Below are 288,358 nucleotides of genomic sequence, written 5' to 3'. Positions count from 1 at the left end.
ATTTTCCTCCACCGACAACAGATTCCTCTTCATGTCTCTCACATCATATTTTTCACTGTACAATACATACAGTTTCAAAGCACCTTTGCAGAAAATCATGCCTTAATGTCTTAAAGCCCCCAGTGAGCAAGCCAAAGGTGAATGTGGCAAGGAAAAAACCTCCATAAAATGATGAGGTAATGGAGGAAGAAAAAACCTTGAGGAACCAGACTTAACTGGGGAGCCCATCCTAATCTGGTTGTTATAATAGATTTATAGAAGAGCTGCAGTGAGCTCTAGATTTTAGTGTGCCTTTGATGTACCATCTAGAGTATATACTTTGTCATCACCATTTCCTCTTTTCTTGTACCTGCTCCCTTGTTTGTTAGCCTCGAATTAAATACCATACAATGACATACATAAGACCAGTGTTGGGTAAGTTATTCAAAAAAGTAATCCACTAACCCACAAAGTACTAATTACTTCTCTTAAATTACTTTCCAAAACACTTTTCACAGAAAAGTATTTGTACTCATTAATTGTGCAGGAAAAAAGGTCTTTTTTTCTTCTTCTTCTTCTTCTTCTTCTTCTTCTTCTTCTTCTTTTTTTTTTTTTTACATATGCTTAACATTGAGCCACATGTAACTGTTAATTGGTTCCATGGTCTGCAAGAGACCTACTTTTATAGTAACAGTAGTTATTTTAGTTCATTCAATGACTGTTGTACAATAATCACAAACACACACATCGACAGACACTATTGGGAAAGTAAAAAGAAAAACTGAAAATGTACTTTGAGAAATAGCTTGCAGATGAAACTCTTTCTGCAAACTGAGAAAGTAAATCAAGGACAGCTAAACAGCAGGAAACCGTCTAGCCTACAAAGACCTCAAAGCATCTGCAAGGATGTGGGTGAAATGGACTGGTTTGACAAACGGCAAAAAATGAGTTCTGTGAAGTCCATCAATGCAGTATACATATTTTATACACAAACTCAGATATATATGTGCATACAGTCCATGTATGCATATATACAGTATGTATATACAGTATACACATACATACACACACATATGGGGGTTTAAAAGTCTGAGTCCACTTGGGATACTTGTATTTTGCATTTTGTCTAATTTAATATAGTGTTTTTTCCATTACATATTGTTTAATTAAAAAAATAAAATAAAATAAAATAAAATAAGCATTTCAAAATGTATTAGTATGTTCCTCATACATTTGAGCCATTTAAGCTAGCTTGGACTCCACAAATTTGTGCAAAACTTGATGATCCTTGTTATCCCAACATGATTTGAAAATGTTCCAGAGAGCATCAGTTTAATGGAAGCAAGGAAATCTGACAATTTGTACAAAGAATTAGACATGTCACAAATTAGCTTATTTTATTTAATATTAGTAACCTAGAAATCAAGCAGAATCGTAACATTTCTTTAAATTTTATGTCATAACATTTGTTTTAAATTTCAAAAATCCAAAATTTTGTTTATTTCTAATTTTACATGAGTTTCTGATTAGTTTTCAATGTGGACTCACAATTTTTGAACCCCTCTGTATATCCTGCTCATCTGGGCAATTGAAAAATACCAACTGGAAAAATTATCAATATTTTCTTCCCAAACCACACAGCATTTGAGGAACAGTGATCTAAGTGCCCTCAGTAAAACCTGTAACATGTGAATCTCAATCAACCAAATAACAGCAAAGAGAAGGATAGTGAACTAGAAAGGGTTGAGATTCAAAAGATATAGATTGGATGAAAAACTGGATGGAGGAAAGTGAGGAGGAGGACAGAAAACAAGAAATTGTAAAATATTTAAAAGATCTTGTTATTTCTGTCCCTTCTACCTCATGCAGCTTAACTCTGACTTTATTGATGGCCTTCAACCAGCGCAGGCGAGATGGAGAGAAAGGAGGTGGGCCAACATCACAGAAACTGAATGAGAAAAGACAAAGTAATAACATAAGACAAAATCATCTAATGGAACTCAGTGGACAATTGTACGTTTTAAAGATCCAATAAAATGGCTTGACGAGCGCAATGTTCTGTACCGTGTTGAATATTTTCTATTGATTTTCTAATGACTAATAACCTTTTGTTTATGTTTAAGTCATGAGCCATGATTTGCTGCTTTCTACTGCTAAACTGAGGTAATAGAGTAAGACGACGTTCTCATTCTAGAGATAATTTTACAGTACAAAAATGTTGATACATCCATAAGTTTGAGTAATACATTTTTTGGTCTGTTTTCTCCAAAGAGAAAGAAAATTAAATGTATACTGTAAATTTAATGTGTATGTCTGCTAAAAGTTCACAATTTTGTCAACTTTTAAGTGTACACTAGCATATGGCCTCAAAGCTAACAAACATGAGCTAAAAGCAACAAAACACCAATTTCATGGGGTCTTTAAAGTAGATCAGAAAAAACTTTAAAACATGATTCCGTTAAAGTTAAACAATGTTTAGTCATTTTTATTCATATAGCGCTATTCAGAACACACATCGTTTCAAAACAGTTTTACAGAAAATCATGCTCTAACAGAAAATTAAGCTGTAATGTCTGTAATATCTTGAAGTCCTCATTGTGTGGTTTAATTGAATAACGTGACAGTAGATAATGCTTTAATAAATTATTTGTCTATAGGGCCCTAGTGAGCAAGCCAAAGGTGACTGTGACAAGGAACACAAAACTCCATAAGATGTTAGTTAATGGAGAAAAATAACCTTGGGAGAAACCAGGCTCACTGGGGGAGCCAGTCCCCTCTGGCTATGTTAAAGTATACTATTGCAGTACAGTCAGAATCCAGGTCAAATTATAATTTTTCAGTGTTATTATTTCACATGTATTAATATAATGGTTAATTTTCAAGATAATTAAATAATTTTCTCTGGGTAATTAAATAATTTTATCTTCCCAATTAAAATAAATCTCTCTCTATACTTATCAATCGATTCATTTACCATTTCTCTATCAAATCTATTCAGGGTGCAACACCTACCTGTGCTGCCTCTCTGGCTTTCTCCCTTGATTAGCAGGAGGCTTGCGCACACTCTGCTCTTTTACTTCTTTCTCCACACTTGCTTGTATCTCGCTCTCCCCTTTTTCTTTGTCATCTGAGGCTGGAAGGTGTTGAGTGACAGAAGAAGGCCTGATCTGAGTATCTGAATAGCTTCGTTCTCCTTGTTCAGAGCTGAACTGGGAACTGGCTTGGCTAAGGTTACCAAAAGACCCAAAACAAGAACTGTCCACTGAGCTGAAAGAGAACACGATAGGTGTTACAGAAAAAAAAAAAACACAATCTAGTAGAGAGTGATTGCTCAGTGTGGGGCAGAGAGTCTCAACAAAGGGTTTCAAGGGTTTTCATACTAACATCTCCTTTTGTGTTTCACAAAAGATATAAAGTTTTACAGGTATAGATTAACATGAGGGCTAGTGAATGATGACAGACTTAACATTTTTGGGTGAACTATCCCTTTATTTTAAGAGCAAACAATGGTCTTGTAATGAATTTAACAAGAATTTGAAAATTATTCAATTTATGCATGTCTTGATAGACTATTAGAAACCAAAAAGGAAAATGACTAATAATGAGTATACACAAAGCAAATTAATCTACATACTGGGAAGATGGAGGGGAATGTTCACATAAAAGCATAATAAATGGCCTCAGGACAGTCATTTATTATGATCTTACTAGCCTTTTGTCAAACGTTTGCTGTAGAGGGCTTTCTGGTGGTTTTCCTGCACTGGAATCTGTACCAGAAGGGACCTTGTTGTAGTCTATGGGAATTCGAGATTTGTTCAAATTTTCAACTTCCAGGCAGGAAGCAACTTGTTTAAGCACTGTTGGACTGTCTGGACTAGTGTCAAAGCTTGGCTGCTTATGTGAAGAGATGTCACTTGGACCTTCTGTATCACTAGGATCTGCACTCCCAGTAACCTCCGACTCAAGTGACAATTTATCATCCTCTGGTTCCTTATTTTCTTCAGTCTTTAACTCTGTGTGTTTGTCTTGGGTAGCAGGAGGGGTCTGAGGGGTTGAACTTTGCCATGGGAAGCCTATTTTCCTTCCAAATATGGATGGGGAAGACATGGATTCTTCCTTTGCATTAGCAGACTTCTCTTCATGAAAGAGCCCTGCAGAGACACCTTTGAAACCAGAAAGCAGACCACCACTCTCTGGCTGATGCTGTGAAGGGTTGGGGCTGGCTGAAGGGGCAGGCATGGAGGAACCAAACAATGAGCTAAAAGGTTTGGCTGTCTCTGCTGCACCAGACATCAAACCACCAAAAGAGGATGTTGACAAACCAGCAAACATTCCTTTAGCAGGTGGTGAAGTTGGTTGTTTGTCTGCTGGTATTTTGGGTGTTGATGGTGGGGTTTCAGTGTCTCCTGGAGGTACCATTGAGGTGACACCTTCACCTGACTTAGAATTCTCTGTAGTTTGAGATGCATCTGCAAATTCTTGGGTGTCATCTTTTTTTTCATGTAGAGAGTGTACATCTTGCTTGTCAACAACCAACTCTGAATCAACTTGTTTCAATTCTTCTTTAGTTACTGTTTCAGTAAAACATTCTTGTGTCTCAGATTCAATGGCTGCAATTGAATTATAAACAGTGAGGCTCATAAAATCTTTAGAGTCTTTTGCTTCATCAGGGATTTTAGTTTCAGATTTTACAGTCTCTGGCGGCTTGGTTTCATCTGGTTTTGCTTCTGTGCCCTTAAACAATCCAAACAAATCACCTGTCAGGGAATCTGTTGGCAGGCTGGTTGGCAGATTAAAAAATGAGCCTTTTTGCTGTTGTGATTGTGCTGCAGGAGGGGTAGGTGATGATTTAAAGAAAGATGTCTGTGGCACTGAGAAAAAACTTGAAGTTGCTGGCTTGCTGTGAACACTTGGCCCAGAAAACATTGACATAAAGCCAGAAAAGCCACTTGGCTCTGGGGATCTTTGAGAGTCAGCCATTCTTGGTCTTGGTTGATTAGAAATTCCAGGTCTAGGACCTCTCATTACAAGTCTTGGTTCAGACATACCTGGTGTGGGTTGACTAAAAGGTCCTGCCATACTTTGTCTTGGCTGACCTGGAATAGACAATATTCCTAGCTGAGGTCCAATAATGTCTTGGTTGAGCTGTGGCTGCTGCTGAACATGAGATATAGTCAGTGGATCCAAGGATGGTTGTGTGAGTACCACACTTGTTTTTTCACTTTCTCCTGACTTTGTGATTTCACCTGGCTTCTCTTCCAGTATCCGATCTGTTTGTTGGCTATCAGAAATGTTATTTAAGGTAGTGTTAATTTCAAATTCAATAGCAAATTTGTCTGAGGTTTGCATGTCATCACCTTTCCCTGATTCCTCACTTTGCAGAGTTTTCTCATTTTCTGTGGGTTTCTCAAAATACAAAGGTCTGTTTGTTTCTTGAGATTTTTCCAGTTCCATAGATTCTTCTGATTCCATTGTTTTTTCCAACTCCACTGGTTTGTCAGCTACTAAAAACATTTCAGTTTCTTGTGATTCTGATGATTTCTCAAATTCTATAGTTTTCTCAGTTTCTAATGACACCTCTGACTGTTTCTCAGGCCCAGCAGGCTCTGAAACACTCTCATGCTCCGATACATTTTCAAGAACACATTGACTAAAATTTAGGACACATTGAATAAAATTTAGATCTGTTTTCTCATTTATGTTTTGTTCTTCAACTATTTTGTCAGCTGCAGAAGTTTGCTCATTTTTAGGTTGTTGCTCTATCAGAGGTTCAACCTCTTCACCCTCACTTATTGGTGTCATAATTGACTTTGTATCTTCAGATATGGCTATATCAGTTTTTTCAGTCTTCATTGTAACATCAAGAGATTCTTCTTTGTTTTCACCACAGGGATTCTGATCTATTTCCACAGGAGGTACAAAAGTGTTCTTTATAGGAAGCTCTTTTTTATCTATAGTTGTTGTATTTTCACCTGTAACTGCATCAGCTGTTGGTGTGGGAGTTAACTGACTTGTGAGAGGATTCACCTTAATAGTGGATACATCTACAGATTTTGGATCATCAGATTTCTTATCATCCATGAAAGAAAGGAGGCTGTATCCATTTGATTTTGTTTTATCCGATTCAGAATCTCCCCCAAGTGAGAAAACAGAGGGAACTTTAAAGAGACTGTCTGACTCTACACCTCTACTTGAACTTGGCCCACTAAATCTGGCAAACATTCCTTTTCCTGTTGTTTCCTTATTGGTGGATTCTGCTGGAGCAGCATTGGTTGGAGTTTGAGATTGAGAACTGCCTCCACCAAACATGGAAAACAAACCAGGCCTGTTATTTTCTTTGGCAACAGAACCAGGCATAATACCTCCAAGAATTGAGGATCCAGATCCAGGTGTCCATACAGCAGCTCTGTCTGTGGGTGCTGTCTGCTGAGAAGACCCACCAAAAACAGAAAATAGTCCTTTACCCAGTGGTTCTTTGGAAGGGTGCCCTCTGGGAGTTGGACCCCTGAGTCTGAGTCCTGAAGTAGCTTTTGGAACAGGCCCTGGTGGGCATCTCTGGCCAGCAGTTTGAGCAGCTCTAGGTTCATGGCTTGGTGGCCCTCTTGGTCCTGAAGCCACCCTTGAAACATGCATGTGTGGTCCTCTTGGTCCTACAGATATCTCTTTTGGGCCAGACGTGTGTGGACCTTCATGGTCAGGTGGTGGTTGAGCAACAGATCCACTAAATATAGAAAATATGCCCTTTCCAGGTGGCTCTTTGGAGGCAGATGTTGCAGGAGCCGCTTGAGGAGCAGCACTTCCAAACATTGAGAATAATCCTGTGCCTGGCACTTCTATAGAGGATGAGGACCCAGGGAGTATCCTTCCTAGTATGGATGTTCCACCCTGAGGCTGAGAGAGACCTGAAGATGAAGTGCTAAAAAGTGAGAATATATCTTTGCCAGATTGCTCTACAGTTGCTGTGTCTATTGAAGTGGAAGTAGTAAAAGGTTCAGAGCTGGTGGTGGGTATTGCCTCTTTATGTGATGTTGCAAGCTCTGCACTCTTCAATTTCACTTCCTTTGTACTTGATTCAAATGTTGATATGGAGTTTCTTGGAGATTTTTCTGTTCCAGAGGGTACTGGCTCAGAAGTGGTACTGCTGTCCGTCAGTATGGCAGACATTGTTGGAGATGTTGCTTCATGATCTTTTAATTTATCTTCAGCCTTTGTTGATTCAGAATTTTTGCCATCTTCTATTTTAGTTAGAGACTCTTGTCTAGAAACACTGGATGCTTGGGTACTCTCCTTTAATTCTTCAGCAGGCTGTGTTATTTTGGAAGGGCTGGCCTCAGGGGGGAGACTTTGATCACTTACTTGTGCCACAGGAGGAACAGTATTATGACAATGAGAACTGAAATCATCTTGTTCAGCAGTGCTTGGTATGAATGGTGCTGAAGATAAATCAGAATTGGGGGGTAAACCCTCAATAGAGTCCTCAGGTTTTATCTCGAAAACCTCAGTTAGAGTACTGCTGTCCGTCAGTATGGCAGTAATTGTTGCAGATGGTGCTTCATGATCTTTTAAGTTATCTTCAGCCTTTGTTGATTCAGAATTTTTGCCATCTTCTATTTTAGTTAGAGACTCTTGTCTAGAAACACTGGACGCTTGGGCACTCTCCTTGAATTCTTCAGCAGGTTGTGTTATTTTGGAAGGGCTGGCCTCAGGGGGGAGACTTTGATCACTTACTTGTGCCACAGGAGAAACAGTATTATGACATTGAGAACTGAAATCATTTTGTTCAGCAGTGCTTGGTATGAATGGTGCTGAACATAAATCATAATTGGGGGGTAAACCCTCAATAGAGTCCTCAGGTTTTATCTCAAAAACCTCAGTTAGAGTACTGCTGTCCATCAGTATGGCAGACATTGTTGGAGATGTTGCTTCGTGATCTTTTAATTTGTCTTCAGCCTTTATTGATTCAGAATTTTTGCCATCTTCTATTTTAGTTAGAGGCTCTTGTCTAGAAACACTGGATGCTTGGGCACTATCCTTGAATTCTTCAGCAGGTTGTGTTATTTTGGAAGGGCTGGCCTCAGGGGGGAGACTTTGATCACTTACTTGTGCCACAGGAGAAAAAGTATTATGACATTGAGAACTGAAATCATCTTGTTCAGCAGTGCTTGGTATGAATGGTGTTGAAGATAAATCAGAATTGGGGGGTAAACCCTCAATAGAGTCCTTAGGTTTTATCTCGAAAACCTCAGTTAGAGCCTTTGAGGATGCCAAAGCATTAGAAAAACCTATATTGATGCACTGACTGTCAGTTTCTTGAGATGCCACATCTGAGAAAGGCTTTTCATTTTCCTCTGTAACAAAATGGCAAAAGTTAATTTTTTGAGTAACTTCAGTGCTTTTCACTTGGGTTCTCTCAGTGGAAGATAAAGAAGAATAATCTTTCTCTGTAGTACCAGGTTCATCTGTCATTTCTTCTTCACTAGGATAGTTTTCCTCAGGACTGCTAGCTACTGAAATAATTATATGAGGGATAAGCATCTCTTTTGGGCCGAAATCTGAAATGCCCAATGATCGTCTCTCTAACTCAGTGGGTGAAACTGGAGTAAAAGATGGTTTCTCTTCATCAGATATAATCTCAAACAAAACAGGATCAACAATCAATTCCTGCTGTGGAGTAATATCAAATTCATCACTGTTGTCCTTTACAGTATCTGGTTTCAAAGCAGATTGAGGCATTGCTGCTGTTTGAAGTACTGAGGTCTGTGAGGGGGTTTGAGTTAACATATGTTGGGTGTCTGGTTTACCAGCTGTGGCTGAAAAACCTTGATCTGATATTTCTTTCGTTGGAGATGTTTCATCTAGTTGACCTGAATTACTCTGGTTGCCAGATATAACTAATGATAGCATCTCTTTCAATTGTGTTTGAAGTCTTATGGGGGTATTTGTAGTTCTATTTGCAGAGGTACCAGGGCTTGTGGCATCCGGGAATGACATATCACCTGTGACTGAGACCTCAGCTAAGGGTATGCTTCCAGAAGTGTTTTCTTGAAGAGCTGATGTTCTATTATGTTGCACTAGTAAACTTCTTTCAACATTGATAGTTGTTGGTTCAGGGGCAGAACACTGTGTTTGCATTGTTAAAGAATGGTGAGTGGAAAAAAACTCAGCCACTGGAACTGGTGAAAATTCAAGTTTAGCAGGTGGGCATAACACAGAATATACTGGACTTGGAAGAGGCTCTATAGGTGGATAAACCAAGGAAGGTGGTGCAGTATTTGCTGACACAGTAGTTTGTATGGTTCTACTGAACACTGACACCAAGCTCTTGACAGATGTTTCTGCTGTTGTTGTCACTGCCTGGTTTGGAGATGTGCTCAATTCATCGTTAGATCTAATACACTGATGAAGTGATGGTTTGATATTTGGCCCACTTCTTTGTGAGACATTAGCTGTGGTTGACTGTGGGTGGCTTGCTCCATCAAAAATCGATATTAATCCTATGACAGACTTTTGTGTGGTTGAGCAGGAATCTGGGGTTTGACCAGGAGATAGCTGACAATCATCAACAATACTTGTTTTACTTTGTGTTTCGACAGGTGGACTTGTTGAAAGTGGTCTTGCATTAGACATTTGAACTTGAGTGTTCATAGCACTTGTGGGTACAACCACTACTGATTCTGGAATAACACCAGAGTTCACTGGTAATTTTGCAGTAGTAGTACGCACAAAGTTAGATGTCAGACCTTGGTCAGATATGAAGATTACATCTTGAATTGATACAACTGGGGCAATTGCCTTAACTGAACTCTGAACAAGAGTTTTTTCTAAAACTTGTGGCTTTCCATCGAGAGTAGTTGTCCCACTATAAGTGATGCACTCTTCTCCAAAGCTTACCATTGTTGATTGCTTGACAGGACCTTTTGGTCTTGAGGCTGTATTTGGTCTGTTAGGTTTATCTATTTGAATGTGTTGACTCCATGCATTCTCAGTCAATCTTGAGGGAACTGACTGGTGTCTTATCCTCTTTGCATTGATAATGGACCCTTGAGATGGCTGCTGATTAGCTGAATCCTCTGAGCAATATTTAAAAGGCATAGATTTTGGGTGCGTGTCACTCAACGTCACCACTATAGATTCATTGCTAGTTTGTTCAGAGAGATTAGAACCATCTGCAACCACACTTGTGCTTTTTTGAAGTGGATGCTCCTTATTCAGCAGATGTGTGGTGACTGGTTTAGCAGATTCTCTTTGTGCTTCCATTTGTTGTACAGAAGGTTTGCAGATATGCATACCCTGCAAATCAGTTCCATTCAAAAGACTGTCCAAAGGTACTGGCATATTTGAAGCCACCATAGATGATCTATTGAGGTGATCTGTCATTTGAGTAGGCACACTGGACTGAATAAATGGGTGTGATGTTTGAGATTTAGCTAAATTCGTAGATTTGGTAGCAAACAAGTACTGATTTCCTGGCAGTTGGGGAGAAGGTTGCACATTTGTTGGGGTGTAACTCTGAACAGAATATAAGGATGGTTTACATTTTGATGTGTTCTGAGAAGATAGGCTGGTAATAATTGGAGATGAAAGATCTTTGGCCTCATCATCACTAGTGTTTCGACTTACATCAACCATTATGTCAACTGTCAAATCAACAACCCCAACACAAGATTTCTTAAATGTGGTACTATCACTTTTTGGAACTCTGCACCCAACTCTTGATATCTCCTCTTTGTTTGTAGTGAAATCCACAGGACGTCCTTTCTGCAGAAGATAGGAGTAGTTGTGTTTTGTAGATGAAGCAATGACAGAGAAGTCCATTGGTTTGCTAGAGGGGTGGGATTCTGCATTTTGTACCCTTGAGATTGAGAGGACTCCATTTTTGTGATAGGTAGAGATCTGCTGACACAACAAAGGTTCTGTAGAATGACGTCCTTGCAATAATTGCATTTGGTATGGTTTTCCTTGTTGCTCTTGAAAGGATTGAGAGTGTAACTGTTTTTGAGGGATCTGCTTAAAAGTTGACATGGATTCAACTATTAATGGCATTCCTATAGAGTATTTTCTTAAACTTTTGCTGATGGCTGCTTTATCTTTTACAAGAGGCATAGCTACACTTGAATGCATTTCTCCTGATGATCTCTCAGAAATCTTGGAAGCTGATCGGACTACAGACAAGTCAATAGTGGCTTTAATTGAGTTAGCTGGTGCCGAAGGTGCTTTTGTTGTTTGAGTTATGGTTGATTGAAAAGATGAAGATGTCATAGATGACATTTCGACCAAAGGTAATCTGCTTTGCCCTCGAACTTGTTTTGGTAGCAAAGGGGGCTCTAAAATTAAAGATACACCAGCTAAGCCTTTAAAAACCTCAACATCAGTGGTTGGTCTAGTCTGCACAAGTGACAGCACACCAGCGTTAATCATAGCCTCTACAGGAATCCCTGAAATCTCTGAAGGCTTTGACAATGGTTTTGGTGACATGTCAACTATGTCTATAATTGTATTAGCTGGTGCTGTGGAAACTTTGCAGAGCAGTCCTGACAGAGATGTTGGCTGTGTCATTTGTAATGTATCAGCTTTGTTTTGAAAGGAACTATATATAGCAGAGACGCTTCTGACTTTAAGGGCTTGCTGGACTGAAGCATTATTCTCCTCATAAAGCACTCCCTTATCTGAATTTTCAAGTACCCGTGCTGAAGATGTGGACTCTGATATAGGGTTTTCCTGTGAATTAGAGGTTGTTACAATTAAAGGCAATCCAACAGTTGCTGCAGTGGCATTTACAGGAGTTCGTGTTTTTCTTTTCACCAGTGGCATTGCTTCTGTGACAGAGAATTCTTGCCTTTCTACTTGGAATTTTTCAACTGGATTTGGAGACATATCCACAATTGTCTTAATTGCATTGGCTGGAGCTGAGGCAGTTTGCCTACATAGCGATGTCTGTACTGGAAGGCTTGTAGTCCTGCAAATTGTTGTTTGCCTACTTAAGACTGGACTTATCTGAGATGTTTGTATATCCATACTTTGTTGTAAAGAATCACATGATTCATAACACTTAAGAGGTTTCCATTGTTGTGTTGGAGTCTCCACAATTAAAGATACACCAACAAACTTTTCATTGCCATCTGAGATTGATGATGATCTTCTTCTCACAAGTGGTAGTGCTTCCTTTTGAATGGCCTCAATTACTACAGCAGAACCAATAGTTGATTTGGCAGACATATTCAATGTAGCTTTAACTGTATTTGCTGGAGCTGTTTGATGACAATTAGAGGGTTGCATGGAAAAACTTATAGTTCTGTTGTGAAGTGGAATTTTGGTGTGTAAAACAGGGCTCCCTTGGAAAAGTTCTCTATCTGAACTTTGTCGTATGGAGTCACTAGATAAAAGCTGTGGTAATGAATGACACCTTTGAGAGAGAAGATTTATCTCAGGTGCTGATGACTCGACAAGCAAAGGCAAACCAACACAATCTTCATTAACATCTGTGACTGAGGTTCGTCTGCTTCTTACAAGGGGTACTGCTTCAGTTGCTGAGGCTTCAGTCATTGTTTTCTCCATAAGCTTAGTGACTATCTTTGAAGTCATGTCCAGTGTTGCTTTGACTGATTTAGCTGGAGCAGTGCTCTCATTATATGAATGCCAAGTCATTTGACTCTTTCTCATTGAATCACTAGAGAGTGAAGTCTGCCTTGTTAGGCCAATTTGTTTATTTTGAGTACGCATCTGTAATGTTGGGCTTAACATAGGTGATTTCTTTATTTCAGGACTTGAATGAGATATGCAAGTTGTTGTTTCTGTCCTATCCACACATTCGTGTCGGACTAGACTCTCTTGGATACTTTTGGCACTTAGCATACTTTTTAATAGCCCAGCCTCTGGTCCTTCAGGTTGGGCAGGCTTTGGGCCTGACTTCAAAACTGCTTTTGAGGACAAGTTGGGGGATGTATTCCATGGCACTCTGACAGAGCTTACTTTTGTGCTGTTTTCCTGGGACATCTGAACTGAGGCTTGTCTAGCAAGTTGGGGTTGCTTTCTGGGTGATATGGTTGCTTCATTGCCACAAGTATCCCTTCGTCTCAGTATTCCACTATCTACAGTATAGTATTGTGGTCTGCTTCTAGGGGAGGCTGTGGCAGATTCAGTTTCTAGAGGTACATCAGAAATTGTCATGGAGAGATTTCTGACTTCTAGAGCTGGAAATGTCACATTGATCTCTCTCACCTCCTCATCTAACTCAACACTCAGATCAACAGCTGTTGTTACACTCATGTCCTTATTCTGCTGCTTTACTTTTTTCAGTTTTGTTTTGGTAAAGTCGATGACATCCTCAAAAAGTTCAGCATGTCTATCTAATGGAGTTTTCTTATCATTAACTTTGTCCTTCTTGCTAAATGTTCCAGAGAAATCCATAGGTTTACTACAAAAAAGAGGGTCTACTGCCAGTTGAGGCTTGTTCAAAAGTATGTTCTGTGGTGGTGGCAATGATCGTCTTTCATTTGACATAACTGTGTGAGGTTTTGGCTCCGTGGGAACAACTGCAGTCTTAGTATCTCCAAAATGAATGGTTTCCTCAGATGAAGGAGACTGTGCTGACTGTGATGGCTGTCTAGCCAGCTTCTGTATCTGAGATGCAGCAGATGGCTTCAAAGCATTACCAATACTTGTTGTGCTCTGTGAGCTCGAATCTGAGGTTGGTAAAGTAGGTAATACTCTGCTTGTGATGGTTGCACTGGGCTGTGCAACCATTTCCTGCCTCACCAAACTCGCTGTTGTTACAGGGAGTGTCCTAGTTAATACAGGAGGTGTTCCATTGGCTTTCAGTGGATCAAGAAGTTGTCTAGAAGTGACCTGAGGTTGTGGTGTAATTTTAGATCCTGCTGATAATGTGCCATTAGCTGTTTGTGGAGCAGTATATTTATTTGTATCCATTAATTGTGTCTTTCCAACTAAGTTTCCAATGGTTGAATAAACAGGGCTGATTGTTTGTTTACTTTGACATTTTATTTGGTCAACAAGCTTTTCATCTACATGCCCAGTCCTGATTTCAGGAACTGAAAATTGTATAGTTGACGGATGCTGTCTATAGGTCACTGATGAAGTAAAAGCAACTGTAGAAGAGGACCATGGTGCAGATACTTCTGGAAAAAGATCATTAATGCCCTGATTTCTCCAGTATGGACCTCCATGACAGGGATTTTTTGCTTTCCATGAGAGATCATCTGCTTCAAGTTGCTCCTCTGGAGAAATTATATTCGGTTCTTGTGAACCCATTTTTACTTTTTTGAGTTTGTACACGCTAAAGTCAACAGGTTGCTCTATCTGTGCAATTATGGACTCCTGAAACATTTGAGAGAACTGCTCAAGATTCATGTTCATAATCTTATCGCCTTTCTGAAGAGCTGAAGACAGATCAACAGGAGCATTAAGGAGATGTGAGTCACCCTGGTTTTTCCCTGGTGCCCAAAGTGCTTCATCTTCATTGAACAAAGGTATTTTAAAACCACAAAGTGTCACCTTTGGTTTGTCTTTTCTTCGCAGAATACTTGAGATATTTTCAGTGATTTGTTCTAAAACACGACTCTCCTCCTGGGTTGCACATGCATAAAGGTGCTTCCCAGCCCTGTCAGTCAAAATAGAGTATATGTATTCTTCATCCATGTAAACATAATAACCACAATCTCCCACCTCAGCCGGCCACCACATACCTTGCTCCAACAAAGAAAGCCACTGCTGGTACCACTCAGAATCTTCAAAAAAAATTTCATCCTCTATATCTTCACTTGTGGCTACAATGCTACTGAGGTCGACTGCACCTGAAGTCAAATCCAATGGTCCCTTTTTGGCAGTGAGCTGTTTGAAGATGGAGTTAAATTTCAAATCAAACTTTGGCGTTTGGTTCATTTTTGAGTCATTCTTCCAGCTGATGCTACAGTCTGACAATGACTGGCAATGTTTTACTTTTTCTGGTATTTCAGCTGAGAGGTTTATAGCAGTGGCTTTCTCAATCCACGCCGTTTTGCTTTGTTTACCCATATCATCTAGATTGTCACAGCTACTCCATGGTTTCCTATTTGTGTTACTCATGTCAAACACAAAAATATCCTCTCCATTTGCAAGTGGAAGAGCACTTTGAAATTGCAAATTGACAACATCCTGCCAAGGATGTAAGGGTATATGGAACTCACTAGGATCCATATTTTTGAAGTTCCACCATCCAGGTGTCTCTACAACTGGTTCAGAGTTTGACGGTATGACCCCTTGACTTGCAGCATAACAGTCTTGAACTTGTGTTGCCAGGCTCTCCAATAATGCATAATCATTCAGTTGCTGCCAGAGAAGAGCTTCTATGAGACACTGATGCTCATACAACTCTGGGGGTATCACGCCATGCTCAGCAAAGGTATACAAAAGATCCTGGTAGCCATATTCGTTAGCTGTACCATATAAAAGTCTATGGACCTCCTCCATGTACTGCTGTGTTGACCTTACTGCAGGATGCAGGTTTGCTGGTTGATGAGAAGCATCACTTATAGATCTGCTTAACTCTGAATACACTGTGCTGCTAGTAACAGAGGTAGTTGCCTCATATTTAATCTGCTTAGGCATTAGTCGATCAAGGAAGCCCTTCTCTGGGTCCTTACTTTTTGCTGGAGAGCCATTTTCATTGCCCCCTGATTTAAAAATCCCAGAAAGCACACTTGTCCCACTATTAGGACTACCCTTTGATTCATCCATGGTTTGAGGGGATTGAGGTTTAGATAAAGTATCTTCCTCTGAGACCATATGAAACAATCCAGACAAGAAACCCTTTTGTGCTGAAACCTGATCTTTTTCAGCAGCTCCATCCTGAGAGGACTGAAGATCAACTGGTTTGGCCCTCTGAATCGGTGGGCAACCTTGACTGGGCTTAATACCAGGACATTCATGTTGTTGCTGTTTTGGCCTCTGCCCAGTAGAGGCTTCATTTGTTGGTATTGGTTCATCAGCTGGTGTAGTAAGTTTACTCAAAAATCCAGATAGGATTCCAGTAGAATCGTTTTGCTGATTATTTGCACTTTGTGCAGACCTATTGGCTGGCGTATTGCTTGACTGAGTCTGTTTCAGCTGAGATTCATCAGAGGTAGCCATTTTGAAAATGCTAGAAAATATACCACCTGACTGAATTTGCTGTTGTGGACTTTGTTGACTTACTTGCTGCTGGCCTCCAGAGGTAGAATGCGGTTGCTGTGCTGCAGCAGGTGATTTTGAAGTTGCAGTCTCTGAACCCATCTTCAGAAGACCAGAAAGAATTCCACCTGATTGGCTTGGAGGAGGTGGCTGCTGAGTAGAAGTTTGTTTCTGCCCTGATGCATTTGGCCTACTTGCTTGTTGACTATGTTGACCTCCATGGACAGACTTTGCTGACTGAGCTGGAGTGTCTACTGAAGCCAGCTTGTTGAAAAGGCCTGAAAGCAGACCTCCTTGTGGTGGCGCAGAGGTTGATGGAGTATGAGAGGGAATCTGACTCTGTTGTTGTAAAGGCTGTCTGTTCCCCTGCTGCTGCTGACTGGGTCGGGATCCAGGAAGCCTTTGTTGTGATTGTGTTGGTGGCTGGTTGGTTGAAAAATGTCCAGACAACAACTCACCCTGTTGGTTAGAAGATTGTTGGGGGGCACTTTCATTTGGACCAGACCTACTGGTTTGCTGTGTGGTTTGAATAGGTGATTGGGGTTGTGCAGCTGCATTGTTTGTAATCTTACTAAGCAATCCAGAGAGCATTCCACTTGGTCCACTTGGAGGTACTTGCTGAAGTGGAACTTGATTTAGCCGCTGTAGGTTTTGTCTGTTGCCTTGCTGTGCATTAGATTGAGCAGAACAAGTCTCCTGCTGTGGATGATTTGGGGGAGCTGGTTCTCTGAAATTATTTGCATCTAAAGTACCCATGCCAAACAGACCAGAGAGGAAGCCACCTTGCTGAGATAGTGGTGTTTGCTGGGAGGGTTTAGGACCCTGCTTTGGTGTCTGGCTACTAGTTCCAGGATGTGGTAGTTGTGGAGCACTTTCAGGGGCTGTTAACTTGTTCAAAAATCCTGACAACATTCCACTTGCTGTAGCAGGTGGTGCTTGAGGCTGTGCATTTAGCAAGCTGGATTGTTGTTCATTAGGCTGACTGCCAGAACCATTTGGCTGTTGTGAACCTACAAGAGCATTCTCTGTTAGTTTTAAAAGTCCCCCAAAAAGTCCTCCTGTTTGACTTGGAGGTGGTTCAACTTGCTGTGGCTGAGATTGTGGTTGACATTTTCGGTCTGATTTTTGTTGATTTGGTTGTTGTCTACAGTTCAGTTTTGATGTTTGCAGCTCCTCAGTTGCTAGAACATTTTCAGGAGCTGCTAATTTCAGAAGTCCAGATAAGAAGCCACCTGACTGAGGCAGAGGTGAAGTTCTTTGAGATGGTTCAGGTGATGTATCCTGTGACATTACTTGCTTTGTGTCTGCTTGATTTTCATGACCTGCTGTTGACTGGGCAGAAGAGGTTTGGGGACTTGCAAAGGTCTCATTGGCCAACTTGAATAAACCAGATAAAATTCCAAGCTGGGGAGGAGAAGCAGTCTGCTGTGGTTGGTTGTGGCTCTGAGCAGTTGCTGGTGATTCTTGATTGGACTTCACTTCATAAGAAGACTGAATTTGCTGTTGTGGACTTTGTTGACTTACTTGCTGCTGGCCTCCAGAGGTAGAATGTGGTTGCTGTGCTGCAGCAGGTGATTTTGAAGTTGCAGTCTCTGTACCCATCTTCAGAAGACCAGAAAGAATTCCACCTGATTGGCTTGGAGGAGGTGGCTGCTGAGTAGAAGTTTGTTTCTGCCCTGATGCATTTGGCCTACTTGCTTGTTGACTATGTTGACCTTCAGGGACAGACTTTGCTGACTGAGCTGGAGTGTCTACTGAAGCCAGCTTGTTGAAAAGGCCTGAAAGCAGACCTCCTTGTGGTGGCGCAGAGGTTGATGGAGGATGGACTTCATGAGAAGCAGGTTGCTGTTGTGGACCTGCTGGTTGGCTGCTTGTGGTTAAGTTTTCAGTGGCAGCCATTTTAAAAATTCCAGACAACAGTCCTCCTGACTGAGAGGATGCTGCCCCTGGTTGAGGCTGGTTCAGGTTTTGTGAGCCAGTAACAGTGGATAGCAACCCTGATAGTAATCCACCCTGTTGAGGCTGACTAGAACTTGCTTGGGGTTGGCTGCCAACAGATAAAAGTCCAGAGAGCAAGCCCTTTGACTGGGGTTGAGACTGTGTATCACTTTGAGACTTTGGCTGCATCTGAGTCTGTGGATGGCAATAGTCCTCTGGCTTGGTTTTTGTTCCATCTTGAAGTGACTTTTTTTGAGTTGTAACTTCCAGTTGCTTCTCACCTTGGTCTGCATCCTGTGTATCTATTTTAATCTCACTTTGATTTTCATTAGTAGACAGGCACTCATAAAATTTAGCTGAAGCATATTTTTGTGCAACTATATCTCCAGAAGTTTTTTCTATGCTTTCAAGTTTTTTAGGGGCAACAACAACAGTGGGAATATTTTGTGTGGTTGCTCTTGGCTTTGATGAGGCTTGTATTACAGTCTGTGCTTTGGGTGGTTCAGATGGACTTGCTTTAAACAGATTGGAGAACCATCCAGTATCTGAATTTCCTTTGGGCACACTTTCAAGCTGCACAGCATGACTGGACAGTGGTGATTTAGCATCAGTTTGGGGTGTGCCAGGTTTATGAGCATTATGATCTTCACCTGTTGCCAGTTTTAGAAACCCAGAGAGTATACCACCTTCTTGTTTAGGCACCTGAGCATTGGTAGGAGCATCTGAGGAAAAGAAAGGGAGCTTTAATTTATTGCCAAATGCATCTGATACATCCTCTGCTTTTGGACCCTCAGCTGGCTTGAAAATAGAAAACATTGAGGGGGCAGAAGAATTCTCAGCTGGTTTATCATCAGGTGGGTTGGTTGATATCAGTGAGTTAAATGACTTTTTAAAGGGGCTGAAGAATCCAGTGTCTTCAGTTGGTGCTTGACTGACAGGTTCTGCTTCAGTTTTACAATCTCCTTGATTAGAAGAAGCCCCTTTTGGCATAGCATCAGGTAACTCACCAGATAATTCTGTTTCAGGTAAGAGCTCTACTAACCCAGTCCCTGATCCCCCACATGAGGACTGATGCTCAGGTTGTGAGCCCATGCCCTCTATAGACAAACTCTTGGATTTATCCATTGATCCATCAATACCTTGTTCCAAAGCATTTCCGTCCTTTACCTCAGCTGGTTTAGCTTCTGTTTTCTTTTCTTCACTTCCTCCTCCTGTTTTGGGGACAGATTTTTGCATAGATTCATATTTGCTGATTTCTTCCTCTCTTCCAGCCAGATACTCTGATACAGAGTCAACTAGGTTCTGAAGTTCATCCATAGTATCATGATACTCATTACTTGGTTTCTCCAGTGGTAAGAACATTTCTTCTGTGCCCTGTGTGCATTCATCACTCTGTTGTACATAATACCCTTGTGACCATTCATCATAAGAGGTAATATATCTGCCATTATTGTAATAACTATCATTTTCATATTGTGCATCCTCTTCTACAAATGCCATATCATCTAGTTCCTCTTCAGACATGAGAGAGAACTGCATTTCATCTGAACCTGCAGACCCATATTCACTTCTTGCTCTCATCCTAGCTTCCTCCTCCTCACAATAAGTTGTATAGTTCTCAAGGGTGTCTTCAAATGAATTTTTGGCCCACATCCTGGTTTTGTACAACAGCCCCTCTGTATATGATTCCTGACCTGCCCTTTGCTTGCAAAGTTGCCTAATTGAAGGGATGATGGAAATCTCAGGAGGGGAAATTTCATCCTCAAAGTTTCTAGCTTCTTTATAGACTAGACAGACCTCACTGCCACCCATGTCTGCTATCCCGATGAGATTTCCTGATGCATCAAACTCCTCAGCCTTAGGGGACATTGCATCACACTCTACTGTCTGGTAGAACTGACTGCCTTTGGAGTCACCCGGGCTGCTCGCAATTCTATAAATTTCACTCTTGGTGGCATCATCATCCCAAGTTTTCTGCGCTGGTTCAAGGTAATCATCATCCAGTATGTTGTCATTTATTTTGTATTTGGTTTCCCATTCTTCAACTCCCATGCCTGAATCTACTGGAATTATTCCAACACCATCGCTACCATTTGAAAATCTTGTATTCGTAAAGTGAAAATGGATGGGGGAAATGAACAAAGGAGAAAAGAACAAATAATTTGAAATGAAAATAAATTAATGGATAAACAAGAAAAATCAAATAACAAATTGTAAATGTATGAACCTTGTACAGTAACATCTGAAATAATGCAGAAATGTTTTGAAGCTACATTGAATTCTGGGTAGTGTGCATATTTAAAATATAAAAAAAAGATGTAAGCAAAATAAGGTTTGAATATACCTCTGTTCTCTTCCTTCTCTATAATCCAAGTCATAGCTCTGGATAGAGTCTGTCCTAGAGTCTTTTGACAATGCCTGATGCTGTAATTGTTGGCCAATGGGATACTGATGGAGTGAGGAATTGGGTTGGGCTGTTGTGTGGTATCGTGGAGGCCTGCTGTTTGTCTCACTGCGGTAATCACTGTCCCTGTCATCGACAGCACTGTCATGGTCATCAAAAGCTACAGCAAAAAGAAATAGAGAGGAGAGTTAAGTGTTGTCAATTACAGGTGTGTGGATAGAGGGGATAGTCCTCCCTTAAAACTTTGCTCTGAACACTCAAACATATGATGAATGGATGAAATGAAAGCAGAGACTCCACTGTACAAAGTGCAACATGGTAGTAGGCATGAAAGAATTTGTTCTAAAACCTATTGAGCTGCTTCCAGAGTAGCACTTTAAAGGGGTCATGTCATGAGGAATCAAATTTTCCTTGATATTTTAACATATAAGAGGTCTTTCTACTATAAAAACATACTGTAAATTTCAGAACTCAAAACTTAATCCACAATGCAATAAAAGCATTTACTGAAATCAAGCTGCAAAAACGCCTTGTTCTCTACTTCTGTGACTACCCAACGTCACTAGGGTAGTCACGGAATTAATTAATTAATGACCACCTCTACAGCTCAAAAACACACTTTTACATCAATGCACCCTTGGCTCCGCCCACTGGTGCTTCAGTTTTTAAACTGAGAGAGAAGGACAAACAAGGCATTCTGTGGCCTAGTTATTCCTGAACATCAAAGAGGACCCATCTGCACTATTTTGGATTATTTTTCTATATATTCATGCTCTAGACAGACATCTTTGACCACATGATACATATCTTGGGCCACTTTAAAAAGACGCAGTGTCAAGTTACATATCTGAAGAGGAGATGCCATTATCTTTCGTTCAGCTGCTCTGCCTTGTTTTGAGCACAAATACACCATGGACATGTTCTTTTGCCCATCTGCGCTATTTTTAATTGTTGGTGTGTGAAAAAATGCACTAGATGGATATCTTTGACCGTTTTCAAATCAAATCAAATCACTTTATTGTCACTCAACCATATACACAAGTGCAACAGTGGGTGAAAGTTTTGGGTGCAGTTCCGAGCAACATAGCAGTCATGACAGTGATGAGACATAAATTTACACAACACAATTTACAAAACTAATATACACATATTACTAAACACAATATACAAATAATAATATACAACGTACAGTATACAGTATACGATACATACAATATGGAATACACAGTATACAATAAAAATAGTACATACAAAATATACAGTAGGTTGTATTGTGCTGTATTGACATTCAGGCTGTCGGTTGATAGTCAGTTGCCAGTGTGTTGTTAAGAGAGAATATAATTTATGACAGTCCAGTGTGAGATAATAAGATTAATAAAGTGCAGTGCTGATGTATATTGATCGTGAGAGATCAAGAGTTCAAAAGTCTGATTGCTTGGGGAAGAAGCTGTGCGGGTCCTGATGCTGCGATACCGCCTGCCTGATGGTAGCAGCGAGAGCAGCCCATGGCTCAGGTGGCTGGAGTCTCTGATGATTCTCCGAGCTTTTTTCACACACCGCCTGGTATATATGTCCTGGAGGGAGGGACGCTCACCTCCGATGATGTGTCTGCCCGTTCGCACTGCCCTTTGCAGGGCTTTGCGGTTGAGGGCAATGCTGTTGCCGTACCAGGCAGTGATGCAGCCAGTCAGGATGCTCTCTACAGTGCTGGTATAGAACCATGTGAGGATGTGGTGGTTCATTCCAAACTTCCTCAGCCGTCTCAGGAAGAAGAGGCACTGGTTAGCCTTCTTCACAACGGCCTCAGTGTGGACGGACCATGTGAGTTCCTCAGTGATGTGGACACCGAGGAACTTGAAGCTGCTGACTCTCTCCACCGGTGCTCCATTAATGGTGATGGGGCTATGTTCTTTGTCTTTTCTCCTGAAGTCCACCATAAGCTCCTTGGTCTTACTGACATTGAGGGAGAGGTTGTGCTCCTGACACCAGCATGTCAGAGTGTGCACCTCCTCTCTGTAGTCTGTTTCATCATTGTCAGCGATCAGACCTACCACCGTCGTATCATCAGCAAAATTAATGATGGCATTGGAGCAGTGTGTTGCCACACAGTCATGTGTGTACAGGGAATACAGGAGTGGGCTGAGAACACAGCCCTGCGGGGCTCCAGTGTTGAGGGTCAGTGATGAGGAGATGTTGCTGCCCATTCTAACCACCTGGCGTCTGCTTGACAGGAAGTCCAGGATCCAGCTGCACAGTGAGCTGTTTAAGCCCAGAGCCCTGAGTTTCTCATCAAGCTTGGAGGGCACTATGGTGTTAAATGCTGACTGTAGTCTACAAACAGCATTCTCACATATGTGTTCCTTTTTTCCAGGTGGGAGAGAGCAGTGTGTAGTGTAGATGCAATGGCATCATCAGTGGAGCGGTTGTTGCGGTATGCAAACTGCAGTGAGTCCAGTGAGGAAGGCAGCACAGAGCAGATGTAATCTCTGATTAGTCTCTCAAAGCATTTGCTGATGATGGGGGTAAGAGCAACAGGATGCCAGTCATTTAAGCAAGTGATTTTGGATTGCTTTGGTACAGGCACAATGGTGGACGTTTTAAAGCGTGTGGGGACCACAGACAAGGAGAGGGAAAGGTTGAAAATGTCCGTAAAAACACCAGCCAGTTGGTTCGCGCATGCTCTGATAACGCGGCCTGGAATTCCATCTGGACCCGCGGCTTTACGGATATTCACCCGTCGGAAGGATAGGGTTACATCCGCTACAGAGACGGAGAGTGAACTAACCTCTGTAGCTTCGGCTGCAAGAGCTCTCTCTGTGAGGGCGATGTTATTTCCCTTGAAACAAGCATAAAAATATTAAGCTCATCCGGGAGAGAGGTAGCGGTGTTCACGGCAGAGTTTTTATTCCCTTTGAAGTCCATGATGATATTAATTCCCTGCAACATGCTTCTAGAGTCGGTGGTGTTGAACTGTCCTTCAGTCTTAACCCTGTACTGGCGTTTGGCTGCTCTGATAGTTTTGCGGAGGGCATAACTGGCTCGTTTAAGCTCCTCCGCATTCCCGGAATTAAAAGCGGAGGTCTGCGCATTAAGTGCTGCACGAACATTGCTATTAATCTATGGTTTATGGTTTGGGTAGATCTGTATTGTTTTGGTCAGTACAACATCCTCTATGCACTTCCCGATGAAACACATTACGCTATCAGCGTATACCTCGATGTCGTCATCAGAGGCGGACCATTTTGATATGTTTCTGGCAATGTGATGCTGTATGTGTGTGTCTAGTTCACATCGTGCTTTGGACTATGTGTGTGCGTCATGTGGATGTGTTTTCATCGTATTTCAGCATGGATTGTTTTTTTTGTTTTTTTGGCTCATATCAGCATGGATTGCTTGTGAACCAGTCATAATATGATTCAAGCTTTGCAAAGCAACTATTATTGAAGGATGGGGCAGTTAAAAACACTAATGGACCAGATGCAAAACAGAAAGTACACCATTTAATTCATGAATATTTCAAATGTCATGAATGTTTAAAAGTTTATGTTGCTGAGTGTTAACTGTTGTGCTTGAGATTAACAGTTTAAAGTATTCAGATGCAATGTGTTGGATGTGCGTTATGTGTAAACCCTGAAATGTAGTTAATTATAATATTGTGGTGTTGTTCATTCTCTTCCAATTGAGTTTCAAATATGGCTGATTTCAGGGGGCTGCACGATGTTAACCAATCATAAAAGTGGACATTTATTTTGAAGTTTTAAGGAGGTGCTTAGACCAAAACCAAGTGTTTCAGTCAGAGGGCCAGAGACAGGGTGGAAAATGATCATATATTACTAAATTATGACAAAGAAAACCTTAATAACATTGTCAGTGGACCTCAGGGAAAATAATAAAACTATGTAAAAAAAAGAGCATTTAATGAACCTTTTAAGACATCATAGGCTGCTCCAAAAGGTAGGTGATCTTTATTACACCGTGTCCAAACCAGATGTGACACAGCACCGCTGCATGCAATAAAAATGTATCTTTTCCATGTTAAATAGAATTTTTGTCCTTACCAGCCGCGATAGTGATACACGACGAGTGACAGGACATTCTATTTTTGGATTGATTTTTATTTCTGCGAAGTCGCGTCAGTCAGCCCAGTCAACAAATGGGTCTAAAATCCTTCTTATAACAGTGTATTAAAGCCGGCATCTCACTAGCCCATTCAGAACAACTTGATTTTGTCCAAGAGTGTCAAAAACCTACCGAATGTTGTGCTCGAGTTCTCGCTCTCTTTAGTCAGAGATCAGTCACACACACAACAATTCAGAATGGTGGAGACATACTGGCTGGCTCCCTCTGACTTTATTTCCGCTTCCCTGTCATGTGGAGAATGGCGAAATAGCAACAGGAGTACCACGTGTTCATAAACAATGGTAACAGACTGAATTAGGATGTGATTCGTAAAGTAACTTTGCCCTGTGTATGTGAGTGACTGTGTATTTATTACCTTAGAGGTTTCTGTAGAAAGCGTCCATATGTCCATATGCATATTCAGTGAGAAAATGAGTTATGCTCGATAAACAAACTGTTCCATCTGACTGTTCTGATTTTATTGTCATTTTTCATCATTTTAGTGTACGAATAATGTGGTGTTGCGTCACATCTAGTGTGGACAGAGATTGCTTGTTGCTGGAATCTTATTGCATCGTGTCTGGTTAGGACAAGGTGTTATGTTGCCTTGAAAAATATCTTGTTTTGGCCAAATTCTAAGGTCGTATGTATCCTTCCCTGGGTAGGTGATCCAAGATTGCACCATGATGAGCTTGATGGAAAAATAAATCCAATATGGCGGACAAAGCAAGATAATTTTTTATTATAAATATACTTATAATCCATTCAATACTGTAAAAGTATTGATAAAATTCTGTTTAATATGATAGAAAACGTTTTAGAAAATGTTTGGAACAGACCTGAAATGTCAAGCAGCGACAGCAGTGTCCTGCAGTGTGACATGCTACACTTCACCTCAAACTATTAAATTATTTTTTCAAATTCTTCTATTATTATTATTATTATACATTAAGTTTTTATGACTCCGTATTAATTGAGAGATTACATGGAATATTTCAACGTTTAAATATTCTTTTTCTCACACCACAGGAGCAGATACGTGAACTGCAAAAAAGGTAATTTTTGTGAAAGAAAGAAAGAAAGGAGAAAGAAAGAAGGACATACAGACATACAGAGAGATAGATGTAGTGAAATTGAAGTGAAATGATGATGAGTGATGGACATGAAGTACATACTCTGCTGATCACTCCATCCAAAGTATGTCCAATTGCCTAGTGATGTGGAAAAAGTTGCAAATTTGAAAATGCTAAATGAGAGCATTGCCAACTACACAACCCCCAGGTATCTACTTTCCTAATCATTTCATATCATAAAACAGACATTCTTCTGGTCTTCTTAGAAAATACTATTAAGAAATTGTGTCAATTAGCCTACTCAAGGACATCCTGATTGCTTAAATAACAGGAAAACTTGACAAAAAATAAATACAACAAGCGTAATGCAACATGAAGTCTGGACGACAGAGAGCTAAATGCATTAGAACAGCTATAAATTACTGCCATCTACTGGCTTGAACAGGACATTTAAAAATACATAATTTTCCAATGTAAAAGCTCAAATAAAAACACTTACAGCATTGGGAGGGCACTGAGGGAAGTTGTCTTCTCTGTGCTTCATCTTGCAGTGAATACTATTGAGATGAACAGGACATTTACATGAAAAGTAGGCTAAAAGGTCACGATGACTCACAACAGGAAGTACTCCCTGTCCTACCGCTTTTATTCCTGTGCATATTTATAAAAAGGTGCATCCCTCACATTAGACATATAGGCCTACTTGTAAAGATTTTACATTGACTAAAAATGCAATTAAGCATAGCAGCTAGGAATCATTTATAACTAAATGCAACTTTAGAGTTCTTGAACAGGGGTTCTCCCTGTAGAGACATTTCTGGTCTGACTTGTTATAAAACTCAGTAGTCTATATATGAGTGGTTCTCAATTGGTGGGTCGCAAGTCAAAAATAGGTCACAGGTCTGTCCTGATAGTTTTACAGACAGCAGGGGAAAAAATGCTAAATGCAAACAATAAAATGCAACTAACCATACGTGCCAGCAAAATAAAAAGCCTTACCAACTTTTAAAAGGGAAGAGACATGGGTCCCATTTCTTTCATTGTTGACATCCAATGCCAAATAAACTCTGCAGTACTTTGGCACATATTCATCTTTTATTTGGTAAAAGCTAGACAAATTAGACAGATGCCACCATGAACTGTGTGTGACATGGTTGTGTGAGATGCCCTCATCCTCGAAAACCATGAACAAAACAACATAAGGTAAGAGAGAGAAAAAAACCCTCGAAACAGAATACATTAAATACACGTTCACTTGCAACAAGGATAAACATGGTTTGTGCCAACCGCATTGTGTTGTGTGCGTTGAATTACTGGCTGTTGAGTGCATGAAAGCATTAAAATCAAAACATTAAATGATAAAAGACAAGTCTGTTGAGTACTGCATTAATAAATTAATATAATATATGAATACATTTCAATGTTTAATTTTAAGGACGCTTTTGTTTACTTTTGCAAGATTACAATTTTGGTATCATGTTGGGTTGACATTTACAACAACTTTTCAATGTAAATTCTAGGCCCTGAAGTAAAACCAGTTGAGAACCACGTCTATCTAGGCCCCTGCAGTAACTCTGTAGACACAGCAGGTGACAGTAGAAGATAAAAACATGAGCATGATTCATTTCACTTAAATGCAGAAATCCTTTTTGTTTTAGCAATGCAATATTGATGAGAACAAAATACCGTGTATGAAATTCCATGTATAAACATGTCTGAATAATGATTAGGTTAATTTCATTTTTTTTTTTTTTCAGCAAATGGCACAAAGTAAATCAAGAACATTGCATATTACAACAAAATCATGTAGGTTTGGGCAAGTTAGATCATCTCAAATATATAACTAATCATGGTCACAGTAAGGAATGCATCAATATTGCTTAAAGAACAGAAAATGAAATAAATAATCATCCACATGTCTCTTGCCTTGTCCCATCAAAGTAGTTTCTTCTTACCCTTACATGTTCACATACGTATCTCTACACCAACTAAACATGCACGAACAAACAAAAATGAGGTACAGTCTGTACCTCATCATGCATTCTCATAGAATTGATGCGCTCCAGCTTTTCAGTCCAGTACTGGGCCTCGTCATCAGGGATATCTGCACAAGCAACAAAACATGTAGAAATTAATGAAAAAGGAAGTCACAGGTAAAGTATATTCCCATAAAACTCTTTCACTGTTTCCACTGTTCCACTACATCTCTCGCACCTCCCTTCCAGTTTCTCTGTCCTACCACACACACACAGCACTCTCAAATTCTGTATTCACAGTGTTTACTATGGCATGAGACACCGACGTCAGTGCAAGAACATCACAAATAGATCAGCGCCCTTCTACTCCTCTCCATTTTTCTCTAATGCTCTGTCTACAGTATGTCTCCCCATTACCCTATCTTTACTATCTTTCTATAGCATGCTTTCTTATATACGGCAATCAAAAGAACTGCTTAGAATCGGTTCTGAGAAAAGGTCTAACACCATTTGTTTACAGATGCCACTTGGTTTCATATTTTAGAATACAATGAGAATATAAGTGTGGCTTTTAAGGGTCCCAATACTTTTTGGGGCCACTATATACTGCGTGCACACACGGCAGTCAGAAAATGTGCTTAGGATGGATACAATGCTTTCAAAATTATGGAAATGGAAGTCATAAGAACAAGAATACCAAAAGGAAGCTCAAAGCGTGTGTCCAGCAGCACTTGGTGAGGAGTGGGGTTTTTAGTACCATATATCTCATCTTCCTTCATCAGAACCTCAGAATCCAGTGAGGTCCATTCTCCAGGCCCCTCCTAACGAGAGAGAGAGAGAGAGAGAGAGAGAGAGAGACAGACAGACAGACCAGCACTATAAAAGTCATGCCAAGCAAAGCATTGTTAATACTGACTCTGAGATACAGTGTGAGTGCAATACAGATAGAAAGAGAGAGAGAGAGAGAGAGAGAGAGAGAGAGAGAGAGAGAGAAAGAGAAAGTGAAAGAGAGACCAGCACTATATAAGTCATGCCAAGCAAAGCATATTTAATACTGACACTGAGATACAGTGTGAGTGCAATACAGAGAGAGAGAGAGAGAGAGAGAGAGAGAGAGATTTTGTTCATAATGTCCTGTAAAAAGTTTATTTTATTTTAGATTGTGTATCTTGTTATTATTTTTATTTTATTTATTACTTGACACCTTATTTTAATTCTATTTTTATTGTTATTTGTTACTGTTATATTATTATTCTTTTTTTCTTGTCATTCTATTTTTTGTGTGTGTATTCATTTTTTGGCAATATTTTATGTAAACAGAACCATGCCATTAAAGTACTTTAAATTGAAATTGAGAGAGAGAGAAAGAGAGAGGCAGTCAAGGTATTACAGCAAATAAATCATAAATGGTTAATGGCTGAAAGGGTGTGTTTGAAAATATGTCAGAAACCATCTACTTTCGCCAGTGGCAAACTTAACTCTGTGTATGTCAGGGTTCCTCAAAAGGCAATCTGGGGGCCACATCCGGTCCGCTAGAGACAAATGTACGGCCCACGCTAAAGGCCTGCTCACACCAAATCTGTGACGATTTTGCGAGACAAACTTCTATAAAAGGTCTACACACACACACACACACCCTGCATCCGAATATCCATACTTCCCTACTATATAGTATGCCAAAATCAGTATAGCAGTGGAGTAGTATGTCCGAATAAATAGTATTCATAAGACAGTAAGCGAGAAATGCCCGGATGACCTACTACTTCTGGCGGGAATCTGAAGTGTGGTTCGGTTGAACACTTTCTTATCCCACGATGCATTGGGAGCTGAGGAGACGTCACGTTCAAAGGCTGGATTTAAAACAAATGGTGGAGAACCGCGGGGCGGAAGGCTATTTTCAACAGTAAGTGCTGTATATACAAAGAACATTGCTCATTGTGCTTAAATGGTGCTTGTTTAACCGAACTTGAGTGGATTATTTTCACTGTTGTTGTCTCATCATATATTCTGGTCACGGGACCATGCGTACGTTCCCGGATGTTTGCATGTCCGAATTCTATTCATACTACCTCTTGCATACCTAAAGAGCATTCTGTTTTACCAGCCGAGAAGTGCGTTTCTCATCAAATACAGTACATACTGTGACAGTACGCAGACGCAGTGACACAGTGCGTAAAAAATACATCTGAAAAACAATTTAACCCCTGTACAGTAGGCAGCGCTGTTGCTGTTCTATAAACATTTATACCAGTCTCCTGCCCTGCCCAGCTGTCAATGCTAGAGATTAATATACTGAATGCTGTTAAAGCATTTCTACACCTAATTTGGCATAACTATTTCATTTAATTCTTTCCATGGTGTTGATGCATTCTGAGTAGTATATACATAATCTGTGTTTTTATGCGAGTGAGATAAGTAAAGAGTGCTGTTGCATAAATATACATCCTATTTATATTTGCACATTTTGCTACGAGTATATTACAAACGGACTCCCGAAGCCAACTACTCTTTTTATAATGTCTGGATTAATGCCTGGATAATATAACACAAGGTACTGAGATACAAATACATGTGGAATAGTGCACATTAAGAATAGCATAGTATAGAAAAAAATATGATGCATAGCCTAATATTAAAAATAATTTATAAGAAAACATTGGCTCAAGGTCTTTTCTTTATTGAAATTATTGCAATACTTTGTTATATTATCCTTTAAGAACAATAACAATATTAATGCTAATAGGTCTTATAATTGAATTTGCAATTAGGGAAAGTGCAGGAAGTAGGTAACGTCTGGAGATGAGCAGGACCAGTTGACTTGCATGTAGGACATGGAGATCCAGATTTTTCATTAAAGTTTTTTTGTTTTGTTTTTTGTTTCAGCAGACAAAGTTGTGTAGTTTTGTGTATCTGTATACAAACAAAATGTTCATAATTGTTTGAATAAATAAAACAGGCTACTAATACTGAGAAAAATAACAAAAAAAAAACAAACAAAAAAATCTGAATATTTATGCATGACTCTTTTAATAATAAAAACAACAATATTACTATGAATAATAATAATAATACTAATAATAGCAGTAGCACCAAAAAGTTGTCATTACATCGACGGCCATGGCCCTTGACTTTGTTTTGTTGACAGAATGCTTATGCTTAAATGTTTGAAATCAGTTTTGTAGACAAAAATATAATTGTGCCACCATATTAATTTATTTCATTATAAAACTAAAATTTTATTTAAAAAAAAAATGTTTCTGAAATTGATGACTTGGACCAAATAATAAAGAAAAGCAGCCAATAAGTGCCCAACATAGATGGGAACGCCTTCAATGCTATTTAAAAGTATCCCAGGGTGATACCTCAAGAAGTTGGTTGAGAAAATGTCAAGAGTACATGTCTGCAAATTATAGGCAAAGGGTGACTACTTTGAAGATGCTAAAATATAACACAGTTTTGATTTATTTTGGATTTTGTTTAGTCACAATATAATTCCCATAGTTCCATTTATGTTATTCCATAGTTTTGATGACTTTACTATTATTCTAAAATGTGAACAAAAATTATAATAAAGAATGAGTAAGCGTTTCAAAACTTTTGACCGGTAGTGTATGTTCATTTGCAATGCAATTTATGAATTTATGAGAGCCACCCTAACTAATTCAACTTGATTTTTAGTCTATGCGATTCTTTGCCTGTTTGATTCACCAGGCATGATTGCTTAGAAAAGTATAGTAATAGCACAGCACCCATCAACAAAACACATGATTTGAGGTATCCCTAGTACAAATCGTCGGGGATAAGTTAAGTGCCAAAGTTAAATAATTAGGGTTATGGGTTTTGAAAAACTACTAATTATATTTGATGTACCCCCTAAAACCTGTGTGACTCTCTGCTTAAACAGACTGTTAATAATACACTAATTTATGTCTTTGACTGGTACCCTGGGGTTATTCCAAAACTGTCCAGAACATTCCCCACACACCCCAGCTCTGGGTATGACTCAGATGGTCTTGACGACATGTGTGAGACAGGGTGGGAGTAGCGCTTTCATGCCTCACCAGAACAACAGCTGAGTTCTCTGCATTCTGATGGCTGATGGTGTCCCCTTACCTCATCTGACTGGTGGATGGTGTTAAGTGGGATCCATGCAGTTCCTATCAAGGTGTCCCAGATGAGTCCTTTATTCCACACCTCCACAACCAGACCCAGGTCCAGACGATTAATCTCACTTAGACCACAGACACAAACACACACATAAATACACAAGTAAAAACAGTTAGAACATCAACAAATATGGACAAATGCACAAATACAGATCTTACATGCATGTCTAAACTATGAACTGATTCTTCTACCTCAAAGCAGGCAAACTGTAGTTTTATTGCCTAGGCCTGTCATTAAAGGAACAGTTCACCCTAAAATGAAGATTCTCATGATTTACTTACCTTTAAGCCATCCCAGATATGTATGACTTTCCTTCTTCAGCAGAACCGAAGTGCCATCAGGCAGCTGGGTATCTGACGGTCCAAAAGGCATATTTAGGCAGCATAAAAGTAATCCACATGACTCCAGTCAATCAATTAATGTCTAATGACTGCAGTCGAAACAATTTGATAATTATAATGATTTAAAGTTTTTAACTTTAAATCATTGCTTCCGGCCAGTGCTGGATTGATGTTTGAAATGACCAAACTCTCACGTAACGTTGGTTCCTCTGTTGTCTACAAAGCACGCACTTCCGACTTCTCGCATGAACACACCATTGCGCTCAAGTCACGCGACAGCAACGTGATGTCGACTGCTGGCAGGAAGTGATTTTTTAAAGTTAAAGTTTTAATTATCATTTTATTTTTTACACAAACCTATCGATTTGCTTTTGAAGACATTAATTGATCGACAGGAGTCATGTGAATTACTTTTATGTTGCCTAAATATGCCTTTGGACCATCAAACAGCCAGTAGCCTGATGACACCTGTTTACTTGCATTGTATGGACAAACAGAGCTGAAATGTGCATATAAAAATCTTCACTTCGGTTCTGCTGAAAAAGGAAAGTCTTACACATCTGGGATGGCTTAAAAGTAAATAAATCATGAGGATTTTAATTTTTGGGCGAACTAACCCTTTAAAATGACATTTTTTGCATCATTCTTAAAATAGTCAGACAGCTCTTTTCCTAACATAATAATAATCAGAAAGATTTTTGTTGCCAAGCATGCTCTCACTCACAAGGAATTTGTTCTCAGTGACAGTGAGACACAGAATAATAACATAAAATAAAGTATATGATACGCATTAAGACAAAATAAAAAATTATAGACAATAAGACATAGGACAGAATAACATATTTACACATATGGGAATATGGGAATGTAATAGGGAAAAGAGATAAGGGTATGCATAGGTATGAACTGAATTGACAGCACACAGATTAAATTGCACAGTGAAGATACTGCTAAGTGCTCTGTAGTGCCGGCCAGAGGGCATTAGTTCAAAGAGTTTGTGGCCTGGTTGTACAGGGTTAACAGTGATATTTCTTGCCCATTTCCTCACTCTGGAGGAGTACAGGTCTTAGAGGCTGGGCAGGGAAGCACCACTAATCCACTTTAAAGTCCGGACTGTCCTTTGTAGTGTTCTTATGTCCGATTTGGCAGTCGAACCAAACTAGACAGTTATCAGAGTGCACAGGACAGACTCAATGATGATGACTAAGTAGAACTGTATCAGCAACTCCTGTGGCATGTTGAGCTTCTTCAGCTGACAAAGGAAGTACAACCTCTGCTGGGCCTTTTTCAAAATGGAGCCTACAGTATGTGGGTCTGCCACTACAGGTCCTAGGAAATGCCCAGGGACTTGAGTGACTCAGCTGCCACAGTTCTAAATGATGAGGCGGGATGCTGGGAGGGTTCCTCCTGAAGTCCATCTGAAGTACCATTTCTACTGTTTTGAGTGTGTTCAGCTCCAGTTTGTTTTGACTGCAACAGACAGCCAGCTGTTCAACCTCAGCATCTTAAAAGAGGCTAATGACAATAGTGTTGTCTGCAAATGTAATAACTGTAAAGCCTACAAAATTCATCACCTACTGTGGTCTAGTTTACCATACAAACACTTAACATATTTTCTCCCACATCTCTCTTCGAGTGCAAGACACTTCAACAGTGCCAAAATTTACTTTCTGCCTTACTTACCAATGGTGGAGGAATTGAAGAAAATGTGCTGTTCATAAATATTTTGTACCAGCCATGAGACTGTAATTTGCATTGTTAATACATTCTTTATTCCATATAGCAATATAATTATCTAGGAAACCAGGTAAATTACATTCAAATTGTTGAATTGCCTTTGCTGGTAAATGTACCAAATCTGCTATTCACACATGCAACGTCTCTCTGTCTTTTTTCTGTTTTGCTACCATTCACACATCAGCACCAAAATACCATAAAACTCTGAGATGTTGTTAGTTATTTTATCAGCCACCAAACTTCTTCATCCCCTTGGATGAAGAGAAGCCCTTTAAGGCTGAATTACAAGACACAACTTCTAAAATCTCAACAGAATCTAAAAATACACTTATCGACTATGTTAAAGGCTTCAAAAAAAACTGTGCATCACACACCAAACAAAAGAGGATCACTCTGGCTGTCAAGTCGATCTGATCACAAACTCATGCAGAAACACAACACCCCTGTTTCTTTTCTAGGCAGAAAGCTATCAATGTAACCATTACATTCATCTTTATATAGCAAAAGTTTCCTTATGCAAAGTGTCTTAGGGGCTGTTCACACAGGATGCATTCTCTAGTTCAAAAAACAGTGAAATGCAGTTCAGCATAATGGAATAGAACACAGATGTCTTAAGTCACACTTTTAAAAGCTTAAATTTTTTTACTTGACACAGTGTTTATAACATGCAGAAGTCAAGTCATTTTTATTTGAACAGTGCTTTTCCCAACATGGCGAGAAATGCTGAAAAGCAGCAAAATCACAATGGTCAAAGACTAGCGCATGTTTACATAAAAAAATAAAAATAATTTGCAAACAGTGCAAATGGACGCAAGAATGTGTCCTGTGTAAATTGTCCCTAATAGAGACAGGGCCAATTAGAGAATTGGACTATAACCCTCGAGCAAGCCATTTTGCACTTATGGCACAATGATGGTAGTAAATTTTGGCCAAGATATTCAACCAACCGCAGCCAACGAGTAAATGGCACCAACAACTTGACTATTATCATGATGGATCATGACTTGGTTACCTTCCCAAGGCTTGGCAGTAGATTATTTTAATCATTAATAAAATGTGCTCAACAATGTAAAACTCAAATCAAATGTTTGAAAAAAGCAGTCCCATTTAATCTCAAATTCTTCATATAATCATGTAGTTATTTTAAAGCTGGCATAATTTTTCACCTCCGTTAAGTCCATCATTATCTACACAATAATTCCTTTGACCAGCTGTTGGATATCTTAATCTCTGCATTACATAATTACATTGATTCAAGCAGTCCAGGATTTATCCTGACAGTGATGCAAGCACATTTCATTTGCATGACATGTTTGTTTCTGTTGTGTTTGACAACTGTACGAGTTTGTCCATTGAAAACATTCAATATGCTGTCTTTTGAGCTGAACACACATCACTAGAATAAATACTTTTTTTGTGCACATGCCACTTCACAAGAAGCTTCTAAATTCCCAAAACACATTAGTTAATAAAAAAATCAGTGAAAATCTAAGAAACATACTAACATTTCAGCTGTGATCTCCAGATAATAGCTGGCACACCAAAGCCTCTGTTTTGGGCACATAAGCCTCTTTAGAGGGGGCAGATTGTAGCCCTGTCTGCTGAATTATCACAGTATACACTAGTGGTCGACTGATATGGGTTTTTTAATGGCCGATGCCCAGAGAGCAGGGTGGTCGATAGGCCGATACAATGCTGATATATCACTATATTAAATATAGTAAATAACATAAACATAAAATTGCTAAAAAAAAAAAAAAAATAATAAACCCTTATTTAGCACTATATTTACTCAATATAACACAAAACTAAAAAACAACATTGTATTTTAAATGGTAGATAGCAGTTTAGTCATCAAATTTTTGCAATTTATTTGCACAAGAAATTGTTAATATATTAGGAAGAAGGAAATAACAGTACACACAGTAGTCCAGCAACCATGGATGGCATGTCCACCTTAGCAATCGCATTTTCTCAAAAAATACAGAATCAAACCAACTGTACATACAGTGCATAGTGAATAAGACATTTACTTATAGCACACGTGAAGCGCTTTTACCTTGGGCTGCATCCGAAAACATAGGCAGCTGACTTACTACCTTGCTGACTAATCAGTTAATGGCTTAACTGCCATCTGTTTTGAATGAATGGAACTCTTAAGGAAACTGGTCTCCAAACAGTTTGAGAAGAAACTTATTTTCATCCTTCCTCCGTATACAGCAATTCCTGGTTTCAGACGCAGCCTTGAAGTTGCACTCACGCGCTCGTGCAGATCCAGCAATCTCCTGACAGTTTAAACGCCGTGGATCACTTGCTTGGACTGTTGTCATGATTTGTGAATCAGAGGAACTTTTGATCCTGATACTGAAGTTTTTGATTCTGGCTGATGGAGCTAAGATATTAGATGAGCGCTCGACGGGAAGAAAACGCTGGTTTCGTGAGGTTCGTGAATGACATCTGTTTTAACGTGATATCTGCATATTTGCAAACAGTATATAATAGAAGTTTTATTGATATTTACCCTTTATCATTAGAAACGTTACAGGGAACTATTGATAAGAGATTTTTGATAAGGGATTGTTTAAATGACAAGTGTTGCACACCGGTCTATTATTGTAGTAACACGATGGCACGTAACAACAAAACGAACCGTGACTAGTTGTTTACATGTCTCAATCGCTTCACATGCAAGCAGATGATTTTCGGCGCCCTCAAGAAAAAAAAAAAAAAAACGTCCAAACGGGAAAATGTATCGGTTGATGCCGATAATTTAAAAAGTCAGAATATCGGCCGATTTATCAGCCTCTGTGATATATCGGTCGACCACTAGTATCCACCATTATAACATCTGGACCAACAACACTGCAAAATAAGTATGTTATTTTGTTTTTTCTATGATTTGTTGAACTACTATGTCTCAGGACTACACCTACAACTGCTCTCTACAACCAAAACAGGACTGACACCTTTATAAAAAAAAATAAAAAAAATGTATGCAGTAATACACATCTGACCTCTGAATGTTTACCCAAACAAAATGTCACCAAATCAGCATTTTAAAAACATTTCCATAGAAATTAATATACTTTTTATTATTAAAGAAACAGCAGCAGGCAACTTAAGTTCTGGACACTATCATTACTGCAGAACAAGTGCTATAATCTTTCCAGCACTTTCAAGCATTAACATATCTGCTGATTTATTTACAGTATGAAAGCCTAGAATGTTATAAAATGCTGTTAAAGACCCTGTGAAATCAAAATGTATGTTTTGCCACTTTTAGTCCATTTTTATTAGCTTTGAGGTCATCTACATATATGATAATGTACTTCTAAACGTTAACATAATTCATTTTCAGAAGATATAAGCATTTACAATTTGCAGTCCCTCTCTTCCAGCTAAAAAAAACTCAGGAACACCCATTACATCACACAGAGGTTCAGAAACCTTGTCCAATCAAATGCTTTCAACAAATTAAAATGCACCCACCCCCTTCAACTGTTCAGCGCCTGGCTGTGTTCTAACTGTTGCTGATCATGCCTTCGCAGGGCACAAAAGGGAGCACAATCAATGCTGTAGGGTCGTTCCAAACAGAATTTCCAATAAGAATCTCCTAAAAAGTGAGTTCTGGCTGACCCTTATCACCTTTCAGCCATCTGATGCTCTCACAGTGGAGGTTATTGTCTTCGAAGGGAATAGGGTATAGGGATGATCATTTCTGAATGGGACGCGCCAACACGGGAGCTGACGCAAGAAAAGTTGCTGGAGTTTATATATATTTTTTGTGCAGCCGAAGGGATGTACAGCACCAGTAAATGTTCTTTATCTTCATGTTTAGTGTATTGTGATTCAAAACATGGATATATTATAGTTTGTCATGTCCCGCCCCAATTCCTGTTTCGAGTAGGAAATAAATCAAAACACCAAATCGAACCGTGCTCAAAGCACTTCACGGGGAATTTAAGCTGAAGTAAAAAACATGTATCTTAAAATAAACACTGTATAGGCAAACTTGTTTGACTACGCATTAGGGATGTACCCAAAGCCTTATTTGGAATGGCATGAATAATGACTTCAAAACGAATAATGGATTAATTCGAAGAATCTAAAAAAAAATATTCATTTGAATGATTATCCAAGCAGCACAAGTATAAAGCGACATTTTAAATAAACATATCCAAAATTACAACGAATTTATGAATCTATGCAGCCAATATTTCTAAAGTGTAAACATTTATGAATGAAAATGCACACATTGTGATTTCAAATCGGATGGACGCGGTCTTGACTCCGTTTGCGCTCTCTGTTAATTGTGCGCATTTGGAGCTTGTCAAGTGTAAAATTTATTTATTTATTTTTTCTCCCCTTTTCTCCCCAATTTGGAATGCTCAATTCCCAATGTGCTCTAGGTCCTCGTGGTGGCACAGTGACTCGCCTCAATCCGGGTGGTGGAGGACGAATCTCAGTTGCCTCCGTGTCTGAGACCGTCAATCTGCGCATCTTATCACGCAGCTTGTTGAGCGCGTTACCGTGGAGACATAACGCGTATGGAGGCTTCATGGAATTCTCCACGGCATCCACGCACAATTCACCACGCGCACCATCGAGAGCGAGAACCACACATTATAGCGACCATGAGGAGGTTACCCCATGTGGCCCTCCCTAGCAACTGGGACAATTTGTTTGCTTAGGAGGCCTGGCTGGAGTCACTCAGCACGCCCTGGATTCGAACTTGCGACTCCAGGGGTGGTAGTCAGCATCTTTACTCACTGAGCTACCCAGGCCCCCTGTCAAGTGTAATATTAACTAAGATACGACATCATATACACTTTCCACTTCTTGAAATGTCTATGTTAATGTATCACACGATTCACACGTGATTCCCATGTATTCATTTATAGCCTAAATCTGAGTGTGATGTTAAATTCCTGACCTGAAGTGATTTAACGTCGGAGCCCGTCTAACCATCTCTTAAAGTTGACCACATTTATATTCACATCAGTGATTAAGGAAATTATCTGGTTAAGACTTTATTCCGAAAAAAAGTAAAAATGCTCCATGAAGGTTTAAATGCTGTATAGAGTTCATCTATTAGGAATATTCCTCCTTATGAAAAATGAAGAAACTGAAACATGCTTTTTCTTCTTCTTCTTCTTCTTCTTTAAACTGTGCTAAATGTGAGAATGTTAGGTGTTCTTGAAATGGAAAGGTGCTATATAAATGCAACATTATTATTATTATTATTATTATTATTATTATTATTTAATTAAATAATGGTGTCCTATCGTAAAAATCCCTGACAGACTTATGGGACTTTCACCTGTTTGTAGGCTATATTGATTTTATTTTCATTTCTTTTTATGTTTGAATTTGTATATGTCATTCACTGCAAAATATGTGCTTGACATTTCACATTTTGCTTAACACCTCCTACCTCCAGAATAATGTTGTTATACATGCACAGACAAACGAAAATTCTGTTTCGTGCAGATATTAATATCAGAAATACCAGGAGAAACCACAGTTAACAACATATTCCACAGTTAATGTAGCCTAAAAATTCAGCTTCATCTGGTAAATATAAATAAATAATAAGATATATTTTAAAATAATAATTGGGCTATTGGGCCAATAATATTATTATTATTATTATTATTATTATTATTATTATTATTATCCATCCATATGCTATAGCTGCTAGTCCTATGCAAGGTCGCAGGTAGTGCTGGAGCCTATCCCAGCTGTCTCGGGCTGAAGGCAGGGAAACACCTTAGACAGGTGGACAGTCCATCACAGGGCATTATTATTATTATTATTATTATTATTATTATTATCATACAGTTATTATTATTATTAGGCTATTATTATGAAAAAGCATAAACAAGGCATATACATATTTATTCATAGAAACTATAAATGGAAGAGTAACATTTTAAAACTAATTTAGTTTTGACGCACTTCTGGTTTAAGCCCCACCCACACCCGTTCTATCCGAATACAGATACAGATAATTTTGTCATATGAACAGATACAGATACAAATACAGATAATGGCTTCGCTGCACACCCCCTACTATGCCTTTGTCTGTCTGTGTGTGTGTGTGTGTGTGTGTGTGTGTGTGTGTGTTTGTGTGTGTGTGTGTGTGAGAGAGACGGCTTTGGGCGGTTTACGTGGACTTTTTTTTAGGTTACAAACTGGTAATTACAAGGGTATTATGCTATAAATTTAGTTTATGAGGACATTTCTAGTGTCCCTATAATTCAAATCACTTAAAAAAAAAAAAACATACTAAACCATGTTTTATTGAAAATGTAAAAATGCAGAAAGTTTTTTGTGAGGGTTAGGTTTAGGGGTAGGGTTAGGGGATAGAATCTATAGTTCATACAGTATAAAAATCATTACGTCTATGGAGAGTCCTCATAATGATAGCTGCACCAACATGTGTGTGTGTGTGTGTGTGTGTGTGTGGTTTTTAACCTGCTGATCATAGTGAGTCCTAGTGAGCAGCAGGACAATAATCCAGGAACAGAGGATCTCCCTTTACACACACACACACAAAATTAAGCCACTGGCCTAGAATTCCTGACACACTATCTCTATAACTGCACTGTGCCTTTTCAAACAAGGAAATGGTTTTGATAAAAGCATAAATATATGTTGATTTCAGCTAGTGGTCAACACATTTGGGCTTTTCAAAAGGCTGCTGCAGAGTCAAAATCAAATTTACCATAAATTGTTACCAAAAATTAAATAATAATTAATACCAAAACCATAAATTACAAACCATACAACTACATAGTTCATAGTGACCATGGCTGTCAAGCTTCAAAAAGGAAACAACACCAAAAAAGCATCATAAAAGTAGTCTAGACTTGTGCACTCTATTTCATGTCTTGTAAACCCACAGCACAGGTTTGTGTGAGGAACAGACCAAAAAGTTATTATTCAGTGAAAATGTTCACTACATCAATGCTTGTGTCTTGCCTGTGTTCATGTTCAGAATTTCAAAACCAGTATTTTTTTTTTTTCCCTTTGCCATCAATTTTTTTTAAATCTGAACATGGGCTAGATGCAAGCTTCAGTGGAATTTAAGATTATCAGTGAATAATTATGTAATTTCAGTCTGTTCCTTACACAAAGCTATCATATAGCCTCTAAAGACTTGGAATATAGTCAAATAGACTTCTATAACGGTGTTCTAATGGTGTTTTTGTTGTTGTTTTTGGAACTTGACAGATGTCACTATGAACTCTTGTTGTATAGCAAGAGCTGTGTAAAGATTCATCAAAAATGTCCACTTTTGTGTTCAATTAAAAAAAATAACTGCATACAGGTTTGTAACAAGATGAGGGTCATCCCCAACCCAATTCTACAGGTGGTAAGTAGAGAGCATGAATGTAACCAAATACACTCAGAGTAGAACAACCGCAAAATGCTTTAATCCAACATCAGTCCTTGAGTTTTGTGTAAGTGAATGTTTTTGTGTGTAGTCCCAGTCCTGCTCTCTCTCTCTCTCTCTCTAGTAATTACTTTAACTGTGGCTGATTCTCAGAATGTTTTCTTAGGAATTGTTCTATCTAGAACAATCTGAAAATTGGGGACAATTTCTGGGACACACAAAACCTCCTGAGAGGCCATCAAACACCTATTTAACATTTGTCATTTCGACACAAGAGGGTCAAAGGTAAGAGAAATTGAAGTGTGGTAATTTAAAGCAGGACAAAAAAAGCAATCTCAACAGACATGATGGCTGTATGAAGAAATACTGAAAAAGTCAACAAAAGTACGTGATAACTATTATATCTTTAAAAGACAATTCTTTCACCCCAAATACATTTATTTCTATTTTCTTCCAAGGATAAAACCAAATATTAAAAATTGGGGGGACAAGTGTAAAAGTTTAAGAATCGATCTTTGAAAAAACAATATTGATTGACCACTATTCTGAATATTGGGTGGCGCGACCCCCTCAGTGTCTATGGTGTTTACAGCCCTGATTGTTATATAAAATAAAATATTAAAACAGAGATGATCAGACCTAGAATGTTTTCTTTTACACGGAACACTTCTGCATATCCAGTTTAAGGTGCTCATAAACATCATCTTTCATTTTCCACAGGAAAGTAGTTTTGAGTGTTTTTAAAGTCCTTCAGTGAATCAGGCCCTTACATTAGTCAAAAAATTTAGTACTGTGGAACAGACATGCACAAGAACATGGAAACATAAAAAACCCGCTATACTCACAACATGAAGTCTTGTTCCCAGCAGGGATGGTCTCCCCGTACCGTGATGGTGGTGCTCTTAACATTCTGGACCTTCAGCGTAACGTACACGTTAAACTTGTCTGCAAAAGAAAAATAACATCAGACACTGATCCTTTCCAAAATATACACTCACTTATCACTTTATAAGGTACACCTGGACACCTACTTATTCATGCAATTATCTAATCAGCCAATCGTGTGGCAGCAGTGCAATGCATAAAATCAAGCAAGTACAGGTCAGGAGCTTCAGTTAATGTGTAATAAAGTGGGCAGTGAGTGCACATTGCATGAAGTGCACACACTGATCTGAATTTAAATTAACGGAATACAGCCTTAGAAAAGGAAACCATTTATGTTATTATTATTATTATTTTTATTATTATTATTATTATTAATTAAAGGAAGTAATGTGACGTAATCTGACATCCATTGTTGTGGAAAATTGAGATGTGACATCTTCCTCCATCTGTGTGTGTATGTGTGTGTGTGTGTGGGGGGGCAGGTTTAAGTGGTTTATGAGGACTTTTTTTAGGTTACAAACTGGTAATTACAAGGGTATTATGCTATAAATGTGGTTTATGAGGACATTTCTAGTGTCACCATAATTTAAATCACTTAAAAAAAACATACTAAACTATGTTTTATTGAAAATGTAAAAATGCAGAAAGTTTTTTGTGAGGGTTAGGTTTAGGGGTAGGGTTAGGGGATAGAATCTATAGTTCATACAGTATAAAAATCATTATGTCTATGGAAAGTCCTCATAATGATAGCTGCACCATGTGTGTGTGTGTGTGTGTGTGTGTGTGTGTTACATATTCATGGCTTTATGTAAATGCAATAGTTATTATGTGCAGAGACAAAGACAGGCTGTCAGAGGTCAAAACAAGCAGGCATAATTAAACCTAGATATAAAGTGCCACGAGAGCACTTAGAGAGACATGGGTACCAAGGATATGAAGATAAATGCAAGTGTTTCTCTATCTCTCCATTCCAAGTTATAAAAAACAACTCTATGTATAATCTCATTCCTTAAAGGTGCACAGTCATTTTTCCCTCATTAAAAAAGTTTAACTCCTAAAGACATGAATCGTAATTTTGCAATATATGTAGGAAATCATGAGCACTCACATTAAAATGAAGACTCCAGTCATATCAGTAACCTTATAAAAGCTGTTTTATTCTACATGGAGAGGGTCCACACATGGGGGCTGCCATGTTAGAATCACATGACCAGCCAAATACTACTCGCTTAATCTCAGTAACCATCCTGTTATTTGATAATTTCACTCATTGATTAAAGTAATCATGGCTGACTGTGAATACTAAATTTCCACAACGACATCTGAAACTGAAAACTATTGATTTTGAATGATGCTGTATCCAAGCCACTATGTGTCAGTGTAAGTTCAAGATGACACAAAGACAAAAGATACTGAGTGCACCTTTAAAGTTCTGAGAGTATTGAATTCGTGTGAAATTTAACAGGATATTAAAATGCAGTCTGATTTGGTTCATATAGACTTCTAAATTGCATATCTAAATGGTTTCCCATCAATTGCAATCAAAAACAGAATTTCCATTCATCTTTTGAAATAAAACAGTTTGATGTATGTACTATGTGAAAATATTGCAACTTTCATATCTCAAAACTCACTACCCAGTTCACAAAGACTATTTATTTAAAAAATAATAATAATTTGGAAATCATCAAGCACATTAACATATGACCACTCACATTTACACATCAACATCACCTCTTCTGTGTTCAGCAACTTGGCCCACCCAAACATTAAGTATTGTAAGTATGAAGTAGGGTAGAGAATAGATAATATTATATCTAAAACCAAAAGAAAATACTATTATACCATGTAGTATATACTAGGGCTGTCAAATTAAAATTCGAATTTTGAATATTCGTCGAATTTAAAAAAAAAATGCACATTCGAATGCTAAAACTGTGTATTCAAACTCTGGATTTGTGCCAAGCACTGACGATGACTTCAGATCGATCGCATTCTTGCGCTAAAAAAGGCTAGACACAGTGCAACAAATACAGTCTCAATATGCTTTTAAAGTTATTTTTAATTACACAGCATCTAAAAAGAGTGCTCCTGCACGAGACGCTGAATAAACAAAAACAAAGGGTAACAAAGGTGTTCCTCTTGCGTGCGTTTACATACAAAAACAAATGGATGGTTGCAAAAGCGTTCGGTGTGAACAGCCCCTTACAGTAGGTTGAGGTCTTTGGCTGTTGTGTCTTGCTCTCTTATAAGTGTTTCTCAGATTAAGCAATGAGTTGTTTAAATAATTTGTCAGGAAAGATGTTCAACTTGGAAATGTGTGTCTCAAGATCCTTGAGTTCAGTTCCAGTCTGTTGTGTTTTGTCAGTTTGAACAGCCCCTGGCCTGGGCTCATGGTCTGAGCCGCTTCACCACCGAGTTGAGCCGAATACCACTGCTATCTGTGAATATTGCTACACTACATACACTGTAATGAATAATAAACAATGTGGCATTTCGCTGTTATTATGAAGCTTGAGCCGGGGGTAGTATATACTATGGCATCAGTAAGTGTAACACCATGTGTACTGTCTATTGAAGCGTTTTCCCCCCTCATTTTTCTTTTGACTTAACATTTGAAAATATGGATAATTTATTTATTTATTTTATGCACATTAGTTGAAAATGAAATGCAATTTTTTTAACAGCCAGGAATGTTATTTGCAGTAATATAATGGTGCTGTATGGTTTATGAATTTAATGCGCCCTCTTGTGGACTAAGGAAACAACACCAATTAAAAAAAAAAACAGCTGACTTTAAAATTCGAACTTAGTTTCTCTGCCCAGTTGACAGCCCTAGTATATACCTAATGATAAGAATGAAATGTGGGGGAGGTCTACCAAACGTTGTGCCCTTCCTGGCTATTTGTAGCACCTGCCACTCTGCATATCAATCTAAAAGCTTTAGGAAAAAGCTAATTAAGTTTATTTTTAACAGGGTCTTTGCAGGCTTTGCAAAGTAGCTGTTACTGAAGGAAGGGGCAAGAGCACAACCGTAACCCTGTAAGTAAGTGTTGTTAATCATGTCATTTCACAAGCAAAGAGGTTAGCCAATCATAACAGAGGTCCTTAACATGGAGGTCTTAAAGGAGCAATATGTAACATTGACATGAAGCGTTTAAAACGGGTACTGCAGTCCAAATTCAAAATATTGGAGAGAGTTGTCTCCCCCGTCCCCTCCTCCCCAGACTCAAAGCTCACGCAGGTTGCCAGGTTGAGGACACGCAACAGGAATGAGCAAACTGTCAATGGCAAGCGACGAGCCTTACACTGTAAGTTGATCAGCTAATGTATATGTTTGCAATGTTTTTATAGTTTGCAAATTAGAAACCAGCTCATGTGGATTTTTTATGACTCTGTCAATGTTAGCTAGATGTATTGCTGGCTTCCATGGCTGCTGTGTTTGCCTGCTAACTTGTTTCAAATCTGGCAACCCGGGGTGTCGAAATACTACTGAGAAATGGGCAGTGGGCGGGATCACACAGGCCAAAACACAAACAGAAATTCCAGCCCAGAACAAAGTAGAATATACTGGCTGTAGCATTGTTTTCAAAGAAGCCAGTATTTCAACTTAGCATGTTACCTAAATCTCTGATAACATATTATGATAATTTTATGCTTTAGAACAGTAAATATATTACATATTGCACCTTTAAAAGTGTAGAAGTAAAACAGCCTGTTTACTTCTAAGGAGGGTGGTGCAAAAGGGTTGAAAATGGTCACGACAAACAAATTATTCAGTGCAAGAAACCTTGATTAATATTATAAGTGGTATGGGGGGGGGAAATAGACTAATAGAAAAAGTTAAACAAAGTAGAAAACATGGCAATTGGCCACATAAGTAGCAGCTTAACATGTACTTGTCTATTAAGAATCACCAGGCTGCAAACATTATTTTTCAAACTTTCCTTCTTGTCCTCTTATGCACTATATTGCCAAAAGCATTCGCTCATCTGCCTTTAGACGCATATGAACTTAAGTGACATCCCATTCTTAATCCATAGGGTTTAATATGACGTCGGCCCACCCTTTGCAGCTATAACAGCTTCAACTCTTCTGGGAAGGCTTTCCACAAGGTTTAGGAGTGTGTTTATGGGAATTTTTGACCATTCTTCCAGAAGCGCATTTGTGAGGTCAGACACTGATGTTGGACGAGAAGGCCTGGCTCGCAGTCTTCGCTCTAATTCATCCCAAAGGTGCTCTATCGGGTTGAGGTCAGGACTCTGTGCAGGCCAGTCAAGTTCTTCCACACTAAACTCGCTCATCCATGTCTTTATGGACCTTGCTTTGTGCACTGGTGCGCAGTCATGTTGGAACAGGAAGGGGCCATCCTCAAACTGTTCCCACAAAGTTGGGAGCATAGAATTGTCCAAAATCTCTTGGTATGCTGAAGCATTCAGAGTTTCTTTCACTGGAACTAAGGGGCCAAGCCCAGCTCCTGAAAAACAACCCCACCCCATAATCCCCCCTCCACCAAGCTTCACAGTTGGCACAATGCAGTCAGACAAGTACCGTTCTCCTGGCAACCGCCAAACCCAGACTCATCCATCAGATTGCCAGATGGAGAAGCGTGATACGTCACTCCAGAGAACGTGTCTCCACTGCTCTAGAGTCCAGTGGCGGCGTGCTTTACACCACTGCATCCGATGCTTTGCATTGCACTTGGTGATGTATGGCTTGGATGCAGCTGCTCGGCCATGGAAACCCATTCCATGAAGCTCTCTACACACTGTTCTTGAGCTAATCTGAAGGCCACATGAACTTTGGAGGTCTGTAACGATTGACTCTGCAGAAAGTTGGCGACCTCTGCGGACTATGCGCCTCAGCATCCGCTGATCCTGCTCTGTCATTTTACGTGGACTACCACTTCGTGGCTGAGTTGCTGTCATTCCCAATCACTTCCACTTTGTTATAATACCACTGACAGTTGACTGTGGAATATTTAGTAGCGAGGAAATTTCACGACTGGACTTGTTGCACAGGTGGCATCCTATCACAGTACCATGCTGGAATTCACTGAGCTCCTGAGAGCGGCCCATTCTTTCACAAATGTTTGTAGAAGCAGTCTGCATGCATAGGTGCTTCATTTTATACACCTGTGGCCATGGAAGTGATTAGAACACCTGAATTCAATTATTTGGATGGGTGAGCGAATACTTTTGGCAATATAGTGTATGTTGTTCATATATAATACTGGAATTTATAATTCTGTAATGTCTTTCCTATACAATGATCCTAAACCTGAAGACTTTATGTCATCATAATATGAAAGCATTCACATTTATCATGAAGCTAATCCTGCAAACATCTGCATCTGCCAACAACTTCTTACATCTTTGAACTTATCAGTATATCAGTATATCAGTACAAATTTGCACCACCCATCTGAAACTCACTATTTTGAGATCTGGTTTAAGACAGAGTAAAAGTAAAAAGTGGTAAATCACTTCTTTATATTGACCCAGGACTCTGTGTCCTGATTAATATAGTTTTACGAAGACCTCAAAGCAGATTACCAAACTAATACAGTTATAGGGGTGATTTTTAAAAGAAATGGGAAAAATAAGCAGAGAATGAGTGAGAGGAGTGGATGAGAGAGAGAAAAAGTGCAGAAAAAAGCATTGTCAAATTGGATAAAAAGGGATTATTTAAAATATTATTAATTTCAGATAAAGATACAATTATTTTCAAAAAGTATTACTTATTTCAAGATATTGTTATTTCCATAAAGCAATGTGTCCATGACATCACCCTTGTGATTGCTCTAAATTTAGCACATAAACAATAGCATGGGTTGAACTTTTCATCTGGGGAAATTAAGCAGCAGTAGATTGCTCAATGGCATTTGTGTGTACAGTGGCATTTTTCATCCAATCAAGATGTTTGGCCTGAGAAGACCTCATAGAAATGAAGTCCATATTTTGTACAGTCTTATATGGAGGACATTCTTAAAACCACTCAAAGAAAATGTTGAACATAAGAAGTGTTTCCAGACATGCACCTCGTTGACGGTTTCCTGTCTTTTTTCCACTTAATTTCTTGTATTTTAACAGCCTGGTCTTGGGTCTAATGAATCTTATAGAGGGTCCCAAAGAAAATGTTGTGTTCTTCACTGAAGAGGATGGCTCAATCTTTCCATTTAAGATTATCTGGCAAGGCTAACAAATAGTACAGTCAAGACCTTACCTCTTTAATTTTCTTCCTGCACTAAACCTACATTTTTAGTTCCACCTGTCCTCTACCTTTCACTTTCCCAGGTCCAATTTACATCAACCATCAGTCTGGAGAAATGCATGGTGAAAGAGAGGGCAAGCACAGAGAACAGAGTGCCCACAGAAAAGAAAAATCACAAATTAGATATCTTTCATGTGACCCTGTTGACATGCAATTAAGAAAACAGTTTATTCCAGGGTTTTTGAAAAAAGTGACGTTCTGAAACGTCATGTAAACATGAAAAATGTTTTCCTACCGCCACTGTAGTTTAACAAATCTTGGTTCCCTGTCTGTCACTCACTCAACGTTGTGTCGATGTAGTGACACTAGGGGTTCGATCTTGAGAGCCCCAATCACCTTTGCTTAAAATAGAAAAGGTCAATGAAAATTGGCGAGTGGAATTTGCATGCCACTCTCCGCCCCAGACATACAGGTATAAAAGGATATGGCGTGCATCACTCATTCAGATTTTTTCTTCGGAGTCGAATGCTTGCGTGTTCGTCCTCTCACCCTTTGCTACGCTGCTGGATTCTTACAGCGCATATCAGCGGTCACCCTCACACAGTTGAGTGCTGTGTTTCCCCTGGGCGCTTCGACAGCCTGAGTCTGCAGGTGCTAAAAGAGTATATTAGAAAGAGTATATTTCCCTTCTAAAAGAGCTTGCGAAAACGCTTGCCGCCTTTTTAAAGATGTCCTTCTGCGTTTGCACTACTGGATGTGGCCGTTATCTCTCCCTTCCGGATACCCATGAAATCTGCCTTGAGTGTCTGTGGCACCAGCACGCCGAGGTGGCTTTCATGGAAGGGTTATGTTCTCATTGCGAGAACATGCCCATGAGAAAGTTGCGGTCATGGCTCACTTCCTTCTTCATGAAGCAAGGAGCCACTGCAGCTGCTCCCCAACCCAGTCCGTCCTGGGCTGACGCTCAGCCGGCCAGGTCGGCAAACACCGCGTGCGATCTGGATGTGGACATGGGAGCGTTTCTGCCAGATCAGCCCCTATCCGGACGAGCTGTCGAGCGATGCAGGTGGTCTGCCTCAGGGCAGGTTTAATGTGTTGTTCGTGGCTTGCGACGAGGATGAGCTTTCGGTTGCGGCATCGGAGGGTGGGCTTCTGCTATCGGAAGCGGACGAATCTTCTGAGCTCCCGCCCACGGGTGGTAGAGCACAGGATGAGGCAGACGCTGAGATGGCGGAAGTGGAACCCGCCACCCTGCCCTGAGCGTTCGCGGCTGGATGATTGGTTTCTGGGCTCGGAGCGCGACTCACGTCTGCACCCCGCCCCGGTGCCTTTCTTCCCGGAAGTGCACGAGGAGCTAATGAAGTCGTGGAAGGCACCTTTTACTGCCCGTACATGCTTCATGGGCTCGTCCACTCTGACTACCCTCGACGGTGGAGCGGCTAAGGGATATAACGAGCTTCCCCAGGTAGAGCGCACCGTAGCGGTGCATTTATGCCCACAGGGCGCAGCCACCTGGCGTGACCGACCAAGGCTCCCTTCCAAGGCCTGTAAGTTCTCTTCCTCTTTAATGACGAAGGCTTACAAGGCCGCGGGTCAGGCCGCTTCCACCCTGCACGCCATGGCCATCCTGCAGGTTCACCAGGCCAAGGCGCTAAAAGACCTGCACGACGGTAGGACCAACCCAGGGCTGATGCAGGAACTGCGCACTGCGACCTACCTCGCCTTACGTGCGACGAAGGTCACGGCGCGCGCCCTGGGGTGGACGATGTCCACGCTTGTGGTCCAAGAGCGGCACCTGTGACCCAATCTTGCGGAGATGCGTGATGCAGAGAAAGTCCGCTTTCTTGATGCGCCCATCTCCCAAGGGGGGCTTTTTGGTGACACCGTAGAGGATTTTGCACATCAGTTCTCGACGGTGAGAAAGCAGACTGAGGCAATTAAACACATCCTGCCGTGGCGCGACCTGGCCGCCTTCAGGCCACCGAAGTCCCACACCCCGTCTGCTTCTCGCCAGAGCCGTTCCCCTGCAGTGCTGGCCCCGGCTCCTGAACCATCGGAGCCCGCACGCCGGCCTCAGAGAAAAAGATCCTCCCGCGGGAAGTCGGCTCCACCTGCCCATCAGCCAGCCCCCAAGAACCCCAGACGGGCTTCGAGGCGGTCCTGACATGGCCCGCCCAGGGATGAGGTGACCGCTCCTGACCGGTCTGGCCCGGGACATCTCTCCAGCCCCACCATCGCCCCTGGGCCAGCGTGTGGCGAGTATGACATCGCCGAGTGCCCTCTGGGTCTGCGCACCCACATGGTCAATAAAAGAGCAGTTTCCTCATTCCCTGGGCCAGCGCACTCGCAACGGCCAGGCGCTGGAAGTATTTCCGGTCAATCAGGCGAACGTGAGTACTTCTTGTTCCCTCGTTCTCCATCGAGAGACAGCTGGCGAACAGGTAAGTGTGCTGGTCTCTGGGGCTGCTCGCCCGCCCCAGTCACCAGCCACCGTTGTGGGCTTGCAGAGCAGCACGTCCCCCCTGGGCTGTCTTCCAGGTGGGGCGCCTGCTCTGCCTTGCCGCGAAACACCCTGCCCGGGCACGGTAAGTCCACGGCGGAAGTCCACGGTCCTTTGGGCGGAAGTTGCCACCCTTCTGGCGAAGTCCCCGTAGCCGAGTTGCGCAAGGGCTTATACAGCCCTTAATCACACGAGGAGGCACGGTGGGGTGGCGAGGTCGAGCAGGATGAATTTGAAGTGGACCTCATGCCGGCACGTCCCGCAAGCCCCTCAATCTCCATATACTGCATCAATGCTGATACAGTATGTGCGTGACGAGCTTCGGCCTTCTGCAGGAGCACACGACCTCATCACGTTCGGTGGTTCTGACGCTGGGGATGATGTTATGTCTCTCACTGCATCTGGCGAGTGTTCAATGGAGGACGTTGCCGCTCCTTCCCCCAGCGAGGGAGAGTGCATGCACCACTGACAAGGAGATGCTTCGCATCCTTTCAAGAGCGGTCGAAGAGCTCGGTCTCGAGTGGTCCCTCCAGAGGAACAAGAAAAATATCATCTTGTTGAATGGTTCTTGCAGTCCGGAAACCGTCAAGCAACCACGTTCCACAGATCTGCCCTGTTCTTCCCAGAAGTTCATAATGAACTGACAAAATCCTGGTGCACGCCCTATTCAGCTCGCTCGCACAGCTATTCCACTCTTCTCACTAAAGTGGACCATGGGGAAGACAAAGGTTATGCCCAAATACCCCCTGTGGAAGAGGCGGTAGTGGCACATCTCTGCCTGGCGAGTAGCAGGGCGTGGAAATCATGCCCCGTTCATCCTTCCAAGCCGTGTCTACTGACGTCTGCACTGGCTGGAAAAGCATATTCAGCGACGGGTCAAGCTGGAACAGCACTCCACATGATGGTGGTGCTCCAAGTTTTCCAATCTAAGCTCCTCAAGCAAACGGACGAGCAAGGCTATGATCCAGTGATGTTCAAAGAGCTCCGCACTGCTATAGACTTAGCGCTGCGAGCCACGAAAGTTACTGCACAGGCCATTGGTAAGTCAATGAGCAACCTGGTGGTTTTGGATCGTCACATCTGGCTGACCCTCAAGGAAATATCTGACATAGAAAAAGACGCTCCATTTTAATGCTCCGGTGTCTCCAGCCAGCCTTTTCGGTGGCTCTGTGGATAGATTTGCTGAGCGCTACATCAAGACTCAGCAACACTCACAGGTTATGAGACATTTTATGCCAAAACAAAACAGTACATCACAACTGGTTCACTCTCGCTCTGTCTCGGGCCAGCGCCCGGCTAAAAACCCCACACCTGCTGCCTCCTGTAAAGCCATGCAAGCCTTGGCCTAAACGAAGGCAGCCGCCTCAGTGCAAACCCCGCACCGAGGGGAAAACACCCCCGCACAGCAAAAGTGCTCCTGACAGGCACAGACCTAGGAAGCGGAATGCAGAGCTCCGTTCCCGAAGAAGGCTCGATTGGAGACACACAATGCTGTTCCCCTCTTCCCCACTTCTGTTTGGCGAGAAAGGAATATAGTTGTTCAAAATGTTGTTCAATATATTTTTTCTGTCTCACATTTAATAACATGCAATAAAGAATGCAAAAAAACAAACAAAAAAGAGTACAGCGCTAGTTGCACATGCACGAGACACTCACACTTTTCCAATAATGAGCTTTCCCACTTCAAAGCCAACACATTATGCACAACCGCTTCCCAATGGTGAGCAGCGCATTATATCATTCAATGAAAAGACCAAATTGCCCTCTGTCCCGTTACGTGGATGCGTGGTGAGCCCTTACGGGCATTTCCGACTGGGTGCTAAAAATCATCGAACATGGTTATATAATCTAATTTGCACGTCGGCCGCCCTGTTTCAATGGTCTTCTGTCTTCCATGATTCCGTCCGAAGATGTGCCGGTGTTACAAGCCGAAATACACAATCTTCTCGCATAGGACGGGATTGAGGTTGTTTCAGATGAATTAATAAGCCTGCTGTCCCACTGTGTGAATGCGTGGCAAGCCCTCATGGGCATGTCAGTCTGGGCCTTTCAAACGATAGAGCAGTCATTCGATTCAGTTTGTACGCCGGCCACCTCGCTTCACCAGCGCTTTGCAATCTGTGGTCCAACCACAGGATGTGCCGATGTTGCGTGCAGATTCACAGTCTCCTTGCAAAAAACGCGATAGAGACTGCCCCAGACTGCGACACACACAGCGAGATTTACAGCCGTTATTTCCTCATTCTGGAGAAGGATGGTGGGCTTCAGCCTATTCTCGATCTGAGACACTTGAATCACGCGTCCTCAGGACTGGTTTGCGTCAATAGATCTGAAGGATGCGTACTGCATGTACCAATTGCACCGTGCTACAGGCGGCTTTTTAGATTTGCGGTGACTCGCCACTGTCTGGCTGCTCTAGCACTATGGACAGCGCCAGCTTTCTACCAAAAGGGTGTTATGCAGAGTCAAATTTTCAGAAGGAAAGTGCTGACCACAGATGCATCCAACACAGGTTGGGGCACGGTGTGTGATGGACGCCTGACTTTCAACACCTGGACAGGTGCGAAACAGGTGTGGCTAACTCCTAGAGCTACTATCTGTCTTTCTAGCATTGAGAGCATTTCATTCCGACATCGTGAATCACCACATTCTGATTCGTTCAGACAACACAACAGTAGTGGCATATATAAGTTGCCAGGACGCGCTGGCCCACGTATAGCCGGCGAAACACAAGTATGCATTTCCCCCCAGTGTGCCTCCTTCATTCTGTCATCAGCTAAGTCCGAGTGGACATGAAAACAGTTCTGTTAACTGCGCCGAAATGGCCCAATCAGTCCTGTTTTCTGGAGATGGTAGAAATACTGGACGGGCCTCCATGGGAAATACCACTGAGAAGAGACCTTCCCTCTCAAACACAAGGCATGATTTGGCATCCCCAGCCATAGCTGTGAAGCTTACACGTGTGGTCTTTGAACGGAGCACAGCGGACGAGCCAGAATTGGCTCAGTTGGTTATGAACTCCATTTTACAGGCTAAAGCACCGTCCACGAGACACCTTTACGCACTGAAATGGAATGTTTTCACTAACTGGTGCTTTTCACACAGCAAAGACACTGTGAACTGCCCCATACCTGAAATTCTTACATTTCTTTAAAAGCGATTGGACGCAGGGCTCACTCCGTCAATGCTCAAAGTTTATGTGGTGACTATACAGGTATCTGTGTATCACGCACCTGAAGCAGGCACCTCTACAGGCAAACATGATTTAATCATAAAATTCCTTAAGGGGAAGGGGCAGCAAAATCCCCCTCAACCAGTTACATTCTCGACTTGGGACCTAACTTTGGTCCTAAAAGTGCTCGAGGGGCCTCCCTTCGAGCCTCTGGACTATGCTGAATTGTGTGTGCTTTCTCTTAAGACCGCATCACCTTCAAGCCTTTTTCCCCTCCTTTATTTAATTCAGATGAGGAACAGTTCTTGCATTTGTTATGCCCTAAACACATAAGTTGAGCGCACCCGCCAATTCAGTCTGTCTGACCAGCTCTTTGTGTGCTATGGAGGATGCACGAAAGGAATGTCCATCTCCAAGCAAAGACTTTCTCACTGGATCATTGATGTGATCGCCCTGGCTTATGAGTCGCAGGGTGCAAATTGACCAATTGGTGTTAAAGTACACTCAACTAGAGGCATGGCCTCTTCATGGGCATGGACGAACGGTGTGTCCTTACAAGACATATGTTTTGCAGCAGGATGGTCTTCTCAAAACACATTCGCAAAGGTTTTACAACCTAGACGTAATGTCTCTCTCATCGCAAGTCCTCTCTGTCTAGAGTGCTTTTTATTTCATTGGCCAAACATACATTTATGCCCCTCTTTTCAAGTATGGGCTCCCTGTCATTTTACACAACCGCCAGCATTCTGGCCATTGTATCTCCCAAAGTCACAAGCACTTTCATTATAAATAAAACCTCCTTCCCGACTGTGTTCATGAAGGGGTTAATTCATACTATATGACCATAGTTCATATATATATTCTGAGTGTTTCCCTCCTGGCTCACCATGAGGGTCATTCACTTGCGGCATCCTCATGTCGGTCGCTGTCTCGTGGGACTGTGACGTCATGTTTTCTCTGGGAAGGTTATGTCGTGTAGTGCGGTGTGATGGGAAACTGTTTCACATATGCATCAGCATGACTCAATGTCAAGTGTACTGAATCGTAAGGGAACGTCTCGGCCTCGGTTCCCTGAGATGAAGGGAACGAGACATTGCATAAGCTGGCCGCACTATAGACTCAGGGTTATTTGAGGTGCGAGCAATGCGCTCTGTGTCCCTCAGTCAGAAAATTCTGAGGAATGGTGTTTGTGCGCCCGCTTTTATACCAGACAGCTTCGCGCCTAAAAGGGCTGGGCTTAAACACCATAGCCGATCCTGCCGTTATTGTAGAAAGGTTTTAACTAGGTCGTGTAGAAGGACACTCCCATGTGCGTCAGCATGATGAAATGTCTCATTCCCTCCACCTCAGGGAACCAAGGTTAAATATGTAACCGAGACGGTCTCCTGCTTCTCAGATGTTTCTCCTGAGAAAAAGACCCTTGTAATCTCACAAATCTCCTCTTTCAGATTTAGGTCAGATCTCAACAATGTCTCAAACTGTGCTCAGATTTGCCAGGATACCAAAGACCATAATCAAAAGTTATTATGAACTAAAACAAAAAGTTCTTCCAAGACCAAATTATCTGTATTGGGCTAATCACAATCAATTTTATTGCTCTAAAATCTTACTGTATGCTAACAAGTTTTTCTTTTGTGTCCATTTTTATTTATTCTGAGGCATTTTAGGACAAACATCTGAGACAAACTTGACCACAACTGTGAACTCCAAGGGCGATTTATACTTCGAACCTATGCCATAGGCTACATGTAGCTATGCCGTTGCCTGACGTGCACCTCTTCAAAATGTAATAATGCGTTACATCGACGCAGACAACAACAGTTGGAATTGGTCCATTTTGTAACCAGAGACCGCCCCTCAGGATGACAAAAAAAATCTGAGATAGCTTTATTATGTTTATTTTAAGAGCTTCGCATCATATCACATTTTATTTTGACTCAGGAGAATCATTTAATCGGGAACATCTGCTGTTTTTATATTCTGTGAAGCGAAGACACATCTGTTTACAGAATTTTTTTTACAGATCTTTTTTCTCTGGGCCTCTACTCAATACATACAGTATATAAGGTATGTGAGTGACACATTATTTGTTGTATTCTACTCAAGAACTTTACGATCTGTACAATGTTTTGACTGTATGTTTGACAGTATGGTGTACAGTAAATAATCATATTTCATTTGTTATGAAAATGGAACACTTCTAAATTGTCAGCACAACAATTTATTATTATATTATTATTATTGAATTATATTGCTTTTGTCTATTTATGAAATGTATAATTATATTAGAAATGAAGGCATTTCCTGTCAAAACACTAGCATTTTAGCTGCGGACTCTCAGAATGACACAGACATACCAACGTAGAACTATAAATGCAAACAAGAGGAGTATAAGTAGTAAAAACTAGAGGTTAACCGATAGAGCAGGGTGGCCAATAGCAAACAATTGAATATAATATTAAATTACATATACATAAATTGGCAAAAAAATGTATTAACTTTTATTTAGCATTATAATTACTCAACATTTCTTTGTAAAAATAAAAATAGGATTTTACGTGTTTTAGATGGCAGTTTCTCTGATATGCAGGACTATTTTTGTGACAAAAGGAAACTGTGATTGGTCATTTACATGTCTCAGACAGCTCCTTCATGTGCAAGCAGGTGATTCTCTGCAACGTTGCAGCTTAAACTAATCGGCCAACAGGAAAAAAAATTGGCGAAAGCCAATAATTTAAAAATACCAAATATCGGTATTTTTCATTCAATATATTAATTTTTCAAGTAATGAATTTCCACATGTCCAACTTGAAATTAAATACGAATTGTTAATGTGATTTAGTGGCCTCACCGATATATCGGTTGACCACTAGTATAAACCAGCCTTAAATCTCCTGAGCTCTGAAACAGCAACCTCCGAACTAAACAAATTTCGCTAAGTGTGTATGTATACATAGTACTAATGTGATCTCTGAGGGTCAAGTGTCATGTGTTTCATCCATATATTCTTTTACTGTAGGTCAGAATCAGACAAATTTTCTAAAGATGTAATGCCAGTTTACTGAGAATTCCTTCAATCTCTCACTGTCTGTCTCTCTGCAGCCAGGCTGTAGGACCCTCTGTGTAATCTCTGTCCCTATGGATTTAACCTTATCCCGATGCCTGCAGAGAGGAACACAGCTTCAGCAGTCTGCTCTTGATATGACCATCGTAATGAAGAGCAGAATTGGGGCTGAATGAGAGAGAGAGATGGAAGAAGATAGAACAAGTCAGTGAAGGGCAATTGATTCTTTCTAAAAGCTGGCCTGGTTCATTGTGTGTGAGTTTGTGTATGAATGTGCGTCTGTCATTGTTAAAGGGTTAGACCTGAAGGAGGGATTCAGCTGAAGTGGAAGAGCAAATATAACACTATAAAAACCTCTATCTTCTCTTAACAATATATCTCTGACCCTGACCCTGAAGCTAAGATCCTGTAAATCAAAAGTTAACAGGTACAACATGTTTTAGAATCAAGAGTGGTGTAGCAAATAGGCTAACTATTCTAAAAATAGAACTATTGTGGGTTTGTTGAAGTACCAGAAAAAGCCATGTGTAATGACATGGTTTGTAATGATCTGCCATGTCCACTGATTATTCCTTCTTTGTCCCCAATATAATGCCCCTATATAATCTATTTATTCATATACCCATCCCAGCCGAAAAGACCTGCAGGTCACCAGTATATGTTGTGATCTGGATGCTGGTACTTGTTTAGAATCAGTTCCATTTAAAAAAAAAAAATAATGGTACCATTTGATTTATAACAATTTTTGTGAAATAAAAAAACTTCATTCGGAGCAGTTACTGAATGAATCTTACTGGCACGCAAGTAATGAATTTCCACATGTCCAACTAGAAATTAAATACGAATTGTTAATGTAGGCTAAATAGTTCTCCCAAATTTTCTCACCCTCATACCATCGAAGATGTGATTTCTTCTGCTGAACACAAATTAAGATTTTTATAAGAATATTTCAGCTCTGTAAGTCCTCACAATAAAAGAGAAAGGGTACCAAAAACATTTAAGCTCTAAAAAGCGCATAAATGCAGCATAAAAATAATTCATACAACTCCAGTGGTTAAATCTATATCTTCAGAAGCAATATGATATGTGTAGGTGAGAAACATATTTTATGCTGCCTATATGTGCTTTAGGACCTTCAAAGTTTTGGTACCTATTCACTTGCATTGTATGGACCAACAGAGCTGAGAAATTCTTTTAAAAATCTTCATTTGTGTTAAGCAGAAGAAAGAAAGTCATACACATATAGGATGGCATAAGGGTGAGTAAATGAATTTTCATTTCTGGAGGAACTATTCTTTAAAGGCTTGAGAGACTTCAATCAGGCAGTGAAGTTACTGACTGGTTGTTCATATGTGTAGTGGACGACACATGAATTTTGTTGTAATCAACTGGAATTTTATAAAAGAATAAATGAATGAATTAAAATTATTACATTGTTGTTTGTTCATAATTTTTATTTATATATAGTTAGGATCAATTATTGGATTATAATTATGCCTCTAAAAAGACCAGGGTAAAGTATGAACATTGTACAAGCAAGGAACAAGATGATGGGTTAAAAGCCTTTGGTCAACGACAGTTGTTAGGAAACAAATCTGAGCACAACAAACAAGCTTAATCTCGTTCCTTTCCGTTTTGTAGACCTAACATATAATCGTAAAACATATCTGATCATCAAGATGGCGCCGCGGATGGTTGCCTTGGTGTGTAGCTCTTCAGTTCTTTTGTTGTTTTTGTTTGTTTGTCCTGTGTGTAGTAATATTTTTCCAGTCTGTTTTACCAGGGACGAACTGCTGAACATTCGGAAGCATATACCAGACAACCTTTTCCTGGTTTTTGAATATTCTGATGTTTTGCTGGACATTTTAGTCAGAGGCGCAGCTGTGTTGTTTAAACGTGCTATGAGATGCAGGCGAAGGAGACAAACAGGCGCACTGGTCAGGCTCCGTCGGCGCGGATTTCGAACAGTGCTGCCGAGCATTCATCTAGCGAATCTCCACTCTCTTCCTAACAAAATGGACGAACTACATCTCCTCACCCATACAAACAAGGACTTTTCAAACTCTGCTGCCTTGTGCTTCACAGAAACCTGACTGAGTGAAACCATTCCGGACAGCGCGTTACATATGCAGGGCTTTCAGCTGTTCAGAGTGGATCGCATCGCGGAGTTAACAGGGAAAACGAGAGACGGTGGAACATGCTTTTACATCAATGAAAGTTGGTGTACAGATGTAACAACGTTAAAGAGGATGTGGTGTCCTAATTTGGAAGCACTCTTTATTAACTGTAAGCCATTCTACTCGCCGCGGGAGTTTTCCTCGTTTATTCTGGTGAGTGTGTATATCACGCCAAACGCGTGTGTGAACACAGCGCTGCAACAGCTGACTGATCAAATCACAGACACAGAACAACAATACCCGGACTCAGTTATTATTATTCTTGGGGATTTTAACAAAGTAAATCTCACACGTGAACTGCCCAAATACAAACAGCACATTACATGCCCCACCAGAGATTGTTACACAACAATAAAGGATGCATATCGCTCTGTCCCTAGAGCAGCTTTGGGACTCTCTGATCACTGTCTGGTTCATCTTCTTCCAACCTAGAGGCAGAAATTAAAATCAACCAAGCCAGTAGTAAGGACTGTAAAGCGATGGACCAATGAAGCAGAGCGGGAACTACAAGCCTGCTTTGATTGCATGGATTGGAGTGTTTTTGAGGCTACAGCCACAGACCTGGACGAGCTCACAGATACTGTTACATCATATATCAGTTTCTGTGAGGATATGTGCATTCCTACTAGGACTTATTTAACATACAACAACGACAAATCGTGGTTTACAGCAGAGCTCAGGCAGCTTCGTCAGGCCAAAGAGGATGCTTACAGGGGTGGGTATAAAGTCTTGTACAATCAGGCCAGGAACACACTGAACAAGGAAATCAGAGTGGTTAAAGAAGATACTCTGAGAAGCTGAAAAACAAGTTTTCAGCTAACGACCCTAAATCAGTGTGGAGTGGCATGAAACAACTCACAAATTACAGGACTCCTACCCCCAACGCTGTGGTGGACCAACAACTGGCTGACAACCTGAATGTGTTCTACTGCAGATTTGAAAGGCCCAATCTCACACCCCACACCCACTCTGACCTGCAACCCCTCTCCTCCCCCTTCCTGCTACTCAAACTGCACTTAAGATCTGTGAAGATGATGTGAGCCGGGACTTTCGGAAACAAAAGACGAGGAAAGCTTCAGGCCCAGATGGCGTCTCACCAGCATGTCTTCGATCCTGTGCTAACCAGCTGGCCCCCATCTTCACACAGATCTTCAATAGATCACTGGAGCAGTGTGAAGTCCCATGCTGCTTCAAATGCTCAATCATTATTCCTGTCCCAAAGAAACCAAAAATCACAGGACTTAATGACTACAGACCTGTCGCCCTGACGTCTGTGGTCATGAAATCATTTGAGAGACTGGTGTTGGCCCACCTGAAGAACATCACTGGACCCTTTCTAGATCCCTTTCAATTTGCTTATCGAGCAAACAGGTCTGTGGATGACGCAGTCAACATGGGATTGCATCATATCCTGCAACATCTGGACAGACCAGGGACATATGCAAGGATCCTTTTTGTGGACTTCAGTTTGGCTTTCAACACCATCATCCCAGCTATACTCCAGAATAAATTACACCAACTCTCTGTTCCCACGTCTATCTGTCAGTGGATTACCAGCTTTCTGATGGACAGGCAGCAGCTTGTGAGACAGGGGAAACTCATTTCCACCACCTGTACAATCGGCACTGGTGCCCCCCAGGGATGTGTGCTCTCTCCACTACTCTTCTCCCTCTACACCAATGACTGCATCGCCAAGGACCCCTCTGTCAAGCTCCTGAAGTTTGCAGACGACACCACTGTCATCAGCCTCATCCGAGATGACGATGAGTCTGCATACAGAAGGGAGGATGAACAGCTGGCTGTCTGGTGCAGTCAAAACAACCTTGAGCTAAACACGCTCAAAACAGTGGAGATGATTGTGGACTTTAGGAGGAACACCCCAACACTGACCCCCTCACCATTCTAAATAGCACTGTGGCAGCAGTGGAGTCATTCAGGTTCCTGGGCACTACCATCTCACAGGACCTGAAGTGGGAGACACACATTGACTCCATTGTGAAAAAGGCCCAGCAGAAGTTGAGGAACAGTTCTACAGTTCTACTCAGCGGTCACTGAGTCTGTCCTCTGCACTTCAATAACTGTCTGGTTTGGTTCAGCTACGAAATCAGACATCAGAAGACTACAAAGGACAATTCAGACTGCTGAGAGTATTATTGGTTGCCCCCTGCCGCCCCTTCAAAAACTATACACTTCCAGAGGAAGTAGGCTGGAAAAATCACTCTGGACCCCACTCACCCTGACCATTACCTTTTGAACTGTTGCCTTCTGGCCGACGCTTCAGAGCTCTGAGCACCAGAACAGTCAGGCACAGGAACAGTTTTTTCCCTCAGGCTATCCATCTCATGAACAGTTAAATTGCCCCATTGAGCAATAACTATGTGCAATGCACAGTTTAGTCTTTTTTATATTTATCCAACATATCCAACCTCTTCTGCCATTTCATTCCTCTGGAAAAAAAAAAAAAAAAAAAACATTTGCACTGTACATAACAGATTTGTATTTTGCACTGTACATAACAGATAACAGATTTGTATTAGATTTGCACTACGTATGTGTATGTATGTATGTGTGTCTGTGTGTGTATTTTTTTATTATCTATGTCTTGCTGCTGTTTTTGTATTGTTTTTGTATTGTTGTACACTGGAAGCTCCTGTCACCAAGACAAATTCCTTGTATGTGTAAGCATACTTGGCAATAAAGCTCATTCTGATTCTGATTCTAAATCACTGAGCACATGTTTGAATTAGAATAAGGAGTCAGCTTTGAAAGAAAATATAGAAATGAGGTGTGATTTTTGTGATAAATGGTCTAGGCCTAGGGTGAAGCAGGGAATTATCAAATATTAATATAATTCTGAAGTCATCTCCCAGACCTCTAATTACTGATATAGAAGTCTAACTCTATTGCTTCCTCCCTCTCTCTCTGCAACACCAATAATGGCCATTATACACCTCTATGACTACAAAAGAAATTGTCTACACTTAACTTGGTCAATAAACCCTTTCAAATTTTCACTTGTCTCTACTTCAGTGCTTCCTTAATCTGCTCTCTAACTCTCTCTGTCTGTTCTGTCTGTCTGTTTCTCGCTGTCCCAGAGTGCAAGGGGGCTCCAAGGGATGCCCAACCTGATGAATATTTAATTTTCGATGACTTATGAAAATAAATAAGTAATATTCGCACACGCCTGGGTTTGATCAGCTGACATTTAAGCACTGTTTGGAGTAACAATGTCACATGATGGGGGGGACACTTAAGAACGAGCTATAAAAATAGCCCATATTAGTGATGGGAAAATGCAAACATGCTACTGAGCAGCACCAGTTAAACTTATCTATCTTTTGCTTCTCTTTCAACAGTATAACAGTTTTTGACATTTCATACAGTATATGTATTATACTCCATCCAAAACTATTTCATACAACATTTTTCTAACTTTACTTCCTTTATACATATCTATATTTTCATCAACTACCATTACCAATGTTAATTTCCATTGGTGTAAAAAAAAAAATCAAATATTATTTGACCTAAAAGCATGTTTAGATCCTAAGTTTACATCCGGAATGCAGCATACCCCCCACCCCCTAATCTTCTACGGTAAAAAGAATTTAGACACCCTGCTTCACAGGTCTCAATAATAGGCTTACAAATTTGATGCAATTAGGCATCTCCAGCTGTAAAAGTAAAGTGAGTAATTTCTCCGCTTGGACTCACTAAGCTGAAAAGGTTTTTTTCTGTTATTAGCAATAGATCAGATTTCTATGGGACTCTTGTCACACACAGACAGAGCTTTGTTCATTTGGGAATCAGACAGAGACTGATGTTCAGCTGCTAGGTGTCTCCCTCTTTCTCTCCCTCATTGACTTTACTCTCATTTATGGAATAGTCACTCTACATGAGGTCAATCAAGAGATCATGAATTATGCAATTATGAGGTGCATCATCAGGTAATTAAAACACACAATGCTCAATATAAATAAATAAAAAAAGGATGGATGGAAGCAGAAATTCATTCTGTGGGTGGCAGAGGGAGACTAAAGCTCAAAGTGTGTCCCAAACGGGGTCCTGGGTAGCTCATCGAGTATTGGCATTGACTACCACCCCTGACATTGAGATGAGTTCGAATCCAGGGTGTGCTGAGTGACTCCAGCCAGGTCTCTTAAGCAACCAAATTAGCCCGGCTGCTAGGGAGGGTAGAGTCACATGGGGTAACCTCCTCGTGGTCGTGATTAATGGTTCTCGCTCTCAGTGGGGTGCGTGGTAAGTTGTGCATGGGCCGCGGAGAATAGCCTGAGCCTCTACATGTTGGGAGTCTCCACGGTGTCATGCACAGCAAGCCATGTGATAAGATGCACAGATTGACGGTCTCAGAAGTGGAGGCAACTGAGACCACTCAGATTGAGGTGAGTAACCATGCCACCATGAGGACCTAGTAAGCAGTGGGAATTGGGCATGCCAAATTGGAAAAAACAAAAAAAAAACAAAGTGTGTCCCAAACGACACACTATACACTATGCACTTATAAAATATACAATGGACTCAGGCATGTAGTGTATGAATTTTCCAAGTGTAGTTTCATCCAAAATGGAACACTTAAAGTTTTTTTACTACACGGAAGCATTCACCGTTTAACAGCTGACGGAAGTGATGTTTCAAATGCACGTGATGTGTTACCACTAGCTTTAGCGCGTTAGCCAACCTCAGTTCAACACTTGTATCTTAAACAATGTATATATTCACACAGCTTGGGGTGATGGTAAAGCATTCAACTCACATTTTTAAGGTGTTGTATCCACTGAAGTTTCGCCAGCTGCTACATTCTTCATTACTTACAACTGTTTTGTCAGACCAGCAGCGCAGCCAGGTAACTCCGCCCCTTCCGCTATGTACGTGCATGAAGTGTCCAACATTCCACATTGTTTTGACGGATGAAAAAGTGCATCATCCGGGTACTTAAAGTACACTTCTTTTAGCTGCATTTTCAGTGTAAACGTACTACTCGCACTACTTACACTACAAAATGGTGTAGAATAGTGCAGAATTGTGCGGTTTGGGATGCACCTTAAGACCCAGACACACTTAATAAGAAAGGGAGTCAGACATCACAGAACCCTGCTCAGTAACTGCTAATCCTACACAAATTGATTATATACATATGACATAAATACACTACCGGTCAAAAGTTTTGAAACACTTGACTGAAATGTTTCTCATGATCTTAAAAATATTTTGATCTGAAGGTGTATGCTTAAATGTTTGAAATTAGTTTTGTAGACAAAAATATAATTGTGCCACCATGTTCATTTATTTCATTATAAAACAAAAATTTAATAAAAAATAAAAAAATAAAAAACAAAACAGTTTTTGAAATTGATGACTTGGACCAAATAATAAAGAAAAGCAGCCAATAAGTGCCCAACATAGATGGGAACTCCTTCAATACTGTTTAAAAAGCATCCCAGGGTGATACCTCAAGAAGTTGGTTGAGAAAATGTCAAGAGTACATTTCTGTAAAATCTAGGCAAAGGATGACTACTTTGAAGATGCTAAAATATAACACAGTTTTGGATTTTGTTTAGTCACAACATAATTCCCACAGTTCCATTTATGTTATTCCATAGTTTTGATGACTTTACTATTATTCCAAAATGTGAAAAAAAAAAAAAAAATGTAATAAAGAATGTGTGTTTCAAAACATTTGACCAGTAGTGTATATTAATGTGTAGATACAGTTTGAGTTATGTAGTACATAGTTGGGTCACACTCCTCAATCCATTCTAATGACCAGTAATGGATTACATGCAAGTAGTTGCAATCAGCTTCAGTTACATTTAAAAAATACTCAGATTACAGTTACTTTTCAATGGATTACATGATAATATATTAATCAGACAAAGGCACTAAATTGTTCATAATTTATTGTTTCCTATAATTCTTATTCTTTTTAAATATTTTAAATTTTTCATTCTAAATAAGCCTAGAGTTCATATACAGTATGTTCAGTAAATCTTCAAGTATTTTTGAATGTGTGGACAGAATTGCACAGACTGATACTAGCCAGAAGCCATAATTACACTGAAGATGGAGCTGTAATGCACACATAAATGCTGAAATGATTGCAGTGGTGTGGTTAAATCAGTTTTATTTGCTTATGTACTCGGCTTCAAAAATGTACACAAATTCGCTTTCACTTTAGGGACAACTTTTTTGGGATGTTGATATACATGTAATTATTTTGATTAATCTTGCTAGATAAAATATACCACTGTGATATTATAAGTTAGTATGATATTACAATTGACGATACTCCAACTTCACGTCAAATGCGCGAGTGAACTATAATCTATTTCCTTACATACTGACCCTTACTTTAACCATAACATCTGGCTAATGGTGGTCAATATTAGTTCTTATCATTGTATTAATGCAGTGTACTGTATAGATTTTTTACTTTCAGTATAACTCATTTATATTAATAAAAATCGCGTCTCGTTTCGGAAAGATTTGTTTTCAGCTCTGACGAACTGAAGAGAGAGAGTGCTTTTGATGGAGGAAAACTTATGAAGTGAACTTTTTACTCTCCCTTTTTTCCCTTTTATTGGCAGAAAAGCAAAAAGTGTCAGTTAACAATAAAACAATCCTTTGACACAATAAATAATGATTAAATTATTATTGTATCACTGTTATTGAATCACTACTGTTATTTAATATTGTGGTGTGATATTACAGTTTATACGAATAAAACGTAATAAACAATCCTCAACAATTTTTTTTTCTTTTTTTTTTCAGAAGAATATGGCCCTTTGTGCATGCTCTGACTAGGGGGAAAATTATAATAATTTACAAAAAAAAATCAGTACTGTTTAGAGCTTTGTAGTGTTCTCTGTGATGTTTTGTTGCCCTGTGGAGGGCACTAAACCTAAGGTGAGCAATGGACTGTCTCCACAACTTCATCTTCTGGTGTTTGTTTGTGCTATCCTTAACATGAATCGCTTGTGTTGTTGTATTCCTTACTTTTAAATCACCGTACAATTGTTTGATGTAAATCGTTTGCACAGGGAAGCCTCACACAACGGAAAGCAATGTTTGGCCAATCTGCAAGCTTTATATTGTATATATTTAAACTTTCTGCAGCTCAATACTGAGATCATTTTATATATTTGCTAAATAATATCACATTTGTTGTGATCAATCATTTTATTTTAGAAAGAAGAGTAGCTTGCTGTAACTCTCTTGAAACTTTCGCTCATTATCACCCTCAGATTTGACCAAAAATACGTAGGCTATGTGCCGTGCATAGAGTGCATTATATTAGAACTTGGGCTTGCCATTTTGTGTGAAATATGCGTAACACAACTGTGACTGATCCGTGTGCATGTTGTTTAAGGCTGATATTTATTTTGGAATGTCTGGAATCTCTATGCATTCATTTGTTCAATTTAGTTTTATATTTTTATACATCAATGTTGTCTTCAATGGCACTCTAAAATGCTTATTCTATTCCTAAGGTTCGGCCATTCAAAATTACTTGCATGTATGTGTGTGTCTCTCTCTTGGGTAAAAAGTGTAACGGGTGTTAGTGTGGAGTGAAAATTCCCTGATGGTCTAATGCTTGCCTGCTGGTTAATCAGTAAACCAGTTCACTGTCTCTCCAGTCCACACCAACTAGGCCACAGCATGAGTCTGATTCATGCAGCTCGTTTAAGCACCAAACAATCATCTGAACGATAATTTGTCTAAAAGATGTGTTATTTTTGTCTCTTTCAGACTACAGTAATTGTAGTGCCAAAACACACACTGTTTCATGCATGACACAAACAGTTCATTACCTGGAGGTCCTTGTAGCTTGGCTTTTTTCACTGAAAAAGAAAGAAAGAGGAAAAAAAAACAGTAAGTATTAACAACAGAAAAGTGAGATTTGTGCAGTTGTGCAATAAACTGTATGCTTGAAAAAGAAAAAAAAAATAAATACAGAAAAAAAGAAATGAAATGGAATAACAGAGGATTAACCACATATGTCCAGGATAAGTTCAAACATAGGACAGGCTCCAATCCCAATCTCTTTCAATCATGCTTTATGCTAGTCTACACTCGCACATCTTAAAACTGAATTGTGTAATTTCTGCACCACTAGCATCACTAAATAGAATTTGCAAAAATGATCATGGTTTTAAAACGGATTCCAGAAAACTCCCCCTTCTTCTATTGGATAAACAGAGAGAAAGTCCCACTCCAAATTTGCACCATTGGTCGGGCCAACGCTGCTTTGTCAGGCTGGACAGGCCGCTCAAACAAACAAACAAACCAGCTTTACACTTTAAAGTGAAATCATCCAACAAAAGACTTGCTTATAGTTGACTGAATTTGATTGAATTTTAAGTTTACATCTAAAAATTACATCAGCTTGAAAGAACACCTAAACTTCAGTTACAATAACAAACGTTTCTGGCCAGGGGAGGAGACTAGACAAAGTGGACTAAGTACAGATCTGGAATAAATAAGATGTCCAGCAAGATTTTAATATATTCTCTAGGTCAGACCAGAAGAACAGAGGCTGAAGAGAGTTTACCACTGGCATGCATGAATGCGATGCGCTCGCATACACACACTAACACACACGGCACCAGATGGCTAGAGGATTACACTAAGGCTGCCTCACCCCCAACCCCAGCAACAGTCTATACACATCCCTCTAACTCATCACTTTCTCCTACTGAGTGTGCGTTTCCTCTATAAATGTGGAGAACAAATAGGGATGCACAGATCCGAGACCTGGATCGGTATAGGCTCCGATACTGGCATTTTAACTGGATCGGGTATCGCTCCAACAAGCCCCATCCAAATCCGATACTGTGTGTTAATCATGGTCGTTACAATCAAGCTCCAAAAATGGTATATAAAAAAACATAAATGCACCAAAGTCATTTATATGACTCATTTTATTTAAAATCTCTTGAAAACATATGATAGCTTTGTGAATCTCAAAAGGCTGTGTTTCATAAATAAATATATAGTCTGCATGCACAGCGCGCTTCAGTAAATGAGTGGTGCTCTGTGTCTCACACACACAGAACACACGGGGCTGATGACGCATTACTGTTTTCAGCTCTCAGAGCGGCTCGCGATATGTGAGTGCTCCAAACAAACTATATCTCAAATGTACAGTAGATGGTTAATAATTGAGATCGGAACTGGAGGAGAAATTCGAAGAATGTTCCTAAGTGCACTTCTTGAAAAATTCTTAAGTTTTCAAATATTTTCTTAAGATCATCTTAATTTTTTTCTTTACATTTACATTTATGCATTTGGCAGCAACTTACTTTCAGAGCGCATACAAGGTATACATTTTGTCAGTTTGTGTGTTTCCTAGGAAACAAACCCATAATCTTGGCATTGCTAGCGCCATGCTCTACCAGTTGAGTTATTCTTAAGAATAAAATGACAGGCTTTAAAAATTGTCTGATTATACTATATACTATATTATACTACTGCTCATGAGGTTGCCTTGTCTAATACAACAAATTCAAAATTTCAACACTGGTAAATCTTAACGATAAATGTATCTATTGACCTTTTTTTAAAGTAGCAAGCACCTCGCAATCATCTTTTTTGTGTGTGTGTAAAGTGTGTGAGATGTGTTAGTTAAATAATATTAACTGGCATAGTTTTATGCACTAAAGCAAAATGGACAGTCTCAGCTTTATTATGTTTCTATAGACTCAAAAGAATACAGAGAGAGAGAGAGAGCACTATTCAGCGCATCCATTTGAATTGACTAGCATGATTGGTCACTACATTAAGAAGCTTAAAAAAAAACAATAATTGTTTGAATTTTGTGTTAACATTTACATGGTTTGAAAGCTGAAAATAAAAATGACATAAAACACAAAATGTTTTTGGTCTAAAAACACATTTCTACAAAAACAGCCCATTGTGAATTCTGACTCAACATGAAACAACAGTAAATTCATTAAACACCGTACCTTTTGGGATTTAGGACAACTGTGAGGTTATCCTAACTTTAAGATGTTATTGTACAATTGTTAAGAACAATCTTAAGTTTTTTCAGGAATACAAAATATTTTTGTTTTCTTAAGTTAGAAATTAAGAAAACGGTAATCAAGAAGAAATTTCTTCTTAAAGGTACACTCAGTAATTTTTCCCTCATTAAAAAAGTTTAACTCAGACTTTTTTGCAATATATGCAGAAAATCATGACCACTCACATTAAAATGAACACTCCAGTCATATCAGTAACCTTATAAAAGCTGTTTTATTCTACATGGAGAGGGTCCGCACATGGGGGCTGCCATGTTAGAATCACATGACCAGCTGAATACTACTCGCTTAATCTCAGTAACTGCCCTGTTATTTGATAATTTCACTCATTGATTAAAGTAATCATGGCTGACTGTGAATACTAAATTTCTTCAATGGCACCTGAAACTGAAAACTATTGATTTTAAATGATGCTGCATCCAAGCCGCTGGGTGTCAGTGTAAGTCCAAGATGACACAAAGACAAAAGTTACCGAGTGCACCTTTAAGAACCTTTCATGAATCCAGCCCCAGGATTGTTTTGTCAATATAAAAGCCCCAGAGACTTAAAGTTAAGACATTACCATTGTATAATACAATTCTAATATTTATTTTTATAATTATTACGTTGTTGTTATTATTCATAACAATAACAACAATATGAATTATTATTATTATTTATATTAAATTGCAAATATATTTAAGTTGACTGGGTTCCAAAAAAATAACTGTGATTGTAAAGTGGACTGATATCCTATTACAACTAAAGTGAAAAAACAAAAAATAAAAAAAAAAAAACAAAATAGGTCTGATCCACTTAAGTCCTGATTAGGGCCGGGCGATTGGATGATGTAATCGAATATCGACGATATCTTACAAAGATCTCGATACCGATTGTGCACAGATGATGATCAACAATATCGGGAAATGGCAAAACCATGGATCTGGGAAGTTGCCAAATATATTAAACAGTGGCCAGGGTGTGAAACTAGCACCCGACACCCACCAAATGCAACGACGTTGAATCCAGTTTGCAAGCTCCTCGTCCAAATGTATTTCATGAGCCGGTAATTTTGCTCATCTATCCGCAAGAGGAAGGCAACCTGCAAGACGTCTCAGAGTGACACATGACAAGAAATGCTTTTAGTCACAAAGACATTTGCTTGAAGAAACACACTTTATTATATTTTTAAGAACAGACAAAAGAAAAGCAGTCAATGCTCGTGTCTGATTCACTGTTTGTTCAGAGGCGTGCAGCGCGTCTCGCGGAACAAGCGCATGTAAAGAGTTTTCACTCTATTTTTCTCTGTTTCATTCGTCTGAAAACTGTTTGCAAGAATAATGTCTGTGAGAATGATGAAAATTATCTCTGATCATCTCGGGAGGTGCTGTGAGTTTAGTTCACTTTATTTCTATGCGGTTAGCATGCATTGTGAACGCAACTCTGCAGGTTCAGTAATATATATCTTTGTATTAAAGAAATAAAAAGACAAAAGTGATTAAATCATAAAGTAATGCAACACACGTTCACCTTGAACCTAAAATTGAGTTCTTTTCTTTTCTTTAGGCAGCATTAACTGTATTACCAAAATGCAATACAAACACAAATTTGGAACTTATTAGGTTTATTTATTTTGATATTTATTGTCTTTACATTTATAATTGTTTTTAGTTCTTAATCTGTAGGCTATTAGTAATTTTCCATCTGTTGTGTTGATGGATGCTTGCGTGATGGCAAACAGACCTGTTGGAGACAGTAAATGTTTGGATTTAAGAAGTGGTTAAATAAGATTTTTTGATCACTTAATTATTTTATTGCTTTTTTCGTTTAATGTAAAGTGCAATTTTTTTTGGGGGGGGGGGGTTTCCCCTTTTTCTCCCAATTTGGAATGCCCAATTCCCAATACGCTCTAAGTCCTAAGTCCTAAGTCTAAGTCTTAGGTCGCATAGTGATTCGCTTCAGTCCGGGTGACGAATCCCAGTTGCCTCTGCATCCGAGACAGTCAACCCGCGCATCTTATCACGTGGCTTGTTGAGCGCGTTGCCACGGAGACATAGCGCGTGTGGAGGCTTCACGCCATTCACCGCGGCAACCACGCTCAATTCACCACGCGCCCCACCGAGAACAAACCACATTATAGCGACCACGAGGAGGTTACCCCATGTGACTCTACCCTCCCTAGCAACCGGGCCAATTTGGTTGCTTAGGAGACCTGGCTGGAGAAATGTCTTTTGTTTGTTTTTCGTGTTTCAATAAATTAATTTAATTTTTAAAGCAAAATCAATAAAGCAAAAAAATTCACCAACCCTCGGCAGGGGGGTTGACGATGTAATCGGATATCGCAATATTTAAGGTAATTATCGCAAAATTTTTTTACACATCTCCAGCCCTAGTCCTGATACAAAAAAAATTTAATTATATATATATATATATATATATATATATATATATATATATATATATATATATATATAAAGAGAACATGCTTTTTTTCTACTATAGACTTTCGCTGGAATAACTGTTAATTTTGCTGCTGCATTATCCAGTAGACTATTTAAAAATAAAGTTTTTCTTAAAAGGCTACGCATTTTTTATGTAATCGTTTTTTGTTTTCTCTATTTTAAAATGAAATGATGTGTGTAGTTAGAGGTTTGTGTTTCTATCCATGTAAAATAGTACCCCTGATCAGTTCCACACAGTAAGATATAGATATTCTATAAACTGATTAAGAAAAAAACAACACTGGTATTGGATCGGTATCAATGCATCCCTAAGAACAAACTTACAAACATTTAAACTGGGTTCTCAACAATCAACTGCATCACACACACAGCAAATCAAATCTGCTAATGCATTACCTTGCATTTATACAGCTCTTTGCATATTGTTAACCTTTCCTCATACCTCATGCCTTTCTAAAAACAATTTACTGTAAAACATGGCCTGAAACAGAACTCTGGAAGAAAAAGCACAATATAATGATCCCCGGTTACATTCATGATGAGAGCAAATTATATTTATTTTGCAGTGTTATCCCAGAATATCTCTTTATTCATTGAGATGTCAGTCACTTTTGATTTTCCTCTCTCATGACTGCTGACAGCATGACAGATCTTAGTGACACAAAAGACCTCACAGAACTGCAATTTACTGTAGCCCAAACTGAAAAACAAATGTAGCTTATTTATACAGAGAGGAGACTCTCATATACACAGTCAAATGCATACATCAACCACAGACTTTCTGTCAGAAATCCTGTTTATATCAAATTTCAGTACCACTAAAGACACAAAATGGAACTGCAAAAAATACTACTGTTTCCAAACAGGTTTCCAAAACACTCCCCTACATCAGATTCTTTTGTACTGTTTACAGAGCCTAGTACTTTCTCAGGGACAAGTGTTATTTGTCAGGACACTCACATAGTTATATTCGACTGGTTGTTTGGACATCTTTTGTGTGATATTTAAAATTACACTTTAAAATTGCTATTTCAGCCATTTCATTAACTTCACCCAGACTTCAGTCATGCTAAATTAGTACGCCGCCCTCACCCCTTTAATCACATGCCCTCTGTGTAAAACCCCGCCCTCAAGAGATGCTCAGCAAATCCAATGTCAGCAAAACTGAACCTGCAAAATGACTGACAGGCAGCAAGTGTATCAGGTTGGCAGTTTTCTACTTGGCAGAAAAAAAGCGGTATGCTATCTTTGCAAACAAAAATAATTGCACTTAAATGGGCGGTCACACTAGGCTTTGAGCTTACACATTTTTTCCCGCGGGACAGCTTCTGGTGTAAGTAAATAATGAATCGCAAATAACAAATATTAAGTGTTCAAATATATTATCTACTCACTTTCCTGCAACAATAAATCTCACAACTTTAAAATATGTAACATTTGAATTGAGCCAAGAGGTTAGCGTGTGATGTTTCGGTCTCCTATTGGCCGTGCTTCCTCCTGTCATACGAATTCACGGTTCAGAGTTCACCAAGCTTGAACTTTGGTTCAGCATTGTACGACTTTTTTTGCATGAGCCTACGTTTCTGCTCTGCTGCATTTGGATGCATTTGAATGAGAATGAATGGAGCGTGAAGTGTGTGACCGCCTTAAGTCACAGAAGTTAGGCATATTCAAACTCATTTAATTATTTAAAACTTGATTGATTGTACATGGCCTTTCCAGTCAACCTAGGTGCAAATATTAAAGGATGTATAATTTTTTGCCACAGATTTTTTTGTAGGGCAAAAAAAAAAAAAAACACCCACCATCCTATAGATGAAATACAGAAATAATGAGGGTATGAAGGTAAAATAGTGCCTAAATGATTTGCATGTGCAGAGTAAGATTTGTAAAAGCATAAATGAATTTACAAGCATGATAGAAAAATTTTATTGCACAGAGTAAGATTTGTGAAAGCTTAAATCAAATTGCAAGTGTAAAAATAAATTGCATGTTCACAGAACGTTTTGTAAAGGTGTAAATAAAGTTGCTAGCATAAGAAAAATATTAGCAATACTTTAATGCTCTGCATAAGTGTAATTCATGTATTGTGAGTCTGTAATTTCACATTAACACAAAGTAAATTTGTGTTTTCTTCTGACTTTTTTTTTTTCGCGCTTACACTTTTGGCACTAATGGTTAAAAACATTGCAAATCTGCAATCAGTGATATGACACCCTTTCTTTGCTTGCATATACAGCCAAAACGGATTGACCACATAGAATCAGTCTCTATGTGTAAAATAAACCACTGCAAACATGTAAATTACTTTCCAAAAATAATCCGATATACACTGTTCCATCTTCCCTTTGTTGCGCTCAGTGGCACCTGCAGCTATACGGCCGTACGCACTGTGTGTACCTTGAGAGCTCCGACTGACCTGAAGAAATTTTCTCTTGAGAATATTTCAGCAAAAATGACGTGTCCCGTACTGATGTTGTTTGTTTAAACGAACCAGCGATGCCCGATTTGCGAATGAATCATTCTTTTGAGTCTGTTCTTTTCAGTGAATTGGCTAAACAGGCTTGCAAAATGGTCTGAATCTATTCGTGATTCATCCATTTAGTTCATTCAGACTGCTCTCTAATGGAATAATTTGGAGCAGTTTCTCACTCATTAAAATAGTATCATGATATTTAAGGACAGAGAACAAACAGCGCTGGATAAAGTTAATATATACCTACAATCAACTGAAACAAAAGACTGCCTTTTTGAGAGGTAACTTCGAGAAACTTCAGCTAGTTCAGTGTCATGTGAATAAGGGGCTGTTCAAGCCAAATGTGTTAGTCCGCTCATGCTTTTTCAGTCATTTATCATATAAACATTCATAGATGTATGTCTTGACAAATGTGTCACTTTTCACTGTGTTTTCAGCATCTCTCACAGAAGCGCAGCATTTTTAGATGCCATGTTAAAAAGTAAAAAAGAACTTCAAATGTACACATTTCGAGACACCTGTGTTCTGCTCTCTTCGTTGTGGTGTCTTGCTTTTTTGTGCGAGAACGCGTTTGTTGTGAACGGTTACTGGAAGAAATGCTTTAGCCCAGTAGTTCCCAACACTGCACATTTTGTATATCTCCCTTTTCTGACACACCCAATTCAGGTCTTGGAGTCTCCACTAATCAGCTGATGAATTGAATCAGGTGTGTTTGATAAGGGAGATATCCAAAATGTGGGTTGAGAACCACTGCTAGCAAATAGTTACATGAATTATACACATACTCGAGGAAAAAAAATGCTTCTCTTAAAGTCATTAGAACTGAATGTTTTGGTGTTTTTGCAAAAAAAAAAAAAAAATAATAATAATAATAATTTTGGTATGCCTCCGGACCCCCCAGATATAAGTGTACATTAGTCCGATTTCTTTGCGTATCCTCCGATGAAATCCTGAAGGCACCCATGGTTGCACTCACACTTGTCACGAATTTCTCACTGATAAGTTTTGCAAGCATAAGGGGGAAGGCGGTCTACCTGCTTCTAGTAACCAATCAAATGAGGTTTTCGTTGACCAGTTTACTCTGACCTGATTGGTTTAATAACGTGACAGACCGCTTGTTTTTCATATGGCTCAGCGTCGTTCCTCTGGGTATCTCTTCTCTCTTAAAAATTAAACTGAAATATTAATACATGTTCTTTTATTGTGTGTGTTAAGTTGAGCTGACACCATTTATTGATATAAATCTCAATCTGGTATTCAAATGTTTCTTCTTGTTGCTGTTAATTTTTTTAATTATATTTTAATTACTTTCAAATATCATTGGCAAATGGGTGAATGGATGGATGGAACTTGCTGGTATCATTGAACTCATTCTAAAAAACATAATTATACAAGTAAACTATATCTATCTGTTCAGAGTTTTGTTTTACATGGCTTAATTTGTTTTCTAGCATGAGTTCTGTGACCAAAATGCCTTGCCAATGATAATAAATAGTAAATATAATTAAATTGTGTATGTATTAATATTTTTGTTTAATATTTAATATTTTACACATACAGACATTCTACACGGTCAGTTCGTTTTGCTGTTCATGACACCCTTTGCTTGCATATCGCTGATTGCAGGTTTGCAATGTTTTTAACCATGTTTAGGCGCAAAAAGTGCTAAAAGTGTAAGCCAAAAAAGGAAGTCTGAAGAATACACACCAAATTTACTTTGTGTTAGTATGAAATTACAGATTCACAACACATAAATTACAATTATGCAAAGCATTAAAGTATTGCTAATATTTGTTTCTTACACTTGCAACTTGATTTACACCTTTGCCAAACGTTCTGTACACATGCAATTTATTTTTACGCTTGCAATTTGATTTAGCCTACTTCACAAATCTTACTCTGTGCATGCACATTTTTCGATCACACTTGTAACTTCATTTACGCTTTTACAAATCTTACTCTGCGCATGAAAATCATGTAGGCACTATTTTACCTTCATATGATGGGAAATGCGTGTTTTGTGAAAGCGTGGGACGAGACAGGTGATCACTGTATCTGCGGAGTCACGGTAACATCGCAGCGCATCTGTGCGCCGGGAAACCACGTTAGCGCATTCAGAGAGAGGATGAGTCGCTTCAAATCCACCATAACACACACACTCGCCGTTTTGAGTCCATGTAACACTTTCATACAACGAAACGTACCTATTCACTTGATATTTAAATATGACTTAAATTATATCCAGTTACTGTTACCTGTTGCTTTCACCGGTTTCAGGTGTATTAAGTTTAGGACTTTTGCAAAAATAGAAACATTTATATAGACCTACCAAAAGACGGTGAAATGTGATCAAGGAAAAATTATATTAAAATATAGAGGTCCCAAATACTTACCTCGCACGCATAGAAGCGACATTTCTCAGATTTAAATCCAACAAAACAAACAGTTCGTTTGTTTGACTCCTGTGGCATTAGCCACTTTAATTCCTCCCTTTTATGAATGCTATGTGAAGTTGCTAAGAGTAAACGTAGTTGTTTAAATTCATTATGAAGGTAAGGGTGATGGACCGCTTGTGTTTGCAATGCGCCTGGAGAGCTATTCAGTGTCCCCATTGTGTAGGTGACATGAGCAGGAACCAATCATCTTCGCAAAACTGTTAATGTGGGCGGGTCTCAAAGGCGATGTATCCAATGACGTTTTGGTCCAGCACAGGTGAGCAAAGCCCTCTTTAAACCGCATATTTTACAATATCTGTAATATTATAATCTTATAAAACTAACAGTGCTCCATGGGTTTTAACATTGAACTTCAGGTTTTGAATGTAATTACATTTAATTAATTGATCTTATAAAATCTGAAATTTACTCTACAGCTTCTTAAAAAAAAAAAAAAAAAAAATCCCAAAGACAACAAAAGCATGACGTAATGTTTCATTTTTAATTATTTAAAACAAGCTTCTTTGGTAAAACAATGTGATACAGCCTGTTGGACTCCACAGACTTGATTTATATTTGTTACCCCTATAGTACAATTGCGCCATCTAACGGACAGTATGCTGCTTTATACGGTCTAAATTATTTTACATTTGACTTTTATTCCAAAGTGCCTTTATATAGAATCATGACCCAGAACTCTCCGGTAGATCCAGTGGTGACTGAAGAGTCTCTAAATTTAGTTATTGTCTAATGGTGGTACAAACTTCTGTACCTTTTGCGTTTAAATTGGAAATGACAATGTGTCAAAATATAGGCAATATGATTAAAAAAAAATAACACGCCTAATTTGAATGGTGCCTTATTTCATTTTAGCTCTGTAAGTAAATGTTTATGTTCTCTTTATCGTTTAAGGTAAATATAACTTTGTTCAAATAATTGTACACTTTGTTAAACAAAATAATTTACCAATGTATGTGTTGTGCTTTATTTTTTTTATCGAAATATTATTAGTGCATTTACACAAAACCTATTTCAGTCCTTTCCTTCTCTATGTCGTTCCCCTCCAAAGAGGAGTAAATGGGACAAATAGCACGTGTACTTGGGCGTGGCTTGATAAGACGTTGCCCGCTACAGAACCAATGAGAGCACTATTATGCAAATATTTTCAAATATAATATAGATACAGAACTTCCATTGGTTCGTGGATGAGAAAGCGACCAATCGCTTAAATTACAGCCCTTCAGCTGTTCGAAAGTCCCTCCCCCTAGTTATTTTTTTTTTTTTTTTTTTTTTTTAGCAAATCCCGGAAGTATTGTTTTAAAGCGACAGGATAATTTTATGGGCGAGGGGTTTGGACAGACAACCAAGCAGAAAATAGAAAAAGGCTCGTTGGCAGAGGTGGCTATAGGACGTGGAAGGGAAAGAAAGACCATCAAAATAGCTTTGTCGGCATTTGGAAAGCAGAATCTCACATATAGCAATTGATATCCTCATCGGCCAAATATATGTTCGTTACATAGTGGGATTTCTACGCAGATAGTTTGTCGTCGATTAGTCAGAAGATACGGAGATTCTGCCCGCTGTCTAAAATAAGATTAAACTCTTTCTCCAGATAGGATGGCAATGTTAGTTTGTTGACTGCTACAGTGCTTGTCATTGCCGTCGTTCATATCTTTGCTGCTGTGGGTGAGTAACGACTCTAATTCTCTTTGTGCTGCCATCCTTCTTTAGATCCCTCTCATATATATGGGATCAGATATAATCATGATAGGATTTCTTCATATTAAAGTTACAGGGTACTGTATGCTGTCACACTGATCAATCATGACTATACCTTAAACTGTTTTTATTTAAATCTATGCTTAAATTATTACATGATTCATCAGTCTGGTATAATGATTCACTGTGCTATTTTCTCCCATTGTACTTAACGTTCTCACGTGTGTTTAATAATGGCATTTTAATCACAGCGTTATGAGTCTGCACACACAATGCATACAGAAGCTGCTGTATGTTCATGCGCAGGGGGGCGTTTCTGCTTTGTCTGATTCATGCTATTTCGTCCACTGAAGGCAACTTTCGTAAGTGCACACGCATTCCTATCTCAGTCTCTGTCCCTTCCCTTCCCCTCCCTCTCTTTCTTTTGAACCTTTTGTTACATTTTGATTTAGTAGATTCTATGCACTTAAAGTGAGAATGATTGTATTTCTGTAATGCAATACCCCTACCACCCCTAGCCAAGGGCCCATGTGAATCCAGCCTGGCTTTATATTTTATAGGGCTGTCTGTATGCTTTTCATGATAGACTACAATTCGTGTACCCCCTGAATGCCTAATTATACATGGATATTATCAATAATACCCATATTTTTATGCAAGATTCACCATCAGAGTTTGGGGAGTGGGTGGGTGTGTACACAGGTTGCAGAATATGTAAGAGGCATCCATCCTGCTCATTACCAATGCCAGACAGTAAGTCAAGGGAAAGGCACAATGGAGAGCTGCAAAGCAAATTCCATTGTTACCAGAAAAATGAACCGAGGATCAACATAGACCCTGAAGAATATGCTGTTTTCCTGTAATAGGCACAAACGTCCCTAAAAAAGCTGCAGATAGAACCTGCCCTTAACAGCTGGCCAGAAGTCCTTTGGTCTGAATTTTAAAACACTTAGATCTGTTCCTTAATATCCTTGCTGTTTGACCTCTTTCAGTGTGGCCATCAACAGAAGCATGCATGTATTACATTATTGGGTTAGAAGATAAAATGCATGGGAGGAATGGCTGCTGCAAATCAGAGAATAAGCATGTCAGGCTGATGTAGGAAGCAAATGTGTGTTGAAGATGGTTATTCAGTGTGAGGTGGCTTATCATTAAGGCCTGAAGTGACTATTTTTGCAATTGATACCTGTAAACGTTGAGTGAGGGGTTTCAATTGAACATCTCCCCTAAACACAATGTACTCTTTTACTGTCCTGATGAGATCTTGATGAGAATGAGAATGGTGCTAGTCCATTGCCATTGTTCTCTTGACATATATCCTTACCTGTTGCTCTGATTCTGTGTTTTTTAAAGACTAGTTCTGTTGTTGGGTTTGGGCTTTGCGAATTAAGTTGATTGACCCTTGTTCCTGTTTGGGGTATTCTGAAGATAATTTGTAGTATGTGCTAAAGCAAGAATCTCTACAGTTACTGTTGCTCATACTTGGGGTTAGGTTTTTTTTTTTTCAAAATCCCTAAGTATTAAACTCTGGCACAAAACTTCATGAATGACAAAACCGGCAAGGAAATACTATAGAAAAATACTACAGACTTAGCCACATCTAGGATGTGTGTGACACTACAAGTCCCACAGTGCATTGCGTAACTGTCGCTTGCGTGGGATGTCACATGAATGTTCAGTGTTGCGTCAGAGGTGAATTAGTTAAACTGAGCGGGAACTTCAATGCCTTCCTTTAGTGACTACAGAGAGTTGTCTGTGAGAATTTACAATCACCATTGGGGAGAGGCTGATGGCGTCGTCGTCAGCGGGAAGTAGAAAGGGAAAGGCGGGAGGCACAACTGCTCCGGGAATGGAACAAGGAGGCATGAATGGGGGGATAGCGAGGGATGTATGGGGGTATGAAGTGAAGCAGAAAATGGTGGATCTTATAAGGAAATTTGGAAAGAGGTAAGAAGTAAACGAGGGGAAAAAGGAAGGATAGAAGTGGTTCAGAAGAACCAGATGAACAGAGTGAGAAAAATATTAAATGCATCATAAGGTTTGGTGATCAATTTGGGGTAAGTAAAATTAATCCATTAAAATTGACAAAGATGATAGATAAATCTATTGGAAATATAGATTTTGCAAAAGTACTATCTGATGGAAATTTGTTAGTGGGATGTAACAAAGAACAGGCAAATAAAGCTCTTAAACTTAAGGAAATCGCTGAAATTAAAGTGGTTAGTACAAACAAAGTAGGAGAAAAAGGTAGAAACGGGACAAAGGTGTAATATCTGGGGTACCATTTAACATAGACATTGATGAAATTAAAATTAACTTAAAGGGAGGAATAATATTGAATGCGCAAAGAATGAAATCAAACGTGGAAGGAAATAGGAGAGAAACTGAAACCGTAATGATAGAACTTCAATGGAAAGAAATACCAAAAAAGTGATGTTAGGGTTGATGTGTTATACTGTGAGAGAATATACACCAGGGCCAATGAGGTGTATCATGAATATGGTAAATGTGGGGAGGGAGTGCAACCAAATGTTGTTACTGTGGAGAGGCCCACAGTGCTGCATATAGAGGATATGAAGTAGTGAAATGGGAAATAGAGATACAGAAAAGGAGAGTAGAGAAGAAAATGACATGCTGAGGCTGCAAAACAGATTAGAGGACAAGAGATAGGTCATAATGTACAAACATGGGAACAGATGGGAGGAAACAATGAAGTAACAAGGGAAAGTATAAGAACTGAAAAGAGAAATTGGTAAAAAAAAAGAGTTATATACAGTACAGCTGGGATTGAGTCTAAAACGCAAAAAAATACAATTGATAGTCATAGCAGCAATATATCACCTAGGAATGGAAGGGTTAACATGGGAAGAAGTAAGAGACGAACTCCAGATAAAATCCAGTCAAGAATCATGTGGATAATAATTAGTTAATGGTAGTAATACTTCAATGGAATGCAAGATCTCTAATGGCAAATGGTCAAGAGTTTAAGCATTTTATTGAAGGATTACTAATAAAGCCAGATGTAATTTGTGTTCAAGAGACATGGTTGAAACATTATATGAATTTTGTTTTACAAGGGTATATAGTAATAAGAAGTGATAAGGAAGAAGGGAATGGTGGGGGATGTGCAACATTTATTAAACAAGAAACACCATATAGATTACTGGGAAAAGTAAAAGGTCAAGAATATGTTGTGGTGGAAATGTGGTGCAGGGAACAGGAGATGGTGATTATAAATTATTATAATCCGTGTAAAAGATTAGAGTTAGACAGATTGTTGGAAGTACAGGGACAAGAAAGACAAAGAGTAATATGGTGTGGGGACTTAAATGCGCATAATACACTTTGGGGTGGTAGGAACATAGATGCAAATGGAAAGGTAGTAGAACATTTAATAGAGAAAAAGGAACTGGTATGTCTGAACGATGGGAGGGGGACTTGGTTAGATGTTTATACCGGATTGGAATCAGTGCTGGATTTAACATTAGTGTCTAATAATTTGGCTAGAAAATGTAATTGCAATTTTCTTCCCATACCTCCCATAGGGAGTGATCATAATCCAATAGTCACAACAATGGATATTGACAAAAGATAGCAACACAAGGAGGGGGAAGGTGGATTTATGAAAAAGCAGATTGGATTGAATTTGAGAGAATATGTGAGGAAAGAGCGACAGTAATTGATGAAAAGCAAGATATTGAGAAATTAAATGAGAAACTTTGTAAAAGAATCCTAGAGGCAGCATCAGTAACGATACCAAAATGTAAAGGGAAAATGGAAAGCTGTTCCATGGTTGACTGACAAATGTGGCAAGGTGAAAAGAGACAGAAATAGAGCTTTTAGAAATCTTAAGAGAACACAATTATACACAATTAATTGAACACCAGAGAGCCCAAGCGGTAGTGAGGAAAACAATAAGACAAGCTAAGAGGAAGCTGGCAAAGTTTTTGCAATGAGATAGGAAGATCAATTCCAGTAGGAGAAGTGTGGAATATGATCAAGAGAATGGGGGGTAATAGAAAAGAAATGGGAGTATCCAGTATTAGAAGTAGAAGGTGAAGTAGCAGTTACAGACAGAGATAAAGTAGAAATGTTGGTAAAAGCATTGGTCCAGATACATGGGTCAGGGAACTTAAATGAGGAAGGAAGAAGCAGGAGAGAAATAACAAACAGTAAATACTGGAAAGGAGTGGGGAAATGGAAGATCAGCCAATCAATTTTCCATTTACTCTAGAAGAAAAGAGCTTTAAGTAAATCAGCCAATACTCGTACATCACCAGGGAAGGATCAAATAGGGTATTAATGCTGAGACATCTTAAGGATGGGGCAATGAGGAAACTGCTGACGCTATATAAGAGTATGGGAGGAAGGTAGGCTTCAAAAAGCATGGAAATAAGCTTTAATAATTCCTATTAGGAAGCCTGGGAAGGATCCATCTAAGCCCACTAATTATAGGCTGATAGCCCTTACATGGAATATATGTAAAATTATGGAAAGGATGGTCACAGAAAGGTTAACATATTCTTTAGAAAAGAGCGGACTAATAACAAAATACCAGAGTGGATTTAGAAAAGGAAGAGGAACAATGGATCTTATTGTGTGTCTGGAAAATTAAATTGGAAAAGAACAGATAAATAAAGAATCAGTTATAGCGGTATTTTTTTTGATGTTGAAAAAGCATATGACATGATGTGGAAAAAGGGTCTTCTGATAAAACTAAATATTATGAATATAGGAGGAATTTTCAAGTGGATAAAGGATTTTATGGGAAATAGGAATATTCAGGTAAGGGTAGGAAATTAAATATCAAATAGACATGAAATAAAAAATGGGACTCCACAAGGCAGTGTAATAAGTCCGTTAATGTTTTCTATAATGATTAATGATGTTTTTTCCCCAAGTTCAACCAGATATAGGAAGATCTCTTTTTGCAGATGATGGGGCAATTTGGAAAAGGTGAAGGAACATTCTGCATATAAATAGAAAGATACAAGAAGCAATAATAAAGGTAGAAAAATGAGCATATGAATGGGGATTTAAATTCTCAGTAGAAAAGACAAATACAGTAGTTTTCACAAGGAAAATAATTCTCCCAGAAATGAACCTGAAAATGAATGAAAGAACATTGGGTGAAAGTTTTTAGATTCTTAGGAATCTTATTTGACACAAAATTAACATGGGCAGATCATATAAATACACTGCTCAAAAAAATTATGGGAACACTTAAATCACACACTGGATCTCGATGAACAAAATGTATTGAAGATCAAAATCTTTACTGTACATTGTGTAATTCGTTGAGAACAAAATGATGTAACAATGGTCAATGGAAACCAAAATCACCAACTGACTGAGGACTGGATTCAAACTCACACCAAAAATCAAAGTAAACCATTGAAATCACAGGCTGTTCCAACTTGCGTGAATTTCATCAGGGCAACTCATAATGTGACTCAGTAGTGTGTATGGCCCCCACGTGCCTGTATGCACTCCCGACAACATCTGGGCATGCTCCTAATGAGACGGCGGATGGTGTCCTAAGGGATCTCCTCCCAGACCTGGATCAGGGCATCAGTGAGTTCCTGGACAGTCTATGGCGCTACTTGGCAGCGTCGGATGCACCGATATAAAATGTCCCAAAGGTTCTCAATTGGATTCAGGTCTGGGGAACGTGAGGGCCAGTCAGTGGCATCAATGCCTTCGTCATCCAGGCACTGCCTATACACTCTGGCCACAGGAGGCTGGGCATTGTCCTGCACCAGGAGGAACCCAGGGCCCACTGCACCAGCATAAGGTCTGACGATGGGTCTGAGGATTTCATCCCGGTACCTAACATCTCTCCAAGGATATGCCTCCCCAGACTATCACTGACCCACTGCCAAACCGGTCATGCTGGTTGATGTTGCAGGCAGCATAACGTTCACCACGGCGTGTCCAGACTCTTTCACGTCTGTCACGTGCTCAGTGTGAACCTGCTCTCATGTGTGAAGAGAACGGGGTGCCAATGGCGGACCTTCCAATTCTGGTTCTCTGGCGAATGCCAATCGAGCTGCATGGTGCTGGGCTGTGAGCACAGGTCCCACTAGAGGATGTCGGGCCCTCATGGAGTCTGTTTCTGACAGTTTGGTCAGAAACATGCACACCAGTAGCCCGCTGGAGGTCATTTTGTAGGGCTCTGGTAGTGCTCCTCCTGTTCCTCCTCGCACAAAGGAGCAGATACCGGTCCTGCTGCTGGGTTGATGCCCTTCTACAGCCCTGTCCAGCACTCCTCGTGTAAATGGCCCGTCTCTTGGTATCTCCTCCATGCTCTTAAGACTGTACTGGGAGACACAGCAAACCTTCTTGCGACGGCACGTATGGATTTGCCATCCTGGACTACCTGTGCAACCTGAATGGGCTGCAGGTACCGCCTCATGCTACCAGTAGTGACAAGGACACTAGCAAAATGCAAAACTAGAGAACAATCAGTCAGGAAAGATAAGGAGAGAGCAATTGTCTTTGGCCACCACCTGCAAAACCATTCCCTTTTTGGGGGTTGTCTTGCTTTTGCCTCTCCAGTGCACCTGTTGTCACTTTCATTTGCACCGAAACAGGTAACGTTGATTCACAATCCCTTAGGCTTCCTAACTGGACAGATTGATATCCCTAAAGTTTAATTGACTAGGTGTTATACTGTGATTACGTGTTACCTCAATTTTTTTGAGCAGTGTAAAATTGTTGGAAAAATGTCAAAGCAATAAACATCATGAGGAGTTTAAGTGGAGTGGAATGGGGGGCAAACTTCTCATTAAAAACTATGTGACAATGATTAGGTCTGTGATTGATTATGGAAATATAGTATATGGGTCAGCGTCAAAACTTTATTGGAAAAAATAAATAAGATACAAGCTCAAGCTCTGAGGCAGTGCAGTGGAGCCGTAAAAACAACATCCATATCAGCTCTGCAAGTTCTGACAGGAGAAATGCCACTAGAAATAAGGAGGAAACAGCTAATGATAAATTACTGGGTCAGTCTTAAAGGGCATAAAGAGGAACATCCTACAAAAAGGGTGATACAAGAAAGCTGGGAACAAGATAAAAGAAATAGATTTGGATGGGCTAGTAAAATATATGCAAAAGAAATGGGGATTAAGAGTCAAGATGAGCCCAACAGTTGTAATCCCAAAAACAGAACCATGGGTACATAAGACACCACAAATAGACATGCATATGTTGGAAATAAAGAAAGCAGGAAGAGGGGAAATAGATTTATCAGCTGACATGGATTGAAAATTCTGTGTTAATTACCCCCAATATATACAAATATTTACAGATGGGTCAAAAGATCCAGAGCATCAGACAACTGGAGCAGCATTTATAGTACCAAAATGGAAAGAAATTGGAATAAAACGATGTTCAAATTATTTGGGAGTATATACAGTGGAAATGCTGGCGATATTCATGGCTTTACAGTGGGTAGAAGAACACAAACCAGGATACATTTTAATATGTTCTGACTCTGTTTCAGTCCTTAAGATCTTTCAAATCCAGCCGACAAGATATTCTGTTTAGAATTTTACAAGTACATACAAGAATAATTCGAGAGGGTACAGTAATTAGGTTTATGTGGGTTCCGGCACATGTAGGTATAAAGGGAAATGAGGAGGTGGATAAATTAGCAAAACAAGCATTACAAAGAGAAACGATAGAATTACAAGTTGCATTAAGTAAGTCAGAAGTTAAAGCAGTAATATGGGGTAAAGCAATAGAAGAATGGCAAGGAAAGTGGAACAATGAAACAAAGGGTAGATTTCTTTACAGCATAACCAATAAAGTTAATCAGAAAATAGCAAATATAGGTAAGTCAAGGAAAGAGGAAGTTTTTTACAACAGAATAAGGTTAGGACATTCAAATTTAAATAGTGCACTAAAAATAATAGGAAAACATCCAGATGGGTTGTGTGAATACTGTCAGGTTGAGGAGAATATATCACATGTAATTACTGAATGCACTAAATATGATGGAGTTGATGAAGAATGGAATTAAGGAGTGCAGTATTAAGGAATTAACAAATAATTCCAATCAAGTTGGAAAAACAGTAGAACTTTCTTTTAATTCATAAGAAAAACAGGATTGATAGGTAGAATTTAAGCTCTGTTCCACACTCCGGAGCAGAATGGACTTTGGATGCCACCCGCTGTTAAAAACCAACAAGAAGCCACATCTAAGGACTAAAATAGCATAGAGATTTTAGCGAGGGCTCTTAACTTGGGCTAGTAAGCAGCCACCTTGCAATTCCCTAGTAACCACCCAGAACTGGTGGCAGCGAGTTTTGCATGGACAATCACCACTCACATTTTCTTCTGGGAAAGTAAAAATCCAATTGTGAACTATCCTCAGTTTTCCTGACAAACCACTGGATGCACCCTGATGATTCTAATTGTCGCTAATCTGTTTTCTAGTACCAGTCTCCATAAGAAACTACCAATACTTGCATTCCAGACAGAGAACAACAACCATTTTAAGTGTTAAGGCCTTTGCACACCAGAGGTGACGCAATAATGCGAAACAAATCACTTATGAATGGCGCTTTCACGTTAAAAGCAATGCGAATGATCGCTGTTAGCACATTCACACCTTTACAATAGGTGGCACTAATTGACAAGCAATTTTACCCTGGTACAGTAGGTGGTGCAAAGCACCTCTCAGCTGGTCTGCCCTTCACCCATCACGGATGAGAAGAACTACTTGACAAGTTCAATAGTATAAAATGGTGGAATCACAACACGAAAGACAAACAAGCGAGTTCTCTTGTGAGCCAATGGAAAAAATAAGACGTATCTCTCTACAAGCTTCAGCAGCGATTTAGAGTGTATTGTTGATTTGCTCAATGAGGAAGAAAACATTCGAGACACTTTCACAAATTATTGGAATTCACCTGCTGGACAAATTGACTGAAAGCACCCACTCCTTAAACAAAAGATGCTCATTGTGACTCACTAAATTTCAACACTATGGAGCCATATTTTATTTGTATTTATAATAATATATATATATATATATATTATTATTATTATTATTATTATTTTTTTTTTTTACAAATTTAATACACCTAAACAGCACATCATCCACAAGAACAAACGCCAATGCGAGTGAAAACACTGGAGACCGGAAAACAAAAACAGACGTGATCAGGAAAAATGTGGATAGCTCTTTTGATGGGGTATAATTCCAATAACCTGGGACAATATTTTGATTCTGATGCATTTTTGTTCATGTTTCTGTGTATGCAAAATGTTTTAGAGGAGCAGCATGGACCTTGGCTACTTTAAACAGCCATAGATCCAAAACCAAATGGGGAGCAGACAGCTCAACTCTCATTAACTTGTACAGAACCGTGGTATGCTCAAAGCTGGACTATGGAAGTATCATTTATGGATCAGCTAGGAAGTCATATATACGACTTTTGGACACTGTACACCACCAAGGTGTACGACTAGCTTTGGGAGCCTACAGAACATCACCAATCCAAAGTCTCTATGTGGAAGCCAATGAACCTTCCTTGGAAATCAGATGCCTAAAGTTGGCCTTATAATATGCAACCAAACTTAAAACAAATAAAGAAAACCCAGCCTATTCAGCAGTTTTCCCACTTCAGTATTCAACAATATAAAAAAACAAAAACAAGTTTCATTTGTCCATTTGGCCTACGTATAAAAACCCATCTGGAGAATCTGAAAGTGAATCTAAACAGTGTGGAACAGACACATTTCTGCAAAATTCCTCCATGGGATCTCAAAAAGCCTAAAATCCATCCGGATTTAACAAGGAACCAAAAATCCAAAATGCATCCGAATGATTTCCATCAACAATTTCTGGACATAAGAGCAGTATATCCACAACATATCCCAATATACACAGATGGATCTAAATCTGGAAATAAAGTGGCAGCAGCTTTTGCAACAAACCAACAGTGTCAGGGTATCCACATCCCTGACCAAGTTCAGCCTTCACTACAGAGGCAAACGCTCTGCTACTGGCACTGAATTTGATTGAGACTGCTCCACAAAAAACTTTTTTAATAATAACTGACTCAAAATCATGTCTTGAAGCATTGGAAGCTACTAAAACTGGTCACCCAACAATCGTGAAGAGTTTAATCAAACTGTCATCTCTTGAAGCAAAGAGTTTTAATATTATGTTCTGCTGGGTACCTGGATACTCAGGAATCTCCGGTCATGAACAAGCAGACAGAGCTGCCAGAGAAGCACTATCTACCGAACCAGTAAAATGCCCTATACCTTCCACAGATCTGAAACCAACTCTGAATGTATATATCAAAAACAAATGGCAGTCGGAGTGGGATCAGTGTTTAAACAACAAATTACGTGAAATAAATCTTGTTGTTGGCACAAGATATGTGTTCCCTTTTAATAATCGCTGGGATCAAGTAATTTACAATGATGCCGGATAGGACATACAAGACTCACACACCAATTTTTACTATCAGGAGAAAATTCCCAAAGTGCTCATCTTGTCAGAACCCACTATCCATTAAACATTTTACTGGACTGTCATACTTATACACATCTGAGGAACTTGTATTATTCAGTTGATACTTTTGAAAAGGTTTTTAACCAAGTGAATCCACATTTAGTTAAGGTTTTTAGGAAAAATTAATCTTAAACACCTTATTTAACTATTTTAAATAACTAAACCTGGTTTCCCGCCATGAATACAGCCACAGAAGCTGGCATGGCGTAAAAATAAATAAATGAAAAAGTAAAAAGTTAAACGGCCATAGAGCTACCATGGTTGGTTAACTGTAATAGCCAAACCCACACTACCAGTCACTGGAGCTGTTTATCTAAAACCTGCCTTACATTTTAACCCTCCCCTGATCTGTGATCAGCTTTGAGCTTTCTCTGTGAGGGGCTTAGATAAGGATTTCGACAACAGAGGCTCGTCCCAGATCAGTATCACAGCTTTAAGTTTGTGGGTGTGCATTTGTGTATTTGTGCGAGCGTGTGCACACGTGTGATATCAACAATGCCAGTGTGAGAACAAGGTCCTAACCTGCTAAGCTGTTTATCATTTATTTAAACAAGACTAGCCTCTCAAACAAACTGAATTAGAAGTGGTTCAATAGTAACAATACTAAAATAAATCTAATGTATACTAACCCCAAACAAAATGTCATTTAAAGTACATATAAAGTTAGCTCTTGGTCTTGTTATTCTAGAATTTTTTTTTGAAGTCCTGCTGTATTGTCTCGCAGACTACAGGCTAAATATAGCAATGCTTAAGATGTATGCTCTATTTTCTTTATGGCACTGTAGCCTACTTTGCTTTTGTTGGGCTAATTGTAGGTTAGCTTGAGTTTGTGTGGATTGTGTGTGTGCCCTTGTACTAGATTAACAAACTATTTATTTTTCTGCCTAAACAACTTCTTGAAACTCCATATTTCTCACTTGCTATCTTTCATCTTACCCTTGCCCTCAAATCCACCTTGTTTTTCTCATCTATTCCTGTTCTCTCTAAGTCCTTACACTGTTACAGTGAAGCAAATTTGTCACCAAGCACCCCCACATTGAAGCGTATGTTACCAAGGACATGTTAGTTGCTGTCCTTATTCATTAGTGACAGGTGATAATCTCTACAGAGGGGCTAACTTTAATATCTAGCTAGCCTAACCTATGCATTCTTTGTGACAATGTTGATCAGACTTTAACAGATTTTCCACAATTGTTCATAAAGAGTCTCATTGTGTTTCATTGCCGTTTATTTAAAAAAAAATTTTTTTTATCATATATATATATATATAAACGTACATACTTTGGCATATGGGTTGTTTTAAAGATGCATATCAGCCTGACACACATGCATCATAAATATACATTCAGAGGTAAAGATTGCTGTACCATTGCTCTAAATAGCTTTGCTTTCTGTGAATAGGGCATAGTTTCTTCTGGAACATTCTTTTCTTTAGAGCAGATTAATTTGCTTACTCTAGCCTGTTTTCTCTTTTTACACACTCTCTTTGCATGAGAGATGACATCAAAAGAGAGAATAATGAAGTGAGAAAGTATAAAGTGTCAAATGTTTGACCAGCAGAAATCACATCCTCTGTATTTACATCAGTGTAGCCCAGCAGTACAGAGAGCACAGGATTGTGCATTTTGTGTGTTTTCACTTGGCTCATGGAAGTGGAAAACAGGAAGTTGAGCAGCTGACTGTAACAGCGTCAGTCTGGTGGGATTTAGAATCTGCTTTAAATGGCTTTAAATAGCATCACACTTGAAGCTGGCAAGAATATACATTGACAACCACTATATATGTTAATGAAATGCATACTTGACATACTGTTGACAAGTTGCTATCATCAAGGATGTAGCAGGAAGAAATTAAAATAATTAGTCGTGCTTGGATAGACAAACATCACAATTACCATTGCTCATTCTTAGGTTAAGGGATCTAAATATCGAGAGTTTTGGCAGACTTGCAGCAAAATCGATATTTATTATTTTCACATGCAAATGAGCTTTGCGGCAAACTCTTCAATGTCGCTAAAGGTTTGCTGCAGGTTCATGATTACCGGTGAAGGGCTGCAAACTTCTGGCAAATATTTGCGCTGAATCACAAGCTCATTTGCATGTGAAAATAATGAGTGGGAAATTTGCGGCAAGTTTGTCAGAACTATATATTTTTTGTAAAGGATACCTCTAACCTTGAGTATTAAACATTGGCATGTAACTCATATCTTACTATTTTGTGCTATGAAAGGCTAATTTACACTTACTGGGTGACCAGACTTCAATTAGTTAAAAATAATGACGAAATGTGCTGACGTTTTTGTTCTGCGAAAGTGTTCGTTTGGTGATATTTCTCCTGCTATTGTGCACATCTATGAACTTCTTGATTTAGGAGCCCTTACAAAAAATCGAAACTTGCAGCAAATTTTCTGCTTGTTATTTTCACGTGCAAATGAGTTTTGATTCACCACAAATGTTTGCCAGAAGTTTGCAGCTCTTCGCCAGAAGTGGTGAACATTTGGCAACAATGGAGAGTTTGTCGCAAGTTTGCCGCAAAGCTCATTTGCATGTGAAAATTATCAGTGGCGAATTTGCTGCAAATTTGCCATGAACTAGCCAAAGAGTGTTGATTACTGGTTAACTGCATGGTGTGTGTGGTTTGAACGAGACATTCTTTTAGATACTTTCCTCATCAAACGAATTTAAAAATGATGCAGCGCATAGTATTCACGCTGGCCTCATTCACCTAGGGTGCTTTAGTTCGTTCAGGAGAAAAAGTTGGGATTCTTAGTGTATAAATTAGGCTTAAAGAAATATTCCAGGTTCAAGAGAAGTTAAGCTCAATCAACACCATTTGTGGCATAATGTTGATTAACACAAAAAATTAATTGCTTTCTTTTAATAAAAAAATACATATTTTTGGAGGGTTTAAAGGCAGAAATCTGAAGCTTATAATTTAATAAAAGCATTTACATTGATTCTTGTCTCACATATTACTTGAGCTGTAAAGTTGTTTAAATCATAATTTTTACAGTTTAAGATTTTTGAGTTTGTACATCATCATGGCTTTAAACAGAATGGTTTTAATGTGATAAAACCACTTAATAACTTGTTAATGCACATATTGTTTATGTACTGTGGCTATAATTTTGAAATAGTGAGTATTTTAATGTTTACGGATTGGCTTTATAGAATTTTTATACATTTTTATAGATTTGTTTATAGAAAAGGAGTGGCAAGTCAAAATTAAGTTTTGGGGTACTCGGTATTATGACACTAATGCTGTTGATTGAGCTTAACTTGTCTTGAACCTGGAATATTCCTTTATCGCAAATTGTGCAACATGTTGAGGAGGGGTGTGCTATGACTTTTCTAAGCTATTTTTGACTATGACTTTTGCCTGGTTGACGATAAAACGGGCAAAAAAAATAAAATAATCTGACTTCCTTTGAAGGAAGGACCTGTGCCATATCTAGGAAGTAGGGTAGGCTTTTTCAGCTTGATAGTAAGTAACCACCTAGCAACCACCCAAAACACAACAACAGCATAGCGACTCAGTAACTACCACTTAGAACATCTTAGCAACCACATTGCTACACCCAGGCAACCACCCTTAATATCCTAGCATCATGGCAATGAGTTATACAGAGGGCCATCACTGCTACCGTTTTCTTCAGAAACATGTAAAAATCTAATTTTCTTCAGAAAAGTGTGGTTCTCTGTGTCAAATTCAATGTAGAAATCATTTAATGGGACAGTTTGTGTTTTACTTAAAAGGGACAGGGACCCCATAAAAAGAAGGAAGGTTATATCTCCTCTTAAGTGTAAGAAATATGATGTAGTGTTTCTTCAAGAAACGCATCTTTCCCCGCAGGAAGCTGAAAAAATTGGGAAGATATGGGGTGGACATGTTTTCTTTAGTGCTGGCTCAAGTAAATGCAGGGGAGTCATTACACTAAGCATCTACAATTCAAATGTCTCAAATAGATTAAAGATAAATTAGGAAGAGTCATTATTGTTTTAGGAGAAATTCAGGGGTAAAGGTTGAATTTGGCTAATATTTACGCACCTAACTTTGATGATCAGGGCTTTTTTATAGGTCTTGTAGGGATGTTGCAAGCCGCTGGTTCCCGCATGATATAATATTGGGAGGAGACTTTAATCTTTTGAAGGACTCGGTCCTTGATCATAGTGAAGCAAAAGTGTGCAAGCCCCCTAGAGCAACATTGACGCTTCACAAGATGTGTAAATATCTTGGTCTTATGGATATTTGGAGACTTTTGAACCCATCTGGTAGGGACTTTACATTTTTTTTTTTTTGCATCAGTCCATAAGATCTATTCTACAATAGATTTAATTTCCTCTCTTGTGGATTGCTCAATTGGAAACATTTCAGTCTCCGATCATGCCCTGGTGAATTTAGAGGTGTTGCCACATATGGAGAAAAATAAATCATATAGTTGGCACTTTAATATATCCCTTTTGCAAAATCTTGAAATCCAACAAATGTTAAAGGCTGAAATCAATGTGTATATGGAGACCAACTGGTCCTCAGTATCCTCTGTGGGCATAGATTGGGAGGCACTTAAGGCGGTTCTTAGAGGTCAGATCATACAGTATGCCTCATTCATCAAAAAGTCCAAAGCACGAGAACTCGTGGAGTTGGAAGGGAATATTAAAAGTGCCGAGGCAGAGCTGAAGTGCCGAATGTCGTCTGATGGCCTTAGAGAACTGACCCGATTGAAATACAGATATAATACTATTTTGTCACGAAAGGTGGAGTTTTGGCTATTCAGGTTAAGACAGTCATACTTTGAGTTGGGGGACAAAGCAGGGAAGCTTTTGGCTTAGGGCTGGGACGATTCATTGATGTAATCGATGACGTCGATTACAGAAATACGTCGATTTGCATAACATGAGTCGGCACGTCGCAATGGAGTAATTAAAATGGCAGCGACCGGTTTGAGTATGGATTCCCCCGTAGAGCAAGCTGCAGCTAAAAAAAAACCTCTCCTACGGTCATCTAAAGCATGGGAGTATTTTAGCCAGAGACCCAACAATGTGGTACTGTGTAAGCTATGCAAATTGGAAATGGCTTATCACAGCAGTACAACCGCCATGAACGAATATTTGAAGCGAAAGCATCCCAGAGCGCATTGTCAAGACGACAGCAAGGCAGCACCGTAAGTCCTGTTTACTTTTTGTCCCCATCCAAGCATGACATATTTGTATTACAACATGTGTTTCTGTTAGTAGTAGTCACTTTAAATTGATTTTCTAAATGTTTCCTCATCGCCCCTATGTTAAAAGTAATTTCTGCACTGCTGCTAACGTAGGGTGACCATACGTCCTCTTTTTCCCCGACATGTCCTCTTTTGCGGACCTTAAAAAAAGCATCCGGCCGGGATTTAAAATTTGCAAAAATGTCTGGGATTCGGCTTTAATTGCATTATGATGTGCATCTGGTCTAATACTTCATTGTGTGTGCACGCATATTTGCATTGCTTTAACCCCTCTTTGTAAGTCCCGCCTTTTTGCACATCAGTTGGTCAATTATAAGACGCTTGCAGCAACTATTGGCCAAATTCCTGCCTGTCAATCTCTCTGCGAACGCGTGAAGTGCTGTTGTGTTTGGCATCAAACAGTTGCTTGACAGCAGCAGCAAATGACAGCTGAGTGGAAACAATGCCCAAACGAAAGTGCAAAATTACAGAAGATTTGCAAAAAAATTCCCATGCTTTCATTCAGGTCGAGATCCATGGGAAGCAGAATGTATGACATGTAAAGTTGGCACTTATGTGTCAGTTGCTAATAAAGGTGCAAGTGATTTAGAAGCACACATTAGCTCTGCAAAGCATAAAGGGTCAGCAAAAGGTGAAAGTTCATCAGGGTAAATTAACGGACTACTTTTTGCGACCAGGTAAAATTGTTATCACGTTGCTTCATTTTCCATGGCCATTCAAAATAATACTAATAGTTAATGAAGGTACACTCATGGCATCAAATATTTTATTTTAGTACATTTTAGTACATTTGTATATATTATGTATGTATGTGTAATATATATATATATATATATATATATATATATATATATATATATATATATATATATATATATATATTATGCTAATAGTGTCTTTTTCACTGTATTAAAGTTTGCATTCATAGTAACACTGTTTTTTGTCGCAGAATAATGCCCTGCAGTGCACACTTTGTTTCTTGTACATTTGTTTGTGTTTAAGAGAAGATGATTTTATAAAATATTGAAATATTAATGAGACAAGTTTTGTATATTCATTTTGGGTTAATTAATTGTTATATTAATCAAGTAATAATTATAAAAAATCTTTAGAATAATCGGCAAATTAGTCATTAAATTAATCGACTAATCAGAAAAAGAATCGTTAGATTAATCGATAAAAAAAGAATCGTTAGGTGCAGCCCTATTTTGGCTAGATATGTAAAGCAGAGAGTGTCTTTTTCTACCATTCCCTTAGTGAAATCTGCTGTTGGTGAAATTTTTACCTCGGCCATTGATATTAATAATGCTTTTAAAGAATTCTATCTTGATCTTTATAGTTCCACATCTTCGTCTACTGATGAAGATATTGGAAACTTTGTGCAACCATTAGAACTCCCTAAACTGACGACTGAGTAAACAAATTCTCTTGATTCTGAGATAAACTTGGCGAGGTAATTAAGGCCTTGCCTACAGGCAAGGCTCCGGGGCCAGATGGCTATATCTTATGCTACAGAATTGGCTCCACTTTTGCTAGAAGTTTATACGGAATCATTATATGGAATCAAGAATGGAAAGCTTCAGGGCCTGGTTAGTTTAGCGAGTACTGACGCTGACTACCACCCCTGGAGTCGCGAGTTCGAATCCAGGGCATGATGAGTGACTCCAGCCAGGTCTCCTAAGCAACCAAATTGTCCCGGTTGCTAAGGAGGGTAGAGTCACATGGGGTAACCTCCTCGTGGTCGCTATAATGTGGTTAGCTCTCGGGGGGCGCGTGGTAAAGTTATGACATCTCTTATACATATAGATCAGGTGGGGTTTATTTAGGGCCACAGCTCTTCTGATAACATTAGGCGTTTCATCAATATCATGTGGTCAGTGGCGAATGATCGGACTCCGGTCACTGCCATCTCAGTTAACTCCGAAAAGGCGTTTGTTATGGTAGAATGGGATTATTTTAAGATTTTGGAAATGTACGGGTTCGGGAATACTTTTATTGGATGGATTAAGTTACTTTATAGACACCTGGTAGCAGCGGTACAAACAAATGGATTAATTTCAGATTATTTTAATCTGGATAGGGGCACCTGGCAGGGTTGCCCTCGTTCCCCATTCTTGTTCTGTCTTGCCGTGGCGGGAGGCGTGGCGCACAAGCTTTTGCTTTATGCTAATGATATTTTATTTTTCTTCTCCGACCCCACTAGATCAATGCCTTGCCTCCACAGAATTATTAATTCCTTTTCTAATTTCTCAGGATACGGAGTCAATTGGTGTATATCCGAAGCTCTGGCTCTGACAGCGTACTGCCCAGTAACGGCTTTTCAGCCGGGCGCCTTTCAGTGGCCCAAATAGGGCATTAAGTATTTGGGCATTTTATTCCCAGCAAATTTGTCTGATTTAGTTAGTTAATTTTGACCCCTTAATAAAAAGGTTTTCGAGCGATGTAGGCAGGTGGGCTTCATTATGGGAAGCCTATGATTTATCTATAATTGGGAAGGTTAATGTTATTAAAATGAATTGTATTCCAAAATTTAACTACCTGTTACAATCTCTCCCTGTAGATGTCCCCCTCTCTTATTTCAAGCAATTTGATAGCATAGCGAAGTCCTTCATTTGGAATGGTAAGTGTCCCAGATTACATTTCATTAAATTACATAGGCCGATTGACAAAGGTGGGCTAGGCCTACCCAAGATTTTGTTTTTATTATTTTGCATTCGGTCCCAGACATTTGGCTCATTGGTTGCTTCCACCTGAGAGAGCTCCTCCCCTGGTTTTGTATTGAACAGGAAGTTCTGGCCCCTATTTTGCCATGGCAAAACCTTTCTATCAAACTAACCGGAGAAGTTAAGTTACACCTCGTTGTCTCGCATTTGCACTCAGTGTGGACAGAAGTGTCCAGAGTGTTTAATTCGGACATTTATTTAAATGTTGCCTCGAGCATATGGCTGAACCTCAAATTATGTATTAATAAGTCCCCTTTCTGCTGGTCAGATTGGATTGTGGGGGGGAGGGTTACTACACTCGGTGACCTATATGAGAGTGGAGTGTTGATCCTTTCATTTGGTTCAACATTTTGGGATTCACAGATCGCAGTTCTGTAAGTATTTACAGCTGCGCCACCTGCTCTGTACTGTTTTTGGGAGTTTTTCACCACCCTAAAGCGGCAGATACTCTGGGAGTGGTGATTTACTGGTTTTGGAAAAGGTCATGATGCATCAGTGTATTATTCCCTGCTAATTCAGAGTCTGGGGGACAGAACTTCAACTTCTTTTAAGAGATTATGGGAGAAAGATCTAAACTTGGTATTGGAGGAGGGAGTGTGGGCTAGGCAATTGTGAGGGTTAAATATTGATTTTGTTTATGTTTTGCTTTTCATTGTTTAATAGATGTATCAATAAAAAATGTTAATCACAAAAAGTCTCTCATAGAACAGTTGATCCAATCCAGCTACAGCCTAGAATATCTGCCGGGGAAGTGTTCAAAGGAGATTAAAACTTGTTTTTCAGTTGCAGCAGAGAGCAGTGTAACTATCTACTTCAGTGTTTTGCCAGCAGCTTTGACAAAATCTATGAATGACTTTCACTAACTCTCTGTTTGTGTCTTTTGTGCACTTTTGTATTTGTGTATTGCTTTGCTTCACTCACCAGCTGAGGACTGGCTCACATCTCAAGCCACGCCCCAAGCACTTCTTATATAGGCACAGAGCTCTTAAAGGAGAAGTAGCTGAATGTCTCTGAAAGGAATGTTTTCATTTTAAGCCAGTCTAAACACCACAACCAGTGAAATACATCAGAACTTTACCCTGTGCCAGGCTTAGCACCTCAGAACATTTAATGTGATTAACCCTTCACCTTGAAGCAACCGAAAATTTGTGTTTATTATAACCACAGTCTATCCTTTTACACCCACATAAGGAAACCCTCATACATTCTCAACATAAGCCCTCCGCACACTCCTCTCCTCCCCCTCTACCTCGTTCACTGTGTCTAAAGAGATGAAATTAATCTGTGCGTGCATGTGTGCCTGTACATGTGCAAATGCTTTCATTTAAGTGCATGTGGATTTACTGCTGCTTATTTGGAAGATGCTGCATGCAATTGAGAGAGCTTGTGCCACATTGCTGCCTGTCTGCAAACACTTACTTTACAAAAATACCCAACAGAAGTCTCTGTTTCTGTAGTGCTTACTGATAACACGCTTTCAAGTGGTGACTTATCCGCTCAGCTGTGCACTTCCTTTATGCTTTTTTTTTTTTTTTTGGTCTTTTCCTTATTTTTCTTAAATGTCTTTAAGTAAAGGATATGATTGTGCACAAGTATGAACACACACAGAACTGTGTGTGTGTGTGTGCGTGTGCGCATGTGTGTGCGTGTTCAGTTTTGGGTGGTTTACGAAGACATTTCTTTTGGTTACAAATTGGTAATTACAAGGGTATTATGCTATAAATGTGGTTTATGGCACATTTCTAGTGTCCTCATAATTCAAATCGCTTAAACACTAAACAATGTTTTTTTGAAAATGTAAAAATGCAGAACGTTTTTTGTGAGGATTAGGTTTAGGGGTAGGGTTAGGAGATAGAATCTATAGTTCGTACAGGATAAAAATCATTATGTCCATGGAGAGTCCTCATAAGGATAGCCGCACCTGTGTGTGTGTGTGTGTGTGTTTGTGTGTGTGTGTTTGTGTGTGTGTGATTGCGATTGCGTGCGTGCGTGCGTGCGTTTCTAAATGGGTTAGGACTCCAGTGGCCCCAAAAATGTATTTGGAACATTAAACAATGCTTAAAATGTACGAATGGCATTGCATTAGATAACGCAATGGCAAAAAAAAAAAAAAAAACCTAGTGGCATTTTTAAATTAAAGATGGCACAAGCACACTAAGCAAATAAATTCACAATAAAATGTTTGTAGGTTTTAAATGATAAAACAATAGATAATTATTATTATTATTATTATTATTATTTTTATTTTTTTATTATTATTATATATTTTTTTTTAAATGACCTTTGATACAATTTGCCGTTTAATTGCAAAAATGGCTTGGAAAAGTGAGGTTAGTTCCAAGAAAGTTTAGCATTATTTGTTTGCAGATGGCACTTGGTTTTTTGTTATCTAATGAAAAGACATTCATGCCTTTTTAAGTGTGGCTTAAGAGTCCAGATGCTTTTTGGTGCCACTGCATTTCACAAAAGTAAGTGTTCTCTGGCATATTTGCCTCAAGTCTGCTTGCACTGGAATGCCTCTATTAGACAGACAAGTACACATGCAAACAAGCTTTCATTGGCACCAACACACACAATAACTCACTAAAGCTCTATGAGAGAATACACTGCCTCTGCAAAACAAGCAGAACAGGTGGGCAGGACTTTTTATATTTCTCTTTACCATTACACCTATCAGGACAGCCTCTGTGGCATCTGATCCCCCTCCGACTGGCCAATCAGAGGCATACTCAACCACCCCCCCCCCCCACACACACACACACACACACACACACACACTTACATGAGCTGTGTGCTGACTGAGCAAGTGAGCACGCCTTCTCTAACCAGCTGAGAGGAAGTAGGCTGAATAGGCAAAGCAGAGGAGAGAGAGCGAGAGAGAGTGCAAGTGGTGAGAAATTTAGCAAGAAAGAAGGGAGGGGGACTAAAGACGGTATACCAAAGCTGCTTTCATTGTGTTGAAGTTATTTGAGGGGAAAAGAGATGAGTGTGAGATTGTGGGGTGAGCTTGAAGCAAAGAGAAGGGGGGTTACAGAGTTTATATGAATGTGCCAAAGGGAGCCTGAGAGAGAGAGGTTTTCTGTGAGTTATTGAGGGGGGGGGGGTTGTGGAGAGAGAGAGAGAGAGAGAGATTCACAGTAGGGCATATCAGAATAGCAGGGGGAGAGAAAGCACAGACAGAAAGATTTGCCTTTTTAGAGTGCTTGAGCAAGAAACCTAGATTAAACTTAAGCCTTGTGTATCTCTCTCTTGCTCTCAGGGGAGGAACAGAAAGAAAAGGCCTGTGCTCCCTCATTCCATGCAAGTAACCTTTCAACTCCTCGCTGTCTCAAAACAACAACAAAAACCAGGACTGGAGAGCACCGACAGAGAGGACGGACAGAGAAACAGGCGAGGAGGAAAGAGCAAGAGTTCTTAGAAAGGTAAGTCAAGAGGTTAATGAAGTTTGTAGTGTGTGTTTATGGTCAGTGACAGTAGCGTCCTACAGTGTGACATGCTGTGCTTCATCTAAAATTACTTTAAGCAACATTTGTCTCATTCTTGTGTAACTATTCACCTATACATTCAGTTGTATGATTTCATAATTATTGAGAAACTACACTGAATATTTGTACTTTTAAATTCTTGAATGAATATGTCTAGGACTATTTAAAAGTGTGGATTTTTTTTATGTTACTTTACTTTCTCCTGTCTCAGCTTAATATGCAGAGACAAATATAAGCAAGCCTTTCTTAGGTTTATTCCCCCAAAAAGTATAAGCATTGTGACTCTGTGGCACTTTTTATCATTGCTCTGTTTGAGCATCCCTACCAGCATGACACTGCAGCATTGGCTCAACCAATGGCGTCTTTCATATTTGTTTGACCAATGGAAGACAAGAGAAATGTTTGGGGAAACCTGTTTGAATAGACATTATTTTTGCGATTCCATCTGGTGATGCTTATGGAACAGAAAATTTGCCTTATACACTCACTGAGCACTTACTGTATTAGGAACACCTGTACACCACCTTATTAAAGCGATTATCTAATCAGCCAATCATGTGGCAGCAGTGCAATGCATAATATCATGCAGATATGGGTAAGGAGCTTCACTTAATATTCGCATCAACCATCAGAATGGGGGAAAAATGTGATCTCCGTGATTACGACCATGGCATGATTGTTGGTATCAGACGGGCTGGTTTGAGTATTTCTGTAACTGCTGATCTCCTGGGATTTTCACACACAACAGTCTCTAGAGTTTACTCAGAATGGTGCCAAAAACAAAAAACATCCAGTGAGCAGCAGTTCTGCGAATGGAAACGTCTTGTTGATGAGAGGTCAACAGAGAATGGCCAGACTGGTTTGAGCTGACAGAAAGGCTTCGGTAACTCTGATAACTACTCTGTACAATTGTAGTGAGCAGAATAGCATCTCAGAATGCACAACACATCGAACCTTGAGGTGGATGAGCTACAACAGGTGAAGACCACGTCAGGCACTTTACATAGGACAATAGTGTTCCTAATAATGTGCTCCGTGGGTATACAGTTGAAGTCAGAAGTTTACATACACTTAGGTTGAAGTCATTAAAACTAATTTTTTAACCACACCACAGATTTAATATTAGCAAACTATAGTTTTGGCAAGTCTTTTAGGACATCTACTTTGTGCATGACACATGTAATTTTTTCAAAAAAATTTTTACAGACAGATTTTTTCACTTTAAATTGACTATCACAATTCCAGTGGGTCAGAAGTTTACATACACTAAGTTAACTGTGCCTTTAAGCAGCTTGGAAAATTCCAGAAAATGATGTCAAGCCTTTAGACAATTAGTCAATTAGCTTCTGATAGGAGGTGAACTGAATTTGAGGCGTCCCTGTGGATGTATTTTAAGGACTACCTTCAAACTCCGTGCCTCTCTGCTTGACATCATGGGAAAATCAAAAGAAATCAGCCAAGACCTCAGAAAAAAATTATGGACCTCCACAAGTCTGGTTCATCCTTTGGAGCAATTTTTAAATGCCTGAAGGTACCACGTTCATCTGTACAATAGTACGCAAGTATAAACACCATGGGACCATGCAGCCTTCATACGGCTCAGGAAGAAGATGCATTCTGTCTCCTAGAGATGAATGTAGTTTGGTGCGAAAATTGCAGCTCAATCCCAGAGCAACAGCAAAGGACCTTGTGAAGATGCTGGAGGAACCAGGTAGACAAGTATCTATATCCACAGTAAAATGTGTCCTATATCGCCGAGTCCCTTCTTCCTTGCTCAGCCACTGCTCCAAAACTGCCATAAAAAAGCCAGACTACAGTTTGCAAGTGCACATGGGGACAAAGATATTACTTTTTGGAGAAATGTCCTCTGGTCTAATGAAACAAAAACTGAATTGTTTGGCCATAACGGCCATCGTTATGTTTGGAGGAAAAAGGGTGAGTCTTGCAAGCTGAAGAACACCATCCCAACTGTGAAGCATGGGGGTGGAAACATTATGTTGTGGTGGTGCTTTGCTGCAGGAGGGACTGGTGCACTTCACAAAATAGATTGCATCATGAGGAAGGAGAATTATGTGGATATATTGAAGCAACATATTAAGACATCAACCAGGAAGTTAAAGCTTGGTCACAAATGGGTCTTCCAAATGGACAATGACCCCAAGCATACCTCCAAAGTTGTGGCAAAATGGCTTAAGGACAACAAAGTCAAGGTATTGGAGTGGCCATCACAAAGTCCTGACCTCAATCCGATAGCAAATTTGTGGGCAGAACTGAAAAAGTATGTGCGAGCAAGGAGGCCCACAAATCTGACTCTGAGTTACACAAGTTCTGACTGGAGGAATGGGCCAAAATTCCAGCAAATTATTGTGGAAGCTTGTGGAAGGCTACCCAAAAAGTTTGACCCAAGTTAAACAATTTAAAGGCAATGATACCAAATACCAACAAAGTGTATGTAAACTTCTGACCCACTGGGAATTTGATGAAAGAAATAAAAGCTGAAATAAATCATTCTATCTACTATTATTCTGATATTTCACATTCTTAAAATAAAGTAGTGATCCTAACTGACCTAAGACAGGGAATGTTTTCTACGATTAAATGTCTGGAATTGTGAAAAACTGAGTTTAAATGTATTTGGCTAAGGTGTGTGTAAATTTCTGACTTGAACTGTATATTCATATAGATCTTAACCTTTAAATCTTTATTTTGAAAAGTGTATGTGTTATTTGTCAACTACCCCATATGTGTGTCAGCCAAAAACAAAGTAGTTGCACAGAAAACATTTTTGTAAAGAACTGCTGTCTCAAGCATTCTCTCTTTCTCCAGCTTGTGTCATAGCTGTCATGGCAGGAATGAATCAATGACATGATCCTTGCCATGTTTAGAGATAATATTTCAACCCTTGGTTTTGTAAACTGACAGGCTTTTAGCTTAGATAAGCTTAGTCAAAGTTGTGCTCATGAGTGTTAGGGTGTGTTTGGTGTTTGTTCATGCAGTAGTTTGTAATGACATTGTAACTTCCTTTGTTGTAAAAGCCAGCTATTTTTGCAAAACCCTCAAGGGATGTACACATAACTAGTGTACAGTAGTTTGTCTATACTGACACCCATGAGATGTTCTTTCTCAATGGCTCGCTCTCTCTCACACACACTTATAATCAGTTCATTGTCCTTAGTGTTTTTGTAACTACACCTACCTGTTGAATTACATGTACCATGTGGGCATGCTTTATGATGTCACATGGATCAAGTGTTAGAGAAACTTTTAGCTGTATCTATTCCTCCTTAAAGCCGAAGTGTGTGTGCTTTTTGCACCACTACGTAATTGCATCTATAATGGTATTATATTAATGCAGGTTTCCTGAACAGTCCTCCCAGTCTGCCATTGGCCAATTTAACAGATAGTCCCACCCCAAAGTCATGCCATTGGTTGAGCCAATGCATATTAAGCTGGTATGGGAGAAGGTATTTTAACATTGGAAAAAGTTATACACCTTTAAACTTGTGGTAAAATGCAAGATTAGTGGCCTGTTGCACTTCTTTCCTGGTAAACGTTACTAATTGAGGTCAGTTTTTAGTATCCTAATGTTTAAAAGTTTTTAAATAAAAAAACAGATTATTTATAACAGCTTTTTGTAGCACCTCAGGAAATCAATGGGCATACTATCCATATGCTGTTTTTTTTTATCTACTGGATTTGTATTGCTTACTGTGGATGTTCTTGTGTTTGAGCTTTCTTTCTTGAAAACAGTCTTAAAGGAAAAATGTCTGCACCATTTGCATTAAAAACAGAAAAATCCCAAACAGAAACTTTAATCATATTTTTGTCATTTAATGTATCACTGAAATATAGCAGAGGTCAGATTCTCTTTCAGTGGACTGTGTTGTGATGATGTAATCATAATATGACATTCCCTAAGACAAAAACAATTAATAAATGATCCAGCACAGTGTCATGCAAATATTCTGTCTTTCTGACTTGGTCTAACATTCAAGATGTGGATGTAGATATTTACTTAATGAATCATAAGATAGCATTGTTAACTTGATCAAAAAGATTTATTTACATTTATGTGTTGTATTTCAACTGCAACACATTGAATGATAAATTACACCAGCTTGGCTTGCATTAAATACACATTACTACGCATTATACTGTAAAACATCAGCGGATCTCCACACGATAAACCCGTGACAGATTTTCAATGACACATTGCTGCTTCTCTCCAATAGGAATAATGAATGAATGATAGTAAAAATGAAATGAGGAACATGTCATGATAACTCTAACAGGATGATTGATAGGTCAATGTACGGTGACGGAATGCACAATGCGACCAAGGGGTCTGTGGTTTCAAGATGTGAAAATACACTCACTGTACACTTTATTAGGAACACTATGGTCCTAATAAAGTGACCAATGTGGTCTTCTATTATAGCCCATCCACCTCAAGGTTCGATGTGTTGTGCATTCTGAGATGCTATTCTGCTCACTACAATTGTACAGAGTGGTTATCGGAGTTACCGTAGCCTTTCTCTCAGCTCGAACCAGTCTGGCCATTCTCCGTTGACCTCTCTTAAACGAGGCATTTCCATCTGCAGAACTGTTGCTCACTGGATGTGTTTTTTTTTTTCTTTCTTTTTTTTTTTTTTTTTGGACACCATTCTGAGTAAACTCTAGAGACTGTGTGTGAAAATCCCAGGCAATCAACAGTTACAGAAATACTCAAACCAGCCCGTCTGGCACCAACAATCATGCCACGGTCGAAATCACTGATATTTTTTTCCCATTCTTTGGTTGGTTAGAGAGACTCAAGATGGCGCCGAGTATGGCTGCTGCGTTGCGAGCTCCGACACAACATAGTAATGTTTTGTTTGTTTTGTTCACAATTCTTATGTTTTTTGTATTGGATGTTGTCTGCCTTATTGTCTACGACAGACAAACACTTTTGGACATTGGTTCAGCAATTTCACACCGTAAACCGGACTTCAAATTCCTCAATGCCGACCCCCTGTTTACAAACATGCAAGCGGAGCCCTTTGTCTGGGCAGCACAGCCGCGGAAACGCAGGAGGAAAAGGGGAAACAGAGCCGGCGTTCTCATCAGAGTAAGACCCCCGCTACCCACTATTCTACTGGCAAATGTTCAGTCTCTGGATAACAAGCTCTGCGAGCTGAAAGCGCGGATCTCTTTCCAACGAGAGACGAGGGACTGCTGCATTATCTGCCTTACGGAAACTTGGAGGTCTGCGGAGATTCCAGACTCAGCCATTGAACCCGCGGGGTTCTCTGTGCACCGAGCGGACAGAGCGAAAGACCTCTCAGGTAAAAGTAGAGGTGGTGGAGTATGTTTTATGATCAACAAATCCTGGTGTGATCAGAGGAACGTACATTCTATCAAGTCTTTCTGCTCTCCTGATCTGGAATTTCTCATGCTTCTGTGTCGACTATTCTGGCTACCGAGGGAATTCACAGCGGTCATTATCACTGCTGTGTACATCCCGCCACAAGCTGACACAGACCGGGCACTCAAGCAACTGTATGGGAGAATAAGTGAGCAGGAAACCGCGCACCCTGAGGCCGCGTTCATTGTGACCGGGGACTTTAATAAAGCCAGTTTAAAATCAGTCGCACCAAAATACCACCAGCACATTAGTTTCAACACACGAGGAGACCGGGTTTTGGACCATTGCTACTCTCCCTTCCGGGATGGCTACAAATCCCTCCCCCGCCCACCATTTGGCAAATCGGACCACTCCTCCATTCTGCTTCTGCCCGCTTACAGGCAGAAACTGAAACAGGAAGCACCCACCCTCAGAACGATCCAGTGCTGGTTGGACCAATCAGACTCTGTGCTACAAGACTGTTTTGATCACACGGACTGAGAGATGTTCCGGTCCGCCTCTGATGACGACATCAAGCTTTACGCTGATAGCGTAATGTGTTTCATCAAAAAGTGCGTAGAGGACGTGGTTCCGACCAGAACAATACGGATCTATCCGAATCGGAAACCATGGATAAATAGCGACGTTCGTGCGGCACTTAATGTGTGGACCTCTGCTTTTAATTCCGGGAATGCGGAGGAGCATAAACAAGCCAGTTATGCCCTCCGAAAAACCGCATCAGAACCGCAGAACATCAGTACAGGAGCAAGATTGAAGGACAGTTTAACACCACCAACTCTAGAAGCATGTGGCAGGGAATTAACATCATCACGGACTTTAAAGGGAATAAAAACTCTGCCATGAACACTGCTGCCTCTCTCCCGGATGAGCTAAATAATTTTTATGCTCGTTTTGAGGAAAAATAACACTGCCCTCGCTGAGAGAGCTCTCGTGGCCGAAGCTACAGAGGTTAGTTCACTCTCCGTCTCTATAGCGGATGTAACCCGATCCTTCCGACGGGTGAATATCCGCAAAGCTGCGGGCCCAGATGGCATTCCGGGCTGCGTCATCAGAGCGTGCGCAAACCAGCTGGCTGGTGTTTTTACGGACATTTTCAACCTTTCCCTCTCTTTGTCTGTAGTCCCCACATGCTTTAAAACATCCACCATCGTGCCTGTTCCAAAACAATCAAAAATAACTTGCTTAAATGACTGGCATCCTGTTGCTCTGACCCCCATCATCAGCAAATGCTTTGAGAGACTAATCAGAGATTACATCTGCTCTGTGCTGCCTCTCTCTCTTGACCCATTGCAGTTTTCTTACCGCAACAACCGCTCCACTGATGATGCCATTGCATCTACGATACACACTGCTCTCTCCCACCTGGAAAAAAGAACACTTATGTGAGAATGCTGTTTGTAGACTACAGCTCAGCATTCAACACCATAGTGCCCTCCAAGCTAGATGAGAAACTCCGGGCTCTGGGCTTAAACAGCTCGCTGTGCAGCTGGATCCTGGACTTCCTGTCAAGCAGATGCCAGGTGGTTAGAATAGGCAGCAACATCTCCTCATCACTGACCCTCAACACTGGAGCCACACAGGGCTGTGTTCTCAGCCCACTACTTTATTCCTTGTACACACATGACTGTGTGGCAACACACAGCTCCAATGCCATCATTAAGTTTGCTGATGACACGACGGTGGTAGGCCTGATCACTGACAATGATGAAACAGCCTACAGAGAGGAGGTGCACACTCTGACACACTGGTGTCAGGAGCACAACCTCTCCCTCAACATCTGTAAGACAAAGCAGCTTGTGGTGGACTTCAGAAGAAAAGACAGAGAACACAGTCCCATCACCATCAATGGAGCACCAGTGGAGAGAGTCAGCAGCTTCAAGTTCCTGGGTGTCCACATCACTGAGGAACTCACATGGTCCATCCACACTGAAGTCGTTGTGAAGAAGGCTCATCAGCGCCTCTTCTTCCTGAGACGGCTGAGGAAGTTTGGAATGAACCGCCACATCCTCGCACGGTTCTACACCTGCACTGTAGAGAGCATCCTGACTGGCTGCATCTCCGCCTGGTACGGCAATAGCACCGCCCACAACCGCAAAGCACTGCAAAGGGTGGTGCGAACTGCCAGACACATCATCGGAGGTGAGCTTCCCTCCCTCCAGGAAATATATACAAGGCGGTGTGTGAAAAAAGCTCGGAGGATCATCAGAGACTCCAGCCACCCGAGCCATGGGCTGTTCTCACTGCTACCATCAGGCAGGCGGTATCGCAGCATCAGGACCCGCACCAGCCGACTCCATGACAGCTTCTTCCCCCAAGCAATCAGACTTCTGAACTCTTGATCTCCCACAATCAAAATACATCAGCACTGCACTTTATTACCCTTACTTTATTACCCTTACTCTTATATCTCACACCGGACTGTCATAAATTATATTATTATTATATTATATTCTCTCTTAACAACTGACTATCAACCGACAGCCTGAATGTCAATACTGTACAATACTGTACATTCTATATTTACTACTATATATACTTTTTTATATATTTTTATTTTTTATTTTTATTGAATAATGTGTATCTGTATAGTGTGCATTGTATAATGTACAGTGTATGTTATTATTTGTATATTGTTGAGTGTAATTATGTGTATATCAGATGTTTAAATTGTGCTGTGTTAATTTGATGTTATTGTAAATTGGTATATGTCTCATCACTGTCACGACTGCTATGTTGATCGGAACTGCACCCAAGAATTTCACACACCATTGCACTTGTGTATGTGGCTGTGTGACAATAAAGTGATTTGATTTGATTTGATGTGAACATTAACTGAAGCTCCTGACCCATATCTGCATGATTTTATGCATTGCACTGCTGCCGCATGATTGGCTGATTAGATAATTGCATGAAGATGTAGGTGTACAGGTTCCTAATAAAGTGCTCAGTGAGTGTATGTCTTAATACTTTCACACTACTTTGCTACACACTCAAAAGTGTATACTTTTCCATAACAAAAAAAGTAGATACTTTAACGGTGTAGTATAAGTAGGCAAATCGAGAAATAGCATCAAAGTTTCACAGCTCTGGTCAATATGTGACTCTGTAGGAAGAATGACTTATTAATAAAGTGGGTTTAGTTGGTATTCCAGAACATTGTTTGTGCTCTTGGATCAATCATGGAAACAGTGCTTAGCTATAGCCCAGAGGTACTGTATTTCTTTGATTGTTTAGCTCTTGATTAACCCTTGAATGTCAGAGTTTTTAATAATTTATCTATGCTTTTGTCTTGTGCTTGTAACTTTCATCTGAGAATTTAGAATGTTTAAAAGGGGAAAAAATATTTTTGGTTCCTTCAGTAACCATCAGCTACCACTTCATATAAGACTTAAGTTTGATGAACTATCAATAACAAATGTGCAACTATGCATTCAAATATTCCAGTTGCTAATAGGGACTTTACAGCACATATTTTTTGTGTTGCAGAGTGATTAAGTTGTAAAAAATAATAAGCTCCCATATACAGTGCACCATATACAGTGCACTTAACCCTTCATTTTTTTTCCACATTTTATGTTGCAACCTTATGCTAAAATTCTATAAATTATATATTTTTTTCCACATCAATCGCATACCCCTTTAAAAAGAAAAATCTGAAATATCACATTAACATAAGTATTCAGACCCTTTGCTATGACATTTTAAATTTAGCTCAGGTGCATCATATTTTTCTAGATCATCTCTGAGATGTTTCTACACTTTGATTGGAGTCCACCTTTGGCAAATTCAATTGATTGGACATGATTTGGAAAGGCACACACCTGTCTCTATAAGGTTTCACAGCTGAAAATGCATATCAGACCAAAAACCAAGTGTAAGGGGGTTTAGTGGAAAGGAGGAGGCGAGAACCGGCTTGACAACTTAAATAACAATTTATTAACCAAAAAACACAACCAAAACGCACAACTGAAAACACACAGTACAGCTGCCTGCAATTCTCTCTCTCTCGAACTGTTGCTCCCGGCCGCCTTTATCCCTCGCGTGCCCCATCAGGCTGATTGGGGACCGGGTGTGTCTCATTCCAGCCCGGCCCCGCCCTCCTCGGCTCTACACTCCTCCTGGCGTTGCCTCAGGCCGGGGAGCCCCCGGCATGACGTACATCCCCCCCACCCTTCCTCTCCGGGGGCGGGGGGCGTGCCTTATGCCCCAACTGCCGGCGGGTCCTCCCCGCCTTCCTCGACCTGGGAGGAGACAGGAGGGGAAAAAACAACAACACAAAATGGTGAGGGAAAGGCCAACACGGAGCGACAGAGAGAGAGAGAGGAGAGAGAGAAAAAGAAACTGACCGGTTCTCTGATGCGCCGTCGCGTGGTCCTCGATCACTACTCCACCCTCTCAGGCGGACTGCAGCCGCTCCTCCCCGGGCGGACCGGAGTCAGACCTCCAACCCCCAGCGGACAGAACGCCCCTCCGCGTTCCCGGCGTCCCGTGGGGACTCTCCTCCCTCACTTCCCTCCTCCCCCCGCGGACAACGGTCTTCTCTTGACCCCTCCGCATTCCTGGGGGACGGCAGGGCACTCCTCCGCCCCCGGCAGCGGCTCCCTCGCTCCAGGCGGTCGGGGAGTCCCGTCCCCACTCGCCTCGCGGACGGCGGCCGTTCCCCGCGTCCGGGTGATCGGGCTACTCCGTCCCCCGTCGGACGGCAGCAGCGCTCCCCTGGGTGGATGGCAGTGTCGAGGATCCTGCGACGGGAATCCCTCCTCCTTCCCGGGTTTCGGCACCAGTGTAAGGGGGTTTAGTGGAAAGGAGGAGGCGAGAACCGGCTTGACAACTTAAATAACAATTTATTAACCAAAAAACACAACCAAAACACACAACTGAAAACACACAGTACAGCTGCCTGCAATTCTCTCTCTCTCGAACTGTTGCTCCCGGCCACCTTTATCCCTCGCGCGCCCCATTAAGCTGATTGGGGACCGGGTGTGTCTCATTCCAGCCCGGCCCCACCCTCCTCGGCTCTACACCAAGCCATGAGGTCAAAGGAAGTAACTGCAGAGCTCAGAGACAGGATTGTATGGAGGCACAGATCTGGGAAAGGCTACAGAATTTTTTTGGCTGCATTGAAGGTTCACAAGAGCACAGTGACCTCCATAATTTTTAAAAGGAAGAAGTTTGGAACAACCAGGACTCTTCCTAGAGCTGGCCGTCTGGCCAAACTGAGCAATCGGGGGAGAAGGGCCTTGGTAAGAGAGGTGACCAAGAACCCAATGGTCACTCTGGTTGAGCTCCAGAGATCATGTGTGGAGATGGGAGAAACTTGCAGAAAGATGGAAGCCTCTCCTCAGTGCAAGACACACAAAAAACATCTATAGGTCTTTTAGACTGTGAGAAACAAGATTCTCTAGTCTGATGAACGAAGATTGAACTGTTTGGCCTCAATTTCAAGCATCAAATCTGGAGGAACCCAGGCACAGCTCATCACCTGTGCAACACCATCCCAACGGTGAAGCATGGTGGTGATAGCATCATGCTGTGGGGGTGTTTTTCAGTGGCAGGGACTGGGGGACTGCTCTGGGTTGAGCCCGGACTTGAACCCAATCAGACATCTCTGGAGAGACCTGAAAATAGCTGTCCATCGATGGTCCCCATACAACCTGACAGAGCTTGAGAGGATCTGAAGGGAAGAATGGCAGAAAACCCCCAAATACAGGTATGCAATGCTTGTCACATCACACCCAAAAAGATTTGAGGCTGTAATCGTTGCCAAAGGTGCTTCAACTACAGTTGAAGTCAGAAGTTTACATACACTTAGGTTGAAGTCATAAAATAATTTTTTTTTTTTCTCCCAATTTGGAATGCCCAATTCCCAATGTGCTTTAAGTCCTCGTGGTCGCGTAGTGATTCGCTTCAGTCCGGGTGGCGTTGGACGAATCCCAGGTGTCTCCGCATCTGAGACCGTCAACCCGCGCATCTTATCACGTGGCTTGTTGAGCGCGTTGCCACGGAGACATAGCGCGTGTGGCGGCTTCACGCCATCCACCGCGGCAACCAAGCTCAACTCGCCACGCGCCCCACCGAGAACGAACCACATTATAGCGACCACAAGGAGGTTACCCCATGTGATTCTACCCTCCCTAGCAACCGGACCAATTTGGTTGCTTAGGAGACCTGGCTGGAGTCACTCAGCACACCCTGGGATTCAAACTAGCGAACTAGTGAACTCCAGGGGTGGTAGCCAGCATATTTTACCACTGAGCTACCCAGGCCCCCCAAAACTCATTTTTATAATCACTCCATAGATTTAAAATGAGCAAACTATAGTTTTGGCAAGTTGTTTAGGATGTCTACTTTGTGCATGACACAAGTAATTTTCCAAAAATTGTTTACAGACAGATTATTTCACTTTTAATTGACTATCACAATTCCAGTGGGTCAGAAGTCTACATGTACTAAGTTAACAGTGCCTTTAAGCAGCTTGGAAAATTCCAGAAAATTATGTCAAGCCTTTAGACAATTAGCCAATTAGCTTCTGATAGGAGGTGTACTGAATTGGAGGTGTACCTGTGGACATGGTTGGGAGGGTTATTTTTGAAACGTATTTCACTACAGATTACAGAATGCATGCTGTAAATTGTAATTTGTAACATTCCGTTAGTTTACTCAAGGTCAGTAACGTATTGTAAATACTTTGGATTACTTCTTCAGCACTGGTAGATTTTTTTTTTTCCACTTGTTTTGACTATAAAAACTCTGCCAGTACAGTAAGACAAAATACACTTGTTAAAAATACATTCTCTAAAAAACCTAAATATCTTATGCAGCAAATAAACAGAGTCCAAAGGCTCAAAGGGGAGCCTTGCAAGAGCTTTTAGGACTAAAGTTAATACCCAAGTCAGGACTGTAGCTGGGCGAGGTGAGTTTAATCATCTTGCTCCTTTATGGAACTTTATGATTAAATCATGCTCGCTCTTGAAGAAATATGAGAATTTCATGTATGGGGAAGTTTACTGGGTCTTTGCCATGTGAGAGACACCAATCAGTGAACACCATCCATTTTAGCACGTAGAGGCGTCTCGTGGATGGCGCTTTGGCCTGTAAAATGGTGTTCATGACTGAATGTGTCAGTTCTGGTGCATTCAGGGGCCACACATGCAGGTTCCACAGCTGGGGCTGGGGATGCCAGATTGTGCCTTGCGCCTGAGAGAAGAGATCCCTACTCAGTGGTATTTCCCATAGCGAGCTGTACAGCATCTCTGTCATTTCCAGAAAACATGGCTGGTTGGGCCATTTTGGCGCAACCATTAGAATCGTTTCCTTGTCCTCTCGGACTTTGCAAATGACAGAGTGAATCAGACATACCAGGGGAAATGTACATTTGTGTTTCGCCGGCCATTTGTGGGCCATTGCATCCGCTCACAATGGGGCTTGTGATTTTGAGTACCAGTGGGGACAGTGGGTATTCCCCACTGAGGCAAATAGATCAATTTCTGCTTTGCCGAATATTTCCCAAATCCTCAATACAGTTTGAAGATGAAGTCTCCGTTCGCCCGGTATCACAGTAGGTATGCGCTGTAATTCAGGCAGCCTGGGACATATGTTGCTCTCAGGGAGTTGAGATGATGCTCACTCCATAGGAGGCGGCGACGCGTCAGTCTCAACAGTGGCGGTGAATGAATTCTGCCTTGGCGTTTTATATATGCCACAACTGTCATGTTGTCTGAGCGAACCAGGACGTGACAGTTCACTATTTCTGACTGAAAAGCCTTTAAGGCTAGAAACACAGCTGACAGCTCTAGGCGGTTGATGTGCCACACTTTCTTCGCCCACCGCCCCCCAACCTGTGTTGGAAGCATCCGTAGTCACTGCTTTCCACCTGACAACTTGACCCAGTGAGACACCTCACTGCAATTTGGTTTGTTTACCATATGATATAATGTGTCACTCACCATAGGGAAGCAGTTGCACGAAATGTGTGTGCTTTGAAGAGGAAAAACGCTCTTTATTGAGAATGTGTGAGCATCTCGTGCATTTGCAACGAATGCTGAATTCTTTTTTGCATTTATTGCATTTTTTTATTGCATTTATTGAGTGCAAGACACAGGAACAACATTTCGATCAATATTGTGAACAACAATATTCCTTTCCTTACAAACAGTAGTGGGTAGATGGGGAACAGTGTATTGTGTCTCCAATTGAGCCTTTTTTGGAGCAGACCCGGAGGGAATCGTGGGCTCTGCTTTCCGCTTAAAAGGGTTGTGCCCGTCATGAGCACTTTTGCTGCACATACTGATATGCAGGTGCCGGTAAGGCAGCAGGTATGGGGCTTTTAGTTGGGCACTGGCTCGAAACAGAGCGAGGGCGAACCGGCTGTGATGTACTCTATTTGGGAATCTAGTCTGTGACTGCTGCTGAATCGCGATGTAACGCTCAGCAGACTTATTCACAGAGCCGCCAAATAGGCCGGCTGGAGACACTGGAGCATCCAACAGAGTAGCTTTTTCCTTATCACTCATTTCTGTGAGGGTCAGCCATATGTCGATCCAGAACTGCCAGGTTGCCCATGGACTTGCCGATGGCCTGCGCAGTGACTTTCATGGCATGCAGCACTAAGTCTGTAGTGGTGCGGAGCTCTTTGAATGTCTCTGGATCGAAGATGTGCTCATCCATTTGCTTAAAGAGCTTGGCGTGAAATACCTGGAGCACCGCCATTTGCGTGGAGTGCTGATCCAGCTTGTCCTGCCGCTTAGTAAGCTTTTCCCACCAGTGCGGATGTTTTTTGACATGGTTTGGAAGGATGAATGGGGCGTGTTTTTTTGCGCTGAGAAGGGCACGCCAGGATTTAGACAGTTCGTTATGAATTTCGGGGAAGAATGGGGCAGATTTATGGGAAGCTGCCATTTGATGCTGTCCAGACTGCAGGAACCATTCATCAAGGCGAGACTGTTCAGGTACCTCTGGGGGAGACCACTCAAGGTGAAGCTCTTCGACCGCCCTTGTAAGGACGAGGAGCATCTCCCTGTCAGTGGCGTATGCACGTCCCTCACCCTCGCTAGGGGGAGGGGCGGAAGCATCATCCACTGACCACTCGCCTGATGATGCAGCGAGAGACATAACATCATCATTATTATCCCCAATGTCAGAACCGCTGAACGAGATGAGGCCACCCGTTCTTCCAGAAGGCCAGAGCTCGTCTCGCACATAGCATATCTGAAAACATGCGCTTCGTAGAGATTGAGGGGCTCGCGTGGCGTATGCTGCCATGAGGACCACCTCAAAGTCATCCTGCTCGACCTCGCGGTCCAACTGTGCCACCTCGTGTGAATCCTCGGGTATCACAGAAGAGGTGGGTGGAAGGGTTGTGTGAGGCTGAATCGTCCCTCAGAACAAGGGTGATTTGTGAGTGAAGCATCTTGAGACTCATGCCCTCACAGTGAGGACAGTCTGTCTCCATGAGAGCTGTCTCTGCGTGGGTGCAGCCCAGACAGTAAACGCAGCTCTCATGCTGATCTGATGGCAGGATCTGTCTCTCGCACAAGGAACACTTACAGAAAGATGCGAACACGTAAGTGACTGTTTTAGATATATAAATAGATATATACAATACACAATTGCTTTAAGGATACACAAACCCTGCCGAAGCACTGCGGGTAATCAGGATGCTGAGGCCCGTTCACCAGCGAAGCGTCAAGTGGCGAGGTGATGTGATGTTTACCAAAGCACTGCAGGGGAGCGGAAAGTCTTTCCGCGAAGATTCCGCCCGCTGACTCGTGTATATCGACGGTGAAGGTAGAGGGCCTCTAGACAAGAGATGATCGCTGTATTGAAGGAAGAAATTCTGAGGAAATGGTGTTTGTCCCCGTTATTTCGCATGTACGCTCGGTATGGACAAAAGTGTCCAGAATGTTTAAATCGGACATTTATTTAAATGTTGCCTCGAGCATATGGCAGAACCCGATCGGTGTATCGGTAAGTCCCCTTTCTGCTGGTTGGAGTGGATTGGGAGGGGGGTTACTACACTCGGTGATCTATGTGAGAGTGGAGTGTTGAGATCGTTTGAAAATCTGGTTCAACATTTTGGGATCCACAGATCTCAGTTTTATAGGTATTTACAACTGTGCCACCTTCTTTGTACTGTCTTTGGGAGTAGCACACACCACCCTAAAGCAGCAGATACTCTAGGAGAGGTGATTACTGCTTGAGGCATCAGTTTATTAGTCCCTGTTAATTCAGAGTTTAGGGGACAGAGATTTAACCTCTTAAGAGAGTATGGGAGAAAGACTTCAACTTGGTATTTGAGGAGGGAGAGTGGGCTAGGATTCTTAAAAACGTTAAGTCTGCATCTAGAGATGCAAGGGTGCGTCTTATGCAATTCAAAATTTTGCATAGATTCTATTGGACCCCCTCTAGATTGTATAGGCTTGGTCTTAAAGACACACCCACCTGCTGGTGATGCCAATTGGAGGATGGAGACATTGCCCATGTTTTTTGGTGGTGTGTAAAGATTCAAGATTTTTGGTTGAAGGTTCAGAATTTAATTTGTGAGGTGTTGGCTGCTCAGGTTTCATTTTGCCCCAGGCTCTGTGTTCTAGGCGATGGGATGGTCATTGATGTGGGAGATGGATTCATGAAGAGTTGGGTCCTGGCTGGTGTCATGATCGGAAGGCAAGTCATCCTTAGGGGATGGAAATCAGCTGGAGCGCCCTCGTTTTTGGAGTGGTGCGCGGAGTTGGGCAGGGTGGCGGCTTTTGAGGGGATGGTTTGTAGAAGGCTGGGCAACATGGGATTATTTAATATAAAATGGGGTAGGTATTTGGATTTTGTGGAGGGCTCTCGGGGTGCAGATGGTGGAGGGAGATGGGCAGTATTGAATGTATGTGTACATTCTTATTTTTATTTATTTTTTCTTATTTCTTTTATTTTTTTCTGAATACTGTCTATTGATTTATTGTTTATTTTATGTGTCATTATTGGTTTGATGTCAGCCCACTGGGGTGTGTGTGTTTGTGGGGGGTGGGAATGATCGGTCGGAAGGGTTTAGGTTTATGAAATGTGATTCCGTGTTTCCTGTTATGTTTATTGGATTTGTCATTGGAATCAATAAAAATTGTTAATTGCAAAAAAAAAAAAAAAAAAAAAAAAATGGTGTATGTCCACCAGTTTTTATAGCGGACAGTTTTCACAGGCGGGGCTCAAACACCATAGCCAATATTAGAACATTGGCGTTACTGTAGAGAGGTTTCTACTAGATTGTGTAAGAAGGCACTCCCCATATGCGTTAATAAACGCAATGTCAAGTGTACTGAGTCGTAAGGGAACTAATTCCCTCTGTCACACCGTGTCCTAACCAGATGCGATGCAATGCTGTGACCCTTCTCATAATAAAGCCGGGGTGACAATAACCGGTTCAGAACAACTTTATTTTCACTGAAGATGTTACGGACCTACGGAATGTTGGTTTGGGGTCTTGTTCTTTTCAATCGGAGCTCTGTAGACACACACAGAGACACAGACTCACACGCGCACACACACACACACACACACACACACACACACACACACACACACACACACACACACACACGCACACAAACTCACACACCGGCGGTTCATTTTGACATTCTCTCTGCTTTCCTGTTACATGGAGATCGACGAAATAACAACAGAGTACTGTGTGAGTGCGTGAACATGAAAACTGGAAATAGACTGAATTTTGATGCGATTCATAAAGTAACTTGTAAAGCGCTGTGTATGTGTGTAATCGTGTACTTATCCACAGTGGCGGTTCTGGCTTACTTGGTGCCCTAGGTGAGACTGTTGATTATGGTTATCTTATATTTGTTCAGAATATAAGAATGCATTATGAACATCTATAATCCTAACCATTTAGAGCCTTTTAGGCTGAGTAGCCTTTCAGGAACAACTCGGGGCACCTTTCCCCCATCGTGATCTTGCGAGCTCTGTGCGGGGTGGCATGATTTGGGGCACCTCTCTCCCACTGCAAGCTCAGGGCTGGGGCAGGGTGGCACAATTTGGGGCACCTTTCACCCATCGCAAGCCAGGGGCAGGGTGGCACAATTCGGGGCTCCTATCTCCCATCGTGATTTTGCGAACTCTCTGCAGGGACGATCGAACAGGTACCCTGTCTTGCCACCCCAGATAGCGTTGCCGCCCTAGGTGCCTGCCTATTTCACCTATGCCAGGATCCGCTACTGCTTATCCACTTGAGGTTTGCTGCCGTAGAAAGTGTTTGTCCATACGCAGCTTCAGTGAGAAAATGAGGTATGTTCAGTAAACGGATGGTTTCATCTGACTGTTGTTGCATCTGCTTTTATTGTCATTTATAATCATTTTAGTGTATGAATATCGCAGCGTGTCTGTTTAGGAACCTCCTCCCAGTAAATGTGGCAGTAACACTGTTTTTGAAACTCAAGAAAATAGGTTAAAAATGATTTCCTGATTTCCCTCCTATTTAATTTCTGTCTCTATGGTTATGGTCAGAATAGCTAATACTACTCATACTAATTCTTCAGTATACAGTGTATGCAAATTGTCAGTATGCATGGAATACCCAGATGACCTCTTACATTTGCTAAAATGTGCAACAGAGCACATTGCATGAAATATTGTATCCAGTAATGCAACGCACCCGACTTTCATTCTCAACAACATTCTATTTCCAGTGTGTGACAAAAGAAGTAATATCAGCCGCAGTTTTTAGCATCCATCTCTTGACTCATTGTTTGATCTAACTGCCAAGAGTTAAAGGAATATTTCGCTCAAATATGTACATTTGTTATAATTCACTAATAAATATTTTAGGCTACAAACTTATCGTATTACTTTAGTCATGCGAAACACAAAAGCACAATTATTACATAATATCCATAATGTCTTTTCAGTACAATAGCAATAGATAGTGACTTGCTTTAAAGCTCCCTATACTTGCATTGTTTTTAGTGCCAGAAAAATGCAAAAACTCTTAAGTAAACATGCAATGTAATTAGGTCATGTAATAACAATATAGCATACTACTGTTTGAAATGTTTATTGTTGCATAATGTACTTTTCCACATACTTAATAAAAAATGTTAGGCAATATGTAAGGGATAACTTGTATCACACTGCATGGTTTATTCTGCGATAACAACCTGTTGACTGGACATTATCCCACTTATTACACAGCTACAAACCAAATAAATAAATAAATGGACATAAAATACTGATTTGCATTGAAATGACAATTATGTGAGAAAAAATAAATCACTGAACAGCTGATTTGCACATCCGGTCTGAGTTCTATTGGTGTTTATTTTATAAATAATGACCATTAGACTACTCAGTATCCAGCTTTTACAAGACTACTTGCCAAATAAATTAATGAATGGACATGAAACATTGATTTGAGTTGAAATTATTTTATTAGCTTACTTGTAGAATTTGCACAGTGATCTGAGAAGTAGGAAAGATGACTCAGAATACCCGGATGACTGGTCTGATATGTCTTTAATTCCCGGATGTGCGGTTGTTACTCAGACATATCAAACCACTAGTTGGCGCCATTGACCAATCAGAATCGAGTATTCAAGAGAGCCATGTAATAAACAGTGTATACTGCTCAGTATGCAGTAAGCAGAGTATATTAGTATTCCATTCCGAACATTGCCTCTCTTCTCTCTCTCTCTCTCTCTCTCTCTCTCTTTCTCTTTCTCTTTGTCTCTCACTCTGTGGTCTAATTTAATTGGGAGCTCAAAGACTCCTAAATTCATACTGCCACCAAACTTAAATAAGCCCCTGCCTTAGGAGGCCACTGAATACTTTCAAGCAGTGTAATGCAAATGCATCTCTTAGAAAGGCCAGATCAAATTTAAATCTTTTCATGGCATATTTTGCGCAGGCGTATGCTTATTTGCTTTACAGGGTCATACATTTGAGTTTCATTAGGTGGTGGAGATGTACCATAGACTTCATTGTACATGGACAAGGTACCAACCACTTCATTCCCAGAGCAAGATTCCTCTATCTCTCTTGTGGCATTCATGACAACTGAGACTATGCTTGCAGTGCCTTTAACTGACAAGCAGATTGTGATTTTAAAATTTAGAGGATTTGCCAGTCTCTTTCCCCAGTGGATGTGTGTATTCTTAAGATAGCTAATTTAAAAAGCTTACAGCACACTTCCCAAATCAGTTTTGCTTTCTTGGAGCTCCTCTAACCATTTCAGATGATTTAGATGTCAAAGAAAACAGGACAGAAAGATGCTTGTATTAATCAAAGCTGCTCTAGATTATAAGAATGTTCAATTGATTCATTTTTCCAAAAGCCGTTATTTATGGCTCCTGTTTTTGTCATTAATGAGCCTGACTGCTCGTTCTCTGATGTAAGACAGTACAAAGGCTCTGTTGTGTGTTTCAGTTTGTTGTCTAGCTGCCTGATCCCAAACAGGCCTGAACTATACAGACAGAGAGCCAGTCAGAGCCATGCAATATACAGTCTGTTCAGACATGTGTCCTAATCAGATGGCTTGACTGATGCCACAAATAAGTGTAGTCAATCATATGATTACTCTGTCCCTGTTCCCTATTTGTGCAAGTATTGATTGCCTGTTTGATTTATTATCTGGTATAACCTGTTGATGGTTCTTGATTAAATCAATTAGTCAAATCAAAATCAAATCAATTTGAGCAATAATATGAAGCAATATCTTATCATGTCAGTGTTGACAGTGCTTACTATTTAATTTAATTATTAAATGAATAAAAAAAAAAACTTTCCTTGTCCGTCTCTTTCTTCTACGCTAGCTTATATACTACTCTAGGTACTCTGGGAACTTGGCAGTACGATACTGCAGATATTGAGTTTTGTATGAAAAATTGCTTATGTTCCTCATCTGTAAGTTTTTTTTTGGATAAAAGCATCTGCTGAATGATTAAATGTAAATGTAAATGTGACAGCAATTTACCAGATTACTTTTAAATCAGTTTAGAATGACTGATTCTAATCATGTGCAGTTGAACTATGTACAGTTGTGCTCAAAAGTTTGCATACCCTTGAAGAATTGGTCATATATGTACCATTTTTAAAGAAAACATGAGTGAGTGAACAAAACACATTTCTTTTATTTCTTATGGGATTCATATTCAACTGTAGGTTATAACAGAATGGCACAATCATAAAACAAAACTTGGAAACAATGAAAAAAATTAAATGACTCCTGTTCAAAATTCTGCATACACTTAGTTCTTAATACTGTGTATTGCCCCCTTTAGCATCAATGACAGCGTGCAGTCTTTTGTAATAGTTGTCTATGAGGCCCCAAATTCTTGCAGGTGGTATAGCTGCCCATTCGTCTAGGCAAAATGCCTCCAGGTCATGCAGAGTCTTTGGTTGTCTTGCATGAACCGCACGTTTGAGATCTCCCCAGAGTGGCTCGATGATATTAAGGTCAGGAGACTGTTATGGCCACTCCAGAACCTTCACCTTTTTCTGCTGTAAACACTGGAGGGTCAACTTGGCCTTGTGCTTAGGGTCATTGACGTGCTGGAAAGTCCAAGTCCGTCCCATGCGCAGCTTTCGTGTAGAAGAATGCAAATTGTCTGCCAGTATTTTCTGATAACATGCTGCATTCATCTTGCCATCAATTTTCACAAGATTCCCCGAGCCTTTAGAGTTCACACACCCCCAAAACATCAGTGAGCCACCACCATGCTTCACAGTGGGGATGGTATTCTTTTCACTATAGACCTTGTTGACCCCTCTCCAAACATAGCACTTATAGTTGTGACCATAAAGCTCTATTTTGGTCTCGTCACTCCAAATTACAGTGTGCCAGAAGCTGTGAGGCGTGTCAGGGTGTTGTCGGGCATATTGTAACCGGGCTTTTTTGTGGCATTGGCGCAGTAAAGGCTTCTTTCTGGCAACTTGATCATGCAGCTCATTTTTGTTCAAGTATCGTCGTATTGTGCTCTTTGAAACAACCACACCATCTTTTTCCAGAGCAGCCTGTATTTCTCCTGAGGTTACTTGTGGGTTTTTCTTTGTATCCCAAACAATTCTGGCAGTTGTGGCTGAAATCTTTCTTGGTCTACCTGACCTTGGCTTGGCATCAAGAGATCCCAGAATTTTCCACTTCTTAATAAGTGATTGAACAGTATTGACTGGCATTTTCAAGGCTTTGGATATCTTTTTATATCCTTTTCCATCTTTATAAAGTTCCATTACCTTGTTACGCAGGTCTTTTGACTGTTCTTTTCTGCTCCCCATGGCTCAGTATCTAGCCTGCTCAGTGCATCCACGTGAGAGCTAACAAACTCGACTATTTATACACAGGCACTAATTGCAATTTAAAAAGCCACAGGTGTGGGAAATTAACCTTTAATTGCCATTTAAACCTGTGTGTGTCACCTTGTGTGTCTGTAACAAGGCCAAACATTCAAGGGGATGTAAACTTTTGATCAGGGCCATTTGGGTGATTTCTGTTATCATTATGATTTAAAAAGGAGCCAAACAACTATGTGACGATAAATGGCTTCATATGATCACTATCCTTAAAAGACAGTTTTTTTGCATGATCAGTCATATTTTCAAAATCAATGCCAAAATTTCACAATTTCTGCCAGGGTATGCAAACTTTTGAGCACAACTGTATTTAATTTGCAGTAATGGTCATTGATTTGATTGAATTGCTTGTTGTTGATTAAAAAAACTGTTCTCTGATAGGTTGTGTCTCTGGAATGCCTGGCTCAGGATGCAGCCGCTGAGCAGTTCACTCCTTTCAGGAGCCAAGGGGAGCCGTGATTGGCCACTGGCCTTTTCTGGGTGGAGCTGTAGAAGGGATTTTACCTATTCATTGGCACTTTCTGCAAGGCCCCTCCCACCTCACTGACGCTCCGCCCTTGGTAAGTAAACTAAAAGCATGCACTGTGGTAACTGGTAGCTAAGGTTATGTTCCATAGGGGAATGCAATTCTAACATACTTCTCACTGCATACTCCACAGCGTGAACTGTATACTGCTTTTATATATATATATATATATATATATATATATATATATATATATATATATATATATATATAGTGTTTGAAATGTAATATGTAATGATAAACATTTAAAACAGTAGTATATTACAACAGTGTCACGTGACCTCACTATGTTGCACGTTTAACTCATTATATTCATTATTTAAATGTTTTAACTCTTGAATAGGGTTACATCTTCTGTTGGATTTGAGAAAACTCCATCAGTGTAGAGCAGGGATTGGCAACCTATGGCACGTGTGCCAGCATTGGCACGCAAAGGGGTAATCACTGGCACGCCAGCAACGGCGAGAGAGGAGTAGACTCTTTTATTTATATAAATTCCGCACCTGCATTCCAATCTACACTGGCGGCCAAAAGTTTGGAATAATGTACAGATTTTGCTCTTATGGAAAGAAATTTGTACTTTTATAAAACAAAGTGGCATTCAGCTGATCACAATGTATAGTCAGGACATTAATAACATGAAAAATTACTATTACAATTTGAAATTTTTTTCAGAACTTCTTAAACTACTTTAAAGTGTTGTCATCAAAAAATCTTCCACATGCAGCATTGACAGCTTTGCAGATCCTTGGCATTCTAGCTGTCAGTTTGTCCAGATACTCAGGTGACATTTCACTCCACACTGCCTGTAGCACTTACCATAGATGTGGCTGTCTTGTTGGGCACTTCTCACGCACCTTACAGTCTAGCTGATCCCACAAATGCTCAGTGGGGTTAAGATCCATAACACTCTTTTCCAATTATCTGTTGTCCAATGTCTGTGTTTCTTTGCCCACTCTAACCTTTTCTTTTTGTTTTTCTGCTTCAAAAGTGGCTTTTTCTTTGCAATTCTTCACATAAGGCCTGCACCCCTAAGTCTTCTTTTTACTGTTGTACATGAAACTGGTGTTGAGCGGGTAGAATTTAATGAAGCTGTCAGCTGAGGACATGTGAGTTGTCTGTTTCTCAAACTAGAGACTCTGATGTACTTATCCTCTTGTTTAGTTGTATATCTGACCTTCCACATCTCTTTCTGTCCTTGTTAGAGCCAGTTGTCCTTTGTCTTTGAAGAATGTAGTGTACACCTTTGTATGAAATCTTCAGTTTTTATTTATTTATTTATTTATTTATTTTGGCAATTTCAAGATTCAAAATTGTATAGCCTTCATTCCTGAAAACAATGATTGACTGACGAGTTTCTAGAGAAAGCTGTTTTTATTTTATTTTTATTTTTGCCATTTATGACCTAATATTGACCTTAAGACATGCCAGTCTATTGCATACTGTGGCAACTCAAAAACAAACACAAAGACAATGTTAAGCTTCATTTAACAAACCAAATAGCTTTCAGCTGCGTTTGATATAATGGCAAGTATACAGGTGCATCTCAATAAATTAGAATGTCGTGGAAAAGTTAATTTATTTCAGTAATTCAACTCAAATTGTGAAACTCGTGTATTAAATAAATTCAATGCACACAGACTGAAGTAGTTTAAGTCTTTGGTTCTTTTAATTGTGATGATTTTGGCTCACATTTAACAAAAACCCACCAATTCACTATCTCAAAAAATTAGAATACATCATAAGACCAATAAAAAAAACATTTTTAGTGAATTGTTGGCCTTCTGGAAAGTATGTTAATTTACTGTATATGTACTCAATACTTGGTAGGGGCTCCTTTTGCTTTAATTACTGCCTCAATTCGGCGTGGCATAGAGGTGATCAGTTTGTGGCACTGCGGAGGCGGTATGGAAGCCCAGGTTTCTTTGACAGTGGCCTTCAGCTCATCTGCATTTTTTGGTCTCTTGTTTCTCATTTTCCTCTTGACAATACCCCATAGATTCTCTATGGGGTTCAGGTCTGGTGAGTTTGCTGGCCAGTCAAGCACACCAACACCATGGTCATTTAACCAACTTTTGGTGCTTTTGGCAGTGTGGGCAGGTGCCAAATCCTGCTGGAAAATGAAATCGGCATCTTTAAAAAGCTGGTCAGCAGAAGGAAGCATTAAATGCTCCAAAATTTCTTGGTAAACGGGTGCAGTGACTTTGGTTTTCAAAAAACACAATGGACCAACACCAGCAGATGACATTGCACCCCAAATCATCACAGACTGTGGAAACTTAACACTGGACTTCAAGCAACTTGGGCTATGAGCTTCTCCACCCTTCCTCCAGACTCTAGGACCTTGGTTTCCAAATGAAATACAAAACTTGCTCTCATCTGAAAAGAGGACTTTGGACCACTGGGCAACAGTCCAGTTCTTCTTCTCCTTAGCCCAGGTAAGACGCCTCTGACGTTGTCTGTGGTTCAGGAGTGGCTTAACAAGAGGAATACGACAACTGTAGCCAAATTCCTTGACACGTCTGTGTGTGGTGGCTCTTGATGCCTTGACCCCAGCCTCAGTCCATTCCTTGTGAAGTTCACCCAAATTCTTGAATCGATTTTGCTTGACAATCCTCATAAGGCTGCGGTTCTCTCGGTTTGTTGTGCATCTTTTTCTTCCACATTTTTCCCTTCCACTCAACTTTCTGTTAACATGCTTGGATACAGCACTCTGTGAACAGCCAGCTTCTTTGGCAATGAATGTTTGTGGCTTACCCTCCTTGTGAAGGGTGTCAATGATTGTCTTCTGGACAACTGTCAGATCAGCAGATTGTGTAGCCTAGTGAACCAAACTGAGAGACCATTTTGAAGGCTCAGGAAACCTTTGCAGGTGTTTTGAGTTGATTAGCTGATTGGCATGTTACCATATTCTAATTTGTTGAGATAGTGAATTGGTGGGTTTTTGTTAAATGTGAGCCAAAATCATCACAATTAAAAGAACCAAAGACTTAAACTACTTCAGTCTGTGTGTATTGAATTTATTTAATACACGAGTTTCACAATTTGAGTTGAATTACTGAAATAAATGAACTTTTCCATGACATTCTAATTTATTGAGATGCACCTGTATTTCAAGTACCAAATTAGCAGTTTTACATGATTATTCAAGGATAAGGTGATGGAGTGATGGCTGCTGGAAATGGGGCCTGTCTGGATTTGATAAAAAATGACTTTTTCAAATAGTGATGGTGCTGTTTTTTACATCAGTAATGTCCTGACTATGCTTTGTGATCAGCTGAATGTCACTTTGGTGAATTAAAATACCAATTTCCTTCCGAAACAGCAAAATCTGTACATTATTCCAAACTTTTGGCCGCCAATGTACATCTTGATGTAATCCTTCCTCATGATCACGCAGCGTGTTTTCATGAGCTGAATAAAAACAAAAACTAAAACTAAACAAAAAGTAAAAATTTGACGAGACTACAGTATACCCAACAGACACGTGCAGTGCATGCAAGCCATTCGCACATCACGATCCGACAGTGCGTCACTTCCGGTTAATCGCACAAGTAAACGCGCCCGCTTTGCTTCGGTGAGGCTGCGCGGATGACAGCCTACATTCCCGTGTTTCATTTGTTTTTATTTGCTTTCAAAACACCACATGATGTAATAAGGAAACACCACAATTAATCCTTGAGATTTCCAACCCAGCATACAGGTACACCCTCCTTAAACCATGGTCGCACTCAAAATTACATTAAATGCTTAAAAGAGAAAACATAAACCCGCATTGTGGGATTTAACCCCCAGTGCTGCATTTATAACATTAGTGCAAGCAAACAACAAGCGAGAGAGCACAAAAATTACACTGAGCGAACAAAGTCTTCTAACCAACGATATTGCGTGAGTATATTTAGCTTACAGAGATGCGCGAGCGCATAATATACTGGACGTGCCAAGGCACAGTCACTCTTCTAGCACTGTCCTCGCACTTTTCCAAGTGTCTTAGCAGCAGCTATTGCCAATATGTAGAAAATAGTAGGAAAAACCCCACTTAATAAATTTCGTAGCGGGATTGCATGTCTTGCGCAACATTTTAAGTATCCCCGCACATTCTGTGTTCACAGTGCACGAAATCCCCACATTTTTCTTTTGACGTGGTGAAAAGTAGTATTCCACACATTGGAACACAAGAAATCAACAGTGTCTTTTTATAGGACTGAAAATCCATGTCTCTCCGTGCATATGTCTCATCATCATCTCTCTCCGTGCAGCATAGACACTGTTTAACGTGCATGCGCACTCATAGAGGCACAGAGTGCTAGTTTTATTCCCACTGTAAAAAAAAAAAAAGAAAAAAGGAAATAAAAGCACATTTCTCATTAATTCACCTTTAGAGATGAAGCACCGAATAAATGTTAGCATAATAAACTTTGTTAAAAGCTGGTTATACACATGCCTGGAAATCACGAGCTGCTCAGTATCCAAAATGTAAGTATACATTTAATTAGGTAATGTTTCAAAATATAAACATTAATTCGACAGGATAATGGCGTTTTATGAAAAGAAGCAAGATCACTATGGCTTTTAGGCTATTATTAACAGAACTGTTCAGCTGCAGGGTGAAGATGAATATTTAAAACAGTCTACTTCATGTCATCCTCATAAAACACCTGTTACATGTCTCATTTCTGGACCGTACAGGTATTTTTGTTTTTGTGCTTTGTGTGTCGGTCAGTGTTGGTCTTGTTTGGGTTGTCTGATTTCATGTTATATACGCATTCTTAATTCACAGATTAGGCTTAATATCTACCTATATTACACATCACAACTGATTTAGTAGCAAGTCTCCTCTCTCAGGGATTCATATGTTTATTATATTCAGCCAATAATCAAATCTTTAACTCGGTGACTAAATCTTTGATCCTGTGTGTGAAAACACTACACATGGCCAAAAGTTGCATGACTTAACGGGTGACCGAAAACCCATCATTTGCTCCACAGAACTCTTCGCTTAAAAACACAAGTGTAAATGGCAGGACAGCTGAGGTTAATATGATGTATTTATGAATTTATATCTGTAAAGTGCTTATATGGGATTACATAAGGCATCGACCAGTAAAATTAACAAAATGGCTCTCCATGTCATAATGTTGCCGACCCGAGTATTAGTTGTGTATTAAAAGCTGTGTGTGAAATAGTGGATACATAATGTGTTCATTTTGTTTAAAGTTTAGTAGAGTTTAATGACAAATAGTGTGTCAAAGTCTCTTAATAGTTTTTTACATTTTCTCTCTCTCATTCGTTTGTCAGGCCCCTGTTCGCTGCCTGTGTTTCTGGGAATGCAGTTTTTGCATCAGAGGGGCAGTGCTGGAGATGGCCAAACTCAGGGGCTAAGGTTAGGGTTTAAGGGTCAACACAATTCAAAAGCTGCAGGAGTGGATATGGCAGGGCCTATGGCCAAGCTCCAGGCACCACCAGGCACGTAAGTTAGGAAAATGGCTGTGCTTTTCACTTATATATGCAGATGTATTTTATGATACATGCACAGTAAATACTGTAGTCTCAATCATTTGTAAATATCAATTTGCTTACGCCTGTTTGCTTTTCTTCAGAAGCTTTGTGCACTATGGAAATTGGCTTGTGCTGACTTCACAACTGACCCCGGGCATATAGAGCCTTCCATTTACGAAACGGGAAGCTTATTTTCAATTTTAAAGCCTTGTTGCACTTGTTCAGACATTCTAGAACTCTCTAGAGCTTTTGTTTGTATTACTTAACACTGCACAACTTCCCCTGAAACAATCACCCAGTGCAAGTCACTATGCGTCACATCCATGTGGAACTGGCTCGTAAAGAGCCAGCCATTGAGCTTCCAGCCCAGGATGGGGATTTACCGTTGCCAAGTACTCAGAGCGAGAGCCCTGAACCAGCCCTACGGCGCGTAGTTCCCAGGCCTTTCGGAGAAGAAGAGATCAGGCTGCAGAAAGTCTACCAACTATCCATCCTCTCCCAGAGAGGTGGTTTCGGGGAAAATCAAGATACACCACGGGCAGTCAGAGTAGGTGTGAAGCGTGGCCTGGAGGGACCACCTGTCCCTGTTGCCCACAAGCGTCTTTTTCAAGAGGAAGCAGATGATGATGATGATGACTTCGATGGGGAGGTGCTTTGTGGGTCTGGGGTGGATCCACTTTTTTCCAGCTCACTCCTTGAGCACAGAGACTCAGAAATCCCTAGGTCACCCCCACTTTCCCCCTCACACCCTCCCATTCCTGGTCGCCGACCGGCCCAGCATAACCATGACAGGCCCATTCCTGATGCATTTGCCCCACTCTCCCCAAAATCTCCCCCTATGGTGGACCCCCAGGGGACTCACTCTGCCTGGGGCCACTGTGAGGGGAGCCCACCCACCCTCACTCCAAGGACCGAGGCCTCCACAGCTGGGAAAGTCCCAACTGGTTCCATCGAAGGGCCACGGGATGAGGGCCACAACAACTGTAATCTTTCTCTGGAGGTCAAGGGAACTTTGTGCACCACGGAGGTCAGTTGGGCACCTGTCCCGTTTTCAACACCAGCTGAAGCTCTCGAATGGGGGACCAGTTTTGAACACTCTCCTCCACCGTCAGAAACAAAGACCACCTCCTCCAATGGACTGAGCTCTCCTGAGAAAACTCCAGTGGAAGCAAATGGTCTAACAGGGTCATCCAGTTCTTGCCCAGTAAAGAAGAGACTTCTCTCCTCCAGCGATACAGGAGAATCCTGCTCGGAAGATGAGGGCCCATCCACCTCAAAACGCAGCCGACTGGCACTGTTGGCGCCGGGGCTTGGATTAGCATCCTGTCGCAGCACAGACGCAAAGGGTGCACCCTTCTGGAACCATCTACTACCATCAGCAAGAGAGCACACCAAGGTGGGAAGCAAAAAATGTTGATACTAAACTGAAACTCTAATGAAAAAAACATTTAATGTCAGATGTTTTCACATTAGATATGGAAAGGTACAGATTAGTTTAAAGGGAAGTGTTTGACTTAATTTATTTTGTGGAACACAAAATAATAAATACTGCAGAATGTCCTGTGCTCTTTTCCATAATGGAAAAAAGCATGATACGTCTATTCTATTAGTGCACTATATTTCAAGTCTTATGAAACCATTTGACAGCTTTGCGTATGAAAAATTCAGAAATTTAGTTAATCACTGAAAATCTTTCCCTTCATTTTAGCTCTCGAATCTCATTTGTTGCATCAAGGCATGACGTCAATGACGAGGTATGAGGGAACCAGTGAGGTTTCACAACAGTGATGCGAAACCTTGCACGATAAGTTTAGATGGGCCATTTATGGGGGATTTGAGAATTACAATTGTGGGAAACATTTTTAACGAATAGCGAATTTGTTATGTGTTGGTGAAGACTTGAAATAAAGCACACAAGTTGTATGGACTACATAGACTTGTTTTCAGTTTGAGGTAGAAAGAAAGTCATAATGCCTTGGAATGACATGAAGGTGAGTAAAAGATAACACAATATTAATTTTTGGGTGAACAAACGTTTTAAGGGGGAAAGGTTTAATAGGGTTAGCGTTAAGGGGGCAGGAATAAACCACCACCCCATTACTGACAGGCGCAGTAATGAATAAAAGAAAGTGAATGGAGAACAGAGATATAATGAGGGAGAAGAAAAGAGATATTTTAGTATATACTCATTTTCCATTGCACTAGAATAAGCATTTGGACTCCAGAACAAATGCCATTGAGAGAGCCATTGTTCTAAAGGTGAGACCTACCTCACCTGACCTCACACATACAGGTTGTTCTGGCCAAATTCAGTTCCAGAATTACTTTTGGGTGAGAGGGCTTACACAGACTACAGAAGCTCATAAACTACTACTTTTATCATGACAGGGTCAGTGCTTGAGGCTTGAGCTCAAGACTGAAGAGAGGCCAAGAAAGGAGGAATAATAGAGAAAGTGAAGGACTGAAAAATGATCATAGAAACAGGACAACAAAGAGACAAAGGGAAAGAGAAAAGAGTGAAAAGGGGTTTGGAATAGAGAAACGTAGATAAATGGACTGAAATAAAGGCACAGACTAGGTGAAAATGTACAAGTTTGATACACAGACTATAGTTAGGCCTAGCTGACATAAAGATAGCCAAGGTGATCAGAATGATACCATGGACTACTGTAGTGTGTGTGAAATTGCAGCAACTTCACCATCTGTAAGTATTCATCTTTAAATGTTGTTGACTAAAGTCATTGCTTTATTCATCCTTACATAAGTGATTTGAGTAAAATAGACTCCATCCAAACTCTTTGTAGATAAATTTAGTCTTGGGTATGCTATCTATTTTATTTTTTAAATTTGATACTTTTTGAGAAATATCAAATTCAAGTTAGAAAATCTCCCATTGACATTGACTAGAATGTTTGATATTTAAAATCTAATGACATAATGGCTGATGTCATAATGGGCTTTCTTCTCATTTTCTGGATCATTTTACCTTAAAGTTTAATACTTTTCTGATTTGCAAGCTCAGTCATTTCTGTTAAGGAGATGCAAATCTAGTTTAAACATTTATATGCAGCTTGTGTTTATGTGATGATAAAATAGGCTCCAGCAAGTACTGTAGTATGTTATTGTTTGATGTAAGTCCAGTTTTATTTTAATGGCGTATTGATGTAGTTCTTGTAATTCCTTAGATAATTGTAATATCTTTTTCAAACTTTCTTTTCAGACTGCTACAGACTGTTCACGTGCAGGGAGAAGGCTCAAAGCTGGCAGCCGTCTCAAAATGTACGTTAATTTTTTCTCTCTCTCAAAACAAACAAAAAATTACATTGGTTTACTCAATATTTATGCATTTATGCACTAAGCGAGATGTTCCTAATGTTTAAGTAAAACAAACAAATATAGACTATAGTTTATACTTTTGTCAGCAATAATGGATTCTAGATGTTAAAAATCAGCTTGAATGGTTTGTGTTGTTCAAATGCATATTATTTTTTTTATATAGTCGACAGCTGCGCAGTGGACGCAGAACAGAGACTGGTCACTCCTGTGGTTCAGTCTCCTCTTTATCCTCCATTAGCAGACCTCTTCTTGGCAACTTTGAGGTACACACAAGTCTGGGCCAAGTACAAATACAATAATTTATATACATAAACAAATGGCACCTGTTTTTGCATACTTTTTATATTTGCCATTACACCTATTAATATCATATTATCAAAATAATTAAAAACCTGCTCAGGAGTTTTCAGCAGTGACTATTGTTTTAATGCGTTTCTTGTTGGTTGTTGGGTGTACATGTGTCTTTAGGAATCAGTTCTAAAGGGTCGCTTCTCTCCATCTGGGCGGATAGAGGGCTTCACTGCAGAGATCGGGGCTAGTGGCTCCTATTGCCCACAACATGCCACCTTACCTGTGCAAGTCACTTACTATGACACATCAGAGCACAGTGCACCTTCCCCCTTCTTGGTATGTACTTAGTTCCTTTATGTGTACATGTGCGTGTATTTGTGTGTTAAAATGCATCTGGCCCGTTACATTCAGTGTGGGTAGTAACAGATTACATGTAATCTGGATTACTTAATCAGATTATAAAATTCAAGAATTTGCGAATGGATAGCATTACATTTTTGGATAAAAGCGTCTGCCAAATGCAAAATGTAAATGTAAAATTAAAATTGGGTAATAATTTTGATCTACTTTAAGGAGTTTTACATCCGACATGTAAATTCTCTGTTGTAAAATGCATATTGTCATATTTTTCTGCCCTATTTAGGGGGTAATCTTGCTAGAGCCACTTGGGAAAAAAGGATACAGTGTACCCAAAGCAGGGACCATTCAAGTGGTGAGCTCTAACTCGTTTCCTTGTTTTTAACCATTTAAATTTTGTTGTACAAACATTTTTTGAAAATTTTACCTTAAAGGTGCTTTCATACTAGCATTTTTGGTGTGCATCCGGGTTTGAATGACGTCAAGGTTCGGTTCGTTTGGATGATGTGAACGTTGTTTTCCGAACTCTGGTGCACTTGAAAGGTGATCTGGGGTACGGTTCATGTGTACTCCAGTACGGTTTGCTGTTAATGTGAACGCAATCGTACCAAATCACTTGTGATGACATATAATCCGTGTCTTTGCGGATTTGCTTTGATGTCTTCTTTTGAAGTTTAAGTAGTTTAACCTTGTTTAAATAACTGTTTTGTGTGTGTTTCACAGACCTTATTCAACCCCAATAAGACTGTGGTTAAGATGTTTTTGGTGACGTATAATTTTGGGGACATGCCCGTTAATCACATGACCTTCTTGCGCCATCGTATCTTCCTGGTGCCTGTGGAGGAGACAGAGGGGTCAGGGGAGGGGCAGCAGGGCTCCTTGTCTGACAGGAAGAAGATTCTCTGCTACTTGATACACCTCAGGTAAACTTTGAATCCATGTAGTTGTCTTAGACATGACTCACTATTGTTATTTGAATAATAAATTGATGACACCGGTCTTGTGACCGTGGAAGTATATGGGAGGAGACTGCTTGTACTATCACTAGTCCTCTCAAATTGTTGCAAATATAGATTGCACTTTTTACTTGCTCAATTTCTGTTAATTGAACTTAATGTACTTTTAACTAGATTAATTATACTCTATTTCAAGAGAAGCATAAAAGCAATTTTTTTTATGTAGGAGTATTTAAATTCAAATGTAAGCAATGAAGCAGAATGAACCTATTTTTATCTCCCCTTTGTTTGCATATCTCAGATTCCAGAGTTCCAAATCTGGGAAAATCTACTTGCACAATGATATCCGGCTGCTATTCTCCCGCAAGTCCATCGAGGTGGATGCTGGGATTCCTTACGAGCTGAAATCTTTCACCGAGGTGCCAAGAAACCCCAAATACTCCCCCAGAGTGTGAGATTGGGATGCCCTGCTGCAACTGGGCAGAAAGACTGCAAGAAAAGAAAACCCCATACACTTGAAAGACTGATCTCAAACACGTGAAGAAAACATACACACTTTCACACTGCAGATACATGCATACACAGACAGGTGTATGTACAGACACACCGATATCACACCCTATTATGGGCAGACTCTAGAACTGAGTGTGTAACATGCATGCTTTGTGACTAAATTGAGTTTTCCTCTAGTGCCGTTAAACAGTTAAGCTTTGCCCTTCACTCTGCCTGCACCCAACTTCTGCTCACTGTGGACCCGTTGTATCCATGCCCACCAACCTGATCCATGCCAAAATGTTGGTGTCCAGTCATGTCATCAATAGATATGGACTTCCTCGATTGAGAGGACTGATTGGATGTACAGAGAGGTGTTGTTGAGAACAGGAATGTAGGAAAGCAAAGAGGGAAGAGAACTTAGGGCAAAAAGATAAATTGATTTTTCAGTTCCACTTTGGAGTTTCAACAATGGACGCTATGAGTGACTTGCCCATTGGAGGGGATAAGAAAGTTTCAGGAAGGGACCAGCTAAACAAAGGACTGAAAGTCCATCCATTCAGTAGATGCATTGTGTTTACCACAACATGGGTTTTAAAGTTGAGAAAAGCCCTCAATATTTTGGACATTTTCTCTTTGGAAGGGCAGCTTGAAGGACACTGTTTCTTGTGTATCAGCTAATTCTGTCATTGAACAGTTCAAAACCAGAGAACAGAAAACAAACTGTAGTATTCATGTTCACAAATGTCTTAAAAGCAATATACTGCACAACTAGAGTTATTTTCTTTTTTGTGGAGGTAGTATGCACCCTCTCTGATAGGATGGAGGGAGATAAAGAATGCCAAGTGAGTGATGTAGGCAAAAGGAGAGAGGGACAGAGAACATAATAAAAATAAGAGGGAAAGGGAGGGAATATGGGGTATTTAAAACCAGAATATGTTGTTTATGAATATTTTAAAAATGATTAAACTCTGCGACTTGCGAGTGAAACCAGTGTTTGACCGTTATTCGTCATGGGTTACTTGAGAAAAAATGCCAAAGTTTGCTCCTGTAAATACTGTGTATAATCAATAAAATACATTGCAACTTAAATATGATTTCTTTTTTTTCTTTTTTTTTTTTTTCTTTTTTTTTTTAAACAAGTGAAAATGCTGCTGTTTCATGGCAAGATGTAGATTTTTATCCTGACTACAGCCCCTGTGGACTCCTCAGATTTATAGACACAAACAGTTTCACTTTGGGCTTTGGCATGGAGTGAGATCTGTTTGGCTGCTATAGATTTGAAAGGCAGTAAAATCTTGGAGTCATAGCACTACTGACTGCCTCATTATAATGTCCATCCAAAATAATGGCTGTTTACCTCAGTAAGATATTATGGGGCAAAATGACCAATACATGGTAAATTTGATTTTGGAGATAATACAGTACATTTACTGAGCCAGTGTCCTTGGCTCGAAAAACAAGGCATTAACAAACAAACAATTTTGAATTTGAAAATACATTTTATGGGAATCTATGAGCTGCGAGATATAGACAATGAATTGCAATAGCATTTCAGGGTTTTAGTATAACATTAAATTTACACATTTTGATGGTGTAGTTAGGGTTCCTATTATTGTCATATAGCTATAAAAATTCATGTATTTTTTGGTTGTTAGAAATAGTTGTAACACAGATTACTAGACAGATAACGGATAAACTGAGATGGAGTAATTTTGCCATTCTGCGACTTTGAGGCACAAAATGTGTCAAAAAGACTAAAACCCCTTCACAATTAGACTGATGCCATAGAGACAAGTGTAATGGAATCAGTTCAATTCAAAGCATGTAGCATTTAGGAAGCCTAAATGCCCTCATATTCTGCACAAATGTATCGAAATGTACAGTTATGAAAATCTGTGAAATTCCCTTTAGAATCTGTCTCATTATTTTGCACAAACTAATGACATACGTTATGTTGTTTTGCATAGACTGAAAAGAGTGAGCTTCTCTCTGTACACTAAGAGACTAATTGGGTCTGTAGGGTTGCCATCTTGGCCCTGTAAAATTCCTGAACACTTGATCAATGACTGAAAAACATATTGCTGGCCATCATACAAGAAATAAAACATTATTTACTATTATATTGTTTACTCCTTGTTTGATATGGAAATTACCACATATATACTGTAGCATATAATTCAATCAAACAATAACATCAGTAAACTCCATTTTTAACTAAATTAAATAAAACTTCAAATATTTCGTTTTTTATTTATTTTATTTTGTTACTCAATTCAAAAAAAAAATATTTACTCACCCTCATGCCATCCCAGATGTATATGACTTTCTTTCTTCTGCTGAACACAAACAGAGATTTTTAGAAGAATATCTCCGCTCTGTAGGTTCACACAATGAAAGTGAATGGTGATCAGGCTTTTGAAGCTCCAAAAAGGAGATAAAGTCAGTATAAAAGTAATCTGACTCCAGTGGTTTAATCCATATCTTCTGAAGCAATCCAGTTGGCTTTGGGTGAGAACAGACCAAAATATAACTCCTTTTTCACTGTACATCTTGCCATTGCAGTCTCTGGGCACAATCATGATTTTAAGCTTGATTACACTTCCTAGTGCTTGATGCATGAGCAGAGCGCTTCATAGCGCTATAGGAAGTGTCATTAATTTGACATTTGTATACCAAAGGAAATCAAATAAATGTACATAAACGGGGGCCTGGGTAGCTCAGCTGACTACCACCCCTGGAGTCGCGAGTTCGAATCCAGGGCGTGCTGAGTGACTCCAGCCAGGTCTCCTATGCAACCAAGTTGGCCCGGTTGCTAGGGAGGGTAGAGTCACATGGGGTAACCTCCTCGTGGTCACGATTAGGGGATTCTCACTCTCAGTGTGGCACGTGGTAAGTTGTGCGTGGATTGCGGAGAGTAGCATGAGCCTCCCTTGCTGTGAGTCTCCACGGTGTCATGTACAGCGAGCCACATGATAAGATTCGCAGATTGACGGTCTCAGAAGCGGAGGCAACTGAGACTTGTCCTCCGCCACCCGGATTGAGGACCCGCACCACCACGAGGACCTACTAAGCAGTGGGAATTGGGCATTCCAAATTGGGAGAAAAGGGGATAAAAAAATAATAATAATAATACATTTACATAAACATTCACTCAAAAAAATATACGTACACATTTCAAGATTTACGTGTTTCAATTACATAACAAATTTCCATCAAATTAAGTTGAGTAATCTTTAACAAATTTAAGTTTTAAAAAAATCTTAGGTGTTTTAAGTTTTACTAATTTAATTTTGTTAAAGATCACAAAATTCAATTTAATGGATATTTGTTATGAAATTGACGTGTAAATCTTAAAAATATGCCTTTTTTTTTTTTCCGTTTTCTTTTTGAGTGTTGGCCATTATAAACCTAAGAGATCTTACAGTTAAAGGAAGAACATTCTTTTTTGGACATATTTTCCAGAACAATAAAGCATTATAGTAAGTAGACTGAAGTATAAAGGATTATTCACACAAAAGTGAAACATCTCAATCATCCAAACAAACCAGTTCACTAAAATTAATCAGACTTTCTTATGATTCATATGAGAATGTGTTGAAATTCGGAGACATTTTGCATCCTGGAATGGAATCTGAGTTGTCTCAGAGAGTGATTCGTTCATTTTGTGTTGGCCGTGCATGTGCATTGCGCAACCTCCATTCGTTTGTTATGTGAAAACCGCATAGGTGCTGTACAGGAAACAGAAATGATTAGTTCACCTCTCGACTCTTTTGGTCCGAGTCGTTCGTTTTTTTGTCACGTGACAGCCGTACGCTACCCACGCTATCCATTGCTCACACAGGAAACAGAAATGATTTGTTCACCTCTCGAGATTCCAGAGGTGAACTAATCATTTCCATTCTCATAATTTGTCCTTGGCTGCATTATCAGTTTTTTCCTTATTGGGACTATAATCAAAGTTTGCATAAGTAGACGTGTTGGGGGGGATTTGGCTATTGAAAATTTAACATTTTAATTTAATTCTGCTTAAATGAACAAAATGAATGAAATGACTTGAATAAAGATTTGTTCATTTTGCTGAACGAGACTCAAAGATTCAAGTCAGTAAAACAATCCGAACTTCCCATCACTAGAATCTCACATGACAGGCCCCATCTCTCTTCTCTTCACCTGCGTGACTGACTGAGCACCAGTGGGCGGGGCCAAGGGTGCAATGACAGAAAAGTAGGCATTGCATATGCAGATGTATTTGGTCCTTGTGTCATCACAAGTTTCACGAATTCCAAATGAGCCATTTTTGCAGCTAAATAAATGCTCTATTTCTATTAAGGAGGAACAGGGTGTAAAAAGTACTCAGAAATTATACTTAAGTGAAAGCATGGATACTAAGTGAAAATTGTACGCAATTACAAGTCCAAGTATCTAGCCAAAAACATACTTGAGTGAAAGTAAAAAAGTGTTCACATTAAACTGTATTTACAGTAAGTTTTAAAAAGTAACTTTTTTCCTAGCTAAAATGAAATCAAGATAGGAGATTGTATGAGAGAGGATGTTGTTAAATTCGATTGGTTTGTTAAGTTGCCTTTTTACTGTCTCTGATGACTGTCATATTTCTCCCAGAGTGGCATTCGCAACCTGGTCATAGAATCACAACTACATTTTTGCAACTACATTTATGTGGCCTGTTGTATGTAACACAGCAATTTCCTGGTGGAATGAACACTAGAGGTGCTAATACAACAATTACTTTTAACCCCTTTCACTCAAATCTTGAATAAAACGGCAAATTATCAGTTCATAAACACTTTTTGCTCTGTTCCGCAAATAATGCTATCTTACGACATAAACTCTTTTACTATAGCGCATGACTCATTTTAACATTTGCATTACATAACCGACTGCATTTACAAGCTTGTTTAAGTGTAATCAAATTGTGCAGTAGCTCAACTGATAGAGTGTTGCATTTTTGATACAACGGACTGGGGTACGAGTCCTGAAGAGCATCCAAGATGACACATGAGCCGAAAGTGTCATAGAAGCACCTAGGGTTGCCACCCTTTTTAAAGATGAAAAGTATTGATTCAATATGGGACGTGATTACGGCAATTTGTCACGTATTTTAAGCTGGTCAGATGGCGTCATGGCGAAAGAGTTCAAGATTGTTAATTTAACATTGATTTTTGTTGTAAATGTTGCCTAATGCGGGTAAGTGACCATCTAAAATGTCACACATTGTGCTAAAATGTCCTAATACTGTTGCTGTTTTTTCGGTAATCAACATTATGCAACAAATGCTGTCGATTAAGCTTCATTTGTATTTAGCCCGGAATATTCCTTTAAATTAATTCCTTAAATCTGTCAAAGGAATTCTGCTCCACTTACTGCTGTCAAAGCATCTTTGACTAGGTCAACAAATTACTCTACAGTCACAATTCTGGACTTTTTATTATTTATTTTAAAATAAAATAAAATAATTAATTTCACTGAATTATTTAAAATCCATGCGATTCATATTGATAAACGAAACAACAACATCTATTTAATTCTGCGCAATTAGAGCGCAGCCAAAGAAGTATTGTTGCGGGATGGGGTTGTGGTGACGTCATCAACTCTCTCCTCCGGTTAGGCGCGCGCGAAAGCAGCGAAGTGAAATTTCACGAGCTCGCGCTGATCAACCTCTGCAGAAACTCTCTCTAATCTTCAAACATCTGCAAAAACCATGGCGGACCCAAAGGTAACATTGCCATCACCTTCATCCCTTGTCCAATTCAGAGGATGACAGTCGGTTATTTTGGGGGGTTTTGTTGATGATAAATGTTTTATCTTATAAAACGGAAGAGGGAAAAGCCGGCTGTGTTTTTTTCCTGTTCCTACCTCAAGCGTTTCGATATAATGCATTAAAACGTCCATATGTTTAGTTTTTATTGTTAATATTCCCTCTGAAATAGCCTTGTTAAACGGTATAAAATGCGTTTGTTTAGTTAAACTCACGGTACACTGTCAATAGTACGTGTAACGTCCATCAAAATACGCTTTTTGTGTGTATTTGTGTTGGTTACTGCTTTACACATCATAGACTGGTAAGAATTTGTTTTATTAATATACCATGTCCATGACATTTCCTGTCTAAATATGGCTTATTTTTAATTTTTAATTGTAAGTTGCCATGATACGACACTGTTAGCATGTATGTTAGCATTGCTAACATGGAGCACACGTGACGCTCAAAGCCAGTTTGTTCACCGCCTCTTTATAAGTCTTAGTCGATTTGAGTGTTACTACCATTTTGTGCGTTATGGTATCAAAACAGTGGGGGTGAAAACGAGTTTCAGGCGCCTTAAAAGCTGTTAGGCCGCTTTAGGCGCGTATTAATTGTTGCTAGCCTGTATGATCAAATGCTAGCACTGCTCAGTTCTGAGAAACTCATGCAAGTCACGCCTTTAGACATAAACATTACTCCAATATGTTCCTAGTTGATGCCAGTTACTAAAACATTTAATTTGCGTGATGATATGGATTTGGTGTTTGAACATTTAGCTGACATGGGTCGATCCTGCTCAAAGTTCCGCATGTGTTCTGACAGAAGTTGAAAATCTGCTGTCAAACTAGTTCAAAACGAATCGAACGAAATCGATTTCCACTGTAAGACCTGCATTCATCATTATGTAGTGGCCAGCACGTGCATGTGAAAGTGGATTCCTCCAGCATCATCAGCATTTGAAGTTCAGGTTCAAAATGGGTGCAAGTTTGGTTGCAGCAGCACATTTGCAAACAATAGGCCAAACTCCAGAGAGTGATCCTTTTAAATCCTACAGCCTTTCACTCCATTGATCTGATGAGCATTGTGGAAGCAAGGCCCTCACCAGACAGGATCAGGACAGTGGGATGCTCAGCACATGTACTATAACTATACTATTAGGAAATTCCATTGTAAATTTGCATTATCATTTTACATAATTGTAATATTCCATCTATGACAACGATTAATTGTCAACTGATTAATTGACAGGAGCATCACTCACCTGCCCCATTCATGCTTCTTTGAACAGTGTGTTTCTTTGACATTTGACTTACAAATGTTGCTGTTATAATTTACCCCTTCAGGAGACACAAGATGATCATGAAACAACCACAGAGAATGTGGAAGACTCCAACCATGACCCTCATTTTGAGCCCATAGTCTCACTACCTGAGCAGGATGTCAAAACTCTAGAAGAAGATGAAGAGGAACTTTTCAAAATGTGAGTCCATTTATAGCCCCCAAATATGTCCTGTCCTAAATTTTGCACACGGTTGTTTTTTGTTAATACTTTATCATATGTTCTGTTCTTGAACTCTCTGGTGTTGGGTTGTCATGATTATAAAATTTGACTGATGATTTATTGTCATACATATAATTGTGATTATGATGATTAATTGTCTGTTTTAGAGCTTTCACCATCATGGTGATTAATTGTCATACAAATTGTCATACCTAAGGTGTATGTGTGCTTAATACACATTAAGAAGCAATTTATCTGAATTTAACTTTGAATCATAATAAGAGGGATATACACTCATTGAGCACTTTATTAGGAACAATATGGTCCTAATAAAGTGCCAGATGTGGTCTTCTGCTGTTTTAGCCCATCCATTTCAAGGTTCGATGTGCATTCTGGGATTCTGTTCTGCTCACTAAAATTGAGTGGTTATCTGAGTTACCATAGCCTTTCTGTCCACTGTAACCTGTCTGGCCATTCTCTGTTGATATCACTCATCAACAAGGCATTTCCATCCGCAGAACTGCTGCTCATTGGATGTTTTTTGGCACCATTCTGAGTAAACTCTAGAGACTGTTGTGCGTGAAAATCCCAGGAGATCAGCAGTTACAGAAATACTCAAACCAGCCCGTCTGGCACCAACTATCATGCCACGGTCGAAATCACTGAGATCACATTTTTCCCCATTCTGATGGTTGAGTTATGCATTGCACTGCTGCCACACGATTAGCTGATTACATAATCACAATAATAAGTAGGTGTACAGGTGTTCCTACTAAAGTGCTCAGTGAATGTATGGCTGTGTCTCATTTGGAAGGCTACATCCTCTGGTAGTCGCATTTCTCGGCTGCATACGTCATCGAGGCTGTCTCATTTCATAAAAGCGAGTAGGACACTCCGAATGCGACCTTCGAATGCGACCTTCTTTCACAGGAATTCGGAGGGTGCATGAGGTGTATCCTTCGTGGGCACTCACAACCCACAATTCTTTGCATCAACGGAAATGTCTAAAAATAAAATAACGCCAATTTGCCGTAAATATGATGATCAAATGCAAGTAATGTTAATTCTCAAGTTGAAGTACCTCAGTAGATGGGTGCAGAGTATATAATATGTATAATTATATTAATATATAATTAAAATAAAGTATTAGACTAAAAGTACACCTGTAAAATCTATTTTCTTTTCTCTTTACATCATTATAACTCTCCTAAATTTTACCTCATATATTCCCTTCCCGAGGGATTTGTTCCCTTCTCACTCAAAGCCCTGGCACTTAAAGCGTGGCGTGCTGTCATAGCAACCATGATACATTCCGTTTCAGTTTGTCCTACGAAGGCCGTATCGTTTAAACGAGGCTTGTTTAAAGGAGGACACTCGGTATACTGCAGCCTTCAAAGGACGCATCCTATCTAGCATGCAGCCTTCCAAATGAGACACAGCCTATGATTAAAATACATAGGAATTGGGGATGTGCAAAACTACCAATTTTCATAATTGACTAGTTAGTTTGTTTGAACAACTAGTCGGTGTTATGGTTAATAATAATTAGGTCAAGTTATGTTCACTTGACCCCGATCAGACAGCTTTTAGAGGGATACAGGACACTAAGGGCAGCACATTAACATGATGGAAAATGGATATTCAACAGATAAATAGGCAAAATAACCAACATCCTACTGCACAAAACTATCAAAGTAAGAAAAGTACAAAATTGGAAAGGCTCCATTACAGAGCTGAGCGCAGAATGACGCACTTTAATGTAACGTGTAGAACTATAAGGTAATATAGCTGGTGTGTGGTGAGTGTACTGGTGCACTGTGGCTGCCTTCGCATCATCCAGGTGGATGCTGCACAATGGTGGTGGTTGAGGAGAGTCCCCTGTTCACTGTGTGTAGCGCTTTGAGTGTAGTGTCAGAAAAGCACTTTATAAATGTAACGCATGTTCATTTATTTAAGCAGTGTCAGACAGAATCAGCAAAGGACTTTAAACTCTCTACAGCACCTCACAAATGTGGTAATATTATTTACAGCAGAGGATTTCATGTCCGACAGTGATCGTCTTGAAATATATTGTTTATGCAGCGCTTTGCTGTAACAACAGCACATTTATGAAACTTCTTGCAGAGGGCTTTACTGTGCTAACTGTTATTCACTGTTAAGCACCGCAAGTTAACATCGCATAAAAATGCACTATAAGAAGATGAGTCTCAATAGGTCTTCCATTAAAACCACCACCTCTAAAAATATAAATTGTTAAAAGTTGACCCCACTAATCGACTAGTCAGGTGTTAGATGACTAGTGGATTAGTCAACCACCCTGGCACATTGCTGATAGGAATATGTGATTAAAATGATTTGATGATTTAAAACTTATTGCTATATTGTAAAATGTTGCACAGGGGTCAGTGACATGAAAAAAAGAATTAAACATCAAAATATTTCCAAATATTTAAAATATCGATAACGATTATAAGTAATAATAAAAAAGACTGATAACCGATATTTGGGGCCGATATACATTTGCAGTAAAAAAAAAAATAAATCAACAGTCAAAAAGTATCTTTTTTGTGATTAACATTTTATTGATTCATCTATTAAAAAGGAACAGCAAAACATACACTATATTGCCAAAAGTATTCGCTCATCTGCCTTTAGACGCATATGAACTTAAGTGACATCCCATTCTTAATCCATAGGGTTTAATATGACGTCAGCCCACCCTTTGCAGCTATAACAGCTTCAACTCTTCTGGGAAGGCTTTCCACAAGGTTTAGGAGTGTGTTTATGGGAATTTTTGACCATTCTTCCAGAAGCGCATTTGTGAGGTCAGACACTGATGTTGGACGAGAAGGCCTGGCTCGCAGTCTTCGCTCTAATTCATCCCAAAGGTGCTCTATCGGGTTGAGGTCAGGACTCTGTGCAGGCCAGTCAAGTTCTTCCACACCAAACACGCTCATCCATGTCTTTATGGACCTTGCTTTGTGCACTGGTGCGCAGTCATGTTGGAACAGGAAGGGGCCATCCCCAAACTGTTCCCACAAAGTTGGGAGCATGGAATTGTCCAAAATCTCTTGGTATGCTGAAGCATTCAGAGTTCCTTTCACTGGAACTAAGGGGCCAAGCCCAGCTCCTGAAAAACAACCCCACACCATAATCCCCCCTCCACCAAACTTCACAGTTGGCACAATGCAGTCAGACAAGTACCGTTCTCCTGGCAACCGCCAAACCCAGACTCGTCCATCAGATTGCCAGATGGAGAAGCATGATTCGTCACTCCAGAGAACGCGTCTCCACTGCTCTAGAGTCCAGTGGCGGCATGCTTTACACCACTGCATCCGACACTTTGCATTGCACTTGGTGACGTATGGCTTGGATGCAGCTGCTCGGCCATGGAAACCCATTCCATGAAGCTCTCTACACACTGTTCTTGAGCTAATCTGAAGGCCACATGAACTTTGGAGGTCTGTAGCGATTGACTCTGCAGAAAGTTGGCGACCTCTGCGCACTATGCGCCTCAGCATCCGCTGACCCTGCTCTGTCATATTATGTGGCCTACCACTTCGTGGCTGAGTTGCTGTCATTCCCAATCGCTTCCACTTTGTTATAATACCACTGACAGTTGACTGTGGAATATTTAGTAGCGAGGAAATTTCACGACTGGACTTGTTGCACAGGTGGCATCCTATCACAGTACCACGCTGGAATTCACTGAGCTCCTGAGAGCGGCCCATTCTTTCACAAATGTTTGTAGAAGCAGTCTGCATGCCTAGGTGACACATGACAAAAAAAAGTATAAAAATAAAATAAATAAACTAATCACACATATCTCCTACACCTCTCTCCACTGTCCCTCCCCGAGAGCCCTCCAAAAAAAGACAGATATTTGCCTCATTTCTCCCCAAACAGGTTTAGACTCCACAGTCTTCTGGATATCCCCCCCTCAAGAGCTGCCACTCTGGCGACCTCTGAACACCACTTCTGAAATGGGGGCGCTCCAGCTGACTTCCAACTCCTTAGAATAATCTGTCTGGCAATCATAATACTAGTTAGGACCCAGTTTTTCACATGTTTATTCTCCAAATTAATGACTGCCCCATCTCCTAAAATACAGAGTCTGGGGCAGAATAAAATCTGAGAGGCCAAAACCTCGCACATAAAACTCTGAATCCTCAACCAGAACTCTTGAATCTTAACACATCCCCAAAAGACATGGGTTGTGTCTCCATCTTCTGATTGACATCGCCAGCAGGTGGGTGTGTCTTTAAGACCAAGCCTATGCAATCTAGAGGGGGTCCAATAGACTCTATGTAAAATCGTGAATGGCATATGGCGAACCCTTGCATCTCTAGATGCAGATTTGACATTTTTTAGAATCTTAGCCTACACTCCCTCCTCCAATACCAAGTTTAGATCTTTCTCCCATAATCTCTTAAGAGAAGCTGAAGTTCCGTCCCCCAGACTCTGAATTAACAGGGAGTAATACACTGATGCCTCGTCCTTTTCCGAAAGCAGTAATCACCACTCCCAGAGTATCTGCCGCTTTAGGAGGGTGTAAACTACTCCCAAAAACAGTACAAAGCAGGTGGCGCAACTGTAAATACAGAACTGAGATCTAAGAATCCCAAAAAGTTTCACCAAATTTTGAAAGGATCTCAGCATTCCACTCTCATATAGGTCTCCAAGTGTAGCAACCCCCCTCCCAATCCATTCTGACCATGCATAATTTGGGGTTCAGCCATATGCTCGAGGCAACATTTAAATAAATGTCTGAATTAAACTCTCTGGATACTTTTGTCCATACCGAGTTCAAATGCGAGATAACGGGATGTAACTTAACTTCTCTGATTAATTTGATTAGGCTCTGCAATAGTGAAATAGGGGCAAGAACTTCCTGTTCTATACAAAACCAGGGAGGGGCTTTCTCAGGTGGAAGCGACCAATGAGCCAAATGTCTGAGACCAAATGCATAATAATAAAATAAATTCTTGGGTAGGCCTAGCCCTAACTTTGTCAATCGGCCTATGTAACTTATTTGGGACGCTTACCATTCCAAATGAAGGACTTCGCTATGCTATCAAACTGCTTGAAATAAGAGAGGGGGACATCTATGGGGAGAGACTGCAGCAGGTGATTGAATTTTGGAATACAATTTATTTTAATAACATTAACTTTCCCGATCATAGATAAATGCAATGAAGCCCACCTGCCCACATCACTCAAACCATTTTATTAAGGGGTCAAAATTAACTCTTAACTAAATCACAAAATTTTGCTGGGAATAAAATGCCCAAATACTTAATGCCCTGTTTGGGCCACTGGAAAGCGCCTGGCTGGAAAGCAGTCGCTGGGCAGTACGCTGTCAAAGCCAAAGCTTCATATTTAGACCAATTGACTTTGTATCCTGAAAATTTAGAAAAGGAATTAATTCTGTGGAGGCAAGGCATAGATCTAGCAGGGTCAGAGACGAATAATAAAATATTATCTGCATAAAGCTTATGTGCCACAACTCCCGCCACCACCCCTGCTGCTAATGGTTCCAGGCCAAGACAGAACAATAATGGGGAAAGAGGGCAACCCTGAAATAATCAGAAATTAATCCATTTGTTTGTACCGCCACTAGAGGGTGTCTATAAAGTAACAATCCAACCAATAAATGTACTCCCGAACCCATATATTTCCAAAATCTTAAAGATAATCCCATTCTACCATATCAAACGCCTTTTCGGCGTCAAGTGAGATGGCAGCGACCGGAGTCTGATCATTCGCCACTGACCACATGATATTGATAAAATGCCAAATGTTATCGGAAGAGCTGCGGCCCCTAATAAACCCCACCTGATCTATATGTATAAGAGATGTCATAACTTAATCGGTTAGCCAGAATTTTTGCCAATATTTTTACGTCTAGCTGGATCAGGGAAATTGGACGGTAACACTTTCACACGGTTGGATCATTGTCCTTTTTAAGAATCAGACTGATCCGGGCTTGTGTCATTGTTGGCGGAAGCTTTCCATTCTTTAATGATTCCGTATAAACTTGTAACAAAAGTGGAGCCAGTTCTGCAGCATAAGATCTAAAAAATTCGGCGTCAAATCTAAGATCAAGGACTGAGTCTATCAAATGATTAAAATCTCCTCCCAATATTATATCATGAGAGGTGCCAGTGGTTTGCAACATCCCTTCAAGATCTATAAAAAAGCCCTGATCATCAGTGTTAGGTGCGTAAATATTAGCCAAAATCAACCTTTGTCCCTGAATTTCTGCTAAAACAATGACTCTTCCTATTTTATCTTTAATCTGTTTGAGAAATTTGAATTGTAAATGTTTATTTATCAATATAATGTCCTCCCCTGCTCTTACATGAGCCAGCACTAAAGAAAACATGTCCACCCCATATCTTCCCAAATTTTTCAGCTTCCTGCGGGTAAAGATGCATTTCTTGAAGAAACACTATCACATTTCTTACACTTAAGAAAATAAATAACCTTCCTTTTTATGGGGTGCCCCAACCCATCCACATTCCATGTGGAGAGAGAGAACCCATTCACATTAACATTTGACGTATTTAATAAAAAAAATAAATTGTGTCAAAAGCAAGATTATACAGACCACATTTACCTGTAATGCAACAATCAAACCCCAAACTTCCCCCCGAACAAAACAAACAGAAAAAAGAAAAACATGCGCATTGACTGGCATCAATCCCTCTAAACTCAAAAGGTCCATGTACGCATGCGAGAACCCCCCCCCCCCGACAACTTTGCCGTCGGATTACTCAAGTCCTTCTTGTGCTTCTGCACAAGTTTTGTGAGGCAAAATTACATAACAGAAAATACTTTGTAAAACAGACCCCAGCCAACAGGTAGAATAAACACAAAGAACATGTAGATTCATTCACAGAACTCTCTTGAAGGTGTGTTCCTCCACAAAAAAAACTCCAGCTGATATAAAGCCGTTCAGTTTCCTCAGACAGATAGACAGTTGTTCAGTGAGCTGGCTGTTATGAGTGCAGCAGATGACGTAATCATTCCAGTGTCCCTTAAAAATACTCCACAAAACAAACTTCAGCCAACAGAAGGCGTAAGCACAAAGAATGATCAGATTCATCCACAGTTGACCCGACGGAGGAGTATTCAACAAAACAAACTCCAGCCGCTAGTCGGAGCCAGCACATAGAAACAAAACAGGCATCCCGGTTCCTCGGATGATCAAGTGTGTATTGAGCGAGTCAAATTCACTCGGAGGCCGCATAAAAAAAAAATACATCATGACTTACTCAGTCCGACAACTTTATAAAGGACGTCATTTATGTGAGCATGTAGATATTATGCGGTCATCCATAGTGTCCATTCTCAATCTGGTCGGGAACTTCAGTGTAAAAGTGATCTTCCATCAATGCAAATGTTTCTTGGAGTGTCATGCCACAAAACAAACTCCAGCCACTAGGCGTAGCCAACGCAGAAAGAAACAAAAAAGCGATATTCCGTTGATGTAAGAGTTTCTTACATTCCTTGAACCGATCGCATTTCTCTCGTCGAATTCGCAAAGTCCGGGAACAAGAAAATATTGTGATTCTTCCAAGAAAGGTTTCCTTTGCTCCTTGCCTGGCGCAACACTAGATCTTTATCGGATAATCTCAGAAATTTGGCTAGAATTGATCGGGGCCTGTCTCCCTCAGCAGATCTGCGAGCCGGGACTCTGTGAGCTCGCTCGATTTCCAGTTTATGGCCTGTTATGTCGAGCAGACTTGGGAAGAGCCCATCTAGGAATTTCACCATATCTCAGCCCTCTTCATGCTCAGGAATTCCAACAATTTGTATGTTATTCCTTCGGCTCATATTTTCAAAATGTTCAAGTTTTTCCAAAATGTGTTCCAAGTCTGTTTTGGATGCGGGCGGATTAGCGGATAATTCCCTTTCAGAAGATTCCAGATAATCGATTCGTTTTTCAACTTCTGTCACTCTTGTGACCAACTCGGAGAATCTTGTTTCCATCGCCGTAATCGATCGACGTATTACAGCGAGATCCTCCAAGTCAGCATCACCGAGATGTTGGACAGTTGACGCTGGATTTCATCTCCCGACGTGCCGTCCAAATCGAGTCCCCGGCTCGCAGTCCCGTCAGAGGCCTCAGCTTGAACACGTAAGTGTCTTTTAATGTCTCCAGAGTCTGAGGATTTTGACTTTGCCATGTTTACCTCAAAGAATAAATAAGTAACTGGGTGTATCGAATCTCACCGGTTATAACATGAAAATAATAAAAAAAACCAGCAAAGTGCGCAGAGCAAGCCGCTCACACGTCTGCTCCTCACATGGCGTCACTTGACCTCCCCAGTCAAAAAGTATCTTGAGAACTGGGCAAGAATGAGGACATTGTGACCCAAAGACAACCAAAGTAGTGGACTATGGGGGATCTTCTACTGTTTATATATAGATAGGAAATATACTGTATGGGGGTTCAGGGGTAACCCTTGAGAGAAAATGTAAAAGTCTTAATGAACCATTTTTATATTTTAAAATGCAAATCTACCAAACACAAACAATGTACATCTAAATAGTGCAGTTTAAAAATACTGTTTGCTATCGTGAAGTATAAAGGCGCTGACTATCAAATAATGGAAATGTTTTTCAACTCGTAATTTAAAAGTTTGGGTTGTCTTGCCATCCATGCCAGAGATTATCTCTGATTAATGTTCACAAAATGTAAACAAAAATCTCGTTTATTATCAATACGCTCTAAACATGTTGATTAATAAGGCTAATTTCAGACAGGAAAAAATAATTTATAGTCTAAAGGTGCTCTGGAACTACAATAAATTGTCCTGTCACAAACCTTGCTTTGCTGAACCTTCGGAGTCATATCAGACACATGAAGATTGTTTCTGCTTCATTTTTGTTTTCTGCAGTGTATTTTAGTGAAAGATGCTCACTGTATTTCTCTGCTATGGTCTACTGTCATTAAAATAACTACGTCTGCAGATCTACTAAGCGGCGCTTCATGTCGCGCACTGGGGGAGAGAGGCAGCATGTGCAGAGCGCGAAAAGGCATTAATGAAGCGTTTTCGGTGCTAGAGAAAAATATTCAAGGATATAGCGCCGACAGATTAGTGCTATCTACACCCTGGAGCGCTTGCGGTGTACACAGCTCCATTGTTTTGTCATGCTGCTAACCTAAAGTGTAGAAACGGTGAGATGGGACAACCGTTATCATGATGTCTCGCAGTCTGAGTCTGAACTCTGAACCCCAGATTTGTTCCATCCGGACCGCGAGACATCATGACAACGGTTGCCCCATCTTGCTGCTAATTGTTGACCGCTGGCTTAGAGTATTGTGATGTTTATTGCAACTTCAGTGTCTGCATTCTTACCTTTTGAAAACAGCTTGTCCTCTCAGTGATGTCTTTCTCTTGCTGCTTTCCTCTCTCCCCCACGAATACGGAGTACAGTGTTGATTGGCCATTTATTTGTAACATATAACCAATCCGATAATGCTGTGGGCGGGACATTGAGCCAGACTACAAGCAGTAACCTTTCAGAGAGAGGCAAATTCAAAGCCAATGGAGTGCATTTTAAAATTGATTAGCAATCAGATCAGACAAAATAATGATTCCGATAATTAGAAAAATTATGAATATCGGATCCGATTATCGGCCTGGGCGATAATGGCATGTTATCAGAATTATTTGTTTTTGTCGGTCTAGATTATAGAAGCTGCCTAACTAAATACCTGCTTACAGAGCACTTTTTTTTGTTTATTTTTTTACAGTGTGCAGTGCATCTGCAGCCTACATGGCAGCAAATGATATGCACAATCCATCAACACACTCATTGTCACCTGACACAAAGCAATTTTTAGACATGTTTGTTGTGAGATGTATTTTGCTTTGTGGTATACTTGAACTGTGTTGCTGAAATAATAAATGAATTTCCACTGAGCTGTTAGCTGTAGATGATGATAAATGGCAAAATAAAGGTTAAATAACAAATGTTTATATAATTTAGGAAACTTTAAACAAGATCTTGTTAAAAGCGACTACATATGGTGGCCATTCTGTTGGAACATGCCTGAGCATAGGTAACAGAGAATTAAATTAAACAGTTTAATTTCCAACATGCGCTTATCCAAGGCTCTTCGATTTAATTCATGTGAAGTAATGTTTCGTCTTTGGGATTTGTCTTCCACTACGTAAATTTGTCTCCATTTCTTAGCGTTAAGCTTAAACTACATCAAGCATTTATGAAACATCTCACTTGAGCATGAATGGCTGTTACATTGAATAAAGTTTATTAATTTAAGCAATACATTGCAAAAGCAAGTTACTTTACCTGTAAACACCATTGTTTCCCCTCACACGCAGGGCTGTAATGGCGTCTTGCATGTAATGTTTAAAAAAAAAAAACAAATCCACCCGATGTGCCATTTATGTGTGATCTGATATTAAATAAAGTATATTAGATTAAGGAAAAATGCTTGAATATTGAAAAAACACCAGTAAAACCGATAATTGGATGATCTATAGATGGCACACACATCTGATCAGAGTACTTCACAAGCGGTTAATCTTCACGCACTCTTCAGGAGCTGCACTGAGTCTGGTGCGGCTCAGTGAGACAGGTGGATTTCATTTGGAGTGCTCTCATAATGCAAAAACCCTGGAATATGAGAGAACAACATGCTGTTCATGGCATTTATATGTTTACTTAAAATTATATATAATAAATAGTAATGTGATTGGGTTTTGGAAGTGCACAATAATCACAATCAGCTGATTATTTAATCACATTTTACTCTGGTGCATGATGTCCACTTTAGTCAGATCTTTAAATTATTTTTTTTTAACCATTTCAGGGTTCTAAACCACCATGAATGATAACCTTTCCCGTAAATCTATATGACTGTCGTCTTTATTGTTTAATATTTTAACATGGTGATGTAGTGAGACGCAAAGTAAATCTGAAATATTTTCCGGTGTCTTCTGTTGTAAAAGACAGATGGGTAACTTTCTCAAAAACTTATTTTTGGAAAATAAAAGATTAGGAATAACTGTTCTTGTTTGGAAGTAAGAATACATTTTCCTCTGTGATTTAATTAATGCACAAGATAAGCCACAAAAATCTGTTTAAAGCTGACAAATTCACCTTTTTTATTTTTTATATATGGTTTTGACTAGGAGGGCAAAGCTGTACCGTTTTGCCAGTGAGAACGACCCCCCTGAGTGGAAGGAACGTGGTACAGGTGATGTCAAACTCCTGCGACACAAAGAGAAGGGTTCCATCCGTCTTCTCATGAGGAGAGACCGCACCCTCAAAATCTGTGCCAACCACCACAGTGAGTTTAACAGTACAGTGCATCCATTCTGTTCAGCTTCTGTTAACTGTTCCTCTTTCATGATTTTTAACAAAATGATGGAAATCCTCTTATTCTGTAGTTATGCCGTTGATGGAGCTGAAGCCCAATGCAGGTAGTGATAGGGCCTGGGTGTGGAATACACATGCAGACTTTGCCGATGAACAACCCAAAGCAGAGCTGCTGGCTATCCGATTTCTCAATGCAGAAAGTAAGTATAAATTAAGGTGTTAGTTTTCATTAACCAAAACATATTTTGAAGAGTGGTTTTATTTTTTAATTACAACCAAGCTATGACAGAGGTCAAATTGAAAAGCGTGAAACTGTTTACTATTCTCAAGGCTTTTAATATAATATTGAAATTAATTCAGAAACTAAAAAGTGAAACTTGCATCTACTCATCAAACTGCTTATGCAATCAAACAAAACAATACAAGTTAGTAAAATGTTGTAAATAATAGTAACGTTGCAGTATAAAATGCATCTCGAATGCATTGGTGTTTTTTTGTTTTTTATATCAGTAGTTTAATTGACTTCTGCTTGTTTGTGCTCATTAGTAATAATTTCCTCTTGCTTACAGATGCACAGAAGTTCAAAATGAAGTTTGATGAATGCAAAGAAGAGGTCAGAAAGTTCCTAGAAGGTAAGATGACATTTTCTACCAAGCACTCAGACTCACTCTAAGACTGAAACATCCAGCCTTAAACTTTCTTCGTCTGCAACAGTAACATGCAGAATGTACAAATTGCCTTGCCATTACATTGAAGATGACAGTACCTTCTGATACATTCAGATGCATTCATATGGTTGACTGTTTTTATTTATTTATTTTTTATTATAATTTACATTAAGCTTGTTTAGGAATGCAATTCTAAACTCTTGAATTGAGAACATAAAATTGCCTTTCATTTCAAGCGCCTCAGACAATGCATTTGTTTAACTTTTTCACAGGTGACATGAACAGCGCCAACAAAGTGGCAGAAAAGCTGGAGGAGCTGTCCGTAAAGGATGACAAGTCAAAGAGTTCAGAGGACAAGAAAGAGAATAAGGAGGAGGTGAAGAAAGAGAAGGCGGAGGAGGTGAAGAAATGAGCCCAGGAACGCTGCGTCATACGGATCCTCCACTTGCCATTTTCCTCTTTTCTACAACAGACTCTGCAAACTAAATTTGGACACTTTCTTTTTTCTTTTTGGCCTCTTGACTTCACAAGACCTTGGTGCCACTCTTAATGCGTCCATTTCTCAGTCATTAAGATGTTGTGAGCTTCTGTCCCATTCACAAACTCTCATATCGCCCTTCATCTTTTCATACATTGTGGACCAGTCGTCAGTTATGTATTTGTGTATTGACATGACATGCTACAATACAAGGCTTGTGCTATTGATTGATTCCCACATTGGGTAACCTCTTTTGTTGTTTTTCTTTTGTACTTGAAAGAGTTATATTGAGTGTCTAGATGAGCACTGTCTGATATGAGAGCAGGATGTATGAGTTGGTAGGGAGTATGAGTATCTGAGAATGAGTATGATGACTTTTCCTAACAATAAAGTCACATGAGGAATGTTTGACTTCTCTGTGGCTTGAATTTGCTGTTCTTGAATTGACAAATTTTCTGTGGAGGGGTGCGCCAGACAGTTCTGTCATCAATAACTGAAGGACATTTTTCAACCTATAATGAGTGTGACCCTCTTCTGTTTGAAATGAAAATCAAGACAATAAAGTATGGTTGACTCTGTATTCAATTGAGTGTTTGTGGTGCTCCCACAAGCTGGAAAAGTAGCAAGGATCTACAATTTTGTAATCAAAAAGAAGCTGTTTATAGAAATGTTCGTGCTTTTTACATGACAAAAAATAAGACAACAAATTAACTACTGTTATCACAGATTTATATAATTCCAAAAGTATTACTTCAATTTAAAGAAACAATATTTTCAAAGATTTAAAGGGCATATCTGCGGTTTGTCTCTGACCATACAGAATGCAAAAGATGTTTTTTGCCTTTTTTTTTTTTTTTTACTTTGTAAATTTTAGGAACTGTAGTTTTATATTGTTTAATGAACAGCAAATTTTCCACATTCCCTGTTTTTGAGCATTTTGATAAAAACAGCAGGGTCCCTTAATATTATGTTGACATTTGATAATTGACACATTTTCTAGTGGTAATTAATTATTCATAATGTAAAGGGTTGTGATCAAACCAAATTAAAAGACTGATGCTTTGTCATACACTGGTGTCTGTTTGACTTCCATTTAAAATCTTAAAGGAATAAAATCAGATCTCTGTATTTTTAACATTTTAGTTGCATAGTGTCCAACAATAAATTGCAAAGTAGACTAGAATTGTCATGAATGAGAAAACCGTTTAATTTGACACTAAAATGCCAGCCTTGCACTGCAGTTAACAAAATTACATTAAGTGCTACTGTATTTTTCTAATAACTGAAAAGAATACAAATGTTTCTAAAAAGGAAAATACAACATATTGTGTATGAATTTTAAGAGCAATAAATCCACTAACTTGTTTAGCAAGATATTTATTTGTGTGAACTACTTTGATATCTAGTAATAAAAATACAATGTTTCCATAAACCGATTATTGTTATATAAGGTGGTTGTAAGTCAAATATGGAATAGTCTTATGGGGAATTATATCACTCTACAGATGATTATGCTTGAATTTTTCAATGATTATTTGAACTACGCAGCAACTCAATGAGGAACCTTTATTGTTCAGGAACGGGTTGTGAGTCGGATCTTTTTAAAAGACGGAACCTAAACAGCCACGTAGTTCAGGGAGGGAACGTCTGAAAGGTTGGTGTATAACTACTTTTTACAGTCTCTGCTAATTGTCACACTAATTATTCCCAGTGTATTGGCCCTGATGGATTAGTCTGCAGTAGCGTGGTCGCGTGTCAATGTCACGCATCGGTTGCTTGAGGTTTCTAGATCTCGTGCGATGAGGCTAAGCAGCTAACACACTGATGCTAATGAGATCAGAGATTTATAAAAAATAAACTGACATTTCACTTTTTATCTGGAGGGTTAAAGTATGTTTTCACTTTGTTGATTGTTTTGAAAGATTGTCTTGTTTGTGTTTGCGCTTTAAGCCTAATTCATTACACAGAGCAGCAACATTATCTCATTATCTTAAAGTGACAGTTAATCAAACTAGTTTTTCATGCTGTTGACAGTCTGATCTGTTTACGTGTGCTATCATTATAACTCCTATTAGGTGTAGAGGGCATGCGACAGTATTTGGGGTTGATTTTAAAGTAATGTCAGCTTTATTTTCATGTCAAGAGGTCTGACAGGTGTTTTAAAATAATAATAATTAAAAAAAAAACTAAATCACATTGGTCTATAGTTAGACTAATGTGCTGCTGGGTAGTCTAATTATGCAGCCTTGTGTGACACAGAAATCGTATTACTCCAGCACTCTGATGTTTCATATTATGTAATGTGAACAAAATCGCGAAATCAAATCTCCCGTCCTGTCAGTCACGAGTCTGTCATGACACTTAAACTTAGCACATGCCATTTGAACCACAGCTGTTTAAACAAATTATTATGTTAAAAAGTTGTTATAATTAAGCCTTTTAATCTTTTTGAAATGCAACAGCTGCCAGTTTATGTAAACTGTCTTGAATTGTGTGTGGCTTAGTGGTTAAAGATCAGGGCTTGTTGGTTCAAATACTATATTGTGTGCTTCATCAACTATCAAAGTCAGTATTGTCATTTTTTTCCTGGAATTGCAGTTTTCACAAAACCTTGGTTGTAACATTCGGTATTTAGAAACGCACTATTTAAAAGAACACGACAGCACAATTTTACAGACAGTACAAACACAGACTCAGTCTGTATATAAACATTAAGCATGAATGAAACGGCTAGTGCAACATCCTCTAACAATGACAAAATGAATTTGTACATCACCATTTTGCCTTGGATCAAGACACTTAAAGGGATAGTTCACCCAAAAATAAAAATCCTCTAATCATTTACTCACCCTCACTCCATCCCAGATGTGTATGACTTTCTTTCTTCTGCAGAACTCAAATGATTTTTAGAAGAATATCTCAGCTCTGTAGGTCCATACAATGCATGCTTCAAAAAGCACATAAATGCAGCATAAAAGTAATCCATAAGACTCCAGTGGTTTAATCCGTCTTTTTTACTGTACATCTTGCCATTGTAGATCATGATTTCAAGCTCGATTACACTAACTAGTGCTTGGCGCATATGTGGAGTGCTAGATGGCGCTATAGGAAGTGTAATTGAGCTTGAAATCATGATTGCCAAGGAGTCTGCTGATGTCAATATTTATAGTGAAAATCGAGTTACAGTTTGGTATGTTCTCAAACAAAACTAATTGGATAGCTTCAGAAGATATAGATTAAACCACTGTGGTCTTATGGGTTGCTTTTATACTGCCTTTATGTGCTTTTTGGAGCTTCAAAGTTTTGGACCCCATTCACTTGCATTGTATGGACCTACAGAGCTGATATATTCTTCTAAAAGTCATTTGTGTTCTGAAATAGAAAGAAAGTCACACATCTGGGATGGCATGAGGTGAGTAAATGATGAGAGAATTTTCATTTTTGGGTGAACTATCCCTTTAACATTTGGTTGCTCCTGGGGGAGTGTCCTTGTAAGATGTGTTGGATTGAAGCCTCAGCTTAGTGACTAAATAATAGTAGATTTTTTTTTTCCTCCCCTTTTCTCCCCAATTTGGCATTCCCAATGTGCCCTAGGTCCTCGTGGTGGCGTAGTGGCTCGCCTCAATCCGGGTGGCGGAGGACGAATCTTAGATGCCGCCGCATCTGAGAAAGTCAATCCGCGCATCTTATCACGTGGCTTGTTGAGCTTGTTACCATGGAGACCTAGCGTGTGTGGAGGCTTCACGCTATTCTCCGCGGCATCCACACACAACTCGCCACGCACCCCACTGAGAGCGAACCACATTATAGTGACCACAAGGAGGTTAACCCAACGTGACTCTACCCACCCTAGCAACTGGGACAATTGGTTGCTTAGGAAGCCTGACTGGAGTCACTCAGCACGCCCTGGATTCGAACTTGTGACTCCATGTGTGGTACTCAGCATCATTACTTGCTGAGCTACCCAGGCCCGACTAAATAATAGTAAATTACTGATTAAATATTTTATCCACTGCTGTGTTGATTAAGCAATACAATTTGCAATCTCCTCAGAGTGTGGCTGAATTAAACTAATGCTCCCATTTTACAGGATCACAGAGGACAGAAGAATTCTTTGCACCATCGTCCAGGCCAGCCTACTGTTTTAACCAAAGTTTGCCGAGCATGAAGTAAAAGCAGATTGCACTAAGAGTCAGCTAATGTACATGGATGCTAGAGCAGCATCTGTATTTAAAGAGATATGGAAAATGGAGATATAGAAGCTGCCTCAACCAAGGCCAACTCTCACCAGCAAAACTCATATCAAAGCAATGATCCAAACAGCAATACTGTAGAATCACTGAAGCCTGCTGAGCTGGACAAATCACTCATAACAGAGAAAATCCCTAATGGTAAGTGTTCTGCAGAGAATTGTGTGAAGTTTTGGGCTTGACTGCATAGTTTTTAAATGATAAAATGTGGTTTTGAATGGATGTTATGCACAGTATTTACCCCATATTTTATTTTTATTTTTTAGTAAATGCCATTTATTTCCTTATAAAGAAATATTTCTTTCTCTGTATCTTCAAACTTTCCCTGCTTTCATTATCAATTTCTGATCTGCCACTTTAGCTTGATTAGGCTGTTTGACTTGTCTTGCAAGACTTGCTCAGAGGAGAACTTTCAAGCTACACTGGTTGTTGATCACGTTAACAGGTTGTGAACAAAAACACCAATCACAAAGTGTGATGAATGACTTTCTTTGTCATGTTATATTGGATGTGATCATACTAATTTGTACTTCAAATGTGCACTTAAAGTAATTTTTCCACTAAGAAAGTTTTACTTTTAAAGATATTAATAGTAGTCCTACTTAAAAAAAAAAAAAAAAAACACACACACACACACAGTTGAAGTCAGAAGTTTACATACACCTTAGCCAAGTAAATTTAAACTCAAGTTTTTCACAATTCCTGACATTTAATCATAGAAAACATTCCCTTTCTTAGGTCAGTTAGGATCACTACTTTATTTTAACTTTGTTTTATTTCTTTCATCACATTCCCAGTGGGTCAGAAGATTACATACACGGTGTTAGTATTTTGTAGCATTGCCTTTAAATTGTTTAACTTGGGTCAAAACATTTTGGGTAGCCTTCCACAAGCTTCTCACAATAAGTTGCTGGAATTTTGGCCCATTCCTCCAGACAGAACTGGTGTAACTGAGTCATGTTTGTAGGCCTCCTTGCTTGCACACGCTTTTTCAGTTCTGCCCACAAATTTTCTATCAGATTGAGGTCAGGATTTGTGATGGCCACTCCAATACCTTTGTTGTACTTAAGCCATTTTGCCTCAACTTTGGAGGTATGCTTGGGGTCGTTGTCTATTTTGGAGACCCATTTGCGACCGAGCTTTAACTTCCTGGCTGATGTCTTTTTTTAAATGTAAATTTTTTTTTTATCCCCTTTTCTCCCAATTTGGAATGCCCAATTTCCACTACTTAGTAGGTCCTCGTGGTGGCATGGTTACTCACCTCAATCCGGGTGGTGGAGGGCAAGTCTCAGTTGCCTCCGCTTCTGAGACCGTCAATCCTCGCATTTTATCATGTGGCCCGCTGTGCATGACACCGCGGAGACTCACAGCACGTGGAGGCTCATGCTACTCTCCGCGATCCACGCACAACTTGCCACACGCCCCACTGAGAGCGAGAACCCCTAATTGTGACCACGATGAGGTTACCCCATGCGACTCTACCCTCCCTAGCAGTCGGGCCAATTTGGTTGCTTAGGAGACTTGGCTGGAGTCACTCAGCACGCCCTGGATTCGAACTTGTGACTCTAGGGGTGGTAGTCAGTACTCGCTGAGCTACCCAGGCCCACCCCAGCTGATGTTTTGAGATGTTGCTTCAATATATCCACATAATTTTCCTTCCTCGTGATGCCATCTATTTTGTGAAGTGCACCAGTCCCTCCTGCAGCAAAGCACCCCCACAACATGATGCTGCCACCCCCCATGCTTCACAGTTGGGATGGTGTTCTTCAGCTTGCAAGCCTCACCCTTTTTCCTCCAAACATAACGATGGTCATTATGGCCAAACAGTTTGATTTTTGTTTCATCAGACCAGAGGACATTTCTCCAGAAAGTACAATCTTTGTCCCCTTGTGCACTTGCAAACTATAGTGTGGCTTTTTTATGGTGGTTTTGGAGCAGTGGCTTCTTACTTGCTAAGCAGCCTTTCAGTTTATGTCGATATCGGAATCGTTTTACTGTGGATATAGATACTTGTCTACCTGTTTCCTCCAGCTTCTTCACAAGGACCTTTGCTGTTGTTCTGGGATTGATTTGCACAAACTATGTTCATCTCTAGGAGACAGAATGTGTCTCCTTCCTGAGCGGTATGATGGCTGCGTGGTCCTATTGTTTATACTTGCATACTATTGTTTGTAAAGACGAACGGGGTACCTTCAGGCATTTGGAAATTGCTCCCAAGGATGAACCAGACTTGTGGGGGTCCACAATTTTTTTTCTGAGGTCTTGGCTGATTCTTTTGAATTTCCCATGGTGTCAAGCAAAAAGGCACTGAGTTTGAAGGTATGCCTTAAAATACATCCACAGGTACACCTCCAATTGACTCCAATTAGCCTATCAGAAGCTAATTGGATAATTGCCTAAAGGCTTGACATCATTTTCTGGAATTTTCCTGCTTAAAGACACAGTTAACTTGGTGTATGTAAACCTCTGACCCACTGGAATTGTGATATAGTTAATTAAAAGTGAAACAGTCTGTCTGTAAACAATTTTTGGATAAATTACTGAGGTCATGCACAAAGCAGATGTCCTAAATGACCAAAACTATAGTTTGCTCATATCAAATCTGTGGAGTGGTTAAAAAAAAAAGAGTTTAATGACGTCAACTTAAGTGTATGTAAACTTCTGACTTCAACTGTATATACAGTATATACATATATACATATACACTATATTGCCAAAAGTATTCGCTCACCCATCCAAATAATTGAATTCAGGTGTTCCAATCACTTCCATGGCCACAGGTGTACAAAATGAAGCACCTAGGCATGCAGACTGCTTCTACAAACATTTGTGAAGGAATGGGCCGCTCTCAGGAGCTCAGTGAATTCCAGCGTGGTACTGTGATAGGATGCCACCTGTGCAACAAGTCCAGTCGTGAAATTTCCTCACTACTAAATATTCCACAGTCAACTGTCAGTGGTATTATAACAAAGTGGAAGCGATTGGGAATGACAGCAACTCAGCCACGAAGTGGTAGGCCACGTAAAATGACAGAGCAGGGTCAGCGGATGCTGAGGCGCATAGTGCGCAGAGGTCGCCAACTTTCTGCAGAGTCAATCGCTACAGACCTCCAAAGTTCATGTGGCCTTCAGATTAGCTCAAGAACAGTGTGTAGAGAGCTTCATGGAATGGGTTTCCATGGCCGAGCAGCTGCATCCAAGCCATACGTCACCAAGTGCAATGCAAAGTGTCGGATGCAGTGGTGTAAAGCACGCCGCCACTGGACTCTAGAGCAGTGGAGACGCGTTCTCTGGAGTGACGAATCATGCTTCTCCATCTGGCAATCTGATGGACGAGTCTGGGTTTGGCGGTTGCCAGGAGAACGGTACTTGTCTGACTGCATTGTGCCAACTGTGAAGTTTGGTGGAGGGGGGATTATGGTGTGGGGTTGTTTTTCAGGAGCTGGGCTTGGCCCCGTAGTTCCAGTGAAAGGAACTCTGAATGCTTCAGCATACCAGGAGATTTTGGACAATTCCATGCTCCCAACTTTGTGGGAACAGTTTGGGGATGGCCCCTTCCTGTTCCAACATGACTGCGCACCAGTGCACAAAGCAAGGTCCATAAAGACATGGATGAGCGAGTTTGGTGTGGAAGAACTTGACTGGCCTGCACAGAGTCCTGACCTCAACCCGATAGAGAACCTTTGGGATGAATTAGAGCGAAGACTGCGAGCCAGGCCTTCTCGTCCAACATCAGTGTCTGACCTCACAAATGCGCTTCTGGAAGAATGGTCAAAAATTCCCATAAACACACTCCTAAACCTTGTGGAAAGCCTTCCCAGAAGAGTTGAAGCTGTTATAGCTGCAAAGGGTGGACCGACGTCATATTAAACCCTATGGATTAAGAATGGGATGTCACTTAAGTTCATATGCGTCTAAAGGCAGATGAGCGAATACTTTTGGCAATATAGTGTGTATATATATATATATATATATATATATATATATATATATATATATATATATATATGTATATGTGTGTGTGTGTGTGTGTGTGTGTGTGTGTGTGTGTGTACAATAAAGCGATAATTCACATAAGAAAAAAAAATTAAACATAAGGGTATATATCAACAGAAGGGTGGTCACCATTTTGTGATCACGTGATCAGCCGAGTACTACCTCCTTTTGTCACACTTTGGTTGCGAGTTGCTAAATAACTTTGTGCATTTGTGAATAGGGTGTTTTTACAATGGCATAAGTTAACGAAAACTTTTATGTGATTTTGCATCCACTCAAAAAATCCAAAACCATTTTCGTATCAGTCAGCTAAACATAAAAAATGATGTGCAACTTTAAATGGAAAGCTCCTTGCTGTTGCCCTTCTTTTTGTGGTAGGCCATGTCAAAGCAGAGCTGTTGCCAAACGGAGAGGCCATGGTGGAGTGTCAGGAAGCTGGTGGAGACAGCACCCCACCTCTGGCAACTCCTTTCCCGGGCAGCCGCCTCACCGAATCCTCCTTGAGCGCTGAGCTGGATCCAGGTGTGGCCTCTTTCCCTGACAACCTAGAGAAGTCTGAGGCAGCTCTTGCAGAGGGCTCTTTTCACAAGGGTGACGCATTGCAATCGCTCAGACTAAGTATTCCAATGCAGGAGACTGAATTGTGTAAGCATACGATACTGGATAAACCACGCCCCTTAATCACCCGTCCCTCCCTTTTGTGTTTTAACCCCCCAGTTTGCTAAAGAGATTGGCTTTTGTGGTTGATAATAGGCTAACCCTTCCTTTTTGGTTTAGCCTTCCCTGTTTTTGCCTGTTCCCCTGTTTCAGTTTGCAGAAAGATTATAGTATTACAGTCTTCCTCCATCGCATAATGTCCCTGGCTAATTAGTCTTTTGTTGTGGGTTTTTTGATGGCTGACATTCATTGCAATTCTAATCTTCATGTGGTGAGCAATTTGCAAACAATCTTGGGGTTTTGGTGCTGGGAAGAAGTGCAGTCTTGGTGATTCAGGAAAAGTCAATTCTGTCTGGGAATGAGATAAGATTTCTGAATGCATGTTGTGTTGGTGGTATTCAAGGCAATATGGCTTGAATATGGCATGTGGCTAAACTAAAAAGAACTAACTGAGACAGAAACCAAATGACTCTTGACTCTTTCTGACTAAGGATGCAGAAGTCATAAAGTTTACACTTAATGGGATAGTTCATCCAAAAATTATGTCATCATTTACTCCACCTTTATATTGTTCCAACCATGTATGATGTTCTTTCTTCCTTGGAACTCAAAAGGTGATTTTAGGTAGAATGACAGAAACCTTAGTCACCATTCACTTTCATTGCATGGAAGAAAGATGCTATGAAAGGGAATGGTGACTGAGACAAACGTACTGCCTAATGTCATCCTTTGTGTTCCATGGAAGAAAGAAAGTCATATGGGTTTGAAACAACATAAGTGTGAGAATAGACAGAATTTTTATTTGTAAGAGAAGTATCCTATTAACCAAATTATCAAACAAGCATGTTTCAGGATTAATGAGCTTTTATATTCTTAAAATCAATGGCCTGTTGCTTTTATTCCAATACAGCTTGGTTGACAATTTCTGAACTTTTCACCTGTCTGTTTTGTTGCTGCAAGAGTTTGTTTCTGTGTTTATTGATGGTGTTTCTCTTGTAGCTTCGAAAGAGCCATCTGTGGAGATGGAAAACGAAGAGAAAATTCGTCAAGAGGCTCGTCGGCGTTTGGAGGAACAGCTCAAACAATACAGAGTACAGAGGCACAAAGAGAGAGTGAGTCACCGAATGTGTGTAAATGACTTTCTATTTAATGAATGTGCATTTATAGGAATAGTTCATCCAAAAATTAAAATTCTGTCATAATTTACTCACCCTCATGTCATTCCAAAACTGTATGCTGTTTTTTCCCCCTTTGGAATACAAAAGGAGAATTTAAGAATCTTTACACCGCTTTTTTCCAAACAATGACCACATCTATCAAGCTACAAGGAAAAAAAACTAATAAAATCACTATCAGAATGGTCCATGTGATGCATTGCATTTATATTCCAATTGTTCTGAAGCCATACAGTAGCTTTGTGTGAGGAATAGACTAAATTTTAAGTTGTTGTTCACTGATAATCTTTCCGTCTTTTGGAGCTATCAAAATAAATGTGGCTGTTTTTTTCTTTGAAGCTTGAAAAGACATGGTCACTAGGACCTGTCATATGGCATCATAAGAGCTGTGTAAAGAATCTTCAAAAATTCTTCTTTTGTGTTCCACGGAAAAAATACGAGTATACAGGGTTTGAACTAACGACATGAAGGTGAGTAAAACCCTGACAGAGTTCTAATTTTTGGGTGAACTATTCCTTTAAAACAGAGTTTTCAATGGCAGTTTCTTTAAATTAATTTGAATTTGACCGATATGTAAGATATAGACTTGCCGAAAACTAAACAGTGCAGTATTTGTCCAGAGTTGGCCACTGTTTCAGATACATACAAGAAAAAGTATGTGAACCCTTTGGAATTACATTCATTTATGTATAGATTTGTCTTAAAATCTTTTTTGATCTTCATCTGTTACAATAATGAACAAACACAATCTGTTTTAACTAGTAACAGAAATTATTGTATTGTTCTTGTACATATTGAATACATAATTAAAATATTCACAGTGTAGGCTGTAAAAAGTATGTGAACCCCTAGGCTAATGACGTCAACAAAGCTAATTAGAGTCAGGAGTTGGCAAACCTGGCATCCGATTAATGAAATGAAATTGGAGGTATGGATTAGAGCTACTTTGACTTATAAAAGCACTCAAACATTTTGAGTTTTCTATTTACAAGAAGCATCTGCTGATGTGGACCATGCCTAAAAAAAACAGATCTCAGGAGACCCATGATCAAGAATTGTTGCTTTGCATAAAGCTTGAAAGCATTACAAAGTTATCTCAAAGAGCTTAGATATTCATCTGTCCACAGTTAGAAAAATTTTCTATGAATGGAGACGATTAAGTACTGTTGCTACTCTCCCTAGAAGTGGCCATTGAGCCAAGATGACTCTTTTCTTCCAAGATACTTTTTATGCCACTGTAGTTTGTTGTTAATCTATGTCTCTTTGCCTCTCTCAGACCCATCGCTCCACTCCTAAGAGCCGTCCATTCAGTACTTTGGACCCAGAGCTGATGCTCCATCCCGAGGCTCTCCCACGAGCCAATACTGTCGCCATGACGAAGGAATACTCCTTCCTGCGCACCAGCGTTCCTCGTGGTCCCAAACTGGGAAGCCTCGGAATCCCTTCCACCAAGGAGAAGAAATCTAAATCATCCCGTTTGAGCAAAATACACTCTCTGGCCGACTACAAGTCCCCTGATTCTGACATTAAAAGCTCAGAGATGTCTGGTGGTGTAGTTTCAGCATCTGCTGACTCATCGTTTAGCTCATTGCATTCCACTATCAGCTCTGTCTCCACAGTTTCCGAAACCAGCATCAGCTCTGAGACCAACACACATTTGGAATCATCTCAGCCAATCAGAGACAACATCTCTGAGGTGGATGGTAGCGAATCAGGTTTTAGGGCAGATGGTAATGACAGTGATAGCTCCTCCTATAGTAGTGTGTCTACTACAGGGACTTATAATATGTTAACTGCAATAGTGAACAGGCCAAAAGCTCCATATACTGTTGAAGGGAGGGAGATTGCTCCAGAAGCTATTAGCCACTTTCCATCACTACAGGAAGTTCTGCAGGCGGCCACTGATGAGCAGCACATGGAGGAGCTGGAACAGGAAACAGAGGGAAGCATAGAGCCACGTAGTCGCCGAGACAGCTTTTCCAGCAGGTATGGACTAAACAGAGAAGCCATCCCTCAAGATGAGTAGCCATTCATTACCTAAATAAATGACTGCTACTTACATTTGAAGGCCTTTAAGGGAACCTCATTATCTATCATGAAAACCAGCCCGAGTATTGACTATTTAATTTTGTTTGTGTGTGTGTCGGCAGTGTGTCGTATGGAAGCTCTGTGATGGGTACACATGATGAGATGCTCCAGGTGCTGAAAGAGAAAATGAGGTTAGAAGGACAACTGGAGTCCCTCTCCTCCGAGGCCAGTCAGGTGAGATAAGTACTACCTGCTGATAAGCATCACCAACAAAACATATTAATTTCCTTATGTCACTTTGGATGCTTCTGCCACCAACCTAAATATACATTTAAATGTGTTTCTGATATCAGATGTTATTACACGGCTAAACATTCAAATTGTCCCGGAGAGCTTTTCTAAATAGTTCCTAGTGTCTCTGTAGAGTGGTAATTTCTTGTCTTTCATGACTGACTCTTTCAAACAATTAAGTTATTTTAAAAGCAATATTATATGTGTATTTATTAATGTAGGTAGCCCTGTAATCAGCAGTAAAATGTACAGTTGGCCATCATTACCGCAAAACAAACCCCCCCTTAGGGTGATGCAAGACCCCTCTGCTTTGCTTCACAGTCACCCTTTTTATTTTGCAAAAATTACTGGCTGACTGTTCAACAGCCCTTACATAATGTTTGTCTACAATTAGTCAATTTAAGAAAGCTTAACATAGAAATAACAAAATCTGTTTGCCATTTTGTATAGACAAGTAGAAATACTACTAATTAATTGAGGAAGATGCTGAAAAGATTTGTTCATTCAGCCATAACATACGATAGACAAACTACCTTGTAAACTACCTTGTTTTACCAGGCTCTAAAAGAAAAAACAGAGCTCCAGGCACAACTGGCCACAGTTATTGCCCAGCTGCAGGCTCAGGTGGAGCAGACCCATGCCAGCCAGGAGAGGCAGAGTTCCCTCACCTCTGAGGTCACCACGCTTCGCTCCAACTGCTCAGTGCTGGAGAAGGCCATGGTGGACCTTCAGGCCAGTCTGGAGGGAAAGAATGCTAGCCTGGCCTCGCTGGGCAATGACCTGCAGCTGGCTGAGCAGCAGTACCAGAGGCTTATGGGTAAAGTGGAAGAGATGCAGCAGAGCCTGAACACCAAGGACAGCGCAGGTGAGAAAGAAGTGGTAGGCGAAGACGTCAAGGCTGAACGTTTGGAATACTCAGAAATGTCAATGTAATTGGTACGGCCTAGTAATGTTACTTTAGATTTTAGTACATTTTAGATAATGAAGAGCTATTTCCATTACTGTCATCATAGTGGTATGAAGATACTGTACCTCTTCCAGACCAGCAGATGTTTGATCCAGGTGTTCTCCTCCGAATGCTCACTTTCATTTTTCCATATGCACATATTTGTATTTAGTTCTGTTTCTCCGTTTCTTCACCCAGTTTCTGAGCTCCGGCAGCAGATGGGAGGCCTTCAGACGCAGCTTCACCGGGTCCAGACTGAGAGGAACGCTCTGCAGAGCAGACTGAAGACCTCACAGGCAGAGGTGGACTCACTGCAGCAGCTCCGCATCTGGTACCAGCAGCAGCTGACTCTGGCACAGGAGGCACGCGTACGACTGCAGGGAGAGATGGCCAACATGCAGGTACGATGACCCAACAAGAGTCCAATTGTGAGTTCAGGAAAATTATATTGTTGAGGATGGGTTTTTTTTTAAAAAAAATTTATTTATTTATTTTTTTTATTTGGAATGCCCAATTCCCAATGTGCTTTTAAGTCCTCGTGGTGGCGTACTGATTCGCCTCAGTCCGGGTGGCGGAGGACGAATCCCAGTTGCCTCCGCATCTGAGATCATCAACCCGCGCATCTTATCACGTGGCTTGTTGAGCACGTTGCCACGGAGACATAGCGCATGTGGAGGCTTCATGCCACCCACCGCGGCAACCATGCTCAACTCACCACGCGCCCCACCGAGAACGAACCACATTATAGCGATCACGAGGAGGTTACCCCATGTGACTCTACCCTCCCTAGCAACCGGGCCAATTTGGTTGTTTAGGAGACCTGGCTGGAGTCAGCACGCCCTGGGTTTCGAACTTGCGAACCCCAGGGGTGGTAGCGAGGACGGGGGTTTTACATTTTTTGATACCAAGGACCCCTGAATATGATGATCCCCTTGCTAGTGACCCACTTCCAAAAAAATAAGAAAGCAGAGATACTGCATATTTTCATATATGTATAAATACCCATTTATACTGTGTGAGAAAAATAGTATGTTTGATATAATTAAGATAATATTTTGTTTGCAAAATTAAATAATTGGAATTTATATTGTCATTGTACTAAAGCCAAAATGATAAAAATCTGGAAAATATGTTTCGACCACACGTCTTGTTTCTACCCACTATTTGTAGTCCATAGGAAGCAAAATGAAACTGTAATAAGGTCAAATTTTGTGAATGTTTACTGTTGCATTATGCACTTTATATTTTGTACACTTATTTTTTCCCCCTCTGAAATTTTCCATGGACCCCCTAACATCACCTAGTCTAAAAACCCCAGGTTTAGGAGGTGGAAAAAACTGTAACCCTTGCACAGTTGTCATAAAACCCCAGTGCGTAGTTCTGGAAGAGAGTGTGATGGAGTGTAAATATGTAAATTAATGTGTTTACGATAGTATGTACATATTTACCATCCATTGTTTATCAGAAAGGTTCACATGTAAAATGGCCATCTGTACTGTGTATTTGTTTGTATATGTACTTTCAGGCAGGTCAAATGAACCAGATTGGCATGTTAGAAAATCTGAAAATGGAGAATGTTACCCTGGCCCACCAGCTCACAGAGTCGAAACATCGCTCTATAAAAGAGAAGGAACGGATTGCTGTACAGTTACAGAGTATAGAGGTCTGGAAAACCGATACTATTACTTTCTCTCGCTTTGTCAATCTCTCTTTTTTGTTGCCTTATTTTTGTGTTGGATATTCTCTATGATCTCACATTTTCTTCTGTCATTGTATAAAACTGATTCTCTCTTGACCCAGGCGGACATGATGACACAAGAAGCAGCCATACATCAGATCCAGGAGGCGAAGACGATGGTGGAGGAAGACCTTCATCACAAGTTGGAGGAGTTTGAAGAAGAGCGAGAGCATCTGCTCAAACTAGCCAACACAACCACAACACTGGAGAGAGAGCTAGAGCAGGTACCTAAACACTCACCAACACATACACATTGAAAGAGAAGCCTACAGTACTAAAATCATGTTTTCCCCATTTATTGTGGATGAAGCGACCTTGTGGTTAAAGATATGAGCTGGTAACCATTAGGTTGTAGGTTCTAATCTTTGGAAAAGGTGATCCAAGAGCTACCACTATTGTGCCTTTGGGCAAGGCTCTCAACCCCAGGTCACCCCAGTGGGACTGTCTGTGTAACTCAAGACAGCGCTGTTCCCTGACGGTGTTGCTTTCCAACCCTGGTCGCTTGGTAAATAAAGTGTATATTCTATTTTTCATCCTTCTTCTTCATTCAGGTAAAACTCACTCTCTCTCAAAAAGACGCCCAGCTGGAGTCGTTCCAGCGTGAGCACCTAGAGCTGATGAAGCAGCTCACCACTACTCAGGAGAATCTCCAAACCAAAGAGCAGGCCCTCAACCAGCTGGAGGCACGTTATGAGGAGCTCCAGGTCCAGCTGGAAGAGCTGCAGACAGATGCCACAGCTAAAGAGGAAACGCTGCAGTATCTCCAGAAGGAGAAAATTGTCTTGGAAGTGGCTCTGCAAGCTGCGCGTGCAGATAAGAGCGAGCTTGATGAAGGAGCAGAGAGGCTGGGAATGGAAGTGCTGGTGGCCTCAGATACACTCGACCAGCTCAGACAGGAAGTGCAGGTTAAGGCAAAACAGGTGAGAGGTCACAAAAGGTTTTTCTAATAGGAAATTGGGGTTCAACGGGTTTAAATAGTATTTTTCCCCTCTCTCTCTCTCTTCAAGATTGAATCTCTACAACAAGATAATGGCACCCTTAAAAAACAAGCACAGAAACTGAAAGAGCAGTTCATGCAGCAAAAGGTAAGTGGCCCAAATATTTAACTTCTTTCAAAGTGTAGTTCACTAAAAGAAAATAATTAGAATAAAATTCACATTGTAAAGCCGCCTTACCATCTCTAAACTATTCTTAAATCTTTCCAGCTTGTGGTGTTTTACTAACCCAGACATTGGATATAGGTCTTTCAATTCGTTTTTTTGTAGAATTTTGTCATGACGACAATAATCAACCAAACAACATAATAGTAAAATGAAAGTTAAGATTTTATATGGTATTTGGTAGAAGTGTCTTTGCTCTCTTCCCTCAGGTGATGGTTGAAGCGTACAGGAGAGATGCCAGCTCCAAAGACCAGCTGATATCTGAGTTGAAAGCATCTAAGAAGCGTCTGGTGGCAGAGGTAAAGGACCTGAAGCAGGAGCTGTTGAGAATGGAAGGAGAGAAGAAGAGTGCCGAGCAGGAGCATGCTCGTCTGCAGAAGGAAGTGGAGAGAGTCCAGCAGCAGATGAATGGTTTGGAAGCCCATCTACAATCCGTACAGACAGAAAGAGACCAACTCGACTCTCAACTGCAGGTACCAACCTTGAGTGTTTACAAGCAGAGCAGCAATACTAAGATCTTCTCTGTTTCAAAGATACAGCCTTTGTTGCCTATATATGCTGTTTACATAGCAAATCTTAACATGCTTGAGATTTTTTTGATGGTCTCCATGTTGTATGCTGTAGTCTCTTCAGTTTGACCAGAACCAGCTGGCAGCAGTGACAGAAGAGAATGAAAATCTGAGGAAGAGGATCGAACAAATGCAAGATGAAGCCAGGAAGTGAGTCACCAATCACACCTCCTCTCCTGTCATAAGGGTTTCCATAGTGATCACAGCTTAGTCTCTGACATCATGAATACATTGGATACATATGACATATAGACAATAGAGCCTGTGTGTTTCACCAAATAACTTTGTGGTTGCTTATGATCTCTCATTTAAAGACTGAAGCATTTGGAATTAGGATGCATCCTTCTTGTATCAATAACTTAATGCAACAAAAAAGCTCATTATTTTAGACTATTTTATATGATTTGATTTAGAATATTGAGGAAATAACACTATATGGCAATTTGGCATCACTATAATTTTCACAATAACATAAACTATGCTCCTGCTTTTTCCTCTTAAAGGGCCATCTCAGATCAGAAGGTGAGAATGAAGCGTTTTGGAACAGATTTGACCAGCGCACAGAAAGAGGTGAAGGCCAAGCATAAGGCCTATGAGAATGCAGTGGGCATTCTGAGCCGCAGGCTACAGGAAGCCCTCACAGCCAAAGACACAGCTGAGGCTGAACTCAACAAACTCAGAGTTCAGGTTTCAGAAGGGGGAAATAGCCGGGAACTTCAGGTAAACTCTCAGTGATGCTCAACAATATAAAAACAATTAGAACTCCATTCAGGTAGACTAGAGCATACATACTGAAAACATGCATACATCACAATTCAGGGTTTGTGTTAACTGAAAATTCTCCTCTTTTGTTTTTTGTTTTGTTTTTTTGAAACATTGACTGAAAATTTAAAATGCTGTCCGTCATTTTGACAGCAAAAAAGAAACAAGAAAACCAGTTTAACCTAGAACATCAGTTTTGATTTCACTCTCTGCCCTGTTTATTAACTGGTGTTACAATGCGATTTGATCACAAGTGGTCAGGGGCCATTGCCATTTAAACCTGATAAAGTTTTTATTTTTACCACTTGTGTTGGAATTTCAAGGGGAGGGTTTCTGATTTCATGACCACATTCTTTTAGCACAGTGGTTGATTGACCAGTAGAACTTTCACTCTAGAACTCCTTGGTTTCATCAAACTCTTGCTTGGGTAGTCAAAAAATCTAGCAAATATCCATTGTCATGTATATGCCATTATAATGGATGCTTCACTCCTGAAAGTAGCCCTAGTACGAATGAAATGAAGACAAGTATATCGGATCAAAATAAACCATGATGGAAATTTTATAACTCTGTCTGTCAATGATGGATAAAGATGTATTCTAGCATAGCCCCTGTCATTATTGTAACCATTTTCTTTTAATCACAGTCCATATCGCTAACAATTTATGAGATTATAGTTTATAGAAGAGTGAGTTTCAGTGTATTTTTTTTTTTTTTTTTCAGGCCAAGATGGAGGCCCTGCAGGCAGATCTGCAGGCAGTGAGCCAAAGTAAAGCCATGCTGGAGAAAGAACTGCAGGAGGTCATCACCCTCACCAGCACTGAGTTGGAGGAATATCAGGAGAAAGTGCTGGAACTGGAGGATGAGGTGAGGAAATTTAGTCATTCAGGTGGAGGACATACACGGGAGAACTGCTTATAGTCTAAGACCAGGTTTAATTATATCTGTATAGTTACAACCTATATAGTTCTGTAACAATGTTTTTTCTGTTGTTCTTTTTTTAATGAATGCAAATTGCAAATAATAGACAATCAAATTCAAAAATTAATTAGAATAAAGGCATCGTTATTGACTTGTGCAATCAAACAGTGCAAATGTTATACAGTTGCAAGAAAAAGTAGATGAACCCGTTGGAATTACCTGCATTTATGTTTAAATTTGTCTTAAAATCTGGTTTGATCTTCATCTAAGTTACAATAATGAACAAACACAGTCTGTTTTAACTAATAACACACAAATTATTGTGTTGTTCTTGTACATATTGAATACATCATTTTAAACTTTCACAGTGTAGGTTGGAAAAAGTATGTCAATGTAATGACTTCAGCAAAAGCTAATTAGAGTTAAGAGTTGGCAAACATGGCATCCAATTAATGAAACGAAATTGGAGGTGTGGATTAGAGCTGCTTATAAAAACCACTCATACATTTGAGCTAGCCATTCACAAGAAGCATCTGCTGATGTGGACCATGCCAAAAAAAAAAAAAGAGAGAGGTCTCAGAAGACCTATGATCAAGAATTGCTGCTTTGCATAAAGTTGGAAAGGTTTGCAAAGTTATTTTGAAGAGCTTAGATATTCATCTGTCCACAGTTGGACCAATCGTCTATAAATAGAGACAATTTAGTACTGTGACTACTCTTCCTAGAAGTGACCTTCCAGTCAAAGGGCACACCGCAGAATGCCCAATGAGGTAAAAAAGAACCCTAGAGTGACCGCTAAAGACTTGAAGGAATCATTGGAACTGGATAACAGGAAGAAAACAGCTGTTAGAGAGAATTTCCTGTGGGTGTCAATCTTTACCGCTCTTCCTCTCCCAGCCTCGCCCTCCAAAGACCACAGACCTCAAGAGAACCGTTCACACCAGACATACTAAAAATATGGCTGAGCTGAAGCAGTTCTTTAAGGAAGAATGGTCCAAAATTCCTTCTGAACATTGTGCAGGTCTAATCCGCAGCTACCGGAAATGCTTGGTTGAGGTTATTGCTGCCAAAGGAGGATCAACCAGTTATTAAACCAGTTATTAAAAGGGTTCACTCACTTTTTCCACATCACTGTGAATGTTTAATGGGATGTGTTCAATAAAGACATGAAAGATTATATTTGTTGTGTTTGTCTATACTTCTGACTTTGATAAGATGAGATCACATTTAATGACCAATTGATGCTGAAAGCCAGCTAATTATAAAAGGTTCACATACTTTTTCTTGCCACTGTATAATGTTCTTTTACAAAGATGCATAAGAATTTATTTAAAAAGTTTTGTATAGTGGTTACACTAATGTGTTTTCCCCTTTTTTGCTCATAGCTCCAAGAGTCACGAAATTTTAAAAAGAGAATACGTCGTCTGGAGGATGCAAATAAGAAGCTTGCGCTGGAGCTAGAGCATGAGAAAGGGAAACTGTCTGGTCTTGGAAAATCCCATAGTGCATTGCGGGAACATGCCAATATTTTAGAGGCTGCACTGGCCAAGAGGGAAGCAGATCTGGTCCAGCTCAACCTGCAGGTGTGACGCTATGTCATGTGATTTAAAAGAATCCTGACCCCTTTATCACAGGAGTCTATAATTAGCTAATTTAATCATTTGAGGAAATGATTAATATTGATTATGATCATTTTGACATATCTGTGAACTTTTTGAAACACTCCAGGTTCAGGCAGTGTTAAAGCGTAAAGAAGAGGAGGACCAGCAGATGAGACAACTGGTGCAGACGCTGCAGGCTGCTCTGGAGAAGGAGAAAATGAAAGTCAAAGATCTAACCGAGCAGGTTAATACATGATGAAATGGTCACACATTGGCTTCAGAACACAATACCAACTGCATGACATTTGTAGTTCCTTTTAACCCTAAAGATTTGGTTTATTTTGTCATGTGCATATGTCTGACCTTTGTGTTTATATGTTTGTGCAGGTGGCGGAGGCCAAGCTGGAGGCAGCCCATAACCGCAGGCACTACAGAGCAGCTATGCTGGAACTTAGTGAGATAAAGAAAGACCTGCAGGCCAAAGAGGAGCTTGTCAAAGCTCTGCAGAAAGAGGCTAAGACACTTGCGTAAGTAATTTTTTACCAAAGCTCTGGGTTTTAAGATTACAGCTGCCTCTGAAATTCTGAAATACTACAGTCACAATCACAACTACTGTCACAGATCAAGAGATCTTAAACAAATTCAGCTCTTCATGTGTGTTGCACTGATGGCCTGTAGGTTTGAGATGACACGTGGAGAAATGTATATATTGCAAAAATCTCACAAAGCCACTTTTGCATATTGCTCTAAAACGACATTTATAATAGTTGTTTATGAGCAGACCTCGAGATGTTTTGGTGTCTGTTGTGTCTTCTCCACCAGTGCTAAGGATGAGAAGCATTCTGAGGAGGTTTCCCGTTTCCAGGAAGAGTTAGTTGATGCTCACGCTCAACTCCAGATCCTACAGCAGCAACTGGACGATGAGCTCAACAAACAACCCCTCACCAACCAAGAGGTACAGTGTGTTTGTGCTGTTACTGTGAATTAATTGCACCACCAAAATTAAAACTCAGAGTCTGTATCTGTTAAATTGTGTTGCTACCTCCCTGCAGGTGGAGGATCTAAAGTGGGAGGTGGAGCAGAGGCAGCGAGAGATCGAGACGCAGAAACAGCAGCAGGAGATGTTGGAACAGTGTCATCAGAGAGAGATGGACACCCTGCAGGACACTCTACAGGTTAGATACACCACCAGATAGTGCTACTTTGTTCATCAGAATGTCAGTTTGTATGTCTTTTGAACCTTGATATTTGTGTTTTGGTGTGTAGAGGATAAAGTTGGACCTGGAGATGGTGCAAGAGGAGCTGAACAGCTCAAGGAAGGATAAATTCATGCTGCAGGCTAAAGTAGGAGAGCTGAGGAACAGCATGAAAACCGTTCTTCAGCAGAACAACCAGCTTAAACAGGACCTCAAAAACAGCAGGCTCAGAAAGGTACAACAAACATTAATCTAGCCTTCAGTAGGACCAGCATCTTTGCTAAATTATTGTCCTCTGGTGTCAAGCCTATAATTAGGGTGAACTTTTAACTTTTGCCACACCTAAAAATAGTGTGTGAATTGAGAACATTTCGAGAGAAAGAAAAGATAAAAAAATCTGCACCTGACACAAAAGACCCAGCATGATTTTGTTCCTTATTTTTGTTTTGATGACTTACTATGAGGAATATTGACTGTATATAATTATATAGATAATATTAATTATTTGTTAAACTTTGTTGCAGTTCCTAATTAAATTACCTAAAAAATGGCGACTAACTTCCAAGTGTTAATTTTGGAATATCTCTCTTCTGGAATACTCTATTCTGATTGGTCAGTAGTGCCATCCAGCAGTTTGATATATCTGAATAATCACCAAGTAGAAAATGATGTTTTTACCAGTCACATGGGAATTGCAAGTCATCATTTCTACTTCTCATATCACTCTGCAATCTTTACTAGTAAGCTAATAAAATAATTTCGTCTCCATATCAGAACCAGTATTTCATGTCCATTTATTTATTTGGCAAGTAATCTTGTAATAAGCAGGATAATGAGCAGTCAGAGGGTAATTTTGGCAACATATACACTAGTGCCCGACCGATATATCGATATCGGCGTATATGTTTACCGAAATGCGCAGATATGAAAACTTTTTTTCAGAACATATAATGCAAAAAACAATGCTTTAGAATTGGTGTCATTACGTAGTTTGTCCAGCAGAGCGTGCTCTGACTCCACTGTTTACAGAGCTGTGTGGAGTTTAGTGGTGTTTTCTCGTTAAGTTGCTAACTAGTTTGTTTATTAAGTTTCAAGTATGTATTTCACAATGACCCCATCATTTTCCCATTTCAGTATAACTAATATAACGTTAACCCTGTCCCTGACAACCATGTCACTCATGTGTGTTTGCTGTTAGCCAGCTATAGTTTGTCAGTGCAGTAAGTAATGTAGCAGATTGAAAGGTAAACATCAGAGCATCTTTTTGCAGATCAGCAGACAACGGTGCGGTGGTGGATTGTGTCTGTTGAGTGTTGATTTCACGCTATGTTGTTGCCTATTAGATGAGACGCAATGCTGGAAAGTAAATAAACAACGTCCATCTTTTACTCTCCGTGACAACAAGCTTATAGCTAACTAGCTAACCACGTAGCTACTTTCATTGCTTGTCAAGCTGATTGGAAGTTAATGTGTAAACATGTATTCACCAAACTGTTTTGTTCAGGATTCACAGTTTGGTACCCCCTTCAACTAAACAATTCCAGTCGTTGCATTTATAAAAATGTAATATTTAAAAGTCTGGTTTTCCACCGTTGAAAGTTTCCCCTGAACTTGTATAGCAGAATACGGTGTAACACCGCTTGACTCAGCAGGTGTAAATGCTTCTTGTTTTACAACCTGCCTCTAATTGACTGGCAGTATTAATATAGTCAGCATTTGATTAATACTAAACAGTACTGATGTTTATTTAGCTATTTATTTTATTTGAATTTATTCTTTATTTTAATGGTCAGCAACTGACTGATACTGAACATACAGTACTGATGTTTTTTAAGATATTTATTGTATTTGTATTTATTCTTTATTTTCTCAGTGTTCATTTCTAGAATTTGTTGACAATGTGTAATAATAATGTCAAATATTCTTTGATAAAAATATTTAAGAAAGCAGCCTTCTGAGTACCTTTGCATAGTCATATCGGTGAAAAATCCACATAGAAAAGGTCTGTTTTCATTCCAGCTCAAAAATGTAATATATCAGCCACCATATCGGTAATCAGTGATTTATTTATTTATTTTCCTCTTAAATTGGTATTGGTCTCAAAAATCCCATATCGGTCTGGCTCTAATATACACTAACAGAACTCTGTCACAAACTTGATGTGGAATTCAGCTGTTTCTAGAGACTCCGTGGTCTCTTTCTTCTCATATAATAATGTAATTTCAACTCAAATCAATGTTTCATGTCCATTTAATTAATTATTTGTTAAGCTGCCATGTAATAAGCTGAAATAGAAACAGTCTTACAGTTAGAGGTGGGTAAAAATATGTATTTTCCGATGCATCGTGATCTTCATTTGAACGATCTCAATATCGACTTATAAATCCCAAGATTTACGCACAACCAAAGTCCTAGCACAACCCTTTACTACAATGAAAGGAAATCACTTGCATTAGCAACCAAATTTCACACTATGTGTATAAAATGTATGTATTTGCCAGCTGGCTGGTAGTATAGTGGTGGAGTATTCAGCAGCGAGATCCTTTCACTGCGAGTTGAGTGTAAAAGTTGTTCCGTGTAATGCGTGTCCAGAGATGAGATACAGGCAACCTATTTGTCATTGAATAATGTCTCTTTTATACCCTTTCTGTTCTCTACAGTCAGTTGTTGATTAAAAAAAATATATATATAAATGTATTCAAATAATGCATGGCACAGATAAGATATAGCGATTCGAGTCCTATTTCATTAACATGCGCTCATCTACAGACACACTTTACAGAATTGCCGGGTTTGTTAAAGAGTCAGTGCTGATTTTAGCATGTGTTCAACAAATCTATGTACTATAAATACTTGTAAAAAGTAAAGATTATGCAATTATACTATGAACATGTCACAAAAAATTATTTATAAAATATATTATTGATTTGTTCATTTTTAAAAAGCCAAAATGTGACCAAAATGATGAAAAACTAATAATAATATAATTAGTAAAATTAAAATGTTCTTAATGTTCCTAGTTATTAGATGGTCCCCCTTATAATTAACAGCATTAGCTGGGAGAATTTCTTTCATATGTAAGCAAAAGGGACATTATAACTGAAATACCCATATGAATCAATATTGAATCTAATGAAGAGCATGTGAAACGGAATCGAATCGGGAAATGTATATCAATACTCAGCTTTACCTATAATCTCCTCTCCACGTTGGGGTCCTGACCACCCTGTTGGGTTTTATTTTCTAATAATGATTCCTGTAGTTTATCTGTTACTTAACACATTCATTCATGATTAATAAGCCATGTAATGTATACATACATTTTCCACAAGTCTCATTTCCAAATGATGACTTCATTAAGATTTAAAATGTAATAGAAATATTCTCTCTGTGTGTTTTCACCCCCACACCAGCGGTTGGATCTGAAGGGGGACACAACCCCAGTGACGCCAGTAAAAATCCCAGACTGCCCTGTTCCTGCTTCCCTTTTAGACGAACTGTTGAAACCCTCAACATCTGTTAATAAAGAACCTCTCAATAACCTCCACAACTGTCTGAGACAGCTAAAGTAAGATTTGCACACCATACCCATTTATGTATCCCAAAGTTCTGCACGTTTTATATAAATAAAGCAGATGTTTTTTGTTTTGTGAGCTACTTTTCAATTCCTGTGATTGTCATTTTTTGCAGGTTGGAGATGGACAGTCTACAGAAGCAGATGGAAGAACACACGGTCACAGTGACGTCATTGGCCAGTGCAGAGGAAGAGCTTCATAGACTGGGTCTCCATGACAATAGTAGCAACGATTCATCCAATAAAGAGGAGAATGATGATGTAAAGGGGGAAATAATGCCCTCATAATACACAAAGAATCCTTTAAAGACACTTATCTAAGAGAGATCAGTTTTATCTTTATGGGCATTTTTTATTTGTTATCAACTGCCAATATTTGGCTTTCTTTACCAAGAACGTTTGGGTAATATAAAGTGTTTCGTTGTACCATAGCTTTATTCTTTTGGGGTAATTTTGATGCTTGTTTGTTCATTGTATTATTTCATTTGTCAACATTATTTATTTTTAACTGCTCTCTCTATCAGATCTCACCGTTTATCTCACTTGTAATTTCACAGTAGTCGCCCACTTGACGTTCAGCTTTGATTTTGAGTTGTTTCCTTTCTCATCTCATAAGAGGTGAAGAAAGAGGACTTTGAGGGCTACTGCTAGTCTGCTCAGTCCTGCAGAAGTGAAAAAAATCTATAGTCAACATCCAGGGCACAAGACTTTTACTGCAGTGTTATAGTAACTAGTTGCCTATTTGGTCAGGTGTATATTTTACATATCTGAATGAACATAATATACTGTCTGGTGGTTTTAGCACTTCCTGCATGGAGAATTCAGCAGCTGAACTGTTCTTCCATTCCTCTGTGCCTGTGAATGAGCAGATCTCTCATTCCATCACTGGAAAGATGCCTGTCAGAGCTGATCTCGAGCTATTCCCCGCAGTACAGTGCATTCATAATCAACAAAACAATATGACCCATATCTATAAAGTATCTTCGTATCTGAGCATGGATCAGCTTTCCCCTTTCCAGAATGCTGTTTGTCAGAGTAAATTAACTGAACTTGGATCAGTATTCTTTAGTTTAAGTTTGGGGCATATGATCACACACCTCAGATCATCATCTGAAGTCAACAGCGATGCTGACAATATCCTGTCTATATACACTCTGCACTGTGTACCGCTTTACTGTAAGTCTCAGGTCCATTGTTTAAAGGATAGTTCACCCAAAAATAAAAATTCTGTCATCATTTACTCATCATGCAACAACATGAGGGTAAATGATAACAGAATTTTCCTTTTTGGGTGAACTTTCCCTTTAAGACTATTTTGTTGCGCATTCTCTATGATTGTTTGACTGTTTCAGACTCGGGACATAAAGCCCCAGGAATGTGTTGACATTCTTGAGGAAATGGGAGATTGGGAGAAAGCAGTGGCCCATTTGTACAGGGTAATATCTCATAAATACATCTCAATACAAAAGGTCATCTGACATCCAAGTGTCTCTGGTCCATGCCAGTGGTTTGACGGGGTTAAGATGAAAGGTCTTCATTGCTCTTGATGCTATAATAGTTTAATGGCTGTTTGAGTTTAACTCGACTAGTTCTGTTCAGGGCTGCACCTTAAAATTGATACAGAATCCTTTAAATATTCCTAAAAATCAATAGCTTGAATGAACTTGCTTAAATATTTCTGTTTAAAGATCTTGGAAAATAATGTAAAATAGGTTATCTTGAATGGATGAATGGGCTCTTGAAAGCACTGTTGAGTGTTATACGTATATATATATATATATATATATATATATATATATATATATATGAAAGGTGTTGACTTATATTGCACAACTGATTAATGAAAGCTTACTGACTTTCAGGTATGGACAGATGTAAAATATTGTTACTTTTTGATGGAAATAATTTTGGCCTTGATATACCATGTTCACATATTTAAAAACATTTTCACCCTTCCAAAATGTTCATGGATAGTTTGCAATTATAGCCTTAATTATTAGATATGTTTGCATATATTTTGGCAAATGCATTTTAATTAGGTGTGATATTTTTGTCTTTCCCTGATGTCTTCATTTCACAAACTCCATTTGTTAGTTGTCTGTTGATCAGAATTTAAATGTGTAATTGGCTTAAACTGTTAATATAGTACAAGTATGTTCTCGGATGATGAATTGCTGACATGTAATAACCTTTACACTGCTTTAAATGAGTAAGACATGATGGGACATCAAGCTTTCCAGACTAAAATATACATTTATCTTCAAACGATTAATACAGAGGAAACGGTTTTAAACGTATTGAAAATATACTGTTTTAATACTGTACTGACCGTTAAAAGCATGAGTTTCTGTTCAATGTTTTAAAATAAGAAAACAGTTCATGACTTTCATGAGTTCAATTCTTTGCTTGTGCAGAATTTTTATTTGATGGAATTTACCATATTGATAATTATTGAGTGTAAAAATATAAATCATTCTGTAAAACGATCGCTTCTTGTGTGTATATGTAATTCTTTTTAAAAGCATACAATGATTTAAATAAAATAAGAAAATAAATGAAAAATGAAATTTCAAGTCCAAATTAGTTTGTATCCACTTCAGTGTTATAGCCTACATAATTTACATCACCATGTTAATCATCAGTGATAGCCCACTGTTGCTTTGAGTATGCATTTTGGTGTGTATTATTTGTCTATTATATCTAATTGGAAATATGCAACAGCTTTGATGTGTGCTATTCCTGAACTCTCCAGTTATCTGCATGTAATGTTTTATAAATTCCTGGCTATGTGAGGAATATCATACTACCATACTATTCTTACTGTTTCTGTAGTATACAGTAGGCTATGTGTATATTGTACAATATACTAAAATTCTGTATGCATGGAATACCTGGTTGACCTACAACCTTCGCTACAAGATGCAGTATACAAAAGATCACACTACATGAAATGCTGTATCCCACTATGCAATGTGCTTGACCTTCCATTTCCAGTGTGATGATTTGCAGTGAAATTAACCTCAATTTTTGATTTCCTTTGTTACTCATTAATCATACTGCCAAGAGTTAAAGTGTTAGTTCACCAAAAAAGGAAAATTCTCTCATCATTTACTCACCTTCATGCAATCCCAGATGTGTATGACTTTCTTTCTTCTGCAGAACACAAATTAAGATTTTTAGAAGAATATCTCAGCTCTGTAGGTCCATGCAGTGCAAGTGAATGGTGATCAGGCCTTAGAAGCTCCAAAACATTTAAAACAGATAAAGTCAGCATAAACATAATCCATCAGATTCCAGTGGTTTAATCCATGTCTTCTAAAATGATTCAGTTGGTTTTGGGTGCAAACAAAACAAACCAATATATAAATCCTTTTTCAATGTACATCTTGCCATTGCAGTCTCTGGGTACAAACATGATTTCAAGCTCGATTACACTTCCTATAGCGTCATTAGTGCTCTGTGCATGCATCAAGCACTAGGAAGTGTAATCAAGCTTAAAATCATGATTGTGCCCAGAGACTGCAATGGCAAGATGTACAGTGAAAAAGGAGTTATATTTTGATCTGTTCTCACCCAAAACCAACTGAATCCCTTCAGAAGACATGGATTAAACCACTGGCATCAAATGGATTACTTTTATACTGACTTTATCTCCTTTTTGGAGCTTCAAAGGCCTGATCACCATTCACTTGCATTGTATGGACCTACTAAACTGAGATTTTCTTCTAATAATCTCTGTTTGGTTTCAGCAGAAGAAATAAAGTCATATACATCTTAGATGGCATGAGGGTGAATAGATTTTTGGGTAAATTATCCCTTTAAGATTTTTTTAAAATACAAAATTAGATAAAATTGCTAAACAGTTTAAATTCTTAGATAATTCAGTGCCACTCTGTGAAACAAACATACAAAGTAATGAGGTCATGTGACAATGTTTAAAACATTGGTTGATTATGGAAATGCACACTTCCATAATAAGCCTATACTCTCAGAATACATATGCGTACTGCTTCACATACTATTTTTTGATAATAAAAAAAGTAGGCAGCATACAGTGTGTACTGCGCAGTATGCAGTACAGTAGTATGTTATTTAGAACTTAGACCTATCTAATGCGTAAATGCATAGTACAAACACATTGCGGCCACTAGAGGCGCTGCTGAAATCTGTACAAATATAAGGAAATATACAACGAACAAGAGAGACATCCGGGAAGCACATTTTGCACAAACCTTAGCAACTGGAGTAATCTCAGTGAAAACCATTTTCTTTTTCTATGTAGTTATCTCTTTTCTTTTATAGAAAGAGTCCTCAGCGGTTCAGCCAGTCTGAAATATTTAGTTCCTGCTTTGCTACCTGAAATGTCATTAGGCATGGCTGTATGGAAACTGAGCATATAAGGAGCTCTTGGTGTGCATCCCATATTCACCTGCAAACCTCATAAATTTGCTTGCAGAAGCAAAGGTAATATTCACATTCTCTTGCCAGATTGGGTTTATAGCTACTCACTTCCACAGTTTTTCCCTCCCTTGTTTATTCTTGATTAGCAAAGCCACTCTGTCATTGTCAAATGTCATTTCATGAGATCTAATGTGATTTCTGTGACCCTGCACTCTGACCCCAGCCTAGCTGGGATATGTGAAAAAGAAGAATTTCACTGTATATGTGCAAATGTATAATGTGTGATAAATAAAGAAAATTATTAAATTATTATTAATTATTCTATTTTGTACTTTGATCAGAATATTGAGTTTAAATATATTAGTTGTGTTCGTAAATTTAAGCCATTTTTATTCAATAAACATCAACATTATACAAGTTATAAAAAGGTGTATATAAAACTAATTATAAAACCAAAACAATTTAAACGGGGAAATTAATAATGCAAAAGACAAAATACGAAGTACTGGTAAAATTTGAGTAAAAACTTTATAATGCTCACAAATATATAAAGTCTTGGCTTTTTTTATTTTGAGAGTCTTTAATACCATCAATGTACAGCCTGGCTTCACTGAATAAGACGAATATTAATATGAAATCTGGTCAGAATTATAATACGATTAATTACAATTTATTTTCATCTTTGGATAACAAGTGATGCCAATTGTAAAGTTAAGCATGCTTGATCTGAACCCTGCCCGCTCTACAGCGCAGGTGCAGACTGTTCCATGCGCGTGCGCAAACCGACCTGTAAACAATGCGACCCTCCCAGAGCGTCCGCGCGATTCTCTTTCTTATACACGTTTAATTAATCGCACATGCACATTTGTGCGTTCACATCACACACATCGCACCGCTGTTCAGCTGATAGATGGTAAGTGCTCCAGATATGAGGGGTGACATTTAACTCACCTTTGTTTTGATTTGTCATCTCTATAAATGTTCAAATCGGAGCATGTCATAAACAGACAATAAAATAAATTGTATGATAATTTGGGCGTGACACCTCGGTTCAGATAAAGGTTTTAGTATTGCAAATGCAGTGGTTGAGGTGAGTGAATTATAAGTAGTCTGGCTCAGACGTGACCGGTGCCACGGTTTGAGCAGATGCTCTTCATGTTGTCGTACGTCTTTAATCCGTAACAATGCAAAGGATCTCGTTGCTGTCAATCTAACTGCCGCCATGACGTCATAGCGTGTTTGATATATACAGCTCTGGAAAAATTAAGAGACCACTGCAAATTATCAGGTTCTCTGGATTTACTGTTCATAGGTATGTGTTTGAGTAAAATGAACATTTTTATTTTATTCTATAAAGTTCTGACAACATTGCTCCCAAATTCCAAATATAAATATTGTCATTTAGATCAGTGATGATCTGGGGGTGCTTCAGCAAGGCTGGAATCGGGCAGTTTCGTCTTTGTGAAGGACACATGAATCAAGCCACGTACAAGGTTATCCTGGAAGAAAACTTGCTTCCTTCTGCTCTGACAATGTTCCCCAACTCTGAGGATTGGGTTTTCCAGCAGGACAATGCTCAATGCCACACAGCCAGGTCAATCAAGGTGTGGATGGAGCACCACCGGATCAAGACCCTGTCATGGCTAGCCAATCTCCAGGCCTGAATCCCATTGAAAACCTCTGGAATGTGATCATGTGGAAGATGGATCGCCACAAGCCATCAAATAAAGCCGAGCTGCTTGAATTTTTGCTCCAGGAGTGGCATAAAGTCACCCAACAGCAATGTGAAAGACTGGTGGAGAGAATGCCAAAATGCATGAAAGCTGTGATTGAAAATCAGGGTTATTCCACCAAATATTGATTTCTGAACTCTTCCTAAGTTAAAAAATTAGTATTGTGTTGTTTAAAAATGAATATGAACTTGTTTTATTTGCATTATTCGAGGTCTGAAAACACTATCTTTTTTGTTATTTTGACCAGTTGTCATTTTCTGCAAATAAATGCTCTGAATGACAATATTTTTATTTGGGAAACATTTTGTCAGTACTTTATAGAATAAAACAAAAATGTTAATTTTACTCAAACACATACATATAAATAGTAAATCCAGAGAAACTTGCAGTGGTCTCTTTAATTTTTTCCAGAGCTGTATACTGGAAATAAATGATTCCTCAAAAGCAGCATAAATGTACATTTACGCATTTGGCAGACGCTTTTATCCAAGCAACTTGCGGAGCAACCTGGAGTTAAGTGCCTTGCTCAAGGACACAATGATGGTGGCTGTGGGGATCAAACCAGCAACTTTCTGATTACAAGTTCTGAGCTTTAACCCCCTACGCCATCATGAGTGTGTCCAGAACATTTAGTGTCATGCCTGAATTGTTCTACCTGTGTCATAGGCTGTGTTTGGTAAAGAGTACTGTCTTTGTGTTACACACTGTATATTGCCTATTATTTCTTTAAATATGAATGAATATTTTCATGCAGAATTTCAAACAGTAGTATGCTACATTGCAGTGTACTCTGCTGTATACTGCATAATTGTCAAATGTAGGTCATCCAGGTGTTCCATGCATACATTTGCATACTATGCACAGTGTCTATACTAAATAATGCCAAAGTAGTAAGAGTTGTCACTAGTCTGGTATTATGCTATTCTGTACAACCTTTTGTTAGTGGTCCCAACTGATAAGGACATCACCATGAGACATAATGGATCCAACTCTTTATTGTATTTGTGCAGCCATATGTTCAAGACTGCTTTTCCCAAAATATGTTTGTTGCATCAGGTAGCCATTGCAGCAGAAGCATGGATGCGGTCCTGACAAGGTTGAGAGGTCTCAGTGCTGACGAGTTAAGGGAGGAGATCCTTAAAGCCAACTTGAAGTGTGGTCCCATCACTGCCACGACAAGAGCCATATTTGAGCGCAAGCTAGCCAGAACCATTGTGGAGAATGCTGGGCTTACTGAGCCTGATGGCAGTGGCAGTAACTGTGCGGGGACAGACAGCTCTGGGAGTGTAGTGCCAGTCAAACAGCCACCAAGTGCCACTTCAGCAAGCGAGGATGGGGATTTCGGGTACGACTTAGGCCTTAACCCACCGGAGGAGGAGGCTCTGACGGATCAGAGTAGAACTGTGTGCTGTAATGTGGAGGCACAGACACCTAAAACTGCACAAGTATCGCCCAGTTTTTTCTACGGGGTGTGTCCGCTGTGGGAGGATGTATTGGCTAGGAATGGTAAGAGTTTTTACCTTTTGCCCTTGCCCTGTTTCCTATTTTTCTGAGTTGTCTTGGTGGTGTAAAATGTTACTAGTGTTCTTTACTTACAAGAAGTACTGTCTTGGTACAGTGATGGTATCTAATGTTAATAACATGGTGCTTTATACCAATTTTTATCAGCAATAGACCTTATTCACAGTACCGTCATCTTTGAGGTAGAGACGTACAGTCTCTTCAGTGTGTTGTACAGTTGTTTGAAGTGTTTTATGATTGTTCCGCTGACGAAACATTGAAAAAAAAAAATACATCTTTCCATTAAATTTCAGTACACAAAAAGCCAGACAACATGAGTTGGAAAAATAGATATGATCTAGGATCTTTTTGATAGCTTCTTACAGTGCATGTCCTTGAAGAGACTGTTGGTCTATCCCTCACAGCTTCGATTTCATTCTCGACAAAAATGGCACTACTATATACAGTACAAGGTCTATGGCAGTTAAGCCTGGATAAGTATTTGGATCATGGAAAGCTATATCATTTACGCTTATGCTGCTGGCTCACACTTGTTACAATGCTATGAAACTGTGGTTTCCTTTTCTTGCTTTTGTAGAGAGAGCCCATGTGTACACGGATAAGAAAGAAGCATTACAGGCTGTAAAAATTATGAAAGGGGCTCGATTTAAAGCTTTCTCCAATCGTGAGGATGCTGAGAAGTTTGCCAAAGGCATTTGTGACTACTACCCCTCACCTTGTAAAAGCACTCCATGCGTTTCTCCTGTCAAACCTGGCCTGGTGTTCGGCAAAGGTGAGTCAGATCTCCAGTATTCTCTGGAAATTTTTAAATGTTATGATCTGGAATATTAAATTTTAAGGCTATTTATTAGGGCTGGGTATTAATACAGATTTCCCGATTCGATTCAGATTCACAAGCATTCGATTCATATGGGTATATTTCAGTTATAATGTCCCTTTTGCTTACATATGAAAGAAATTCTGTCCCAGCTAAGTATGTTAATTATACAGGTGACCTTCTTACTAGAAAATATTTTTTTTACTAATTATATTTTTATTCGTTTTTCATCATATTGGTCACATTCTAGCTTTTTAAAAATGACCAAATCTATGTATTCAATCAATGAATGATATTACAGTTGTGGCCAAAAATATTGGCACCCTTGGTAAATATGAGAAAAGAAGGCTGTGAAAAATATATCCTTATTGTTTATCCTTTTGGTCTTTCATTCAAAATATTCACAAAAATCTATCCTCAAACAGATATCAAACAATTCCAAACACAACAAGTTTTATCAAAAAGCAAATATTTTTGTCAAATATATGTGTGACAATTATTGCCACCTTTGTATTCAATACTTTGTGCAACCTCCCTTTGCCAAGACAACAGCTCTGAATCTTCTCCTATAATGCCTAATGAGATTGGAGAACACATGGCAAGTGATCTGAGACCATTCCTCCATACAGAATCTCTCCAGATCCTTCAAATTCCAATGTCCATGCTGGTGGACTCTCCTCTTCAGTTCACCCCACAGGTTTTCTAAGAGATCAGGTCAGGGACTGGGATGGACATGGCAGAACCTTGATTTTGTGGTCAGTGAACTAATTTTGTGTTGGTTTTTGTGTGTTTTGGATCATTGTCCTGCTGAAAGATCCATCCTCAGCCCATTTTAAGCTTTCTGGCAGAGGCAATCAGTTTTTGATTTTTTTTTTTATCTGTTAACAAGATGTCCTGGACCTCTGGCATAAAAACATGCCCACAACATTAAAAACCCACTACCATATTTAACCGTGGGCATGAGGAACTTTTCCATATGGCTACCTCTCTGTGTGCGCCAAACTCATCTCTGGTGTTTACTGCCAAAAAGCTGTTTTTGTTTTATCTGACCATAGAACCCAGTCCCATTTTAAGTTCCAGTAGTGTCTGGCAAACTGAAGATGCTTGAGTTTGTTGTTGGATGAGAGCAGAAGCTTTTTTCTTGAAACCCTCCCAAACAACTTGTTGTGATGTAGGTGATGTCTGATTGTAGTTTTGGAGACTTTCTGACCCCAAGACCCAACTAATTCCTGCAATTCTCCAGTTGTGATCCTTGGAGAATTTTTGGCCACTCGAACCATCCTCCTCACCATACGTGGAAAAAATATAGACACACGTCCTCTTTCAGGCTGATTTGTAACATCTCCAGTTGATTGGCACTTCTTAATTATTGCCCTGATTGTTGAAATGGGTGTTTTCAATGCTTTAGCTATTTTCTTATAGCCACTTCCCATATTGTGAAGCTCAACAACCTTTTGCTGCACATCAGAACTTTATTCTTTGGTCTTAGAATTTGGCCTGAGTGTTACCTCGTATTTATACCCATGTGAAACAGGAAGTCATGGCTGAACAATTTCATGTTCCAGGTGTACTAAAAAATATAAAATATGAAAGAGAATATACTTCAGATATATTTTACTCCTAAGAATTTCTGGGGGTGCCAATAATTGTGGCAAACGTGTTTTGGAGAAAAATATTTGAGATTTTTCCCAACTTTCAATTACAGGTTATAACTTCAATTAAAGGTTAGATTTTTGTGAATATTTTGAATGAAAGATCAAAAGGATAAACAATAAAGACATATTTTTCACAGCCTTCTTTGCTCATATTTACCAAGGGTGCCAATATTTTTGGCCACTACTGTATATTGCATTACGTTTAATGTTTAATTGCATAATTTGTACTTTTTACAAGTATTTACATTGATTTGTTGAACACATGCTAAAACCCGGCACTGTCTCATTAAGAAAACCGGCTTTTCTGTAAAGAGTATCTGTAAATGAGCGGATGTTAACGAGAGAGAGACTTGAATGGCTTTATCTCATCCATACTATGCGTGATTAGAATTAAATGTTTATTTTTTTGTTGTTTTTGAGCAACAACTGTAGAGAACAGAAAGGGTATTAAGAGAGACATTATTCAATTACAAAAGGGTTGCGTGGATCTCGTCTTTGGACACACATTACATGGAACAACTTTTACTCTCAACACACAGTGAAAGGATCTTGCTGCTGAATACTCCACAACTATACTACACAATTACTGGTGAGTGAAATCTAAACATTTACCAGCCAGTTGCCAAATAAATATTTTTACTTGCATAGCTTGAAATTTGGTTGCAAATGCGAGTGATTTCCTATAATTGTAGTGGGCTGCGCATAGAGTAAAAAATCAATATCAGGATCGTTCAAATGAAGATCACGATGCATCGGAAAATCAATATTTTTACCCACTCCTACTACATATTTAGAAAACTAAAAGTTTGTATTTTGATGGAGAGAACTGGCACATAAATATACAAATTACTTTCTTTCCTTCTCACAAACCAGACCACACATTTATGATTGAGGCAGACATTATTAACAGGGAAAAGGCAAACAGTTTTAAGAGCCCTCGCACTCAAGATTTGACGGCTAAGCTGAGGAAGGCTGTGGAGAAGGGAGATGAAGTGGCTTTCTCTGAGCTGGTCTGGAGCAACCCTCGTTACCTCATCGGGTCAGGGGACAACCCTACTGTAGTTCAGGTGAGGGCTGAACCTTGAAAGTACTTATGTACCAAACAGTTCTATCAGGGCTTAACAGTAAGGATAGCCTGCTGGCCAGGGGCCAGTGTGAGAGAGTTTCAGGCCAGTTGATGGAACTAACGGGCTAGTGATGCATTGTCGCTAAGTGTTACATTCATTGATCTCGTAAATGTGTTTTTATGCCATTCAATTTCAAATGTTTTAAATTCTGTGATGTATAGTATATAGCATTGTTGTTGCGACTTCTGCTGATTTTAAACTTTTCACCAGGTCAAGGTAACATCATCTAGCTGGCTTACATATATTTCGAAATAGTGAGAATGGCATATGTAAGAATAGGTTGAAAATCACAAACCAATCAGGAAAGTTTTGCATTGTATGCCATCATTTTCAGCCAAAGCTAGTTTTTTGTTGTTGTAAAGAATACTATATACAGTTGTGCTCAAAAGTTTGCATACCCTTGGAGAATTGGTAATATATGTACCATTTTTAGAGAAAACATGAGTGAGCAGGCAAAACACATTTCTTTTATTTCTTATGGGATTCATATTCAACTGTAGGTTATAACAGAATGGCACAATCATAAAACAAAACATGGAAACAATGAAAAAAATGAAATGACCCCTGTTCAGAAGTCTGCATATCCTTAGTTCTTAATACTGTGTATTGCCCCCTTTAGCATCAATGACAGCGTGCAGTCTTTTGTAATAGTTGTCTATGAGGCCCCAAATTCTTGCAGGTGGTATAGCTGCCCATTCGTCTTTGCATGACCTGGAGGCATTTTGCCAAGTCTTTGGTTGTCTTGCATGAACCGCACGTTTGAGATCTCCCCAGAGTGGCTCGATGATATTAAGGTCAGGAGACTGTGATGGCCACTTCAGAACCTTCACCTTTTTCTGCTGTAACCACTGGAGGGTCAACTTGGCCTTGTGCTTAGGGTCATTGTTGTGCTGGAAAGTCCAAGAGCGTCCCTTGCGCAGCTTTTGTGCAAAAGAATGCAAATTGTCTGCCAGTGTTTTCTGATGTTATCTGCATTCATCTTGCCATCAATTTTCACAAGATTCCCTGTGCCTTTAGAGCTCACACACCCCCAAAACATCAGTGAGCCACCACCATGCTTCACAGTGGGGATGGTATTCTTTTCACAATAGGCCTTGATGACCCCTCTCCAAACATAGCGCTTATGGTTGTGACCATAAAGCTCTATTTTGGTCTCGTCACTCCAAATTACAGTGTGCCAGAAGCTGTGAGGCGTGTCAAGGTGTGGTCGGGCATATTGTAACCGGGCTTTTTTGTGGCATTGGCGCAGTAAATGCTTCTTTCTGGCAACTCGACCATGCAGCTCATTTTTGTTCAAGTATCGTCGTATTGTGCTCCTTGAAACAACCACACCGTCTTTTTCCAGAGCAGCCTGTATTTCTCCTGAGGTTACCTGTGGGTTTTTATTTGTATCCCGAACAATTCTTCTGGCAGTTGTGGCTGAAATCTTTCTTGGTCTATCTGACCTTGGCTTGGTATCAAGAGATCCCAGAATTTTCCACTCCTTAATAAGTGATTGAACAGTATTGACTGGCATTTTCAAGGCTTTGGATATCTTTTTATATCCTTTTCCATCTATATAAAGTTCCATTACCTTGTTACACAGGTCTTTTGATAGTTCTTTTCTGCTCCCCATGACTCAGTACCTAGCCTGCTCAGTACATCCACGTGACAGCTAACAAACTCATTGACTATTTATACACAGGCACTAATTGCAATTTAAAAAGCCACAGGTGTGGGAAATTAACCATTTAAACCTGTGTGTGTCACCTTGTGTGTCTGTAACAAGGCCAAACATTCAAGGGTATGTAAACTTTTGATCAGGGCCATTTGGGTGATTTCTGTTATCATTATGATTTAAAAAGGAGCCAAACAACTATGTGATGATAAATGGCTTCATATGATCACTATCCTTAAAATACTTTTTTTTTTTTTTTTTTTGCATGATCAGTCATTTTTTCAAAATCAATGCCAAAATTTCACAATTTCTGCCAGGGATGGAAACTTTTGAGCACAACTGTGTATGCTGTCAGTCGATGAAAATCTTTCACCTCGATTAATCGTGATTTCGAAAGTGCTGAAAATTGACTCTGTAGATGTATTTCTTGTTTAGGAAAGCGCACAAAACAATATGTAACCATATTTTTTTTTTTTTTATAAAAAATTTCCAAACAAAGCCTTTTAAGTATAAAGACAGAAATGCACTAAACTAGCACCAATTCAAGTAACACTAAATGTTTATCAAAGTCTAAGTGAGAGGTTGACTAAATGAAAGAACTAGTCCCAAAACTAGACTACTTTCCACATACCTCATTTAATTGTGATTGTGACACCCGTCACTGTGGCATAAATTGAAAAACAACCTGTCAGGTTAAAGACTAGTGCGTCCACTTTTAAATGTATTTTTCCACTGGTTCAATGCAAAATCTCTAAAGTTTCTGAATATTTTTTACTGAAAATAATGTTATATTTGCAGGAGGGCTGCAGGTATAATGTGATGCATGTGGCTGCTAAGGAGAATCAGCCAGGCATTGTCCAGCTTTTGTTGGACACTCTGGAGAACCCAGAATTCATGCGGCTTATGTACCCAGACGACCAGGAGAGCATGCTGCAGAAACGAATCCGATATATTGTAGACCTCTACCTCAATACACCCGATAAAGCTGTAAGTGGAACCATTACAGTTATGAATAGGTAGAAATATGAAATTTTTTGGTAATATGAGTAACAGAAAATCTAGAAGTTTGCCATTTTTAAATACATGTGTCTTTACGTGAGTGTTGAGTCAGCAATTTTTAGAGATTATCAGTATGCAAGCCACTTAAATTAAGACTAATTGTCTTATCCTGTGTTTAATAGGGATTTGAGACGCCTCTCCACTTTGCTTGTAAGTTTGGCTGCCCAGAAGTTGTGAACATACTCTGCTCTCATCCAGACATAGACAAGAATGGCAAGAACAAGTACAACCAGAAACCTACTGAGGTACGGTAACCCTAAAAAGTTCTGAGAACATTGTAATTTATTATTTCACAATTATCAGTGATTATTATTGTATAATATATCAGTCATTATCCCTTGTATTTTTCCTAAATTAGGTTATTTGTGAAAGAATGAGAGAAAAAGGTAAAGTTCAGGAAGTCAAGCAGAAGATACGTGAATATTTAGAAAGTAAGGCCACAGTACATCTTAAGATACTTCAGTAATAAAAAAAAAGAAAAAAAGAAATGCAGATTGGTTTGTATATTCTTACATTGATTTCTGATTGGCTATAGATCGATTATATGTCCCCTTATTGAGAGCCACTGATAACTCCTCTCAACCTGTGATTGGTGCTCCATGGTCACCTGAGCCAATGGACAACCTGTCTCCAAGGTTACCTAGAAGCCCAAACGATCCAGTTATGGCAGTAAGAGCCTATGCTGGGCCGTTAAGTCCATCTAAAGTGAGTTTTATAGAACGTTTTTTTTTTTAGTTTTGTGCTAAGCTATGTCAACAAATGTTTGGGCATTAATTATAATCAAATCATTTAACTTCTTGAATCCAAAACGTGTTGTTTTAGGCTGATGAGTTCAGACGGGCATGGAAGACACCTCCCAGAGAACGGGCAGACCATTTCCACAACATTTTAAAGTCTGACCCAGACCGTGGGGCAGAACGAGTTGGCAGGTGAGTGCTAAGCTTTACTTAAAGAATTTCTGATATTTCTATTTATTATCATAGAAATGTACATTTCAACAAAGTGTTCCTTATGTTGTTAAACAATGATAAGCAATGTTTACTCTCCATATGCAGAGATCTGGCCCATGAGCTTGGTCACTCCTGGGCAGAGTACTGGGACTTCCTGGATACTTTTGTGGACCTGTCATCTGCTGAAGGTCTGAAAATGCTTGAAGAGTACCTCAGTAAAAAGGACTTCAGGGAACGCACTCATGAAGAGTCGGGAGAGAATAAAACCAGTAACAGGTTTAAAACCCCATCTCCAGGTAACATCACTGTTATATAAAGTTTCAGTCGATAGACATTTTGCTATATCGTGTATATCTCGTTATGTACACTGATCAGCCACAACATTAAAACCACCTGCCTAATATTGTGTAGGTCCCCATCGTGCCGTCAAAACAGCACCAACCCGCATCTTAGAATAGCATTCTGAGATGCTATTCTTCTCACCACAATTGTACAGTTACCATAGACTTTGTCAGTTCGAACCAGTCTGGCCATTCTCTGTTGACCTCTCATCAACGAGGCGTTTCTGTCCACAGAACTGCCGCTCACTGGGTGTTTTTTGTTTTTGGCCCCATTCTGAGTAAATTCTAGAGACTGTTGTGCATGAAAATCCCAGGAGATCAGCAGTTACAGAAATACTCAAACCAGCCCATCTGGCACCAACAATCATGCCATGGTACAAATTACTCAGATCACATTTTTCCCCCGTTTTTCCCCCATTCTGATGGTTGATGTGAACATTAACTGAAGCTCCTGACCAGTGTCTGCATGATTTTATGCACTGCACTGCTGCCACACGATTGGCTGATTAGATAATCACATGGATGATTGTTGGTGCCAGATGGGCTGGTTTGAGTATTTCATGTACTCTCTATAGAGATGACTTACTTGTAATGAGCCTAATGAAGTATTTATTATCGTTGGAATTTTTTTTCTTTGTTGCATTGCTTTGATGTAAATCTGATGTAAGTCTGTATCAGACTTAAATGTTGCATTTATCATTATGGTAAGGCTGATTTAAAACCAAGTTTGTTTGTTTTCCTTCCTATGTTTGTCAAGTTTCAAATAAAGAGAAAATAAGTTTATTTATAAGCTATTTAATTAACTGACTGGATAATCCAGAAATAGACATAACAATATGGTTATATAATATAGAAACACATTGTTTATTGATTTTCCAGAAAAATTGTACTGTGACGTGATGTATATCGTTACCGTGATATAAAATTATTCAAATTGTGATATAAGATTTTGGTCATATACCCAACCCCTACCGGGGCTCTGTGGGGGCCATACCATCTGTTACAGGGCTCATATTCTATTCTTTTTGCAAAAGGAATTTTTGGAAATCTAAAATTGATAATCCCTATTGGCACTAAAGCAGAAGATAAAAAAAATACCATCTTAAGACAAATGAATTTATGAAACATCTAATGTGCCTAAGACTTTAGCACTGTACTGTATCTGTAAACAAACTTCTTATGATTGGCTAATTTTTCGTATGTTAAATTAATTAGTAATAATGCTGCAGCCAAGTTGCATGAGTGGTCATAAAATTAATGTGATTTGACTTCACAATCATTTATTCATTTTTGCACTTTAGTTTCAGTAAATGGTCTGGGTGGACTTGGCAGGGAGTTTTGTGTTGTGAATTATGTCTGCATTAGTACATTGAGTTTTTGTTTCTAAATAACAAAGAAAATCCTGTTTTCCATGATAAGTCCCCTTTAAATTTCAGGCAAACTGAAAAAGTTCTGTAATTCCATCTCTGTGGGGGCATTTCTGGAGGGTGATGACATCAGTCTGGAGGAGATCAAAAACCGGCAGAATGCTGCTCTCACCAGCATCTCTTCTGTATGCTCCAAAGATGGCTTGCAGGGGGCGGTAGGGGGTCTAGAGTTTCACATCCTTCCTGTCTCGCTCAGCACTGATCTCATAGAGGCTGCAGCAGAGCAGGATCTTCTACTGTCTGAGAAATCTTTACTCTCCAACAGTAAAAATGGCCTGTGTGAGGAGGGTCCCGGGGACAGGACTCCAAACGGGGACAAAATGTCCCCTCGCATCTGCGGCTCCTCCAATTCCTGTATGCTGTCACCCATCTCCAACCTAATGGCAGAGTTTGAGAGAATGTCTCTGTTTGATGAGCCCGAAAGGACAAACCGAGAGAGGAAAAGGAGTGGGGGGAAACGTCACCGAGACGCACATGCCACAGAGCTCTCGACTGGGCTGGGCCGTCTCTCGTTGTCCTCCGAAGACGACTCCGTATTTGAGAAAGACAGGACGTCACTGTTAATAGCAACTGAGAAGGATGAAGTGGAGAGAAGAAAGGAAGATGTGAGGTCCAGTGCAAGTTCAGATGAATATTTTCTAGCTAATGAGAGGCTAGAATCGATGAGCCAAAGGACTATAGAAGCTCCAAGGGGAGAGCGCACAATCTGTGCCAGGTCAAAGTCCTGGGATCATGGGGGGAGAGACCTCAGCTCCTCAGGGTCTTCCAGCTCCTACAGATCTCTCGACAGCTCTCAGGACTTCACATTAAGGACACCTCCCAGAGTGACGAAAAGATTCTTCATTGAAGGGTGAGAGAGACTCATTTTTGTCTCTGTGAAGCTAGAAAATAAATTGGCTTGGCTTTTCAAACCCTCTAGCGTCACCAACGATTCAGTTTTTCACTTACATTTTAGCCTATTTAGAAATTAGGGCTGCACGATATTGAGGAAAAAGGCGATATGTGACAAGTTGTTGTAAAATGCTAATCGATAATCCTATGATAACGTCATCAGAGCACTTGGAACATCAGAACCTTCACCGCCCAAATAAACGGAAGTTTGGAATAAAAACAGACCATCTATCCCAGAGATCACAAACATAGTTGTCTTTTATTTCAAATTGCATATAGACAGCATATAATATGTACAGTTTTACCGTCAGCTATGTAACAGATATTAAAAAAATCATCTTCAATTATTTTTTATTTTTTAGAAAGCATTGAAATATAAATTAATTTCACCATATTGTGGGATATCCTTAAAGAATCTGTGTTGTAAAATATTTTTATTTTTACACTAATTCATGCTTGTATTAATTTCAAAATCAGTTCATTTAATGTGGGGCGTTTATTTTGAATTATGTCTAGAAGCGCTTGCCGTAGACATTCGCTTTCTGATCTGGTTTAACGTGTTGTTGTCAGTCTGTGCTGAACTTGATACTGATAGGAATGATTTCACGGGACAATCTATTAATTAAAACCCTTCCTTTGATATCCACACAGACCACAGTGGCCAATAACAAGCCAAGTTTGAGTTTGCAAATGGGTGTCTGGTCTCATTATTATCTGCACACATGCACAACGCAGTGTGAAAGCACAAGACCGTGACAGTTACAGCTACATATGCACAAATTGTGACACACACCACCATTTGAGTTTGCGCCTATGCACACTGCACCAAGTGACAATCGCGCACCCAGTCTATTCTCTGCTATCTGTGTCGCTTGAATGTTACTGAATTAAAATGATTCCGTTATTGCAAACCCTAGCGATATGCATATTGGGATATTTGATAAATTCAATATATATCGTGCAGCCCTAATTAAAATAAAAAAAAATTAATTATCATTGCGACCACACCATGAGGGTACATGAGCAGTTTGGGGACAGTGCAATCTACTGGTAATGTAAGGTTAAATCTGCTTATAACCTTTGAAGCAAATGGCATAAAATCATAATTTTGTGTGTACACTATGTCACTGTCGTGCTTTGCATATAGAATTATCTTACATTTGTGATTGCATTAAATCATCAGTCTTTTTCCTCTTTAAAACAGGGATTCGCCCACAAAGTTGGACAGGGAGGTTATGTTGGCTTTACAAGCCTCAGACATTGACCCTCTGAAGTATCCCAGCATTCACAAATGGAAGAGCACAGTTCAGACATACTCCAACTTAGAAATGCAAAGGTAGGTATAGTTATCTGTATAGCATATGTTTCACTTTAATGCATTTGTTTTGTTTTTTCCGATTTACAATTTTTATTGATTCTAATGAATGAAACAGAAAAGCAAAACATATATATATACACAGAATCAACTTTTAACCCCCATTAAACCCTTTCCCCATCCCAATCCCCAACCCCACCCTGATCCTCAACAAATATCCCTGTGGTCAAAGCCAAAGTATACACACCAAAAAAAAAAAAAAAAAAAAAAAAATATATATATATATATATATATATATATATATATATATATATATATATATATAAAATAATAATAATCACACACATTTAAAACTATAAATCTCTCTCCACTTACCCTCCCCAAGAGTCTTCCAAAAAGGCTAAATAGCTGCCCCATTTCTTATTAAATAAATCCCAGTCGCCTATCCTTCTATATGACATTTCCTCAAATGCCGCTACCCTGCCCATCTCTGTGCACCTGAAAATTAGGGCGCTCCAGCCGGCTTCCATCCCCTAAGGATGACCTGTCTGCCGATCATAACACATAACTACATCAAAAGACTAGATGCAGACTTGACGTTTTTTAGAATCCTAGCCCACACTCCCTCCTCCAATACCAAGTTTAAATCTTTCTCCCATAATCTCTTGAGAGAAGCTGAAGCTCTGTCCCCCAGATTCTGAATTAGCAGGAAGTAATACACTGTTGCCTCATGACCTTTTCCAAAAGCAGTAATCACCACTCCCAGAATATCTGCTGCTTTAGGAGGGTGTATGCTACTCCCAAAAATAGTACAGAGCAGGTGGCGCTGGTGTAAATACCTAAAGAATTGAGACCTGGGAATCCCAAAATGTTGAACCATATTTTCAAAGAATCTCAACACTCTCATATAGGTCACCGAGTGTAATAATCTCCCTCACAATCCACTCTGTCCAGCAGAAAGGGGACTTATTAATACATAATTTGGGGTTCAGCCATATGCTCGAAGTAACATTTAAATAAATGTCTGAATTAAACACACTGGACACATTTGTCCATACCGCGTGCATATGCGAGATAACGAGGTGTAACTTAACTTCTCCGGTTAGTTTGATAGAAAGGCTTTGCAATGTCGAAATAGGGCAAGAACTTCCTGTTCAATACAAAAACCAGGGAGGGGCTCTCTCGGGTGGAAGCGACCAATGAGCCAAATGTCTGAGACCGAATGCATAATAATAAAACAAAATCTTGGGTAGGCCTAGCCCACCTTTGTCAATCAACCTATGTAACTTACTGAAGTGTAATCTGGGATGTTTACCATTCCAAATGAAGGACTTCACTATGCTATCAAATTGCTTGAAATAAGAGAGGGGGACATCTTTAGGGAGAGATTGTAGCAGTTAGTTGAATTTTGGAATACAATTCAATTTAATAACATTAACCTTCCCAATCATAGATAAATGTAATGAAGCCCACCTGCCCACATTGTTCAAACCTTTTTATTAAAGGGTCAAATTTATCTTTTAATACTTAAGAAATACTTAATGCTGTATCCTCCCAGTACTATATCATGAGGGGTGCCAGCGGCTTGCAACATCCCTTCAAGATCTATAAAAAAGCCCTGATCATCAACGTTAGGTGCATAAATATTAGCCAAAATAAGAATTTGTCCCTGAATTTCAACTAAAACAATAATGACTCTTTCTAATTTATCTTTACTCTGTTTGAGACATTTGAATTTAGGTGTTTACTTATCAGTGTAATGACTCCCCTGCTCTTACTTGAGCCAGCACTATAAAAGAAATGCCCACCCCATATCTTTCCAAATTTTTCAGCTTCCTCCAGAGAAAGGTGTGTTTTTTGAAGAAACACTATATCATATTTCTTAAGCTTAAGAAGAGAAATAACCTTCCTTCTTTTTATGGGGTGCCCCAACCCATTCACATTCCATGTGGAGAGAGACAATCCACTCATATTAACATTTGACATTTTGACATATAAGAAAAAATAGATTGTGTGTCAAAAACAAGATTATAAAAACCACATTCCAACATTATTGCAACCCTCAAAACCTGAACATCCCCCCGAACAAAACAAACAGAAAAAAGAAAAACATTTGCATTAACCCCACGCACATCGCCAACTGGCGTCTATCCCGCCAAACTCAAACAGTCCATGCACACCTACGAGAGCCCCCACGACAACCTTGCCATCGGATTACTCAAATCTGGTCTTTCAAATACAAATGATGTGAGACAGAATTACACATCAAAAGATAATCAATAAAACAAACTCCGGCCAATAGGCGGAATAAACACAAAGAGTATGTAAATTAATCTATAAAACTGTCCTGAAGGTGTGTTACTCTACAAAATAAACTCCAGCCACTAGGTGGAACCAGCACAAAAACAAAAAAAAAGCGCAGATTCTTCAAACAGTCAAGCGAATGTTCAGTGAGCTGGTCCACTTGGCTGCATTGTGTGTACAACAAGATGATTTACCCACTCCATTGACTTCATGAAGGACATCGCTTGCTGTGGGCATGTGAATGTTTTACGGCCATCCTTAGCATCTATTCTCAATTTGGCCAGGAATATCAGTGCAAAAGCGACCTTCCGTTGATGTAAAAGTTTCTTGCATGCCTTGAATCGAACATGTTTCTCTCTTGTCGAGTTCGCAAAGTCTGGGAACAAGAAAATGCTGTGGTTCTTCCAAGAAAGCCTTCCTTTACACCTTACCTTATACCTCGCATAACAAAAGATCTTTATCGGATGATCTCAAAAATTTGGCCAGAATTGATCGGGGCCTGTCTCCCTCAGCGGATCGCCGAGTAGGAACCCTGTGAGCTCGCTCGATTTCCAGCTTATGGCTTGCTATGTTGAGCAGATTCGGAAAGAGCCCATCCAGGAATTTCACCGTATCCTGTCCCTCTACTCCCTCCGGGACTCCAACGATACGGACGTTATTCCGCCAGCTACAGTTTTCCATGTCCTCCAACTTCTCCCAGACATGCTCCAAATCCACCTTGGTTGCTAGCGGATTCGTAGATAATTCCCCCTCCGATGACTCAAGGTAATCAATCCGTTTCTCGTCATCCCCCACTCTTGTAACCACATCAGTGAATTTCACTTCCATGGCGGTGATCGACTGACGTATCACAGCAAGATCCTCCAAGTCATCAACGACTTTTGTCAGCATTGCCGACATGTTCAGCATCTCCCACCGCATTTCCCGCACCTCCCCGACCAAATCGACTCCCAGGCCCGCGGTCTGCTCGCGGGCATCAGCTTGAGCACATAAGTGTCTTTTAATGTCTCCAGAGCCCGAGGATTTTGAATTATTTTACATATTGTCCTCCTAGAACAGTTATGGAACAAAATTTATCGAATCTCACCTGTTTATGTCATAAAAAGTATTAAAACTAGCAAAGTGCGCAGAGCTCGCCGTTCACATGTCCAGTCCTCGCATGGCATCATGTGACTCACTTTAATGCATTTGTATGTTTCAGCTGTTTACCCAGAAAGGTCAAAAAGTAGGATTTTAAAAGGGACATTCGACCCTTTTCTCATATTTTACTTTTAATAGACTGTAAGTCAAGGTTAGTTTTATGTAGTTAGGTTAATTTAGTTTTAAGTGACCATTTTCTACCCTTTCTCTGGAAGTTTAAGGAAATTGAGGCTTAATGCCATTTTTATAACAAGCTATTCATTACAGTTGTCACTTCAGGGCTCTAATTTGCTGCTATTGTATTTGACAACTGCTTTTGCTCAGTTAGTCACAATAAAGATCATTTGGTATCTTTGGAGTATGGGGTTTTGGAAAGAGGGGCCGTGGCTAATCCAACGGCTCAGCTTGTGGAAATTCTAAAGTGGCTAAAATCGCTTACAGCACGATTAAGATATCTATATGTAAATGACCTCCTTTATGATTGGCTAGCCTTAACGTACTGGCCTAATTCATACTTTGGCAGGCCAAGTTGCAAAAATACTGAATAGGTGTTTATACACTGCCTGGCCAAAATACTCTAGTATTTCTTTGGACCGCCTTTAGCTTTGATTTCGGCGTGCATTCGTCGTGGCATTGTTTCGACAACCTTATTCAACGTCACAACATTTATTTCCGTCCAGAGTTGCATACATTTTTGGCCGAGATCTTGTATTGATGACAGGAGAGTCGAACCACTCTGTAAAGTCTTCTCCAACATGTCCCAAAGACTTTCAATGGGGTTAAGGTCAGGACTCTGTGGTGGCCAATTCATGTGTGAAAATGATTCCTCATGCTCCCTGAACCTCTCTTTCACAATTTGAGCCTGATGAATCTTGGCATTGTCGTCCTGGAATATGCCTGTGCTGTCAGGGAAGAAAAAATCCATTAATGGGATAACCTGGTCATTCAGTACATTCAGGTAGTCAGCTGACTTAATTTTATTGCCGCATAACGTTGTTGAGCCTAGTCCTGACCAATTGAAGCAACCCCAGATCATAACACTACCTCCAGAGGCTTGTACAGGGCACTATGCATGATGGGTGCATCGCTTCATGTGCTTCCCTTCTTACCCTGACGTGCCCATCGTTTTGCAATAGGGTACATCTGGACTCATCAGACCACATGACCTTTTTCCATTGCTCCACAGTCCAATCCTTATGCTCCCTAGCAAGTTGTTGAAAGCCTCACTAACAAGTGGCTTTCTTGTGGCCACACAGCTGTTAAGTCCCAATCTTGTAAGTTCTCATCGCATGTGGAAATGGTCTTTCTTTCACTATTAAACATAGCTGTGAGTTCTACTTTCGATTTTTTACGATGTGACTTCAAGCGTTTTAGTGGTCTCTGATCACGATCATTCAAGATTTTTTTCTGACCACATTTCTTCCGCGAAGCTGATGGTTCACCACTATCCTTCCAGGTTTTATTAATGCACTGGACAGTTCTTAACCCAATTCCAGTGATTTCAGCAATCTCCTTAGTTGTTTTCTTTGCTTGATGCAGGCCAATAATTTGCCCCTTCTGAAACACTGTAACATCTTTTCCACGACCATGAGATACATCTTCCGACATGGTTGTTTAAGAAATGAGAAGCTACACACTGCATCAGTTAGGGTTAAAAGAATTGTTGCCAGCTGAAACATATTAATTACTGCAATAATGATCCAATCATAGGCTTAAGTATCTGCTTATTTAAATCCAAATGGCAACTTTTTTTTTTTTGGCCAGGCAGTGTATGTAAACGTGGGCATGATTAGGGATGCACCTATCGATCAGTCACTAATCACACTCTGACAATATCTGTAATTGGTGATTGGCCGATCGTGCTTAGATTCATGGTCGATCTGCTGCAGCAGACTTGAAATCATACATACACTGCTACTCTAATGAATGAGCACTTGCTCAGCCCTTGGCTCGAAGCATGACATTACGGCCACTGGAGGGCGAGTTATTGGACATTCACACATTTTTCATCTGTAGTGTATTCTTGTCTTTTCTTTTCTTTTTATGGTGCTAAATCAACAAAGAAAGGTAAACTCCCTGTTAAGAACAACTTGAAGGACAACTGTGAGAAATATTTATGTTTGCTAAGAGCTCTTTATTTGTATGTTTTCAGCTGGCAGACTCCTGCTGTTTGCAAAAGCCATTTCAGGCCTCATTCTGTAACCCCTGGCTCTCCAGCGAGCAACCTCATGTCACCTGTGAGCCGTTTTAACCCAGTTCGTCACATGGGCTCACCAGAGTTCTGCAGCCCTGGACGCTACAGCCCAGCACACTCTAACTACAGCCCTGCTCATTTAAACTATAGCCCTGTGAGCTACATCCAATGCATTCGTCTCAAACACTTCGGCGATGCCCCCATTTAACAAACGCTCTCTACCCTGCCTAGCCCTGCCCTGAATTTCTACCAATTAATTACTGTCTGAAATTACAAACTCAAGTGTGAGCTGTCTCAAAGGATGGAATGTCCCCAAGGATAATTATGTCATAATAGAAGAACTGAAGAAAGATTTGAATCAGCTCAAACTGGGCGCTTAGTGCAGTCGAAATCGCTGTTAACATCACACAACAGGCCGTCCTTCAGTTTGTAAGCTCTTAGGTTCTAGTATAGAACACAACTCAAATAATATGCACTTCTTCTGGGGGGCTGCTGAATCATAATATACAGTTGAAATGAGAAGTTTACATACACTTAGGTTGAAGTCATTAAAACTCATTTTTTAACCACTCCACAGATTTAATATTAGCCAACTATAGTATTGGCAAGTAATTTAGGACATCTACTTTGTGCATGACATGAGTAATTTTTCCAACAATTGTTTACAGACAGATTGTTTCACTTTTAATTGACTATATCATAATTCTAGTGGGTCAGAAATTTACATATACTAAATTAACTGTGCCTTTAAGCAGCTTGGAAAATTCCAGAAAATGTCATGCCTTTAGGCAATTAACCAATTAGCTTCTGATAGGCTAATTGGAGTCAGTTGGAGGTGTACCTGTATTTTAAGGCCTACCTTCAAACTCAGTTCCTCTTTGCTTGACATCATGGGAAAATCAAAAGAAATCAGCCAAGACCTCAGAAAAAATTGTGGACATCCACATGTCTGGTTCATCCTTGGAAGCAATTTCCAAATGCCTGAAGGTACCGCATTCATCTGTACAAACAATAGTGCGCAAGTATAAACACCATGGGACCATGCAGCCATCGTACCGCTCAGGAAGGAGATGCATTCTGTCTCCTGGAGATAAATTTAGTTTGGTGCAAATCAATCCCAGAACAACAGCAAAGGACCTTGTGAAGATGCTGGAGGAAACAGGTAGACAAGTATCTATATCCATAGTAAAATGAGTCCTATATTGACATAACCTGAAAGGCTGCTCAGCAAGGAAGAAGCCACTGCTCCAAAACCGCCATAAAAAAGCCAGACTACAGTTGCAAGTGCACATGGGGACAAAGATCATACTTTTTGGAGAAATGTCCTCTGGTCTAATGAAACAAAAATTTAACTGAATGACCATCGTTATGTTTGTAGGAAAAAGGGTGAAACGCCATCCCAACTGTGAAGCATGGGGGTGGCAGCATCATGTTGTGGGGGTGCTTTGCTGCAGGAGGGGCTGGTGCACTTCACAAAATAGATGGCATCATGAGGAAGTAAAATTATGTGGATATATTGAAGCAACATCTCAAGACATCAGCCAGGAAGTTAAAGCTTGGTTACAAATGGGTCTTCCAAATGGACAATGACCCCAAGCATACCTCCAAAGTTGTGGCAAAATGACTTAAGGACAACAAAGTCAAGGAATTGGAGTGGCCATCACGAAGCCCTGACCTCAATCCGATAGAAAATTTGTGGGCAGAACTGAAAAAGCGTGTGGGAGCAAGGAGGCCTACAATCCTGACGGTTACACCAGTTCTGTCTGGAGGAATGGGCCAAAATTCCAGAAAATTATTGTGAGAAACTTTTGGAAGGCTACCCAAAATGTTTGACCCAAGTTAAACAATTTGAAGGCAGTGCTACCAGATACTAACAAAATGTATGTAAACTTCTGACCCACTGGGAATGTGATGAAAGAAAGAAAAGCTGAAATAAATAATTCTATCTACTATTATTCTGATATTTCACATTCTTAAAATAAAATAGTGATCCTAACTGACCTAAGACAGGGAATGTTTTCTACTATTAAATGTCAAGAATTGTGAAAAACTGAGTTTAAATGTATTTGGCTAAGGTGTATGTGAACTTCTGACTTCAAGTGTGTGTGTGTATGTGTGTGTATGTATGTATATATATTTCAGTACTTCTGTGTATGACACCCAGTGTGTTCATCTGTGATGGTCGTATAGACTTTAACCTGTTTTTTTTCTATTTTATTTCCTATAGATGTGTGTATGTATGCTTGGGAAATGGATCTGTGGATAACGATTTGCAAAGCAGTGTCGTTAAGGGAAAATTTTGAATTTCTTATTTAACACAGTGATATAAATTGCAGGAAAAAAAAAGATATTCAATATGTAAACACGTAAACTCGGAGCTAAATTACAATGATATAGTAGTAAATTATTGAATTATTTTTGTTGTTGTCAGTAGCACAAAATGCTTAGATGACTGCCAGATGTTTTTTGTTTTTTTTAATTGGGGAACTGCCTTAAATTTCAGAGAGTAAAGACCAATCTCAATAGCAGGTGTTCATGTATTTTTAATAGCAGCCTTAGGTGTTTGGGACAAAATATGAAGTCTAAAGAAAGATGTGAAAATATTCCCCTTTTTATTTTTTTTTAAGTTCAATAAATGTGATTATTATTTCTAAGTACTTATTTGTTTTGCGTTTTTAATTCGTTTTAGTGTTTGACACAGTTCATTATGACAATTAGATATCCAAGCACACACTCACTGATTTATTATGACTAGGGATGGTAAGTTGGCACTGATATTGCATAAATGTCATAATAGCTGTAAAACCTACATGATTATGGACGAGTTTTGTAAATGCACTTTAAATGTGTTCTGAAATGTCATTGCAATATCAGCCATTGATTATGGGATGTGGGACAATTTTACCACTGGATCATGTCAATATGAATCTCTCATTTGCTTTTGAAATGAATACGTTTGCTAGATCTCAAACAATGCACCCCATTTCTTCTGGAATCAAAGTTGGATGAGACTGATCAACAGCTGGCCTCCACAGAAAAGCTCCCGGTTGCTCAGCTTTATGTGAAGAATACTCAGAATATCCCAAGGAAACGAGTCTAGAACATACTCTGCTGTACTTTCAAATATATTATTCGCACCCATCATTTTCAGTGTAGTGCTGGCCTGTTGATCTTTGCTTTGAAAAGCTTTAGTGCCTTTGATTATGATCTGTTTGGAATGGCCTGTGGCTCCTCAGTGTATGAAAGATGCACAGACAACATAAAAGCTAAATTGACCTTTTTCTCTCTATTTACCAAGTAGCATTGGCATATGCAGTGTCTAAATGCATCTTTAACAAGATTGTAAGAGAAGAAATATGGTTTACAGTATAGTTATTTCTAGTGTTGTATCAATGCCAGCCTTAATTTCTGTTAAAAAATAATGCTTTGTAGTGCCAACACTAGTGAATTGAAAACGAGTTGCTGTTTATTGTTGAGAATTGAATTATTTTTCTTGTCCTGCGCTTTACTTTCCATGCGTTTTTAGTTCTATTTTATTACAGTATACATCAAAGGAAATTATTTGATGTTCTATTGATGAACAATTAAATAAAGTGCTCAGTCTTGTAACTTTACTGACTTTCTCTGTACTGAAAAGAAAACAAAGCTCTCACTTTATGAAAACAAGTAATATTTTGGGTTTGAGCAAAACATTTTCTGATGGTACAGAACTTGATAATTTGTCCCATTAAAATTAAAGGGATAGTTCACCCAAAAAGGAAAATTCCCTTATCATTTACTCACCCTCATGCCATACCAGATGTGTATGACTTTCTTTCTTCTGCAGAACAAAGATTTTTAGAAAAAATATTTTAGCTCTGTAGGTCCATACAGTGCAAGTGAATGGTGACCAGAACTTTTAAGCTCCATAAAGCACATCAAAGCAATCCATGACTCCAGTGGTTTAATCGATGTCTTTTGAAGCAATCTTATCGATACTGGGTGAGAACAGACCAAAATAGAACTCCCTTTTCACTGTACATCTTGCCATTTGCAGTTTCTAGACACGATCATGATTTCAAGCTTATATTACACTACCTAGTGCTTGACGCATGTGCAGAGTGCTAGATGGTGCTAGGAAGTGTAATTGAGCTTGAAATCATGACTGCTGATGTTAAGATTGATGGTGAAAAAGAGTTATATTTTGGTCTGTTCTCGCCCAAAACCAGCTGGATCATTCAGAATACATGGATTAAAACACTGGAGGTATTTGGATTACTTTTATGGTGCCTTTGTGTGCTTTTTGGAGCTTCAAAATGTTGGTCACTATTCATTTGCATTGTATGGACCTACAGAGCTGAGATAATCTTCTTTTGTGTTCTGCTGAAGACAGTAAGTCATACACATCTGGGAAGTCGAGAACATTTTGAGAAAATTAATTTTTTTGGGGTGAATTATTCCTTTTTTAAACCATTAAATCATCAACAAATGTCCTGGTCATATTACACCCCAAAATAATAGTTATAGTAAAAAATAGTTAATGTTGAATCAAATAAAAAAAAATTTTTTTTTATTGTGACAATATTTATTATTACAATTACACCAAAACTATTTTATTGGAACATTAAGTGACTTAGAATTGGTACTTGACATTTTAAATATATATATATATATTTTTTTTTTCACATTAAAGTAGGCTCCTGAGAATTGGGTGAAATGTGCTTATTTTTTATTAAAATAATGTTACAATGCAAAGTTAATGGTCCTAAAAACAGGCTTTATTTTCTTCATGCAAAAATATATATTTGTATTTTTCTATTTTTATTTTGTGACCCGTATATTTTTTTTAAAATTCACTCAGCCATCGTCTGACAATACAAACGGACTAACACAACTGAACAACATTAATAATCGAGTCATAATCGACCTCTCAATTCTCATAATTTAGCAGAAAAATTCACACACTAACTTTAAAATATTCATAAACATGATTCCATGTAAACAGTGCATAAGACACCAATTGTCACGACAAGGCCTCCAGAGTTTGCTTAACACTCCTGGAAAAAGACACCTTGTTTTAAACATATAAAAAAGTACACTTGCTGGTTAATATCACCTGTCCATCACAGTTACAGATGACAAAGCGTGGCACAGGAGTGTTCGTGTCAAATAGAAGACATATCAATATCCCTTCACTTGCTTACTTAAAAATAAAAATACAAAATAATTACACTTATGGAGAACTGATCACCAGAACAAAAGATAGTAGGGTTGCAAAGAAAGAAATTTTCCCAGTAATGTTCTCCTAAAGTGCAGCTTTGCACGATTACTTATCAACTAACAAGACTTACAGTAAGCAGAAGTAGGAGGTGGTGGCTCAGTGGGCTAAAGCACATAACTGGCACATGAGGTTGCTGGTTCGATCCCCACAGCCACCACCATTGTGTGCTTGAGCAAGGCACTTAACTCCAGGTTGCTCCGGGGGTATTGTCCCTGTAATAAGTATACTGTAAGTCGCTTTGGATAAAAGCATCTGCCAAATGCATAGATGTAAGTATGAAACTCATCCCAAATCACTTATAAGAATAGTTCACCCAAAAATTTCAATTGTTTTTATTTACACACCCTCATGTTGTTCCAAACCCATATGACTTTCATCCATGGAACACAAAGACATTTTAGGCTGAATATAACTGACAGCCTCAGTCCACATTTATTTTCAATGTATGAAAAAAAGAGCAGTATAAACACTTTTCAAAACTTCTTTCCACTGAAGAAATTCATACATATTTGGAGTGACGTGGGTGAGTAAATGGCAACAGAATTTTCATTTTTGGGAGAACTAACCCAAATAAATTCTAAAGATTCTGGAATTTTGTCAATCTAAAAGGTATTTCAAAATTTCAGGAGGCATTTAGGAGAACATTAAGAAATTTCCTGACACTTTGCACCTCTAACAGCTGTCAACTTCACTCATTCTTCAGTCTAGTCTGTATTGAGGCCATGATGGTATAGACTGAGGATGTCAAGTCTGGGTGAGTTTATCCGGAGGCATGAAGCCAGAGTCTCCCAGCGCTCTGAGAGCCACTCGGCCACTGGGCCGAATTGTTAGCCAGGTTATGCTGCCATTGTTAAGGCCCATCCTCAGCCAGCCCTCTGGAGGAAACTGCAGAGCCCTGGAACAGACACATTTAAATTATATTGATGGTCCTGGTGAATACTGTTTATGAGACAGAATGTACTGTAACAATGACCTTGGCATGCAGCTGATGAAACATGTACAAAAAAGAAAATACATAAATCAGATTATACAATGTGCCAAGTTTGCTTATGGCTGGAATATAAAATATATATATATATATATATATATATATATATATATATATATATATATATATATATATATATATATACATACAGTATAACATAATAAAAAAAGTTAATGATACATTTTTTTTATGACTTTCCAAAAAAGGGTTTTGGGATAAAGTCTTCAAAAGAAATATTAAATAATATTATTATTTTTTTTCTATTAAATAAATATTATTATTAAGTTATTAAAATGACATATTATTAAAATATTAAAAAGTAGTAAATAGTAATAATAATACTTTACACAGAATTATTTAATTATTAATATTACATAATATTATTGTTACATTTATTACATTATTTATTAAATAAAAATTAGTAAATAATATTTTAGTGACATTTTCTGAAAATGTTATTTAATAAGTTGGGGGTGTGGAAAGAAAAAATAAATTGACCGATATATCAGTTTTACCAATTCATTGGTGCCGATCGGTTATCTGCAAAAATCGGGGGTTTGATAGTTGTGTTATTGTTATTTTTTATCTCCAACTTCCTCTGTGGCCAAAACCCTTCATCTGGTTAATATAAAGGCTACAAAAAGATTAATTTGGCAAATATTTACATAAGGAGCATTGTAACAGAGTGAGGACTCTGTCACCAACACTGTTTTTGGAATAATTCAGGATTATGAATGTGAAATGTTATTTTTAAAAAAATAAATAAATAAAAAGACACATATGACAATTGACAAGACATGATCTAGTATTGATAAATGATGACCTACTGTATATTATTAATGCTCATACAGTATTTATTAGCCCATTTGACAATGTTTACTTTATAGTGATTCTATTGTAATAAATTATATGATTGTAAGCATGCATGTTTTGTTTCCCTTATGTGTTTGTGAAAGCACAGACATTTCAAAATAAGATATTTCGGATTTGTTTATAGTTTGAAGTCCCATGTTATGCACAAAAACTTTTTTTTCCTGGTTATTCTTGGGATTTGACTCATTTTGGACTATTGCGGCCTCTATGTCTGTGCCCGTCGCAGTAAGGAAAGACTAAAAATTCAATAAAAAAAACTATTTTAAAAACTACCGGCCAATAAATTGGTTATCAGCCTTTTTAACACCTTATTTATCAGTCGACCTCTAGCAAGAATAACTAATAAAAAGGGGTTGCAAATAGCTTTTGCAACCACATAAATAGAATACAAAGTGACAAAAGCATACTTACGATTACGATTTCATTTGAAGCACATACTGCTTAGATTTTTATAAAAGCGCCAACCAAGACAAACAACAAGAGATAAAAGGAATGCACAGAGTAGCAAGCAAACACAAACCTGCACACAAAATAGCGGATGACATTGGCATGACAGACGATAATCTCATAGCTGTCCTCCTTCTGTTTGGCGTCAGCTCGGTGGATGTAGCGGCGGAATGCTGCCTCGATCCGTGCGCCGTCCTCATGGTACTGCTGAAACCGGAACAAGAGTTTCACAACCATTCTTGTGAGGAGAGTCCACAGTGCCCCCACAACCAAACCACACTCAATGTTCTTCTTCAAACATCAACATTTCAAAGAATAGTTAACCAAAAATTTAAATTATGTTATTATTTACTTTTTAGTAGATGTTAAGCAGAATGTCCAAACTGCTCTGTTCCATTCATCAAAAGCCATCTGGTTAGAAGGACTACTTTTATGGAGCTTGACAGTCCCTGGTCAATGTACATTTTTATTTTATGGAAAAGAGCAGTCTGGACATTCTGCTAAATTTCTCCTTTGTTTTCCAACGACAGGAGGGTAAGTAAATGAAAGAATTTTCATTTTTGGGTGAACTTACACTTTACAGCTCTCTTTAGGATCACCAACTGTGGAAAAAAGCACTAAAACGCCAAACGGCTGTTCGATGTACAGGTGCATCTCAATAAATTAGAATGTCGTGGAAAAGTTCATTTATTTCAGTAATTCAACTCAAATTGTGAAACTCGTGTATTAAATAAATTCAATGCACACAGACTGAAGTAGTTTAAGTCTTTGGTTCTTTTAATTGTGATGATTTTGGCTCACATTTAACAAAAACCCACCAATTCACTATCTCAAAAAATTAGAATATGGTGACATGCCAATCAGCTAATCAACTCAAAACACCTGCAAAGGTCTCTCAGTTTGGTTCACTAGGCTACACAATCATGGGGAAGACTGCTGATCTGACAGTTGTCCAGAAGACAATCATTGACACCCTTCACAAGGAGGGTAAGCCACAAACATTCATTGCCAAAGAAGCTGGCTGTTCACAGAGTGCTGTATCCAAGCATGTTAACAAAGTTGAGTGGAAGGAAAAAGTGTGGAAGAAAAAGATGCACAACCAACCGAGAGAACCGCAGCCTTATGATTGTCAAGCAAAATCGATTCAAGAATTTGGGTGAACTTCACAAGGAATGGACTGAGGCTGGGGTCAAGGCATCAAGAGCCACCACACACAGACATGTTGTCGTATTCCTCTTGTTAAGCCACTCCTGAACCACAGACAACGTCAGAGGCATCTTACCTGGGCTAAGGAGAAGAAGAACTGGACTGTTGCCCAGTGGTCCAAAGTCCTCTTTTCAGATGAGAGCAAGTTTTGTATTTCATTTGGAAACCAAGGTCCTAGAGTCTGGAGGAAGGGTGGAGAAGCTCATAGCCCAAGTTGCTCGAAGTCCAGTGTTAAGTTTCCACAGTCTGTGATGATTTGGGGTGCAATGTCATCTGCTGGTGTTGGTCCATTGTGTTTTTTGAAAACCAAAGTCACTGCACCCGTTTACCAAGAAATTTTGGAGCACTTCATGCTTCCTTCTGCTGACCAGCTTTTTAAAGATGCTGATTTCATTTTCCAGCAGGATTTGGCACCTGCCCACACTGCCAAAAGCACCAAAAGTTGGTTAAATGACCATGGTGTTGGTGTGCTTGACTGGCCAGCAAACTCACCAGACCTGAACCCCATAGAGAATCTATGGGATATTGTCAAGAGGAAAATGAGAAACAAGAGACCAAAAAATGCAGATGAGCTGAAGGCCACTGTCAAAGAAACCTGGGCTTCCATACCACCTCAGCAGTGCCACAAACTGATCACCTCCATGCCACGCCGAAATGAGGCAGTAATTAAAGCAAAAGGAGCCCCTACCAAGTATTGAGTACATATACAGTAAATGAACATACTTTCCAGAAGGCCAACAATTCACTAAAAATGTTTTTTTTTTATTGGTCTTATGATGTATTCTAATTTTTTGAGATAGTGAATTGGTGGGTTTTTGTTAAATGTGAGCCAAAATCATCACAATTAAAAGAACCAAAGACTTAAACTACTTCAGTCTGTGTGCATTGAATTTATTTAATACACGGGTTTCACAATTTGAGTTGAATTACTGAAATAAATGAACTTCTCCACGACATTCTAATTTATTGAGATGCACCTGTATGTTGAAGAGGCTTGGGCTGATTTTATTGTGGGATTTTGTACACAAGCACAATCACTGTACCCCTAACTATGCATTCTGTTATGACCTGTGCCATCAACAGACACTCAAAAACATGAACTGGTACAAACACAAAGACCCAGGAGGAACACAAGTAGTGGGGACAAACAGACTTCAAATGTGTGTTAACTACATGATTTGTACTGACCACAGCCTCAGGTTTCCAGTGACCGACGGGAGGTACTGGCTCTATGGGTGCACCCTCTCGCAGCATATCACAGCTCACAAGCTCCACCTCTAAAACAAACACACAGTCATATAGCTGAAGAAAATAAACATTATTAAAGGTTGAAATCAAAGGATGCGACTGTACCTGGCAGGTATTTGCTGAGGATGTTGGCTGTCTCTGTAGCTCTAGTCATAGAGGAGTGGATGAGCAGGTCATACTTTAGTCCAAGTACTGCTAACCTTTGTCCCGTCAACTCAGCCTGTTCACGGCCTGCAGCAAAGACAGAAACCAACACACGAATTGATGTCAGACCTGTGGGTTGGGTGGGCTATTGTTCTAATATAACTCAGTGTTATCTCTAACGGAGTAGACTAAGCCAGGTTGGGCTGGTATTTTTATTATATTAATATATGCTAAGAGATCAGTACCTAAAGGAGTGAGGACTCTCTCTTTGTCTCCGTTCCCATTGAGGTTGTACTGAGAGTGTCGGATGAGGAAGATGTGACGCGTGGCTTTGGGTTTGTTGTTCTCAGTGTCTGGACTTCCGCTGTCACCAGCCCTTTCCTTTCTCTTCCCATTTACCGTAGAGGAGGGGTCACGTCTGAAACAGACAGACAGCAGTAATTCCACAGTGCCATAAATTGAGACCACTGTACTGTATGAATAGCAATTAACCAAGTCTAAAGACTAAAACCTGTAATAACACCATTTCAATCTGTGCCCAGTTCTAGGCATATTGAGGCTTACTGGTTAAAGATCTGGGTTTCTAAGCCAAAGGTTGTAGGTTCAAACCCCAAATGGGATGATCCATGAATTATCAGCATTTGCTTCAGGATGACTTGCCATGTCAATACCATGTTTTTCAGACAAGTAATATGGAGGTACCATGGTATTTTTGTAAGTACTTTGGAGCAGTGACTAAAAACGGTTCAAGGAATGAAAACGAAAACCAAAAATGAACAAATTCTTTTTTGCAGAACGTAACCAAAAACAGGAACAAAGTCCCTTTCAACTGATCCGGAGGATAAAGTTTATTTTTAAATGCTGGTTAATAGGGCTGGGAAAAAAATACAGATTTTCCGATCTTTGTTTGAACTATCTTGATATTGTTTCTTAAATCCCAAGATCGGTCTATGTGGCAACCCTCTATAAAGTAAATCACTCTCATGTGTGACCAAATCTCATGCTATGCAACTAAAAATGTCTATCATTAGCCACTGGCTAGTACACTCACAGTGATTGAGTAGTATAGTGGAGAAGAATTTTAGCAGAGGTCCAAGGTGCGTGTCCAAAGACGAGATCCACGGATCCATGTTATTAAATAATGTCTCTTTTGTTACCCTTACAGTTCTTTTACCCTCAGTTTTTGATTAAAAACAAGAAAAAAAAATTAAAATTTTATACTAATTACACATGGATGCGCTAAAGAAATTACGCAAGTCTTCTCTCCTTATATGCCCTTACTGGCTGGTGCCGCTAGTCTTAAAGAGACAGTACTGATTAAGCACGTGTTCTTCATGTTAATGTAAATACTTGTAAACAATACAAATTATGCAACTAAACAATATAAAATGTAACAAAAATATACGTGCAACATAATATATGCAACTTCAACACATTAATTGATGGAATAGACTGACTTTGAACATTTTTCAATCTAAAATGTCACCAATTTGATGAAAAACTAATGATAAAATATAATTTGTAAAATGTATATTTTCAAACTGTACAAAGAAGGGTTCCCTAGAAGAGTCCTTTATAATTAAGAGCATTAGCTGACAGAATTGCTTTTACGTAAGCAAAATGGACATTGTAACAGAAATGTACCCTTATGAATCGATATAGAATCTAATCAAAACGAGATCGGAATTGAATTGAATCGAGAGCATGTGAATTGGAATCGAATCGATTTCGAGAAATCTGTATCAATACCCATCCCTATCGATTAATAACCAGTTAATTTTGTTCTGTTCATTTTTTTATGAAACCAAAAGACCAAAGGGTTTATCGCAGTACATTTTCAAAATTACGCCACTTCCTCCTGGCCAAAAAATTCAAATAAATAAATAATTAACATAAGATGATGTTTAGTCCAAATGTGCCCATGCAGTGTGTGTGTGTGTATGCAGGAGGGAGCGATTTAGGCTACTAATTAATTTTAGATGTACATTTGAAATATATGAATGTTTTGGGGCATATATTTTATATTAAGAATACATTTATTGAAAAGACGATATTTTACATAGGCTACTGTATTTTATGCTGATAATTCCCCCACATAATAATAATAATAAAAAAGCATATATATATATATTCGCTTATTTTGGGTGAGGTGAGTCCTTCATTTTGAGCTTGTTTTTCCAGACCAGGTCGCATATTTCTCTTGTGAGATCTGGCAACACTGCAACTGGCACACTAAGCACGCTGTACTGTCATTTTAAAATTAACGTTATTAACCGGTTACCATTTGGAAAGGAGTCTGCGGAACGAAGGAAACGGAACGAAAAAATTTTTATAATATTTTATACATTTTTTATAATATTATAATATATATAATATATATATATATATATATATATATATATATATACAGTTTCTGCTCAGAACTAAACTAAATGAAAAACATTTCGTTTTTAGTCCCTGCTTTGAAATACCATGCAAACCATGGTACATGAATTTGGAAATGATTTAGTAGTACTTATTTAGTAGTACCAAGATAAATATACAAAGTACAATGGTATTAACATTGATACATTTCCATGACACCACCGTAGTGCTTGAATGCGTATTTGAAATCACCTGGGATGAAACTTTAGATTCAATAACGAATTAACAATGAAGAAATAAACCCCCTATTTCTTACTTGTCCCAGTTATAGTCCCAGCCGTTCGCAGCGAGCCATGCTGCATGCAAGGCAGTCGGGGTCTCTCTGAGGCGAAAACGCTCTCTCAAGTATCCGTGCTTGTCTGCAACGACCGCCGCGAACACCAGCACCGCAGAACCGCCGGCGAACCCGCACACCAGTCTGGCTGCCCTCCGAAACGACATGACTCAAATGAGAAGTGACTATACGGAGGAATCACGGCTGATCTTCACCGTTATTAAGCACAATGAGTCACTCTGCTGAGGAAGTGCCACCGTTCCTTTCAAACACCCTAAAAGACAGTAATAACCTTTCACTGATGTCCCATCATGACAAATACGGGGTTTTCTGTCCAAACCATCAGTGAAAGTGTATTTACACTCCAGAAATATCCTCTTTAGATACAAAATAATTCCAATAGTAAAGTCACGACTAGATTAGTGAAGACAGAAACAATAAGGAGTATTTATTTTGAACCTGTCAAAATAAAAGCCTCTGGTATAATTGTCTAAAAGTGACATCTTTCTGTCAGATAATTAAATACATGTCGTGCAATATTTAACGATTTTTTCCTCATATTTCATTATATTTTATTTAATTAATGCAACTTTTGATACTATGTATAGTTATGATATATTTATTATTTGATATGTGTGTGTTTTTGTCACTTATATCCCTCCATATTCAAGCAACTCGACAAACGAAAAATATTTTGGAGTCTAATAAATCGTGGTACATACACCACGGTGATACACCACTGGTTAATTGTCTTATAAAACTAAACTAATGCATTTCATCAGTTGTATATGTTGCTCCAGTCCTATAAATGGCAGTAAAACGACAGCAGAGGAACATTAGCAGTATGTTAATGTTTTGAACTAGGTGGCGACGTCTTTTGCTGTTGATAAAAAGTGGTGTGTCATTTTGTTTGTGTGTATTATATATTCACGTGTCTGTCTCTGATTGTTGTGTAGTAAAGATGGATACTGACGCGGGTGAAGATAATGAGTTGGATAGCAGCTTAGAGCCAGACATGCTGGAGACAGGTGGGCACTGGCTTACAGCTGGATAACCATGTTATAATGCATGATTTATAGACCGTTTCTCATTTTAGAATAATGTATGAGCTTTATTAAAAAGGTTTTTGGGGTACTCTTATTTATCTGTGGTTTATGAGGCAGTCCAGCTGCACAGCTCAATATTTCATGATAGCTTTATTCTGCAGTCAATATTAATAGACCTCCTCATAGTGACCAGCCTCTGTTTGGTATATTCAGCTGACTATTTTAACTGTGACTGACTTGTCATTTCAGGATGCACTGAAAGAGTTCCAGCCATCTCTCAGAGTGATCCTGCACTTTGACCTGGACTGCTGCTATGCACAAGTTGAGATGATCTGAAATCCAGCACTCTGGAACAAACCTCTTGGTATAACACCATAGACTTAAAAGACATTAGACTTCAATCATCAAGTATAAGATATACAAGGAATTTGTCTTTTTGTAAAAACATTTTAACAAAACACCAGTATCACTAATGCAATCAAAAGTGTCAATATTTTCGCCCCAATTTGGCATGCCCAATTCCCAATGTGCTCTAGGTCCTCCTGGTGTCGTAGTGACTCGCCTCAGTCTGGGTGGCGGAGGACAAATTTCAGTTGCCTCCGTGCCTGTGACCATCAATCCGCGCATCTTATCACGTGGCTTGTTGAGCGCGTTACAGCAGAGACCTAGCGCGTGTGGAGGCTTCAAGCTATTCTCCGCGGCATCCACGCACAACACACCACGCACCCCACCAAGAGCAAGAACCACATTATAATGACCACGAATAGGTTAACCCAACGTGACTCTACCCACCCTAGCAACCGAGCCAATTGGTTGCTTAGGAAGCCTGACTGGAGTCACTCAGCACACCCTGGATTCAAACTTGCGACTCCGGGTGTGGTAGTCAGCGTCTTTACTTGCTGAGCTACCCAGGCCCCCAAAAGTGACAATATAAAAAAAAAAAAAAAAACTCATTGAAGTAGAACCCCTATTACACACCCAGTGTGCTGTAATATTAATTTCTGTCTATATCTTTTGTTTCTTGGGTATACAGCAGAAATATATTATAGTGACTTGTAAGTTATATAGTTTACTTTATTTTCACAAGGACTGCTGATGTCATACTGCCCCCTGGTGGAGAAATTGGGATTTGATGAGAACTTCATGGAAATTACAGAAATGGAGAGATAACTGAAGCAGACTCTTATTTCAGATCTCTCCTTCAGCGGAAACATATAAAAGCACGAATGTGAATATGAGCCCCATAAGCACACATTTATAGTTTTAAAATCAGTGGTGGTAGCAGGAGGTCAAACGATAGTGGATTTTGCAGATACAATAACTAAGTTGATGGTAAAGATAATCGATTAATCAGCCGATAGTTTGAAAAATCTATTTATTGAATGTAAAAAAAATAAAAAATAAAATATTATATATCTATATATATATATATTTATATATGTATATTAATCTTTAATTACTGTAATGGGCACAGCCATAGAGGCAACAAGAGTCCAAAATGAATAATATCTCAGGTGCAGTTTATTGTGCAACTAGAATCCCAATAATAACCAAAGAAATTTAAGATTCTTAAAGGGACTCTTATTTTGAAAAGTGTGAGTTTCCAGTTCTTACAATCATCTACCTCTACAATGTATTACAATAGAAACACAATAAAATAAACACTGTCATATGGGCTATAAATTCTGAATGAGCAATAAGTTCCAGAGGAACACAGAGGAATAATAATAATAAAATAAAACCTTTCACAATTATCGGCATTGATTTTAGCAGATAACTGATACTTCCAAAAAGTAATCCGGCACTGATTAATCGGTAAAGGCGCAATCACATTTACCTTTGCACGCAGAATACCGTGGGCGAAGAAGGCGTGGGCAGATGTTGAACTCGTGTGAAACCAGCAAAGAACAAGTAGCCAAGCTGCTGCTTTTTAATGCTAGACTTTATACTCTGTGTAAGTTAAGTTAAAAAGAAAATTATATCCTTTTCTTTTGTGAATATTCAGTGTAGCTGTGTACGAAGCTTCACCCACACAGGTCACTGCCAAACCAAGCAACCTACTACTGGTCAGCTCGGCAAATTCGCCTGTCAAAGATCACCAAACTTGAACTCCATGCGAAATCCGTTAGGGGAAATTCTTCGCCACTGGAAGTCCATTTTGTGGATTCCCATTGAGATGTCTGTATTTCGCCTGTGGAATTTCACCGTGCAAAGTTAAATTTGACTGTGCCTTAAAACGGATATATCGGTTGACCTCTAGGGGTAGCTTAGTGGTAATGGATCTAATAATCTATGATTGATGAACTGGAGAATTACTGGGATCACCTAATCATAATTGTGCCCTTGAGCAACCAAAAGATACTCTAGTTGCTATAGATGTACTGTATTGTCGTGTATTGCATGCCACTTTGGGTAAGAAAGCTTCTGCTAAATGATGAACTCTTTACTCAGCTTCGGATGTGGTGATTAACGAGGAGAATGCTTGGTTGGCTGTTGGCTCTATGGTAGCAGCAGAGGCCAGGCAGGCCATGTTCAGCACACTGGGACTAACTGGCTGTGCTGGTATTGCTCACAACAAACTCTTAGCCAAGCTGGTGTCAGGCACCTTTATACCCAACCAGCAGACCACACTTATGCCATACAGCATTGCAGAGCTCATAAGCAGCCTCACAGCACCACGTAAATTGCCTGTTAAGTTGTTAAGAATGACTCACAAGCCATGATCTTGTTAATGCAAGACGATGTACCAACGATAGTTGGGATTTATGTGATTCTTAGACCTCTGGTGCTACCCATGGCAAGCATGTCATACTGTGGATTAGAGCCTGACCGATATGGGATTTTTGAGACCGATACCGATTTTAGAGAGGGAAAATTCACCGATTACCGATATGGTGGCCGATATATATAATTTTTGAGCTGGAATGAAAACAGACCTTTTCTATGTGGATTTTTCACCAATTTTACACCGATATGACTATACAGAGGTACTCAGAAGGCTGATTTCTTAAATATTTTTATCAAAGAATATTTGACATTATTATTATACATTGTCAACAAATTCTAGAAATGAACACTGAGAAAATAAAGAATAAATAAAAATACAATAAATAGCTAAATAAACATCAGTACTGTATGTTTATTATCAGTCAATTGCAGACCATTAAAATAAAGAATAAATAAAAATAAAATAAATAGCTAAATAAACATCAGTACTACTGTTTAGTATCAGTCAAATGCTGACTATATTAACACTGCTGAGTCAAGATAAACAGATAAGCAGCAGTGTTACACCGTATTCTGCTATACAGGTTCAGGGGAAACTTTCAACGGTGGAAAACCAGACTTTTAAATATTACATTTTATAAATGCTATGACTGGAATTGTTCGGTTGAAGGGGGTACCAAACTGTGAATCCTGAAGAAAACAGTTTGGTGAATACATGTTTACTCATTAGCTTCCACTCAGCTGACAACAATGAAAGAAGCTACGTGATTAGCCAGTTAGCTATAAGCTCGTTGTCACGGAGAGTAAAAGACAGACATTGTTTATTTTACTTTCCAGCATTTTGTCTCACCAATGTAATAACATAGCGTGAAATCAACACTCAGCAGACACAATCCACTACCGCACCGTTGTCTGCTGAGCTGCAAAAAGATTCTCTGATGTTTACCTTTCAATCTGCTACATTACTGACTGCACTGACAAACTATAGCTGGCTAACAGCAAACAGACATGAGTGACATGGTTGTCAGGGACAAGGTTAATGTTACATTAGTTATATTGAAAAGGGAAAATGATTAGGTCATTGTATATTAAGTTTCTAGTATGTATTTAACAAACTAGTTAACAACATACTGTGATGACACCGCTGAACTCCACCCTGTCTGCAGAGCCACCGTCAGTTCAGAGTCAGCTCTGTAAACAATAGAGTCGGAGGGTGCTCTGCTGGACAAACTACGCTATAACACCAATTCTAAAGCATTGTTTTCTGCATTATATGTTCTGAAGTTTTCATATCGGTGCATATCGGTAAAATATATGGCGATACCGATATATCGGTGAAAGGCTAATATCGGCCGACTGATATATCGGTTGGGCACTACTGTGGATGTTCTATAAAAATCTGTGTTTCATGGAATTGGCTGTGTTTTTAAAGGAATTGGATACAGGACAGGTGAGAAGTAGACGGCTCTGGGTCTAGTCAGTGTGCAAGATCTGCAGTTATTCCCTCTGCCTTAACTAGTGAGGGAGTTTGGGGAAGTAATGACTAAAAGAATTCAGAACCTCGCCTGTGGCATTGATGACTCTCCAGTCACACCGTCAGGGCCTCCTCAGGTATTCTCCATCTCTGCTTTCCCTTTTTACTGATTTGTTAGTCCTACCATTACCAAAAAGTACTGTGGTGGTAATAGAGCACAACAGTGCCTGGCCACTTATTCAGTCCTCTGGGTTCCAATTCATTTCCCATAGACTTTTCATTAAATTCTTCATAAAAGTGTTGTAAGCCATGAACCAAACCAACCAGCTCTAAGGTAAATCACAACATCACAAACTTTGTTTTGAGGCAAAAAATTATTGGACAAAAAGACATAAAGGTACAAGGCTGTGTACTTACCATCATTCATGACGGCATGGACTACAATCCCATGAAGCATTGCAAATAAAGCATGTTTCGTTGTCTTCGTTTGCTGCGGTTTTCTGACTGGTAAAGCTTTCTCTGCTGGACCATGGGTAATAGTTGTTAATTTTTAAACAATGAAGTTAAAATAACGCAGATGGATGGTTTCAACAGAAGCCGATACCATCGATGTACAACGTCGGAGGTCAAGGTATGTCTGACTTTAAAGGTTTATAAGTTATCGTTGAAAACCAATTCGTCTATGGGATAAATTCATGGGATTTTTACTTCCGGAACCAGACTGGTGTCTATACCATGGTACTGAACGATTACCATGTTCATGTATCATGATGCTCTGGTTTCCCCCACAGTCCAAAAACATGCAGGTCAGGTCAATTGGAAACTCTAAATTGGCAGTAGGTGTTAGTGAGATTCTACCTGTTTAAGGTGTTTTCCTGCCTTCAGCCTGAGGTAGTTGGGATTGGCTCCAGCCCCACAGATCACTCTATATTGGGTTTCAGCCAACCAAGAGCATCAGCATTTTGTGAGTCAGCACTGAATTATAGCAGAAATCCTGCTTCTCATAATTGTGAACTCAGTGAGACCTTTTCCACACCCCACTCCTCCATGGAAGTCAATTCTGAGTATGGGAAAGCCACAGAATGCTGTGGTATCCCTCCCACCCCCCTCAATCAGATGTGCCTCCGAATGTGGACCCTTATGTATTCTCTCAACTTCCTGCTGATGTGCAGAGAGAGTTACTGACAGAGTGAAGACCACAGAAACCTGTCCTAAAAATCCCCACAAAACACTCACAAAAAATCTCCAATACCAGAGACAAGAAGACTGCTTCTCAAAGCAGCCAGTGTCACAACATACTGAAATATTTCAAATCCAACTGAGGACACTTTTGAGTGTCACTTGAGTGCCTGTATATGATGTGAGAAATTGTTAAACCAATGTAAACCATATGTATACATTTTAAATAAGCTATCTTAAGGATTTCAGATCTATTTTGTTTCGTTTAGAAAAACTGTTGTAATTCATTGCACTTTGTTAATAAACCAAATATATAATTTCCACCTCTATATTCATTTTTAGGAACCATTAAGAATTGAAGGTTTGAATATTTAACAAAAACAGTGTTTTAAAAGCGCTCTGGCGTGTTATAGTTCTTAGTATGTTTTTAGGGGACATCACAATGTTTAAAATGTACACTTTCTTCTTATAAAGCCCAGAGAGCTTACTGAACTTTTTAATCCTATATTGTCTAAATGGTATATTCCCATACATTAGTATTTGAAATGTGACACTTCTGCATTCATGTAGTTCATGAGTCTCACTGAATAATTTATTAGATATTTGAATTATACTTTTGCATCCTTTTGAAGCTAAAAGGGTTAGAAGAAAAGGGTGTAGAAGAAAAACGTGAAATGTGAAATTCATGAAAATTCTGAAATTTCATTCAGTATTTACTCACCCTGGTATTGTTCTAAAGCAATATGACTTTGTTTTTCAGTACACAAAGGGAGAAATAAAAAAAAAAAATCTACTCAGTGATGTCATACAATGGCAGTGAATGGTGACCACTTCTTCAAGATTCAAAAGGATGCAAAAGTATAATTCAAACATCTAATAAATTATTCAATGAGACTCATGTCTTGTTATAAAGGCATACAATAAGGTTTGGTGAGAAACAGACAGAAATCTAATTTATTATTTAGTTTGATTTCTGAGTACTCCGGTTAATACAAATAAGGCTGGGTATTGAAATGCATCTCCTCTTTGAATACAAACTCTTCAGACATGTTTTGTAAGTTTGGTTCTCTTGTTTGTGTGCAGCTGTGTTGTGTTTTCTGTTTTTAATATCTCTGTGGTGGTCCGATTGTTCCCACAAAGCGAGTTTTTGCTTGAACGTCCCATATCGCAAGCGGGGCCACTTAACTGCTGCTCTCGTTCAATCTCATGAACGCACACAGGAGTGCAATGTTCAGTCAAGAATAATCAATTCGATTTTTGTTTCTTTCTCACCATACCTAAATGTATGCCTTCAGTACAAGGCATGAGTCGCGTGGAATCATTTATTAGACATCTGAAGTATATTTTGGTGTCTTTTTGAAGCTTGAAGAGGTGGTCAGCATCCACTGCCATTGTGTGACATCATTAAGCATAACATTTTATCAAAATGTATCCATTTGTGTACCAAAGAAAAAAAATAAGAATGTCATATTGGTTTTGAAAAACACGAGGGTGAGTAAATAATGAATGCGTTTTCATTTTTGGGTGAACTATTCCTTTAAAGCCTTTATTTTATTATATTTGTATTTCCGGTACCTCTTAAAGTCGTATTGCTTCACAGTGTAATCCTGCGTTGCTTCCTCCATCTGTAAGAAGCATCTCTTTCTGGGCACATTGTATCACTATTATTCAGGCCATTATAAGCTCTGTCCCGTCCAGCATTTTCTCCGTTACACATCGCCGGTTTGCAGATCGTCTTTGAGGATGAAAAGAGCGAGGTTGGCCGTGGTTTTGAGCGTGCTTTTGGCAAGTGTCTTCCTGTCTGAAGCAGCGCGGAGCAGGAAAGACTCCAGCAGCCAGAACAGCTTCAGGAGGGCGGCCAGCGGCTTCTACCAAACCCTCAGTAATGTCTTCGGAGAGGATAACATCAGGGCTCTCTACAAGGTCCACATAAGATCATGCAATAATCTCATGTAGTCATTTAAAACTTAGACACGCAGTTTTTTTTTTTTCCAAGTTGCATTTAATAAGGGCCTACAGAGAGTACCAGCTATCAGTGGCTGTGTCTCATCACCTGCTGAGCTGCCTACCTAGTGAACATACGGGCATGATACGCGCGTTCGATGCGAATTTTTGGGATAAATAAAACCGTTCAAACTTTTGTGATTTCCAAAATTCTGGTAGTAGGTCATTAGGTTTAAGATGTAACCAGTGTCTGATCGGTGAAGAACCTGCTACTATATCATCCAGGTTTAGATTAAGATTTTGGGAACACTTTATAATAATTTAATTAATAATACAATCACATGCATTATATAATTCTTAACAAATCAGTCCTTCATGTATATGAATAATTATATATAAAAAAAATGTTTTACATTTAGATTAACCCTAATATATATTTGCAATTCTTCCAGTCTTCAGTTATTAAAAAATAATAATAATAATACAATTATTTTTATTTTTTTGCAGTTCTTTTCAAAGACCACAGAGAGGTTTGTTAATGGAGTTGATTCAATATTGGACACCTTGTGGAAACTCTGGGTGGATCTGCTGGATGTTATGGGGATTGACTGTAAGTCTGGATCAGAATTGCTTCATTTATTGATTTATTTATTCATGTTAATGACAACAGTGTCTTACTGCAGAGTTTGTCTAATGCAAAACAAAGTCCTTAAAACCTCCTTAATTTCTCTCCCTCCTTCCTCTTCTGTTTCTGTCTCTGTTCCCTCCAATCTGGTTTTATTTCTCTATCTTTGGTTCTCTCTCTCTCTTTCCTTCCTTCTCTCTCTCTCTCTCCAGCCTCTAACCTGACTCACTACTTCAGCCCATCATCCGTATCCAGTTCTCCGGCTCGTGCTCTCCTTCTGGTGGCAGCCTTGCTGGTAGCTTACTGGTTCTTGTCCCTGTTCCTGAGCGGCTTCTTTTACATCCTCCATGCTGTGTTTGGCCGTTTCTTCTGGCTTGCCCGTGTGGCACTTTTCACTCTCTCATGCCTGTACGTTCTACAGAAGTTTGAGGGCGACCCTGAAAAGGCGGTGATACCGCTGTGCTTCATCATGGCAGTGTACTTCATGACTGGACCGGTAGGAGCTTACTGGTGGAAAGGGGGCGGAGCCGGAACTCTGGAAGAGAAGATTGACCACCTGGACACCCAGATCCGACTTCTCAACATTCGTTTGAGCAGAGTGATTGAAAACCTGGAACGCTCTAGTGACCAATAAAGGGACGGGATTTTGCCGCAGGCTAACAGTGTATCCTAACCAAACGCGATGCTATACCTTTCCGGCGACAAGCAATTTGTCTGTCCACACTGAATGCGAAACTGCGGTGCGACATGGCACAATCACAGCCAATCAGAACATATTTGATGTTAAATATACAGTTATGAGGAGTGGCATTTTGGACCACTGAGAGTTCACAGGTGGCAAGGCCACAGAAAATAGAAACCAAGTGATCAACAAAATGTTGCTGTCGTAGCTGGTTTGGACAAAAACTCTGGCTAACATGGAAGTAATACTTTTTAGCGCTTGTCACGTTATTGTGTCGCGTCTGGTTAGGACATAATGTCAAAGCTGCGGTTAAGATTAGGTGAGAAAAAAAATTACGATCACTTCGATTCCTTTTTTGCCCCTTTTTTCTCAGGATATCCCAGCATCTTCAATGCCAATAGACCTTTTAGTCAGGCAAGAATTGTTTGTGATTCGATTTTCTTTTTCGACATGAACAATAACAGCTAGTTCTGATATGAACCCTCTTATTTTGTATGTACTTTTAATTCGCAAGTTGATAGACTGAAGAAAGTTTCCATTACATTTGCCATATTGTAGTAGAATGTATTATTAGAGTCCAACATCCACTGTAGCTGCCCATTTCTCTAAGTAAATATCAGGACGTTTTTGTATACTGTGGATCTGTGTGTAATAGCAACTCAGTGTCTGCAAGGGTTTCTTGGCCTTGAGTTGAGTGTGTTAGTCCATTGCGCAGTGTTTTGTCATTGTTTGCTACACACACCCGTAAGTGTGTTTGTCTGTGTATATTTATTCGTCATAAAGGCAATGCAATTGAGAGTTGATTCGGAAACACTCAAAGTGTGAAGGATAATAAGTATCACTTCATTTGTCTCATTGAATCATAAGGTCACCAGAGGTCACTCTGAGTTCAGGACCGATCAGCACTATCAGGGATAGAGATGTATGTGGAAATCACGTTCAGAAAGCAGCTAGTCATCAATGTACATGGTTTCTCTGTCCAAATTTTCATGTGGTAAGATAAGTATGAGCAGGGTAAAACCTGGTCATGCATTTTGTTCTCAGCATGAGCTCATGAGTAACATTGAATCTGATTGGTTTTTGTTAGGTTAATTGTAATTTTATCAATTGAAGTTGTGGCTATACTGTGGATGCAATGCTTTTCTGTGTATTATACAATTTTCATATGTATGCATATAGAAAGGGATCAATTGAATATTTATATAATCCCACTACTGATATGATGATCTAATAGTTAGTGCTGCTTAATTGTTTTTGTAAGAAATGTGTGTGTGTGTGTGGTTCACTGCACATTTTGTTTACTAGATAAGCCCTCTAAATTCTCAATTATCTATTGACCAGCTTACTACTGTTCTAGGTTGTCATATTATTTATTATTCAGTTATCATATGAATCAATCTAACTTGTGCAGTCTCATTGAGAATTCACTCCTTCCTGTTTGTTTTAATGTCCATTCCACTTTTTGTCTTTTGCCTTATCATGCTCTTATAATTACACACCCTTCTTAAAGGTGCTGTAAGCGATTTTAGCTTTTCTAGAATTTCCACAAGTTGAGCTGTTGGATTAGCCACACCCCTTTCTCCAAACACAACACTCCAAAGACACCAAATGAGCTTTATTAAGACTGTCTGGAGTAGAAGCAGTTGTCAAAAACAACAGCAGAAAAATAGCGCCCTCAACTGACTGCTGTTATGAGCAACATGGCATAAAAATGGCATTAAGCCTCAGTAATTCGCTGCAAATACAATACTATGAGAACGCGCAAAATGATTGACGGGCAGAAAGTGTCATTGGACGCAGCCCACAGACACATTTTTGTTTGCCGTTTACAGAGTCTAGAGCTGTCACAGAGACAGGTGAGATGTCTCACGACACTTATTTCATTAATATTTTTCTGGGAGTAGGACAATTTTTTGTATATCTTTCCATGAAAAAAGCACCTTTGTTTTCACCCTGCTCAAAAGATGAAATATTATTGTAATTTGACAATTTTTTAAATTGTCTTTTTACTTTTAAAATATAAAGTACATTTTTCTTTAATTTATTAAACATTAATATTCCTATATTTAAGTAAATACTTTGGAAGTCAATTTTCACATTTGAAGACTGGGAACATTTCATGTGCCGTATTGAAAACAATTGTGTAGATTTTCAAATCAGTGTTACTAATTTTCATTTACTTAATTTCTTCTAAATTATGTTTTGTTAGTATAGATGTCTCCAGCCTGCTGTTGATTGCGATAGTTATGTGATGCACTAATGTCAAGAAGGCCCTATTTGTGTGTATGTGTGAAGGATGTTACCTGGTCTTTAAATCATACAATACAAGCACCAACTTTTGTGTAACTATCCAAATGGCAAACACTCATGTGTAATTACAAAGTACCAGCATTGTTGTAAAAGTACTGGGAACAACTAAGTATTACACTTCTACATTTTTTAGCAAACACTCCATTATATAAAACAGGCTTGTGCCAATGTACTCACATTTCTGCAGTTGTAACTGTTTTGAGAAGCCACAGCAATACACTGTGAGATGAATCTATTTTTGCCGTAATGTCAAGTGTAGGACATGCAGAATGAATGTGACTTCTTTAGCAGTGCAGCCATGATTTGTGCTGGAATTGCAGTGCTTTTTTTTTTTTTTTTTTCATATCAGAGCTATTTTCTGTTCATATCAGAGCTATTTTCCAACCTACACTTTCTTGCAAATTAATTTAAATCTTGGATTGATACTGCATAGTTGTGGAATATTGTGTTTTGTATTAGTATATCATCTGCATTAAACATAAGGGAAATATACTGAGATAATAACTGCAAAGATCCAGTTTAAAACTCTCTCTCTCTCTCTCTCTTTTTTATGTATCCCATTTACTGCGCCAGTGCCAAGTGTTGTGTGTTGAGGATTTTTTATTTGATTGATTTTAACAGAAAGCACTGAATCTATATGTGAAGTCTAAATGCCTAGATTTCTAAATCTGGTCTGCTTTTGTACTGTATAACTTTCATCAGGATTGTTCAACTACAGTGTTGCTTGCTGTGGTATTATTTGTGCTGTCTGTGTCATATTTTGTGTTTATGCAACTTGTTAAATGATTTTCTCTAAAATGAAACAGTAGTCCAAAAATTATTTAATAAACAGAATATATGATTTGACCAACAAGTCTTGTGTGTTTTAATGTATATTACAGAAATTCTTGAGATTTATTTCCATACTTTTTTTGCCCAAAGTCTCTTCAAATGAGAGCCCAACCCTTACTAAGACAAACAGTGTCATCCTTTACATGTGCTCACATTGCAGTTCTTGGTTTTTGAACTTTAAGGTTGCTTCACCTCATAATTTGGACACGCGAGCTTGTGTGTGGTGCAACAAAGATTCATGGTTGAACATTGCTTCATTTGTCTGTTTCGATTGGCTTCAGATAAACTTGACTAATGTCCTAACTTGAATCTGTGAAGCAACACATGTAACTCCCAAAATTATATAGAAACATTAAAAGGTCTGAGCGTCTCTTTGTATTCAATCTATTATTCCCCTCTGGCACTAAACACGTTTTAAAGTGATGTATGCTGCATATAATTCAAACGCAATGTATGAGAAGTATTCAGAGACATCTGTCACACATGGATTTTTCCATCAAGTCAGTCTGCAGACTGCCTGGCTGCCCTGCACGGGATTGGGCACACCTCTAAAATGCTCCATCAGTTCTCTGCCTTCTATTGGCCAAACGCCACTGTGGGCGGAATCGGCGAAACGGTTGCGTGACTTTTGATTGGTTCATTTGTCCGTCTGTCCATGTTGCTGTCTCTCGTGCCGCCGTCTCAGCTGATGTGAGACCAGTTTTAGCAGCCAATGAAATAAAAGATATGCTAATCGCGGCGCAGTCATATATCCCTCCGCCAAAGACAGACAGTAACTGACAGTAATGCTTTTTTATTCCAACCCATTTAAATTTAGTGGTCAGGAGGCCACATTTATTCTACTTGTGTGAGGTATTATGTAACATGCTTCAAAATGTAATTAAAATCAATGTAAATGGCACTAACACGTATATATTGTTCAAAATATTGAACATAATATTGTTCATTAATATTGATGGACATTGTAAAAATATACAAAAATATTAATAAAAAAGATAAATAAAATAGATAAAAAGAGATAAATAAAATGTGTCTCGATTTTGAACAGAAAACCTCAGAACTTTTTTTTATTTTATTTTTTATAACCAGATGGGTATTTTTTGTTGTTGTTTGTTTTGATCTTTTTATTGCTAGCATAGAACCATACAATAACAATCCGCAAAAAAACTATGAACTTGTCACAGTACATATGGATGATAAGACTAATTAAATAAATAACAAATACCAGATGAGTAACAAGGACATATAACTCAAAGTAAGTAAAGATGGACAAAAAAGAATAAAACCCTAATTAATACATCGACTAAGGTGAAGTGTTTAAAGGTGCACTCATTCATTTTTTTCCTCATTAAAAAAGTTTAACTCCTAAAGACATGAATTGTAATTTTGCAATATACAGTTGTGCTCAAAAGTTTGCATACCCTGGCAGAAATGGTGAAATTTTGGCATTGATTTTGAAAATATGACTGATCATGCAAAATGATCTTTATTTAAGGATAGTGATCATATAAAGCCATTTATTATCACATAGTTGTTTGGCTCCTTTTTAAATCATAATGATAACAGAAATCACCCAAATGGCCCTGATCAAAAGTTTACATACCCTTGAATGTTTGGCCTTGTTACAGACACACAAGGTGACACACGCAGGTTTAAATGGCAATTAAAGGTTAATTTCCCACACCTGTGGCTTTTTAAATTGCAATTAGTGCCTGTGTATAAATAGTCAATGAGTTTGTTAGCTCTCACGTGGATGCACTGAGCAGGCTAGATACTGAGCCATGGGGAGCAGAAAAGAACTGTCAAAAGACCTGCATAACAAGGTAATGGAACTTTATAAAGATGGAAAAGGATATAAAAAGATATCCAATGCCTTGAAAATGCCAGTCAGTACCGATCAATCACTTATTAAAAAGTGGAAAATTCTGGAATCTCTTGATACCAAGCCAAGGTCAGGTAGACCAAGAAAGATTTCAGCCACAACTGCCAGAAGAATAGTTCGGGATACAAAGAAAAACCCACAGGTAACCTCAGGAGAAATACAGGCTGCTCTGGAAAAAGATGGTGACAATACTTGAACAAAAATGAGCTGCATGGTCGAGTTGCCATAAAGAAGCCTTTACTGCGCCAATGCCACAAAACAGCCTGGTTACAATATGCCCAACAACACCTTGACACGCCTCACAGCTTCTGGCACACTGTAATTTGGAGTGACGAGACCAAAATAGAACTTTATGGTCACAACCATAAGCGTTATGTTTGGAGAGGGGTCAACAAGGCCTATAGTGAAAAGAATACCATCCCCACTGTGAAGCATGGTGGTGGCTCACTGATGTTTTGGGGTGTGTGAGCTCTAAAGGCACGGGAATTCTTGTGAAAATTGATGGCAAGATGAATGCAGCATGTTATCAACAGTTTGCATTCTTCTGCACGAAAGCTGCACATGGGACGCTCTTGGACTTTCCAGCATGACAATGACCCTAAGCACAAGGCCAAGTTGACCCTCCAGTGGTTACAGCAGAAAAAGGTGAAGGTTCTAGAGAGATCATCACAGTCTCCTGACCTTAATATCATCGAGCCACTCTGGGGAGATCTCAAACGTGTGGTTCATGCAAGACGACCAAAGACTTTGCATGACCTGGAGGCATTTTGCCAAGACGAATGGGCAGCTATACCACCTGCAAGTATTTGGGGTCTCATAGACAACGATTACAAAAGACTGCACGCTGTCATTGATGCTAAAGGGGGCAATACACAGTATTAAGAATTAAGGGTATGCAGACTTTTGAACAGGGGTCATTTCATTTTTTTCTTTGTTGCCATGTTATGTTTTATGATTGTGCCATTCTGTTATAACCTACAGTTGAATATGAATCCCATAAGAAATAAAAGAAATGTGTTTTGCCTGCTCACTCATGTTTTCTTTAAAAATGGTACATATATTACCAATTCTCCAAGGGTCTGCAAACTTTTGAGCACAACTGTATGTAGGAAATCATGACCACTCACATTAAAATGAACACTCCAGTCATATCTGGAACCTTATAAAAGCTGTTTTAGTCTACATGGAGAGGGTCCGCACATGGGGGCTGCCATGTTAGAATCACATGACCAGCTGAATACTACTCGCTTAATTTCAGTAACAATCCTGTTATTTGACACTTTCACTCATTGATTAAAGTAATCATGGCTGACTGTGAATACAAAATTTCTTCAATGGCATCTGAAACCGAAAACTATTGATTTTAAATGATGCTACATCCAAGCCGCTAGGTGTCAGTGTAAGTCCAAGTTACTGAGTGCACCTTTCATAAATGTAAAATTTGCTTAATAAATTAAATTCATATAAACACAGACACTTTCTTTCGAGGGGACCAATTTAAAAATAGCCACAATATTGATTTCCACAAAAAAATAATTTTGACTTTCCCCTCCTTTTCTTCAAACAAAATAAATAAAAATAAATAAATAATAAAAGAAATTAATAATAATAATAATAATAATAATAAAAGCCAAAATCTGGGCACTTACAATGGAAGTGAAGGGGGCCAATCCATACACGTTAAAATACTCACTATTTCAAAAGTATAGCCACAAGACGTAAACAATAGGGTATGTGTGTAAACATGATTTTAGTTTGATAAAATCACTCACTGGCCCTTTCTGTGTAAAGTTATAGCCAATTTTACAACTTCATTGCCATGACAACTTTACAGCTCAGATAACACATGAGTTATAACAGAAGAATTAATGTTAAAAAAAAGCTTCACATTTCTGCCTTTAAACCCTCAAAAAATTGGCCCCATTCACTTCCATTGTAAGTGCCTTACTGTAACCTTTTTTATTTTTATTTGTATTTTTTAACAGATTAGTCGGAATACATTTTTGTGGTAATCAACATTATGCCACACATGCTGTCGATTGAATTTAACTTGTACCGAACCCAGAATATTCCTTTAATGTCTCTCCATACTGTAGCTATTGTAGTGTCATGACCAAAATAAATGATAAACGGTTTCTGTGTAATTTTGACAAAAAGGAGCTTTTTGTTTCAAATTTCAGTTTTTAATTACTTAAAAAAAATATTCAACAGTGTAAAACGTATGTATCAACTTAAAATATTTATATTACTTAATATCTGTGAGAAAATAATCTTTGCGGATGGATACGAGGAGAGTGACAGTGTGGTGTGCGTTTGCTTTGTGGGCGGGGCTAAAGCTGCTGCCGCTGGTTGATTATGTGCCGCTGACGCTCGGAAGTGGTCCATGTGTCTGACCTACTTGACTGTACGTGTGTGCACAAGTACACAATCGCCGAACCGTTCCGTCCCATTACTGTAGCGCGTTTCAATCGTTCCTCATAGGTTATTCAGGATTTACAGGCGCGTGTCATCCGATCATGTCTAAAAACACGGAGGCGAAGAGCGAGGAGATTATGGAGTCGAAGGTGCTCTGGTACCCGGACTCGAAACACAACACACTGATGGACCGATTCCGGAGTCTGGTGAACCGGGATTTTGGGCTTGATCTGGGTGAGTAGAGCCAGGCTGGGCTAGAATAAATGCAGATTAGCATGTCAGCTAACAAGACATGATAGTAAACATTCACACACACACCCCTATAACATAAGAAAACTAGATATACTACTATGGTGTAGCGTTAATCCCATTAATAGCTCATCCTGGAGTTGTCATAGGTTGTACATGCATACATGGTGCTTAGTGATGATCATCAACAACATTTGAGCATTTTTGTTTATAAGGCCCACTGAATTGTCACCAGGATCCATTTAGTGTTTTAGTTAACACTTTCAGTTACATAGGAATGGATGCCACATATTTCTAGTAAATCATGCATGTAAAACTGCTACATAGCAATGCATTGCATAAAAATTGGAACTTGTAGAACCAGTATCTGAGATGTGATTTTGACATTTGTACCAAAGCTTTAACAATGAACCATTGAAAACTCCTTAATTAGTTACCTGCAAGTCTGAATATTGGGTAGACGTGTCCATCTTAAAATCTATGGCAATTACGGCCCTAATTTGTACTGTGGGAATGGTTGCTGAGCTAAATCTAATGATGTAATACATTACTTTGATTTTTTAATAAATATCTGTTTTATTTTAAAGCTAATTATAATGACCTGTATCAGTGGTCCGTGGACAGTTACCCGGAATTCTGGGCGCAGGTGTGGAAATTCTGTGGCATCATCTATTCAAACATGTATGAAGAGGTAGGTTCCTTTTCCCCATATTTTAGTGGATGATAATATGAGATCTAAATCATCACCAGGATCCAGGATCACAGTGCTGCAACATGACATCACTGTGGCAAAAAAATAAATAAAAAAATAAACCTTCAGAGGAGCTTAATATATATACAGCTCTGGAAAAAATTAAGAGACCACTGCAAAATTACCAGTTTCTCTGGATTTACTATTTATAGGTATGTGTTTGAGTAAAATGAACATTTTTGTTTTATTCTATAAAGTACTGACAACATATCTCCCAAATTCCAAATAAAAAAATATTGTCATTTAGAGCATTTATTTGCAGAAAATGACAACTGGTCAAAATAACAAAAAGATGCAGTGTTCTCAGAACTCGATGCAAAGAAAACATGTTCATATTCATTTTTAAACAACACAATAATAATGTTTTAACTTAGGAAGAGTTCAGAAATCAATATTTGGTGGAATAACCCTGATTTTTAATCACAGCTTTCATGCGTCTTGGCATGCTCTCTACCAGTCTTTCACATTGCTGTTGGGTGACTTTATGCCACTCCTGGAGCAAAAATTCAAGCAGCTCATCTTTATTTGATGGCTTGTGGCGATCCATCTTCCTCCTGATCACATTTCAGAGGTTTTCAATGGGATTCAGGCCTGGAGATTGGGCTGGCAATGACAGGGTTTTGATCCGGTGGTGCTCCATCCACACCTTGATTGACCTGGCTGTGTGGCATGGAGCATTGTGCTGCTGGAAACAACAATCCTCAGAGTTGGGGAACATTGTCAGAGCAGAAGGAAGCAAGTTTTCTTCCATGATAACATTGTACGTGGCTTGATTGATGATGATCTGGGGGTGCTTCAGCAAGGCTGGAATCGGGCAGATTCGTCTTTGTGAAGGATGCATGATTCAAGCCACATACATGGTTATCCTGGAAGAAAACCTGCTTCCTTCTGCTCTGACAATGTTCCCCAACTTTGAGGATTGATGCCACAAGCCATCAAACAAAGCCGAGCTGCTTGAATTTTTGCGCCAGGAGTGGCATAAATTCACCCAACAGCAATGTGAAAGACTGGTAGAGAGCATGCCAAAATGCATGAAAGCTGTGATTAAAAATCAGGGTTATTCCACCAAATAGTGATTTCTGAACTCTTCCTAAGTTAAAAAATTAGTATTGTGTTGTTTAAAAATGAATATGAACTTGTTTTCTTTGCATTATTCGAGGTCTGAAAACACTATCTTTTTTGTTATTTTGACCAGTTGTCATTTTCTGCAAATAAATTCTCTAAATGACAATATTTTTATTTGGAATTTGGGAGATATTTTGTCAGTACTTTATAGAATAAAACAAAAATATTAATTTTACTCAAACACATACCTATAAATAGTAAACCCAGTGAAACTGATAATTTTGCAGTGGTCTCTTATAAAACAAAATAAAAAAATAATAGATATTTTATATATATATTACATATTAACATTGTGAAGTTTGCACCTCACTTAATCAAGTAATTTAATGATGTAGACATCTGTTGTTAATATTGTGGTTCGATTTCAATCTTATTGCCGTGGAGGTATTTGTGGTACAGATTTCATGGGGGTGGTGGACAAACAAATAAGTCATATGTGAGTCATATTACATAATCCTTACTAATAAACATTTATGAGTTTTTACCACTTAGAACTTCTATTAAAACTACTGCTGCTAATTATTTTAATGCTCATATCATATCTATGCCAGAGAGGGTGTGTCGGAGGCTCTTCTGTCTATGAGAGCATTCGTTTTACTCAAGAAGTGAGTCATATGATAAAACAATAAAATAACACAGTTAACAGTCTATATCTGGTCTACAGATGTGCAACCCTTTCAAAGTTTATTACGGCATGCCCTCTCTCGATTGCTCTCTGACTCAAAGTTAGTTTATTATTCATTATTACGACAAAATGATAGCCATTGATTGTATCATGTTTGTATAGAAAAATGAATAAATGGTGACATTCTCATTGGTGTTTTATGGTTAATTAGGGGAAAGGCTTACCTGGAGTCTTCTCTCCAAATGATATCCAGTTGTTTGCTAAAATAAAGGTATTGAAATGACGCTATGAGACTCTCCTCTCTCTGTTTCAGGTGGTTGATGTGTCTAAAAGGATATCAGATGTACCTGAATGGTTTAAAGGCAGCAGATTGAATTATGCAGAGAACCTGCTCAAACACAAAGACCAGGACAAAGTGGCTCTCTATGCGGCAAGTAAGTCTCAAAACAATTAACCTATAATCTACCCTAGTTTATTAAATATGTTCAGACAGGATGCATTGATCATCCTGAACCAGCCCTAATCATGGGGCATAATCAGCAGACCTGTATGTAGTGGCAGTTGTCCAGGTGGGTTATAACCAGATGACCTGTGCCAAACAGGCTCTTTAAGAGATGCTAATATTTTTTGTTATTGGCATTTTTTTAAGTTACAGCATTATGTAAGCGCTGCAACAACTGATGACATTGGAAATAAAACCCCAGTTGATGTTGTCATCATTTCCTTTGATTTTGTGAAGCATTTCATCAAACATTTCTATTAGTTATCTCCATAATCTCCATGACCAGATATCACACAAATGCAAAACATATGGTTCTCCTGATTCCCAACACAACACTGTATCTCAGCTGGTCTCCCCATTGTGAATCTGACCTTATACACAAATGGCTACTTTAAAATAGCCACAGCACTTTGGGTATGTGTTTTTGTGTATGTGTGTGTTGTATCTTTATTGATAGGATCTGTCATTGCAGTACTCTGGCTAATGTAACACTAAATGAATTACTTTCTGGGTAATTTGATTTGTGATCTTAGCATTTGGGTATGGGCGGGACAGACATTGTTGTGCTTTTATATAGTGATGGATGTCCTGATGCAGTCTAGGACACAGTGGATGTAATTACTAAAGTGGCAGAGATCAGAAACATACCTGCGTCATTGGTCTGTTTCTCTGTGAAATGGGGGAGGGGGGCTCATTTACCTGAAAAAGTAGATTACATAGGACTCTGGAGCGCAAATGAAATTGAACACTTAATTTACTAATTGCATACTGTAATGAAAAAGATTACCTAAGATGACTGTGTTTTGTCATTCGCATTATTGTCACAGATGGCTGTGAATTCTCTTGTTGTTTATTAAAAATATTGTGTTCCTATTTATTCTGTAAGATAGTTGAACAAAAATGTATCAATGTCACTGTCACTGTCTTTTACCATGTGTGAGATGTGCATCTAAAGGATTTTTTCCCTCCATGTATAGCTGAGGCGAACGAGGAAATTGTCAAGGTGACGTTCGGAGAGCTGAGGCGTGACGTTGCACTCTTTGCTGCTGCCATGAGAAAGACGGGCATCAAAACAGGAGACAGGGTTGTAGGTAAGTTTTTTCCCTCCCTCTCTCTCTCTCTCTCTTGTTCTCCTTTTGCTGTCTTTTTAAACTCACTCTGTATCTACAGTGTTGTCTCTCATGCTTGCTCTTTTTTTTTTTCCCTTGTTGTCATTCCTTGTCTTTTTTTCCTTTGTTAAGACTCTGTTAGAAGTGGAAAACAGTGCCGGGTTCTAACCAGACCCTTGTCTTGTAGTGTATTAAAAACTCACTGTTCTATTTTTAGTATAATCAAGTTACTTGAGAAGTGGGTCTGTTTCAATTAAAAAGATAGTAACCTGGAATTTCAGATTGGTTGTTTTATGTATAAAAAAAAAATGTGCATGTACAATGAAGAAATTAACAATGTTGTCCAATTATATATCAGATCTGTTATTATAATAAGAACTTATTTCTTTAAGATTAAAGGACTGGCTAATTTTAAGGGGGTTCATGAGAAAAGAACACAAATTCAGACCAGAATTTCTATTTATTTATGAATAAATGAAAGGGTAAATGGGGTAATGTTTCATCTTCAGTTTCACAAAATGAGCAGGTGCTATCAACATTCACATTTTTCGAGACATAAGGTTCACTGGATATATCTTAGGCTGTATTTTACTATACAGTTGTGCTCAAAAGTTTGCATACCCTGGCAGAAAGTGTGAAATTTTGGCATTGATTTTGAATGAATATGACTGATCATGCAAAAAAACTGTCTTTTATTTAAGGATAGTGATCATATGAAGCCATTTATCATCACATAGTTGTTTGGCTCCTTTTTAAATCATAATGATAACAGAAATCACCCAAATGGCCCTGATCAAAAGTTTACATACCCTTGAATGGTTGCCCTTTTTACAGACACACAAGGTGACACACGCAGGTTTAAATGGCAATTAAAGGTTAATTTCCAACACCTGTGGCTTTTTAAATTGCAATCAGTGCCTGTGTATAAATAGTCAATGAGTTTGTTAGCTCTCACGTGGATGCACTGAGCAGACTAGATACTGAGCCATGGGGAGCAGAAAAGAACTGTCAAAAGACCTGCATAACAAGGTAATGGAACTTTATAAAGATGGAAAAGGATATAAAAAGATATCCAATGCCTTGAAAATGCCAGTCAGTACTGTTCAATCACTTAGTAAGAAGTGGAAAATTCAGGGATCTCTTGATGCCAAGCCAAGGTCAGGTAGACCAAGAAAGATTTCAGCCACAACTGCCAGAAGAATTGTTCGGGATACAAAGAAAAACCCACAGGTAACCTCAGGAGAAATACAGGCTGCTCTGGAAAAAGATGGTGTGGTTGTTTCAAGGAGCACAATACGACGATACTTGAACAAAAATGAGCTGCATGGTCGAGTTGCCAGAAAGAAGCCTTTACTGCGCCAATGCCACAAAAAAGCCCGGTTACGATATGCCCGACAACACTTGACACGCCTCACAGCTTCTGGCACACTGTAATTTGGAGTGACGAGACCAAAATAGAGCTTTATGTTCACAATCATAAGCGTTATGTTTGGAGAGGGGTCAACAAGGGCTATAATGAAAAGAATACCATCCCCACTGTGAAGCATGGTGGTGGCTCACTGATGTTTTGGGGTGTGTGAGCTCTAAAGGCACGGGGAATCTTGTGAAAATTGATAGCAAGATGAATGCAGCATGTTATCAGAAAATACTGGCAGACAATTTGCATTCTTCTGCACGAAAGCTGTGCATGGGATGCTTTTGGACTTTCCAGCATGACAGTGACCCTAAGCACAAGGCCAAGTTGACCCTCCAGTGGTTACAGCAGAAAAAGGTGAAGGTTCTGAAGTGGCCATCACAGTCTCCTGACCTTAATATCATCGAGCCACTCTGGGGAGGTCTCAAACGTGCAGTTCATGCAAGACGACCAAAGACTTTGCATGACCTGGAGGCATTTTGCCAAGACAAAGGGGCAGCTATACCACCTGCAAGAATTTGGGGCCTCATAGACAACTATTACAAAAGACTGCACGCTGTCATTGATGCTAAAGGGGGCAATACACAGTATTAAGAACTAAGGGTATGCAGACTTTTGAACAGACTTTAGAAAAAAAATGTCTTTGTTGCCATGTTTTGTTTTATGATTGTGCCATTCTGTTATAACCTACAGTTGAATATGAATCTCATAAGAAATAAAAGAAGGGGGGTGGGGGGTGGGTGTTCTGGCACCTCTGCACGGCCTTCTGGCACCTGTTCCGCTGTATTGCCTAGAGCGGCACTGTTTTAAGCCGATACGTGCTCAGCCTTGCTACACTACCTGCTCTTACGGTTCTACCGATAACACCCCCTCCCCCATTTAGGGTGCGATTCATTGAATAACTTTATTTTGTGAATGTGTGTGATTGTGTATTTATCTGCTCAGCATGCCGTAGAACGCGTGTGTCCATATGCAGCTTGTAGTAAATAAAGAAATTACTTTTTGTACAAACAGACTGTAGTGCCTCTGGTTTCTGATTTCACAAGCATTTAAGTATAGGAGAACCCCAGGAAAAATGCTTGTTGACAGTCACAATCTGCATTTGTGATAAAATGCGGCTGAGTGCAGTCGCTGATGAAAAAGTTCAAATCAGCATGACATCTTGTCAGTTCTTTAGTAAAAGAAGAATCTCATTGGTCACTTGACAAGTACACTAGAGCCAGCCCTGTTGACAGAATCATTTTTTCAAATAATTTTGATGGGCTTTTCCATGTGCTGGAACCATTAACTTGGTAGGTAGTCCTGGTGGTCAAGGGATTAACGACCTCCCGCTGGCAGATGCTAATGTGCACTCTGTCTCTCTCTCTCACCTACTGCCTGGCGATTATGTAAATGAAGCTTACACCTCAAAATCGCTGGAAAAAGCAGTTAGTGTGACGCCGGTTTAACCTGCTTTTCATGCCCTCTTTCTTTTCGCTTTCACTCTTTTCTCTATTGTCTTCATGAGTGTCCCAGCTCTGAGAGCCAGACCGTCTCTTCAGAAAACACAAATTCTCCTTTTCTCCCTCAGTTCTGGGATTCAGCCAGAGCCACTCCGATCTAGAGAGAAAAAGTGGGGCAGTTATACCATGGCAGGTGTAATTAGTCTTCAAGATGCTTTTTTTGGGATTAAAAATCTATAAAGTGTATATACTATTTAGATTTATAAAGTCTAGTCAGACGTCTACATTCTGAGGCTGGAGATTGGATATAATGCTCTGATGCCTGATATGTCATTACCCTCAGTTTGGCTCCACCCTCCATTGTGACAGTAGGCATGAGGAATGATGTCTTTATGCAGGTGATGTAAGAGGTGGAAAAGAGAGTGTTTGCTCGGTGATGTCATTCTCCTTCCATTGGGTTCATTTTCTGCAGTGCTGATCGTCTCTGACTGTCTTTAATAATGGCTGTAAATGAGTGGAGGACTTTAAAGTAACATGCAATCATAAGATTTATTCATATATGAATCCCTAAAGAGTAATAGGAGGGAATGAGGTGGATGGTATAGAGATGGGGAGAGACATTTAGAAGGGACAGGATGAGAAGGGACAGATACATTTATACTCCTTGTAGACATTTACAGTAGTTTAAATATGAATATCTCAACAGTTCAGATACAGTGTGTTTATGTGTCTGTTTCTAACGCCATAATACCAGGTTAAACTAGGTTGTTCTGGGTGGTTGCTAGGCCATTGTTATTTGGTTGCTAGGGTGTTCTGGGTGGTCAATAGGTGGTTGCTTACTGGCTCAAGTCAAAAGAACCCACTCCTAAGATGTATATGATATTGTGGACCCTAGATATTTCTTGTGTCCCTCCACCAATATACTGCAAGTCTATGGGATTTTACTGGGATGATTGTCATTATAAATTAGTGTTAGTATTCTCATTAGTCTTGTTCGAAAATGTCCTGGTCATATTTTACCTCAAATCAGTAAGAAAAAATTAAGGACACTTGAGCATATTTTACCCCCCAGTTCACATTACCATAAAGTGTCCTGATGTTTTACTTATCCCATTGTTTTCAATTATGTTTTTCATTACTGTAACACAGTCATGTTTAACTGTAACACAATAAAAAAAGATGCTGTTGTACAATGATTTTCTTAATTAAAATCAGTGAATATGAAAGGCAGTACCAAGGGAGGTCTACTATGATGTATAAATACATTTGAAGTCTGAAGTTTACATACACTTAGGTTGAAGTCATTAAAAAATGTTAACCACTCCACAGATTTCGTATTAGCAAACTATAGTTTTGGCAAGTTGTTAAGGACATCTACTTTGTGCATGACACAAGTAATTTTTCCAACAATTGTTTACAGACAGATTGATACACTTTTAATTGACTATATCACAATTCCAGTGGGTCACAAGTTTACATATACTAAGTTAACTGTGCCTTTAAGCAGCTTGGAAAATTCTAGAAAATGATGTCAAGCCTTTAGACAATTAGCCAATTAGCTTCTGATAGGAGGTGTACTGAATTGGAGGTGTACCTGTGGATGTATATGTACCTCAGAAAAACAATTGTGGACCTCCACAAGTCTGGTTCATCCTTGGGAGCAATTTCCAAATGCCTGAAGGTACCACTTTCATCTGTACAAATAATAGTGTGGAAGTATAAACACCATGGGACCACGCAGCCATCATACCGCTCAGGAAGGAGATGCATTCTGTCTCCTAGAGATGAATGTAGTTTGGTGTGAAAAGTGCAAATCAATCCCAGAACAACAGCAAAGGACCTTGTGAAGATGCTGGAGGAAACAGGTAGACAAGTATCTATATCCACAGAGTCCTATATCGACATAACCTGAAAGGTTGCTCAGCAAGGAAGAAGCCACTGCTCCAAAACCGGCATAAAAAAGCCAGACTACAGTTTGCAAGTGCACATGTGGACAAAGATGGGGACAGAGAAATGTCCTTTGGTCTGATGAAAAAAAAATGGAACTATTTGGCCATAATGACCATTGTTATGTTTGGAGGGAAAATGGTGAGGTTTGCTAGCCGAAGAACACCATCCCAACCGTGAAGCATGGGGGTGGCAGCATAATGTTGTGGGGGTGCTTTGCTGCAGGAGGGACTGGTGCACTTCACAAAATGGATGGCATCATGAGGAAGGAAAATTATGTGGATATATTGAAGCAACATCTCAAAACATCAGCCAGGAAGTTAAAGCTCAATCGCAAATGGGTCTTCCAAGTGGACAATGACCCCAGGCATACCTCAAAAGTTGTGGCAAAATGGCAAGGACAACAAAGTCAAGATAATGGAGTGGCCATCACAAAGCCCAGACCTCAATCCAGTCTGTGGGCAGAACTGAAAAAGTGTGTGCGAGCAAGGAGGCCTACAAACCTGACTCAGTTACACCAATTATGTCTGGAGGAATGGGCCAAAATTCCAGCAATTTATTGTGAGAAGCTTGTGGAAGGCTACCTACAATGTTTGATCCAAATTAAACAATTTAAAGGCAATGCTACCAAATACTAACAAAGTGTATGTAAACTTCTGACCCACTAGGAATGTGATGGCTGAAATAAATCATTCTCTCTACTATTATTGTTACATTTCATATTCTTAAAATAGTGATCCTAACTGACCTAAGACAGGGAATGTTTTCTACGATTAAATGTCAGGAATTGTGAAAAACTGAGTTTAAATGTATTTGGCTAAGGTGTATGTAAACTTCTCACTTCAACTGTACTAGTGCTGTCATTCAATTACATTTTTTTTTTAAGATTATTTGCAGATTTTGAATGCTGAAATTTCACACTATACAGTATATACTTCTTTTCCTGTCAAAATGCATTTTTTTTTCCATCTTAGAAAAAAACCAAAACATTTTCCAAACAAAGCCTTGCACAGTATAAAGATAGAAATACACTAAAAAGTACCAAAAAAGTAACATTAATCGTTTCCTCAAGTCTAATTGGGAGGTTGACTAATTGAAAGAACTAGTCACCATAGGTTGCATTTTAATTGCAATGGGCATTAAATCTCTTAAACTTTTATCCTCCACAATATTAATCTGCCGGTAGACTGTGGCCATCCACTTTCCTACAGCAATTGTGAAGCCGCGTTCATGATTCGCATCTTGGCATCAACACCAGTGGCACTTTGAACTCCACATGAGGAGCGATTGCGGGCAAAAATGTCTCATTCTACGTTTTGGTGATAGTTAAGACTTGACATGCTTCTGTGGTAATTAAAATGCGCCCATCTGGGCTTGTTTTGTACATCAAGTAGCGCTAAGAGGTCCTTTCTCCATCATTTTATTATGGAAGCGCTGTTGTGTGTGTGTGTGTGTGCAGAGATTCTCTTATTTACTGAGATAACAACTGCCGCGGTACGCTATTTTATGCTAAGCTTGTAGGCTCAACTTGGTAGAAGGGCTGTGGTGTGTATGTTGTGAAGTGTGCGTAAGTATAATGACTCCGAACAGACACTTTGCAAAGGTTTTGCCCTTCCAACAAGTGTTTATACTGGTTTATGTTGTATTAATGGTAAATGCGTTAATCGCATTTTAAAAAATGATCTTTTTTAATTATTTGCCTGCATTTATGCATTAATTCTGACAGCCCTAATAAATACTTCACAATTTTAATTATATAATTTTTTTCCTCCCTGTTGCGGTAATGAGAATATTGACCATCTTTTTTTTGCATTGTGGGAGAATTCGGGGCTAAAATGTTCGCGACAATGTAAAAAATCGTAATTGCCCTAAATATAGGCTGTGTATAGGCAAAATATAATGTCGTCTTTGTTTCTTTTGATTTTGGAGTAAAATAGGACCAGGACATTTTCTTGACCGGTTTCGTGAGAATCACCCACCAGGTGAAAATCGAGAGTCCGATCCATTACAAAAGAAATTGCACACCTCTCCTAAACAAGACTAATGGTTTGGAATATCATTCTTGTCCGTAGCACAAACATGCAAGACGATTTACACACCAAAGTGTAATACTTAGAGTTAGAGTTGGAATGTCCCGTTAGCTAGAAATGTAAGTGTGTGTTTATTCTGCTGTATACGTCTTTGGTGCTCTGACCGGTTTTCTAGCAAAATTCCTGTACCGCTTCTGTGCCTTTTTTATAAGTCTAAATGTCTATGTGTCCACAGGGGTGTGTCTGTTTCATGCAAGTGTGTGTGGTATGAAATAAAAACGTGACAAGTTTACATAGGCAGGAGTGTATTCATCCTGTTAGGGTGTTTGTTTGTGTGTGTGTGTGTGTCCGTGTATAAAGTGTGTTTCTCCCCCAAGTGGCCTTGTCTGTCCCCTTGATTTACTTTGTGTGTGTGTGTGAGTAGGAGTGGATATATGGCCACTTTACATTCAGGGTTTATTGCTGCGGTGTCATTTAGCTAATGGACACTATTTCTGTTCTCTGTTTCTTCCCCGCCCTCTCTATTCCGTCAGTACAATTCAGTTTAATTTACAATTACGATGTAAATATTTTGGGCATGTACTTTCTTTCCAAGAGAGGTAACTAATGTAAGTAGGGAACTAGAAAAACAAGTCAAACACTATGGATGAATGTCATACAGTCACAAACAGAACTGAAGATTTGTCAAGTCAAATATTAAGATAATATTAAAGATGGTTGATTGGTTGAGTGGCCTTGCAGATAGCACACATGCTTCAGATGTGCTGAGCATTCGCATTTATTTTTAAAATTTTAGATGAATTTCATGTCACTGAGCAGCAATGATAATTTAAGGTTAAATGTTTCCCACTTTTACAAACACTATTTGTATGAATGGACTCAGCAATTATCTGTTTTCAGGTTGTGTTGTGCCTCAAAGAGAATCTTTGTATGTTTTCTGCAAATACAGAATAAAAAGAAAACTATTTTACTCTCAGATCTCCCGAGTTAGAATGCAAGAGAGCAGATCTCCGAGTTAGAATGCAAGAGAGCAAGTATAACATAAGTACATTATACAGTGCTGTGACAAAATATTTGCTCCATCCTGATTTCTTCTGTTTTTGAGTATATCGCATATTAAATTGTTTCAAAAATTAAAACTAAATCTAACATAAAACAAAGGCAATCTGAGTAAACACAAAATACTGTTTTTAAATGATAATTTTATTTGTTGAAGCAAAAAAGTTACCCAATACCAATTGGGCCTGTGTGAAAAAGTATTTGCCCCCTTTTTTTGTAGTTACTAAATCCCCAAATCTATGAAACTGCATTCGTAATGGGGTTCTGCTGGACTAGACACACCCAGGCCTGATTACTGCCAGCCCTGTACAATCAAATCAACACCCAAATAGAACTTTTTCAGCAGCATGAAGCTGGCTAAAAGGTCTCACCCAGTAGCACATTATGCCAAGGTCAAAATAAATTTTCAGAAATGATGAGGAAAAAGGTGATTTGAAATACATCAGTCTGGGAAGGGTTACAAAGCTATTTCAAAGGCTCTGGGACTCCAAAGAACCACAGTGAGAGCCATTATATCCAAATGGAGAAAACTTGGCACAGTAGTGAACCTTCCCAGAAGTGGCCGACCTTCCAAAATTCCTCCAAGAGCACAGCGACGACTCACAAAAAAGCCAAGGACAACATCCAAGGAACTGCAGGCCTCTTTTGCATAAATAAAGGTCAGTGTTCATGACTCCACTATCAGAAAGACACTGGCCAAAAATGGCATCCATGGAAGAGTGGTGAGTCGAAATAACTTTTATTTCGAAATAAGTTTTGGAGTGACCTAGTCAAAGTCCTGACTTGAACCCGATTGAGAGATGCAGGATCTTAAACAGGCAGTTCATGCTCTGCTTCATTTAGTTCACCCCCCAGTGTGGCTGAACTAAAGCAGTTCTGCAAAGAAGATTTGGCAAAAATTCCACCACAGCATTGTGAAAGACTGATCTCCAGTTATCAGAAGCATTTGGTTGCAGTTGTTGCTGCTAAAGGTGGCACAACCAGCTATTAAGTTTAAGGGGCAGTTAGTTTTTCACATGGGAGATATAGGTGTTGGATAACGTTTTTGCTTCAATTTAAAAAAAAAAAAAAAACGTATTTGAAAACTGTATTTTGTGTTTACTCATGTTGTCTTTGTTTGATGCTACATATCGTTGGAAGATCTAAAACAATTTAGTATGAAAAATACACAAAAATAGAACAAATCAGGAAGGGGTAAATACTTTTTCACATCACTGTACATTTTTCTGCCCTTCAGAAGTTTTCATTTAGCAGCTCTGGTGTATTTTTTTGGCTGCCACCTGCAATGTTTCACTTCCAAATTTAAAAGCTTACCATACACTTATACAGTGGACTAATGGCATAAAATTGGTCTAATTTAACTGAAAACCCCCCAAATTGTAATAAAAGATTCCAATTATTCGTAAATAATATTGTATATATTTAAATTCTTATAATGAACATAATTAAAAAAAAAATAAAATAATGTGTTTATTTTCCTAACTTCATAAATATGTAATTCTGGTTCCGTTTGCTCTATCTTCCTGCAAAAAGTTTGATTTCATTCCACTAGATTGCAGCAAGTACTAGGGAAAAATACATTTTCATCTATCACCTTCCATCACAATATACAAATCTGAAATGAAGGTCGCGCTCTAACGCAGCTGAGCACTCACACCATAGACATCCATTCAATTTTGAATTGCATGCATGTTTAGTCACATATCTCGGCCTTTGAATGGACTAGAAGCTCAATATAGAGGTCGTTGTAAAGCTGAGATCCTCAGCAATAGTTAACATATTTTGCCAATGATTTGTTTATCATGCTTTTTCTGCTGGACTGCAGTTTTATTTCTGGACTTCTGAGATATAACACTGGATTATTTTACAAAGCAGGCTTACAGTCAGGTAATGGCTACTTTGGGGCTTACAGAACAGTGATCGGAGCAGACATGAGACGTTTGTCTTGAATTACAGAGATCATATTTTGCTTCTTTTGACCAGCATTCGAACTGTGGTTTAAGGGCCACAAAATAAACTATATAGTCACATTTACGAGAATAAGAGCTTTTATTTGATATATGACTTGTCTATTTAAGTGCTATGGGAAAAACGTTTATATTTATATGCATAGTTCTACATCGTCACCTCTCGGTGGTGCTCATTTGCAACGCAATGTTTTTATTTAGTTATTTTATGTAACAGAAATGCAGAAGTGATGGTATTTCTATAAAAAGTTCCGATTCTAAGCTTTCAAATGACATCAAATATGTGTAACTTACACTATATTGCCAAAAGTATTCGCTCACCTGCCTTTAGACGCATATGAACTTAAGTGACATCCCATTCTTAATCCATAGGGTTTAATATGACGTCGGCCCACCCTTTGCAGCTATAACAGCTTCAACTATTCTGGGAAGGCTTTCCACAAGGTTTAGGAGTGTGTTTATGGGAATTTTTGACCATTCTTCCAGAAGCGCATTTGTGAGGTCAGACACTGATGTTGGACGAGAAGGCCTGGCTCACAGTCTTCGCTCAAATTCATCCCAAAGGTGCTCTATCGGGTTGAGGTCAGGACTCTGTGCAGGCCAGTCAAGTTCTTCCACATCAAACTCGCTCATCCATGTCTTTATGGACCTTGCTTTGTGCACTGGTGCGCAGTCATGTTGGAACAGGAAGGGGCCATCCCCAAAGTTGGGAGCATGGAATTGTCCAATATCTCTTGGTATGCTGAAGCATTCAGAGTTCCTTTCACTGGAACTAAGGGGCCAAGCCCAGCTCCTGAAAAACAACCCCACACCATAATCCCTCCTCCACCAAACTTCACAGTTGGCACATGCAGTCAGACAAATACCGTTCTCCTGGCAACCGCCAAACCCAGACTCGTCCATCAGATTGCCAGATGGAGAAGCGTGATTCGTCACTCCAGAGAACGCGTCTCCACTGCTCTAGAGTCCAGTGGCAGCGTGCTTTACACCACTGCATCCGATGCTTTGCATTGCACTTGGTGATGTATGGCTTGGATGCAGCTGCTCGGCCATGGAAACCCATTCCATGAAGCTCTCTACGCACTGTTCTTGAGCTAATCTGAAGGCCACATGAACTTTGAAGGTCTGTAGCGATTGACTCTGCAGAAAGTTGGCGACCTCTGCGCACTATGCGCCTCAGCATCCGCTGACCCCGCTCTGTCATTTTACGTGGCCTACCACTTCGTGGCTGAGTTGCTGTCATTCCCAATCGCTTCCACTTTGTTATAATACCACTGACAGTTGACTGTGGAATATTTAGTAGCGAGGAAATTTCACGACTGGACTTGTTGCACAGGTGGCATCCTATCACAGTACCACGCTGGAATTCACTGAGCTCCTGAGAGCGGCCCATTCTTTCACAAATGTTTGTAGAAGCAGTCTACATGCCTAGGTGCTTCATTTTATACACCTGTGGCCATGGAAGTGATTGGAACACCTGAATTCAATTATTTGGATGGGTGAGCGAATACTTTTGGCAATATAGTGTATGTATCCGGGGACTTTTACAATTTAAGTGTAAACTTATTGTGCGTTTTTGCCCCTCTCACAGACCCAGAGTTCAAGTAGTGCATTCTTCATTTCCCCCTATTGTGTGATATTTTCCCTCTCATGTGGCAATAAAAGGACAATGATTCTGATAATCAATTAATATATTGCGCGCACTAAGTGCTCACTATAAATAAATGTATTACAGCTCTTAAGAGATTAAATCATTCATGTCCTCCACTTTTCCCATGATCCATTGCTCTGTTTAATGTCATATTATCAAGTGTTTCTCTCTCTCTCTCTCAGGATATCTGCCCAATGGGATCCATGCTGTTGAGGCCATGCTTGCTGCAGCTAGCATTGGAGCCATCTGGAGTTCGACCTCTCCAGATTTTGGTGTCAATGTAAGAGTTTTATGTGCATATTGGTTGCTAATATGTTAGGTGACAGCATACATTTGTTGATAGCTATGAAATATACAGTAAATACTGAAGCTATGTCTAAAATGACACACTATAGATTATGCACTCGGCCATTTAGTATATGCATTGTCAAAGTGTAGTATCATTTCAAATGGAAGACTAACGTTTTTTAACAACATGGAAGTATTTGCCGTTTTTCAGCTGAAGGAAGTGACGTTTCAAACTCATATGTCACTTGCCTCTAGCTTTAGAATGTTAGCCAACCTCAGTGTAACACTTACTGTATATCTCAAATAAAAGACATATTCACACAGTGTAGGGTAATGGTATAGCATTCAACTCACATTTGCAAGGTTTTGACGGATTTTCGGTAGCTGGAATATTCTGGGTTTAATACAAGTTTAGCTCAATCGACAGCATTTGTGGCATAATGTTTATTACCACAATAATTAATTAAATAAATTATTTTTATTAGTAATCATTATGCCACAAATGCTGTCGATTGAGCTTAACTTGTATTGAACCCTGAATATTCCTTCAAATTAAAGTGGCAAATAGAAAATTCCTTGAATAAACGGATAAGTGAAATGCTCTCGAGGGAAAATGGTGGGTACAGTCCAGTGTCAGAAATTAACTTTTACATTAAGGGGCAATATTTGCACACTGGATTTGATTTTCAGGAGCATTTTTTACCTTTATGAGGGTAAAAATAAACAAAAACCGTTTATGTCAATTTAATCAATTCACTAATACAAATTCTTAAGATTGAGTATTTTTTACCTCTTACCATATGAATGAATTCAACATCAACCCATATTTTATGCCATAATATATCTAACTAGGACTATAATATTAAAAACAATATCAGATGTTACAAATAATAAACAGAAGAATTCATTATGAGGGCACTTTTTGCCACCACATTTTGAATTTCAGTGGGCATTTTTGTCATTTTTAGTGTCATTTTTGCCCAAGCCCACTTTAATTTCTGACCCTGGTCCAGTCACTGGTGAGAAACAATCTCAGAAAGAAACACAGAGTGTGGATGTTGATAAAGTGGATGACTCGGATGCCTTCAACTGCCAGACATTACGTGTACTACGTAAGCCCAGCATTCATATGCCCACGTCTTCATAGCTACACTGGTGCAGTTTTGGTCATGAGCTTCCTCTTTGTTCTTGTCTTACGTATAATCTGCTCTCAAAGTACGCTGGAGATGCAACATCAATTACCTCATTTTACACCTGTCCAACAGTTCACATGGCTTTAAACCAAATGGGATTCAACAAGGGATTTGTTTTATGGTGTTTCATGGTTCATTTTATTTGTTTGGGTTATGTAAGGTCAGGTTTATTTTGCTTGCTGGAATCTGTTGTACTGTATACATATCCCAGCTCTGTTCAAGTAGGTCATCTGGCCATCAGTTCTCACTGTCTTCAAATGAGTATGTGACCTGTTAGCTATGTAAGACACTCTGACCCACACACACACACACACACACACATTCACTGCCTCTGACACTCCCTCTCGCACACATCTTCCTCTACTCGCATGCAAACACACACAGACTTGTTTGAGGACATTAAAATGAGTCTACAGACCCCTCAGGGCTGTGGTTATTCCATAAATAGGACCAGATCTAAAAACTAAAGCAACAGATTTAGTTTGGCTGATCCACTAACACAGCCTATACACTGCTGCCCCCTGTGGTTACGAAAGTGAACTACACCATGCGACTGCAGTTTATAGGGCCCAGTATGGAGTATAGCATTTTGTGTGAGATGAAGTTTGTTTGACTTATAACTCATATTTATATGTTTATGTAGGTCTTTATTAAAGTATGTTTTCAATATTTTACTTCTCTTTGTCCTGCTCTCAGGGGGTGTTGGACAGGTTTTCTCAGATCCAGCCCAAGTTGATATTCTCAGTAGCAGCTGTCGTGTATAATGGCAAGCAGCACGACCATATGGAGAAACTGCAGAATGTTGTTAAAGGTATATAACACTCATTTCAGCTCATGCAGAACTATGTTTGTCATCATGCCTACTGGTGATGTTTGCTTGTCATGGTGCCTCATTTGTTGGTTTGTTTGTTTGTTTGTTTTTTTTTCCTATCATCTCTCTCAGGTCTCCCTGACCTGAAGAAGGTTGTGGTCATACCATACGTTCGCTCTCGACAAGAGACAGACCTCTCCAAGATTCCCAACAGGTCTGTGCGTCTCTGTGTATTTGGGTCTTTGTTTAGGGTGAATTGTTTGTTTTGTGGCATTCTTTATGTTTAAGTCACTTATACATTATACTGTAAAATATATTTCATACTTTTTTGCACACTAATATATCGTTTTGTCTATCTATCGTTCGTTTTTACTATCGTTTGTTTTACTATCTTTTTCTATCACTTGTTTGTACGGCCTATCGTTCGTTCTCTTTTTATATACAGGTGCATCTCAATAAATTAGAATGTCGTGGAAAAGTTCATTTATTTCAGTAATTCAACTCAAATTGTGAAACTCGTGTATTAAATAAATTCAGTGCACACAGACTGAAGTAGTTTAAGTCTTTGGTTCTTTTAATTGTGATGATTTTGGCTCACATTTAACAAAAACCCACCAATTCACTCTCTCAAAAAATTAGAATACATCATAAGACCAATAAAAAAAACATTTTTAGTGAATTGTTGGCCTTCTGGAAAGTATGTTCATTTACTGTATATGTACTCAATACTTGGTAGGGGCTCCTTTTGCTTTAATTACTGCCTCAATTCGGCGTGGCATGGAGGTGATCAGTTTGTGGCACTGCTGAGGTGGAATGGAAGCCCAGGTTTCTTTGACAGTGGCCTTCAGCTCATCTGCATTTTTTGGTCTCTTGTTTCTCATTTTCCTCTTGACAATACCCCATAGATTCTCTATGGGGTTCAGGTCTGGTGAGTTTGCTGGCCAGTCAAGCACACCAAAACCATGGTCATTTAACCAACTTTTGGTGCTTTTGGCAGTGTGGGCAGGTGCCAAATCCTGCTGGAAAATGAAATCAGCATCTTTAAAAAGCTGGTCAGCAGAAGGAAGCATGAAGTGCTCCAAAATTTCTTGGTAAACGGGTGCAGTGACTTTGGTTTTCAAAAAACACAATGGACCAACACCAGCAGATGACATTGCACCCCAAATCATCACAGACTGTGGAAACTTAACACTGGACTTCAAGCAACTTGGGCTATGAGCTTCTCCACCCTTCCTCCAGACTCTAGGACCTTGGTTTCCAAATGAAATACAAAACTTGCTCTCATCTGAAAAGAGGACTTTGGACCACTGGGCAACAGTCCAGTTCTTCTTCTCCTTAGCCCAGGTAAGACGCCTCTGACGTTGTCTGTGGTTCAGGAGTGGCTTAACAAGAGGAATACGACAACTGTAGCCAAATTCCTTGACACGTCTGTGTGTGGTGGCTCTTGATGCCTTGACCCCAGCCTCAGTCCATTCCTTGTGAAGTTCACCCAAATTCTTGAATCGATTTTGCTTGACAATCATAAGGCTGCGGTTCTCTCGGTTGGTTGTGCATCTTTTTCTTCCACACTTTTTCCTTCCACTCAACTTTCTGTTAACATGCTTGGATACAGCACTCTGTGAACAGCCAGCTTCTTTGGCAATGAATGTTAGTGGCTTATCCGCCTTGTGAAGGGTGTCAATGATTGTCTTCTGGACAACTGTCAGATCAGCAGTCTTCCCCATGATTGTGTAGCCTAGTGAACCAAACTGAGAGACCATTTTGAAGGCTCAGGAAACCTTTGCAGGTGTTTTGAGTTGATTAGCTGATTGGTATGTCACCATATTCTAATTTTTTGAGATAGTGAATTGGTGGGTTTTTGTTAAATGTGAGCCAAAATCATCACAATTAAAAGAACCAAAGACTTAAACTACTTCAGTCTGTGTGCATTGAATTGATTTAATACACGAGTTTCACAATTTGAGTTGAATTACTGAAATAAATGAACTTTTCCACGACATTCTAATTTATTGAGATGCACCTGTATCTATTTGTCATTCTATCTTTTTACATACAGTATTTTTATAAAGCTATCTACCATTCTGTCTTTTTACATATACACTATCTATTGTTGTTTTTAAATTAAATCTTTAAATCTTATTGTTCTATCTTTTTACATACAGTATCTATCATTCTCTTATCTATCTATCTATCATTCTTTTTACATATCTATTTTTTGTATATCTATCTTTCGTTCTTTTTATATATACATCTTTTTTTTACATACCTATCTATCATTCTATCTTTTTATGGTCGGCCGATATTATTAGCCGATATTAGCCTTTCACCGATATATCGGAATCGGCGTATATTTTACCGATATGCGCCGATATGAATACTTTTTTCAGAACATATAATGCAGAAAAGAATACTTTAGAATTGGTGTCATAGCGTAGTTTGTCCAGCAGAGTGCGCTCCGACTCCATTGTTTACAGAGCTGACTCTGAGCTGACGGTGGCTCTGCAGACAGGGCGGAGTTAGGTGGTGCAGATTTGAGGAGATCTCTTCTCCTTAAATTGCTAACTAGTTTGTGAAATACATACTGGAAAGTTAATAAAAAAAATTACCCCATCATTTTATATAACTAATATAACGTTAACACTGTCCCTGACAACCATGTCACTCATGTTTATCACATCTGTTTGCTGTTAGCTAGCTATAGTTTGACAGTGCTCTCAGTAATGTAGCAAATTGAAAGGTAAACATCAGAGCATCTTTTTGCAGCTCAGCAGACAACGGTGCGGTGGTGGATTGTGTCTGTTGAGTGTTGATTTCACGCTATGTTATTACTTAATTGGTGAGACACAATGCTGGAAAGTAAATGAAGTCCATCTTTTACTCTCCGTGACAACGAGCTTATAGCTAACTAGCTAACTACGTAGCTACTTTCATTGCTTGTCAGCTGAGTGGAAGCTAATGTGTAAACATGTATTCACCAAACTGTTTTGTTTAGGATTCACAGTTTGGTACCCTCATCATCCGAACAGTTCCAGTCGTTGCATTTACAAAATGTAATATTTAGAAGTCTGGTTTTCCAGACATTAAAATAGAATACGTAATAAAAGTAGATTTAATAAATAGTATATTTGCCCTGTATAAATAATAATATATAGGAACTGTATCTAAAATAAATGAGGGGTGATACATACTAATACAACAGGCTGGAAAAATAGAATTTATTCATTTTAATATCCTATATATATTTTTTGAATGTGTTGAATCTTGACACCGGGCGACGTACCCTAAAAACGGTTTCATGCTGAAGAACTGCTTAAAAGTAAGCTTTTTTTTCTATCTCGTAAATATAAAGAGTGTAAATGCCAACACTATATGTCGAAAGGACTGATGCCTGTCAACCAAAACATGAGCTCACTGATGTCATTAAATATCAGTCTGCTTTTTTATTCCATCCGTTACTCCTGGTCGGAGGCTGCCGTAAATATTTAGTTTATACGTAGGGTTACGTCCTACATGAATGTAATGTTGCAACACTCAAATATTTATTAGAGCGTAAATTGTGACTTCGTGCCCATTTATGCCACAACTAGGCTAAGTTGTAATGTACGTATAGCTGGTGCAACCGGCCCCTGATGTTTATTTAGCTATTTATTTTATTTTAATTTATTATTTATTTAAATAGTCAGCATTTGACTGATACTAAACAGTACTGATGTTTATTTAGCTATTTATTTTATTTTTATTTATTCATTATTTTAATGGTCAGCATTTCACTGATACTAAACAGTACTGATGTTTATTTATCTATTTATTGTATTTTTATTCTTTATTTAAATGGTCAGCAATTGATTGATACTGAACATAACTGATGTTAATTAAGCTATTTATTTTATTTTTATTTACTCTTTATTTTAATGGCGGGCAATTGACTGATACTAAACATACAGTACTGATTTTTATTAGCTATTTATTGTATTTTTATTTATTTATTTTCTCAGTGTTCATTTCTAGAATTTGTTGACAGTGTATAATAATAATGTCAAATGTTCTTTGATCAAAATATTTGTTTAAGAATGCAGCCTTCTGAGTACCTTTGCATAGTCATATCGGTGCAAAATCGGTGCACAATCCACATAGAAAAGGTCTGTTTTCATCGGTCACCATATCGGTAATCGGTGAATTTTCCCCCTCTAAAATCGGTATTGGTCTCAAAAATCCCATATCGGTCGGGCTCTACTTTTTATATAACTGTCTATCATTTCTATCTATATTTCTATCTTTTAACATATCTATCGTTCCATCTTTTTATTTATCTATCTATGATTCTGTCTTTTTACATATTCATACCTTATTACATATCTATCTGTCATTCTGTCTTTTTATTTATCTATCCATCATCCTGTGGTTTTACATATTTACAGTATCTATTTTTTGGATCTATCTGTTGTTCTTTTTATATATCAATCTATGTTTTTACATACCTTTTTATCATTCTATCTTTTCATATACTGTTGCAATCTAAATTATTCAACCCCCCTGACCAGCAATACATTCTGGTGATGTGAATTAAAACACATCAACTAAAACCTCAGTAAACAGTCAAAGTAAGTTTTTAATACACATTTGAGTGATTTTACCCAAATTTTAAAATAAAAATAACTACTTATCTCCACAAATGTCATGTCAAAAATATTCAACCCCCAAAGTCAGTAATTTGTAGAGCATCCTTTATCCTTAATAACAGCAAATAAATGTTTCAAGTAAGTGTTCTCAGGCTTCGGACACCTCTCTATTAGAATTTTTACACATTTCTCATGAGCAAAAGCTTCCAGCTCATTGACATTCTTTGGTTTCTGTGCTACCACTGCTTCCTTGAAATCCCAACAAAGGTTTGCAATGGAATTTTAATGATGGACTGAAAGGGCCATTTAAGGACATTCCACGACCTATCCCTGAACCAGATTTTGGACAACTTGGATATATCCTTGGTGTTAATGTCTTGCTGGAAAGTCCAGTGATCACCGAGCTTCAATTTACACACTGAAGGCATCACATTTTTCATGCCAAAATGGCCTGATATGTGAAAGAATCCATGGTGTCAGTCACAGTCAGGATAGCCGTGTCCTGCAGCCGCAAAATACCCCCATAGCAGGACTGACCCACCTCCATGCTTGACTGTGGGGATGGTGTCGTTCTTGTCATCACCTTGTCATCTTACTCCAGACGTACTGCTGACCCATGGGTCTAAAACTCATTTTCAGTTTAGTGTCATACGTCTATAAAACCTTCCAGGACTCCACAGATCTTTCCTAAATACTTCTTGAATATTCAAGTCAACATTTCCCTTGGTGAAGTTTTGCTTTCTTCCACACCCTAAGAAGGTTGCTGTTGTACCATATTTAAAAAATGTATGAATGGTGCTGCCAGCTTTGTCTATTGGAAATTGAAGTGCCTTGGAAATGTACTTTTAGCCATGACCTTTCTTGTGTAATGAAATAATCTCCTCTATTAGCTTTTGAGACAGCTTATTTTTAATTGCATTTTTTGCATAGAAATACATTTTTGCTTACAACGCTAAACTTAAATTTTAAAACTTAAATAAGTGCCATTGCAGATTGATGACTTAATTTTGTTTTAAAACAATTACTTGTGTAGCCTTACATATTTAAGAAACAGCTACATGCAATAGGGGTTGAATAATTATGACATGGCTGTATTTTTAAAAATGCCTGCTATTTAGAAATATTAGGTTATATATTCACACTATGAATTTGAATGTGTCACTCAACTGATATAGATGTAAAGTTTAAAAATTCTGGGTCATCAGAAAAGCTTACCTTTGTAAATCCTTACCTTCTTGGGGGGGTTGAATAATTTCGATTTTAACTGTATCTGTCTATCATTCTGTCTTTTTACATAGAACATTATATGTATATATGTGTATGTATATATATGTGTATGTGTATGTATGTTCTATCTTTTTATTTATCTATCAATCATTCTGTCTTTTTCACATCTATTTATCATTCTATCTTTTTATTTATCTGTCTGTCATTCTGTCTTTATATATCTATATCTTTTTACATATCTATCTGTTGTTGTTTTTAAATATCTATTGTTCTATCTTTTTACATAGAACAATACATAGATATGGAAAAAAAATGGAACAATAGATATTTAAAAAAAATAGAACGATACATAGATCTATCTATCTGTCTATCTATCTATCTAGCGTTTTATATCTCTAGCGTTCTTTATATCTAGTGTTTTATTTATCTATCATTCTGTCTTACATATTTATCTCTCTTTTGTTCTTTTAATATATCGCTCTCTCTTTTTACTTACCTATGTAATTCTATGTTTTAATATATCTATCTATCGTTTTATCTTTTTATACAGTATATCTATCGTTCCATCAACTTCATGATGAAAGTGTCGAAGTGTAAATGTGACACTGCTTAGCTGACAGACTTGATGAACTTGATGAAAGCTCTTTGAAATTCTTGTTGGGTGTTACTTTTGTGATTAGCTAACATCTACTCTAACATGTATGGTTCGGACATGGTGAAAGTCTCTATCTGGTACTCTTCTTTATATGTATAGTGTGTTCCTGGAGGACTTTTTGGCCACAGGTAAAGAGGGGGATCAGGACCCTCAGCTGGAGTTTGAACAGCTGCCCTTCTCTCATCCTCTTTTCATCATGTACTCCTCTGGGACCACTGGAGCTCCCAAGTGCATGGTGCACTCTGCTGGGGTAAGAGAGCGTGTGTTTGTCAATCTGTGTGTACCGGAGACATTGTGCTTTGTCTGTACTTTCCAAACGCATGCTGATTTCTAAATTTGAATCTGCATGATTCCTGCTTGATATAGCTATTTTCTGACCATAAAGCACACTGTTGTCAGATGCCTTGAAGATGACATAAAGGCTAAAGAAGCAAAAATTAAAGGCCAAAATTAGTTTTTTCAGGTGTAAAATTATTAACAGAGAAGATTGGTTACCGTGTTTAAAACACAATGGGCCCAAAAAGGGTCCTTAAGTGTCAGTACTTTTTGCTACCACTCTGCAAAGAGCAAACATTTGCTAAACTGGTTTTATCATCATGTTTTGTTGGAAGGTTGACTCATTGATGTATTTTATTGTGTACATCCCACTGAATGCTACCATTGCTGGCTTTTAGTTGGGGTTATTGATTTTTTGGAAGACTGGCATCAAGTGGCGTACCATTGTGCTTTTCCAAGTAGGAAGTTTGGACATTCTGAATTTCCGAAATTAAAGGAATGTTGCATCTGATCAGGTCCTTTTTGTTCCTTCCTGAAGGATGTAAATAATCTGACATGCAAAATCCCTTAACTTTGCAACATTGACCACTAGGTGGCAGTAAGAGTAAACTTTAAAGCCTCGGCTGCGCTCAGCTCAAGATGCAATCCAGATGAGTAATTATGTGCACTTTTCCAATGCATTTCCTTTATGATCCCTTTGTAGAATACAATGTGAGAGACACTGTAGCCAATATTGGTCTAAATATGTCTTTATTCTACCACAAACCACACCAAACATCAAGGGAAACAGTGTTGAGAAAATTCCTTGAAATTAAGTAAAGGCAACCAGTCCTTGACCTCTTGTGTTTGTATTACAAATGGCTTTACAAACACACTTCTTATATGTTTTGTTAATGTGAGTGTAGCACTGTGCAGTTGTGTGTCATTATTCACAGCTTTTGTGGCCTCTGGCGCCTCTCGTGTCAGTGATTAGAGCGCTTTGTGTATGAAAACATACAGTCACCCATATGTACATATAAATATCTCTCTCTCTCTCTCTCTCTCTCGATCTCTTGCTCTGGTTGTGGCTCTGGCTCTGTGGATGATAAAGGTTCAACATGCTGGGTTGTAGCAGTTAGCGAATGAATGAACACACTCATAATGAATGCTTGTGCTCAGATACGCATTAGATGTGTGCTACAGTGCTGTGCTCTAAAATTACGGCCTGACTTTAACAAATTTTACTCTATAATCCATGAATGGTTCCCCCCGACCCAATGTAGCATACGTTTAAGATTAAGAAGCAGACATAGAAATATTTCACTGTCTGCTCAATATTTCAATATATTTGTCCAAAATAATCATTTGTACAGATTTGATGAATATTAGTTGTACCAAAGTGGAAATTTTATATGTGCATCTCTAAATAATTGTTTTTTTTGTGAATGATCAGTAGTGCCCGACCGATATATCGGTCAGCCATCGGCCGATATTAGCCTTTCATCGATATATCAGTATCAGCGTATATTTTACCGATATGCGCCGATATGAAAACTTTTTTTCAGAACATATAACGCAGAAAACAATGCTTTAGAATTGGTGTCATAGCGTAGTTTGTCCAGCAGAGCGTGCTCCGACTCCATTGTTTACAGAGCTGAACTGGGCTCTGCAGACAGGGTGGAGTTCAGCGGTGTCATCACAGTAAGTTGTTAACTAGTTTGTTAATACATACTGGAAACTTAATAAACAATGACCCCATCATTTTCCCTTTTCAATATAACTAATATAACATTAACCTTGTCCCTGACAAGTATGTCACTCATGTTTGTTTGCTGATAGCCAGCTATAGTTTGTCAGTGCAGTAAGTAATGTAGCAAATTGAAAGGTAAACATCAGAGCATCTTTTTGCTGCTCAGCAGACAACAGTGCGGTGGTGGATTGTGTCTGATGAGTATTGCTTTCATGCTATGTTGTTACTTAGTTGGTGAGACACAATGCTGGAAAGTAAAATAAACAACGTCCGTCTTTTACTCTTGTGACAATGAGCTTATAGCTAACTAGCTAATCACATATCTACTTTCATTGTTGTCAGATGAGTGGAAGCTAATGAGTAAACATGTATTCACCAAACTGTTTTGTTCAGGATTCACAGTTTGGTACCCCCTTCAACCGAACAATTCCAGTCATTGCATTTATAAAATGTAATAATTAAAAGTCTGGTTTTCCACCGTTGAAAGTTTCTCCTGAACTTGTATAGCAGAATATGGTGTAACACCGCTGCCTCTGTTTATCTTGACTCGGCAGTGTTAATATAGTCAGCATTTTATTGATACTAAACAGTAATACTGATGTTTATTTAGCTATTTATTTTATTTTTATTTATTCTTTATTTTATTTAAATGGTCAGCATTTGACTGATATTAAACAGTACTGATATTTATTTAGGTATTTATTTTTATTTTTATTTATTCTTTATTTTAATGGTCAGCATTTGACAGATACTAAACAGTACTGATATTTATTTAGCTATTTATTGTATTTTTATTTATTCTTTAAATGGTCAGCAATTGACTGATACCGAACATTACTGATGTTTAAATATTTATTGTATTTTTATTTATTCTTTATTTAAATGGTCAGCAACTGACTGATACTGAACATACAGTACTGTTGTTTTTTTTAAGCTATTGTATTTTTATTTATTCTTTATTTTCTCAGTGTCCATTTCTAGAATTTGTTGACAATATATAATAATAATGTCAAATATTCTTTGATAAAAATATTTGTTTAAGAATGCAGCCTTCTGAGTACCTTTGCATTAGTCATATCGGTGCAAAATCTGTGAAAAATCCACATAGAAAAGGTCTGTTTTCATTCCAGCTCAAAAATGAAATATATCGGCCACCATATCGGTAATCAGTGAATTTTTCCCTCTCTAAAATCGGTATCGGTCGGGCTCTAATGATCAGACTGATTTAGACGCAAATGCAATCTGACCTTTTTTCTTGTCTATTCCACAGGGCACTCTCATTCAGCATCTTAAAGAACACATTCTCCATGGTAACATGAGCTACAATGATGTCATCATATATTACACTACGGTACGTTTGTGACCTTATTCAAAACAGATCTTTAAAGGTGCACTCATAAATTTTTCCCTAATTTAAAAGTTTTACACACAGAAATGTACACTCCCTGAGCACTTTATTAGGAATACTATGGTCCTAATAAAGTGCCCGAGGTGGTCGTCTGCTGTTGTAGCCCATGCACCTCAAGGTTCAACGTGTTGTGCATTCTGAGATGCTGTTCTGCTCACTACAATTTTACAGAGTGGTTATCTGAGTTACCATTGCCTTTCTGTCAGCTCGAACCAGTCTGGCCATTCTCCATTGCGTTTCCATCCACAGAACTGCTGCTCACTGGATGTTTTTGGCAACATTCTGAGTAAACTCTAGAGACTGTTGTGTGTGAAAATCCCAGGAGATCAGCAGTTACAGAAATACTCAAACTAGCCCGTCTGCCACCAACAATCATGCCACGGTCGAAATTACTGAGATCACATTTTTCCCCATTCTGATGGTTCATGTGAATATTAACTGAAGCTCTTGACCCGTAACTGTATGATTTTATGCACTGCACTGCTGCCAGACGATTGGCTGATTAGATAATCGCATGAATAAGTAGGTGTACAGGTGTTCCTTATAAAGTGCTCAGTGAGTGTATAATAGTCTAAATGTGTTACACTACTTTATGATTGTTTAAAGGAATAGTTCACTCAGAAATGAAAATTCTCTAATTTACTCACCCTCAAGCCATCCCAGACTTTCTTCTGCAGAACACAAACGAAGATTTTTAGTAGAATATCTCAACTCTGTAGGTCCACACAATGCAAATTAATGGAGTCCAACACTTTCAAGCTCCAAAAAGCACATAAAGGTAATCCATAAGACTCCAGTGGTTTAATCCATGTCTTCTGAAGCTATCCAATCGGTTTTGGGTGAGAACAGACCAAAATATAATTCCTTTTTCACTATAAATCTTGCCATAAGCAGTCTCCTTGGAGATCATGATTTCAAGCTTGATTACACTTCATAGCGCCATCTACCGCTCTGCGCATGTGTCAAGCATTAGGAAGTATAATCAAGCATGAAATCATGATCGTGCCTAGAGACCGCAATGACAAGATGTACAGTGAACAAAAGTTATTTTTTGGTCTGTTCTGACTCAATACCAATTAGATTGCTTCAGAAGACTTAAAGAGTCTTGTGGATTACCTTTATGTGCTTTTTAGACCTTCAATGTTTTGGTCACTATTCACTTGCATTATATGGACCTACAGAGCTGAGATATTCTTCTAAAAATCTTTGTTTGTGTTCTGCAGAAGAAAGAAAGTCATACATATCTGGGATGGCATACGGGTGAGTAAATGAAAGAATTTTCATTTTTGGGTGTACAATTTTTTTTTCTATTATTTTGCCTCAGACAAGTCACCTTAGTTACATCAGCAGAAAAGAAAAATCATTCAGAGGTTGAGAAATGAACAATTATGGGAACAAAATTATCCCAATCTAAGAGGAAATCTTTCTGTTTTGTGTACAGACGGGCTGGATGATGTGGAACTGGCTAGTGTCTTCTCTAGCCACCGGGGCTTCCGTGGTTCTCTACGACGGCTCTCCTCTCGTTCCGAGTGCCAATGTGCTCTGGGACCTAGTAGATCGGCTTGGGTAAGTTGTTTGTAAGAAATGGAGAGAAGAACTATAATAAAGGTTTCAACGTCAGGTTTTTTTGTGCCCGCACTATAATTGGCCGAAGTGTGAAAGTGCTAATCACCAGCATCTGCTCTGCCCTTTATATAAATGACACCGCATCACCACGGCAACCTGTTTAAAAGAGACAGGTCTAATTGACCAAATTTAACGTGCCATTGAATTCCTTGCCTTTACTTTTTATTGATTAGAAATGATCGATGTGCAACAGACACCAGGGTTCCTTTGGATCACACTTGTTTTGTGTGTGTAAGTGTGTTTGCTCATTTTCTGCTCCCTTGGCTTCTGGTGGAAGTCTCTATTCTTAACTCTCATTGTCTCGCCTCTTCCCAAGAGGAAGAAAATAGAGACATTTTAGAGCAGTTTTTGGGAAAGCCAAAATGCACACACACTCATACACACACATTTCCATTACTCACCAGGCCCATGTGTGCTGCTTTTATTGCTACAGGGACATATGTCTCTTTATATATTTTGAAATAACGACAGCTTTGGTTTGTATCTGAGCTGTGAGTGTTCTTATGCAGACAGTCCCTGTGCTTTTCTGTCTTTCTAACCATCTTTCATTCTGAGTTTTTCGTTTGGTTAGAAACTTTTTTGTGATGCCAATTAAATGTATTTATTTTGTGCTGGATAGGGTTTATTTAGAGTATATTTAGATACTGAAAAGAAGTTTAATTTTTAGTTTAGTGGATTCTTGGATCCACAGTCCTCCTAGAGTTGCTGATGGGTAAGTATCTTGCTCATAAGCATAGTGGGTTGTAGAGAAGGACATCCGTCATTCAGTAAAATAAACCTTATACTGGGAGTTCACCTTAAGTACTGTTAGGTAGTCACCAATCTCAAATGGATGTGAACCTTTAATTAGTTTAAAGCCTTTTTGCCTTTGCATTGGATAAACACAATCAAGGGAAACAGGAAATCAAGGGGAGAAGAGGGGTAAACAGAATTGAGAAATGTCACGAGCATGAGGAGTATCACTAAACAAAGTTGGAGTGTATGTGCAGGTCCTACAAGCCATGGCTCCTTAAATTCCTTTAATAATGTTAGTCGAGGTTTCTTCCACTAAAAACAAGTTTAGTTTTACACAGCTGTTGAAGAGGTTATTTTTGTTACTGTACCTTTAAGACTGCTATATCTATATAACCTTATGATTGCCTTGCCTTCATGTACTGATCACACTGTCATTCATCTAGGCAGCAAAGTTGCTGCATGTTGAAAAGGTGTTCATATGTACATGTTGGTGATCAAATGTTAATGGCCTATGATTGCAATGTCATAACAGTTTCTAAATTATTTCTGACTAATATGTGCGGTTTAGTTTCCATAAGTGGTCTGGCTGGACTGGGGAGGGAGCTTTACATTGTAAATAGTAGAATATCTGTACAAAGTAGGTGTTGCACGACTACTGATTTTTAGGCCACAACCACACTAATGAATTTTTGTTTGTAAATGCATTAATTTCGCCACGTTTTGTCAGTCCGTCCACACTGAGACAACGTTTTTGTCCTGTGAAAACTGAGCTTTCTGAAAACATGTGGATAAATTTGAAAATGCTGTCTTTGCATGGTAGTGTGGACAGGGAAAACTGAGATATTCAAAAAAGATGACGTATTTGTTGTTATGTGACGCACTCAATGTAATAATGATTTTTATAGCATCTTTCAGCAATTTAGCACAAACTGCTTTACAAAACATAAAATCAAAACACACTCAGTAAAACACAAGGTAAAATCTAAAATGCACAAAGGAGTAAAAGCGAGTCTATACAAATTAGTTTTTAAACGAGACTTAAAAGCAGTCGCAGATTTAGCTGATATAATATCCCAGGGCAGGCTGTTCCATAATCGTGGGGCCTTCAATACAAAAGCTCTACCACCTTTAGTTTTGTGTCTGAATCTTGGAACAGCCAACAGTTCACGACAAAAAGATCTAAGATGTCTAACTGTTTTGTAAGTTCTGCTAAATATTCTGGTGCCAAACAATGCAATGCTTTATATGTAATTAATAAAATCTTTAAATCAACCCTAAAATGAATTGGTAACCAATGCAAAGAAGTTAAACCTGGAGTAATATGATTAAAAGGCCTAGTTGTGTAGCTGCAGCATTCTGCACTGATTGTAGCCATGCTAAAGTGCATTGATTTAAAGTTGAAAACAGGGCATTACAATAATCAAGTCGAGATTAAATAAAAGCATGTATAAGCATCTCTGTATCCCTAAAACTCAAAGCATATTTTGCCTAGGAAATGTTCCTTTACTGATAAAAACAAGACTGAACTAACTTCCTCATGTGATTATGCAAAATTTTAATTTGTATCAATATAGATGCCCAAATTTCTCACCACCTGCTGAATACTTGGTACCACCTGATTAAGTGCTGACTCAATCTGACTTAAAATAAAATAAAACACATGACTGATTATAACAACCTCTCTTTTATCAGTATTTAACAACAGACAATTATATGCCACCTATGTTTATATATGCTATACAAGCTTGAAGAACATTTAAATTAGTCAGATCATTAGGATTCAACAACAAATACAATTCCAGGTCATCTGCATAGCAGATTTTTTCGAATCATAGAACCAAGCGGAAACATATGTAGAAAAAACGAAATTGGCCCTAACAGGGATCCTTGCGGAACACCACAATTTATTGTTGAAGAGAAGGACATCTCATATCCAACATACACCACAAATTTCCTATTCGAAAAAGGAAACAAACCAAACTAAGGCCACCCCAGATATTCCAACCTATCTCTTCAATGTATCAATTAAAACTGAATGATCAATTGTATCAGATGCTGCTGTTAAATCAAGCAACACTAAAACAGAGCACTCAAAATCAATTTGTCAACCCAAAACAATCAAGATGGTGGCCCATGTTGTAGCGGCCCATGTTGCTGTGCCTGCTATCCACTTTAATAGCATTGTTAAAGATAAATGTTACTTTGTACAAGCTTTGCATGTGCAATACAGATACATAGAATGTGTAAGATTGTTGTTGACATGTTCATGTGTGTTGAGCACAGCAACACAGTAAACAAACACCAGTTCTGAAGTGCATTCTGTGTATGTTTCTTTTAATGTGAGTCTGACAGAACATCACAGCCTATATTTAAAACACTGCACCTTTTCAATGCAGAGCCACTGGGCTTCACACCCGCTGTATTTCCTACATAGTCTGTGCAACCCCTAGTACTTAGTACATAGAGCTCTTTTATTTCAGAAGGAACATCCTGTTTTTCATTATATTTAGCCTTTTAAACATCAAACACAGCTGTTGTTTTGGTAATATTAACACTGGCTTCAAGAACTGCCTATTGATCTTGCTATCCAAATTTCTAGACTAAATTTGACTTTGTTAAACCAAAAAGCTACAAGTTCAAACTTCAGACTACATGAACCCATCTACCTCTGATGTAGACAAGGTAAAAAACACTGGCATCTACCAAATGAATTAAACTTGGTCTCTCTTTTTGTCCTGTAATTTAGTGAGACAGATAGACTGATCCTGGATTAACTTTTATTTTGTGCTGCTGCCAGATTAATTGTGTTAAATGTTTACAATGATCAATATTCAATCAGTGAGCTGATGTGGTGTCCATGTAGATGAAGAGAAAAGCATTAGAGGAAACATGTGCTGGACAAAGAGCCATTGTAAGACTTAGTCATGCTTGACAACTCTTTCTTTGTCCCATATTGTTGCTCTTCTGGCGGAAGATGTTCTTGGAAAAAAAGAGCTCTTTTTAGAATTTCTTCAAGCTTTGCAGAACTTCCCTTAAGAATGAATGGTGTATTGCCTTAAACTGTGCAGTTTTTGGCAAAATATTCTTGTAAACAGAATTGATAATATTCTTATGTGGGCTGGAATGAAGAGTGATATTTTAAAACATATTTATCTGATGTTTTTGTTAAAGAAATTGTTAACAATAATTTGACTGAAAACTGTGGAGACTGTGAATCAGAATTGAGACAAACGATTATCACCATCACTTGAAAAGAGGATGGCGATAACACACCTGATAACATTAGTGTAAGTACAGAACTGCTCATAACATCTCATAACATAATGCTCTTAACATTTTATTTACTATCGCCTTTACTAAAGCATGAATCAATACACAAATTAATTAACTTTAAGTTATTAGCTTTAATTTACCTAGGAGAAAATGTAGGTGTCCTTGCTGATGTTATACATGTTCATTTGGGAATGAGGGCTAACACAGTTTATTCCATAGCATGTTCTTCTTGAGATTGATTTAAATGAGTCATGACATGAGGAATACAATTTACCTTGATCTTTTGACATAAAAGAGGACATTGTACTATAAAAGCATACTGTAAGTTTCAGAACTGAAATAGAAAAAGAGCATTTATTTAAACCAAGCTGCAAAAAAGGCTCGTTTAGAATTCTTGGAACTTGTGACGTCACAAGGACCAAATACATCTGCATATGCAACGCCTATTTTTCCATCATTGCACCCTTGGCCCCGCCCACTGGTGCTCAGTCAGTCACACAGGTGAAGAGGAGAGAGATGGGCCTGTCATGGGAGATTCATACTAAGTGGACTTACACAGGACACCATGTGCCTGTCTGGATTTAAATGTTTTTCTATATAAACATGCACAGACAGACGTCTTTGACTGCTTGATACATATCTCGGGCCGCTTTTTAAAGAGGTAAAGTTAGTATACATTACTTGTTATTATTATTGTCATGGTATAATAAATCAGTTATTTAAGACAACCAAAGGTGGTTTGATAATTAATTTGTTTATAACTAATTGCCGCACTGGAGCATTGCTGACAAGGTGGAGAGAGAGAATAATATTAGAATAATGTTTAAGTTAAGGATGGAAACTGCTTACCTTTCCTCTTAACACACTGTTTTGAATAAAAAAAAAAGTCACATGAATTCGTGCAGATCCGTTGAGTTTTTTTCCGGGGTTGAGGGGCGTCCAATATGTTCAAGTCATGTTATAAACATGGGCGCTCCGAAGAGGTTTTGTTGGGAAACAGATTTATAAGTTAATTATTAGTAGTAAATCAATCATTAATGCCAACCCTATATGAATATGCTGCCTGAGTTTTTGCTTTTGCTCGGCCGTTCGCTTGTTTTAGACGACCAAGCACCAGCAAATTACGTTGCATGAATGAAACGCACACAGGAACAGTTTTTATAGTTTTACGTTTTATCGTTTTTTTGACTATAAAGTTTCCCAAACTTTTGTCTGTTCTGGCAAAATGAACTTCTGTCCAAACTTCCTAATTTAATGAAATTGTTGTGTACAAAAAAAAAAACAACATAAAAGCGTGGTAAAATATATACATCTTAAATATAAATTTGATATTCATGAGAGGGCACATTGTTATATATTACTGTAAAATGTTTTCCTGCAAGGGCTCATAAAATATATATATAAATGTACTGCCATTGAAAGTGATACTTACTAAAGTTCAGCACTATGTGTTCATGTGAGGGAACATAACATACACTATATGGCCAAAAGTTTGTGGACACCATATGTGCTTGATGAACATTTGATTTCAAAACCTTAGTCATCAATTTTCCCCTTTGCTGTAATAACAGCTTCCATTCTTTTGGGAAGGCTTTCCACTATACTGTATGTAGTAACATGGCTGCAGGGATTTGCTCTCATTCAGACACAAGGCTATCAGTGAGGTCAGGCACTGATGTTGGTCGATGGGGCCTTACTTACAGTTGCTGTTCCAGTTCACCCCAGAAGTGATCAGTGGGGTTCAGGTCTGGGCTTTGTGCAGGCCAGTCAATTTCTTCCACGCCAGACACAGTAAACCATTTCTTTATGGACCTCACTTTGTTCACAGGAGCATTGTCATGCTGGAACAGAAAAGGGCTATCCCCAAACAGTTGCCACAAAATTGGAAGCACACAAAGCCCAAGCCATTAAATAAAGAAACATTAAGATTTTTCTTTACTGGATTTAATGGAGTAACCAAGTTTGTTAATTAGAAGGGGGTGTCCACAAACTTTTGGCCATATAGTGTATAAAATGCCATTCTAAAATTACCTTTAAAAAGACAAGACTTGAGTTGATTTGATTTCTGTCCCTTTTTCTCTCCCCCTTTCTTTTACATCATTCATAAATTTAATATGACAATAAAATAAAATAATAAATATTGTCAGGAGTGATGAAGCATACAGTCACTATTTGGCTTTGTAAGGCAGTGTATTATGTTACTGCTGAACAACAAATACATTTGACCTGTAATATTTTAATTTATAATTTCATAAATTTAAAATGATAAAGGCTCTGAAGAAGGTACCTGTTTGACAGAAATTAATAAATTATTGCCATTGAAAGTTATACTAAAGTTCGGCACTATTTTACATTGAGTGGAAAGTTTTCATTCATATTATACATTTTAAAAACTATCGGCCGATTAATTGGCTATCGGCCTGTTTTCCCACCTTAGTTATCTGAGATCTGCTTGTCAGAGAAGTGGGGGACAGCAACAGTTGCTAAGAAAGGATTGGTCAGAAACGCTTTGGAGGCATGGCTTAGCGAAGAGTCAACTGGGGGCTCGTCCGGGATCTGAATTAAGCTGGATAGTAAAAAGACCCTTCCAAGAGCATTGGATGTAGTGGTTTAGTCTGGTTTCAGTATCAAGGCTTAAATTATTTTAGTCCAGAATACAATCTTCATTATTGCGTTTTCAGAACTTTTACAAGACTTCGCCATGTTAAGTTACAGGGATAGATCCCCTTAAAATACCTGGGGTTAAGTGCCTTGCTCAAGAGTTCACCCCTTGCAGGGTTCAAATCGTCCAACCTGTTGGTTACAAGCCCAGATCTTTTACCACAAAGCAAAAGTAACTAGTCCATTTCGGTTTATGATCCAGTGTACACGTGTAATGTGATAAGAGTCTGCAGCAAAACCTGTTTTTGTACTTTGCTCATAAACAGTACCCTTTCCAATTTGCCATGTGCAGATGGGACCAAAATAATGTTCAAGTAGCCATTGCTTGGAAGAAATGAACTTGCTGAATATTTAGACGAGATTTGCTGCTTGAATAATAGAAAACTGGACAACCCTTGATGATCTGTGGAAATGTAACAAATAAGAGACTCATGATGTCACAGACAGAAGTGAGACATCAATGTGTGTGGTTGGTCATATCATTAGATTGGCATTGGCATTGGCAAGTTTTCCCATTTTACCCTGACTGATGTCTTGCTTGTGAAATCACGTTCCATTTTATTTCATATAGAATGCTCTTCCTACATCCTAAACAACCAATTACCAACCAGGCCTTGCCAGCTGCCACCAATCACATGCAAGCAGGAGGTTGTCATGGCACTCACCCACACAAGGGACGTCTCTTTTTGGAAACTATAGAGAGGATGACAGATGAATATACAATGCCCACAAAAAAGATTTGTCAAATTAAATGTCTTTTTTTTTTTTTTTTACACTAATAATTAATTTTACACTTTAACAATATTAGACACATTTTCTTGCACCAAAAACAATCATGTTTTTTGCCCATACCTTTAATTCTTTTATGTATAAATGACCACTGTTATGATTGGCTAAAATCTCTTTAAATGTGAAATAAGTCCCTTCCAATTTGCAAAATACTGAATAGGCATTAACACCAGGACAATTTTTGAATGATATGTTTTTCTATTAATGGTCAAACTCTTTAAAAAAACAAACAAAAAACAAACAAAAATCATGTTTTTAATTATATATCCAATTTAACTCTAAAACAAAAGTTGACTGTGTTATACATTGATCGGGCTCATCTATTGCCTCTTCGTAGTTACAATCATGCTTGCATTATATTTAGGAATGAGCAGTATATAGAGTCTTTAGGCTTTTTTTAAAGTCTTTAGTTGAAAGTAAGAGAACTAAGAGCTGCTCCACTGGAATTTCACTTTAAAAGACAGTATAAACTTATGTGCTCACTAAACAAATGTAGATTTTACTAAAATGATCATGTTCACAGCATTTAAGCATTTCAGTGCTCTTCAGATATTGCACTGTCATGATCTATGCCCCCTGATTTCTGACCCTGAGTGATTCCATCAAGAGATGGCTGACTGAATCCTCTGCAGGTCAACAGGCCGTTTAGATCAATTCCACCTCATTGACATGGAAAGTGTTCTGCTCTGTGTCCTACAGTCAGAGCGGAGAGATCTCAAATGGGGTGGAAATTAGATTATCGTGGTTGTCGGACACGTGGTCTAGCACGTGGTGTATATGTTCCGACACATTGCACAGTGACGTGTTCTAATTGTTAATTATAATTGCTAATTGTTAATGTTAACATAAACATTTGTCCATTCTTTTCATTGTACAGAATTACAATTTTTGGGACTGGAGCAAAATGGTTGGCTGTGTTGGAGGAGAGAAATCTAAAACCAGGTGGGCCAAAATACCATTAAATTACAGTTCCTCTCTTGTTCGTCATCTTCTCTCTCTCGTTCCTTCTCTCTCCCCCTCACAGTCTACCTATCTAATATTTATTTTGTGCTTTTCCTTTTATAATAGTTCACATTAATTTTCAGCTCTTTTCCATCAGTCTCTGGATACTTCTGACTCATTCACTAAACCGCGTGTGCATGCTTGTGAATATTAAACAATAATGAGAGAAACTGAAAGTGAATTAAAATGCAATTTACAGAGGAAAGTGAAGGTGTTTGTGCATAATGACTGCCAGGGGAGCAATTGCATTACAGGTCTTTTTTTTTATATATATATATATATATATATACAGATATTGGTTACTATGGTTGTGCAGAGAACTCTTTAGATGAGGAGCCAATTTTTGAGCATTTGTGGTTGCACTTGCAGGAATTAAGGCAAAATTAAATCATAATTGACCCTGTTTACTTTCCTTACAAATGGTCTTATGGTGCACAATTTATAGTGCATGTTATTCTAAAGAAAATGCATTAACTTTGTGTGCCTCTAAAATGACTTTTCTGCTTATGTAACCAAGGCCGCATGGGCGGGGCAAAATAATATTAACCAGTAATATCATTTCCCACTTTTTACGATCCAATCAAATCCTTATAGTTAAGTCCTGGGGCTTCATATCTTAAGTCTTAAGTAGGTATGTACCAGTGTATGGGCTGTCGATGTTTATCAGCCAATTAATGACCAAATGTAAACCATTGGCAAATCTATTTTAAGCATGAAAACACCGATACGAAAAACCGATTGTTTATATATAAATAATTATCATCACACTTTAAAACTCAAATGCACAATCCAGAAATAATTATATACACAGAATGTAGAAGGGTTGGCACTACTAAGAACATGTAATATTACATTTTTAATCATTCTTGTTCTCCCGTAAATGCGGAAAAACCATTGTTACAGATGCGACGGTTGTGAAAGCAGCACTTACCTATACATGATGAAGTAAAACCATCCAAACAGCTTTGAAACTAGCAAACTTTGACATTGGAATGGTATCATTAAGGCTACAAGATTGACTGAGTTAAGATTGAAATCGCAATATGGTCTTGCGCAATTACTGAACTTTGAAAGCTTAAAAATACGCTGCATTCAGCGCTTCAGTCAGAATTGTGTGAGCAAGCGGCGCCCTCTAGCGGCGTGTATGCCATCATCCATTATACTAAAATAGAACTTAAAAGGGTGTTTTGTTCCTTTGGTATCTTTCTATTTTCCCGTGATGTGGTTGACATTTCCGTAGAATTTAATAATTTTAATAATATTTTTCACATCAATCATCACACTTTGATATTTAGTTGTTTTTCAATATATTTTTGTATCTTTTTATCTTCTACTTATCTTTCATTATGTCTCTCTTTTAAATTCAGTAGTTTTTTGGCAAAATATGTATTGATCAAAAATGTAATATTTTATGATATCTGTTCATTAGCATGCCTAGTCTTAAGGGAAGATCTGACACGTTCATGGTAGCTAGGATTCTAGACTTAGGACATTTAATTTAAATAATTTTTATTATATATATATATATATATATATATATATATATATATATTTAATATATATATAAAAAGTATGTCACAAGTTAAATGCATTATAAATGGCAATCTTTAAAGATAAAGCTTTTTGTGTTTATTTATTGAGGTATTGCAAGGGTAAGGGGAATTATTTGTGCTTTTGTTTGAGTATGTTTTGCATGTGTGTGGTTTGTGTGTGTTGGGGGTCAGAGAAGTGCTTCCTGGCCTTCTGCTGCTCGCTTTGGCTGCTTGACATTTCAGAGTGACACCTGTTAGCCTGTGGGGTGTGGCACTGGCTCTGATAACCAGGACAAGAGACCCCTCTCTACACGGGACCCCAAGACGGGTGGCCTGGCATGTTGCCTGCATAAATTTCAACACAGTTTAAAGTGCTTCATTATTCTGATCATGGAAACCCATACCCATCTGCCTCCAGAATACAAACCAGTCTGAATAGAGATAATGGATCATGTTTAAATTGATTTGATTTGTTATATTTCCTGTTGTCTTCATAGAATATTTATTTACGAATTGTGATTGCTCTTCTATGTCTTCTGAAGCGCACCATTATTTCCTTTTCAAATCTCGTAATAGTAATCGTTTTTAACGTTCTATTTCTTGTCTGTTCACAGCAAACACACACAACCTGCAGACCCTACACACACTCCTGTCCACTGGATCTCCACTGAAGCCTCAGAGCTATGAGTATGTGTACAGCTGCATTAAGAGCAATGTGCTGCTAGGATCCATATCAGGTGGGCTTTGTGTGCGGGTGTACAGAGCAATTTCCTGTTTGAGTGTATTGAAAATAGGAAGATATCTGTCCATTAGGAATTTCTATCTTTCACTCTTTCTTTCTTTCGCTCTCTTTCTTTTGTTCTTTCTTTCTTTAGCTTTTTCTTTTGGTCTTCCGATTTTTTGCTCTTCCTTTCAATCTTTTGCTCTTTCATTAGCTCTTTTTTTTTTTTTTTTTGCTTTCTTTTGATCTTTCACTGCTCTTTTTGGGCTATTTCATTTGCTTTTTCTGTAGTTTTCTCTTTCTTTTGTTAGCATTTGCTTTCTTTTGTTTACCCTTTTTCTGTCTTTTTTTCCCTTTTTTTCTGTGTTTTGCTCTGTCTTTGGTTTGCTCATTCTTTTACTCTTTCAATCTCTTGTTCAATTGTTCTTTCGTTCATTCACTTTATTCTTTCTTTCACTCTGTCTTTCACTCCTCACTTTTTCTCTTTTCTCTTCTCTTTCTTTTGCTCTTTCTTTTTTGTCTTACTCCTCACTTTTTCTCTCTTCTCTCTTTCTATTGCGCTTCCCTTCTTTCTTTGCTCTTCCCTTCTTTTGCTCTTCTTTCTTTTCCTCTTCCTTTCATTTTTTTCGCTTTCTTTTGATCTTTGGTTTTATCACTGCTCTTGTTCGGATCATTCGTTTGCTCTCTTTTGTTTGCTTTTTCTTTCATTTTTTCTTTCTTTTTTCTTTCATTTGTTTACTGTTTCCTTTGCTTTTTTATTCTTTAGTTTGTTTGCTTATTCTGTCGTTTTTTGTTTTGTTTTTGTTCTGTTTTTGATCTGTCTTTGGTTTATTCCTTCTCTCTTTCTTCTCTTCTCTCTCTTGCTCTCTCTATTCTGATCAACCCTTTCTTTAATTTCTCTCTTGTCCTCCGATCATCAATACCCCAGCTCTTCTTGACAGCGCTGTATATGTTCTGTATGTGTGTAAGTCGCATTGTGATCTCATGCCTGCAGGGCCCTGCAGAAACAAATTAGCATCAGCCTTAACAGCTGTGGTGGACTGCTGATTTTGTGTGCGCGTGTGTGTGTTTGTGACTGGGGTCTCGCAGCATGTCTTTCTCACACACCACCTGTGCCCAGTCTCTCCCTGTGGTTTCACCAGATAAGCTTTGCTCTCATGGTAGGTCGGCGGCAGCCTGCTACATTCATGTTATTCAGATTGGGCCTTTCGTAGCAATTTGTTATTTAACTTATTACGTGGAGTTCTCTTCTCCTCCATGGATCATTAGAGACAAGAAAGTTGTAGCTACACTATTTTTAAGGTTTTGCTCATCAGCCGAACAGAGGGGATCTGGGCTCAACTCTTGGACCTAAACTCTTTGCAGAAATTAACCATGGTAACCATAGTTTACGCTGAAATTGGGATAGTAACTGTAGTTATTGTTGATATGATAAAACTGTGGTCACTTGTTATTAGACATCACTGTCATCGCAATGACAGTTTAATACAATGATTTGCATATTTTTTATATCTGAAAATATATCTCATATTTAAATTATTATTATATTATATGTTCATTTGCTTTCACTATCTAGATATGATTCTTAATATAATCCAGTTATCTTAAATGACTGACAGAGAGATTTTGCATAAGTCTGCCTCGAAAGCAGTTTGATATGCCATTTAGATCACATTTGATGTCTGACACGTCTGCAGAGCAAATGTGCCTCAAAACTTTCAGAAAAGCCTTTGATGGACATTTCTCGACTCCAGAGGTTTTTGAAATGTCAAGCTACCTAAATATGTCTACTGAAAACAGCTGCACTGATACATGATCGAGTCCTGAGCTCAGATAGCATTTTGGCCCTCTGAAATACAGAGAAATAATTTGCTTTGTCCAGGATCAGTGCGATGCCCCCCCCTCCACTCAGACAAGTGACCTCTGCCAACCCGAAGCAGATTTGACCTTGACCCCAATGTCAAGTAGAGCATATGTGACAGGGCTTGTTTCCCACTGTTCCTGTTATTGTGCTAGCCAGACTCCTGAGCTCAAAGGGGCAGCTGGCAGGAAACTTTAACACTTTCAGCCACCCAGTATTACCTGAATCCAATAGACCCCCCAGAATCACCTGCCATCTGTCATGCACACACACACACACACACACACACACACACATGCGCATAAAAACACCAGCCAGTCTATTTCTCTCTTGTTTTCTCCATACTTTTTCTTTCTTTATTGTAACTTAGCAATGATTACTTTCTTCAATTACTGAGTTCTATTTTTATTTACACCCACCTCTGATCTGTCTACTTCTCTCCCAGTTTTTCTCCTCAAAACTTCATTATTTTCAAATAGATCTTGCTTTCTTTTTTGGGTGGCAGTATCAAATATCTATCTCGCTTCTTCTCGTCATATCTCTCTCTCTCTCTCTCTTTTTGGTGGAATCCAAATGGCTGAGGATATGAGCTGTTTGCACATGTTGTAGATTCAGTCTTTGTAATGGGTGACTAAATGTATAGTTACTGCAACTGCAGTCCTTTCTTATCACTACTGCGTTTGATTAGTGGTTTTCTTTGGGATTAATGGTACTTTTTGCCTCTTTGGGTATGATGCAGCTACTGTAAATTACTAATTAGAACTTCCTATCACTTTTTTGCAGCATGATTAAATACATTCCCCTCTCACTAAGTTTGACGAAAGGTCCTGAAACTACCTTTGCTTTGCAAAAGGTTTGTTTGATACGCACTAAGGATACGCAGCAGGCTATTTTCAGTGTAGAGAAGTAACTTGTAGGCTAGTTTCATTCCTGAAGAAAGACCTGAATGTGTTGGACCAAATTAATCTTTGGGCACTTTTGTTCAGCTTGTTCCTCTTTGCTATTATTGTGTCTGATAAACAAATCGATAAGAAAGTGGGGCAGTAAAGGAACAGTTATCCATATAAATAAAGGCAGGAGAAAAAAACTACCTGCAAATTATCCCAGCATGTTTATATTTTAATTAACTAAAACATCCCATCCGTAAACTATATTTCTGGACCTTTTTGATCTGGTCTGAAGATGCTATCTGTCCCTGAAATGCCATTTCTACATTGTGAAATATGACCGGTCTGAATCTGTCTTTGAATTTGTCCTCAAAGCTGAGATTCTCTTTCCATTTAACATTTTGACCATCTTTGAAACTGTATCTGAACATCTTTAATGTTTCCCCAGGTGGCACAGACATCATTTCATGCTTCATGGGACAGAACATGACGGTGCCCATTTACAGAGGAGAAATTCAGGCGCGGAATCTGGGCATGGCCGTGGAATCCTGGAGCTGTGAAGGTAAAAAGTGGCTCATGTTTATCTCTGATTTTATGGTTTGGAGGTTTGATGGTTTTAATAAAACAGAAAGTTTTGATGAGCCATGTTGGAAACTGTTGCAAATTTGGTGATATTCGCACACCTGTCTAATCTGTTGAATAGATACTGTACAGTCGGCAAGGAGGCCCCATCAATTCATGGTGGAAAACAGGGAGAAATATCTGCTAGATTTGGCCGAAAAGCTGTGTAGTTCTTTGCACTTTAAACAAAGCCAAAATCACAGAACCGAAGTTTTATGTCCTGCCAATCAAAAAAAAAAAAAAAAAAAAGAAGCCAAAAGAAAACTGCTGTTACTGCAGACAATTAATTGAGAAGATTCCTGTCAAAAAAAAAAATATTTAAAAGATGAATAAATATCACAAATCATGCTAAATTATTGAAGTATAGCAGATTTCAGAGCATCCTCCTATAAGCCTGATGGGGATCCTAACAGAAGCTGTGAATAAACTGCACTGCTTCATATGTATTTCTTGTTTAGCAACAACAACAACAACAAAAAATTCAGCCTATTTGGATATTTCTCTTCATTTTCCTCATAGGAATGAATGGCTTATTATGGTCACCAGGATTTGTTTTCCCCCACACTAAACCATGCCCCAATGTATGATGCGTTATTGACTGTAAATATTCTGATATAATGCACCAAGTTGCTTGGTAATTGTAAACAGCCTAAAGTAAGGGGCCATTCACACAAAAGCGTTCCTGTGTTCAAAAACAGTTAGATGCAGCTCAACTGAATGGAACTGAATGCAGGGATCATGAGATGCATCTTTAAAACTTTAACTTTTTTAGCATCCAAAAAATAAACGACTTTAAAAGCCGGCAGGTAATTTTACCACCATTTAAGAGGTTTTACCTACTCTGCATTGTGTCTAACACCCCATACTAGTAAAATCACTGGAACACATCCTCTCCTGGCTTTTAGCTTTAATAGTTCACCCAAAAATGAAAATTCTCTCATAATTTCCTCATGCCATTCCAGACGTGTGTGACTGTTTTTCTGCTGAACACAAACAAAGATTTTTAGAAGAATATTTTTAGCTCTGTGGGTCCACACAATGAAAGTAAATGGTGGTCAGAACTTTGAAGGTGCAAAAAGCACATAAAGGCAGCATAAAAGTAATCCATACTTTGGATTACCAGACTCCAGTGGTTAAATCCATGTCTTCAGAAGTGATATGCTAGGTGTGGGTGAGAAACAGATCAGTATTACAGTCCTTTTTTTACGATCAAGACCCACTTTCAAATTTTTCTTTTGTTTTTGGCAATTCGCATTCTTTGTGCATATCGCCACCTAATGGGCAGTGAGGAGAATTTATAGTGGAAAAAGGGCTTAAATATTGATCTGTTTCTCACCCACACCTATCATATCACTTCTGAAGATATGGATTTAACCACTGGGTTACATTTATGCTGCCTTTATGTGCTTTTTGGAGCTTCAAACTTTTGGTACCTATTCACTTGCATTGTGAGTGCCTACAGAGCTGAGATATTCTTCTAAAAATCTTTGTTTGTGTTCAGCAGAAGAAAGAGTCATACACATCTGGAATGGCATGAGGATGAGTATTTTTTATTTTTGGGTGAACTACCCTTTAATAACTCTGTTGTGTTTGTGTTTTAGGTAAGCCTGTGTGGGGGCAAAGTGGGGAGCTGGTTTGTCTGAAGCCTATCCCATGCCAGCCCACTCATTTCTGGAATGACGAGAATAGCAGCAAATACCACAAAGCCTACTTTTCCACCTTCCCAGGTAACCCCCATCGTTCAGATTTAAAGAGGCCCTGTTATGATTTTGGGGATTTTACCTTTCCTTTAGTGCGTAATATAGCTGTTTGTGCATGTAAAAGGTCTGCAAAGTTACAAAGTACAAAGTCCACGCAAAAGGGAGTTACTCTCTCCCACAGACAACATTGCTCAAGAACTAAAAGAAACATCTTGCTTGTAGTCCAGCCATTTCTTCCATAAAGTATCTACGTCACTATGTAACACATTTGCATAATGCCCGCCTAAGGGCTACTTTGACCTGCCCTCAAACAAATGTCATTATAGCCGAGGCCAGGCTGAGTTGGGTTAGTGTTTACGCCATGTCAAGAAGACGCTGTTTTCTTCACTGCGAAAGCAAAACCTCTTTGTTTGGACTTCCAAAGGCAGACGAATTGAAGAATCAGTGGTTGAAATTTATTTTTACCACTATTCTTCAGCAGTACAACCACAACCAATGCCGGATTTTCAAGTCGGTTACTACTGAAAGATGGTGCAGTTCCCACTTTGTTGGGATAATCTGGCGCTTCAGGATCGCAACCTGTAAGTAGGCTTGATTATTTGTGGATTAATCTGCTACAGAGAGTTCAGATGCAGAGTTTTGTGTTTTAGCTACGGTGTACACACAGTGCACAGCTGTAGGCTTCTGCTAACCTTCAGGCTAATGTTATTGTGTTGAAATAGTTTTGCTAATCAGCTGCGGGCCAACTTTTACCTACAATTGTGTAGATTTATGCAGATTGTTTGTCGTTCTTACTATCATAAATAGTGATCAAGTGTGGAGATGGATTTATTTTTACAAACGGTCATTTTACGTCTGCAATCCACGGTAGTGCTCTTCTAACTTGCTATGCAATGTTATTGTTTTGGTAAGGGTTTACTATTCAGCTGTGGGCCTGCTTTTACCTAAAACTGTGTAACAAAATTGTCAATCTCAAGAGTCTTATATAATTACAAGCTGTAATGTTACGGCCGCTATCCACGGTAGTCCACGGCTAACTTGCTCGCTAACTCTCTAATACACCCGGTAATGTCCAACCGGGAGTAAGCCTCTGTTCTCCGTTCATATCTCAGGTGAAAAAAGTTCGGCTACACCCATTCCAGCAAAAGATGACTAACTTAGATGCACTACGTGTCTTTTACTTGAAGCTTTGTTAGGTTCACAATAATCAACAATGTACTTGTAAGAAAGCTACTAAATTAAAACTTACCACTGTGAAACATCCTGCTCAAGTCATGCTTGGGAAGGTGGTTCGGGTCGATCAGCTTGTTCTTCCAAACTTCCATTATTTCTTTCATTATCGGACTCGGGCTAGAGCTGGAATGGCAAAAACTGATGCCACTGTTACCATAGTTATAATAGTGTTTACAGCTGCTCAGGAAGACTCGGAAGCTGAAACTCGGTTATGGTAAGGGGCGTTACATTTCCAACACACGCTCTACGCGGTTGACCAATCACAACAGACTAGGCCAGCTGACCAATCAGAGCAGACTGGGCTTTTCGGAAAGGGGGGCTTTAAAGAGACAGGACCTAAATCAGAGTGTTTAAACCAGAGGATGAAAACAGGTTTAGCAGAAATGTACAGTATGAGAAAAATAATGTGTTTTTTGAACATTAAAGCATGTAAACCTATTTTAGTAGACCCCCAAAATAAAATCATGAACCTATAAATTAGCATAATATGGGCTCTTTAGTACTGTTAAGGAATAGTTAAACCAAAAATGAAAATTCTGTCTTCATTTTCTCTCTCATGTCATTCCAAACCTGTATGACTTTCTTTCCTCCGTGGAACAGAAAGGGAGACATTTAGCAAAACGTCCAAGCTGCTCTGTCCCTAGTCACAATTTACTTTCATTGACATACTTCATCATACAATGAAAGCGAAAGTTGTGACGTGGTCCCTGGAAATGTTTTCTGTCATCCTTCTGATTTAGAAAACAAGCATGCCATTTCAGTTTGTTCAGGAAAGAGACTGCAGTTTTTTCCTCTGTATTGATTAAATTATTTATGAGGGCGAAGAAAAAAAAAAACACCCTGCCAGGTTTTGTTAGCACAAGAAAAAAATCTCCTTGAAGCCTTGTTGCAGACAGTATGGAGATGTAGGGAAAGGCCAATCAGGACAGTTCAGCCTCATTAGCGTTCTCAAGCTGCCAGCAGTTAGACATCTCTGCTTAGGTTCACAATAGCTGCTTCTGTCTATAACTATTTGTTCATGCCTCTCCATTTAATTTGTGTTCATACCTGTTCATTCAGGAGTCTGGGCCCATGGTGATTACTGTAAGATAAACCCAAAGACAGGAGGAGTTGTCATGCTGGGGAGAAGGTAAGCTTCTTTTTATGCCGAATTTTAATTCTCTTAAATGCAGGTTTTCATAATCTTTTCTATTTTCTGTAGAGCTCCTTATAATATTGCCGAGTTGTTGTAGGATGATACTCCTACATTAGTCACACTGTTAGATGTTATACTATACTAAAGCATTGTTGGTTCTGTTTGAATTTTTTTTAGTGATGGAACCTTGAATCCTAATGGTGTTCGATTTGGGAGCTCAGAAATATATAACATTGGTGAGACATTGCACATTGTTTTTCTGCAAAAAAACAAAAAACAAAAAAAACAGCTTAGAATTGTAGCCCACAGTTTGGACCAGCCTGAATATTTAGATAATGGTTTTTAGCTGGATTTAGATGGTAAAGGCTGGTTAAGATGGTTAATGTTGCAGGTCGACCTGCTTGACAAGTGTAATTATGCTGGTTGACCAGGCCAAACAAGCCTGAAATGCACATTATACTTAAACCAGCAATACATTTTGGTAGTTTAAGCTGGTTACCAGCTAAACAAGTAATTGGTCATTTAAAGGGAGAGTTTACCCAAAAATGAAAATTCTGTCATCATTTACTCACTTTCATGCCATCCCAGATGTGTATGACTCCTTTCTTCTGCTGAACACTAACAAACATTTTTAGAAGAATATCTTGGCTGTGTAGGTCCATACAATGCAAGTGAATGGTGACCAGACCTTTCAAGCTCCAAAAATCATAAAGGCAGCGTAAAAGTAATCCATATGACCCAGTGGTTTAATATATACCTTCTGAAGCGATGCAATCACTTTGTGTGGGAAACAGATTCATATTTCAATCCTTTTTTAATATATCGATTTTCCGATGCATTGTGATCTTCATTTGAACAATCTCGATATCAGTTCTTAAATCCCAAGATCGATCTTTTACTCTATGCACAACCCTGTACTACAATGAGAGGAAATCACTTGCATTAGCAACCAGACTTCGGACTAAAATGTATAAATGTAGCAACTGGCTGGTAAATGTTTACATTTTACTCACCAGTAATTGTGTAGTATAGTGGTGGAGTATTCAGCAGCGAGATCCTTTTACTGCATGTTGAGAGTAAAAGTTGTTCTGTGTAATGTGTGTCCAAAGACGAGATCCACGCAACCCTTTTGTCATTGAATAATGTCTCTTTTAATACTCTTCTGTTCTATACAGTCAGTTGTTGATCAAAAACCAAACAAAAATAACCATTTAATTCTAATCATGCATAGCACGGACGAGGTAAAGACATTCCAGTCTCTCTCCTTAATTTGCGTTTACAGACGCTTTTTAGAGAAATGCCGTTTCTTTAAAGAGACAGTACAGGTTTTTAGCACGTGTAAATACCTATAAATTGTACAAATTATGCTATTAAACTAAAACATGTAACAAAAAATTATATATGCAATATAATATCATATTTATTGATTTAATTCATGGATTTGTTTTATTTTTTAAAAGGTAAAATGTGTCAAAAGTGATAAAAAAAAAACCTAATAAAATATAATTAGTAAAATTAATATTTTCATAATGTACCTATTTAGAAGATCCCCTGTATAATTAACAGGATTAGCTGGGAGGGAATTTCTTTCATATGTAAGCAAAAGGGGCATTATAACTGAAATATATCCATAAGAATCAATATCGAATCGAAATCTGAATTGAGAGCTTGTGAATCGGAATCGAATCGAGAAATCTGTATCAATACCCAGCCCTAATAAAGCTTCACCTTCACTTGCAGAACGTGAAAGTGGAGATTTATAGTAAATAAGGACTTAAATATTGATCTGTTTCTCACCCACACCTATCATATCGCTTCTGAAGACATAGATTAAACCACTGGAGTCGAATGGATTACTTTTTATGCTGCCTTTATGTAATTTGTGGAGCTTGAAAGGTCTGCACTTGCATTGCTTTGACATACAAAGCTGAAATATTCTTCTATACATCTTCATTTGTGTCCTGCAGAAGAAAGAAAGTCATACACATCTGGGATGGCATGGGGGTAAGTAAATGATGAGAGAATTTTCATTTTTGGGTGAACTATCCCTTTAAGCTGGTCAACAAAAATGAATATTCTGTCATCATTCATACCCTCCTTAGTGATGTTCCAAACCTAAATGACTTTCTTTCTTCTGTGGAACACAAAAGGAGACGCAAGGCAGAATGTTAGCTTCAGTCACTATTCACTATCATTGTATGGAAAAAAGGTGCAATGATAGTGAACGGTGACTGAGGATAACAGTCTGCCTAACATCTCCTTTTGTGTTCCACAGAAGAAAGAAAGTCATACAGGTTTGGAACGATATGAGGGTGAATGAATGATTACAGAATTTTCATTTTTGGGTGAACTCTCCCTTTAAGTTGGTCACCAGCTAAACAAACCTAGCTGGTCTAGGGTGTTTCTTACAGCAGGGTTATCAAATCCCCTTTAATCATGAAAGATCCGGTTTAGCTTGTACAAACATAAAGTAGCTTTTCAGTTATAAAAGATCCTTGTCATGCTCTCTCTTGTACCAGTGGAAGCCTTTGAGGAAGTATCCGACAGCCTTTGTGTCCCTCAGTATAACAGTGATGGAGAAGAGAGGGTGATTCTGTTTTTGAAGATGGGACCCAATAAGACCTTCAGTAAAGAGCTAGTTGGGAAGATCCGCAGTGCTATCAGATTTGCTCTCTCTGCACGACACGTACCTGCCTTGATACTGGAAACCAAAGACATCCCGGTGAGTACATTTGCGCTTACTTTCGTAGCTTGTCCTTTCTCTCGCTTTCTTTTCTACTACTGTTTGCTTTCTGTCTCGCTTTACTTTTTCGATCTGATTGATTTTACTCCTTGGTATGTCTGCAGTACACTATCAGCGGTAAGAAAGTGGAGGTTGCAGTCAAACAGGTGATTGCAGGTAAAGAGGTGACTCAACGAGGGGCATTCTCAAACCCTGACTCCTTGGACCTCTACAAGAACTTACCTGAGCTCCAGAACTTCTGATCACCTGCATGAGGTACAAAACATCTGAACTCCTGACCCAAGGTCCAGAATTTCTGGGCCCCCTTCGTAGGGTTTAGATTCTGTGGACACTTGTTGGAACTCTGGACCATCTGCAGGAATTATAGAGCTTTCAAACATCTAAGATGAGTTATCTGGCACTTGTTCGAACTCTCAGATCTCTCATACTCAGTTGCTGAACTGGTGGAGCCTGTACATATAATATGTCCTGAATTACTGAAGTGTAACTCAGTCCCTCTTGGGTAGACAACTGAGAATGCCATTTTATGAGATTCCAGAGGTGTTACATCTCAAAGGGACATTTTATCTGCTTCTGTTATTGCATCCACCAAACATTATTCCCAAGCTACGAACCAAACTCACAAACAATATGTTTGAGACTAAATCTGTTTTTTCCCTCTACCATGTCAGTCCCATAATTTACCTCATATATTTTTAATGCATCGTCACATTAACCTTAATGCAGGCTTTATAAAATCTAGGCATTTATCATTTAAGGCTTTAAAATGACACTAATTATGCTCGTCTTCACGAGTCAAATACACTGATAAGTAACTGAATGTTGCTATCTTTGAGGAAGAGGTAATTTTTTATTAAAGCAGATTTTTGAATAAGGAGAGGCATTTGTCCAGGTGAAACACTGACTACTTTGGTGCAAACCAACTATTTGCACAATCAGCTAGCATTGTGAGACACAGTATTTGCCCAGCTGGTACAGTTTCCTGATCTACAAACAGTTGTTGTAATGATGTCCATCTCATTTTTTACTTTTCCCTCAAAAGCTTGATATTCTGCCTAGAAACCAGACTGTATTATAAGATTTTTAACTATATCCCATCCCCATGGTGATTTCACCAGATCTGCTGTAGAAAATATGCTATCCAGAGCACTATTAAGATTTCATTTAAACCAATGTAGCTCACTGGCCACAAAAGGTTTATATATATTTTTTAATGTATTACAAAGAATATACACAGCATGCACAAATGAGAAAACTGCGTTTGTTTGTTGTCTGAAAATCAGCAAGATAATTTCAACAAAATTATATCTTGCTAACCTCATAAGAGGTAATTATTGGACTGTCAAAATCAATATCAATACATATAATGTATTTATTTTTTTGTCGATGTTATATAATGCATTTAATGATGCATTTATACTTGTTTTCCAGCATATCACAGAACCAATTATCCACACTTGCACAGAGACATACTGATGCATGACACTTACAGAAAATAGACAGATTTTGTGAAGTCGGAAGATATGCTGCATCTAGTCACAACAAAAAACAGAAAGTTGGTGGCATTTTAATAATTAAGAAAAATAAATTGTGCAGCTAATGTTATTTCGGCAGTCGTTTACTCCAGATAAGTCCTACAGACTAGTATTAGATGTACATTTCAGTTTTGTAGGGGTCATATTTCTTTTGGGCCAAGTTTATATTGTTTTGGACCATCACCTTGTTTTTGGAATTTTGCACATTTTTTATTTAACATGGGTTTATATGGTTCATGAAATGTAATGTAATATGGGGTTGTTGCATGTTGGGGGGAAAATTTAGCTTATTAATCTGCTTGACCTTAGTGAAACTTCAACTAATAATATATATCTACTGTGTATATATACACTGATCAGCCACAACATTAAAACCACCTGCTTAATATTGTGTAGGTCCCCCTCATGCCCCAAAACAGCGCCAATCCACATCCCAGAATAGCATTCTGAGATGCTATTCTTCTCACCACAATTGTATAGACCGGTTATCTGAGCTACCATACTGAGTAAATTCTAGTGACTGTTGTGCGTGAAAATCCCAGGAGATCAGCGGTTACAGAAATACTCAAACCAGCCCATCTCACACCAACAATCATCCTTGCGATTATCTAATCAGCCAATCATGTGGCAGCAGTGCAGTGCATAAAATCAAGCAGATACGTGTCAGGAGCTTCAGTTAATGTTCACATTAACCATCAGAATTTGGAAAAAATGGGATCTCAGTGATTTGGACTGTGACATGATTGTTGGTGCCAGACGGGCTGGTTTGAGTATTTCTGTAACTGCTGATATCCTGGAATTTTCACAAACAACAGTCTCTAGAATTTACTCAGAATGGTGCCAAAAACAAAAAACATTCAGTGAGCAGCAGTTCTGTGGACGAAAATGCCTTGTTGATGAGAGAGGTCAAAAGAGAATGGCCAGACTGGTTCGAACTGACAAAGTCTACGGTAACTCAGATAACCACTCTGTACAATTGTGGTGAGAAGGATAGCTATTCTGAGATGCTGGTTGGCGCTGTTTTGGCGGCACGAGAGGGACCTATACAATATTAGGCAGGTGGTTTTAATGTTGTATAATATAAGCTAGACATAATGTCATAAATGAACCTCGGGCTATGGTAAAATGGCCCTTTTAAATTACTACTTTTTCAAATTGAAAATCATTTGGTATAGTGGTACAGATGGTAAGCAGTTGTTCAGGCCGCTTGAATTAAATCAGTCCTTATTTTCTGTTCAGACAGGCAGAGACGGGTCTTTTTCGCCTCATGCCAACCCTTGTGCCACCATATGCCCCAGACTTACCAGGTCTGGGACAAAGGACGTTAGCAAAGCTACCAAATCCTTCTTTTTTTTTATAGTCACCCAAAAATTTACGGTATGCTATCACTTTTTTCAGAAACGTTTTCCTCCCCAACAAAACCTCTATTGACGTTGCACTACAAATTATATTTCCATACTCCCAGCAATTTCATGAACATTCCTTGGAGATCTTTTCCATTTGATACATGGAAATACTGGAAATACTTTTTATCTGTAAGGTTTTGTTTGGGTTAATATTGCATTACATTAAATTAAATGTATTTGGTGTACTACTATTAAATGCGAGGTGCTCTCTTCTCAATGGCTAATGTAATATTTCTGCTTTTAAATATAATTGCTGAATGTGAATAATGATTACTAATACAGTTCAAGGTATATTTGTTATAAATATTTTATGCCTATATATCAATGGACGGCTTCAGTTGAGTCCACTAGGAACATATGGTATTTCATGTATAAAGATGCATATTGTACTTAAAATTAAATAACGCTTAAGAACTCGGCATGACATATTGTCTTTATTCTGCATACATGATTTTACAGTTTTGTTTCCACATCAGACAATGCTAATTGCTTTTAGTTGTCGTGTGTTCAGATTATTTAAGGCTGTGTAACTATAAATTGCAAGTGTAATTCCTTGCTAATCATACGTATTACCATGTTGAATTATTAAACAGGAATTGGAACACAATTAAAAAGAATAAGTGTGTAAATTAAAGAGAACATCTTATTATAGTAGATTTGTTATTAGTCATTTGGCTAGAAAATTATTATTAAAACTATTAGAAAAAAAATCTCTACTCTTGGACACTGAATAAAATTTAAGGCGCACTCAGTAATTTTTAGTTTCATTGATCGACACAGCTGTGGTCTTGGAATTTATATAGAGACTTATCGGTGTGAATATACTGTTGCATCACACAAAAGCAAGTTTTTAGTTAGCATTGCAGAAATTCAGCAATAAAAATAAATTTATTCAGCAAAAGTGTCCAATAACAGGGGGTTACTGAGTTAAACGACTCTGAAGTCGTAACATAATCATACACGTTCAAGTGCTTTGTGGTCAGACAAAATAGGAAGCTAAAGGACGATGATGTAATTTTTGTCCAATATATACAGTTTTCTTTTGTAAAAATTTACAATATGCAACAAATGGTTCCAGAAAGGGTATGAAATTAACTTTTTTTACCACCAGCCACAGTGGTGGGTGAATGCCCAATTTTACCAGCCACTTTTTATATATACACCAATCAGCCACAACATTAAAACCACCTACACACCTATTGTGTAGGTCCCCCTTGTGCCATCAACAACAGCACCAACTATTCTTCTCGCAACAATTGTACAGGGCGGTTATCTGAGTTACCATAGACTTTGTCAGTTTCAACCAGTCTGGCCATTCTCTGTTGACCTCTCTCATCAAGTCATTTCCAGGTAGCTCAGCGAGTATTGACACTGACTACCACCCCTGGAGGCGTGAGTTCGAATCCAGGGTGTGCTGAGTGATTCCAGCCAGGTCTCCTAAGCAACCAAATTGGCCCGGTTGCTAGGGAGGGTAGAGTCATATAGGGTAACCTCCTCGTGGTCGCGATTAGTGGTTCTCGCTCTCAATGGGGCGCATGGTAAGTTGTGCGTGGATCGCGGAGAGTACCATGAGCCTCCACATGCAGAGTCTCCGAGGTGTCATGCACAGTGAGCCACGTGATGAGATGCGTGGATTGACGGTCACAGAAGCGGAGGCAACTGAGACTTATCCTCCGCCACCCGGATTGAGGTGAGTAACCGCACCACCACGAGGACCTACTAAGTAGTGGGAATTCCAAATTGGGAGAAAAGGGGATAAAAAAGAAAAAAAAAACATTTCCATCTGCAGAACTGCCGCTCACTGGATGTTTTTTGTTTTTGGCACCATTCTGAGTAATTCTAGAGAGACTGCTGTGCGTGAAAATCTCAGGAGATTAGCAGTTACAGAAATACTGAAACCAGCCCATCTGGCACCAACACAAAATGTATTTTAGAAGATATCCAAACTGTACAAGTTTCCAGATCTGATGGGGGATTTCACCTATAGAAATCTGGCAAACTTACACATGTCAAAATCTAATTCTGACCAGCAAATCGCCATTATTTAAAGTCTGTTATTTATCAAACGTAGAAAATGTTATA

General features: G+C 39.0%; 7 protein-coding genes across 26 annotated transcripts; 6 read left to right on the top strand and 1 right to left on the bottom strand.

The window, feature by feature from the left end:
- The first annotated feature begins 78,041 nt into the window (after positions 1–78,041).
- LOC127418640 (protein FAM214B-like) lies at positions 78,042–134,677 on the top strand. 9 transcript variants are annotated; one of them, XM_051659317.1, is made up of 12 exons: positions 99,928–100,337; positions 122,521–122,699; positions 123,009–123,102; positions 123,341–123,449; positions 127,964–128,135; positions 128,266–129,560; positions 131,385–131,443; positions 131,664–131,763; positions 131,969–132,127; positions 132,435–132,503; positions 132,872–133,071; positions 133,406–134,677. In XM_051659317.1, exons 6-12 carry the CDS (start codon positions 128,475–128,477, stop codon positions 133,557–133,559), a joined length of 1,827 nt encoding a protein of 608 aa, XP_051515277.1. In that variant the 5' UTR covers positions 99,928–100,337; positions 122,521–122,699; positions 123,009–123,102; positions 123,341–123,449; positions 127,964–128,135; positions 128,266–128,474; the 3' UTR covers positions 133,560–134,677. The 9 variants fall into 9 exon arrangements, with proteins under 9 accessions (XP_051515271.1, XP_051515296.1, XP_051515287.1 ...); XM_051659311.1 differs by lacking the exons at positions 123,009–123,102; positions 123,341–123,449 and adding an exon at positions 78,042–78,404 and having other exon boundaries at positions 100,175–100,337; XM_051659336.1 differs by lacking the exons at positions 123,009–123,102; positions 123,341–123,449 and adding an exon at positions 99,721–99,805 and having other exon boundaries at positions 100,175–100,337.
- A 4,517-nt stretch (positions 134,678–139,194) lies between these two features.
- Positions 139,195–154,434, top strand: LOC127418842 (ran-specific GTPase-activating protein-like). The gene is made up of 6 exons (XM_051659706.1): positions 139,195–139,333; positions 140,704–140,840; positions 152,033–152,190; positions 152,291–152,419; positions 152,789–152,851; positions 153,160–154,434. Exons 1-6 carry the CDS (start codon positions 139,319–139,321, stop codon positions 153,297–153,299), a joined length of 642 nt encoding a protein of 213 aa, XP_051515666.1. The 5' UTR covers positions 139,195–139,318; the 3' UTR covers positions 153,300–154,434.
- A 511-nt stretch (positions 154,435–154,945) lies between these two features.
- Positions 154,946–180,800, top strand: LOC127418369 (golgin subfamily A member 3-like). 5 transcript variants are annotated; one of them, XM_051659011.1, is made up of 25 exons: positions 154,974–155,019; positions 156,960–157,349; positions 157,456–157,756; positions 161,989–162,132; positions 163,267–163,379; positions 164,719–165,428; positions 165,593–165,704; positions 166,320–166,626; positions 166,906–167,108; positions 168,233–168,370; positions 168,508–168,669; positions 168,997–169,365; positions 169,453–169,530; positions 169,815–170,078; positions 170,230–170,324; positions 170,678–170,894; positions 171,660–171,803; positions 173,243–173,440; positions 173,586–173,702; positions 173,846–173,985; positions 174,281–174,413; positions 174,511–174,633; positions 174,725–174,889; positions 178,068–178,222; positions 178,345–180,800. In XM_051659011.1, exons 3-25 carry the CDS (start codon positions 157,606–157,608, stop codon positions 178,514–178,516), a joined length of 4,410 nt encoding a protein of 1,469 aa, XP_051514971.1. In that variant the 5' UTR covers positions 154,974–155,019; positions 156,960–157,349; positions 157,456–157,605; the 3' UTR covers positions 178,517–180,800. The 5 variants fall into 5 exon arrangements, with proteins under 5 accessions (XP_051514954.1, XP_051514971.1, XP_051514961.1 ...); XM_051659001.1 differs by having other exon boundaries at positions 161,989–162,201; XM_051658984.1 differs by having other exon boundaries at positions 161,989–162,255.
- Positions 180,801–182,451: 1,651 nt separating this feature from the next.
- Positions 182,452–206,374, top strand: LOC127418557 (ankyrin repeat and LEM domain-containing protein 2-like). 7 transcript variants are annotated; one of them, XM_051659156.1, is made up of 13 exons: positions 182,452–182,692; positions 185,419–185,868; positions 186,461–186,655; positions 189,229–189,422; positions 191,938–192,126; positions 192,321–192,443; positions 192,557–192,629; positions 192,734–192,903; positions 193,021–193,127; positions 193,254–193,444; positions 194,926–195,766; positions 197,012–197,143; positions 202,719–206,374. In XM_051659156.1, exons 2-13 carry the CDS (start codon positions 185,439–185,441, stop codon positions 202,966–202,968), a joined length of 2,895 nt encoding a protein of 964 aa, XP_051515116.1. In that variant the 5' UTR covers positions 182,452–182,692; positions 185,419–185,438; the 3' UTR covers positions 202,969–206,374. The 7 variants fall into 7 exon arrangements, with proteins under 7 accessions (XP_051515116.1, XP_051515105.1, XP_051515126.1 ...); XM_051659145.1 differs by lacking the exon at positions 182,452–182,692 and adding an exon at positions 183,414–183,542; XM_051659166.1 differs by lacking the exon at positions 182,452–182,692 and adding an exon at positions 183,426–183,542 and having other exon boundaries at positions 185,423–185,868; positions 204,988–206,374.
- A 1,077-nt stretch (positions 206,375–207,451) lies between these two features.
- LOC127418805 (serine/threonine-protein phosphatase PGAM5, mitochondrial-like) lies at positions 207,452–216,073 on the bottom strand. Of its 2 annotated transcripts, none has more exons than XM_051659641.1 (6): positions 215,607–216,073; positions 213,172–213,344; positions 212,888–213,013; positions 212,723–212,811; positions 210,402–210,535; positions 207,452–208,915 (listed from the first exon to the last, which is right to left on the bottom strand). In XM_051659641.1, the coding sequence occupies exons 1-6, from the start codon at positions 215,789–215,791 to the stop codon at positions 208,765–208,767; spliced, it is 858 nt and encodes a 285-aa protein (XP_051515601.1). In that variant the 5' UTR covers positions 215,792–216,073; the 3' UTR covers positions 207,452–208,764. The 2 variants fall into 2 exon arrangements, with proteins under 2 accessions (XP_051515601.1, XP_051515611.1); XM_051659651.1 differs by having other exon boundaries at positions 210,402–210,532.
- A 7,573-nt stretch (positions 216,074–223,646) lies between these two features.
- LOC127418837 (BRI3-binding protein-like) lies at positions 223,647–228,455 on the top strand. Its single transcript, XM_051659694.1, has 3 exons — positions 223,647–223,973; positions 224,502–224,604; positions 224,832–228,455. The coding sequence occupies exons 1-3, from the start codon at positions 223,794–223,796 to the stop codon at positions 225,251–225,253; spliced, it is 705 nt and encodes a 234-aa protein (XP_051515654.1). The 5' UTR covers positions 223,647–223,793; the 3' UTR covers positions 225,254–228,455.
- A 4,227-nt stretch (positions 228,456–232,682) lies between these two features.
- On the top strand, positions 232,683–286,713 carry LOC127418622 (acetoacetyl-CoA synthetase). The gene is made up of 18 exons (XM_051659269.1): positions 232,683–232,973; positions 233,576–233,679; positions 235,803–235,923; positions 236,969–237,082; positions 248,793–248,890; positions 250,788–250,902; positions 251,035–251,116; positions 257,503–257,653; positions 260,679–260,759; positions 262,258–262,382; positions 270,778–270,842; positions 273,049–273,171; positions 276,352–276,465; positions 278,126–278,251; positions 280,517–280,586; positions 280,770–280,828; positions 283,112–283,314; positions 283,440–286,713. The coding sequence occupies exons 1-18, from the start codon at positions 232,841–232,843 to the stop codon at positions 283,575–283,577; spliced, it is 2,022 nt and encodes a 673-aa protein (XP_051515229.1). The 5' UTR covers positions 232,683–232,840; the 3' UTR covers positions 283,578–286,713.
- The last annotated feature ends 1,645 nt before the right edge of the window (positions 286,714–288,358 follow it).

This window comes from Myxocyprinus asiaticus, chromosome 3 (assembly GCF_019703515.2).
Source record: "Myxocyprinus asiaticus isolate MX2 ecotype Aquarium Trade chromosome 3, UBuf_Myxa_2, whole genome shotgun sequence".
NCBI lineage: Eukaryota > Metazoa > Chordata > Actinopteri > Cypriniformes > Catostomidae > Myxocyprinus > Myxocyprinus asiaticus.
This window is presented reverse-complemented; position numbering and strand designations above follow the sequence as displayed.

Bases quoted from the DNA above. Each gene is read 5' to 3' on its own strand.
- LOC127418842 (XM_051659706.1), top strand. The intron at 140,841-152,032 runs GTGAGTCCATTT...GGTTTTGACTAG, and splicing joins GAAGAGGAACTTTTCAAAAT to GAGGGCAAAGCTGTACCGTT. The intron at 152,420-152,788 runs GTAAGTATAAAT...TCTTGCTTACAG, and splicing joins CCGATTTCTCAATGCAGAAA to ATGCACAGAAGTTCAAAATG.
- LOC127418837 (XM_051659694.1), top strand. From the start codon at position 223,794: ATGAAAAGAGCGAGGTTGGCCGTGGTTTTGAGCGTGCTTTTGGCAAGT. The intron at 223,974-224,501 runs GTCCACATAAGA...ATTTTTTTGCAG, and splicing joins ACATCAGGGCTCTCTACAAG to TTCTTTTCAAAGACCACAGA. The intron at 224,605-224,831 runs GTAAGTCTGGAT...CTCTCTCTCCAG, and splicing joins GGATGTTATGGGGATTGACT to CCTCTAACCTGACTCACTAC.
- LOC127418622 (XM_051659269.1), top strand. From the start codon at position 232,841: ATGTCTAAAAACACGGAGGCGAAGAGCGAGGAGATTATGGAGTCGAAG. The intron at 248,891-250,787 runs GTAAGAGTTTTA...TCCTGCTCTCAG, and splicing joins CTCCAGATTTTGGTGTCAAT to GGGGTGTTGGACAGGTTTTC. The intron at 262,383-270,777 runs GTAAGTTGTTTG...TTCATTGTACAG, and splicing joins GACCTAGTAGATCGGCTTGG to AATTACAATTTTTGGGACTG.
- LOC127418557 (XM_051659138.1), top strand. From the start codon at position 183,487: ATGCACATTTGTGCGTTCACATCACACACATCGCACCGCTGTTCAGCT. The intron at 186,656-189,228 runs GTGAGTCAGATC...CTCACAAACCAG, and splicing joins TGGCCTGGTGTTCGGCAAAG to ACCACACATTTATGATTGAG. The intron at 192,630-192,733 runs GTAAGGCCACAG...GATTGGCTATAG, and splicing joins GATACGTGAATATTTAGAAA to ATCGATTATATGTCCCCTTA.
- LOC127418369 (XM_051658994.1), top strand. From the start codon at position 157,606: ATGGAAAATGGAGATATAGAAGCTGCCTCAACCAAGGCCAACTCTCAC. The intron at 170,325-170,677 runs GTGAGTCACCAA...TTCCTCTTAAAG, and splicing joins ATGCAAGATGAAGCCAGGAA to GGCCATCTCAGATCAGAAGG. The intron at 171,804-173,242 runs GTGAGGAAATTT...TTTTGCTCATAG, and splicing joins TGCTGGAACTGGAGGATGAG to CTCCAAGAGTCACGAAATTT.
- LOC127418805 (XM_051659641.1), bottom strand. From the start codon at position 215,791: ATGTCGTTTCGGAGGGCAGCCAGACTGGTGTGCGGGTTCGCCGGCGGT. The intron at 213,345-215,606 runs GTAAGAAATAGG...TGTCTGTTTCAG, and splicing joins TGGGACTATAACTGGGACAA to ACGTGACCCCTCCTCTACGG. The intron at 212,812-212,887 runs GTACAGTCGCAT...TGTTTGTTTTAG, and splicing joins CCTCAGCAAATACCTGCCAG to AGGTGGAGCTTGTGAGCTGT.
- LOC127418640 (XM_051659311.1), top strand. From the start codon at position 128,475: ATGCGTCACATCCATGTGGAACTGGCTCGTAAAGAGCCAGCCATTGAG. The intron at 131,444-131,663 runs GTACGTTAATTT...TTTTTTATATAG, and splicing joins GCTGGCAGCCGTCTCAAAAT to TCGACAGCTGCGCAGTGGAC. The intron at 131,764-131,968 runs GTACACACAAGT...ATGTGTCTTTAG, and splicing joins CTCTTCTTGGCAACTTTGAG to GAATCAGTTCTAAAGGGTCG.